This window comes from Aricia agestis, chromosome 8 (genome assembly GCF_905147365.1).
Source record: "Aricia agestis chromosome 8, ilAriAges1.1, whole genome shotgun sequence".
NCBI lineage: Eukaryota > Metazoa > Arthropoda > Insecta > Lepidoptera > Lycaenidae > Aricia > Aricia agestis.
Window position 1 is genome coordinate 10,238,621 of NC_056413.1, and position 265,643 is coordinate 10,504,263.

Below are 265,643 nucleotides of genomic sequence, written 5' to 3' on the forward strand. Positions count from 1 at the left end.
ACTCCTCTGAAACGTCTCGACCAATTTTCGTGAATCTTAGCGAGCATATCGGCTAAGGTTGACTGTTGAGAATCGGACAACATCTGCTTTTTATATTGATAATTGCATTTGTTGAATAAATAATAGTTAGTTATTTTTTTTACGTCCGGGAGTTAATTATTACAACTCGGGACTGATGGCGACCATTGTTTGTGTGACAGGATAGCGATGGACGTTGCCATGGTGACATACTTTGGGCGAAAATCGAAATACTTTATACGGCAAAACGTTGGCCGGGACAGCTAGTAAATTATAAACTTTCACCTTATTTTTAAGTTTCCGTACCCAAGGGGTAAAAAGGGGGCCCTATTACTGAGACTGCGATATATGTCCGCTGTCCGTCTATCCGTTTGTCTGTCTATCTGTCTCTAGGATGTATCTCAAGAACAGTAGAAGCTAAAGAGTTGAAATTTTCATCGATTATGTATTTCTGTTGCCGCTATAGCAATAAATACTAAAAACAAAATAAATTTGATATTTCGGGGGGGCTCTCATACAACAAACATTTTTTTTTGCTATTTTTTTCTTTTGATAATAATAAATGTCGCTGCTGGTCGCCTACATCGAGGTATAGCTAGCACGATCAGTTTCATATACTTGTTAATGCACTCTAATCGACAAGAGATGTCACTGTTGGGCACCTGCATCGCGCTATCGATGACGCGAAGCCGTTTAACTTTCGCAGTGATGTTTTTTTTTGTCTTTAACTAACCGTAATCGTAAACTGAAGTTGTTTGCATAAAAAATATATTTTAAGACCTATTATAATACTAATTATCCTTAAATTCCTAATCAATCTGTTTCAAGTTTGTAAACTTGAAATAGATTGATAGTGAAGTAACTAATTATTATTATTATAATTAATGAAACACTCTTATTAATTAAATAGTACCTGGATGACCGAGCTTTGCTCGGTATAGCAAACACTCATTGATTTCGTGTTACTTAATAACGCCATCTGCTGGTCGTTAAAACAATTCGTTGCTAACAAAATAGTATTATTATTATATATACTTTAAGATATTTATTACAAAATTGTTAAATACACGACCGGTTTCGAAAAAATCATCATCAGGTGTGTATTTTTTAAAATAAAGTGGAATAAGTGCAAGGAAAGTGTATAATTATTTAATTAAGAGATACAAGTAACATTAATTATTTAATTAATGTTACTTGTACTATCGAAGCAGCTTACTTCTCAGAAGTAATGTCAAATGTGTGCCTTACGCTCTGGAGTTAAGGCTGAATTTGTTATGTTAAATTTTGGTGACATTGGTGACCCTGACGTGGTAATGATGATGATGATGATGATGATGATGATGATGATGATGATGATGATGATGATGATGATGATGATGATGATGATGATGATGATGATGATGATGATGATGATGATGATGATGATGAATATATATTTGCATAGTAGCATATGCTTTCAGTTCTTAAAACAGTGCCTAAACCCCCAAACTTGTATTTATAAGGAATCCGGAGTTCTCTTAGTATCGGAACCATAATATACCTCGTTGCAAAATCTTGCGTTTTGGTAGCATATGCTTAGGATGCTTCTTATAAAACCAAAATCACCATGTTTCCATATAAATTTCGAGGAGTTCCCTCGATTACTCATGGATCCCATCATCAGGTCACCACTTTGTGAACATGGTACCAAATTGGAGTGAAACCTAATACAACAAAACAAAAATTTCGAAAATCGGTTCACAAACGGCGGAGCAGTCGTTGAACATACAAAAAAAAAATATATCCACAGCCGAATATATAACCTCCTCGCTTTTTGGAAGTCGGTTAAAAAAATTGAAACTCCAACATACACAAATCATGTTAACTTTTTTCACACAAGACATTGAAACAAGCTGAAGTACTATTTTGACAATTATATTTACAAACATTTTTCTAAGCTAAGCGCTCTTTAAACGAACGGCTATCGTTTGTCGATGTCAATGTTGACTGCAGTCAAAGCAATTTTTACCTGTAGTCGAAGCAAACGTCAACTGCAGTCAAAGTAAACGTCAACAGCAGCCAACTGCAGTCATGGCAAATATTAACTGCAGTCAAAGAAAACGTCAACTGCAGTCAAATCAAAGGCCAACTGCAGACAAAGTAACCATTAACAGCAGTCGTGAAAGAGCAGAGTGCCGTTCGTTCGTAAAGCTCTAATATATCACAGGTCAACCGAGTGTCCATATAGATTCAACATTGGCGAGGACCTCCTCTGGTGTGGAGTGTTTGTGGAACATGAAGTAACCCTGGATCTGCGCAGGGCTGACGTTCTTCCCCTGCTCCATTACCCTGAAACAATTACGTAGTAAATCCCAAGTGGAACGCAGGAGATATTTTATAGAGCCGAAAGGTTTGAAATTTTTTATTTGCGACAGGTCTTGAGTCTTGTCATAATATTATGTATAATCACAGGGCTATAATAAAATAATAGGGTTCGGTAGTACCGCTAGTTTTTTTAATTTTTGTATGGTTAATGAATGTACATTTATAATGTGTTTTACACTTATAACAACATTATCTCAGTTACTTTCAAATGAATTTGAACGAAAAGTTCCTTTATACTTCGCCGAATATTTTTTTTAGTTTATCGACTATTACTCAATAACTTATGAAGTCTTCCTAGCCGTTTTTTCCTTTTAAATTCAGCATATTTCCTACTCCCGTGAATTTTTTCACATTTCCAGAAGCCACCGTTTAAGGAACTAACGCTGTCATCATATTAAAAAAACGCCATTTTTGACAGCTCTCCTTTGCCAGCAGCGCCCCCGCCCACGTTCATAAGCCTTGTCGGACCAGCTGTCATCTGTCAAATTCAGTGGTCAAAGTTAGCCTTAACTATAACCATAACCTTGACTATAACTTTAACTACGCCTCTGGTGCGACCCACCCTAAATAATAATTTGAATTGTGGCTTGAAGGTGTCGGGCTGCCTGTACTTTTAATATTATATTTTTAAATGCAATGTCAAACGAAACCGAATTAGTTTTCATCTGTGTGAAAAATATGTGTACGTATACACTTACACAAGCATGATTTCTATGAGATTAAATTGTCAACGTGCGGCACGTGCCGACTGGACGTCAAAAAAGAGTGCTGCTGTCATGTATCACACGTCTCTTTTTACCACGCAGTGTTACTGATAGTGACATCTCTCTTGCTCAGGCTTTGTTTCTCTATTCCGCTAGGTATATTAACTTTATGGGCGAGACAGTACTTTAGGCAAATTTTACTGGTCGAGAACACTGTCTCGCCACTACTCGGTAGGTGTAATGACGCCCCTGTGACTGAATTGCTTCACACCATAAATAACAACTGCATTAGATGTAAGGTTATTACGACATATTTGCTAACTAAAAATTAACGATAATAACCGGCCAAAATAGGCCGGTTGCGTTTATCGTTCAATATTTTTTAAGCCATTGTGTAGTATATTATAGTTGACCATGCAAATAATTTACTTTATCGCTGGCCGCACAAATAACGGCCGCGAGCCGCATGCGGCCCGCGGGCCGCAATTTGTCGACGACGGCTAGGTATAAAATATACAAACTTCTTAGCGAATGTTCTAGAATGTTCCGCCGCTTCTTTGTAGAATCTTAGGAACATCAGCGCAACTTGTTGCTCGTCGCAGTAGCCGACGTACTCTTTCATGTCGACACGCCCCGGCCTTATTAATGCTGGATCCAACCTGAAAGTTTAATAATGGTTGACATTAAAATCCATACTCTACCTCTTCACGTCCAAATCGCTGAAACGATTTTGCTGAAATTTGGTGTGTGCTTTGAAATAGAATTTATCTCGGAAAACTGTACGGATCCCGCGCGGTAAACTAATTTTGGCGCAACATGGCGCAACGGAGATGCGGGCGTCATCTAGTGAATAATAAAAAGAGATACAACTATTTTTCGTTCGTCGGCCGTGGCTGTGTTCTAGTTAAATTACCTCATTATTCTTTGACTAAAATAAAGTATTAGTAGTTTAGAAGACTTACGTTTAATCAAAGTAAAGAAATAAATATTTAATGAAGGATTGATTAACTCAAACCTAGACTTCTTGTTTTTGTTACAAGTCGCAAATTTGCATTCTGCAGGTAGTTGTAAATGGAAAATATACCTTTCTAAATAATTCGTAGTCATAAATACGATCCGAGCTTCTGTGGAGGCGACACCATCTAAGCAGTTCAGAAGACCACTGAATGTAACTCTGTTTAGACCTTCGTAGGCTGCTTTTTGTTTGGCCGTGTCCTCTCGAGACACAAAGGCTGCGTCTATGTCCTCAAGCAGTATTATAGACTGTTGTGGTGCTACACTGGAAAATAAACAAGACATACTGCTATATATAATCAACTAGATGTCCCGCGCGGCTTCGCCCGCATAAATTAGGAATTTTACAGAAACCGTACATTTTCCCATAAAAAATATCTATACTCGTGTCGTGTGTATACGTGGTCTACTCTATATCTGTGCCAAATATTTCCATAAAAATTGCTCCAGTAGTTCGTGAGATAAACCCTTTCTAATATTTCCCCCGTTTTTCTCACATTTTCCTGAGATTCTTCGGTCGTATTAGTCTTAGCGTGATAATATATAGCCTGTAGCCTTACGCGATAAATGAGCTATCTAACACTGAAATAAGTTTTTAAATCTCGGACCCGTAGTTCCCGAGATTAGCGCGTTCAAGCAAACATAATCTTCAGGTTTATAATAAGTATTAAGTATAGATTTTTTTAAATTATCGCTTGACAAACTCGAGTCTCGGACTAAAAGCCTACGAAAATTACCAATAACAGGGTCATAATAGGCTCATAATCATGGGACGATGCATGGTATAATATGGTAGTGATGATGATGATGATGAATGTAATTTGCATAGTAGCATATGCTTTCCGTTCTTAAAACAACGCCGAAACTCCCAAACTTGTATTTATAAAGAATCAGGAGTTCTCTCAGCACCTTCCGAACCACGGTATACCAGGTATACCTCGGTGCAAAATCTTACTTGCTGGTAGCATAATATGCTTAGAATACTTCTCACGAAACCGAAGTCACCACATGTTCCCTATAAATTTTGAGGAGTTCCATCAATTAAGTAATCGATGGAACTCCTCAAAATTTATAGTGGTGATCTGATGAAGGATCTATAAGTATGGATCCTTCATCAGATCACCACTTTTGTGAATATAAGGCCAAATTGCGATGATACCCCATATACCAAAAGAAAAATTTTGAAAATCGGTTAACAATGGCGGAGTAATCGTTTAACATAAAACGAACATAACACCTCCCCCATTTTGAAAGTCGGTTCAAATTGTAGCCTATGTGTTTTTCTAATGTATAATCTATATTATTGTAAAGTTTCATTAAAATCAGTTCAGTAGTTTTTGCGTGAAAGAGTAACAAACATCCATACATCCACACATCCATACATCCATAAATCCAAACAAACTTTCGCCTTTATAATATTAGTAGGATTACCCTCTTTTGAAAACATTGTTTTACTGTATAGAGATTTAACTTATTTATTATTGTTTCCCTTTTGTATTGAAAGACTTTTCTAATGTTTTCACACAGACTGTTGCCATAGAATATGCTCAAGGTTTGTGGCATGTATAAACTATCTTCTTTTGAATGTAGTATATTTTTAAAACTCATTATTCATAAGATAATATTTTATATAAATGTTACCTTAGCAAATGGTTGAGCCTATCATCAGTAAGTCCTCGTTCGGACAAATTGAGCACACAAATATTATATTCCAGCTGGCCAGCTAAAGCCATGATGTATGAGGATTTTCCACAACCTGGTGGACCATGTAATAGATAGCCTGAAATAATACAAGAATAGATGTTATAATAATAGTATTTTAAAAAGATAAAACCAACTTCAAAATTGTATGTAGGTAATTAAGTAAGAATTAAAATTTCCTATCTCAAAAACTATTGAACCGATTTTGATGAAACTTGCAGTATTCCCTAAGTTGAACAATACCTAGTACAACAAAAAAAAAAGAATAACTTAAATCGGACTTGTAGTTCCGGAGATATGCGAACACAGACATAAAAACATACATACCTACACATACATTTGTAAAATTTGGCACATAATATTATGTTCAGACGCTGATATAGACTAAAATATATGAAAACTGGGCAATTCTGTAAATATAACAAACATTCAGGTCGAATTGATAACCTCCAGTTAAAAAAATATTTGTTACTTTGTGGTTTTTTGACTGAAGTTTATGTGTTCATTACTTCTGATGACAAAATATCAACCAATCAGCAATGCTATTAAATAGATAAATTTCTGTAAAAAAAATCTTAGAAACTGGACAAACAGATGTGTGTTGAATATTATAAATAAGTCTATGGACTTATTAGAACAAGTTTCTTTGTACTTTAAAAAATAATATTTTCTATTAAATAATTTCTATTAAATTTCTATTAAAAACTGTTTCCTCTCTGTCTTACCTCTTCTGTATGGTATTCCTCTATCTGTATACCAGCCAGGATTGTCAATGAAATCTAAGCAATCAGTTAATATCTTCTCAGCAAGACCAGCTCGGAGAACTACACTATGTAAGGGCCTCCTTTTCCGCGGATGTCCAAAAGGACGCCATTCCGAACCCATTGCTGTGTACATAACAGTCATGCCTTCATGCTGCTTTAAGGCCAAAGTTCTAGCTAAAAAACACAATCTTAGTATTAAAACTAATCATAGTAATAGTGTTTTGTGCAAATCCTTTGTTATAAAGAGAATTCATTTATTTATTAGTTAGGTTCATTTGGTCGCTGTAAAGCATTTGTGTACTAACCAACAAACATTTTTTTGTTAAGTTATGTATGCAGTCATGTTCTAAATGATTTGAAGAACATGACTACATTCATAACTCAATACGTAATTTTTTTGTGGGATAATACACAAATGCTTAGCAGCATCAATATTTTATGGGTAAGTATAATAAATTATAAGTACAATAATATGGCAAAATGATAATATTCACCATCTTCCAGAATATCATAATAGAGTTGTTTATTTCGACCAAAGGCTGTTAAGGTGACTGTTTCCCATGGAACACCCATGTGTAGATCTAGTGTATGTTGCTCTCTGGTACGATCTACTTTGATCCACGAACCTCGATACCTGAAATAGGATCACAAACATAATATTTTTATAATTTTTTAATAACCATAAAACTATGTTACTGGTAATATGTTATACCTAAAGAAGTGTTGGCCTACACTAGGTATAAAGTCGTATTTAGTTTTAATTTGCCCAGTATCTTTTTGCAGGAATGAGGTTTCTACACTTAGATGTTGGGTTTGTTTGGCGCCTTTCTGAGTTATCCATTGCAACAACCACTGGTAGGATTTATCTCGGCAGGGAACTTCAAGAGTTATCATACAGTGTCTTCGAAATAACATCACAGAGGTCTGGAAACCTTTTCGCAAGATCGCGGCACCGGCTCCAACGCTAAATAAGCCGAAACCGGCACCGAAATATGGGTTTTGGGACAAGGACGCCACATACTCGGAAATAGCCATTTCAGGAATATATATGACACTCAAAAATTATAATAATTCAGTCAATTTATAGTGAAGAAATTGTATTTTTAGTTACGACACCCATTGCACACACATGAAAATTGACAAATATGAAATAAAGTGACAGTTGACATTTGACAATCAGCTGATTTGCCTGTGTCAAAGTGACAATTTTTTTTAAAATAACATAGCGACTAAAGTCTAAAAGAGATTCCCAAACTGTGCGCCGTGGCGCTCTGGTGAGCCGTGGAAAGTGGAAACTGGAAAGGCAAGAGGGGCGCCGTAAGTCGGTCCTCCATAGTCCATCCCTATCTAACGACATCTGTGGCTCTGTTGGTAGCTCAAGCCGGGGGTCGCGGGTTCGAATCCCGCCGACGCGACGGAACAAAAAGTTTTAAAGTTCCTGGATCATGGATGTGTATCAAATATGTGTATAATATTATAATAAAAATCTTAAATATATTTTAATTAATTAATAGTTCCCACACCGGTTTCGGTGACGATGGCCGGTTTCATTGAAACCAGGCTAGCTACGCAGGAGTTTATATACGTTATAGTGCCCAAGTGTGTGCGCAGTACACAAGAGCACTCTCTATTCCTTTAAACGGAAAACCGACACGACCGGCGAGAGATCAGGCGCAGGACCTACTTTTTACATGCCCATCCGACACATGGATTATCTTAGTTGTCAGACAATCAGGTGATCAGCCTGCATTGTCCTAACCAAACTTGGAAATAACATGTTTCCAACGCGGGAATCAAACCCACAACCTCCGAGTCAAGAGCCGCGCTCTGTACCACTAGACCACGGAGGCGTCTTAAATATATTATGTATAGTATAAAAGTATTAAATTATATATTTCCGTTGTCTGGTACCCGTAACACAAGTCTTTCAGGTACTTAGCACGGGGCCAGACTGACGTGGTGTGAAGCTTCCATAGATATTTTTATCTAAAACCAGTAACCACAATTATTATAAAATAAAATAAAACTATTTATATGTAAAGCAGGTAGATCAGTAGTCCTCAACCTTTTTTTCATACGGGCCACAAACATGTGTTGGTCTTATTGTCGCGGGCTGCAACAAATTTTTTTAGGGTGAAAAAATAACGTTTTTCAAAGACTAGAAATAAAACATAAGAGTGTGACTTATGATCTACGAATAGTATTTTTTAAAAAGCTTTTATTTAGCTTGCTCTGTATGTATGTAAGTATGTATATTCGAGTGAATTTTTTTTATTCGTATGACGATACGCGGAATGTTAGGCTGCGTTTCCACCAGAATGTGTTGCGAGGAACGTGTTTTTGAGAACCAATAGAATCGCTTCATTTACGTTATCTCGCTCAGCGCAGCGATTCTATTGGATAATAGTGAGGGAGCCCTAGGAGAAGAAGCTGGTCTTAATGTGCTATAAACTATAAGACCTAGGTATATTCTACTGTTGAAACCATAAAGTTAATATACCTAGTTAACTTTATGGTTAAAACTTAGTAAGTAGGTAGGTATATTAATAAAAAAATTCGGGGTCCCCGTATTACAGATACTTAAAATCTTGATAGTATATCTGAGTTAAAACCAGAGATATGCAAATCCGCATACGTGTGACTTGTGAGGTCACATTGTATGGATAGGTCTTTAAAAATGATTTAGAGGTTTCTCGTCATCAATACCATTTTTCTCTTATGTGGCAAAAATTAAGTATTTATTTTAAAATTAATCAAGTTAAATCACAATTTAGATAGAATTACATACCTGCAGATAACTATTGTAATTTGTTTACGTAGTAATTATAAGTGTTTTAATAAAAGCTTATGCCCGGTTGGGGTTACCCTATAATGTGCGTGCGGGTCACGCGACCCCCATGTGGCTGACGGCTGACGGCATATCATCACGATTTATATTGTACGCTCTTTGCTTACTTTTATTAAATGCTGCCTTTAAACATTTTTTAATCCTAAATATTAAGGAAGTAGGATAATTACAGCTTTGAGAATACCAGGTAGTATACTGGGTAGTACCTAGGTATAGGGTTTATTTTGTTTTTAAAGACTGTATAAAAATGAAATCCCTTCTAAAGCAACACAAGGCAGAATCTTTTCTGCAGGCTTGATAGAAAGGTTCTTTTACAAAAGGGCGTCAACAAAAAGCTCTTTTTTTTTCAACAGAAATTCAACAAAAAGAAAATGAACGACTAATAAAAATGATTTATATACGTAGGAGAGCACGAATGGGCCGGCTCGACCGGAGAAATACCACGTTCTCACAGAAAACCGGCGTGAAACAGCGCTTGCGCTGTGTTTCCCTTCTTCCCTACCCTCCCCTATTCCCTTCCCCACCCTCCCCTATTCCCTTCCCTAACCTCCCCTATTCCCTTCCCCACCCTCCCCTATTCCCTTCCCTTCCCATCCATACCCCCCCTATAACCCTATTCCCTCTTAAAAGGCCGGCAACGCACCTGCAGCTCTTCTGATGCTGCGAGTGTCCATAGGCGACGGAAGTTGCTTTCCATCAGGTGACCCGTTTGCTCGTTTGCCCCCTTATTTCATAAAATAAAAAATAAAAAAATATCGGCTTCGACCAAAAACGGTGCGACACCACAATGAATATCCCTCCAAATTTTTCTTACCCACTCAAATAACGAAACTTTTTTAACACGCTTTTATTAGCTTGGGCTGTATGTAACGGAATCTTTGGGTATGATTTTTACCTAGGTACCTAGGTAATTAATTCGAAACTTAGCATACGCGGTAGTAAGGGCCAATGATAATGCAATTTTTTTTTCAAAGTGTGTTTTTTTAGTTTTTTTTTTAACTATTATTTAAATGAAATCCCTATGGCCATGGCATGGGTAACATGTTGTGTAAGATAATTTTCATTTTTTTAGGTTTAATGCAAAAAGTTGTTTTAATTTTAGGTATCGATACGTATGCGAACCATAAAGATATGTCGGAGTTCTGTAAACGTAAAGTCTCACCGTCCATGCTGTTTGGATCATCACTGGATGATAGTCATTTAAATGTAATTTACTATTCGAAGCTGAATGTGCCATATAGCTGTATGGTCACTATAAGGTACTTAAAGATATAACAATAATTTGAAATACCTAAGTCTAAGGCCCCGTTACGTAGACAGTTAAAGTTAACCATATCATAGGTTATCTAAATCATAGACTTATTTATATACATGACCTAAATATTATGTCATCTTTCTCGTTCTTATATCGTTTATGAAAAATTAAAGTGGACCTGTAAAGTATCTAGTCAATAAAGATCTAAAATCTAAATGACAAAGACATAAGAAAGAGAGAGTTCTTAACTTAATCCGTTATAAATAAGTAGTTATAATTAAACGAACTAAACCTACGAACTGTACCCTAGGTACATATTTTCTTTTTAGTTGATTATGATTAAATACAAGGTGTAATAAAACAAAGTGATACTGATAATAATGTACTAATGTAGGGTATATAATATGTGTTTCTTATATAGATAATAGAGCTTACTATGAAAGTACCAGCGCTGAAAAATATTTTTTTGTGATTTGTATGGAAAAGCGCCTCAGTGATATAAATTTGCCCTAACAAAAGTTTTGAAAAAGTTACTCTTTTAGCGTTGCTCTTTTACAGTGAACTCTATATACAGGGGTCTCATATACACCCTAAAGTATTATCATTTAGTTTTGTTACACCCAGTATAGTAGATTTATTATTTACCTACATTAACTTTAACGATTAGGTAAGTATAGAAAAACTAAGCAGCTAATGACTTTCGGGGATCGCCGATTCATCGCAAACTTATACAATTTCAGGACGGAACCACCATACGTCATAGTGTTAGTGATTGACGTGGTAAGTGAGGTGGACTTGAGAGAAGTGTGTGCAACGAACCGAGAACCGATGGCCGTGTACCACGTGGTGCCGGCTTACGGCGGCTACTGGGGGTCGCTGCCTGAACATCTCATGACTAGGCGCAAGACCAATCACACGAGGGCTTATACGATTAAAACCACCACGCAAACTGCCACTAGGTAAATTAGCAACGGCTATTATTGACGACCTCTGTGGCTCATTGGTTGAGTATGTGGCAGATCAAGCCGGGGATCGCGGGTTCGAATCCCGCCGACGGAACAAAAAATTTCATTGTTCCCGGGTCTGGATATGTATTAAATATGTGTATGATATAATAAAAATCCTATATAATATATATGTATTACTAAAGGTATTAAATATATTTCCGTTGTCTGGTACCTGTAACACAAGTCCTTCAGGTACTTAGCACGGGGCCAGACTGACGTGGTGTGAAGAGTCCATACATAGATATTTATTATATTATCTATAATACTAATATTATAAATGCGAAAGTGTATCTGTCTCATGTCTGTTACCTCTATGCCCAAACCGGTGAACCGATTTTGTTGGGCATAGAGATAGTTTGAGTCACGAGAAAGGACATAGGATACTTTTCATCCCGGAAAATGTACGGTTCCCGCGCGATAAACGAACTTTGGCCCAACGGAGTTATTTTAAGATAAGTTGATTAAAGTTGTAAACTACGCACTACGCACATAACTTTGTATGTCTTGTTGCAAGAATCTTGTAGATAAAATCTAATTTTATTCGCAAGAAAAGTTCATGTTTACATATTATAGGGTTGCCACCTTTTATTTAATTTGATTTTTATAAAGTACTAGCTGTTGCCCGCAATTTCGTCCGCGTGAATGTATGTTATTAAAATCGAGATTTAGAAAATTTAACACCCATCTACGACTCTTTTATTTGGATCTATATTACACACGACATGTTTAATTTAATTCACCTCAGATACTTATCGTCTTGAAAAATCCTTTCTTCGAAGGTAAACAAATTGGAATTTGTTGTGTTAGACTGTTGCCAATAATGACAAAAAACGCTTGAAGGCACCGATTAAGTTCCTATGGTTCCTATAGCGCTGTCCACGATATCACCGTAGTATGCGACATCAGATTTACACTGTATGTTGTCTAGCATTGTAGTTATTTCGTCTTGGCAGAAAAAACTCTCCCAGAGAACATGATGAGAGGTTTATTCAAACATACTGCCTTCGGTCGTACATATTCTACCATTTATACGTGGGAGAGCCATGCTTCGGCACGAATGGGCCGGCTCGACCGGATAAATACCACGTTCTCACAGAAAACCGGCGTGAAACAGCGCTTGCGCTGTGTTTCGCCGAGTGAGTGAGTTTACCGGAGGCCCAATCCCCTAACCCCTACCCTATTCCCTTCCCTACCCTCAACTATTCCCTTCCCTATTACTCTATTCCCTCTTAAAAGGTCGGCAACGCACTTGCAGCTCTTCTGATGCTGCGAGTGTCCATGGGCGACGGAAGTTGCTTTCCATCAGGTGACCCGTTTGCTCGTTTGCCCCCTTATTTCATTAAAAAAAAATAAAAAAAATATATATTTCTATGTGCTCGAACGATGCTAGTAACTTAGATCCGTAAAGTTTGACTTTAAAATTTCCATGGCCGGTAACGATTAGGAAAAGTTTTAAAGATCGACCTTTGCTAGAATCGGTAATTACTTTGGTTGTCGTTGTAAATTTCGAGGAGTTCCTTCAATTCCATTACTTATCAAGTTACCGTTTTTAGGGTTCCGTACCCAAAGGGTAAAAATGGGACCCTATTACTAAGACTTCGTTGTCTGTCCGTCTGTCTTCTCCAGGCTGTATCTCAAGAACCTTTATAGCTAGGGTTCTGAAATTTTTACAGATTGTGTATATCTGTTGCCGCTATAACAACAAATACTGAAAACAAAATAAAATCAATATTTAAGGAGGGCTCCCATAAAACAAACATGATTTTTTTGGCCTTTTTTGCTCGATATCAGTAATGACTACAGGCAGGCAGTTGAAATTTTCACAGAATCCTTAATTATATGTGTACTTTAACAACTAATAATATAATTAGAATATAATTAAAGTTTAAGGGGGGCTCCCATACAAAAACACAACTTTTGGCCTATTTTTTCTCTATAGCGGTACGGAACCCTTCGTGCGCGAGTCCGACTCGCACTTGGCCGATTTTATTGTAAACATGGTATCAAATTCTTGCAATCTATACTTACAACAAAAAACTAATTTTGAAAATCTGACCACAAACAGCAAAGTAAACATTAACTCCTCCTTTTTTGAAAGTCGGTTAAAAAAAGTATCTAAGATGTTGACCAGGGATGTAAGGTATCATCATGCCCAAGTTCATTAAAATCGGTTCAGCGGATTCAGAGATTAGCCTGTACAAACAGACAGAGAAACAAAAATGTCAAAAACAGTTAAAATGTGTTCTACTCGTATTACTCTTCTAACATGCCCCTGACTCGTTTTTTTTCAAGTTTATTTTCAATGTACAAAAATTTTACCTCTACGATTTTATTATAAGTATAGATATAGATATATAGATATTTTATCAAAATCGAATTAGTGGTCGTATCCCCCTGGGGATACTCTAAGTTACGGAAAAACAAAGGATAGTTTAACCCATTTGTCAATAATTATTATTATTATGCATATGCATCAAAAGACCGCGTCCGGAATACCACCCTGCGTTCCCAAACGAAGCTCGTTGACGTAGGCAGAAAGGCAGCTAGCCTTAAGTGGAGCTGGGCAGAGCACGTCTCCCGTATGCACCCGGACAGGTGGGCGCGTCTAGTTTCGGAGTGGCTACCGAATGGTCGGCGTAAAAGAGGCCGACCCAAGAAAAGGTGGCGCGACGAACTAGATGCGTTTGATAAAGAGTGGCCAACAACTTCACAGGATCGTGAACTTTGGAAAGAGAGAGGGGAGGCTTTGCCCAGCAGTGGGACACTGTAGGCTGATAATAATATTAATAATAATAATAATAATGCATCTATATATTTTTTAAATGATTTTTAAGTTAGAAGTTGTGCAACGTAGACATTAAAAGTAAAAAATGAAACTAGGCGAATTTTCAGTTCAGTGCAGGAAGAGGAAGAAGAAAATAATACGGAAATATATGATACAGAGAAAATACCAACTTGGGCGGATGATTTTGTAGTCACAAAAGAAATACCTTTGATGAACATCTCCGGAAACTTCCAATTAGTGGACCGGCCCATACAACACGTTCAGGACTTGCTGGACGACGATGACGTCACACCCAAGTATGTATGTCTATTATAATATACGGGATAAATTAATACGGTAAAGTGCGAGTCGTGTTTGTGCGCGAACATTTCCGTAATATTGACGGCAATAGAAATACATCTTTTGTAAAAATAAATGTCTTTCTATCGCGGTTCTAGAGAATATAGGTAGGGCTTGGATAGATAGAAGAACAAACAGACAAACAGGGAAGTATTAGTAATACTAATACCTGCTGGTAACAATACAAAGTTTAATGCCAGATTTACATTATCTTAGTATTTAGCAAAGTGTTTTAGGATAGTGCAATATGTATCCGGTGCGTCAGAGGGTGATTATCTTCTACTTTAAGAATTTTTCTATGGGTTATTATATTATATACTTTTTATTTTTATAGTACTTTAGTTGAAACATGTTAACGCTACTTGCTACGTAAAGTTCTACTTGAATTTCAAGTTCAATCAAAATATAATCGCTTTTTATCGTATTCTGTTTGTTCTATAAAGGTGCCCATACACGGGACAATTTGTCGTTTCGATCGATCGTGAAGGAAATCGTCCGATCGATATTTTGACCATAAAATCGCTTGCAATACTGCTGCACACGTAAAATTTTTCGTCCGATTTTAACATCGAGGCGCAAATCGTTACGATAGTTGTCCCGTGTATGGCCACCTTTTCTAGTATTTTGCGTAGAATAGCACGTATTTAGCGATGTCGTTGCGCGTTCGTGGCGTCGAAATGATACTCCACTGTAAGAAATGCAGACTTGCCTTTCAAGTTGTACTAAAATACTCTCGTAAACACTAAGATATTAAATACAAATCGGACCTAACATCAAACGCGGACTAACTAACTCAAATCAAACACAGTCAGACTTTTAAAGAGTCATCTCTAGTCTAAACAGTATGCAATATGTTTTCTAAAATATAATTCCACGGAAATATTTCAGAAAAGGTGAAGACTATGTTACCTCTCTCGTACCGCTAGTGAAGTTTTCTCCAAACACGCAGACAGGACGACTCATGCATTTTAACACTAGCGATGGGGATCCTTTCTTCCAACTCGTCAATTATAATACGAGACAAGACAGTATTACCATGGATCCAAGGTGTGTAATTACATAGATTCTAATATTCTTTGTCAAATTCTTATTTAATCTTTTGTATAGTAATACAAGTTATCGTGTACAAGTATGAGGCCTTTAGAAGCTGCAATGTTATTGAACTTTAGGTAAATAATAAGTAATTTATAACATCTTTTTTTTATGAAATAAGGGGGCAAACGAGCAAACGGGTCACCTGATGGAAAGCAACTTCCGTCGCCCATGGACACTCGCAGCATCAGAAGAGCTGCAGGTGCGTTGCCAGCCTTTTAAGAGGGAATAGGGTAATAGGAGAGTTTAGGGAACAGGGGAATAGGGAATAGGGGAGGGTAGGGAAGGGAATAGGGTAGGGGATTGGGCCTCCGGTAAACTCACTCACTCGGCGAAACACAGCGCAAGCGCTGTTTCACGCCGGTTTTCTTTGAGAACGTGGTATTTCTCCATTCGTGCCGAAGCATGGCTCTCCCACGTATAAATCTAATAATTACCACGACATAGTTAATGATTTTGCGAAGATCTTACGTTGTATATATTATGAATTTAATTAAGCTGCTTAATTTATTTTTATAATAAGCACATAATATTTTTATTTCAAGGCTTTTATTTACTACTGAACGCACGAAAGTATTGACAAAAAAAAGTAAATGGGTGGCTAACAGATGGAAACATTTCAAAAAAAATAAATACAATAATTTAATGAGAAGTACAAGTAATAATCATTATTATAATAGGTAACATTTTTACATTAAAAACTTGCTCTACTTTCTAGCAATGTATTTCTTTCATAATATTCTGTTACTATAGTAAACTGAGAATAGTATTTATTTTAAAAATTACATAACACTTTCAGACATTTTAAGCCTAGGACTACGAATAAAATGTACCATACTCTTAAGGTATTGCGAGAAAATCATTCTAAGTGGAGGATAACTACAAATAATCCATGGAAAATGAATAACTCTATAGACAACGTGAAGAAAACTAAAACAGACACTGAGAAAAATACGCCTTTAAAATCAGATTCAGTAAACAGTGTTTCTCTGATGGTTCTTTCGACTGCAGGTAATTGTATTATAGAGATTGGTGGGGTAAGACAGGGTACCAGATGTTCAGAGCATATTAGCTTTTATCGACAAGACAATATCAGTTATAGTGCTCTGATCTCATAAGGTTTCGGTTCCTAAAACCTCTAAACTTATTTCTGTAGAGTATCAGAACTCACAAAATACTCACAAAATTGTAGGTGAAAATTCCGAGGAAAACAAGAAAGGGGTTTTCGTAACAAACGGAACAAATAAAGGAACGAGCATTGCAAAAGCTAAAACTGCATGGACACAAACAACAACGCGTAAGTTAGTAATTTTTATGTTCATACAAAATTATTATTAAAACGTGAAAGTGTAAGTATTTGTCTCTTATCTGTTCGTGTTGTAGCCACAGAACAAATTTTGATAAAAATTGGTATGTAGAAATCGGAAACACTAAAAATTACATAGGATAGCGGAGAAATTGCGGAAAAATATGTAATACCGACACGATAAACGAATTCGCGCAACATCTTTGTATTACTACCGCACTCAGAGACATTTAATGATGATTAAATTTCAATTTAATGGATAGTTTGACAGATAATTTATTATATGTAATGATAATAAAATCTTAATTTAATTGCAGTAAAGTAAATAATATTCATCTCTGAATACGGAAGTTAGTATGGTAGAGCTAAGTATTTAGAGAAGAAGTTTCTTATAAAGAACATAAGAGTAGCTTTGTTTCTAGCCCCGTCACAGGTAAGTTGGTGAATCGTGAGTCGTGGGAGAACATTGTGAAGGTGGCTCCGGCGCTGGCCAGCTGGCTAAGCTCCACACAACTTCCAGATAGGCATCATGGAGCTCACTTGCCGAAAAATTATGGCAAAAGGTAAGTTTAAATATTATTTTATCGCTAAATCTCCACGTAGATCCGGCTAGTGCTAATAATAATGACCCTCACTCATTTTCAAACACAATATCACAATTCACAAACAGCTAGTTCGGCTCTAAAATTTTTAGGCCCCAGAAAAACTCTTTAAATCTTACCTGCTGAATAGAGAATGTGTAGAATGGTTGTTTATTGTATTGATTAATTATACTTATTTATATATTTATGTTGGCTAAATTAACAGAAGTAAGAAGTCATTCAGACCGATAAACATCGAGTTAGCGGAGCCGCGCCACCTGGACGCCAGTATCGTGGACTACGTCGACAATATACAACTCAACAGCATTTTCATGATGATGAACTACAACATGCGCATGCTGGATAACTTCGAGATGACTGACGATGACATGGTAAAAACAATATAATTATTGTCACTAATTTTATGAATGTGATAGTTCAATTTATACTATCAGAGAAGTTGATTCATAGACAAATAGCGGACCTACGTATTTTGGTCGGGTTTTGTCAAGCCCAGCCCACAGTTTGTAACCAACATTGAATTGACGAAAACCGACCAAATGCGACGTAGGTCCGTCGACTGCCAATGAATCAATTTCTTCGGTAGTACCTTTCAAGAAAGGCTAAAAGCTATTAATCAAAATTTGATGGGTATAGAACATAAAGTTAATATACCTAGCGGAATAGAGCAACAATCTCGAGCTGTCAAACGAAACCGAAATTGGTTTCATCTGTGAGAAAAATATGTGTACGTATACACTTACACAAGCATTCTATGAGATTAAATTGTCAACGTGCGGCACGTGCCGACTGGACGTCAAAAAAAGAGTGCTGCTGTCATGTATCACACGTCTCTTTTTACCACGCAGTGTTACTGATAGTGACATCTCTCTTGCTCAGGCTTTTATTTCTCTATTCTGCTAGGTATATTAACTTTATGATTGACATAAACCGACCAAATACGACGTAGGTCCGTCGACTGCCTATGAATCAATTTCTTCGGTGGTATCTTTCAAGAAATGAAATTTGATGGGTATAGAAGTAGTTTATTATTACACAGGTAATAATCAAAGTATCTACGGGATTTTTAACAGGCAATAAGACACATGTAAGATTTTGCTTTAAATTTTATAATAATTAAACTTATAATTAATAAATTATTTATGTTGTTGGGTTTTTAGGTGACAGGCAGAAAGTTGATGCAGAATTTGACGAGCAATAAAGGAGAACTGATAGTAAATATTTGCGACCTGCGACACCAGGGGAAAACCGAGTGGGTGAAGGTACTGAACACGTCGGGAATTATAGTTGCAGTTAATAATTTTACAGTAAGTGTATTTGTTTCTAAATATTCAATTGTAGTTATAGTTTGCCAAAATAAAGCCAGTGATATTTAAATTTTTTACATAGACCTTGTATTTTGTGTGTAAACTCTAAACCACTCAGGCATTTGAGTTTAATTTAATATTTGAGCGACATTCAACACTCAATCATTAATTACTTTAAATTAATCTTAATTTATACTTCATCGCGTAGTTGTTTCGGAAATTAATATATTTTGGCCATTAGTAACTAAGCTGCAGCAAAAATACTACCATAGAATATAATATAAAATATAGAGAAACGCTACGTTGTCTACGAAGACGCTACGTCGCGTCGTCTACGAAGACGCCTACGCTGCTACGAAGATCTACGCTACGCCGATATCGTTTCAACGTCGTAGGCCGTAGCGTAGATCTTTTGACTAATACAACGTTGTTTACAACGTTGTACTAGTCTAGAAAAATTCGTCAAAAGCTGTTAAAATTATTTTCATAATTTATTTAAAAAAAAAGGAAAAATACAAAGTAGAACAATATTTATTTTTCAAAAAATTTGGAGACCATGTTGGTCAATGTCCAAGTTTTTGGAATATTTTCACAATTTGAATTTAAATCGATTTCTTATTCGCATACCCAGAAATTTTGAAACTATTATGGTCAAACTCTAAGTTTTTAGATCGCCAACAAATATATGAATAAACATTAAACAACAACTGCTGATGCATTGTACCGTATTGGATTAAAACATGTAACTTACATACAGCTGTATGTTTACATTGCAGTGCTAGTGCAGTACACTTTTTTGCCAACCACTGTATCAATATAAGCACTTTTCTGTTTACAGCTGGACCACTTGAGGTTGATAGTGACTCCAGGTCTTCCGCTGTTCAAGCCCGAGGAGCAGTGCCTGGGGGAGCAGACGGAGTGTCGGATCAACGACACGCGCGTTTGCATCAGCCGCACCCTCGCCTGCGACTCCGTGCCCAACTGCGGCTCGAACTGTACGTACTGTCAGTAGATTCTAAAGCAGGCCATTAACACAATGGTGTATCTGACAGATTTGTCTGTGCAGTTACGCCTGTCAGGCAAAGTTGAGGCAAACCGCACAATTCTGTAACATACGCGCTCCGGTTTACCTAAACAGTTGACTTGTTTAGGCAAACCTGTCAGGTACACCCTTGCGTGTATGGCCTGCTATAGGCAGATTACAGTCCTGCGTAATTTGGTCGCGTTCTGTCAAACCCAGCCGACGGAATACGACTCATATTAAGTTGACATAACCTGACCAAATGACGTAGATCCGCCAACTGCCTATGAATGAATTTCTTCGATAGTACATTCAAATTACTTCACCAGCACCTCCACAAGTTGGCCAGGTTAATATATAGCAGATAGCGGACTTAGTAACTCGAGCCGAGCAGAGTTAAGTCCAGCCGACATATCACAAACCTACGTAATTGTGTCGGTTTGATTAATCCAGCCATCCATCCAGATAATCACAAGTCACGACCAACACTTGACATAGGCCGACCAAGTAACCTAAGTACGCTCTGCCTATATGAAGCTCATAGTATAAATAAAGTAAATATTCGAAACTAAATGTTGCCCGCATGCGCAGATTTATCATGCGAGAACCGTACATTTTTCTTTGCCCTTAAAGAATTCTCATCTTTTACTCAGTGATTTTAAGTATGCTATTAGTAAGGATGAGAATACATATTAAATTATACACAGTACGTACAACTCCTACGTATATTCAGCAACAAACGACGAGGACCGCGTGACGTGCGCGCTGAGGAGCGGGCGGGGTGCGATGAGCGTGTTGGCGGCGGCGCTGGCCTGCCTGGTGCTGGTGGTCGCGGCCGCCTACTCACTGTATCACTGGGTGTCACGCTGCGTGCCCAACGTCGCCCAGGCCTCGATACATAGTCTGATAACTCCAACGTATATTCAGCGACAAACGACGAGGACCGCGTGCATTGCGGGCTGAGGAGCGGGCGGGGTGCGATGAGCGTGTTGGCGGCGGCGTTGGCCTGCCTGGTGCTGGTGGTCGCGGCCGCCTACACGCTGTACCACTGGGTGACGCGCTGCGTGCCCAACGTCGCGCAAGCCTTCTTCGTCTACACCGACCAGTCTGAAAACACGTGAGATCTTTGAGATATTATCCACACATCCGACGCGCGTTAACATGGCAAAAGCTAAAGCTTTTGCCATGTTAGCGCGCAACATGGCAAAAGCTTTGACAATTATCCTAAAGGATAATTGTCTTGCGACGGCTGCCGTCGTTGTAACACGTTCCGTGTTTCAACCATTTCCATATACCCGCAGCATCAGAGAAGACGCAAATTTTCCGAACGCTTCTTGAAAGTCTTCGTAAATACCGCCAGCGACATATTATTATTATTCTAATGTGAAGAATTATTTGCTTATAATTATTAAGGACGCTATCACATTTTTTCACAAATATCAGCGATTTTCAGGTACTATTTTTAAGAATTAGGAGTCACACTGCAAGGATATTTTGGTTTTAAATGAAATATAATATATTCATCTCCACTTTGCGTTGCGCGCTAACATGGCAAAAGCTTTGACAATTATCCTAAAGGATAATTGTCTTGCGACGGCTGCCGTCGTTGTAACACGTTCCGTGTTTCAACCATTTCCATATACCCGCAGCATCAGAGAAGACGCAAATTTTCCGAACGCTTCTTGAAAGTCTCCGTAAATACCGCCAGCGACATATTATTATTATTCTAATGTGAAGAATTATTTGCTTATAATTATTAAGGACGCTATCACATTTTTTCACAAATATCAGCGATTTTCAGGTACTATTTTTAAGAATTAGGAGTCACACTGCAAGGATATTTTGGTTTTAAATGAAATATAATATATTCATCTCCACGTCTATACTATAAAAATATTATAGCCGCATACAAAATTTTCACATAAATCTGGGAGCACGGCAGTGCTCCAGCCAACCTTTTTAGCAAAGGCACGGCCGTAGCATACTTTTCTCGAAGCGGTTCGCGGCTTTTTCACACCCCCTTTATCTTCGATGTTAACAAAGCTAAGGATTTAGAATTTCAGTGACTAGGAGCAAGTATTAAATAGTTTTAAATTTAAATAGTTTTAAGCTAGTGCTTAGCCTCCAAATTACATAACATTTCAATAAATAGTTTAATAGTTACGGATGATCAAAGTTACTACATTTTGTCACTCACTGACTGACAGATCATCAAAATTCTAAGGTACTTCTAGCAGACTTAGAACCTTGAAATTTGGCAACAAGGTAGGTCGTTATCCACAATGAAAGGAAAAATTATGAAACTGGCCAAGTGCGAGTCGGACTGGCGTACATAGGGTTCCGTACCGTAAATTTGTATGGGAGCAGTAAATCACAAATTGTACTTTTTATTACTTATTATTAAAGTTGAAATACAATTAAGTATTTTCTGAAATTTTCAAAAACCTTACTTTTACCATTATGGATATAAGATTCAGTGAATTTATCAATAGTTTTCTTTATTTTATAATTATTATAGTGGCTTGGCAATGAGCACAAGATAAACATATATAAAACTTCATATTTGGAAGTCGGTTAAAAACACTTTACGCTTGCCGTTTGTGTAAATATGAACTAATATTTACACAAACGGCAAGCGTAAAGTATTTTAACCGACTTCCAAAAAACGAGGAGGTTGTATGTTCGGCTGTGGTTTTTTTTTGTTAGTATGTAACGACGCATATGGTACCCAATAAATCCAATCAGTCGCTGATTATTTCTCTAGTGCTCTTTGCTTCAATCTTATAGTCCAACTTACAAGACTATTAGCTTTTATAGCGACAACAAAAGTACATAATTTGTAAAAAATTAAAATATCTAGCTATTGAGGTTATCGAGGATATCAATAGTTTTCTTTATTTTATAATTATTATAGTAATAATTATAAAATAAAGAAAACTATTGATAAATTCACTGAATCTTATATCTTTAAACGAGCAATTCTTGTATATATATATAATTGGAATCTCGGAATGGGCTCCAACGATTTTCATGAAATTTAGTATATAGCGGGTTTCGGGGGCGATAAATCGATCTAGCTAGGAATCATTTTTAGAAAATGTCATTTTATACGTGTTTTATCGAATACCGAGCAAAGCTCGTTCAAATAACTAGTGTTGATTTAAATTACATAATAAGTTGAAGGCTTGGCTTGAATGTGATCTGAAAACTTTTTACGATAGATATATTGCATGGCTATGCAATATTTTGCTTGGCTCCTTTTTATATTTAATGTTTTGGTGGAATACGTTTTAACCATCACAATAATCACAAAAAATGGGGTTTGATTAGGTACCATTATAGCTAAATACACTGAAGTAAGGAAAATAAATATACAATAAAATTGTTGTTTAATTAGTCCCCTGTACGAATAGCTAATTATTTTATATAAAAATAAATAACATTTCCACTTATAAGAAAAATAAGAAACGCTCTCAAATTTCTTCATACATTTTCGCCCTATCAAGAACGCGGCGAGCGTCGTAACCGCCACTGTACAAGGCGCGCTGATATTGAATAATATTTTAATGTCCTTAACGTCGATATTCGTACTGACCTGCTAATTTTTGTAATAATTTTTGTGATAGCGTCCTTAATTTAACATTTTAATTATTTCAGGCTTCTTCTGCACACAGTAATGCGATCACCTAATGATATAGATGTGGAACCGGACCCCTCACTTTCTGGACAATTCTCTTTCGTAGACCTTACTAGTCCTGATTTGGAAAATATTAAGGATGAAAACGTATGCAAAAGGCTACTAAGAAATTGGTGGTGTTGCATGTATAGCTGCAATAAAATAAAGAAAGTATCAGACAAAACGATACGAAACTCTAAAGTTATTGAACAAATAGAACTTACGGAGAAAGAATTAAAGAAAATAATGCCACAGAAAGATGAAATAATACAAACAGAAAGTAGTCTGGAAATGAAAAATATTATTTTTTACGATACAGTAGACGAAGGTCATAATGACAACGTTAAAGCAAGCAAAGAATCAGATTTTATGAAATATGTTAACGAAAGAGCTAAAACTTTACGTAGGAGCCTAGGATCAGAAAATAATTTAGCAAGTATTTCACCAGAAGTATTGCAAAGTATCACTGAAGAAGAATTAGAAAATACTGTTTACGAGCGAAAAGACAAATTGCCAGAACAAAAAAGACAACCTAAGACAAACAAACGAACCAAACCTGCTGAAATTAATCCTATTGAATCAATAGAAAAACACTTGAGATTTCTTGAAAACCCTACGCTTATACCTGATCTACCTGACCAAAGTGATTCACAAGATATTGATTATTACAATCGACCCTCCGTTAGTGGCATAAACTCCAGAGGACCGTCCAATATTGAAGCTAAAGGGAGTAAAGAGTTTAGTAGAAATTATTGGAAATTACCTATAGGTAAAAAATCTAAGAAACCGCCTAAGAAGTAGGGTAATGTATAAACTGTATTTAATTAAATTTTAAAACCTTGATGCATTTATATTTTTTAAACACACAAAGTGCTCAACATTTCAATAATGTTCATAAATAGAACCAAATAATAAGCCTGTAAATAAAAGTTGAAATCAAGGCTGCTCAACCTTTTTTACAGTGGGGTCAAACGGTGGATTCCGACCTTTATAGCGGGCCATTAACTTAGGCTTAATTAAATATAATACCAATCAAACTTCAATGGGTTTTATAAGCATAAAGGACAATGCCCAAAAAAAACCCATAGTCGATTAAAATAATTTATGTACAGCAAAGTAGAGCATAAATAGTAGATTGAAAATATGTAATTCATTTTTTTCTAAACCATAACCGAAACCGATAATTTGAAAAAATAAATCTGAGATACAAGTATGGTATCTACTTCGAATCAACTAGTTATTTCCTTTGTTTTTGTGATTTTTTTCGTGAAAGCGATGTTGATAGACAATAATGTACAATTAAATAGAAAAAAAATCGGCCAAGTGCGAGTCGGACTCGCGCACAAAGGGTACCGTTATAGAGCGAAAGTAGGGAAATATTGTTTTTTGTGTGGGATTTATTTTATTTTAATTTTGCGATTAAATATTAAAGTACACACATAATTGAGGATTTCGTAAAAAAATCATGTGTCTACGTAATATAGCCATTATAGAGTAGGAGCCAAAAAGGGCAAAAAATCACGTTTTTTGTATGGGAGCCTCCCTTGAATCTTAATTTTATATAGTTTTTAGTATCTGTTGTTACAGTGGCATCAGATATACACAATCATTCCCTCGATACTGCAGTGCATCCGGGATGTTTGCCGATGCAGGAGTCGACGATTTCTATGCGATTATGCGGAAAAAGGTAGCGTCAGTGGTGCATAGAGTTCGGGAGAGCCGGAATGGGGTCCTGAAGATGATAGCGGAGCGAATTGACTCTCCACTCCTTCGCAGACTCACTGAACTACATGTCAGGGTAGCAAGATGAGCTGATGAGCTGCATTGTGATTATTTGTTTAGTTCATAATTATTTTATTATCAAAAATTATTTATAATATGGGCTTCTTTGTCTGAAAATAAATTTTATTTATTTATTTATTTATTTATTTATTTATAGCGGTTCTTGAGTAAGAGCCTGGAGACAGACAGACGGACAGACATCGAAGTCTCAGTAATTGTGTCCCGTTTTTACCCTTTGGGTACGGAACCCTAAAAAAGTATGTCAAATATAAATTATAATATATTTTAAGAATAAACTAAATCACAAGTGGCTTCACTCTACATCCTCTATCGGTTGTATCACGGGGAGTGCTCTAAGAATTTGTTCGGAATCATACCACCTGCAACTTTTCGCCATCGCTCCACGCAAAAAATATACCATCCTCATCACTTTGATGAGTGGCAATCTTCCACCGTGCGTTTTTTGCGTAACTTTCTGCTGCGCACTGTAAAACTCTGAAATACACTGTCACTATATTTTCAATACGACCTGTAAACCTTCAAAGGCCGGCAACGTACTTGCAGGCTGCAGCTCTTCTAATGTTACGAGTGTCCATGGGCGACAGTATAGTTGCTTTCCATCAGGTGACCTGTTTGCTCGTTTGCCCCCTTATTTTATAAAAAAACGATCATATAACTGATATCGTGTACTTAATAATCCTAAAAAAACAGTACATATTGTATACAGATTATTTTCTATACCAAACTAACATTCTATACTGTCAGATATAAAAGTGATAAATATTTCAACATTAAATTCATAAATACATAATTACAACACTGTACATCTGTATTAAAAATGTTTTTACTACGTACTAATCGCCAAACTATCGTTTGTAGCATCGCGTCGTCCTGAATATCATGTAGATTCCTATAAGAAAAGTCAATTAGTTACGATCGTTTTTAAAGTACTCGGTGATTGTTTAATCCAAAAAGGACATTGTATTTGGGATACAGTATAAGTAGTCTACTATGCCGCATATAAATGGTTTCTTTCAATCGATTACGGGTTTTTGGTCGATACATTTTTGGGCCTTCACCTTTAGTTTTTGATATTAATGAGATTTTTGCAGTTGTATGTCTTTTAACAATTTATTTATGTTGGGTGATAAATCTGATGTTGACAGTTATAGCAACAAGTCAGAAATATGTTGCTCAGTTAATTCGTTCCTAATGCGGCAGCCAATTAGGCGGGATTTCTCAGTTTGGCGGGATATTCAAAACTTCCTTGTTATGCCATATTGTTGCCATTTAGTATACCGGGTAGTTTCCGAACCGGTGGTAGGCCTCATGTAGACACGACGTTCTGAAAGAGTTAACTTTGTTAACCTATTTGGAAATAAATATTTTTGATTTTGATTTAAAATTCTTTCGCGGACCATAATGTGGCCCGCGGGCTTGGGGTTGGGCAGCCTCGGTTTAAATATTACTTAGCATCAACGTCAAGGGCTCTAGCACCGAAGCGCGATACATTATTGTTTATCCAGCAGGTTGCATAGCTATCGCATAGCTTTTGTCGCGGGCTTTGAGCGCGGCGACCGAATCAAGAAATTCCGTAACGAAAATAAACCTAACACCCCCCACTCCAACCGTCAGTGCGGCGTTACCGTGCATCGTCTAACTCCGTATTGTCTAATTGCATAAGTTGATAAAAAATGCTATGCAAAAGCTTTATCGCGGCAGTCTCCGAGTGCCACACGTATTTTTTTATCGTACCATCAGATCAATTGACCTGGACCTTTGTTATGTGGTAGGTTATTGTCAATAGTCATCCTTACTTTCATACTTCCATACTAATATTATAAATGCAAAAGTGTGTCTGTCTGTCTGTTATCTCTTCACGCCCAAACCGCTAAACGGATATGGCTGAAATTTGGTATGGAGATACTTGGAGTCCCGGAAAAGGACATAGAATACTTTTTATCCCGGAAAAATGTACGGTTCCCGCGTGATCAACGAATTTTGGCGCAACGGAGTTGCGGGCGTCATCTAGTAATCTATAAAGTTAGGCATGACATAACCCGACGAAAGTAAGGTCCACCTGCCTATGATTCAATTTCTCCAACAGTACAATAATTATGAAGCATATCTCCAACTATACAAGTAGCGAATGCAGTTATTTATAAGGCCCACATGAGGAGTGCGGGTAACCAGCAGCTCGTTTCCTAATTAGCGTCAATTGAGCACCGGACAGGACACGTGCCAAAATATGCCGCCGTTGGATTTCGTCACCGTAATGTTCCATTCATAATTCCCAGCAATTGTCTTGTTGTTATAGATCAATGTCACTGTGCTTATAGCAGGTGAATCGCACTCGCTGCTAAGGAAGATAATATTTTTGCTATTGCTCGACAGTATTGGTTTTGCTATAGAAGTGACAGACGTCGTATAAATAACGACACGTGGTCACAATAATTTAATGTTGTAGGATGAATTAGTTAATAATTAGTTTTAAAATAATCGAGTACGATATAACTAAAAATAATGTTTTACTTAGGATGTGTAAACCTTAAGTTTAATCAAGTAAAATCTAAAGATTTTGCATGGAAAGATGTGGCATATTACTCTATTATGACGTAACGTAGTCAAAAATACGGCGACGACACTGCCAACACTACGAATATAATATTTTCGCAGTCTTCGCGAACAAAGAGTCAGAGTCGGTATATTATTATGTAACCATGTATATTGCAAGCACTCTTTACATACATGAAACTAATAGAAACCGGTACATACAGACAACTAGACGCAGTAAACACATTTTATTGGGATCATACGGGGGCAATGACGTATATTTTATGTCAGTTCCAAAAAAGATAGATGTAAAAGTGTCAAGCTAGAAGTGGGAGCCGGTGCGCGAGGTCATTTCAATTGAAATCAATTAAAGCAATTGAGTCCAATTGAGCGGGCGGCAGATTCAGCGTCGCCGCTCCCGCGCCCGCCGCCCGCCGCCCGCCGCCCGCCGCCCGCCGCTCCGCAGACCAGGATTTTATGTGCGCGCCTACGCGTCACATGACTCACGAGAATAATAACCCAAGTCATTTTGTATGTTTACACAGAAACTTGTGTTCTAGAACGCAATATTCTGTGGTATCGTTAGTAGGAGAAACAATAATATTAGCATATACTTCTAGGCATATATTTTATAGAACTTTAACACATTGATCTTCTTTATGCCTTGTTGATAATTTTAACCACGTACGTCAGTCGCTTACCGTTAGAAAAGATTTCAATGATTTTTACTACGAATAATAAAAACTAAGGAATCGTAACTCCCATACTATTACCGTTTTAAATTTGGTTCCTTTTGATCTGTCATGTAACGTCAGCCTAGTACCGCTCAAGGTCACCTAAATATTGCAAATGTATTGAAATGTGTACCTAAGGTACACTTTTTTGACAAGTATTGTGGAGCATGCTTTTTGACGGAGTTACTTTTCCTTAGTTTTTATTATTCGTAGGATTTTTAACAATTAATAATTCAAAAGTCTTTTTATCGTTCGATTTGGACATGAGTAAGTTGTTTGTAGCCACATACGATTTTTACCAATTTACTCAAAAGTACGCTGTACGAGTCAGTATGTATGTTTTATCACGTAGCGCTTTTCATTAATAAATTTGATTGCTTTATCAGATTAAATTACAATCTAATGAATGGAGAACAGAAACAAGCGAATTTTGCAGCATTTACAAAACCCTCGTTTAGACTAAACGCGATTAAGCAAATAGAAGATAGTTTACGAACTTTAAATTACACGAGTACAAAAAAAAAACATTACTTTGATTCAATTTAAGCATCAATCGTTATACTTCCGATTTTATCCGAATCCATATCATAGTTTTTGATATTTCAATAAAAATTCATCTAGAAATTTCGTAACAAGAATATATCACGGTAAAGTCGACATGTAAGGTATTTTCATGTAACTTGCGTTTATTTTTATGTATACTAAAGATTTACAACCTCGTATCGTGGGATCGTCCTACGACGATCCCACGATGCGACTACGTCGTGTGAACTTTTTTGAAAAACTCCCTAAAGGGTAAACTATTTAAACTATACAACACTATATCGTTGCCGAAGATGAATAGTCATAAAGGACATTTTTACTGCACGATACATATCGTTCGCCGAAAAGTATAGTCGTATACACTCATGTACAAGTACCTAACAGTTTCCTATTACATAAGTAGTTACAGTAGTTACAGCGCCACTGGGTACATTGGCCACGAGTTCCCCGCTGCGAGGCGGATGGTCCTTAGCTATTGCGTGCGCACAAGATGCGGGCATAACGCACTACAATAACAAATATTCTTTATCCTGCTATTGCGACACGCGATCAAGAGGGTAGACCAATTAAAATACTTATCAGTAAGCCAATCTGTTTTGTAATTGCTGTATAGAGAAGAATAAAAAAATATGGAGTGAATGCAATAAACGTGTAGTGATTAAATGGAGAACAGCTGATTTATTCTATACTATATATACAATCTACATTAATCTTTATCCTCACTAATATTATAAATCCGAAAGTGTCTGTCTGTCTGTTTCCTATTCGCTCTTAAACGGCTGAATGAATTTTGTTAATATTTTGTATGAAGATACTTCGGGAGACGGGAATGGACATAGGATAGTTTTTGTTTGGGGAAAATGTACTGTTACCGTGCAATAAACGACTATCGGCGCAACGGAGTTGTGGTTAGTAAAATATGAGTAAAAATCACCGTAAATCACATACATCGTTACTATACACACATCACATACATTGGGGGGGCAATTTACCCAGGTTCTGACGCCAGGGAGGGGGGAAAATTACCCAGGTTCTGGTCCAGGGGGGGGCAAATCAGATTTTTCATAAGCTAGGTGTTTATAAAGAATAAAAAATTAATAATTTTTAGTTGTAGAAATATTTTATTGCAAACAAATGGCAAAAATTACTTTTCTTAATTTTTATACATAAAAGTACTAGATAATATACTTAGTAGGGACGTCGACATAATCCAGGGTGGGGGAGGGGGGCGGCTGCAATTACAATTGGATATATACAATATAGACAAACACATAACCCACACTATTGTTCGCGGCGTGAAAAATGTTAAAATATATCGACCGACTTCAAAAACTATACTTTGCTCTGTATACATAATACATATTATTGCTTCTAAAATTTAATACAACGAAAGGATAAACTACGACCACTTTTAATTTGTGTAGAATAGATTTTTTAAATAGGCTTTACAAAGCCTTTGTTCTTTTATACGTTTTGTTCTTTTTAACTAACTAACTAACCCTAAAAATAAAAAATTAAATATTAATGTATATAATACTAACCAATGGACCACAGAGTAGTCTGCAATAAAGGTATTTGGTATTTGTATTTTATATTTTGTTTTCCTTTTAATTCTCACACGTAGCTCTTATTTTCTGGTGATCTCATCTTCTTTGAATATATGAAACATTCAGATGATACCATTATATTAATGATGCAACAAAAGGATACTTACGGTTCATGTATGTATAATGTCCGCATAGACTCCATCTTAGCGCGCACAAAGCGCATCATCCCAAAGCACACGTCACCACATTGAAGGCTTTACACAGCTTCATAATAGTATAACGCCTATATCACAGACACTACACTCGGATACGCTGACCAAAATGGCTGAAAAACTTGGAAAACTTGAACACGCTCTCACAATTTTGATCAAGATCAGTCAGGTGATCAGGTGGTAAGTCCCGTGACCCACATATGGCCCATACCGCTGCACGTAACCGCAAGTGCATCGGAGAGTGCAATTCGTGCTGTCTGAAAGTCACCAATGAGCCCAATGAAGGAGAGATCCCGCTGCCGAGCGCCAGCACCAACCTAAATAGACTCTGATCATCTAAATTGACTTCAATTAAATAACAACCGAAATTGTTGAAATGCGCCATTACTCCCTCGCCGCTAATCTAAGTGCCAATAGTCGGGGCGAATGTTTTGTTAATAATCCCCGGCCGTATCGGTTAATTAATAATTAAGTGGAGCCGATCACCGCGACCCCGCGGCCGCCAGTCCTCGCGCCGCCTGCTCCTCGCGAGCAGCGACAGCGCCGACCAGAAGATCGGAGCGGCGGAGGAGATCGATTTGTCGGTGCTGCTATTTTGTCACAATAGTGCAAATACTTACTCCGAGATCTTTTAGGACAAACAATGTCGTATCGCATTGTTCGGGAAGCGATTCCCACGGCTATAAATCATACGAGGACATTCGAGTGGTGCCAGTTCGGATTTACAATACCGTGATATGGACTTCCAAAATGATGTGGGCGTTCGCACCCTAAAATGCCATCGAAACAAACACCGCCGAGATGAGCTTGTGGGAATCCCGCATGATCGGCGCCCCGGAGCCCGGCGCTGCGGCCGAGGGGTCCGGCGCGAGGGGACCGGGCGAGGGGTGTGGTGCCCGGCCGTCGCCATTGGTCCCCCACGCGCGCCTCGCACGGGCCTAAGCGCCCGCCGCGCCCTACGTAATACCGAGCTTCAGCCGCGGAGCTACGCCACAGAATCGTACTCCAGCATCCGCGCCCGCCGAGCTCGGTCCCCGCAACCATTGGCCCGCCGACTCTCTCGCGCCTCGTATTATCGTAATATAAATTGACCAACCGCGGGGCAAATTCGGTTAGTTCGTTAAAGTTGATTAAAGCCATTTAACCGGGACGGACACCGCGAAACGAACGGCGCGGGCGACGATTCGGGCCGCGATCGAATGAGCTGAAGTGTTCGCCGGGCCAACTACTCGATCGGGCTCCGCGGGCCGACGGCCGCGGCAGGCACCGGCGCGACGGAGCCGAGCGAGGCGCGCACGGAGGGCGCCGGCCCGCCCTCGACGGACGGCTACATGTACGTGTGCGGCGACGGCGCGGGCCCCGGCCCCAGGTACGAGTGCTTCGAGGGCGCCGGCCTGGAGCAGCCCACCTTCGAGGAGCACATGTTCGCGGAGTTCGGCAAGGAGCGCGCCGTGCAGGTGGTGGTGGGCGACGTGTACCGGGAAGACCTGCCGCCGCCCTGCTTCCCCGACCCCAAGCGCAAGGACGAGCCGCTGCTGCTGGCCGCCGATGCCGCGCCACCCGCCCCCCAGCCGCCGCCCCAGGCCCAGACCACCTCCAAGAAGAGCGACAAGAAGAAGAACGACAACAATGGAATAAAGAAGAAGAAAACGAGGTATGTCGAATGAGTGTTATGTAACATGGAATGATTATATTATTTTGCTGAAAAGAATGAATGTGATATGCGTTAGCCATCTGGCAACATCGGAAGTTCCTTTTAGAACTTAGTAAGAAGTAAAACGGTGCTTAACTAACACGACTTTAAAAGTTTAACCCAAAGTATCGAGTTGAGACAAAGAAAGATGCCGCGTAGCAGCCCGCTACGAAGACGCGTAGCTGGCTACGAAGAAAGTCTACGAGATTTTCATACATTACATGATACATAATATTTAGTTTCGGAAACTTTTTTATTTTATTTACATAATTGATTTTAATTAATTCATTAATTTAAATTTAAATAAGATAAATTAATTATGAATAAGATAATTCACTAATAATATTATAACCTATGAATTACAAATTCATACATTAAAAATAAATTATTTTAGTTTAAAAGTAACCGAAATTTTGGTAATAAAAAATGATATTACAGCAAATGTTGTAAAATTTTAAGGAAAAGCTGCATGCCTTAATTTGGATTCTTAATCTATTAGTTTGATTAACTACTGCATTTAATTATACCAATCGAACTAATTTAAACTTGTTTGTTTATATATTATACATGTACGAGTACTTTCATTTATTTTAGTGTTATGTCAATTTAACTACAATTATTGTTTTAGAAATGGTAATTTATATAATTTCATTTATTTATCAAAAAGCAAATTATACGTACTTGATATATAGTTAATTTATATAATATGAAACAGATTTTTAAATAAATTAGAATCCCATACCTACATACATAGACATAAATCAAGATCTTGATTTATTTCTGTGCCTACATAACATTTAACTATCAAAACTTCTTCTAGCTCAAGTTACAGCTATAAATAGAAATATATGTTTGTGGTGTACTTTTTTTGTTAACAATGTTTAAGAAGTTACTTTTATGGAAACAGTAACAAAACTACATATTCTGTAGCATCTGTCTATAGTCCCATTAGTAACTACAGTTTACGATGTTGACCTGGTGAGTGGTGACAGACGGACGGATGGTTTTTACCCTTCAACTACACACCACTTAGCAACAGCCAACAGGTGTCTACGTTTTCGTAGCATCGGTATAAAGCTATGTCCACATTATGCGCCTTCGTCTTCAATTTTCGTCATTTTCTTTCATTCAACTTGCATGCGTCAACGAACGCAACGCCAACATTGTCATTTTTTAAATTTTGGATACGGTCAGAGGTCATGCGCCGCGGGCATGCCTCACGTTCGCTGTTGACTGCGCTATAAGCCTATAACGCATGCCCTTGACGAACAGAAAAAGGCACAGTGTGGACAAAGCTTAAGACAACCGAGCCATCAGTCTAGCTAAAAGTTTATCGTGGTTTTAATATCAAATTATCGCTATTTCTATCTCTGCTATCTAACGATTTTTGGCACATCATTATCAATAACTAAGGCTCGATTTATAAGCGTACGCGCAAACGAGCGGTTTACACCACGTGATCATAAGCAATTACAGAGCTCCAAAGTGACTTTCTGCCGCGCACTGTAAAACTCTGGAACGAACTGTCACCAGCAGTATTTCCGGACCTATACGACCTGCAAACCTTCAACAAAAGAGTGTATTCCCTCTTAAAAGGCCGGCAACGTACCTGCAGCTCTTCTGATGTTGCGAGTGTCCATGGGCGACGGTAGATGCTTACCATCAGGTGACCCGTTTGCTCGTTTGCCCCCTTATTTAATTAAAAACAAAAAAAATGATAATGCGCATAGAAATTTTCGTAATTTTTGGCAACGCTCGTATTTCCCGAGCGTCGGAAGACGTCGCTGCAAGCGCTGTTTTAAACTTAACTTTAAGAAAAACAGCGCTTTGCAGCGACGTAGAGGCGCCTGACGTTGCTTGGACGTTACCATGGCACCGCGATGGCTTCCTGGTGAGCTTTTGCCACCGGCTATAGGATATTTACTTCTATTTCCTTTGAACAAGGTGCAAAATGCAAGTTTCATAGATTCGGGTGTTTTCGTGATTACGACAATTAGCGAAGATTTCCACGCGCATTAATTTGGGAGTACTGTAATTGTATGTAACGATTTATTCAAATAGCGGCAGTCGCGCTGTTATTTACATACAATCTATGCATACAATTGGTTGTGATCTCGCAGTGTGCCCGCCAAACTGCGCATTTGTGTGGACTCCAAGAAGTCGAGCCTATATGTTACCTTTGTTTACTGCACTCAACTTAAAAACACTTTATTTTGAAGTAAATTCGTTGCGCCAAAACTCGTTTATTGCTTGGGAACGGTACACGTTTCCGGGATGAAAATAATCCTATGTCTTTTCCCGGCACTCAAAGTATCTTAATGCCAAACAACAAAATCGATTCAGCGGTTTGGACATGAAGAGGTAACAAACAGACACACTTTCGCATTTATTATAATATAAGTATGGGCATCCACATGTTTATGCACCGATGCAATTTCAAAATTAGGGTTCCTCCATAACTAATACGATGATGTGTGATAACTTGTTAGTTGTTACCAACAGATGGTCTCGCGCCGCGTGTCGGACTCCACCGCCGGCCACCGCGTGTCAAATCCACTGCCCCCTTTAATGAAGTGTCAAACACTTTTGCAACCCTCCCCTATTTTACCTGTTTAATTAGCTCACTTAATAAATAATTTAAATGAAATTTAAAAGACTTTTTTGTATGAATTTTAATAGACTTCTGTTTTATTCAATGATAATTTTTTTATGCTATTTTTTATTAAGTACTTAAGTACTTAGTAAATGAGATACATATTTTGGGACTTGTGACGACTGTCCCACAAATCGATCTCAGAAGTAGATAAAAGCAATATTATTAACAAATTAGTTACGAGTATATGTAGGTGAAAACGGGGTAAGTAATAAGTTTTGCAATATAAAAACGTCATAAGTAATAAAAATATTAAGGTCGTCAGTCTCTAATATAGGATAATAATGGAAAAAAAGAGCTGAGCCGTGATGGAGTAGAATAAAGATGAACTGTAATTTTCGTACCAAGGTAAAATTTAACTATACCTTGGTATGAAAAAAAATACTTACAAAAGAGAAAAAAAAAATAATGAGAGAAAAGCTCATAGACGACTCGTATTGTAATTTAAAATAATCTGCTAAGTGCGAGTTGGACTCGCATACGAAGGGTTCCGTACCATTACTATGGAATAATAAGCAAAAATTGTGTTTATTGTATGGAAATCCCCCCTTAATAATTTATTTTATTAAAGTTTTATTATTTAAAATTATTAAAGCATAAATAAAACTGTGTCTTTTTTTAACATTTCAAGTATCTACCTGCTGCCATTGTTGATATCGAGCAAAAAATGCCAAAAAAAACACGTTTGTTGTAAAAGAGCCCCCTTAAATAGTAATTTTGTTTTTAGTGTTTGCTAATAAAGTGGCAACAAAAATACATAATCCGTAAAAAATTTAACTCTCTAGCTATTACCGTTGTTGAGATACAGCCTGGAGACAGACAGACGTACAGACTACAGACGGACAGTCATCGAAGTCTTAGTAATAGGATCCCGTTTTTACCCTTTGGGTACGGAACCCTAAAAACAGCAGGATCTCTCCCCAGCGCAGTATAAAGTCGCAGTCACACGCGGTCAATTATTAAATGTGATATGATCAGTAATAAGCGCCCTTATGCAGGCGCCGAGTTCAATTACCCGTATGACTGCAGGAGCTTAAGAAATGTTACATAAAATCTTACAATATCATTGTAGAGAATAGATTCATATCAAGAATCGATAATTTATATCAACTATCAAGATTTATATTGATTTCTTTGACGGTTCTTGAAAATAATAATAATTTGTCCTTGCTTTAGTCGAGGTTACGTTTTTCACACGCGCCACTGTATTCATTCGATTCAAATTTACTTTACTTAAAGGAAATATTTTCTTACCTATATTGATAAAAAATAAAAACTTTTATTCAGTTACAAATTTAAACAGACTAACCATTAGGTACCAACTGTATGATATTATAAATGAGATGTTTCTGCACTTCCCTTCTTGCGATTAAGTCAATCAACCGATTTTGATTAAAACTACTATGCAGGTACTTCGAGTACCGGTAACAACGTATCTATATCTAGTATTTTAGAGAAAAAATTATGGTTCCGCACGAACGAACTTATAGGCAACATCCACATAATAGACAAAAATTAAATGACCGCACAATCACCAAACACTACAAAGTGGTCATTAGAATAACATTTTAATAACACCTCCGTGTACAAGTGCTGTCAAGGTGTAACAAAACAAAGTTAAGTATAATACTTTAGGGAGCACATATTGTGTCTATTATAAAAACTTAACTGTAAAAGTAGAGCAGCTTCGAAAGAGCTACTTTTGACTTCTATGTTTCTATGGAAAATGTCCAAACGGCTTGAATTTCTCAGCGCTGCTAGTTTCTCAGTGCACTCTATATACAGGACACATACACACCCTAATAATCACTTTGTTTTGTTACAGCCTGTATAACGTAGGGGTGAATTAGTTTCACGCTCAATCTCCCGCGAGGCGCGTGCACCCGCAGACATATTGCACGCGCCAGTTGGGACTCGGGATGATAACGCTATGAATATTTTGTATAAATTGCCCGACGATTTAGATCTTTATCAATGCATGCATAATATTTGATGCGATGCGAAAGAGATGATACTTAATGATACATATTTTACTGATCTACGTCGCGGGTCGCCTCTAGCGATTTATACAAAAGTATAAAGTTAAAATGATTTGTTTTAGCCTAATATTATGGGTGATCTCATATATATATCTCCAGTTAGTCGTAGAATACGACATTAAAAATGTTCTATCATAAGTTATATTCAATTGCTCGCGAGTTATACTTAGAATACTGCACAGTGCATTATTATATTATAGTGAGTGTGGCAATTTGTCACGCTCACTTCCATACTGCTAATTGGCGCACTTGCCGAGGTGGCACGCTTTGCCACACTCACTATATCTAGTCATATGGCATCTGTTCTACAACATGATATATATCGTTCACAGGACGACGTTTACGGCGTACCAGCTGGAGGAGCTGGAGCGGGCGTTCGAGCGCGCGCCCTACCCCGACGTGTTCGCACGGGAGGAGCTCGCACTCAAACTCAACCTCTCCGAGTCCAGAGTACAGGTAAATTACATTAGCGCGCATACTATTTTTAGATTTAAATTTTCCTCTCCTGCAGGGTTGCCTGGAAGAGATCGCTTATAGCGATAAGGCCGCCCTTGCCCACATTTATGTTTTTCATAAGTTTGGTTTTAGTAACTGATTGTAGATAAGTACTTAATTTAATGTGAGCAATACCTAAAGTATCGTTTACAAGATGACATATACCTTTGAAGATGTTACGAAATTCTGCGATAAACACACATACCCTTGTGTATTAAATAACATCTTTATTCAAAACAAGACCTGCTTCTCTCAAAACTGAATGAGCAGTGGAGTTAACTTATTGCTCTTTACATTTCTTTCGTAACTCAAAGCTACTAGATCAATATCAATTCGAATATCTTAACCACCCCTGCAAACTAGAAGCAGAATGTTCAAACCCCAAATTTTGCAGGTTTGGTTTCAAAACAGAAGAGCAAAGTGGCGCAAGCGGGAGCCGCCGCGGAAAACCGGCTACATCGGGTCCAGCTCGCCCAGCTCCACCACGCTGGGGGGCGGCTTCCCCGGCATCGCCAGCAACATCCCCGCCTTCCCGCAGAACGGGCTCCCCGCACCGGAGAACTCCTGGTCCTACCAGCACTCCTACGAGCTGTCGTCCCACCACCTGCTGTCGTCGGGCGGCGGCGGCTACCCCGCGTTCAACGCGCAGCCCGCCTACTCGTACACCACGGTCCTGAACGGGCACGACGGGCAGATGTTCGCGCCGCGCCACTACGAGTACAGCGAGGGCAGTCCGCCGCCGCTCGCCCGCGACTACCCCATGATGGCGCACTCGCCCCAGATGGAGGCGCACGCACACGACGACAAAATCGACTACAGGTGAGCAACAACTTTCCCATCTATTGGTAAAAAATATTCTTACGCCAATTCCTCTCGCCGAGTTAATTCCCAGTAGACCTCATCGCGGGCTTCAAGTCAGAAGGGCGTATAATATACGTGGGAGAGCCATGCTTCGGCACGAATGGGCCGTCTCGACCGGTGTAATACGTTCACACAGAAAAGCGGCGTGAAACAGCGCTTGCGCTGTGTTTCGCTGAGTGAGTGAGTTTACCGGGGGCCCAATTCCCTTCCCTATCCTCCCCTATTCCCTTCCCTTCCCATCCCTACCCTCCCCTATTACCCTATTCCCTCTTAAAAGGCCGGTAACGCACCTGCAGCTCTTCTGATGCTGCGAGTGTCCATGGGCGACGGAAGTTGCTTTCCATCAGGTGACCCGTTTGCTCGTTTGCCCCTTTCTTTCATAAAAAAAAAGAAGTTGTTTTTAAGGAGTTTTTTTAAGAATAGATGTAAAGCGCAATATTGGGAGTTTTGGAATAGTTAAAATACCAAAGATCATTTCACGTAATTAAATAGACACATGCAAATTTTCAGTTAGAGAGTAATTAAACAAAAAAATTATTAAGTTTTTTTGTTGCTTTCTAAAAAGTAGGGGCATCGCTTATACGCCCTCCCGGTTTCTAGCCCACGTCATGTAGATGTTCTAGAAGCGTTAATTTTTAACCAATTAAGAGAATACATGATTTAATTTTAGGGTACACGAGCACGAGGACAAGTACGCGTGTGCGCTGGAGGAGCAGCCGCGGTACGCGCCGCCCGACGACTACGACAAGTGCGCGATGGTCGACAAGTACGAGTTGGAACGACCCGACGCCGTCGTCGTCAAGATGGAGCCCAGCTCCGGCCAGACCTACGCCTCCTCGCTTCCCCCTTTTTTGAATTGAAATACTCCTTTTCGAAATTATCGTGAGCTCGAGCAATTTCGAAAAGGAGTATGGTAGAGAATATTTTTACACGTCGGAATCATTTGGAGATCTCACATGATTCGTCGACAGAATTCTGTAGTATATATACCTATTGGGTAGATACATTTTTGCAACTGAGGAATTTTGTATATTTTTTTGACCAAATTCTATATTATCGCATGGTCAGCTTGATTGTGGGTTCTTTAAAGCGAAGTCTATATTCGTAAGGAAAAGTTAATCTTAAAATTTTAAACGAATGTTTTGATTGTTGTGTGTGCCTTAGCAAATCGTAAAATTTATATTATCTAGGTCTAAGTTTTGTACTTTAAGAACTGCCAGCTAGGTTAAATTTAATAAAAGAAATATACCTTGCCACAAATCAATAAAAAGTTATAATTACCTGTAATATCAATTAAAAATACTGTAAGTAAGTAAGTATAACATTTTGTTTTAAATTTAAAACATTCATAATAATTATAATATTTACAATTGAAGTATTTTGTAATGTATTTTAAATATTTATATAAAATATGTTAATTACGCATTCCCTGTGCCTTATTATTATAAGTTTATTATACATTTTAAATATTGAATTAGTATAACGTTAATATCACTAGATGTTAATATAAAATGCCTACAGCTACATACCAAAGAAATGTATCAAGGTGAATTGTATTATTTAAAATATTATAATATCGAAACCTTATTTATGTTCATACATGTTTTGAGATTGGGAAATCCTATATAGAAACGAATTATAAAGCAATAAACACGAAATAACAATGTGCGAAAGATTTTTTAAATATAATCATAATTATAATTTTTTGTAAATATTGTAACGTGAAACATGTGCCAAGTAATAAGTAGGTAAGAAAATGAGGCAATATTAGTTTAGTGAGCTTGCCTTTTTATATTATTCATTGGTATATTAATCTTAAATAGCATTTAAATACTTTAATATTACGATAAATATGGTGAGGTAAACTTTGAAATGTTTTAAAATCTTAACCGAAACCATAGACTAAGAAAAATATACCGAAACTGTAGTTTGTGTGTTTTCCAATTACAGTACATAATGCGACTCAGCAGCGCACAACGCCAAATTGAGTTAATTCTTGATAGGGAATATTAAGGAAAGGTCGCAGCAGAGGGCGCTAGCCGCTACTAGCACATACGCTAAGGGTGGGTTGCACCCATAGATAAAGTATTATAGTATAGATGTAGTCTTAGCCCGTCATCGCATGGCCATTTTCATACAAGTAGTGTGCGTTTATTTTCTTGAATATATATATAGGAGTCGGTCTGCATATTTATTACATGAAATATGCAGACCGACTCCTTTGTTATGTCCTAGTAAGTAGGACATAACATTACAGGCTTTTGACGCTTATACACCGATATAAGGCTCTCTCCAGTCTATAGTACCTCAATGGTTGCACCAACTTACTTTAGCTATAACTGTAACTTTAACTATAACTACAATGCAAAATGTAAATCTTTGGTTAAAGTAAAAAATGGACGCCATATTTATCCATAACCTTGAGCTCGACAAGGTTTTAAATGAACGTGGCGAAAAAAGGAACGCTGTCATCATACAAAAACGCCATTTTTGACAGTTCTCCTTTACCACGTTCATTTCAAGACTTGTCGGACCAGCTGTCATCTGTCAAATTCTGTGGTCAAAGTTAAGGTTAAAGTTAAAGTTAGCCTTAACTATAACAATAACTTTAACTTTAACCACGCCTCTGGTGCAACCCACACACGTCATCTGAATATTGGCAGAATCGTTGCCAATTAACGACGAACAAAACTTTTTGTTTGCTGTCTTCTGCTGGTGCCTGGTGCCGCCTCTAATGTGAAAACATTGCAGTATTGAGTTTATTGAAATGTGAATTTGTTTGAGTGCTTGTTGTGCGAAGGCCGAAGCGTTGCTGTATTTGATACATTCAACGTAGCATTATGCCGTATAAAGCGCTCTAGTGCTGCAATTGGAAAACACACTTTATTATACAAACTATAGCAAATAAAACCTACTGTAATATTTTATACTGTGCCTAACGAAAAAAAACTTATTTTATAAATGTGCCTTACGACAACCACTTTACTAAAATTCAAGACGAAGAAGTTTTGCCACGAGTCCAGTGTAGATAAGTATCTAAATAAATAAATGATAAGTTAATTATACTATTCTTATTATTAGGTACTCATTTAGTAATGTTGTAAATATTCTAAATGTAAGTTTTTATATTGTATCTCTTGAGTGAGATCGGTTGCCTAGATGTACGTTAATATATCTAAGCTAGCAGGGTGAGATATTATGTAGTTGCTTTTACACCAGTAAAATAAGTTTTACTATCTTTGGTTGTTTTAATGATCTGATGGTCGATTACCTCTAACTAAAAGACATGGAATTTATATAATTATTTATTTACATATGAGTGAAAATCTATAAATAATAATTAAAGTAGATAATATACTATTTTGTAACTGGTTTTCTAGCTACTTACATACTTTAGTCACGAGGCGAAAACAACATACTACGTGTTACAGGCACATTATATCGAGCACAGCATGTTGGGCTGCAATTTCCATGTTATATTTTAATAGCTAAAAGATCATAAGCATAACAATGTATAGAAAGTGCGGCTCGCCCCGTTGCACAATATCATAATGTGCGCGTACAATTGACAAACTTTAGACGCGATGTTGTATTTACATTTTTAACCGACTTCAAAAAAGGAGGTTATCAATTCGACCCATATGTATGTAATATTTCCAGAACTGCCCAGTTTTCGTATAAGTATATTAGTCTATATCAGCTTCTGAACTAATGTGCCAAATTTCAAAAGTGTATACTGTATGTATGTATGTATGTTATTTTATATTTGTGTTCGCATATCTCCGGAACTACAAGTCCGATTTAAGTGATTCTTTTTTTGATGAACTACGTAGTGTTTCATTAAAATCGGTTCAGTAGTTTTTAAGAGAGGGAATTTTAATTCTTAATTACGTACAATTTTGACGCCTCCGTGGTCTAGCGGTTAGAGCGTCGCTCTCGACTCCGGAGGTCGTGGGTTCGAATCCCGCGTTGGAAACATGTTATTACAATTTTGAAGTCGGTTTCATCTTTTTATCTAAATGAGTATATCATGAACTATTCACAACTTTACTTTGCTCACTTCTGCCGTCACTTTTGTCCCAGATGCCATCGCCGCTGAAATGATATCCCTTCTCCATCTCATACAGAACCAGGCTCAGTATCTGACTGTCCGTTAGTCTACTGAAGTCCATGTTGTTGTAGCTTGCGTCTAGTGTCGATTCAGTGCTGATTGGCTCACCTTTTCTTAGTTTTATTAAATAGTTCAAATGCTTTTGGATCTCTAACCTAGAAACAAAAAGAAATGATTACAAATTGCAATCGTAAACGACTAAATATTTCCATAATATTGTCGCAAACAAAAGAAATAAAGACTGAAACTATCAATTTCGATATCGGATACGGCAAGTAAATTGAAAGATAATAAAAAAGTCGTAAACTTTTACATGAGGGATATAGATTACTCATCAGAAGAGTATTAAACTGCCTATCCCTATAGGTATAATTTGTTGTTGTCCGGTGTCTCCCATTATTTTATTACAGATACACAGACGGCTAAGTAATAGACAATGAAAGATTCTTATGTTATTAGCATAAAGGTCAGGTTATAGTTAAGGCTAACTTTAACTTTAACCTTAACTTTGACCACAGAATTTGACAGACGACAGCTGGTCCGACAAGGCTAGAAATGAACGTGGGCGGGGGCGCTGCTGGTAAAGTCGGGAACTGTCAAAAATGGCGTTTTTGTATGATGACAGCGTTAGTTCCTTTTTTCGCCACGTTTATTCAAAGCCTTGTCGAGTTCAAGGTTATGGTTAAATATGGCGTCCATTTTTGACTTTAACCAAAAATAATATGACATTTTGCATTGTAGTTAAAGTTAAAAGTAATAATTAATTATTAAAGTAAGTTGGTGCAACCCACTCTTTGCAGTTAGCACGGCCACAACTCACTGAACCATTACAAAGACTTTACTCACCTCGGATACAACAATATCTGACAGTTATCGAAAATGACGTCATCGCTGAAATCCCTCTTCAGCGTCTGTATATTATCCGCTATGACGTCGAGCGCGGTGTGCAGCCAGTACTTGTGCCGCTTGAGTTTGGCCAGCACCGCCTGCATCGTCAGACGCCGGCTGTTGAGCGACGCGCTGATGTAAGCGCCCACGTCGTTCCCGCACACCTTGGCGCCGAAACCGTTTAGGAAGCTGAAAAATTGTGAATGTGAACTGGGTATTTTTTTTAACCCCGATGAAATAAATAAATAAATAATGTTATAAGTTTGACGTGTCAGTCTGCCTGTGACATCATAGTATCCAAACGGGTCAACGATAGGATCAATATTGTTTTTAGCCAGTTTATGAGTTACTCATGGATAATATTGTCGGATCTCAGTTATGTTACACAACTTGTAACTTCCAAGCAAATCAGCTTGTAAACTTTTCTTGAGTAACCATAAATTCATCTTAGACGTGAGACTGACACCTACATGAAAGCTTTTAAAACACTCAATATGTTCTTTTAGGGCTGATTCAGACCGCAACGCGACGCGTAGATGCATTTCTAAATTAGTATGGATTTGACAGATTCACAAGACGTCTGACGCAATTGAAATCTGTCAAATCCATACAAATATACTATTGTTTTTTCAATTATTTTATATTGACGGTAGAAACTGCTTACAGCGGTAAGGCCGCCAATTTGCACATTTTTAAATTTGTAAATTTTATTATAATTGTATTGTCATTGTTTTATGTATCTTTTGTTGTGTTCTTCATTTTGTATGTTACTTTATGTGCAAATAAAGAATTTATAAATAAATAAATAAATTTAGAAATGCATCTACGCGTCGCGTTGCGGTCTGAATCAACCCTTTAGGCGTGCGCGTTCCTCGGTCGTGTGAGCGAGCTGCGTAACACGGTGGCAACACGCGACGCCTGTAGTGTTGGTAAAAATAATTGATAGTTAAATATGCATTAGCAATAATTAAATTAATCGTACTTACTAAAAAATACGATTACTAATATTATCGTATTAGCAATATTCTGCGATCATGACAAAAATCACGTCCGCGCTGTTTCGCACCGCGGCGCTCGGCTATTGTAAGTTTGCTAAATTTCACTCGATGCGAAATAATACTTGACGCGAGCGGTGCGATGTGAACCGAAAGTTCACGATGCCTTGATTTTAAGCAATTAGCAAAGCACGTAGCATGCTATGACATAAAAATTAGCACCTTAATTAAATTAATAGTAAATAGCATTAATTCCTATTACTAGACGCCTGTGCAGCGCGCTCGCGGCACGTACGCGGCGCTCGCGTCGCTCGTACGCTCGAGGAACGCGCACGCCTAATGTGGGAGTCAGCCTTATTTGCTTACGAGTTGAAGATTTTATTCGAAGACACAAGTAGATTGAAACTATAGCATTGTTTTTGAGCTTCCTGTATTTTATTTAACCTGTTTATCATTTTCTTTTCATGTACCACCATGTACAGCATCTAAATAAAAGAAAAAAATTATAAGCATGTTGAAAATAGATAGTAACAATGTTGTACTGATTATTTTCGATTGGTTTCGGGAATTACCCTAGAATTTGTTGATAATATTGAATATTCCTTGAGGCTCGATAAGTGTTCAAGTCTTTCTCTAACAGACCTGGGCTGCATACAGAATACACGCAGGCAACGATACTGCGCCTCGTCATTGATGTTGTATTCCTGTAAAACATGTCAGTTATATAATTATTAAATAAAATATATAAAACTAGATGACGCCCGCAACTCTGTTGCGCCAGAATTCGTTTATCGCGCAGGAACCGTTTTTACTAAAATACACTTAATTTTCTGGGTGAACTGATTACTTTTAATAATTAAATTTATGAAATAATAAATAATGTTGCATGAAAAGTGTTTTGTTTCCCAAATTCGCCTATGACGTCTTTTAGGTTACGCGCGACCACTGCCGTTACAAAATAAGTTTATAAATAAGTCTTGTGTCTCAACTCTGACATATTTCTTAGGACCATAGTGGTCCCAAATATTTGCTTGTACCAGATTTTCCAGTACTATTCAAAAGCAAGCTTGTTTCTTGTTTAATATCTATTTTTTACTAGCTGTTGTCCGCGACTTCGTCCGCGTGGACTTCAGTTTATAGCGCGCGATGTCAACAAAATTGGTGTCAAAAGCTTTTATAAAAAAAAACCCTGGTACCCCTTAAATCAAAACAGCTGTGCAGTGTGTGCATAATATTTCATTTTTTTAAATTAAACTTTATATTTTATGCCAAATTTTAAAGCTTATTTAGGCCCATAATTACACAACTTTACCCATAAACTATTTATATCATTGATAGGTTTAACTTTTAAGGTTACGTCACTGCATAGATAAAGTACTGAGTTATTTAAAAAAGTAATAACAATCGAAAAAAAAAACGAAACTCGTATGTAAGATGATACCACCTCTAATAGAAAGAAGTCTGGGCAAGTGTCACCGCGATGTAGGAGACGCACGGCGCCATCTATTATGAATTTTTGAAACTAACTTAATTTAAACAAATTTACGCATTTTCACCCCCTTACAACCCTTTTTTCCAGTAAAAAAGTAGCCTATGTCCTTTCACAGGCGTTAGACTATCTGTATACAAAATTTCATCACAATCGTTTCGGTAGTTTTAGCGTGAAAGCGAGACAGACAGACAGACAGAGATACTTTCGCATTTATAATATTAGTATAAAAGTATAAATTTAACTTGTACCAAAAATTAATACTTGATTTAAAGGCATACCTTTAAAATTTCTTTAATTTGCATAAGAGATTGATAATTATTTTTTATAATGGCTGGTTCTAATTTCATGGCTTCTCTGACATCCAAGCCTGCTAGGGTACCAACATTCTCCAATATGAGTTTAGTGTTAACTGGATCTGCTGATATTATAAAACCATTTCTTCTAATAACATCGGCATTGAATTTTATGTCATTTTCGGCAATGCGTAAAGATTCCAAAATATCTTCATATGGTCTATGCCTCATTGGGAGGTAGTTCCTAAGATACTTTTTAAATTCATCATTACTTATACCTAATTTCCAACTTAAAAATCTTTCTAATACACTCATTCTTACTGTAACTGAAAAAAAATTTTTAGTTGAGTAATTATCAAGTTTAAAAAATTATGTTTTTTAACCCATAAATCCCCAAGCGACAGTCGGCTGCCGCATAACAATTGAAAGTCTATTGTGTCTGCAATACCCATGATGGAGGTGCTACATAATATATTACACTTGACATTAAAATATACACATACCAACATTAGTTTTGTCATCTTCAAAATTATTATTTACTTTCTGATTCTGAGGCAAAGCTCTGAAGAACTCGTACAATACTTCTTGTAAATTAAAGTTTTGTTTTAAAATGCCATCTCTTTTTAGCTGGCAAATAGTCTTTGACTTCACTATAGTGTGGTATCTGGAATAACAAAAGTATAAGACAAGATAAATTGATATTTAAAAATAATATTATAATCTTTGAGATAATATTATAGATAAGTATTCAAAGTATGGTTATGATTGTAATTGATGTTAAGTCTTTTAAAGCCAAGAATAAATTGTAGGTTACCTGATGATATACTTTGGTATGATGCTGGTGAATTGACACTCTTTTAATATAACTCCATAGTTCTCCATTGATATTGGATTCATACTGAATAAATGTGGATCAGAGCATGCCTGCTCAGCTGATATATCAAATTTCTGTAGTATCTGAAGTATGTATTGTATATCTTCTTTGGAGAGTTTCAGTATATTTGGATGTTTCTTCTGTAATTCAGGAAGAACACTTTCCTCCAATCTTGAGCCTAAAATTATTTATTTGTTATTTTTACCAAAAATATACTCAGTCCTCAGACTTGGTCTGAGGACTGAGTAATGCACATTTAAATACGTAAAATAATTTACCTGTGACTTTCTCGTAAAAGTGTATAAAAGGTATATTATTATTATTATAAGATAATTTTCGTATCCTTGCGTTTTTTTTAGAAATAGCAAGAAATGTTTTCATTTGTGTTAAAAATCCCCTTGAATGCATTGTCAAAGCTTTTTGTTATAACTAATTCTTATAAAAATGGAATTAATATTGAATCATAAATTCATAACCTCCAAAAAATCCAAAATATTTTTGTAAAATGTAAACAAATTCTTCCTCTCCATCTTTTATATTCCTTTAATATTTTTTTTTGCCAATATTTCCCAAACCAATTTTTGCACGTTTTTATTATAATTTATAAAGTTTGTAACACTGATTTGTTTCTGTTATTGCCTATTGGATTTCATGGAATTTATCAAAGATCTCTATTTATATTTTCAAAAGGTTAAGCCAGAGCGTACAGCGTATAACATTTAAAAAAAAGTAAAAACAAAGTCTTGGAACTTGGAACTTCCAAGTTCCAAGTTCAAGACTTTGTTTTTACTTGTTGGAAGTTGGAAGTTGGAGTTTGGCTTTGGCTTTGGAGTTTGGACATGTCTTGGAGAATTGGATACAATGTTATTGGTCAATATAATTTTTCTTAAAAAAAACAGTGTCAGTATTGTCACTGTCAAGTGCAAATTCTGAAGAGGAAGGAGGAAAAACAACAAAAAATGAATTGGTGATATTTTTTGTAAATTTTATTCTAAATAAGTTATTACTTTGAAATTCATGCTCTAAATTTTAAACGTAAGGTATAACCATTTTTAACTGTACACAAAAGATTGCATACAAATGGATTGGGGGTCCGTACGTATGCAATTCAAGCAAACATGGCACACGACTCTTCTAAGCCTCTTGCTATTTACCGGTGTCACATATTTCCTGATTTGGGCTGAGGTAAGCCTCTTACACATAATATTATTACCGTAATTTACAATTTTTTAAGTTGTAACAAATTCCAAAACATTTATAATACAACTTTACTAATTCACAACTTGTAGCGTCAAACTATACGAAGTAACTTGATGTTGGAAGAACTTATAAATTCGGCGGAGAGTATAGACGTACACACTGGAGATGACGCTGCTCGGTACGAGGGGAAGGTCGTTCATATAGTGGGACCTATCAGGATATTGGAACCAATATCTGAACCTGACTATAATCTGCATGTTCAAGCTGTGAAGCTGAGGAAGCGAGTGCAAATGTATCAATGGATTGAAGAGTCAACGTAAGAATAACATTACTTCTTATTTAAATGACTATTTATTTAGATGTATATGTCGCAGCCGACTGGTTTAAATAGCCATTCAATCAAACAGCTAGCCCTTTGAGTGAACAACGCCATTCAATCATGCGTCTAGCTTTTATATTGAATATTTTAGTCGCTCAAAACGTTCAACACTACAGCTGATTCAAAAGCCGCCGTCTAATTGAAGTAGGTCAGCACGCACCGCTAGGTGCATTTTATTTACAATATGGCGTCAACTAGCAAGTGTTTGTTGGTGTTTGTGGTTGTTTTTCGGAAAGAAAGTAGTTAATAAAAGTTACAAGTGTTATTAAAGAGACAAAAATTGTGGAGGCACATACAAGTGAATCAAAATTTCAACAAATATTCAAAGAGAAATTACGGGATTATGAAATGGATGGACGCAGCCACCCGGGAAGGGGGGTTGGGGGGGCCCAGCCCCCCATCAAAACAAAAACAAACACAATTCAGAAAGTCCAACAGTTGGTTAGGTTAGGTTAGAACTTAGACCATAACACAGAGGGAGCCGAGCGAGCGCAGCGAGCGTGCTGCGGCAGCAGCCGGCGACCGTCGTTAAGCAAAAGGGGGGCGCAGCCTCCCACCAAAACAAAAACAAACACAATCCAGAAAGTCCAAAAGAAGGTTAGGTTAGAACTGTGACTGTGCTGCGGCAGCAGCCGGCGATCGCCCTAGTTAATTTGCCATTAAACCAGTTGGCTAAGCGTCGTCTAGCCGTAGTGTTGAATGTAATAGTCAACAAGTCGGCTAAACGACGTATAGCCGTGTGATTGAATGGCGTTGTTCAGTCAAAGGGCTGGCTGTTTGATTGAACGGCTATTTAAACCAGTCAGCTGCGACATATATATAACATTGAAACCTTTTTGTAGGTTATCTTAGAAAATGCAATCCAAACAGACCCTTAGCTGCTTGTTGATTTTTTGTCTTTGTTAAATATTTTCTAATTCTTGGGTTTACAAATTCTGTCTTTAGAGTAAAAAATTATTAATCATTTACTTTTACAATTGCAGAGATAATGAAAATTTCAACAATGAGCCCTCGGATGAAGCTCATAAAACATACTGGTACCACAAAGACTGGAAGGACTATGTGGTTGATTCATCATTATTCTACATTCGACCAGGCCACCACAATCCAACATCAATGCCAATATTTAGTGAAACTCATATTGCTGAGAGTGTAAAGATTGGTTGGATGACTTTAGGTATGATTCTTTACATAAGTTGATTATTTTATGGACAGCCAGTGTCCTTGTGTGTTTTTGTATCATAAAATTCTGGTCTTAATACATATTATAAAAATTAGAAAAACCAAAAAGATACATAATAAAGTTAACTTCCTATGTACTTTCAATTATTTTCCATTAACATTTTAAATTACAGGTGTGGATGTAAAAAGAAAAGTAAATGATTATTATGAGGTGTGGTCTGACTCTCGACCAGAAAGGAGTGATATAAAATTGCATTCAGGATTCTATTACCATGGTAATAGTGCCTTGGAACATGAAATTGGTGATCTCAGAATACATTTCTCGTATGCAGGAAGAGAAGATGATATTGTAAGTTCCTAGTAATATAAGATTTTTAATCTTACATAAAAATATTTAATTAGTTAAAAATAAAACAGATTGCACAAATGTTGAATAATCCTTAACCATCTTACTAATAAAAAAATTTACACAGCATACTATAACAATAAATATTTTGACGACCTCTGTGGCTCAGTTGGTGGGCTCTTGGTAGCTCAAGCCGGGGGTCGCGGGTTCGAATCCCGCCGACGGAACAAAAAGTTTCCAAAGTTCCTGGGTCATGGATGTGTATTAAATATTTGTATCATATAATAAAAATCTTAAATATATGTTTAATATAAAAGTATTAAATATATTTCCGTTGTCTGGTACCCGTAACACAAGTCCTTTAGGTACTTACCACGGGGCCAGACTGACGTGATATGAAGCGTCCATAGATATTATTATTATTATAACAGATAACTAATCCAGGTCTGTTTCCAATGTTCTAGATAAAAACAAGCAGAACTTGTAAATTTATTAGTTGTGTGAATATTTACTAAGGGGGTATAAATGTAACTTAACAACATTAAACAATAATTTGAAAACAAAAAGTTGTATGACTTTTCACTTTTAATTTCAGTATACAGCGGTAGGTGTAGTAGAAAATGGAATCTTGCAAGCTTACGGCCCTGAGGATTTTCCAACTGCAGACCCTATTTGTATTTTGCGGAAAGGCTCATACAGCTTGAAACAGATTTATGATTTAGAAAATCGTGATGCCAATGTCCATACTTGGAAGTACAGACTTTTTGGGCTTGTTCAAGTGTTTTCATCAGCAATGACTCTACATCCAGATTGGTTGACTTTGTGTAAGTATTCACATGAAAGCCCTCGTAGCTGTAAATACATACATAATTAATAATATATATTTATTTTGTCGTCAAACTGACATCAGAAAGTAAGATAGATGTTATGAGTAATTTTTTTTTTCAGTTTTACAAAGTTGCTGGATATCCAGTAACCTGAGGCGGTGCAGCAGGCTGTGGATTAATTTTGTATTCTGCTTTTCTTACACATTACTGGTTATCTCTATTCCTTGGTAAGTTTCAACTTATGGTTTTCAAAATTAAATTAACTATTCTGGGAATAGACCTACTTGCTCTTGTTTAAAACAGGATCAAGAACCATTTAAAATTTGAGCGGGCCTAATAATTCAAATACATTTATAAGTGTGTTATGAAGTTGTGCTATTTGAGCAGATTTGATTGGCTACCAGTTTGGCTATGAGTTGGCACTGGCCAGTAAACTGTTTAGTTTAAAAAATGCATCCTTAATTGTAAAAAATAATTTATTAGCTGTCCAATTTTAAATTTGGAATCCATAGCCAACAACATAGATTTGCTGTCTAATTTAAAAATTGGAATTAATAGACACCGTCTCTTCCAGGTTGTTCCACAAGCCGTCGTTCGGTGCGCTGGTGCTATGCGGCGCGGCTCTGCCCCTGCTGCACTACTCGACGCTGCTGACGCGCGCCCGCGCCGCCTCCCCCGCGCGCGACCGCTGACCGATGTACGTGACCTTGCCGCAGATAGCTGAGCTGATGGCCATGGCGCTGCTGTACGCCTACCTAGCCGGGATATACTATCAGAGTTGATTCCTATGCAGATGGGGGACCAACGTAGTTTGGTCGCGTTAAGCCAAACCCATCCGACCGATTACAGCTAACATAGAATCGACATAAGCCGACCAACTGACGTAGGTCGGTTAACCGCCTAGGAATTAATTTCCTCGATGGTACTTACACTGAGATACCTGATACTAAAATCAAAATAACGGAGGCGCAGAATTTTATATGAATTGTCACATATTTTATGATGGTTTGTGCCTCGAATCGCCGTTTGGTTTTTAGTGCAATCGGTTATCTTCAAAAATAATATTTTGTTATTAGTATTAGACCCAATTTCACCAACCTATGTTTGTTAAATCCTAACGAGGCATTACTTAACGGAGCTTAGAAAATTAAACAGACTGTTAAAATACTTATGTCCCACAGTAAAAATTTAACAGCGGATTAGTAAATGCAATGTTATATGAACAACAAGTGAACAACTATCAATTCGTTCATTCTTGTTATAAGGCGACGAAATTGCAATGTGCAAGATTAATACGACATGTTTGCTGCAATGTGTCACTTTCTTCCATAGTAGTATAATAGTAGATAATGCGACCAAATTAAAATATCACTGATCGCATACATTTGTATAATAGTTCTTCTTAATTTATCAGGTTAATAATTATTATCTCTCAAAGCTGAAAACATGAATCATAATAAAAACTTTTATTTACATATTTCGGTTTGGTAATTTTGATACAAATTAGTATAATTGCAATGTCAAGGAAAATCCGAAGGCTGAATTTTTGGCAAAGTGAAAATAAATAATTATTCATAACTATGAAAATAATTAATAATAAGGACGTAGCGGAAACATGGCGGAAAGACTCAAAAGTCAAAACAGATTCTTTTATTGATATTGCATATTAACAGGCTGTTATATGAGTCAAAATAACAACTTTCAAAGACAATCTTTGAAAGTTGTTATTTTGACTCATATAACAGCCTGTTAAATATTTAACGGACCTCCATAGCAGGAATTAAATTTAACACCGTGTTAGGTGATTAAACATGACATTAGGGCATGGTGGAACGCTCGATAGCTCTAACATGCCATTAACTGATTTAACAAGCCATTATTTATTTAACATTGCTTGATGAAACTGGGTCTAAGTTTAGTACTTAGTAAATAGTAACATACTTACGTTTGGTGACAAAAATTCGCAATCACGACAAGATTTTAGTTTCGAGAATCTCTTGAGGAGATACTAAACAGGTACCAATAATGATAAAATACACTTTTAATCCTATATTCTTAATGTAATTTATTAAACGAAGTTAATTATTTAATTACGTGAATGAATACTAAAATAATATTTTAGAACTTTCGACGCCAGAGGTATCATTGAGTTAAGTTTGAGTTTGAGTTGAAATATTAATAATAAATAAAATACTAACTACCTGGCATCGTACTTAACAAAAATAGTTATTATAATTTAAAAGCAAATCATAAAATATACAGCGTACAAAAATCGTGTCATTTATGATAATTGATAGTTAATGAAAAAAGATTTACATCCAATTTACGAAATGCTACCCGTATTTAAATTATAAATAGGAACTATTAGAATAATGGAAGGAATTGAACTTTCAAGTTACCTTAGTAACTTTAGCGTCCCTAATTTTAGAATAAATCTAAGTCCCACGCTCGTCGGCTCAAAATAGCAATAACGTGCCAGTAATTTATATAATCAATGTTATTGTACTTTTCCCTTACCAATAAAATTCTAAACACTGTTAGTACTTAATATAGTAAAAAAGCTTAAGAGGGCGAACTAACCCCAAAAATCAAACATCGTTCTTCTCTCTTCACACTCACGCACGTTTTTCATATGCCAGGTGAAAAAGAACGACGCGGACTCATCACCAAATTAGTTTTTTCTCAATAACTCGATAAATATACAACATTTATAAAATCCGCTATGTCGATCTCTCAATGATAGAATTTTATACAATGTGTTAAAATATTGACTTAGTTCAATGTACGGTTATGGCAATAAATGAAAAATTCATGAAAATTAGATTGAATTAGATGCATCTTTGTGATTTTTTTCTATCGAGAAAATTTTAAGATATCGTGTTTTTGCTCAGATCGAATTCCCGGAAATATAATGTAGTATCTAATTTTAGAAAATAAAACAATTTGGGGCTTATTTTCAAGTAAGTATAAAAATGAATTATAAAATCGACAACCCTTTAAGGAGAAGTTTTGTGACAGTTTCAGTTTAATTTATATTTTGTTGTTTGTGTTGTCTATTATATAAGTGTTTACATAGTTTATATTTAGTATACATGTTTATAAGTATCATTTAAGAACAACTCATCTGTTGATTATTTATTAGTTAATAGTTACCATTAGTATTTTATGCATCATATTAAAAATAGATTAGATACTTTGGACATATCATAAAGTTACTCATTAGTCATTTCGTCTTCTTTGATTAAGCACTTTGTAGTTACAGTAATGGATTTTTGCGCACATTTCAATATCGGTATAAACTATTTATTGTTGTAATTACTTAGATCTGTTAGAATTTTTATACTGCAGTATAGTATTACGCTTGGAATATTACTAAAATAGTAGATACGTAGATACTACCTAACTATACTGTGAAGCAATTGTATACCTATCTTTTATATACTTTTACATGTTTACAAATTAATAAAACTGTTTAATATTTCAAAAAAATACAGTAGCACTAGTACCTACATTTTTTTTATGAAATAGAATAGAATAAGCGTTTATTTGCAGCTATAACTATGAAAATACATAATAAAATGAACTAATAAAAATAAAAAGTTACAAAATCGCTGAATTATCAATAAATATTAAATGAGTACATTAGCCGCAAATTGGACCAAGCTCGGCAGTGTTGGAACACCCATAGGTAGTTCCAACGCCGGTCTTCCGCTTGACCCATTCCGTGACCTCACAGCCGTTCCAACTTTTTTGTGACACAAGTCTTACATATCACTATTCAAATACAATCAACTTTAAATAAACATATTTCACCAATCATAAAATATAACTAAAGTAATAGTAATAATAAAAACAATTAAATTCATTTCAATCTTAACAACAATAATTACATTACTTAAAATTTAATTACAAATATCTATACCAAATTATATTATTATTATTATTGTGAATAAAAACCTGGGTATTGCATTAAAATATTTACAGTAACAATTAAAAATTCGAATAAAATAAAATATTTATTAAAAAAAACTAAAAATAAAACTGCGTAGATAAACAAATCAAAAAGAAGGCGAAGGAAATTGATTACTGACAAGACTTCAAAATGTTTTGTTATGACTTATTATGACAGTATTATTATATCATGGTAAAATTTACATTGAACTTTTAATGGATTGATGGATTAAACTAAATACCTATGGATTAAACTTAATATTATTAAAATAATTAAAAGTGTTACAAAATGTTACAAAAAACAGGAAATAAGGGGGCAAACAAGCAAACGGGTCACCTGATGGAAATCAACTTTCGTCGCCCATGGACACTCGCAGCATCAGTAGAGCTGCAGGTGCGTTGCCAGCCTTTTAAGAGGGAATAGGGTAATAGGGGAGGGTAGGGATGGGAAGGGAAGGGAATGGAGGAGGGTAGGGAAGGGAATAGGGTAGGGGATTGGGCCTCCGGTAAACTCACTCACTCGGTGAAACACTAGCGCAAGCGCTGTTTCACGCCGGTTTTCTGTGAGAACGAAGTATTTCTCCGGTCAAGCCAGCATTCGTGCCGAAGCATGGCTCTCCCACGTCAAAAAATAAGTAACATACGTTGTCTTCTTTAGATACCTTCTTTTTAGGATTTTTTTTTGTTTTAATTTTTAATGTTGGTACCAGTGCTACACAGCTAAACACTACTTAAACTACCATTGATAAACATTAAACTAATCTCAATAAACTATTCTAAAACATTGTTTAAATTAGCTAAATAAAATAAAATTTGTAAAACCTATGACCAAATAAAATTATAAATAATAACATATTTTTTGTATTTAATTTCTAATCGTTTTAAAATAATATAATATACGGTTTGCATAATGCACATTGACGATAATTGTAACAATTTTTAATTTTGGTAAAGAAAAAGAGAATAACATCAAGACGTTTTAATATTTTTTGCAACGGCAAAATGCAGATAGACTGCACCAATGAACAATGCCAGTTTGGCTTATGTAAATTAGTCGCATTCAATTAACTATACACAATAATAGCATTCCAGCATTAGTTTGAACACTTTTTACGCCAATGCAGCCGAGTGTGCTATACCTACCTATTTCATGATGACGATCAAATGGTCTTATCCCGTTGCTGTCATTTAAAAAAGTAACATACACAATAAAGAAAATGCCAAAAACGTCTGCTCCAAGGGGAACAGCCGTTAGGGTGAAGCCCAAAGAGCGTAATTTGTGAGTTGTGAGTCGCAGAATTTCGGTCGCGTAACTATCTTTTCATACAAAATATCATGACTCACAAAATTACGCTCGTGTTAATCAAACAGGACTTTTGTATAAAACTGAATGCAGCAGAATTTCTGCCAGTCGAAATTCTGCGACTCACAACTCACAAATTACGCTCGTTTGGCTTCACCCTTAGTCCTGTAAGGAAATTGTCATTTCCTTCAGAACCAGGTGGTGTAATCGATGCTTTACGCATGCGCCGCGGACACAACATCAGCTGTTCGCGATTAAGGCGGTGCTGGTTTTATAAATATTTTGTACGAATCAAAATAATCGTTCCTCGATAATGATAGCTCGTAGTAGGTGATATTTTTGCAGTAGTGGGAGCCTTATTAGCTGAAAATGAAGGCCGCGGCGATGTCGGTGTGGATTTTCATTAACCTCCTTTGTTTTGGTATGTGCGGATACCTCTACCTAATATGGTCCCAGTACTGGATGAGTATAGAGCGGCAGAGGCTGTTCGCGAAGTCTCAGACGCCGCAGAAGACTGCCAGCGGGGTAAGCTACCAGACTTTCTCCGAGCAGATCAGTCCTGTGAACGGTTCTAGCGCGGACGTGATCAAGAAACGGCGGTCTATAGTGGCGATAAAGAGTGGCATACTGAACCAGGTGTCGAATAAAAGCTCGCACAGCCACTCCGGGAACATCGTGATGAAGCAGGGTAGCCCACGGTTCCCCAACATCCACAAACCCGTGCTAGAATTCGACTCTGAGAAGTACTCGTGCGATGACTACACGACGCCCGAGTGCGAAGCCCTAACGAAGGAGTTTAAGGAGCTCCTGTTAAAAGAGTTCCACAGGGTGTTGATGAGTGAGAGCAAGGTATTCGCCTCCGGCCTGGACTCGCAGAACACCTACGACGTCAAATACTACAGGAAAGGCGTGAAAGAACCGATAAAGGAGGAGATACTCTGCGCTTTGAAGAATGTGACGGTAAACACTGTGACCAGCGACGACGAGCCGTTCCGAAGGTTGGGGTTTAAAATTCCGAAAAACCCGCTGCAAGAGAAGGCTTCTTTCAACACCTGTGCGGTGGTCACGAGCGCTGGTGCTCTGAGAGGTTCCCGCCTGGGTGAATTTATAGGTAGGTAATGTTTTTTTTTATTATAAAATTGGGGCCGTCTATGGACTGTTCGTCCATATCCTTTTTTTGTTATTTTATTATTTAGATTTTTCGCACCAAGGATAATTGAAATAATATTATGAATTTTAATTAATTGTGGTCCATCACGCCATGGACACTTTTTTTTTATATTATATAAGTAATATATAATATAGGTAGGTAATGTTACAATCTACGAATAATAAAAACTAAGGAATCGTAACTCCCATACTACTAATTATTCGTAGCTCCCACACTATTACCGTTTTAAATTTGTAACGTCAGCCTAGTACCGCTCAAGGTCATCTAAATATTGCAAATGTATTGAAATGTGTACCAGCCCCCCTAGACAAGTGGCAAAACGCTAACGCTACAAAATGTATGCGATTTGACATAAGTCATCGCTTCGCTAGCGAATACTAATGTCAAATCCCATACATTTTGTAGCGTTATAGCGTTAGCGTTTTGCCACTTGTCTAGGGGGGCTGTACACTTTTTTGACAAGTATTGTGGAGCATGTTTTTTGACGGAGTTACTTTTCCTTAGTTTTTATTATTCGTAGGTTACAATATTATTATTTACTTATTTTATTACCACAATTTAAGTAACCTTAATAAGTAAAAGCTCTATTTAATATATATACCTACTTACTCAACTTAATAAACAAAGGCATTTATGAATACATAATAGGATTAAAATATAATATTTCTTCTAACAAAAACGTGTGTAATGCGAACACGTGTTTTAAAAATAAATCGAAATATGCGCACGAGTCCATGAATCAGCGCACATCTCATACATTCTAATGATTAATGCGAACAGTTATCTCCTGTGCTCAATATCCTGACAGTAACATGCTTCACTAATGTGAGCCTAGTTTAGAGGCACCACGCAATCAGGTCATATTTGTCAGAAAGTCATCACTTAAGGTGACGCCTTGATAATTTGGCTGCAGCGATATCGATTTTTCTCAACAATAACTAAAGCTAAGAAATTAAAGTTCATTGTCAGTATTCATCATGTCTTTATCTTTGAATTATCCATAGCATAACACGATTGGTCAACTTTAATAACACAAAATAATTAATCAAAAAGGCCTCTATACAAACAGGGATTCTAATTTTGCCAACAGAGGAGAGTGATTTAAGCTTCCAAAATTTGTACATAGGTTAGTTCAAGCATACACTATAATTTGCCCATAGCTTATATGAAATATATTTAAGGTTTTTAAATTACGCGACAAAAACCATTTTGTCGCTTACGCCCTTTCCATTTCTTGTTTTCTATGAGAGCCTCTCATAGAAAACATATCCAAAACGATTTTTTACTTTAACGCGGCGTCACCTTAATAATAATAGCAAGGTACCTATAGTCAACTCTACTTACATAAAACGTGCGTTTTGCCCATGCAGTAGAGCGACATTCGAGTCGTTGTACAAAATCGTACATTTTTTTCTGCAAAACTATTGTATGTCCTATTAGGGGATACTATGTATCTTCATACGAAATTTTGTTTTCATTCGATGCACCGGTTAAACGTACTAAAACTTTAGCGGTAATTCTAAAGAAGTAACAAAATATAAAGGGTACTTAGGTAAATACACCAAAAGCTAGAACTTGTGTGCACGGACCAGACGTGATATGAATAGTTTTATAATATTTGTATGTTCTCTAGAGTTCTTCTTATAGCATACCTGAGTGATGCATATTTCGGTGTATTTGAATATAATAATCGCGGCTGGGTGAGCGACCGGCCTATCTATCCGCATCTACGGCGCGCATTATAATGCGGCCCGCACGCGTTCGCGGAACGACCCAAACTTTATGCGAGATTTATTTTGCTGTTATGTGCGTACAAATTATAATGCTTTCTTTTTCTCATAAAAACTGCTCTAATAAGGATAATTCAGTATGATGCAAGTTGAGGAAAATAAACTTTTGCATGTTAGGTAATCCCGTCGATGGCGAAGCCTCAAGTCTGAAACAGCAGTTAATACGGGAAAAATGTTTTGTGAAATGTGCCATTGTCTAAAAACTGAAGTTATGCGTGCCAATATTAAAATATAATAGGGTCTAATATGCGTGGCGTAGCAGCCGCTACGAGCTAGCAAATTCTAATAAACCTCGTAGCACACGCGCGATACTAATTGTTATAGTAATTAGGCCAGGGGTTTCCAACCTTTAAAAGTAATGGAAACTGAAATATCTTCGGGGACTTAACCTGTGTCCTAGATCAGGCTGAAATCCTGACAAAGCAACCTTAAGTTAATAGCAGCGAATGGCGATGTTACATTGTATGTGGCGCCACGGCGGTCCCTCGCCGTATCAGCACATCGCTACGTGTGTATTTATCGTGAATAAATCAGTCGGCAAATTATGCACAGTAAATACCAACATGGTGAACATCTCCGGCACCCATACATAATGCTGATCCCACATAAATACAAGCCTAATCAGGCACGATGCGATCCAATTGTCTACTTATACAGCTACTAATGAATTCATATTGATCAACAGTTTATGTAAACAATCCAATCGCTTATCGATGTTGCCCGTGAGTCCGCAACTTCGTTGCGCAGACATTCGATTATCGCGCAGAAAACACACCCTGTTCGTTCTTTTTTAACCCCCGACAAAAAAGAGGGGTGTTATAAGTTTGACGTGTCTTCTGTCTGTCTGTCTGTCTGTTGGTCTGTGTGTGTATCTGTCCGTGGCATCGTAGCATCCAAACGGGTGGACCGATTTTGATCTAATTCTCTTATGTAATACCTAAATAAATAAAAAAAACTGTCTATCTGCCTTTAATTTTAATTCTCAAATCTTTCCTAAAAATCTGTTAAGTGTATAAGTACGAAAAAGTAATAGACAGACAGTCATTTGAATTGGTATCATTTACATTGACAGTCCAATTAAATTAGATACCAAAATATTTTATCTTTAGTAGCCATCTCTTCGTTTATTTGTGATTTTTTGTTATTGGTCTCCTGTGGTGTCGTGAGAGAGCACTAACTGTACGCTCATGCACCAGTGTCGTAGTCTTTTATGGAAAAAATTAAGATTTTTTAACTACCCATGATTATGGCCAACTCCCATTAAATATTCAATACTAAGCTTTCATTACTCATAGACACCATTTCATAACTTTATGCGGTCAATATTGCTTACATAGAATTTGATTCACGCTTACAATAGGGTTTTCAATGGGCAATAGTAATGTAAAAGTTGTATTGATTTTCCTCGGTAGTATTTTTTATTGGCGTGAATCAGTCATTTATATTTCACATGTAGTGTGAATCATTAGCATGCTATTGTCTTGTGGAGACGTACAACAGACAAAGTATGACTGTTCGATAGTAAAAAGTTTCGATGCACCGAGCTTATCGGATCGTTTGTGGTGAGACAATAATTATTCATAGTCTATTAATTAATTACCTACTTTAATGTAACATACAATAATATAAATTACTGTTAAACATAAAAATTGTTATGTAGGTACCTACCAAATGTTGCAAACAAATTCTTTGCGCAAAAAAATAAATTACCGCGCGGGACTTGTAAATTTTTCTGGGATAGAAAATTACTATCCTGTGCTGTGTTTTCGGGATTCTAAGTATGTATCTATTGCATCTTCAAATCGATCCAGCATCTTAAGCGTGGAGATTGATAATAATGGATAGAAAGATAGACAAACTTTCGCATTATATTAATTATTATTTATGTTGATGGAACTAAATATGGTAAAAATGTTGCGGTTTGCTTTGTGCTACGTTAAACTTAGTTTTTTTTGTTTCCCTATAATTTTCATGCGCAGTTCGGCGCAACAACATTATTAGCTTGTTATAAACCTGCTTATAAACACATATTATATTATAATATACTCGTATTATAAGTCCGCACGAGTGTGAAGTCAGCAACCTGCACGTGGCTGCATAATTCATGACTATTGTTCCCCGGTCCACGCCCCGTGCCCTTAACATCAACAACGAAAAATGCTCAAGGATCCGCAGTAAACATGGACGAAAACAATAAAAAGCACGCTGACAAAGAAAAATGGTTGCATATATTTTCAACGAGAAAATAAGATTGACTTCGTCTAATTTGGGCTCTCTACAATAGTTCATGATACATCTGCTGCAGAAGACAAGTATTGTCGTCTATGATTGCCCACTATAAATCGGTAGTGGGCAATCATAGATGACAATACGAGTCGATTTTTGATGCTACAGGCAGCCTTGGAGGTCGTATAGGCCGCGACCTAGGGGCGGCAGCGCCCTAGGGGGACGGCAGCGTACTAGGGGGGCGGCAGATTTTTTACATACGGCAGCGAAAAAAAAGTGGCCTACACTCAAAAAAATAAAAATACGTTACTGCTTGGTGGTAGCAATTAAAATTATTAATCACTAGCTGTTGCCCGCGACTTCGTCCGCGTGGACTTCAGTTTATAGCGCGCGATGTCAACAAAGGTATCAAAAGCTTTTATAAGAAAACCCTAGTACCCCTTAAGGCTTAAATCAAAACACCTAAAAACAGCTGTGCAGTGTGCTGCGTGCACATAACTTATTTCATTTTTTTAAATAAAACTTTATTTATGCCAAATAAAGTATATTTAGCCCCCCAATTACACAACCCATAAATTATTTATCATTGATAGGTTTACCGTTTAAGGTTACGTCACTGCATAGATAAAGTACTGAGTTATTTAATAACGTACCAAAGAAATAACAATCGAAAAAATCGAAAATGTAACGTAAGATGATACCACTTCTTATATAAAGACGATTGAGCAAGCGTCAGCGCGATGTAGGCGTCGGCACGGCGCCATCTATTAATAGTTTTTGGAACTAACTTAATTTGAACAAATTTACGCATTTTCTACCCCCCTTACAACTATTTTTTCCAGTTAAAAAGTAGCCTATGTCCTTTCTCAGGCTTTAGACTATCTGTGTACAAAATTGCAAAACAAACACAAGTTTCCACGCCGTGATTATTCTTTTTAAAGTTATAAGTTAAGCTTATGTGTATGGGCGATATGGTGGTCAAGTATAAAGAATATGGTCTCTACCATCATTGATACTTGCTGCGTTGTATGAATGGTAGAGCACAAAGACGCCGCGCTGCAGCCGCATAATCTAAGCCGCTGCAGGCCTTATAACTAACGAGCTTTTGCCCGCGGCTTTGCTCGCGTTAAGAAGTATTATTATATACAAACTTTCATCCCCTATTTTAACCCCTTGGGGTTGGAATTGATCAAAATCCTTTCTTAGCGGATGCCTACGTCATAACATCTACGTATGCCAAATTTCAGCCCGATCCGTCTAGTGGTTTGGGCTGTGCGTTGATAGATCACCATGTCAGTCAGTCACCTTTGAGTTTTATATATATAAGAAGATAGATTCATACTGCTTAATGTCTAATTAACATATTTTAATATAAACAAACAACCGCATTTTCGTCAATACGCGTGATTTGTGTGGGACGAAACTTCTTTGTGAAGTAGGCCGTAGTGAACTATTAGAATAGGTAAACAGATCGGTCAGTAAGACGGATCCGCCGCGGACAATAACGGCGGTGCACCACATACATAATTTAACAGTTTTATCGTCTATTATGTTGTTTTCAATCGTCTTTACATTTTTCTGTACGATAAAGTCCACGTGATCGGAAAGTTGAGTATGACGCGAAGGTTCACTGTTCTTGCTCAGCTCACACTGGGACAGAGTCGAAATGCGTCATGTTTTTGGACAGCAGCATATTCATCTCTATTTTTCTATTATTAAAGGTCAAATTTCTATGAAAATAAGTATTTCTAACGCGTGTCGACGCGCTCACTATAAGTTCTTCGACGCTTCTATATTTTCGTAGCGTCTTCATTTTGAGAAGTACGTACTTTTTTCTCCTAGAGTTTTTTTTTCTAATTCTAAACCGTAGACTGCATAATGCATATTATTTAAGTACTTGAAGTTGGAATGTAGACTAGAATAATTAATTATGCATCGTGCATTTATAAATCGCAAATGGCCATACAAAATTATGTAAATATTACGCAATTTTATGAAATCTTCTAATTTATATATTATTATCAATGTACCTACCATGTAGTAAATTATACGCCGCGTATATAAATGATATGAAGACGCGCAATTCCTGTATTTATCTCAAAAATGTGCGCTAATTAGATAATGTCAACAAGATTATATACAAATAACAACCCCCAATTAAAGAAAAGTTCCATTAATCAGGTAGTCGCGGAAACCTGAGAAAAGTGTAACGTTTAATGAAATACGTTAATGACACGAGCTAGCGGCAATTAGCTCACTTTTTAATTGTTCTGTTTACATCGATTGTTCTTGAGTTTCCTAAACGTTTGTACTTTTTATAAAGGTGGGGCTGATGCCTGATGTTAACGGAAAGATGCCACACTAGCTCTATGTTTTTTTTTATTTTATTTTAAGGTCGTCTGGAAGAAACCGCTTTTAGCAGTAAGTCCGCCTATTTGTACAGAATCTTTATTGTATAAATTGTAGTTTTGTTAGTTTTTTAAAAATCAAATAAAGAATTTTATATGTATCTATCTATGTTATTTTATGTCACTCTGGTTTTGGACGGTTTTTGAAATTAGTTTCCCAACATTTTTTTACGGTTTTGTGATCAAACATGGCCATTTGATATGTAAGATGTGGTTTACCATACCTTACATATCAAATGGTTTTAATCAATCAATTGATTTTAATCAACTAAGTATATTATATTCTTAGGAATAAGATTTGTATAGACGCTTAGGCAAAGTAATAATCTCACACTCAAAGAAAAACTCATTTATGGCTGCAGCAAAGAACAATAAAAACAGGGCTGCAGACTCTCCATTCAACGCAAACTCGCCCATGTTTATAAAATCTTACCAGTTACCACCACACCTTATGTAGTATAATATACCTAAATAGACTATTTACATTTTTTTCAGGTATTGTGTTAGCGAAATGAAATGGACCGTAAATATCGTGACTGTTTTCAAGGTTGTTACTTTTTTATTATTTGGACAATGATCAAAGTTGTTGAGATGTTGCAGTGTAGAGATATTTCGTAATATACTTCCGACTTTGTTGTTGCCTCTACCACTCTACTTACAAATACAAAAGTGCTGTATTTCTTGATGAATTTATATAGTATACTGGATGACGCTCGCAAATCCGTTGCACTGAATTCGCCTATCGCGCGGGAACTTCCTTCTTGGTACTAAAACTATCTGTATGCCTTTAGCAATATCGGTTTAGCAGTTTAAACGTGAAGAGGTATCAGACATACAGTCACACACTTACACATTGATAATATTATTAGTAAGTATGGATTTTATTTCCAGATTCTCATGACATGGTTTTGCGATTCAACAATGCGCCGACTGAAAACTTCACTGACGATGTCGGTTCCAAGACAACATTTCGCATCTTAAATTCACAGGTATGATGACAATCTATTGTCAACAAGGACGTACTCGTATAATAAACAAAAACGTACTAAGACAAGACATTCGTAACCTTTCTAAGCGCAAATAAATCTTACCACATAGACGACAAAAACTACGACGGTAACGCCAGCCTTGTACGTTGACTGTACATTATTTCAAAAAGTACAGTTGCAAGTGGCTGGGCGCCATTTAACTTTTTTACCTACTCACTAAGAGCTATCTAATGGTATATATTTATCTCTGTTGAGACTTATACCAAAATGCCCATGATCCTTTGTGAGTTGTGAGTCGCAGAATTTCGGTCGCGTAAATATCTTTTCATACTCACAAATTTTTTTTTTTTTTTTTTTTTTTTTTTTATGAAATAAGGGGGCAAACGAGCAAACGGGTCACCTGATGGAAAGCAACTTCCGTCGCCCATGGACACTCGCAGCATCAGAAGAGCTGCAAGTGCGTTGCCGGCCTTTTAAGAGGGAATAGGGTAATAGGGAAGGGTAGGGGAGGGTAGGGAAGGGAAGGGAAGGGAAGGGAAGGGAATAGTTGAGGGTAGGGAAGGGAATAGGGTAGGGGTTATGGGATTGGGCCTCCGGTAAACTCACTCACTCGGCGAAACACAGCGCAAGCGCTGTTTCACGCCGGTTTTCTGTGAGAACGTGGTATTTATCCGGTCGAGCCGGCCCATTCGTGCCGAAGCATGGCTCTCCCATTATGCTCGTGTGAATCAAACAGGACTTTTGTATGAAACTGAATGCAGCAGAATTTCTGCCAGCCGAAATTCTGCGACTCACAACTCACAAATTACGCTCGTTTGGCTTCACCCTTAAGAGGATACACCAGGGGCGAGAGAAATTGAAAATAGTTATTTGAAAATGTATTGCTGTCTCACCAATCTCAAGTCTCCCACCGCAGAGCGCGATAGAGAAAATACGACAAAAGTTCTAATAAAAGAACAGAAAATCTTCGATTCGCTGTCCGCTGATTCCTTCTCCAAAACTTAACCAATTTAAGTACTTTTTTCATTAAGAATTAAAGCAAGGCTTGAGCTCTGTTCCTATGTTTTATTTTTTTTATATATTTTAGCCAGTTTTGTTTTCTGGGTGTTTGAACACAGAGGAAAATCTTGCCATTTTTTTGGGTTTTTGGACGTTCTTATCTTTTTTAATAATAAAATTATGAAAAAAAGGAAAACATAGGGACATGTTAATAGTGGCCATAGATATTCAGGAAAAAAATCATAACTCTACCGGCATTATCCAGGGAGGAAACAGGGGACAGCGTTTGTATGGAAAAACGGCGGTGTGGATTCCTCTTAAGGTTCTAACTTTAGAAAATATCACACTGTTGTTCTTCTGGTTAGACTATGACAGAATTTTTCTGAGACAGAATTCAGTGGTGATCAGACTATTTATTACGAGTATCTAGTGATCGCCGTGCAATCGTCTCTTCCACTAATCTCTAGACAAGATTCTTGTAGATTTTCTGGTTCCTATTTCAGGTAGTGACGAAGCCGGAATTCAGGTTTCTAGACGATGCGCTGTACAGGGACGTGTCGATCCTGATCTGGGACCCCGCCAACTACTCGTCCAACCTGGAAGACTGGTACCAGTATCCGGACTTCCCGCTGTTTCCTGTTTATAAACGGTCAATTTTATTAATTTTGCTAGATGACTCACGCAACTCCGTTGCGCCAAAATTCGTTTATCGCGCGGGAACCGTACATTTTTCTGGGATAAAAACTATACTATATGTCCTTTCCCAGCACCCAATGTATCTCCATACCAAAGTTCACCAAAATCAGTTCAGTGGCTTGAGCGTGAAGAGGTAAGAGACAGACAGACAGACACACTTTCGCATTTATAATATTAAGTAAGGATGTATCATGTAGCCAATACCTAAGTTGAAAATGTGAGCGCTCTACTAAAACATTTATATTTTGTCTGTACCATTTTCTCATTTCTTTTTCTCATCATCTCGTCTAGTCTCTTGTAATTTTAGTTTAAGTCAATTAAAACGTATTCAATATATTTCCGATAGGTTACTGGAGCAACGTCGTAGCGCGGATGTCCATCTTCTCAACCCGCAAGTGTTGTGGCGCTTGTGGGCAGTCCTGCAGGATTTCTCACCGTATAGACTAAGGAAGAATCCACCGTCTTCTGGATTCATAGGTAGAACTTATTTTTTTAGTTTTAGTAGGAAATTATAGGTATGCGCCTTGCAACGAGCTTAGGTAAGCCGCTTACTCTACCTGACTGTCTCGTCAATGTAAGGATCAAATTAGTTTAGCTGCTATCCCTACCATCTCTTGTAAATGAGATGGTTGTCCTTTTATCGCCAACCCAACCCAGGCGCGGTCGCAGCCTGAAATTTGGGGGGGGGGGGGGGTTCACTCACTAGTCACTACACTAATATATATTTTTTATCGGTCGGACGCAGTGGTGGTTATGGGATAGCTAGAAATTTCCTTTTATTATTTGGCAAGATTTTGAGATTTTTCAATTTGCTTAGATTTTTCCTATGACCTTTGCCTGCATTTGTCTTATCTTTAAATGTGTAGCTTGCAGTTAGTATTAACTGTTTGCTGTAGTATTAGTGTCCTAAGTCCTAACTCACATATTTTTTGTAATTTTTTTAATGCAGTCTTGTTCTAAATCATCTAAAGAACATAATTATTGCATTCATAACTCAATACGTAATATTTTTGTGGGTTAGTACACGAATGCTTAATTACGTCCAACTAATACTATCAGGTAGTATCACCAATTTTTTTTTTCTATTTATTTCCAGGTCTATGGTTCGCGATTCACCGCTGCAACCATGTCCGTATATTCGAGTACGTACCCTCAGTGCGGGCGACGCGTCGCTGCCACTACCACGTCAGCGGCGACGACGCCGGCTGCACCCTCGGCACCTGGCACCCCCTGGCGCAGGAGAAAGCCCTGGCACACCACATTAGCACCAATTCCGACCTCGACATCTTCCAACGAGGCTTCATTGATATACCCGGCCTAAAGTATTCTAATTGTGCCAAGTAATTTTTCTGATACTTTTGTGGAGGAATTTTGTCGACATTAAGTTGTTGGTAATGAATAATGATAGTAAAGTATGGTAATGACAATGAGGTTTGGGTTTTGGTAAAGTGTATTGTAGTGTTGGCATTTTTTACGTCAAGTCGAGGGAAGGTTTCTGAAGTCATGGGTTTTACATAGAAAATTTCGGTTGGGTGTGATCAGAATATACTCAAATACCTAATTATGTAGAATTACTGTTACCGTAATTGTGCCATAATATTAGTTATTTAGTCTTTTTGCAAAAGTGATTTTTGTGACGAAAAGTTATTTCAATAATGCACGGAATTGAATATTTAGATTTAAATGAAAGTATATTAGTTTTCCCATGCATATGAAGACTGCTTTACAAATGCCGAAGATTTGATTATTCCTAGGGTCTTCCTGAGTATGTTTAATTTTCATCATATTTTTATGCAATACAAATATATAAGTAGGTATTGTTTAGATATACTGTATACGTTTTCCGTATTCAATTTCCTAATGTGGAATTTCGATTTGGAATACGTTATGCCATGTTATGCTAAGTATTCACATACGGTTTTGCTCGACCGAGCAATAACGTCGAGAAAAACCCGCGGCTCGGGCTTTCGTCCACACATTCAGCATTGCTCGATAGTTTTATTCTAAACTAGATGTCCCGCGCGGCTTCGCCCGCGTAAATTAGGAATTTTACATTTTCCCACTAAAAATAGCTTATGTCCCTACTTCCTTCACTTGGTCTACTCTATATCTGTGCCAAATATTGCCATAAAATTGCTCCAGTAGTTCGTAATTTCTAATATTTCCCCCGTTTTTCCCACATTTTCCTGAGTTTCTTCGGTCGTATTAGTTTTAGCGTGATAATCTACGAATAATAAAATTTATTATTCGTAGGTGATAATATATAGCCTTAAGACCCAGTTTCATCAAACAATGTTAAATAAATAATGGCTTGTTAAATCAGTTAATGGCCTGTTAGAGCTATCGAGCGTTCCACCATGCCCTAATGTCATGTTTAAGCACCTAACACGGCGTTAAATTTAATTCCTGCTATGGAAGTCCGATAAATATTTAACAGGCTGTTAATATATGAGTCAAAATAACAACTTTCAAAGACAATAATATGCAATATCAATAAAAGAATCTGTTTTGACTTTTGAGTCTTTCCGCCATGTTTCCGCTACGTCCTTATTATTAATTATTTTCATAGTTATGAATAATTATTTATTTTCACTTTGCCAAAAATTCAGCCTTCGGATTTTCCTTGACATTGCAAATATACTAATTTGTATCAAAATTACCAAACCAAAATATGTAAATAAAAGTTTGTATTATGATTTATGTTTTCAGCTTTGACAGATAATAATTATTAACCTGTTAAATTAAGAAGAACTATTATAGCGTAACAAATGTATGCGATCAGTGATATTTTAATTTGGTCGCATTATCTACTATTATACTACTATGGAAGAAAGTGACACATTGCAGCAAACATGTTGTATTAATCTTGTAAATTGCAATTTCGTCGCCTTATAACAAGAATGAACGAATTGATAGTTGTTCACTCGTTGTTCACTTAACATTGCGTTTACTAATCCGCTGTTAAATTTTTACTGTGGGACATAAGTATTTTAACAGTCTGTTTAATTTTCTAAGCTCCGTTAAGTAATGCCTCGTTAGGATTTAACAAACATAGGTTGGTGAAATTGGGTCTAAGTCTTACTCAATAAACCGAGTCCGATTTAAAAACTTTTTAAATCTAACACTGAAATTTTGATTTAAGAAGATTTTGAATCGGACCTGTAGTTCCTGAGATTAACGCGTTCGTTCAAGCAAACATACTCTTCAGGTTTATAATATTAGGTAGGTATAATTTTTTAATTATCGCTTGACAAACTTAAGTCACGATCTAAAAGACTATGAAAAGTGCCAATAACAGGGTCATTATATAGGCTCGTAAGTCATAACCATGGGACGATGCATGGTATAATATGGTAGTGATGATGATGATGAATGTAATTTGCATAGTAACATAATATGCTTTCCGTTCTTAAATCAACGGTGAAACTCCCAAACTTGTATCTATAAAGAATCAGGAGTTCTCTTAGCACCTTCCGAACCACGGTATACCAGGTTTATCTCGGTGCAAAATCTTACTTGTTGGTAGCATAATATGCTTATAATACTTTTCACGAAACCGAAGTCTCCACACGTTTCCCTATAAATTTTGAGGAGTTCCCTCGAGTACTTATGGATCCTTCATCAGATCACCACTTTTGTGAATATAAGGCCAAATTGCGATGATACCCCATATACCAAAAGAAAAATTTTGAAAATTGGTTAACAAACGGCGGAGTAATCGTTGAACATAAGAAAACGAACATAACACCTCCCCCATTTTGAAAGTCTGTTAAAATTGTAGCCTATGTGTTATTCTGATGTATAAGCTATGTTATTGTAAAGTTTCATTAAAATCCTTTCAGTAGTTTTTGCGTGAAAGAGTAACAAACATCCCCACATCCATAGATCCATACATCCAAACAAACTTTCGCCTTTATAATATTAGTAGGAAGTAGGATATTAGTAGGATGGATATATTTCAGTCCATCAAGCCGGCTCGATGCGAGCCTTCGAGCTGTCAGTTTTGCGGTCCACACAGTAATTATTACTCGATTTGGAGTAAAACTATCGAGCCAAACCGCATGTCAGTAGTTAGCATAATAGCGCATACCTACGTTCGTTATTCTTGACTCGCGAACGCGCCGGCTTGCATATAATACCCACGTGCGGAATTATTTCGTTCGGAAAAAAGCGAACGAGTGCGTCTATCTCTTGTGCGTCTTCTTAATATTGTCTATCTCTTATGGATATCCCATAACAACATTTTTTGTCATTTACTTTTTACTACATTTGTAGTAAAAAGTAAATGACTAAAAATGGCTAATTTTTGAAGATTTTTTTAACCAATACGGCATTAAGCCTTATTCAATTAAATACTTTAAAGATTTAATATAGATCTATATGGCCCTTTACAGCATAATATGATTTAAATGAATAATTTATTTTCTACTGATTCTATGCATTCGAATGTCCGAACGAATTTGGTAATCGAATACGGAAAACGTGTGCAATGTGTATGCGGCCAGCTTTGTTGAAATACGCATCGAAGAAAAACGCGTACCTTAATATCTGTCTGCTCATCTTCTGCAAACACTCTTATGTTAAGAGATGCTCAAGCATTTTATAGTTAGGATTTAGGTCTTAGGAGATAATAAAAGCTAATCTATATTATGTTGTTAGCGTGTATGGTTAAGGCTTTTTATCGCAAATTCCTAAAGACAATACTTAATATTAAACTTATCATGTCAGTTACCTAACTGTAAAATATATAAGGAATGAGAGTAGTAACAAGGACAATAATTTAATAGTTAAATAAAATATCACTGCCGAGTGTGTAATTAAAACTGTTTTCTCGCCAAAATTTTAGGGCGGGTTGCACCAGAGGCGTAGTTACATTAGTTAAGGTTATCGTCAAATATGGCGTCCATTATGGAGTTTTACTAGGGATTTGACAGTTCATTTGACATTTTGTAATGGTTAAAGTTATAGTTAAAGTAAGTTGGTGCAACCCACCCTAATTGATTGATTGAAGTGTTAAATTATTTTTATTTTGAATAGAGACTTCTTAATTGTATAATATTTTCATGTTGTAAAAATACACCGATTTATTACTAGCATTAATTTTAAGTTTTGAAATAGCCAATGTCCATTTTGGTTTGGGTGTTATTTTGTACAAAATGACTAGGAAAAGTTGGCGAGGTTTGATGAGGTTGATGTTTACTCGTAGGTATCGTTGTTAAGGTTTGTATGTCCAAAGTACTTGACTGGTATTATCACATTGTTTCATATCATAACTATTAAAGCGGCATTACCTAGTATTAATTAAACTTAGACGTAGTTATACAAATATTTGTATTATGACAATATTATAGTTAATATTACAAAAAAGTGGATTTTATTTATTTTAAACGTTCTAAGATGTTACACTTTTAGTCTAGAGTGCGTATTCGTACAAACGAACTGACCTAAGTACCATCAGAGAAAAGCCATAATGGAGAAGCTATTTTATTTGGTCTAGTTTCGTCAATTCAATATCAATTTTGTGAACTTTTCTGCTGAAATTGACATAATCCGACCAAATTATGTAGTTCCACGTTTTGCCTATAAAGTAGATAGTACTTGTGCATATTTTAAAAGGGTAAAAAAATAATTGTATAGTCTGTCAAGAAAGTGACGAAATTAAAAAGTGGCAACATCGTAGTTTCATCCCTTTTTTCTTAGATTGATATGAAAGGGATGAAACTACGACGTTTCCACTTTTTAATTTCTTCACTTTCTACGCAGACCATAATATAGTTCCTCATATGTCTAGTCAATAAATTAACCACCGGGTCTCCCCCGTAAGTGCTTGTGTTTGGGTCACATGTGTCATATTATTTAGTTTACATGGAAATTAGGGTGTAGCGGCATTCAGTTTTCAGTTCTCAGAAGGTGATAAGTACTCCATTGTTATTTAAAACTGTGTTTCATAATTTAAATTGTAGACAATAGAAGGTATACTTACATAATATTTAGCAGAACAGAGGCACATTTCGTTAACTTCTACCAAAAATTAAGATTACCATTATCTTCTGCAATTACTACGACCTCGCTACTAGCATAAACTAGTCGAGATGTATTCGATGCATTTGTTAATTTCACCGTCACGTCGAGGTTCGAAATTTAAAATTATTCAAAATCGTGTTCCAAAATCAAAAATTCTTAACAAGGCGTCATATTTTAGCGATTTTGAATTTCAACAGTGAAATTAATGATGACATCTTAATATTTTAGGGCCCATTTATCTCGTCAAAAATAAGAAAAATTACTGTAAGCTATACTTAACCACACTAGCCTTCTACGGGCTGGCATACCAATAATTTATTCCAAATGGGGTATAGATCAGATTTTTATACCAGGAACCGAGATTTGACGTTTGAAGTAAGGCCGCGTCCACGTTGTGCCCTTGCCGTATATTTAGCGATTCGCCGGCGACGGCTGGTGCGGCATACTGATGCCGCTAGGTGTCGCTCATTAGCTATTCACGGCAGTTGCGCGGAATTAGCGACATCCGAGATCGACGCAGAGGTGCGTACACGATGGGAAGATATCATTTGTTTTGAAAATAAATCATTGCCAAGGCCACCGCTACGTAGTAACTGCCTTAGATGCCCTACCCAAAAAAGATACAGCTTATTTAAAAAACGTTACAAAGCTTCGGAAACTTTGTAAAATAAATTCTAATCACCTATTAAAATTAGTTATTAGAATAGTTGTGTAAGTAATTAAACTTGTGTCCCATTAACCAAGATAGACGAATAAAAGACAAACCATTAAGTAAGTTTAATACATATTATTATCTCAAGAAAGTACTATTACTTTGTTTCGATGTCTTTAGATACCGCGTAACTTCGACCTAAATATAAATGATGCAGATTGCAGATATTATTGCAATCTGCGGAGTATTTCTTATGTACATTTAGATGAATGTGAACCAAGCCTATGTACAAAATCGTGCATCGTTAGTTTCCTTCTTATATACGTTTTGTTCCTTTTGCAGGTTTGTGTCGCAGACATGAGACAACTCTTGCATTTTGATTAATCCATACTAATGTGATGAATGCGAAAGTGTGTCTGTCTATTCGTCTGTTAGTTTATTTCAAGTGTAAATTGCTAAACTAATAGTTATGAAAGTTGAAACTTGTATGGAGATACCTTAAATACCGGGAAGGGAAATGCTCATTAAAAATTTAGTTTTCTTTAGGTACTCTTAAACAGTTAGTAAAATCGTTGTTTATAATATGACCAAGAAGTAAAAAGCCCACTTTGAGTTTGGCTGGACGGCCTGTACGACCGTTCTCTACTCGTACTCTTTTTTTTATAATTTTTATTTATCCTCACAATACAAGTTTAAGATATACTTACATAATAACAGAATTTTCGACAGTCAGGTGAAATTGTAAGGAGCTGGTGCTTATTATAATAGGTCAGACCTGTATTACAGATACAGGCATGACCTATAATAATGGACACTAGCAATTATTATAAATAAATATAAAGTTATTATAATGGACACCACTCTCTCTTTCAGTTCGCTGTAGAGTTTCGGGCTTTGCGTTTTGTTGATAAACACAAATACTTATTATCATACTTTATAGTATCATAATACAGATAACTTGAGGCTAGTGTCTTCTTCTTAGAATCAGTAAATGTAGTAGGTAAATAGCTACTAAGGGTTCAGTGAAGGTATTAGTATACTAGGAAACGTTGGACATCTGCCTAGCTTGAGCTGGCTGTCATCCAAACATGTAGATAGATACAGCCTTATGGAGCCTTAGAAATTTTTACTTCCTATAAAAATATAAGTTTATGAATTCCAAAATTTCCAAAATATTTATATGACCATTATTGCCTAATGAGAGAACGTGATGTCTGCAGAAACTAAAGTAAAATATAAATTGACTTATAGATGACGCCCGCAACTCCGCCGCGCCAAAATTCTTTTATCGCGGAGGAATCGTACATTTTTCATGTCATGACATGTGTATTCTGCCCGTCCTAACCTACGGTGCGCAAATTTGGTCATTGACAGATTCGCAAAAGTCCCAACTCTTGGTCTGCCAAAGAGCGATGGAGCACAGTATGTTGGGAGTGAAACTTGTGGACAAAATAAGAAACACCTTACTGCGCTCACAAACCAGAGTAAAAGACGTAGGAATTAAGGCAGCCAAGTTAAAGTGGTATTGGGCTGGCCACTTAAGCCGCATGCACTCTGACCGCTGGGCAAGGATATCGACAGAATGGGTACCGGAAGACTGACGACGCAACCTTGGCCGATCAAGGAAGATATGGCGCGACGAGCTAGGGGCATACCAGCCGGGCTGGTCAACGGTGGCGCAGGATCGACAAAATGCGAACCTCCTAAGTCTCGTCTAACGGGGCTCCGGGAGAGGATTGGAACCTCTCCGGCTTAGCCAGTCCCGGCGCCGAGGGGAACGCTTCGGTTTGCCGAAGCGTTCCCTAAATTTGATGGAAGTCCGGTCCCTTCTGAGGTAGACCGGCCGGTCGTGGAGGGAGTCCTGTGTTTGTTAGATCCGGGACATCCTTCCTTTATGCGGATGAAGGTGAACCGCTGGTGGATTTAGTGGGTAAGCCCGGCGCTCTTGCCGGCAGTCCCACATACCCCCAGGGTGCTTCAGCTTAACTGAGGCACATCCCCAACTCGGGGCACCCATAAAGGGTTTCCCCTGCGCATAAAAAAAGGATCGACAAGAATAAAAGACTCTGGGGGAGGCCTTTGCCCAGCGGTGGGACAGCATAGGCTTATTAAGTAGAATATTATTGCTTATTAAAAAAAATATTAAGTACCTAACTTTTAAAAACAGGCGGAGGTTTACTTATTTCACTTGTGGATTTTTAAAAATCTTTATCATAAACGTATTTTACAATATGTTATAGTGCTCTACTTATTAAATTAAAATATTTAGTAACTGCGTTGTAAAATAAATTAAATAAATTTCATATTAAAACAAGTAGATACCTAATGTAAGTAACATGTGGTCTGGTTTGGTGTGGTAAGCCAGTAATATTATTATACCTATCCACAACCTAGATATTTGTAGGCATATCAGCATGAGTAATACAATAGTTTTACGTCAATGAATTAGGTACAAAGATGGCTCATCTTAGATGGGTAGGAACATGTTTAACAATAAAATAATACTAGATTTATATGAAATATAAAACAGCTTTTGTGTAGTAATTTAATACTAAGTTCTCACTTCTACGCAAGGACAGACCTCGCGATTGTTTTCAAAGCTACCGACATTTCTGATTCGCAAGATGGCTTGCAATTTCATCAATTTCAACAACGTCTATCTAAGGCATCCATACGCTCATGCAAGCGTCAGTCAATTCCAATCATGAATTATGTTTGACTGATGGACTGACGAATGTATCCAGATTTTCGTCAATCAGCTTCATGCAACCGTCAGTCACGCTCTTACACGGTAGGTTACCCATCAGTCACAGTCATGACTGTGGTAAAACTGACAGCAAAACCTACCGTTTAATGGATGCCAAAGATCTTATATAAATAAAAGTTAAAACGTTATAGAAAAGTCAAAATATTTTAAAGACAATTTAACACTCATACAACAATGCATTGCACTGTGTACATTGCACAGCTAATGCACCTACTAAAGTTTCTTTCTACGATAGAAAAGATTAAGTCAGGAATGACGATTGTCAAGACGACGACCTGTTATTTCGTCCCTAAAACATGTCAGGGTTTCTATTCCTTTGGCATTGCTACTATAGCTAAACGATGCGTTAGAAAAATTGTGACTTTACCTATTAATTTATAAACAATTATTTACTACAACACAGTTGCAGTAATACGCGTTACATGGTGTTATAAGTTACAACCACTACTAACCACCCAACCAAGGTGTTGCCTATAATTTGTGACACGTGTAAATATAATTGATGTTATCCTAAGGAAATAAATTACACAATTAATATTAACAATCGATACCATTGTATAAAAATAATATCGGCATACCATCTAAATGGAGCATTTAGATGACAGGCTAATAATATTTTTTAATTGCGACCTGAGATTTATAGCCGTTGAGATTTTTTGTACTATCAGGGAAATTTATTTATAGGCAGATGGCGGACCTACGTTATTTGGTCGGGTTATGTCAACCGCCGACAGATTACGATTTACATCGATATAACTCGAATGGTCGAGTTATCTATTCTCAAATCGCGGAATTCTGTCTGTAGCGGTCATTGACTGTCAAAGAACTTGTTTTTTCTATACAAACCGTGATTGACAATGAAGTGACAGATGGTTCTAGTCTAAGGTCCAATTTCATCAACGATTGTTAAAGTTATTTCTCGAATTAGTTCGTTTACTCTTTCATTTTTCATAATATGAATGTAAGAGAAGACATGATATTTTAGCAAGCTGTTGACACTAACAGACGTTGGTGAAATGGGGCCTAAGGGTGATATCGTATTTTGCATACACGATGTGAACACAGTATGAATTATATCACTTCAAACTCGTAAATAGTTGGAGATTATGATAATCCCCAACTATTTATGACTTTGAAGTACGAATTAGTAACCAAGACGTTATCCGATGAAACTATTAGTACTTATATATAACTGTTTCTTTTAAATTGTTAACAGAATGCAGTGCGAGTATTTTCCACATAGCTCCTAGACTTAAAAGGTGTTGCTGGTGCCACCTTAAATTGTCCTGACTATAGCAGATGTTCTGTTTGATTCTGCCATGTCTAAAAACGAAAAAATATCGTGTAAGTAAGTATATATTTTAAATTTTAAAAGCTTTTATTTAACTTGCTCTGTATGTATGTAAGTATGTATTTTACGGTGGAATTTTGGAGCTCAATTATTTTAAGGTAGATATATTTAACCGATTGAGCTAAAATTTTGCATACACGTTTAGTTTGGTTGACCATGCACGATATGGTATGTGACATTACTCTAAATCCAATATGACCGACCATCCAAGATGGCGAAATAATTATTTTCTATGCAGTCCTACAATATGCATATTAAATGAAAGGGATTTTTGAGAGTAACTCGAAAACGAATGTAATTTCATTCTACATCCAACATGGCGGCTCATCCAAGATAGGGGAATAGTTATTTTTAATGCAGTTCTGTAATATGTGTATCAAATGAAAGGGCTCATTGAAAGTAACTCGAAAACGAATGTAACGTCATTCTACATCCAATATGGCGGCTCATCCAAGATACGATAGTATTATATTTTTTTAATGCACTTCTGCAATATGGGTATTAAATGAAAGGACTTACTGAGAGTAATTCGGAAACTAATGTAATGGCATTCTATATCCAATATGGCAGCTTAGCCGTGATAGGGAATAGTTAATTTAAAGCACTTCTGCAATATGGGTATCAAATAAAAGGGCTTATTGAGAGTAAATTGAAAAATAATATTCAAGTCGTGTCGTGCGTGTTATGTTGTGTCTTATCGTGACGTGACCCGACGTGACGTGACGTTGCGTCTCGTGTCGTGTCGTGACTTTACGTGACGTCACGTGACGTGACGTGAAATGACGTGACTGACAGCCGGGTTTCATAAAATGCCCGGTTGAATCCGGTCACTTTTGTTAAAAGAAATTTAACTTTTTAGTCATGCAGAAATCTAGCCAGAGATAACTAAATAAATAAATAAATTATAAACAAAAAACTTTTTGGAAAAAAAGCTTTTATTTAAATAGTCTAAAAAGAAGAAAATAAACTCCTTAAAATATTTAACTATTAAGTTATAATCCTCAATATATTATACAATTTGCATGATTATAAAAGCTTGTCGCGAGACTTAACAATCTATCAGTACTTGATAAATTTATTAAAATAAAAATATAATATTAATTTACTCAGTTATATACCTAGTTAAATATAAAAATTGGTACTAGTTTATTTACAAATCGCGCTACAAGCTTTTATTATCATGCAAATTGTATAATATATTGAGGATTATAACTTAATAGTTAAATATTTTAAGGAGTTTATTTTCTTCTTTTTAGACTATATAAATAAAAGCTTTTTTTTTCAAAAAGTTTTTTGTTTATAATTTATTTTTTTGTCATTATTTCAATGTTTTTTCACTTTCTCGGTTTAAAAAGTGACTAATTATCACTTATCAAAGGAAAAAGTATAAGAAAAAGACACATCTGCATTAACTGGTTTACCTTCGGTAGGCCGGTAGTAATCAGGAAGACACATAGATTTGAATAATAAAGTAATGTTAATTCAGCATCCGCGGCAAATCCTGCCAAATACTGCTTATAAATTACTGCCTTTGGCTTTCCGTTGGAGGAAATTCTTATCTCAGGCCTTTTATAATAATTATAGCATATTTTAAGCAATCCGTACATATCCATACCAATATTGAATGAATGAATATATACTTTATTGCGCACATCACAGTTACAAACACACACAAATAAAAACACAATTTAAAAATGAAAAGAGTGCACAAAGGCGGCCTTATTACTAAATAGCAATCTCTTCCAGGCAACCTTTGGAAGAAAGGAACAAATTGCTGGAGAGAGGGTGTTGTGCTAAAAGTATTTACCTAACTATAATAATATAATAATATCTATGGACGCTTCACACCACGTCAGTCTGGCCCCGTGCTAAGTACCTGAAGGACTTGTGTTACAGGTACCAGACAACGGAAATATATTTAATACTTTTATACTATAAATATATTTAAGATTTTTATTATATCATACACATATTTAATACACATCCATGACCCAGGAACATTGAAAAACTTTTTGTTCCATCGGCGGGATTCGAACCCGCGACCCCCGTCTTGAGTTGCCACACACTCTAACCATTGAGCCACGAAGGTCGTCGCTCTAAACTATAAGTATTATAAACCTGTCCGTTTGTTTATTGGATGGATTTTGAGGAAACTTCGAAGTTTGCAGTAATGTATAAACTACATATTTTTATCTCGACATTAACCCACGAAAACGGGAATCAACGCGCGCTGTAAATGAAAGTCCACGCGGACGAAGTCGCGGGCAGCACGGAGTAGGTATAATATAATAGAGAATTTAGTTTATCTTAGTCAGTGATATTATATAAAAAAACGCAAAGATCTTAGTTTATCTTTCGTCCAAACAAAATTTCCTTCACTTTCAAAATTTAGCAATACAAAAATCTATTTTCTTGCGACTTTCAAATTCTTATATGGAATTCTTAATTCTGTGATGTAAATTTTAGTTGATCGACTATAATTTAAGTTTGTGCTAGCAATCAAGTATGTCTTATCTAATATTGAGTTAGTCAATACAAGGAATAGTGGCTTAAAAGCTCTTCAGCGAGTGAGTAAGCTTAGAAAAGGTTATCAACACTGTTCTAGGTAACGTTTGGAGTATTAATAGGTCAGTGGTTTGCTGAAGCTGAGTCAACTCTTATCTTCCCTATTAAATAATTGGTGTCAATGTAGTGACTTAAAATCATAGGTAGAAGTTTTAACCGACTGCGAAGTCGCAAGGAAGGTAAAAGGTATTATTACGATTTCTATTTGCGTCAATAATGATTGTGTGAACCACGTGTAAACAGTCACTAGCTATTCGACCGAGCTTTGCTGCTAAATTTCATGAAAATTGTTGGAGCCGATTTCGAGATTCCAAATATATATATATATATATATATATATATATATATATATATATATATATATATATATATATATATATATATATATTTATATATATATATATATATATATATATATTTGATTAAGAATTGCTCGTTTAAAGATATAAGATTTCAGGATAATGATAGAGTTCACTCTATTGCCATGTTAGGAGGGTTTATTCGGTTTTGCGGTTGATATGTTTACAATAAGTTTAATATAATGTAATTTTACATTATTCATTAATATTATTTACTGAAATCACAAAAGCCTGGTTTCAATGAAACCGGCCACCGTCACCGAAACAGGTGTGGGAGGTATTATTATTAGATATTAACAGATTTGGATGTTTGTAGTTACTGCTTTAAAAATCTATACTTATAATAAAATCGTAGAGGTAAAATTTTTGTACATTGAAAATAAACTTGAAAAAACGAGTCAGGGCCATAGTAGAAGAGTAATAGAACACATTTTAACTGTTTTTGACATTTTTGTTTCTCTGTCTGTTTGTCTGTTTGTACAGGCTAATCTCTGAATCCGCTCGACTGATTTCAGTGAAATTTGGCATGATGATATCTTACATCCCTGGTCAACATCTCAGACACTTTTTTTTAACCGACTTTCAAAAAAGGAGGAGTTAATGTTTACTTTGCTGTTTGTGGTCAGATTTTCAAAATTATTTTTTTGTTGTATAGATTGTCCAAATTTGATACCATGTTTACAATAAAATCGGCCAAGTGCGAGTCGGACTTGCGCACGAAGGGTTCCGTACCGTTATACAGAAAAAATAGGCCAAAAGTTGTGTTTTTGTATGGGAGCCCCCCTTAAATTTCAATTACATTCTAATTTTATTATTAATTATTACAGTCCAAATATAATTAAGGATTCTGTGAAAATTTCAAGCGCCTGCCTGTTGTCATTATTGATGTCGAGCAAAAAAGGCCAAAAAATCATGTTTTTGTATGGGAGGTGCTCCCATACAAAAACATGATTTTTTGGCCTTAAATATTGATTTTATTTTGTTTTCAGTGTTTGTTGTTATAGCGGAAACAGATATACACAATCTGAAGAAAAATCGGAACTCTAGCTATAACGGTTCTTGAGATACAGCCTGGAGACAGACAGACGGACAGACAACGAAGTCTTAGTAATAGGGTCCTTTGGGCACGGAACCCTAAAAACGGTGACTTGATAAGTAATGGAATTGAAGAAACTCCTCGAAATTTACACCGACAACCAAAGTGATTACCAATTCTAGCAAAGGTCGATCTTTAAAACTTTTCCTAATATTCGTAAACGATTATCCAAACCCTGGATGGATATTGACCACTGCGTATCTCAATTCGTTACCGGCCATGGACATTTTAAAGTCAAACTTTACGGATCTAAATTACTAGCATCGGTCGAGCACATAGGTAGAAATGGTAGAATATGTACGACCTAAGGCAGTATGTTTGAATAAACCTCTCATCATGTTCTCTGGAAGAGTTTTTTCTGTCAAGACGAAAGAACTACATTCATCTACAATTCTAGACAACCTACAGTGTAAATCTGATGTCGCATACGATATCCAAATAAAATAGTCGTAGATGGGTGTTCAATTTTCTAAATCTCGATTTTAATAACATACATTCACGCGGACGAAGTTGCGGGCAACAGCTAGTAACTTAATAAAAACTATGCGGAAACACACCTCCAGCCAATTATTATTACCACTTCCATGTGTGAAAGATAGAGCGAGTCATGAATGAACGTCGCCCACAAATTGGTCCAGATCTGTTACTGAGAATGATCTGAGTCACTCGTACCACATGCTCGCACTATAAATTCGCGACTCATAAGACGTAATCGGGCTGGCCCTTTTAGGGCTCAAGATACGGGTTTTGAGGTGGAAGATAAAACTCCACCTGTCAATGAATCAGAATTAATTATGATTAGTGCCTAATGGTGACAAATCGGTACTTAATATCGTGATGTCCTCTTAAAAATTCTAATTTAATTCCGGATAGAAAATCTGTATTATAATATTATTAATACGCGAGCGAAAAACTTTGGATCGATTTTCACGAAAAATTGGAGTGAAACCTAATATAACAAAAAAAAATTTTGAAAATTGGTTTACAAACGGCGGAGTAGTGGTCGAACACACAAAAAAAAATATATATCCACAGGCGAATATATAACCTCCTCGTTTCTTGGAAGTCGGTTAAAAATGCGGAAACGTAGGTGAATGAAATGTTGCATAGTTATAGTTTATACATATGGTGAAGGAGTGCATCGAGCTAATATTGTTTTGAAATTATGCTTTTATTATAAATTTTTTTTACAAATAAAACATTACACACACTACAACACACACTCTAGGAGATTTTGATTGAAAAACCTATACACACGAATTGTACTCTTTTATTTATGATTGAAGTCTGTTGTCAAATTGAAAATAGATTTGGTATTTTTATTGAATGTTAAATATTAGACTATTATTACACGGCCAGTCTGTCATCATTAGACTTTATTAATTAAGTAACTTTAAGTAATAAATAATCTGAGCCTGTCGCAGGAATTATATCTGAAAAATAATAAAGTTATATTTAAATGTAAAATATTGACTTTATTATTTTTCAGATTTTGCATTACAAAATTTTGTTAAATAGATATTAAATTTTGTAATGCAAAATCTGTAAAATAATAAAGTCAATATTTTACAGTTTTTAGTACTGAGGTACTACAGTGTATACAGTGTGTATGTCGCAGCCGACTGGTTTAAATAGCCGTTCAATCAAAAAGCTAAAAATAAAATAATCTGAGGCGTGTATTGTACGGTCGCCAGCTGCTGCCGCAGCACAGTCATAGTTCTAACCTAACCTAGTTTTGGACTTTCTGGATTGTGTTTGTTTTTGTTTTGGCGGGGGCTGCGCCCCCGAGCCCCCCTTTTATTTGACGACGGTCGCCGGCTGCTGCCGCAGCACGCTCGCTGCGCTCGCTTGGCTCCCTCTGTGTTGTGGTCTAAGTTCTAACCTAACCTAACCAACTTTTGCACTTTCTGGATTGAGTTTATTTTTATTTTGACTGGGGGGCTGTGCCCCCCGAACCCCCCTTTCGAGGGGGCTGCGTCCATCCATTTCATAATCCTTTAATTTCTCCTCGAATATTTGTTGAAATTTTGATTCATTCGTATGTGCCTCCACAATTTTTGTCTCTTTAATAACACTTTTAACTTTTATTAACTACTTTATTTCCGAAAAACAACTACAAACACCAACAAACACCTGCTAATTGACGCCATATTGTAAATAAAACGCACCTAGCGCCGCAGCGGTGCGCGCTGAACTACTTCAATTAGACGGCGGCTTTTGAATCAGCTGTAGTGTTGAACGTTTTGAGCGACTAAAATATTCAATATAAAAGCTAGACCCTATAAAAACGTACTCGTATATGTGGCAAAACCCACCTTAAGTAATATTCAAAACCGGCCAAGTACGTGTCGGGCCACGCGCAATTAATAGGGTTCCGTAGTACCGCTAGTTTTTTTTTAAATTTTTGTATGGTCAATGAATGTACATTTATAACGTGTTTTACATTACTAACAACATCATCTCAGTTACTTTCAAAGGAATTTGAATGAAAAGTTCCTTTATACTTCGCCGAATACATTTTTTTTAGTTGATCGACTATAAATTACTCAATAACTTATGAAGTCTTCTTAGCCGTGATAGTTTTCCTTTTAAATTCAGCATATTTCCTACTCCCGTGAGTTTTCATATTTCCAGAAGCCACCGTTTAGCTGGTAGAAGGAGGGACTGGACTGGACTCTAACGATTTTTTCCACTTTAAAACTTAACATTTCACAAACAGATACCTAAATCGGAAATTCTCTATGAAAACACATAATATTTTTAAAAAACCTATCCAACGATACCCCATACGATGGGGTGGACGCGAGAAAAAATCATCCCCGCTTGATGTGTGTTGAAGGTACCATAAAAAAATAAGATTTCATGAAGGATTTCATGTACCATTTTGTCGGCATCATCAATAAATTGTGTATTCATGCCAAATTAAATCTTTGTATACTTTATCTCTGAGCAAAACCGCGGACAGAAAGACGGACAGACGGGCAGACGGACGGACATACCAAAACTATAAGGGTTCCTTGTTGACTACGGAACCCTAAAAAAACTGTTGATATTTATAGTATTCCATATAATATACAAAGTGTAACAAAACTAAATGATAATACTTTGGGGTGTGTGTTCCTTATATAAAGTTCTTTGTGAAAGTAGCAACACTGAAAGGGCAACATTTTGTTTTGTGAATTGTTTGGGAAAGCGATCCGCGTCATAAATTTTACCATACAACGGTGAAAAAATATTACTCTTTCAGCGAACTCAACTTTCACAGCGAGCTCTATAATATTATGACTATGCACCTCCTAAAGTAATATCACTAAGTTTTGTTACACCCTGTATATAGGTGCCAGTAAAAGTCACGGAGTAAAATTTTGACGACTCAGTTGTCTGGCTCAGTTGGTGGGCTGTTGGTAACTCAAGCCGCGGGTCGCGGGTTCGAATCCCGCCGACGGAACAAAAAGTTTTCAAAGTTCCTGGGTCATGGATGTGTATTAAATACGTGTATCATATAATAAAAATCTTAAATATATGTATAGTATAAAAGTATTAAATATATTTCCGTTGTCTGGTACCCGTAACACAAGTCCTTCAGGTACTTACCACGGGGCCAGTCTGACGTGGTGTGAAGCGTCCATAGATATTAAAATAAAATGAGAGTTAATTACAGATTTGGTCTGGGGACGACCAAGCATAACGAATAACGACTGATCATAAAAATCGTATTTAATATCACCGTGGGTGAAACGAAAGTTCGGGACAATTTTTCGAACAACGGTAAAGAGTTTTAATAACCTCTTCGGTTTATTGATCGATGATTCATTGTACCGCGATTGTATTGAGTCCTCAGAGTCTATAATGTTTGTTTTGTTTATTACATTCGGAATTTCTGAGTAATAAAAAATAAGCAACGGTAAAACTACGACATTATGTTTTAATGTTGCTTTTACTGATATAGTACTTTCAAACTGTAACAAACATATCTAAGATTTTACCTAAACATTTTTTGTTTGTTTTAGGTTTTTTACTATTAGGTATAATAAATAATGAGTATCGAAATATTGTCACGTGTTCTACTATTTAAAGGGCTTTGTTAGAAAGCTGCACCGTGTCGGTGTCAGAAAACCTTAAAAACACTTCATAATAAAACAACTAACTAACAAACTAGAATGACAAAGTGAGGAAGACTAGTATCGCTGAACCAAATTATTTTAACGGTAACCCCGGCTGAGTCAGACCAACCTTATTATTCACCGCTTTATGTAACCGAACTGTTACAACTGTTAAAACTTAAACGTAACACGCTCTTTGTCACGGCTAATCGGACGGTCAAAACACGACATATTTTTTTTCTGGGTCATAATATTATGTTTACGAGAGGAGTCGAAGTTCAAATGTATAAGTTTAACTATGCAAAAACTCTAAAAAACCTGTCGCCAGCAGTATTTCCTGACAAATAAGACCTGCAAAACTCCGAGGAGCGTATCTTAAAAGGCCGGTAAAGCACCTGCAACTCTTTTGATATTGCAAGTGTCCATGTGCGAAAAATGTCTATTTTCCCGGAAAAACTAGTTTTTATCTTGGATAATATTTAAAACTATGAATAAAGCATATCGAGAGAATATTATGAATGATAGATACTATATTAAGAGGTTTGGTTGACGTTGAGGAACAGGTTTTTGTGGAATTTTATATCGAGACGTCATCGGCTTCACGAAGGCTTTAATTTTATCATCGTCATATTTACGTCATCTTCTTTAACAAGATAAGTACAATTAGAAATACGTTTTTTTTTAATTTCAAATGATAGATATTTAGACGATATGGTGTTCATGGCGCTTGTAATGAAAGTTGTTGCTTGTAATGCAACCTTAATTACTAATATCCTCAGACCAAATAGAAAGACCTTTTATTTGTCTGAGCTAAATCATTTTTTTTTGTTCGTGGTACGTTATGTTGAGAAAACAAGGAACAAGTAGATAATAATAATAACTATTAGATTACTAGATGACACCCACAACTCCGTTTAGCCATAATTCGTTTATCGCGCGGGAACCGTACATTTTCCCGGGATAAACAGTATCCTATGTCCTTTCCCGGGTCTCGAAGTATCTCCATACCTTTCAGCAAAATCGGTTTAGCGGTTTGAGCGTGAAGATGTAACAGACATACACATTTTTTGGGTGAATAAGACCCAAAATATATTTATAGCTCCCACACATTTGACATTTGCCATACGATAAGAAAAGCATGAGACGTAGACGTATACAACTACAGTATGAGTAAAGCTAAAAAATTATAATAATTTTTTATGGTAATTATGTTATTTTTATGTCTTTCTTTGTTATTTATTAGGTAGGTACTGAACCTGATTTAAAACCTCAGATTTACTTGATATTCTATTGTTACACTTTGTTACTCATTTCAAACATGATTCATGCATGCAAAGTATAATAATAATTATTATATTTTATTGTTTTATCTATAATATAGAAATGAGTCGCTGAATGTGTTGCTAAGCGCAAAACTCGAGAACGGTTGGACCGATTTCGCTAATTCTTTTTTAAAATATTGCTTGAAGTACGAGGATGGTTTTTACGGAGAGAAAAATTCTAAAAAAAAAAAAATTCCTGAAAAAGTCTAAAAACAACACTTTTCTATACTCCCATACAAAAGTTAAAGAATCGACTGTTAGGCGATACGAAGTTCGCCGGGTCAGCTAGTTTATTATTTTTTTTGTCGGGATTATTAGGAAAAGATTTTATGTACTTGTGAGTAGTATGTATCATATTTACTTCTACAAAAAGATTAATGTTATATACCTAGTGTAGGAAACTTAATCTGTAAAATATTAAAAAGTAAATCTTGGTTAATTTGATCTCAAAAAGAATAGAAATATAATTAAAAAAGGTGTTTTGTAACAATTAGATCAGCCATATCATATTTGATTGTTATCTTCTGTTACATCTAGTGTATCTAAAATTTAATTTACCTATGTGAATTTTATATTGTTTAAAAGAATTGCAGTGTAATATTTTATGTAGGTAATACAATAGGGTAATGACGTCTTTAAAGACAATAAAAGAGATCTTCATAAGAGCCAAGAAGCTATACATTATCATCGTACTTAAACGAAACGAGCTAAATACTGGGTGAGATCGTTGGGTTTCCTAAATTTTTCACTAAAGTGTCATCTCGATAACGAGGCACAAAATTTGATACAAATTTTATACTTCATAATAATATTATGATGTTTTATAGCGTCTAGACTCTAGGTTAAGCAAGTTGCTGTAATCCTTGGTACTTCATTATACTGGAAGTCACGTTGTTGGATGGTACCGCCTTCTAAAGTACGGCAAAGTAGTATAATAGATAGAGAACACAATTATTAGGTATACCATTAATAGCAGTTTGTTTTAAAATGGTTTAATTAAAAATATTATGTTAAATTACACATACCTACTAGACATGCGTCGTGACTTATTACAGATAAATAATTTTTGAATACTATGCATTTTCAAGTGTTAAGTCTAACCTAGAAAGGATTAGACTGAATTATATTATTTTTTAACTTTATGTATTAACATACTCGTACCTGGCCATTTAGCCAAAACTTTTTCGTTATCGTTTCGTTATAGAATCGCCGATCAAAATGTATGGAATTGACATATGCATTCGTTAATATGACGTTGACGTTCGACTCGTCTTATGTCAATTCCATACATTTTGATCGGCGATTCTATAAAGAAGCGATGAAGAAAAGATCTTGTCTCACCCACCAGTTAATATTATGTAGATTACTTCAAGCCACATTGCGCGCCTGAAAGAGCTAAAGTCCACAGACGAGTGATTATTGAAAATATTGGGGTTATTATTAAGTGAGTCATAAGAAGACCTCTCAGCAAATTCAGTTCAGACGTCAATGGTGTTCTTAGAATGGTAGTGAACAATTCTAAGTTACATTTTCATTGTAATTTTCTGTAAGTTACATATTTTCCTATAGTCGTGTAGTCGTAGATTTCCTAAACTGCAGTATAAGAGTAAAAACAATTTTCGAAAATTTAAGGTGGTAAAAATAGAAGTTATGTTATTTAACTACCTAGCTAGTGATATAAATAACACTATTTCAGTATAGAACACGGTACAACATCGGTATATTTTTGACTGCCAAACACTTTGAAAATGCACCTTTATTTTAAGGATAAATAATTTTTCTTCTTTGAAGTATAAAATATTATTTAAATGACTGTCTTGAGTAACATGCTTTAGAACAAGATTATCTACTACGGCCATAAATGATTATTACTATACCCACGATCTATATGTCCTAGTTTAGACCATAAAGTTAGTATACCTAACGAAATATAACTTTATAATTTAGACTCTACCTAAATCATACTTCCTAAATCCTAGTTCAATAGACCCAGTCCACCATTATTGTGTGGTCACTGACGTAACGACAACATAATTGGTGACAATTTTCTACTGTGATAAAATATGATTAGCGTACAGCGAGCTCAGGTTTTACCGCGGAACAAAAATCGATGCCCATAATTTTCATAGCTATGAATTTTCTTCAAAAAAAACAAAATTCATGTTTCCCGACCGACATAACAAATGTGCCAAATATCAAATGTGTATGTATCATGTATGTGTGTATTCGCATATCTCCGGAACTACAAGCTGGATTTAAGTAATTATTTTTTTTCTACTAGGTATTCAACTTAGAAAATCCTGCAAGGTTCGTTGGACTTGGGTCCAGGCACATTATTTAAATATTTTGAATATTAAAATTTGGTCAGATGCGCTACATCATTACGTGAATAGATACATTCTAAATTTCTAATTTTCTTTTTCAGCTCTCTCGACTGGGAGCCCCATAAGAAAAGCATTGTAGGTATTTCGTTGGTATTCTGTAGTATTTTTAAATTTTAATTAAATAATCCTCAGTACAAAATTTATCCTACCTGTCCAAGCGAGGACACCCCTTGTTTATGTTTTTTTTTAAATTTAAATTAGGAAATAGTAATGAGCTCAGTCTAATGATATTCCAGATAGATCCGAATGTCAATCGAAGTGCAGCCAGATGCAATGTTTACGACATACTAAAACTTGATTTTATCAACGAGAAACTTAAGATTTCGAGATAAAACGATATACCTATCTATTACCTACAAATTTCCAAGCATGATATACTGTTTTAATTATTTTAAAATAAAATATGACTTCATCCGGTAGGTATATTGCATCCGAAACATAATATCGAGGCTGTGAGGCTCGATTTATTTGCGTCCGCCCGAACGCGCGGTTTGGCGGGTACACAGTGAGATCACAATTCAAAAGCAATTATTGAAAATAAATAAATATGTAAATGACAGTGCGACCGCGCCTCTATCATCATCATCATACGCGAGCGAAAAACTTTGGATCTCTTTTGACGAAAAATGCGGAAACGTAGGTGAATGAAATTTTGCACAGCTATAGTTTATATTATGGTGAAGGAGTGCATCGCGCTAATATTATTTTGAAATTATGCTTTTATCATACATTTTATAACAAAAAAAAAACATTACACACACTACAATGTGCACACTACCATCTTTTTGAATGACATACGAATTATACTCCTTTGTTGAAGTCTGTTTTTTTTTTCTTGGCAACTTGACATAATTTTACGTATGATGTGCCACAGATGAGTAGATGTCAAATTAAAAATGGATTGTTGTTTTTTTTTATGAAATCTGAAATAGTCTTGATACTTTAAACGGGGAGCCAAAAGAAGAAGATAATTAAATTTAAGGTCGAATTTGTGCCATTTAATTTTAATAGCCATTTAAATTTAATTTTACTAGTTTAAATAAATCGTTTCATACTATTGCTTGTAGTCTCGCGGTTAGGCGGCCAAACCGTTCGTTCGCGCGGACGCATATGTATCCAGCCTTAGGAGCCGATATTTTTCCGCGGTACGTTTCCTTACTCCAGGCGGGAAATTTCCATTTTCGTCAAGCCATTTAGATCAGATATAAATCATTATTGTCCTATAATAGTTTCTTGGTACGATATAGTCGATACATACTCGGGCGTTATTTCCCATTAAGGGTTATATTATGGTAATAACATTAGCTATTACGTGATTCACACTCGGAGCTAATGTTTAAGACTTTGCCCCGGCAAATCCATGCCGCACTGTAGCACACTGACTCAGTTGCTATGGGAAGTACGATAAGCGTTGAGGAAAAGTTCAAGTGGTAAATACTCATGATTAATAATGACTCCCAGTTCCCACACCGGTTTCGGTGACGGTAATTGGTTTGGCTGAAACCAGGCCAGCTGCGCAAGGACGACTTTACGTGCAGTGTTATGTGTACAAGAACATTATATGTTCCTTTGATAACCCAGTGGGACGGACGACCGACACTACTGGTGAGAAATCAGATAAAGGACCTCACGTCTTATTCTGTATGCCCATCCGACGCATGGATCGTCTTCTTGTCATACAATCAGGTGCTCAGCCTGCATTGTCCTAATAAAACTTAAACAAAATAATTATGAAGAACTAGATGACGCCCGCAACTCCGTTGCGCCAAAATTCGTTTATCGCGCGGGAACCGTACATTTTCCGGGATAAAAACTATCCTATGTCCTTTCTCGGGACTCGAAGTATCTCCATGCCAAATTTTAGCAAAATCTGTTCAGCGGTTTGAGCGTGAAGAGGTAACAGACAGACAGACACAGTTTCGCATTTATAATATAAGTATGGGTAAGTAAACAGGAGAACAAAACTTCGAGGAAAAATATGAAAAAGTATTTTTCCGATTACAGTAATGGTAAGTATAGGCGTTTATTGCTGAATTCTTCGAATCCTGAAAATGTGAAGGATGTTTTATGTTTATACAGTTCAATCTATAGAGACTGAACGCACTTGAACTTTGGCCTTGGACCCTTTCGCTGAAGGCCACATCAAGTTCGGGCCCTAACGCAGCAATATACAGCCTTATATCACTAACATTAAGGGCATTACTCATCATAATATTTTCCTGATAATTGTTTTTAGAAAATTATCTAATGTAGTATCAGCTGTAACTGTATGTATATAATAATAATAATATCTATGGGTGCTTCACACCACGTCAGTCTGGCCCCGTGGTAAATACATGAAGGACTTGTGTTACGGGTACCAGACAACGGAAACATATTTAATACTGTTATACTATACATATATTTAAGATTTTTATTATATGATACACATATTTAATACACATCTATGACCCAGGAACTTAGAAAACTTTTTGTTCCGTCGGCGGGATTCGAACCCGCGACCCTCGGCTTGAGCTACCAAGTAACCAACAGCCCACCAAATGAGCCACAGAGGTCGTCAATATTATTTATCTCAAATTCAAAATACATAGTAGTTAACAGTAGCAGAGACTACTAAATAGTACGTACGACAGTAGTATCTACTTGTACCAACAAAGGTCCTAGTCCTTGTAAAAGTATAAGCGTGCCTGCTGCCATTTTCAGTTCCACGGCCAACTCGAACATTTCACTACGAGCACGAGGTCGCTAGAACTTTAAATTCAAGGAAGATTTGCTAATTTTAAAAGTAAAATTTGAAAGCATTTTGTTTACTTCGTCATTAAATTTTATAGAGTCTTTAATTTATAGGTCAAAATTTTCTAATTTTTTATCAAAAGTAGATATTTTTAGTAAGGAAGTTACTAGAGCTGCTTAATTCATTTTCGTTCAGACAATTTATAGGTATTAAATAAAATAACTATAAAGGCTAAGGAAGTTATAACTCCGAGCACAGGATCTAACAATACAACCTTAAAACTCAACACATAATAAAAGTCTTCGATTTATAATCAACAGCATCACCGTATTAATTATAAGAACAATCTAATTGCGCTATAAAACTGTCTCGTTCAATTAATACCCGCGAACTGCGGAATAATTAAAAACGTATTAATGCCGTTGCATTAGCATAATGAAATTCAATTGGCTTCGAAAGTCATCGATCGAGGTTCTGGTGGCACACAAAAGCGGCCGTGAACCGTGACACAGGCCTCCACGTTCAGGGAAGAAGGGTGCTGGGTGGGTTTAGTCACCGCAGACAATGGCTTCGTCAGCTCTGAAGGTTGCCACGCCACACACGACAAACTTATGATTTGCCGATAAGATAGCTGGTACTCAGAACGGGTAGACTGTGTGATCGTCGTATAAGAACTCGTCCTATGCATCATGGCTGATCTTTATTTTCATATCTAACAAAGATGAAAGGCTGATTATTATAAATGGTTGTTCCGGGAATCTGAATTAGGATAAATGGTTAAAAAATTATAAAAAAATCAAGAAACAATTCAATATTTTTAAAAACCTACGAATTTTTCACGTAAACCTCATTAAACTATTTTGTTTCGATCTAAATTGCACAATTATAATGAAGGCCGTACTCACTTAGATATTAATTTCATAAAAAACATGAGACGAGCTTTCGGATGGAAAGTTAGCAAAAATTACAATCAGGAAACTCGTCCTACTAGGTCGAGATTATGTGGGACGACCAATGTAGAGACTCCTCGGAACCAGCAAAGTACAGACACGATTTTTGGAGATGTTATCCTTCTTTTTAAATGCTCTTCTACGAAAGCATTTTATGACATTTCCATTTCTATGAAAGGTTAAGGTAAATCGTAAGGATCACGCGTACAAAATAAACAATATGATGCATCTCATATTTGCATATAAGGAAGGAAGTACCTTTACGCATAGTAAAAAGTGAAAAACTTTACCTGCAGAGTATATTTGAATACAGTGAGCAAACTTATACCCGCGTGGTAAGTGAAGCAAAGAGTAAATATTGCTTCAACGTCGTCGCTCTTACTATTGGCGGCTGCGCTTTTTAAGCTCAATTGGAGTGGAACAAACTAATAATATTACCTTCTACTATGGGCTTTGTAAAGAAAATTGAATTATCTATTCTATGGAATAATATTATTATGTACTATACAGTTTTGTAATCTTTAATCATTAATTTGCATGCTCACAGCTGTATAAAATTATTTTTTGGTTGAAGACCTTTTATTTACCAACATTGCATTATGTAAATTGAAAGCTACTAAAATAAAACAGCTGCAATGCTTTGCTACTTTATGTTTATTACCCATGTTAAGCTATATATGCATTAAATGTTATGCATTTATTCCAATTGATAATTTATTGCGGCAAATAAATAATACGCTGTTTTTATAAAGATAATAGGTATCACGATTTTAAGGCCATCCCCCGAGCAAACAACCTTGACCATACATTTGACGCGTTGCCGATATCGCACACAAATCCCATTTTTTTAATTTTCTTAGTTCAAAATTGATCTAAAAAAATTTAAAACGGGGAATATGTTAATGAAATCTATTGTCGTGTGTTTCAAATAAATGTAATTTGTAAATACTAGAGAGATGCTGAAATTATGCTTCAATTTTAATAAATTGGTATTACTTTGGATCATGAGTATAATAAAAAAAAATAGAAAATTTAAAACGGGGAAAGGAATGTATACTGAGGTTATTGTTGTATTTTTTTATAACTTTGTAGCTTTCAAATAATGAGTTTATAAGGCTCTAAATACGGTAAAATATGGAATCTCCGTAGGGGAAAGGCTTAATACTTAGCACCTGGAAGAGCATGGTTTGTCATCAATATTAATCTTAATATATATATTTCTTGTGTGCGTGTGTATGTGACTGAACTCCTCCTAAACGACTGGACCAATTTTGATGAAATTTTTTGTGTGTGTTCGTGGAGATTCGAGAATGGTTTAGATTTACAGTTTGGTCTACTGGAAAATGTTTTTTCAATTAATTTCTTATTTATAAGGAGTTGTTGATTTTGGAATGTTTTACATTAGATCCGGCGGACGGCGCTATCATCGCATTCAATATTATTCTATTTCAATTTTAGTTTGTCCTGACAGATGGTGCTACGATTAATTTGAAAAAAATTTTGTTATTCAATTCATGTGCTGATTAAAATATTAAATAAATAACACATAGGCTACAATTTTAACCGACTTTCAAAATGGGGGAGGTGTTATGTTCGTTTTCTTATATTCAACGATTACTCCGCCGTTTGTTAACCGATTTTCAAAATTTTTCTTTTGGTATATAGGGTATCATCCCAATTTGGTATTATAAGTATTCAGAAAAGTGGTGATCTGATGAAGGATCCATAAGTAATCGAGGGAACTCCTCAAAACTTATAGGGAAACATATGGTGACTTCGGTTTCGTGAGAAGTATTCTAAGCATATGCTACCAACAAGTAAGATTTTGCACCGAGATATACCTGGTATACCGTGGTTCGGAAGGTGCTGAGAGAATTCCTGATTCTTTATAGATACAAGTTTGGGAGTTTCGGCGTTGTTTTAAGAACAGAAAGCATATGCTACTATGCAAATTACATTCTTCATCATCATCATCATCATCATCACTACCATATTATACCATTTCATAGTCTTTTAGATCGAGACTCGAGTTTGTCAAGCGATAATTAAAAAAAATCTATATCTACCTAATATTATAAACCTGAAGAGTATGTTTGCTTGAACGCGTCAATCTCAGAAACTACAGGTCCGATTTAAAAACTTATCTCAGTGTTAGATAGATCATTTATCGAGTAAGACTCATCATTTATCGAGAAGGTTATATTATATTATTACTCTAAGACTAATACGACAGAAGAAACTCAGGAAAATGTGGGAAAAACGGGGGATATATTTTTTATGGGAAAATGTACCTACGGATTCTGTAAAATTTCTAATTTACGCGGGCGAAGCCGCGCGGGACATCTAGTATTATTATAAACTATCTGTGCCCCGCGGTGTTACCCGCGGTTTATTAGGGAAAATAAATTGTGTTTCCCGCAAGAAAAAGTCACCTATGTGTTAATCCAGGGCATCAACTAACTCCATACCAAATTTTATTAAAAGCGCTCCAGCCGTGAAGAAGTAACCAACATAGTTTACAAACTCACAAACTTTCGCCTTCATAATATTATTAGCATAGGATAGTATGAGTATGATACACAAATCTATCACGATAAAGCCACTGAACCAGTTTTAATAAAATTTCCAACTTGATAAAAATTCGGAATGCAGCTTTATTTTGAGTCCTAGGATAGTTTTATACCAAAAATATACATAATAAAATACACACACGCCTTATAGACGTGTGTGTATTTTATTAGGGACTCGATGACGCCCGCAAGAACCGCACATTTTTCCAAGATAAAAAGTATCCTATGTTTTTTCTGTAAAATGTAACAGACAAACAGACACACTTTCACATTTATAATATTAATATGGATGATAATCAAGGTAGGTAAGGTAATTCGTCTATAGTTCTCAACCAAAAAAAGTCTGACCCTGACATTTCGTAACAGTCCATAATAGATGAACAACAAAGATAGCCATTGACTGACAGAACAGTGTTACAACATTCTGTTCTCCATCCCGTTAACACTAACGGGAAAAAATTACAACAGACTAGTTTGAAATAGACGCTGAACAAGGATTTATGTAGTAAAACTGTATTCTGTAGTAAAAATAATCAGCCAAGTGCGAGTCGGACTCGCGCGCGAAGGGTTCCGTACCATCCATCCGTCCATCCATAGAGCAAAATCAGGCCAAAAATTGTGTTTTTTGTATGGGAGCCCCCTTAATTTTTTATTTAATTTTTATTAATGAATATTAAAGTACACATAATATAACTAAGGACTTTGAGGAAAAAATCAAGTGGCTATCGGTTGTCATTATTGATATAGAGCAAAAAAAATCCAAAAAATTACGTTTGGTGTATGGGAGCCCCCCTTAAATATTAATTTTATTTTGTTTTTAGTATTTGTTGTTATAGCTGCAACATAAATACTAAAGTCTGTGAAAATTTCAACTCTCTAGCTATTACCACTTTTTAACCGACTTCCATTAAAAGTAGGAGGTTATATGTTCGGTTGTGGATATTTTTTTTATTTTTATTTGTGTATGTTCAACGATTACTCCGCCGTTTGTGAACCGATTTTTGAGTTACAGCCTGGAGAGTGGAGACAGACAGACAGACAGACAGACGGACGGACAGACGGACAGACAACGATGTTTTAGTAATAGGGTCCCGTTTTACCCTTTGGGTACGGAACCCTAAAAAACATGTTAAAACCCTTGTAACAAGTTTGAAGTGTGTACTTTTGATAAAAGATAATGTGCAGTGTTTCTATATTATTGATTAAATATCTTGAAGGTCCTATAAGTCTGGTCTACACAAATTATATTTTTTTGATGTTTTGACAAAAAAAAAATCTATACTTTTTACCTTGCCCAGTTTCATATTTTTTAAATTATTTTATCTTATGTATCTCACTCAACCCAGAATGGCTTATAGTTTTTCAAATATTAAGGCATGATATGATGATGTATGTAGTAAAATATTTTCTTTTATGTTGTAAGATTCACTTTTCCTCGAAATTAGAAAATTTTTTGAGATCACGTAGCTGAAGCTTAAAGTTCCGAGTAGCGAGCTTTCCTGTAGGGTGCAAGTGCACGGTATAAGTAGCGCGGTGTGTCGGCGCCGCGACACTCGCTCTGCGTCGCGACACGCGGTAGGTAGTGCCCCGGCACCACGATCGCGCCCGAACACATTTTCTTTGAAATTTCGTGCAATTGCAAAGAAAAGAAGTGACAAACGGGAACTTGTGACTTAAGTGCGCTGTGTCCTGTCACGATCAGTGAAATCCATGTTGCGATTAAGGATTGCGTGAAGGATATACACAACAGGTAAATCAATATTTACATTTTACATGTAAATATGAATTAAATGTGGCTTTTTTCCTGAATATATTCATAGTACATTAAATCGTTTTATGATAACGTCAATTGGTTTTCAATTCTCTACATTTATAATTTAACTGAAACAACTATTTAAACCCCCCTTTTACCAAATAGTATATCTGAAACAACTATCGCTCTAACTCTTTATCTCTGCTTTACTTACAAAACATATTATAAACTAAATGACTTAAATAAATGTAGTGCACATATTTTAATAAAGTAGTGCACGTAATAATCAAATGTTTTCAAGTATTCAGTAAGACAACGTTTATCAGATAAGTTTTTATCTTATCAAAGACGTTTTTTGTTTCAAATATTTGCATTCTGCTGCTACGCTGGTCAGTCCCCTGTGGGCCACGCGCAGAATACATAATGGCCCACTGATACATTTGTGCCATCTGATGAATGATAAAATACCAGACAATATACAATTGTTCGACAAAGAATTACGAACCATCATTATCATGAGATTAATTTTGCATGCGTAATAAAAATAACATTGCGCGTTTAGGTTTTAAGATTGGAGCTAATTAAACTTACATTTGCGAATATTAAGTTACTAATAATTAATTAAAGTCAGTACTTAAAAATTTGCCTGTTTGAAGTTGTTTAATTAATCATAATACAAAAAAATTCTATATTGGTTCTTTCTTTTATTGCTTTCAACTCAAGATATCGAAAAACTACGTATACAGCTGTAGCTCACCTTAATTTTTTACGAAAGCGTATACGTAGTGCGATATCAGATACGGATAACTCTGTGGAGCGTTATCACTGATAACACCTGATCCCGTGCAGTTTGTTCTGTCATACACAATATTTTCAGTTTCACTTAATTTCCTTAAAAGAAAAGCCGTTACATTTTTTGGGTGGAAAGATCGTTGCTTTGAAATGTCCTCTGCACATTTTACAGGGAATCTGCTTGTACCGATTGAACCAACGTTATTTTTTCTTTTTTTTTCTCCTACACCATTTTATAGTTTGGCTAGGAGGCTAGCCTACCTGCTGTTTTTTATTACACTGAAATATAAAATAGCATTCCGACTAACGAGTAATATGTGATATCATATATTTATGATTAAATATGACCTTTACACTGAGTTATTTAATAACAAAAAAACCCGACTTTGAATTCTCAGCAACCGGTTTGCTAAATACATAAATAACTAAAATTTAGTTAAGTCTTAAATTAGTTGCAGAAAAATATATTTTTCAACATCCGCCTATAGGCGGATGTTTAAAGTTGAATGGACAATCAAAAACCATAGTCCCTGGTCGGTTATCAATATTTATAATAGTGTTTATTGACACGGTTATAGGGAATTGATGTATGAAAATTATTTTATTTCATCGGTTCAACGCATTATGTTGCGGTATTTTTGAGCTATCTACTATTAAAGGCACGATTAATATTTTGGCATAATATATGCCATAACAGCTATTTAACATGTATATCTGCCGCACTCTGCGGCGATTAAATTAATTACTTAATTTATTGTAATTACATGAAGAGTTTGACAGTCAATGTCTGACCGATGATAATTGGGCTTTTGTCAGAGTATTTAATTTCAGTTAAATTTAATATTCGTCTCTGAGTGTGGTAGTAAGTATAAGAATATAGCAAACCCGTGTATTGAAATACATATTATAGACTATTGTTGAGTCTATGCGTACAGCGTCAATAAATTATTGTTTACTCTACGTAGAGTTCAAATGATTCATCATAATAATTGATGCAAATTGCCCATATGAATATTACGTACGTGATTTATACGTACGAGAAACTTGTTTTTAAATATTTTTATTATATTCCGCATGCACGAGCAAATAAGCCATACAGGATCGCTTTAAAAAGACAAATAGGTCATATTATGACGTATGGTAGATGAACATCATAAAATAGAAATATTTACTTCAAGTCATGACAATTTTTCTTATCAATAGTAGATCAATAATTAGTAAAACGTTCAAAGACACATTTTATTTTTTATTTTAAAGAAAGACTTCGTTTATCATTAATAATAATATTATATTGTGTAAGTTAATTTAAATATCGTTACTAAATATTTATAGATTGTATCTAACGTAGACACGGGAACGTTTACTAGCTTTATTTAAATTTAAATTAATAATAATTGAGCATATAGAGTTGGAAATAATAGAAAAAAAAACATATTAAGGCATCCTGTGTACCAAAGAATCAAAATGCATGCATCGATGCTATTTTTCTAGGCGTTAATCATCTTACGATGACATTGCTAGATAAGTATAGTGGATATGTGCCATTAGTATTGTCGCGGGTCTCCGGAAGTAGGAAAGCTCTCAGGGCCGACTGAGATCTCCGTCTCATTAATATGTTTATGGTGTGCCACTTGTCTGCTCTGTGCAAAAATAAACGGCACGGACGTTGTCCTACTTCGGTTTTTAAATACCGAACGCTGATATAGATTTATGAGTAAAGAACAGCTCTATTCTTTTTCCGGTGCTCTGAAATGTTTTTGTTTATATTTTAATAAGCATATTATTACGTTGACGTAAATAACTATCCAATGAAAATTTGTTGTCTTAAAATAGTTTATTATATTAACGCTACTTTATTTTAAAACTTAATAATCCGTTGTCTGGTACCTGTAACACAAGTCCTTTAGGTACTTACCACTGGGCCAGACTGACTTTGTGTGAAGCGTCCACAGATATTATTATGATATTATTATTATTAAACAATGAAATCAATCATTAGTACATAAACAAAAAGAGATCGATGTCACTGTAGTAATTGATACAAATACTCGGTAATAATAATAATAATAATTTTATTCTCAGATTAAATATCCATAGCATTATTAAGTCATTACGTTACAAATTACAATACATATTATCAGAACTTATTGGAAATGATTTGTGCAATTTCACATAAACAGAGCTGAGAGCGTTTTGCTCATGGCTCTACCGGGGTGCCTCCAGCACCGACAAACCGAAGCTTTTGTCGTCATCATTAAATACTCGCCTCTATCAACAACAATTACATGCGGTTAATTATTATTATTATGTTACAACACAATAATCCTGATACAATGCCATTGTTCGAGATTATCAGATGATCCGCGGATGTAAAAAATATATTCTTAAAATCTATATAATGTGAATTAGACACGTCACATGTTTACATGGGACCATCGTTTGTCACTAGGAGGATTCTTAGTAAAAAATACATTAATGATATCTAAAACTTTGAAAGTATTTACTACTTCACACTCTAATAATGTTATTATTTTATTTAGGAGATCCTTAGAGGAGTTTAATATTTAATACACATTTTTACAACTTTGATATAAACAGTATCAAGTTCTAGAATCAGAATGAGATTATTCTCTTACGCAAAATTTAATGCGACATTTAGCTTTGACAAATTACAATTCTAGGAAAAAATTAATCGACATGCCGTGCTATTGTTGATCGATTCAATAAACAGAACTGCTGAACCTTGTATTGCATCTAATCTTTTAAAATAACCGTTAATGACTACGAACCCATTCAATGACTTTTTCTCCGTCTAATCGATGACAATTGGCTAATACGTTTACGTGGGAGTCGGCAGTCAAAAGTCGTTGGATTTCTTTTGATTAGGGGCAAATTTTCGGGGCCTATTAAACCGCAATCTGTAGATAAAATATAGGAAAGTTTCGGTAAATAGGGTTAGGTAAGACCGGTCCAATGTCGGTGAAATCTCCGAGACACGCTCTGATGGGCGGAACATTGGTGGCGAAACATTAATTTATTATTTGGTTTGCGCTTGACAATTTATATGGATAAACAGCAAACGTTTCCCATTATTCAACATGCGAGCGAGTACGATTGTGTGGTAGAGTAAAAACTAGTCGCTGAAATATTAATGAAATGGGTAAAGACAGAAAAATGTCTCTTTACCAATAAAATGAAGAAAATAACCAAAAAAGGTAGCAAAAAAGTCAAAAATCACAATTTTATTGTAATAAAAAAAGTTTCCGTCATGATTTCAGTCCGTAACTCCATATAAGTATCTTTTTAATTTTATATCTAGATGCTAGAGATGAATGATGGCTTAGATATGTATAAGCAAATATTCGATTTGCGTCCTTTAGCCTTATCGGTGACATTGAGAAATCAAAGTTTATTCAGCCATTGTGAACCACAATGATATGTAGCGATTAGGTTGAATTATCTTTTGTACAGATAATAATGTTTGCCGACGCGCCCGTACCTCGATGTAGGTCAACAAGGTGTAAACTGTCGTCATACATTTTAAAATATTTCAGATAGTATGAGTTACTCAAAACCAGTGGAACTGATAATATCTAGTAGATACGAGTTGAATACTTTTAAATAATTTCATCGATTTCAAACTATTCACATTGTCTAATGCTATAATTGTTTCCAAATCAAAGCCTACAACTTGTAGTATTTTACGGAATTCTTCTTTTTACAAGAGTGACTTACTATGTACTCACTGTGAGTAAAAACAAAACGGTGAGTCAGTATTAGCGGATATGAGTTGTCAAGTGAGATTATGACCCTAGTGTTATCTCATTACTTATTCGCGCCGTGTTCACCCGTAAGATGCTCAGCTTGACTTCTTTCAACGCTACATTCGAAAATAGGTCCTCGTCCAAAGATGTCACCTTATATTAACAAATTTTATTTTGAAACTGTAAAATGCATACACATATTATGTATTTCTGTTATCACTATAACGTTGAAATCTTTCCTTCCCCATTAATATAAATGTAAATTAAGAAATAGGTATTTGCAACTGACTAATGAATATCGGTTTTAAATAGGTGAGCAAACATACTAAATTCAATTTTATTTTGTTTCAGATACACATATCGACCAGCTTTAATATTTGCAGCCGTATACGGTTGATAGATATTTAAGTATGACATATCGTTTTTAGACGAATTTATTCAGAAACCAATGAGCTTATTAATTGTAAGAGAAAACAAGATGGCGCCGGGAAGTAGGGTAAACAAAATGGCGGGTCGGAGTTTGAGGCTGGTGTGGTCGGCGGCGGTGGTCCTCGTGTGCCTGGCACGGAGCAGCGCCGCGCCCGCCTTCGGCGAGACCAACAGAGCGATGGTGAGTCCGAACGAGTTTAATGCACTTTTGTCGAGCTGTCATGTCATTCCATTTCATTCATTATACGGCGAGATGCAAGTGGAAGAATCTGGTTCGGTTTACCGCTGATATGGATAATAAGTAGCAGAAGTGTCAAGTGAATATTCTATCAGAAGTTTGTATTGATTACCGACTAATAAGTAAGTTGCTATGCTGCACTGTATGCTAAATAAGCGGCTAAGTATTAAGATGACTTGCAGAATCTAAAACTAGAACTCGAAGAAGTAAGACAAAGGAGCTGCTTATCAAATTAATTGCTTAAAATAACGTCACATAAATATTTCCCAAAAAATAACAAGACGTCTCGTTAATCACCAATGTCGAAGAATAACATCAATTAAGGAAGGGAGAAACTTATGAATGATTCAGAACTTTAGTTCCGTAAAACACTTTTCGATGTTTTAAGATAAAATCGGAAATGATATCTTGGGCCGATCGCCGTGACTCAGATTTCCGAGAACGTTGCTCACCGGTTTAAGTGATATTAAATCGATTCTGTAGTACTACACACGATTGTAGATTCATTCATACGAATATAATGCAGCCGAGATAACAGGTCCGCATAGCCGGACATGACTGGACGCAGGTATTGACCTTCTTTATTTGGATAGGTTACGCGTGACTCACTACGTATGACATGTGTGTTTATTGGTTGTTTGACACGTCTTTGTTTTCATAACATAAAGTAGAGAAAAAATTAAAGCTTATCTACCTAAGCCCAGCAAAATTGTGTTTAGAACGTTATAGTTCATTGTGACTATCTCTGTAAAAGGAAATCATATTTAGGGGCAATTAAAGTAACACCTCGTTTAGGAACTAGGTTTATTAAGTTTTAATATCTATGTTTATGACATTTACGTCTGCTAGAACACCCCAGACATAAACAAAAGGATTAGTTTGTTTGGTCAAAGCCGTCTCTGATATCTTATATAGAGCATGACGTAGTTTTCTAACTGTTCAAAACAAATCGTGCAAAAGATAAGTGATTAAAGATAAAGCGAGATTAATCTCATACAGTCGACACCTCACAATGATTCAAAGGCTCGATGCAAATTCGGTAATAAAGATATCAAAAGTTACCCAAAAGCGAGTCCTTTCTGATTCATAGCGTCTTGGATTCAGAAGGAAACGACGGCGTTTCTGCGAAAAGTCGTGAGTCACACGAGCGACCGGCACCACGCGCGTAAGTTCTAGGCCGCGGCCGACACGTGAACTATAATATGTCGGAATATTATGTAATTAATTCGTATAAAATATCGTAAGATGTATCATATGAATCACATCTTCTACGTAGTTTCTATAAAATTATAGTGGAATTATAGTAGATATTTTATTAATTGGGCTTGGCACACCACACATTCCCACCGCTGTATCTCCTGAGTCCTGAGTCGCGAGGATCGACAGCGGTATCCAACCACGAAACTCCTTTGATATGATCTCAGGGAGCCCGTGGGACATGCTAAAGCTGTCTTGGGACACGCAACGAAATTAATCAGAAGAAGACAGGATGAGTAGGAACTAGGAAGATGATAGGATTTAGATATAAAATATTAAACGCGTGGTCCCTACATTTTTATTACGTAAGTATCTGGTAGATTTGAGTGATTTAATTCCTATATCCGACGAATATTCCCGATCATGTCAGATAACATAAAACAATGTGAAACAATAAATATCACCTAACAACAATAAACTGTGTCAAGCGTAAACATAGTAAGCAATTTAATATAGAGTAAAATTATATGAGACCCTAATAAATCAAAAAGATAATTGCCATGAGTCTAGAAAGACTAGAAAGTCTAGAATAATACATTGTATGCAATAGAAAATAAAACATTCTGTAAGAGCTAATTACAGTGACACATTATTTAATTATAACAATTATTGCTATAAATGTAATAAACACAATAAAAACAAATGATTTATTTTTTAATAATAAGTACTTTCAGCGGAAAATACTGGATGTTGCAAGTAATAAAACAATAGTAATTTATTAAGATATACTTGACGACGCTTAAGAACAACAGCTGTGATATAGTCTAGTGTGAGTATGAAGGGAGTTTTTACTCCTTAATATAAAATAACAGTTCTGAATGTGTCATTGTATTTAATATACGTACTAGATAACGCCGACAACTGAGATCCGAGAGAAAAAGTATTCTTTATCCTTTCTCCAATTTAAAGTTTCTCCATACCAAATTTCAGCAAAATAGATTCGGTGGTTTGGGCGTGAAGAGGCAACAGACAGACAGACACTCTAAGGGTTGTTTCTAAATTTATATGGATTTGACCGATTCGTAAGACGTTTCATGCAATTGAAATCTGTCAAATCCATACAAATTTAATCCGCGCCGCGCCTCGCCTCGCCTCGTCGTGTTGCGGTCTGAATTGACCCTTACGCTTGTATAATATTAGTATGAATATAATAGTATAATATTTTTACATGTACACATAATTTAAGAACCGGAAAATAATAGCTAATTTGTAGTAATTAGAATTAAATAAATCTGGTGACGGGGTATGACGATGTCAAGGCGAGCGCCCCACTAACCCGCTTCTACTCGATGAAAAAAATCGGGCTTTTTGAGGCTTTGTCGTCGCCGTTTTACTAATAGATTAATGTTACAGTCTCAAGGCTAACAATATAAATAGTGTAAAACGACGAAAATAATATCGACTCATATTTTTATCACCAAATAGAATCATGTAAAAGTTAAACCTCATAAAGAATACTCTATGAAAAGAGACAAGTACCTACAAAATAATAATATGACAACACACATGATAATATCCTAAGTACTCACTCACGGTTTTGCTCGATCGAGCAACGTCGAGCAAAACCCGCGGCTCGGGATTTCGTCCACACATTCAGCATTGCTCGATAGTTTTATTCTTTATCGATATATTTAATTCCATCGAGCCGGCTCGATGCGAGCCTTCGAGCTGTGAGTTTTGCGGCCACAGTCCACACAGTAATTATTACTCGATTTGGAGTAAAACTATCGAGCAAAACCGAGTACTTAGCAATAAGTAGAGAATAAACAAAGACCAGTTCAGACCAGAACCTTTGTACTTGCTAGTGACCCCTAATTAAATACAATTACGCGTATAAGAAACTATCTTATTATATGGATTTTCCTATTTTAGATAATCATTTTCCTTGTAATTAAGAAAAATTGCAACTAATGTACAAAACATCAATAATGACTTCTGTTTATTGCCTGCGATTTGTACTTAATTAGTAAATTAAGCACCAATGTCAACAAGTTTTCTGTTCTGAATCATACCTGGGAAATTTTGGAATTTCGTGTACATTAAAAATTTGCTCTTCTCAAGCTTCTCTCGCTTATTCTGCTGACCGTGTTCCAAAATATTAAAAAGATTAAAAAAAAAGCATAAGTTAACAATGCCATGATCTAACAATTTACAATAATTTTTATTCCGACAAATTTTTATGTAATATATTATAAAAATAAGTCCGGATTTGCTTCCTGACGCTACAACTCCAGAACGCACGAACCGATTTCCACGGTTTCGCATTCGTTGGAAAGGTCTCAGGCTCCGTGAGTTTTATAGAAAAAAAATAAGGAAAAACTTCAAGAGAAAAGCAGGAAAACAGGGAAAATCATTTTATGGCAAAACAATGTTTGTCGGGACAGTTAGTCTCGTTATAATAACTAGCGATGCAAGTGCGACTTGACTGTCTTTAATCTCGGTTATTGTCGTAAAAATAGATGTTAACGAGCATTAATGTCAAGTTTTTTAATCAGAAAATGAGTTGATGTCGCAATCGGATGGATAACTTATTATTAAAATGAACCGGATTATTGCTTTTCCAGCAGGCTTAGCATGGTCACCATAGAAACGGTTTCTTTCTACGGAAGAATAGATAAAGTGACAGATAAAGGAAATCCGCCATTATGTCACTTAAATCTGTCAGTATTTCCATTCTGTCCCGTTTCTAATGTTGTCTTGTAAAACAGTATTGAAATTCTGAAACGGTTACTTAGTAACGTGCGTTTGCAAAGCTTAATTTATCGTTTCTGTTGTTAACGTAAAACGTTCATAAAATTATGTACTTTGTAACTACACATTAATATAACTATGGATGTCCATAGTTTACAACAATTATAATATAATAATATAATATCTATGGACGCTTCACACCACGTCAGTCAAGCCCCGTGCTAAGTACCTAAAGGACTTGTGTTACAGGTACCAGACAACGGAAATATATTTAATACTTTTATACTATACATATATTTCAGATTTTTATTATATCGTACACATATTTAATACACATCCAGATCTGGGAACATTGAAAACTTTTTGTTCCGTCGGCGGGATTCGAACCCGCGACCCCCGGCTTTAGCTACCAACGCGCTTACCACTGAGCCACAGAGGTCGTTAACAATTAAATCGAGTATAAGTAGTTATACCCATATTTTATTGTATTTTACTGAAAAGTTATGAATTTTAGCGGATGTACCTAACTGTATGCAGGCGCGATCCGAAGGGGGTGGGGTCACAGGGGACATGACCCCCCCAAATTGAAAAATTTCAAAATCTTGCCAAATAATAAAAGAAAATTTCTAGCTATCCCCATCACCACTGCGTCCGACCTTAGACAGCTGTCAACCCAGAACCGTCCGAGGGCGCAGATAAAAAAAATATATTAGTGTAGTGAGTGACCAACCCCCAAAATTTCAATCTGTGACCGTGCCTGACTGTATGACAATGTCTAACGGAGCCTTTTATTCGGATCCTTAAAAGGCAGGTCATTCTCCCGCAGGCATCTGAACGGAGGCACAATGCCCCACCCGCGAGGTATTTCCTTTGTTTTCATCGGGTCCGACTAATGCGATATAAAAATTCGATGCGTGTGCCATCGGCGGACGTATCTCGTTAAATTTCCTTCACCTGTTCCAGGGAACGATGAACTTTGGAGTTTTACTGTAGAGTAGTGTTTCTGTATATAATCTCGATAACGTTTCGTGTAGGTCGAGCGTTTAGGCAAAATTTTCCGGGCGGCGACTCTGAAGTTGCGAGATGTTTTTTGGCAGAGTTCAAACGTCCCGTGCATACCTAACAGTAATCTAGTAGTCAGTCACCTCGGCGTGTTTTTGGAAGTCTAATCTAAACACGAGCGAAATAAAAAACATTTAAAAACACCTACCTCCGGTGAGGCCCCGTGTGAATTCGAGATGAGTGATAACCGGTGCTGTATCTCGAACGTTTTCCTGGAATTTGAACCGCTAAATGACAAATTTTCCGAGTAAGTTTTTATGTGTTTACAAAAGCTTCTCGTTTTTTTTATCGGCGTGTTTTTGATCTCTGAGATAGCTCTTTAACCCAAAGAGTTTCTCGTGTTTTAGAGTACGTTTCTGAACGTAATGGTTTGTGACGCTTAGGGTGTACGCGGGGGTTATTAGTTGCATGCTAATGACAGTCGGTCGTCGCATGCGCGTCACGCACGCAGGAAGCAGCCGCCGACCTTCGGAGCCTCCACGGCCGAGCTGATCGCCTCTCATTGTTGTCGCTGTCAGCCGCCGACGCCGACACCGATGTTCGACGTAAAACAATCCGCCCATTCTCCCCGCAATAACTTCCAACCTACAATTACATGAACCTATGAAAATGCACTGAAACATTTCTATAATAATCGTTATTAAATAAATATAAAAGGGAAGTTTAATAAATTGTGTGACAAGGAAAATCATATAAATTAATCGTTGTAAATGTTCAGGAAATATCTAAGCATGTTACGTGTCAAAAGGGTAGTTTGTAACAAGTACAGTAATCTTAAGACTAAGAAGATATTATATTAATAATAATAATTGATAGCTCTAGTCTTAGTCCCATATTATCATCTTTATTAGACCCTAATTTGAAATACGACGTGAGTTTATAAGGGCCTGTCCACATCTCCACGCGACGACGTCGACAACGTGGAACGGTGCGGTATCGTGGCACGGTACGTTGACGTGACGTGTAAAGTTACATCAACGTAACGTAAAAATGCAAGTTTTTTCTTCTCTTTCTCTGTTTTTAACAACAGCAAAAGCAGATTACGTATTGTGCGGTCCACATGATGTGGAGATGTGGACACTGGACAGGCCCTAACACCTATCATAACTATTATACGTCATGTCGTCAGAAATATAAAAAGATTCTATACCGCGATAAAATCAAATTATTGTTAAGTGATGTCACAGAATACATATTAGTACAAGTGAGTTTAGAAATGCCTTTTGTATCAAAATCGAATAAGCTTCTACTTTGTATGAAAGGGATTATACACGTGTTTGACCACTGCGTAGGTTCTAAGTGACCTGTTTAAAATGTTTCGCTGCGCCATACCTCGTGGATTTTAAATAGTAAGTTAAGAGTAATCTAATTGATATTTAGATCATTGTGTACTAACTACTGCGCACACGTAAACACGTTTTTAGCCAGGGTTGCCACTGGCTAGACCTTAGCATAGGCTAGACGTCTAAGGCTGTACATACTAAAGTTTGTAGAAATAGCAACCCTGTCTAATACATAATTAAAATGAGCCCTCTGAGATTGCGTGAAATGAATTCAAGACGCATGACACCGTCACTGCAATAAATATCGCCACTAACAATGTATAATAACAAGCTATTTAAGAGGCTATAAATTATTTTCACGTGTCGCTTAATTGAATTGACAGTTGTTTAAGTTGCCATAGTACGGAATTAAATAATTATTATCCACGTACTAAGAATAAATTAATTTTTATTTACACATATTATGCTAGGTAACAATATTGGATCAGAATTTAATTAAGTAGATACTAAATAAACTTGTGCAATCTTGTAAATTATCATTTTTACTCAAATATGCAGGATAGTTATAGTTCAAACATTTTTAGATTCCATTGCAAATATTTATCTTCGAAACGAAGATCTGACAGGTCTACCTACCTATCTTATACACCTACAATAATTACATTATCTGATGACGGATATGGGATAGTATCTCCCCAACAAACAATTTCTTATTAAACAAATGAATCCTGCTAGTTAGCTTAGGTTTATTATATAAAATAACTGAAACTCTCCTAGATCCTTACAATCAGGCATCTATCTCATTAATTGATAAAACAGTGGTTGCGTGCGGGCCGTCACTTACAGAGCAGTGCTTTTTTCTAACCCCTCCCCTTTGTGAGTGCACGTTTGTCACGTGTGTTGGCATTGTTGCCATATAATTGGCACGCCAATCATATTTACACGTGGAACTGGCCGTGGACGTGATGACTGGCATCGGATACCATAAATTATATCTGCAATTGCATCGGCTAATATCAAAAAATTATGGTGTAATGTTTGCGTGCGGGTCGGCGGTAACTTTCCGTTTTTATGCGCTCAAGAATGTGGAAGAATAAAATCGTATTATACCGACTTCATTTTGAGTATTTTTCTACTTAAACGTCTTTATATAAGCATTATTCATATTCCCAGAAGGTCGTTTTTTGATTTTACTAAAATCATATTGTTATCGCCTCCACCCTCAAAAAACTATTCTAGTCAATAATCATAAATTATATTATGACTATTGCAAAAATTAAATGAAAAACTTTATCTAGTCAGTTCATGTAGGTACTACGTGTATTAAGATTAGGTATTATTAAGATTTTTCATAATTTGTGCGGCATGCAGGTGCAAAACTTACTGGGCGTATCAGGCGGTATCAGCTTCCACAGACATAAACACGGTTTGCTTCTTAGAAATATTCATCATAAAGATGTATCTAATTTCGTCACATTAAAAAACATACACGTCTTGTAATATTTTTTTAAATAAGACTGAAAACAATTTCCAAATATAATAACAGAAAATAAAATATTTAAGCCACCTTTAAAGTAAATGACACAAGATTTTGATTAATGTAGCAGGTAGTTTACTATTTTAAGCTTAACGACTTATCTCAGTTAAAATTTTACAATTTATTTTAACTGCTCTATACAATAAGTTTAACTGCCTTATTAAGGGTCATTTATATTCGAAACCACCAAATGCCCGCATAGTTGAAATTTAAAGTTTATCAGGCTATCCGTATTTTAGATGAATACTTGATAACTTTATCAGTCCCCTCGTGAACCCGTGGTATACTTTTTTTATTTATTTCTATAGAAATATAAGCAACAATTTTAGCTATTTAGATTGAATAATATTAATATAATATCTATGGACGCTTCACACCACGTCTGTCTGGCCCCGTGGTAAGTACCTGACGGACTTGTGTTACAGGTACCAGACAACGGAAATATATTTAATATTTTTATACTATACATATATTTAAGATTTTTATTTTATGATACACATATTTAATACACATCCATGACTTAGGAACTTTGAAAACTTTTTGTTCCGTCGGCGGGATTCGAACCCGCGACCCCCGGCTTGAGCTACCAACGCGCTCACCACTGAGCCACAGAGGTCGTCAAATACTAATCATAATATAAATAATAGAGTAAGGTTTGAGACTTTTTGAATATTTATTAACTTACTGCATGTATTTCTGGTATCTGCACTATCCTAAAAAAATACTGTAGAAGTTACGATATTTAGTACCTGCTTCGACCTTCACAAAACGATGAATAACATGGTATATTGACATCGAGGAGGTGCAGTGATTCAACGTGCAAACAAAAGGCTAGGCAATTTAGTCATAAAAGTATAATTAAAATAAATTAAAAGAAAATCTTTGTTGTTTCTATAATGGCTAATTTAAAATGTAATAGTATTTATAACGCATAGTTATTTAATTTCCAGTAAAAAATGACGGTGATTAATTGTAAGTTTTTAACCGACTTCCAAAAAGGAGGAGGCTATAATATGTTCGGCTGTGGATTTTTTTAAGTTAAAATATTTATTTTGTAAAAAAAAAACATTTAAAAATAGTGGATGGGTTCGTAAGTGGGTTCAAGGTGTATTTACCGTTGAGCATTGTGCGGTTTGTACAGTCATTTAGCAGTCAAGTGCGAGTTTTCCTCCGTTTGTTCATGAACTTCACATTTGCATGTACGAGACAAGGTGTGGGTCATTGTTCATTGTGCCACTACTACGAAAATGTCCTTCGACTTGAACTCTATTGATTACCATCTGACCTCAGACTAGTATGGAGTAAAATGAAAAAAAAAAAACCACAGCCGAACGTATAACCTCCTCCTTTTTGGAAGTCGGTTAAAAAAACCACAGCAGAACATTTTTTTGTCCAAACTTAATCAGTTATAAAATCATTTTTAACTGACACCCAAGCAGGTGAAGGAGAAAATGAATAAAATAAAAACTTTAATAATAAAATATGAATTCAATTATTACACAAATTAATTACTTTTCACACAAAGAAATTGTCGCTCCTTAATTTTAATTGGTCACAATTTCACATTCAAGTTAACTTGGAGGCTAACAAAGATGTCACTCGTAACACTGATGGATAGCTTACTCGAGATCAGATAAGAACTCTCAATACGCTGACCGTTAAGGCACACTGACACCGTTACGGCTGTCCGAATATTCGGCGCTCTCGTCCTCGCTTCTGTGTCAATAGGTTCCTCTATAACGGTCTCAGTGCCGCCCACATGGACTCATTACTTTCTGACTCACGATAATACCACAAATCAATATTAGTGTACACTCAATACGGGATTTACCTGCAGTGTATGTATGAGGAGTCAACAACTAATCGCTGCATTTGTTTACTACCATTTTATTAAGAGTTTTTGCCACTGAATTAATATTTATTTAAGTAACATATAATAATTTTCTATGTGACTCTTTTTTTTCTGAAAGGAAATAATAAAAAATTATTTAGATACTTTTTTGTTGCGGTATTGAGATCTTAAAAGTAATAAAGTCTATGCTCGACTTTGCACACAGCAATACTAAAATGTATTGTGTGACACAGCCTAATATAAATCATCGCTTGGTCAGTGTAGTATAGGAGTAGAATAGGAAATAAAATATTATAATGTACATCTAATCTTTATGTATTTTTAAATAAATCTAATAACATCCAACGCATTGTTCTCCTAATCAACATCCAAGTATGCACATGAACTTTATAAGTAAAATCTACGGAGAAGTGCATTACGCTGTATTCATGCAAATAAAGTCAACGCTCGAGTGTGTACCTACTACCTACCTAATACAAACCAACGCTTAGTCAGTTACTGCTAGGAAATCCATAATAATATAATATTATTAATGCGAAAGTGTGTCAGTATGTCTGTCTTTTACCTTTTCACGTCCAAACCACTGAAATTTAGTATGAAGATACTTTGAGTTCCGGAAAAGGAAATAGGATACTCTTTATTTAAAAAAAAACACACGTTACACGCGTGATACTAATTTCGACGCATCGGAGTTGCGGGCGTCATCTAGTGATATATAAATATTAAATTTACTTTTTAAGGCCATCCCCTGAGCAAACGACCTTGACCATACAATTGCCGCGCTGCAGAGATCGCACCAAAATTCTATTTTTTTTACTTACCTTAGTTCAAAATTGACCTAAAAAAAATCAAACGGCAAATATGTAGTTGATGAAATTATCGATCTATTGTCGTGTGTTTCAAATAAACGTAATTTCTAAATACTAGGGAGATACTGAATGTATTGCATTGGAAGCTGACATCATGAGTAATATAATAAACAAAAATAGGAAATTATTAACGGAGAAGGGAATGTTCATATGCTGAAGATTTTGCTGTATTTTTATTATAATTTTGTAGTTTTTAAATTATAAGTTAATAAGACTCTAAAAACGGTAAATTACGGCATCTCCGTAGGGAGAGCGTCTTAAATTTAATGCACGTGCGCCGAAGTGCAAGCAGTTAAATAACGGAGAAGGGAATGCTCATATGCTGAAGATTTTGCTGTATTTTTATTATAATTTTGTAGTTTTTAAATTATGAGTTAAAAAGACTCTAAAAACGGTAAATTACGGCATTTCCGTAGGTGGAGCGTCTTAAATTTAATTCACATGCGCCGAAGTGCAAGCAATTAAAGTTTAATTCTCGTAAATAAAGTCAACGCTCTAGTGTGTACACTCCCAAACGAATCATCGGTTAGTCAGTGACTGATAGTGCACTATTTAGTATTCACAGTCTACTATTTGCGTGGAACAGATTCGTTCGAGGAAGTTATTGTTCGACTTTTGAACTTATCTTTCCTGCATAACATATTTGAGGACATTTATTTACTTTTTAATGCACTAAAGAATGAACAGAATTAATTATAAAAAGAGTTAGTGTTTACTTCTAATACATAAAAAAGTTATGTTATTGCATAGAGTTTAATTTTATTTCTGACTAAAGTATTGTAACATCCTTCTTTCTTTGCGTTTGTAAAACCTAACGATGAAAGGACGATCTCTAGACAAAGGGACACGAGAGATCAATTGAATTATGCATTTCGCGTTCATTCAAGGATACGTTTTAATATTTATTTCTCATGTTTTTCAATAAAAAGTTATATTTATATCCATTCAACTTTGACGTAATTTAACTACTTACTACCTGTGCCTTTTTTAATACTACCATGGCATTGGATGCCATTAAAAATATATAACATTTTAGATTTAACATGCATCTTAATTATTGTACTGTCGTTTATCATACAGTCGAGTGATATTCAGTTATAATGTTTCGATATATCATCGTTATCGCGCGACAACAATAAACAATGGCTAGTGGTCGACCTTGGAGGAGCAACTCATGGAGATTGCAGATGTCCAGGGAAAAGAGATTACCACACTTATACATCCTTAGAGCCAGTTACCTCTAAAAACTAAGAAAAGAGGTGCTTCACAAGTCACAAAGATGCACAAAAATGTTACAGAATTGAAATGTAATTTGCATTTCAATTTTGTATCGACGCATGTTCTATGTATCAACTTTAAAAAATGCATGCTCAAAATAACAAAACTAATTTTAAACATTACCAAAATATATTTATTTAAACTGTACTTTGATCTCTTTATAAATAGAATCTCATGAGATTTTTGATCCTTCGTTCCTATTGTTCGGTAAAATTATCATGTCTTATATGACGCAAATATTGGCTTTGAAATAACATAATAACATTTCTGATTCATTTAAATTTTAACAAAAAAAAAGTTACACTACAAAAATGTTTTCCGAGCCAAAAGAGTTCAACGGCGTTGCAGTTTACAAATAATTACTATCATTTCAAACTCTGTGTTGCTGTAAGTGGTAATAAGTAGTAAGAACTAGATGGTTATAAATAAAAATGCAAATATTTATTCTGTCATCTATAATAATTATTCCATTGTCTATTAATATTTTTTATTAAATTTTCTTCTGCCCGGCTATTACACGTCGCTCGATAAACTCATTACATAAAATCAACATTACATACTGCTACACTTACATAACTTATAAATAGAATAGTAATCATTAGAAATAAGTGATTTGCAATTATTTTAGTAATTTCCATAATTACAGTTGACAGTAAAAAACCAAAACAAGATTAGTATAATTATTATTATGAACGTGTCATAATATTATACAAAACAAAACTTACAATAAAATCAGTTTAATCGAATTTTTAAATCGATAGACCTGATTTTATAGATTTGTATGATTTTATATCGTTTTGAATTCGTTTATCGCTCAGGAATAGATAGACAGACAGGCAGACGGACAGATAGACACACTTTCGCGTTTATTATATTAGTACGGATGGCGTATGGATAACCATATAACAATAACACTGTTATCGTAGTAACTTCTTAACGTCGTTGGATGTAGTATTTATGTTAATAATAATTGGTAGAAAATATGCGGCAGCAAAGTCATCCATTACTCACGTGGAACTTATTCATCATTGTAGTGCACAAGTACCAGAGTACCGTCATTATAGGTTTAGCGTCATCGACGTTACATTGTAACTTAGCTACGTTACTATGGACCCTTATATATTATATAATACTCCCCACACCGATTTCGGTGACGGTGGCTAGTTTCATTGAAACTAGGCCAGCTACGCAGGAGTAATTTATAGTGCTCAAGTGTGTGCGCAGTACACAAGAGCACTCTCTATTCCTTCACTCTCATAACCCAGTGGGACGGAAGACCGACACGACCGGCGAGAGATCAGGCGCAGGACTGACTTTTTACATGCCCATCCGACGCATGGATCTTTGATTGATTACTTGTCAGACAATCAGGTGATCGGCCAGCATTGTCCTAATCAAACTTGGAAATAACATGTTTCCAACGCAGGAATCGAAGCCACGACCTCCGAGTCGAGAGCCACGCTCTTATAACCACTAGACCACGGAGGCATTTGGGTTTAAATGCAATATGCTAGATACCTGTTAAAGTAGGTACAACTGTTCTGATATTGCATTGCTGTCCATGGGTGATGGTAGTTATTTTGCATCAGGTGACTCGTTTGCTCGTCTGCACCCTTATTTTATTTAAAAAATGCTACGATTATATGACATAAAACTTAAGGTTATCTTAGTTTTTATGTCACAAACTTTTTGTATAAGGAAATTTTAAAACAAAGACAATAATATTATTATTATATTATCATTACGCGCATGATATTCGTATTTGCCAAACGATTCACGAAACCTTCCTAGAAATTAATTTAAAAGCACAATATAACAATAATTACCCTAATAGTTTGGTATGATTCATAAAAAATACCAGTAAAATTGTACAGAAAAAAAAAACTTGCACTGTAATTTAAATTTTAAGTATATTATTCCCATACAAAACTTAACATGTTAAAATGAAGAGATAAGATTAGACTTATGGTTGTAGTCTGTAAACATGGCTTATATTTAGCAAAGTACTTTTTATTGCGTGTATCTTTACAGAGTTCATAAAACGTGCAAACAGCTGATAATTATCGAGGTGATGACGTTATAAATTTTAAAATGGGAGTTCCCAAACTTTATAATTTTTTCTCTCAGACATATTCTCAAGAATTATTTAGACTCGATAGAAATACTATGATAATTGAAATAATAACTAACGCTATTTGTATTTTATATTTATTGTGTCCTATATTTTACCTGAAAACAAGCTTCAGCATTTTGGCGCAAGACCATGTTGTACGCTTATTAAATCAATGGTTTTAATTTACCCCCTCATATTAAAAAAAAAACTAGATTCTACTTCGTCTACCTTTGCATCTCACACTACGGGACTTTCAGAATAAGACGGCGCATAAAATTCGCACATCATTCATGACCATTTCATAGGCAAAAGTCCATATCCCTTGAGGGTACGGCAGGCTGATTATGACGTCCACTTCCAGATGTACCTCGCGCAGTACGGCTACCTCAGTCCGTCCGTACGGAACCCCTCCAGTGGACACATAGTGGACGAGGGCTCATGGAGAAAGGCGATATCAGAGTTCCAGAGCTTCGCCGGACTTAATACTACTGGTATGTAAATTGTAATCAGCTGTTACCATTAAGCTCATCGCACATTACACTGACTCGACGCCAACCAACTCACAGCATGGCATGGAAACGTAAGCTATATTGTTAGGCCATAAGAGCAAAATTTGCGTAATTCGCACCGCGTGGACATGAGCCAGTTGGCGACTAGTTGTTCACTTGTTCGTAAATTAACATCTAAGTAACACTACATAAAACTGACAATTCAATGCCATTCTGTGAGATGGGTTAGAGTGGAGTAGATTTAATATGCGATGAATATAATATGATGATGATGATTCTACGTATTTAGGGACCGGAGTATCCTTAAAAATATAGAATACTTAAGGTAACGCCTTGATAATTTGGCTGCAGCGATATCGATTTTTCTCAACAATGACTAAAGCTAAGAAATTAAATTTCATTGTCAGTATTCATCATGTCTTTATCTTTGAATTACCTATAGCATAACACGAATGGTCAACTTTTATAACACAGAATAATTAATCAAAAATACCTCTATAAAAACAGGGATTCTAATTTTGCCAACAGAGGAGAGTGATTTAAGCTTCCAAAATTTGTACATAGATTAGTTCAAGCATACACTATAATTTGCCCAAAGCTTATATGAAACATATTTATGGTTTTTAAATTACGCGACAAAAACCATTTTACCATTTACTTAAATGCGGCGTCACCTTAAGACGCCTTATGTCAAATCCGTGCTTGACTTCCAACTTCGCTGTCGAATGTAGCGACTCAAGCGGCAGTACGAGGGGGATTACAATAGCAACTCCTCGATCCTCTTTAAGAAAAAAGAAGCCTGTTTAAAAAAAAAAGAAGAAAAATTCTTTAAGTGAAGCATCAATGAGGGTTGATAGTCCAAATGCAAAGTTTATTCTTGTGTGTCAATGAATTATAAAAGATTTAACCATAAGTGGACTGAAAATATCATTGCGATAAAGGAATTAAAATAGAAATAGACGTACTGCGGTGGTAGGATTAAAAAGGCTTTACAAATTGGAACGTTTCCAACACACGTTCATTGTTGTGTGTACTAGTCTCACACAAACTTTACCCTTCATATTACGAGTTAGCGTATAATAGTAATCTATCTCGCAGAATCTAGACAAAGTTTGTTACGTAGCGTGATAAAATTGTAGCGCTAATGACTTTACCAGAAAACAATATAGTGTCAATGTAAATATAAAAAATGCGAAAGAGTGTCTGTCCATTACCTCTTTAAGCTTAAACTGCTGAACCAATATAAATAAATATGTGTATATTAATAATGTGAAGCCAGATTTAAAGAAATTAGAGTTGCCAGCCTTAAAGAAAATATAACTTCTCAAGATATAAACACGTTACTTACAGCTTGTTAAATTAGTCAACGTTTGACGTAATGATACATCCGCTGCTTTACTAACCTTGGTGCCGACTCCTATAAAAACGACAATAATTTATTTTTTTGTCTCTATACATCAGGTATCGACAACACTTATTGTTTACTTTATTTATCGATGTCGTTAATCAGAAGCTGCTAATAATATAATTGGTACGTCCAAGTATTGTCACTTTTTTGCTTAGAAACTATGTAACAATTAAATGCCCCTTATAATTTTCAGCGTAGTAAAATAATTGTCAAATAATACGTTGTAAAATTGTTCGGTTTCATAATTACAGTAGTACGTGTTCAAAGCACGTTATACCTGTAACTACTAAGTTTCTACAAGGTTTCATAAACAACAAATACTATAGGTAACCGCCAACTTTAGCAGTTGTAACTTGTAAGGCATTCAAAATACGCCGATATAGAAGTCACTCACACAATCGAACAAGATTTATATGATTACTATTTTTATAATTATTCCTTTAGGCTTTTTATAGTTATCTTAAACTCTGTATGTCATCAAAATAGCGAATTTTCGAAACAAATCTGTCCAACCCCGGTAGGCTTACGAATCATTTTATTTTCCATTTCAATACGGTTCACTGTGTACAACATGAGAATGACATTGGTAATGCAATTATGTAGACTGGTTGACAACTATTCGATCTACGGCTACGTGGTCAGAAGTTGAATCTACCTTTGTATTGAGTGCATCTGCTGAGCGAATCGGAACCTTATGATAACAAGCATAAGAGTGTCGTGCTTGTCACGATGAGTAGCCTGTTAGACGAAGTTATTAAGTAAGCAAATAACGCACTATTGATCTATGTATTATTCATCGGCGGTGATCGTAACTTTAGGAGTGTATTAAACTTATGACGTCATCACAACTCATTACATTACTGGCCTGAGTTGTCCTGTTGCTATCGGCTACGGGCAACTACTTTGTGAACAGGCTTATAGCAGCTAAAAGTCTATAATCCGCACTCAGAGTCACTTGATGAAGATTAAACTTCAATTTAATGAAGAGTTTGACAGATATATTATGGCGCTTATGTCAAAACCTTCATTTAATTACAGTTAAGTGATGAATATCTGAGTGCGGAAGTTAATTTATTCGATTTCAATGTAAAATTTGCATCAACTTACAATTAGCTCCCAAGTTAAAATATTTCGACCAAATAAGTGAAATGAGAAATTTTCATTGAAAGACGTTCGAACTCTTTCAAAGTTACATCATAATTGAAGTTGCAAAGGTTTAATCGCCAAGATTAACCCTTTAACTAGTTAACAGCTAACGTTTAAGGAAGTAATTATACGTTGACAACAAAAACCGTGAGCGGAAAACGACGTAAAGGCGAACTGGTCGATAGTCCTCATCCACGGAATTACACACATTTGTGGGAAATTAGGATTTTCCAGCAACCTTGTTGCAAAGTGCATACACTTGTAATCATTACCATCTCTTTCGTAGATGGGTTTATAAATAATAATTGTGAAGAAACATTTTTTTTTATGAAATGGGTTTTTAAGCTACTGAACTATTATTGATTGGCAACAGATTATAGACCTCAGTGATAGGCTAGTAAGTAGGAACTCCATCCACTCCAGGTAATGTTTACTGCAATTAACGTTCAAAAGTGTAATTTGGAATATACCTTATTATTTCTAAAATTGCTTAACTGTAGCTAGTATCTATATTCTATAATGTACGTTTTTGTTACTTTGTTAATAATTTTTTTTCTATAATTTCAGGCGAGTTAGATGAAGAAACCGTAACGTTAATGTCACTGCCAAGGTGCGGAGTTAAGGACAAAGTCGGCTTCGGAGAGAGCCGCGCTAAGAGATACGCTTTACAAGGTAAACTATCGATTAGTATTCGTTTCACAATGAGCTGATTATTTTAGATCTCTCTAAAACAGTGGTTCTCAAACTTTTAAGAAGTGTCAATTTTGGCGGACCTCAAAAAAATGGAATGTATTATTTTTGAATGCATTATATCCATGCTGGAATTTCTAAAAGTAATTTATGAACTGCTCGCTTCTAAAAGGCCTTTGCGAAGCGCCAGGGCCCAGGGTTCCGCGGAGCACACTTTGAGAATGATTACTCTATAGAATCCTGAAAATTTAACATATTATGTAATCAATATAATCCGGGCCAGAAGCGCTTTGTGAATGAGAAGGCATTATTTCATATTTGTATTTCCGAAGCAAAAAGTTAGTTTACACTTTACAGTTAAATTATAGGACGGCCCATTAGTAGACAATTGTTAAATATTTATTATAATTTTATTACACATCAGACAAAGAAAAACAACATACGTTTAAGTACATAAACAAAAGAAATAAAAACCGCTATATCTCAGATAAATCTTTATCTAGTATTACTGTGTTACATACGAACCGAAAATAAACTGAAATGAAACCAAACTCCGCTTCATACATTTTATGGCTTCGTTAGAGTTTCTTACGCCGGTTCTTCTCGCCGGGCTAGTCCCCAAAAGGTAGGCACTTCTGCCCAAAATCGTGACGGCGTCGTGATGTTATATTGTTATTATTTCGACCCTCTTTTTCTTGACGCGACCTCGAAATTTCGCTCACAACGCTCGTAAAGTAGTTTCACTTCAATAAATCCATATCCACAAATCCATTACTTTTCAGGATCAAGATGGCGTGTTAAGAATCTGACGTACAAGATCTCGAAGTACCCGTCTCGTCTGAACCACGCCGAGGTGGACGCGGAGTTGGCTAAGGCGTTTTCAGTGTGGTCCGACTACACAGACCTCACATTCACGCAGAAGAAGGCCGGACAGGTGCACATTGAAATCAGGTGAGATACGAAAAACACTCAGAGGGTATTAATTGCTGAAGCAGTCATATTTTGATGTAGTCTTTGTTAGAAAATGTATATGGATTTTAGGTCGAAACCTTCATTAGTGACTACTTAAGTAATATTTGAATGACCCTAAGTACGGCTGTTTGAGCGTAGGCAAAAATACTAACTGCCTGGAAATTGTCTAAATTTTTTTTAAGCAATTTTCATAATTAACTCTATATTTAAGGGATACATACACACTCTAAATTATTAACACTTTGTTTTGTGACACCTTGTATATCCTTAATATTGAAGACAGCACAAGATATCATTCATGTAGCTGTGATCTCTCAGAGTTTTAATACGAGGGCTTTAAACGCCTTGAAAATACACAACAATTACCGCAATCATACACTGTATGATGTTTCTGTGGGCTCAACACAATAGTAATCCGCGTTGCGTAACAGACACAAAACCATTTACGTACAAAATGGGTTCGTCATTTGGAACGATTTTTTAACTGTCCTTGACACATTCTCCTATAAAATATACACCATAACATACTGGACCTCGACTTTTTTCAGAAATATTATGTGTCATTCTTAGGTACTTAAAAATGTTGTAACTACATAAGTAATATAGTTTTATGTGACGAATATTTTCTGTTGATTAAGATTGCCTTTGTAAAACTTATGGAATTCATTTTGTGGTAGTGTTATAAAACTGTAGATGTGTGTGCAAGCGCTACATTAATACTAATGGAAGCTATAATGTTGATTCTACATCTGTATGTAAATCACTAACGCATGATTGTAATCAGTCAACGTGAAAATCATGATGTCATAAGTATGTCATACAATAGAAAATCACTATAATTGATGATCAAACGATTCGTATAAAATACACCCTACCCATAATAATAGCTGTACAAGCACAATGTCAACATAATACACGCACTAACAATATGTCAGATTTTAAAGTAACATATTTCATCTTTTAACTGTCTCCTTGGGAACCTATATAAAGTTTAACGAGTATTTCACTACTACAAGGATTACTTCATGCCGTAATGCTAAGTGTACACGAAGACACTGACACTCGACAGAAATGTTGCCACTAGTGTCGATTGCGTTCACACTACATCTGCAACTAACTTTCGCGGCAGTGTACACACACAGACATTCCATGTCTACACAGAGTATTTAATGTCTAGTGTCGTCGTGTATCCTTACCATAATTTTTCTTTACCCCTTCAAATGCGTGCTTGCTGTAGCTCATATCTATGTAAATGTTTGCGTGTTCCAGGTTTGAGAAGGGCGAGCACGGTGACGGCGACCCGTTCGACGGCCCCGGCGGCACCCTGGCGCATGCCTACTTCCCTGTAAGTATGCGTTACCATGACAACGTGGGACAGTACTTATCCTTGTGCGGGGCAATCAATCAAACCAGAGAAATTGATTTGATTGATTGATTTGCGGGCAAGTTGGCGGCGCTCGCGGTATTTGGTTAGGTTATGACAAGGCGTATTATCCGACCAAATAACATAAATCCGCCACCAGACTATAAATCATTTCCTGTGATTGTACAAAAGTATGGGATTAAGATTTAATTCTGAAATTTAGTAACGGTTGTATAATTATTACCTGTATACTTAATGTAAATATTGTAAATCCTTTTATGATGAATGATAAGTGGCTAGGAAGTATAACAGGGAAAGCATGGCTAATATAACTATACTATACAATATAAATAACGCGTGAATATTATAAAATATGTATATAATAATATCGGAAACGTCACATTAGACCCGGATGTGGAAATGTGGAAATGACACACATAAATTACGTAAGGGTCCGCTCGCTGGCGCTAATGTATCGCTTTGGTTTTCATTATACCGCTATAAAATGGGATGAAATGGGTTTAACTTAAATCGATATAATTGAGACCTATCCACTTAATATTATGTCGAGGCAAAAAGCGTGATCAAAATAATTTGAGGCCTTTAGGATTGTTTAGGGTTGTAAGGGCCATTTTGATATTTTAGATATGACGTACATAATATTATCTTGTAAGTACTGAAAGATAAGTGAAACTTGTTGTGTTTGTAGATTTCCAGATTTATAAGTAGTACTTACAATAATATTATTAACTGATCGCTATTATATTTCAGGTATACGGTGGTGATGCTCACTTTGACGATGCCGAGATGTGGTCCATCAACACAAGGAGAGGAACAAATCTTTTCCAGGTACTTATTCCCTAACTAAATAACAAACTATTTTTGTGCAAGTTTATACAACTAAAATATTATAATTAATATGATTGTAGTAATTTATTGTTTGTACGAGTATTGTATGGACATTAACTACAATTTAACTCAAAAACTATTCAACAGATTTTGATGAAATAAGAAGTGGCAGTCAATTTTTTTCAAAGTTTGTGAATCAAATAGCAGGCTTTTCAAATTTTTAGCTTATAATTATTAATTGCAGGTGGCCGCGCACGAGTTCGGTCACTCGTTAGGTCTGTCGCACAGCGACGTGCGGTCCGCGCTCATGGCACCCTTCTACAGAGGCTTCGACCCCGCCTTCCAACTCGACCAGGACGACATACAGGGAATACAGGTACTTTGCTAGTAAATTACACATAAAATATATTTTTATGGTGTAGTAATTCACAAAGACTAAAAATAATAAAAACCCTGTTACTTACACTCTTTACTCTAAAGGACTTTACCCCTACTCTACTTTTTCAACTCTTTACATTTTCATGCATAAGTATGCATTAATTTTCTTGGTCACAATGTCTCAACGACTTTTAAGTAACATACAAGTTACTCAAAAGTTGTTGAGACAAGTTGTTGCACATATTTCATCAGTCTATGTTTACCTGTAGTTTTTAAACCTCTATGGCTTAAACTACTAATCCAATTTTCATAAAAACATTGCACTAATGACTCAGGTGACATAATTTTTCTTCACTTCCCCAGGCTCTCTACGGTCACAAGACTCAGCTGGACATCGGCGGCGCGGCTTCCAACCCGTCAGTACCGAGGGTGACCACCCAGGCGCCCTCCGCCGAGGACCCCGCGCTCTGCGCCGACCCCAGCATCGACACCATCTTCAACTCCGCCGACGGATCCACGTTTGTGTTCAAAGGTGGGTAAATGAGGAAGGTTAATAAAAAAACTAAATTCATAACGGAAGAAGTGGGTTAATAAAGAGGGTAAATAAAAAACTAAATAATAAATTACTTTAAAATTAAAAAAAATGCTGAAGAGATTCACACAGAACCTGGAGCCTAATATCGTAACAAGAACTCATTTTATAGTTATAGTATTCCAGCAGACATACTGTTTAAATAACGTGTGGAGCCATACGTCTATTCGTTGTTACGTTTTAGTCATGAAATTAGGCTTTTAATTGAGTTTGTTCTGTTATTTGCTACTAAGATCTCGTCAGTCTGAGTTATATGTTTAAATACCTTGTTCTACCTAGATAGTTTATAATCTGGATTGAAATAGTGCTCACTATTTCAATCCAGGTTATAAACTATGGATTACGGATTATGGACAGTTAAAAACCTGGATTAAAATAGTGAGCCTAAGTTTATCAACAGTTAAACCACTTCAATAGACATAGTTTGAAGAGGTTTAAACGGGTCTGCAATTTACACATTCATTTTCAGGCGACCACTACTGGCGTCTAACGGAGACCGGTGTGGCGGCAGGCTACCCCCGCCTCATCAGCCGCGCCTGGCCCGGCCTGCCCGGCAGCATCGACGCCGCCTTCACCTACAAGAACGGCAAGACCTACTTCTTCAAGGGATCCAAGTACTGGCGGTACAACGGACAAAAGATGGACGGGGATTATCCAAAGGAGATTAGCGAAGGTAATAAAGGTCACCATGATTGCAAAGCTGCCTCAAGCATGCACATTCGACTTTGATCACAATAATTAATCATAGACGACTTATACTATCCCACAGGCTACATAATTCTTCTGGCACATCTTTTGTGCTGGTCATCCTATATGGTTGAATGCGTCCAGTAACCATAATAGATAGAACGAACCTGTGTACAGTTACTGTATAAAAGTAATAGCACTCTGTATCTTCATTAAACTTAGCAAAAAAGAAGATATCTTGTAGGAATGGTATAAGTAAATCCTTCAAGTCATGCTTTTTCTCATGTTTTCAGTCATTTATCGTTGTATTCTTCTTCGTTTCATCGAAAAAGTAACGTCGTATAACTTAACTCTAATTAAATATTTCAAATTGCAGGTTTCACTGGTATACCTGACAACATCGACGCGGCTTTAGTATGGTCAGGAAACGGAAAGATTTACTTCTACAAGGGCTCTAAATTCTGGAGGTTCGACCCGGCCCAGCGCCCTCCGGTCAAGTCCACGTACCCCAAGCCCTTGTCCAACTGGGAGGGCATTCCCGATGGTATCGACGCGGCCCTTCAGTACACTAACGGCTACACTTACTTCTTCAAGGGCGGCAGCTACTGGCGGTTTAACGATAGAACGTTTAGTGTGAGTAACATTCGTTGGGTAGCCATGTCAATATTTACATTTGTTTACATATTTTCTATTTTAAAACATAGTAAAAAAGGGTTTTTTTTTTATTATAAAATTGGGGCCGTCTATAGACTGTTCGTCCATATCCTTTTTTTCGTCCATATTTTTTTTTTTTTTTTTTTTGTAAAAAAAGGGGTTAGTAAAATTCTTTTATATACTTTCTCCTCGCCATCTTTCAAATATTGCTCATTCAATTAACATCTTTCATAATTAAAACGTGTTATGATCACTGCGTAAATTGAGCGTGAGGTACCTTAAGGCACAGCGTTCATTTAGCCCGTATCGTCATTTTTTGAGGACCTGCTAAATAAGATAATATTGTATACAATATATTCACATATGTTTGTCCCTCTTTTTGAGTGTTATTGTAATAACACCGCTCATACAGCGATAGCTACGCCCACGTTTAATTACCATCGTTAAAAACCACTCAAATGTATTCCTATATCCAGGTGGACTCCGACAACCCCGCGTTCCCGCGGTCTAGCGCGTACTGGTGGCTGGGCTGCAGCAGCGCGCCGCGGGGCACCGTCGGAGGTAACGAGCGTCTCGCCTCCCCACACACCGACGCGGCCGACGACGACGTCGGCGATATCATATTCGACGGAGGTAGGTTCCGGGACCCAGGTCTGGGGGTATCTCTTGACAGGAGCAAAGTGGTAGGAATTGGCAGTAGGACGGAAAAGAAGAATAAGTTATGGTCTGTTTAGTCAACTATTGACATTGTCAAATCTCACGATACATTTTTAATTGACAAAATTGAGGACTAGGTTGTGAATCGATGATCTCAAGATTACCAATGATACTTAAATAATCATTCTTATAATACATTTTTATTGTAATAATTACTTTAGATAGATGAAGTATAAGTTACCATTACCAAGTATTTATTCTAGTAAAAATTTGCCTGTAGTTATAAACTGGGGGTGATACAACAGTGCCAAAAATTTATAGCAATTTTGTAGGACGTCAAGAGATACCCTGTGAAGTAAATCGTGGGATAAATCTGAAAAAATCGTCCTACCGTATCCACTGTTTTTGTTCCTTGTTGGCTATCTTCGTTTTGTGAATGTCCAACTTTTTCTGTTCTTTTTTCTTTTTGAATTTAATATACTGTATTAGATTAGTTTTCTGTTTCTATTGTTTCTTTTGTCTCTTGTTTGTTTTATTTTGTTCCTGTTTTTGATGTGTATTTATATTATGTTACCATTATTATTTTCATCGTTTTATCAGATGCTTTTATCATTGCTTTTCTAACTTAAAAGTGCTTGTATACATAATAATATGAAATATCTATACAAAATAACAAAAAGTAACAAAACTAATTTTTGCCATTATTTGAAAACTAACATTAATATCGACTAACAAGCTTAAAGTGCTAACCAAAGCTTTGCAGTGGTTGACGGTGGATTATCGCAAATCTGAAGAGAAGCTTCTGGGAGCCCTGAACCTATTTACGTTTGAAAAGGTTTTCACACTTTGAAAAGCAACTCTAACAACAGTAATTCCAGAAATCTGTAACAAAACTATATTAAATTATAATAATTTGTTGTTAAAGTGCCTTTTGATCTTTGACGTTGTAGTTATTGAAAGTTTAAATTTTTTCTAAGTGTGATAATAACCTTGTTTATTTATTATATTTAAATACTATTAAGTCACAGTAGTTTATTTTTTACACGAGTAATATTAAAATCACAATTTGAATTAATCACTTTTATGTTCACGCGTTATGCGATTTTAAATCACTTAAACACATGTGTAAGTCACAGTATTTAAAACACTTTATATGTCACAGATTTAAACACTTGTGCTTGTCACTGTATTTAATATTTGTCGTCGCACCGCCCACGGTGCCGGGGCAAATGTGTTATGTGTTGTGTTTGTCTTTTAGGTGTTAAATCATCCGCACCCAGATCATTCTTCTGGTTCAGAAAATAGCCGCGGAGAGTTCCTGTTTCATTGTACATAGACGATAACATACAGAACAAAGACTAAATTAGTATAGGGATATATACCAGTGAGATTATAGACGTAGGCGGTGACTACCGCGGCGCGCTCTCTCGCGTTGCCTGTACGTTTGTTTTTTCACATTTGCATGTTTTTACTTTGAATGCTTGGCTGCGCATGTACTGCTTGCTATCACGTAGAAAATTCAGCACATAGTTCTAGAAATAAGAAAATGTTTCCAGATTTAACAATTTAAATATCAGTAATAATATAAGAAACTATAATATTTACCATATATAATGTACTTAGTTCTGCGTCTAAGTCTTTACTTTTTGACGTTCGATATTTTTCCATTTTAAATTTCGTCAATAGCTGTACTTGGCTATGTAATTAGAATATGTATTTAGTGTAAAATCTGTAAACATTTTCATTAGCACGTTCGGTAGAGGCCACAATATAATTTATGTTCCCATTGTAGGTCTCTCGGCCCACGCGATCCACGTGTTCGTTGTAAATATATAGGACGCGTCAAAAATACCACTCGAGGATAAAAGCGAGTGTAAGAAGTTACTTTAAAAGCACGCTTACATTTGAAGAGTGTTTTATTTTCAATCGAATCTCTACGAGGGTGGGGAGCACTCCGTTTTTTCCTTGGGGACGCAACGGTGGCTGACTCTTAATATTTAATTCGCACCGAGAGCGTCCTCGGTTAACGCACGTTTGAATTTTACATGTGACTAACAAAACCCAGGCGTGTGACGCATGCATACGCTCATAGTTCGTCTAACAAGTTTAATCATACGCTGTAGGAACAATAGAAAACGGATGTCCTACTGGAATTGGCATGGTGTAGTAGTATAGTCGCACCGGGTCGTGGTGGTTGCTCGGCGTCATACTAAACCAGGTTAATGTTTCAGCGGTCAACATACAGTCCGGTGGAGCTAGAGTGTAATACTCTCCCATTATATGGAGGCTCGAACGTCCTCCACCGCGTCTCCATTCCCCCGCATCGTAGGTTGCATTTCATTTCTTTTGCTTAACTTTGATATCCGTTTTATAGCGTCAAAGATACCAAAAATCATTTTGATAGTATTTCATGTTTAATTTTGTATCAGATACCCCCTAGCTTCTGCTCAGTAACGTAAAATACTGCTAGATTCATGCTTAAGCGAGGTCCTATCCATACATCCTTTTTTGAGAAGCATTCATTCATATTTACAAACTTTCGTACCTACTTATAATATCAGTAGGAATTTTTACGAAATCCATTTTATACGCGTTGGTATGGTTATCAAAGTATGTTTGACGTTCAATTTATGCTTCAAATGGATATCAAAGTTTTGAAATCAGTTCCACACTTTGAAAGGACTTCAAAGTTTGTCAGCATACCTTGCAAAGTGGAACTGATTTTCGAGCTCACATGTTTGCTTGGTGTGTTCATTTCATTACACTTTTGTTTTGATTCAAAACGATTCTTACAATATCTTTCATACTTACAAAAATCAATCTATATAAACGTAATGAATTAAATTAAATTTATATTACATTTACAAAAAATTAAGGTTGATAAATACAGGTAAGTTTTATGAAAATCTAGAATTTCACATTGAAATCTGATATTATAATAATTATTACTAATATGTTTTATTTTAAAACAAAGCTACTCGATACTTATCGCTCGAATAGCGACAATTAATAATAATTTAATATATTGTGAGAATCGTCGAAGCATGACTGTTTGTTGTAGCACATAGCACGCTACACCTGTGTGTCACATCAGTAGCTACATATGTGGTGTGTCCGCAGACGAGCCTGATGCGGCAGGCGGCAACGGCGCGGGCTGGCGGCGGCCGCTCGGTGCCCTCACCACCGCGACCCTGGTGCTGGCGGTGAGCTGGCTGACACGCGCCTAGCGCCCGCCCGCGCCCCCCGCGCCCTCGCGCCCCCCGCGCCCCCGCGCGCCCGTCTCCCACTGTGATCGTGTTGTGCCTGCGCGCCCGATATATTGTGTATAGCGGGCGCTAGCTGTGATGAGTGTGTTTTATACGTGAACAATAATTTAATTCGAAGTCATAGTTTTTATACTTAATATAAATAGATGATGTAAGTCCGAGTGTGATATTGATGTAAGCGATGATTTTTATATTAAAAGACTATTTAAACTCGAGAGTGTTTTCATTCGGGATCGATAAATAACAGGCATGATTGTATTTTATTCGGTTTATTTAACGTTTTTCTGTTTCTCCAATAATTCTCCTTAAGTTAGTAATTACAAGTTTATATGACAATATTTTTCGTTTTTATTTCATTTTCATAAACGTATTTTTTTAATAAACATCTCCACATTTCTCCGTAACACGGTCGGGCGACCTACTAGCTCAATCTTGCTAATTTTTAGGAAAATGCAAATAATATTAAACTTCGAAATCTGTCTACGTTAATCGAATAAGATTCTTACTTCGAGTGCCGAAACGTGTCCGGCGGAGCGGGCGGAGGCGGACGCGGGGCGGACGCGGGGCGGCCGCACCGGGTGGGGCGCTCGTCCTTCATAGCGGTGCTATGCGGCCGCTACGAGGGGGCGCCCAGCGCGTAGAGTAGTCCGCGCGCCCACCCCGCGGCCGCCCCGTGACCGCCCCGGCCGGGACCGGCACGCTTCACTTAGAAGGCATAACATAAGACCTTAGTACACGATCACTACTCGAGAAACACCTACGACATCCTAGATCATATCAATATATAGGAGTCCCGCGTGCTGTGGCAGTGTTCATAATTTATACTTACACTACACTACGTCTCTCACTATTAATCAGGCAACTTTAATGATATTTAATCTCAATATTAAATACAAGCTGCCCTAGAGGACAATTTATTTTATATCTAAAATGTGTATGCGAAATTCAACACGGTCAAATTTTATAAACGTGTCGTTCTAAACGTTATACGTAATATATTTATATGATCTAGAACTTATTAGTAATAATTGTATTAGAGTACTCGTCTCGTCAGCCTCACGCGAGAGTCGAAACGATCGTCGAATAAAATTAGTAAAGTCAACAGAGTATCGAAACCAGTCTGCCGGAGGACGCGACGTGCATCGAAAGAAAAATAAAATATGGCCGTTATGCAAATTATCATATTTATTATTTCACTGTAATAAATTATATCCTAACAATTAAACAACTCATACATATAATGAACCATTCTAAAACTTATCATTAGTCCACTGATTCATTTTCTTAGAAAATGTTTTCACTGTATTTTCCTAGTTACATTAAATGTTTTAACGGCACTGTTTACATTTACCTACACGTACGTGTATATACATTCCTGCCTCGACTCGCTAAATCAACAGACCAGGAGAGAAGACAACTGATGGGAGCGAACGACCGATAACCTCGCGCTATTGTCGCTTTCGTCTGTTAAAAATCAACGAACGGTTAAAATTAAGTGTTTACGAGTACCAATCATTACATTTAAACTTACGAAACTATTTTAATTAATACGAAAAGAATTTGCAACACTTCGATTTGTAAACGCGCGGTCGGGGCGCGTCGCTCGGCCGCGAGGAGACGCGACGCGATCGACGCGACGCGACACGACGCGACGCGAGCCGACCCGTGCTGGCCCGCAATCGACTCCGTACAAAAGGCTATGATGCACGTTTTCGTTGTAATCAAACAGATTGTGCTGACTTATCCTACTCGTTCACCGATTCTGCATCAGCACTTGACTTACATATCTTAGACATCTATTATTTTGGGAATTTAAAGTATTAGCTGCATCGTATAAAATATTTAAATATCAACATGATCGTGGACTGTTACCGGTACTGAAGGCTACCATTTGGTGTTTTTCTTACATTAATTAGTATTACCTTAACTGAATCGCCGTAGACGTCTATTGTACACTGGAATACACGTAACTGACGGATAACACACACTACAACGCTGCTGCTGTGTCGCCGGTCGCGGGGACCAGACTGGCTACTTGGCGTATCGAACTATTCAAATAACGAGGCACAGTTACATACAATTATTGGCATTTTATATAAAGTTTTGTGCCTCGATTCGCTGTTTGAACCTATACAAAGTTTCGTTATTATAATAACAAAAAAAGAGCTGTATCGTTGGTTTGGATATTTAATGTGTATTAATTCGTAATTAAAGAATTGAGTAGACGAAACCGGTAGCTAACATTTTACAGCATAAGAACAATTACTCTTTTTTTCCTTATAACTTGAACAAACATTGTAACTTACCTACTTCTACCTAGCTAATATATCTAGCTATACATCCACATTGTTTCACTTCAAATAATTTTCCCGGTCCAAAAGCCTCCATTTATGCAAATAACAACAGTTTTCAAATTGTTACTTACCGGCTTCCTCCACTCATTTCTTCAACTGTTCCGAATATGGTAAAGCCAATCTGGCCCTTACGGCCCGTTTTGTACGAATATAAAAGTAACTTGAGCGAACAAATAAGTAAAAAGAAACGTTTATCCGTCATAACAGAACTGTACAAAATCAGTAAAACCGTGAACACGTGCTGCCAAACATTCAACTTATAATATCAGAAAGTATCGAACAGAAGGTGACCACAGTGAACGGAAACTTGGCAGCCGACTACGAGGTATCTACATTCCTAACCGATTACGTCTCAAGTATAGTTTAGAGCTAAATACATATTTGTTCATACACCGTTTATATAGCATTCCATTTTCATATTATTTGTGCGTTAAACATTTACACTTTATTTATGTACATCAAAACATACGTATATTATTCGAAAACATAATACACACTATCACCAAACTCTCAACTTAACACCGATATACACTCGCTTAGGCCGATCCTCGGGAGCGACGGAGCCTGCCGAACAGCGCTCGGTACCAGTCATCGTCACATAAACATTCGTAAATTACTGAAAATGGGCATTTTTTATTACTATCAAGCAAATTTTTTGTGAGTAGCTTTATTTTGATAAGACGAACAACAATTTAATCTGCGAAAAATCTCGAAAGTGGTACTCGTTTTAGAGTTCTGTAATCAATATAACTTGGTTGACTACGGAACCCTAACCAGCTCATTTTTGTATATGATGGGTTAATAGTTATATTATTTAAAAGTAACATTGTCCTACAAATAGAACAATCCATATTTTAGGACCATCAAAACAAAGTATGAAATCTTTTCCGTCTCTGTTATCTACCACTTTCGAGATTTTTCGGAGATTAAATTGTTGTTCATCTTATCAAAATAAAGCTACTCACAAAAATTTGCTTGATAGTAATAAAAAATGTTCTAGGGAACCCTGACTATTATTATTGTAGTAGCCCAGCATTAGGTGTTTTATAGCCAAGTTGTTTTCTCATCATCGTTGCCATCCGGCAAGCGCTGTCCAGCACGCGTCGCTCCCAGCACTGGCCACTGACCTACGGCAGCGCGCGCGGGGACGCAGCGGGCGCAGCGGGCGCGGCGAGTGGCAATTCCCTTGTCTGGACGTCCGAGCTCCGGGCTCCGATGGCGACCTCTAACCGTGAATGCGAACTACGTCAGTTATTCTCTACGAATTATTGCTAGTTTTGTGTCCCTACAAAATCAATAGGAGGTGAGTTTTCTGGTCTCCGTGATGAACTTTAAAGTAGCCTATTTAAGATTCAAAATGTATTACTAGTATCGACGCGGATATACTTTAGTATAAAAATGTTGACGTGACGCTGCGTGGGGACGATTCAACTTGCAGTAGACATGAGCGAGCGGGGAATCTAGCGGCGTTGCCTCCTCTACATCCTCATATATTTTCTACAGTTATTGTATCTCTCAATAAAATTTAAAACTTTATGAATCTGTTTAAAAAGGATAGTAAACGCAAAGTTTGAAAACAAAAGAAAAGTTTTTCTAAATCAAAACACTATTGATTTTAGCGGTCAATCTTAATTTCATTTTAGTAATAAGAATTCGGTACATAACTCTATTTTTTTTTCTTATGACTCTGCACATCTTTTCACTTCTCTATAGAAGCTTATAAGCTTCTTACTGGTTTACTAATTGGGTACCTTCAAATTTAATTTTGGATTTGAAATAAGTATTTTTAAGTAGACATTGCTAAAAGATCGTACTGCACATAATATACCTATGACATTCTATGTCCATTATAAGTCATAAACTGAATTGGGACTTAAATCTCATAATCATAAATTTATATATAATGCGTTTTGATTAAAGCGATTAAAACAAATCATGCAAGTATTAAGAAATATGCTGAACTAATATTAAATATGTCTCGTAAACGTTATAATTGTAAAAAATATATGTTGTCTAGAGGGTAGCTCTGAACTCCTTTCGATATTACATAATTATCTACTCTAAAGACAAGTGAAGATTATCAAGAGTGACACTAGAAACATCCAAAGGAAGGTATGGTCGATGTGTGAGTTTTAACGAGTGCTCAAAATTGCTCCAATTAATTATTATGTTCTAGTAATTCTTTTTCTAAGTCTAATTTTTTTGATATTTATACATAGATACACGCAAGATGTAAAAGTAGTCCTACGTGAGTTATAGATAAAAGTTCTTATGAGTATACTGTTAAGAAATCGTACTGATGTCTAAGATTTAATTGTAATTATAATTGATGATTAGGTTAGGATGAGAACGTTAAAAAAACTGTCGCCTTAAAACGTTAACCTCTATTTATCTAGTCCTTTTAAAACGAAACGACATTAAAACCGCGATTAGAATGATTACACGATTTACCTATGGATATAAATATTTAACTTAGAGGAAACGGCTCCAATTACAGTTTCGAGGACAAGTTCATGTTGGGGAGAATAGGGAGAATAGGAACACTAGCGGGAGAGTGGGATAGTGGGAGGGTGGGAGAAACGTATCGCGAGAACCACGCTGTCACACACTTCCAAACGTTCACTCAAATAAAATTATCGGTTCGATGGATGTGTTACCTGTCTGTCGTTTCACTGTTAGTAACTTGACGAAAGAAGGAAATAAGACAAAACTGATCTTTTTTTAAGTTTCAGTTGAATAATTTAAATAAGATCAAGGAGTAGTTCAAGTAAATGCGAGATAAATATGATTGAGATAAGAAAAATAAATAGAGTAGCCCACGTTGCCTATCACAGCAGGACAAATATGAAGGACAAAGATTAGCTTTTGTCTTTTTCCATCGTTCGTCCGAGATGTCAGCGATCGTAGATCATCAACATCAAAACGGCCCGTAGCTACGTCACTATAAAACCTTTAAAATCTGCGAACACGCTCACCGTTCGGGAAAATCGTATGAAAATAATTGCTTCGGTTCAGATGTATATTTAGTAGATGATATGGTTCGAGAGATTCATAGTTCGGGTGAGTTCAGCGAGACCGCCGACGACGGCGTCCATCTTCGTACATCTACGAGTCTCGTCGCACGACGAGAAAGAAAACGCAATGCCCTAAAAAGCGTTAATAGACTTTTAGCACCCTCGGTGGCTTCGAGTACGGGAATGGAAACAACAATTCGCTTTCGACATATTTACACGTTAAAAACGTAAAAAATAACTTACTTAATATTATTATCATTTATCATTTGAATACAACAACTATATCCTCGCGCGAGGACAATCTCAACAAATGTCCACTCAATAAAGTCTCAATAACCTCATTATAAACCGGCATCCGTCACATCATCGACGACGCCGCTACAGAACGAACGGAACAACGAATATACACACACGAACCGAGACCGGCCCGCACCCGGCGGTGCGGCGTCACCATTTACACATATACATAATATACAATAATATCGATCGATTCATATAAAAACATCTTCAACTATGTGTACATGGATTTTGGTACAATACAGTGTTCATAAGACGGATGTATTATCTATCGGAGCATTCGATGCCCCTCGTACAATTGATTCCATACAAAACAATACTTACAATCGTTAAATTCTATTATTACACATTCCTATAAGTAAACGAGTCACACGAGCCTCCTTTTTGACGTAAGCGCCGGCAGAGTCTAGTTATAACATCGACCACGCGAACAAAGCTATTTGACAAAACAACAAAAATTCCGAGATGATAATTGTTTATCTGACATAATATAAACCGAGTTTCTTTTCTGAAAAACTATCAAAACATTTAAAAATGAAAAGCTGTACGGACAGATCGTCTAGTCTGAAAACAAATATGTAGTACACGAGTACTTACGTATTTGTTTAATGTAAGTGGTACTACTTACAGTCCTTACTATACTAACTTTAAATGTGGAAAAATATTATTGTAAAACATACGGTTATGTTTCATTCAAGCAAGGTGTCAGTAAATAAGTGGTTAGCAAGATATCACACAAATCTCATATTGCACTATCAGAGAAAATGATGCACAGCAAAATGTTGGATATACATGAGTTGGTCGGGTTTTGTTAACCTCAAACAGATTTCGGCAACCATTGGCTTTACATAACCGCCGAAATTAAGTTGGTACCTCATCTGTTTATAAAACAATTTCTCTGATGGTATATTCATGGGCGTACCGAGAGGGGGGGGGGGGGGGCAAGGGGGGGGGTCAGCTGGCCCCCCCTGGATCATGTTGACGTTCCTACTAAGTATATTATCTATACTTTTATCTATAAAAATTAAAAATTAAGAACGAATTTCTGCCATTTCTTTGCAATACAATATTTTTACAACTAAAAATTATAAATTTTTATTCTTTTGCCCCCCCCTGGCCCAGAACCTGGGTACGCCCATGGGTATATTATAATAATAATTTTCTTATTCAAGCTAAAAGGGAACTGTGGCAGAAAAAAACATTTTTGTGCAAGAACTTACAGAAATTTGCCACTTCTTCAGACAATTGCAGTGATGAGAATATTAATACTTACTACGATGGCTCAGCTACCCAAAGTGGATCTTGGCCTCCGACACTGACCGCCGTACTCAGAGACATTAAGTTATGATTAACCTTCAATAAAATGAAGAGTTTGACAGATAATGTATGGGGCTTATGTCAAAATTTTGAATTAATTACATTTAACTAATTAATGTTCCACTCTGAGTGCGGCAGTGAGAATATTTGGTTTGACTAAAATGTCTCGTAATCCAAAACTAGTGAGTTGAATCACTAGACAGTAATGAATTTATAATTATTATGAATTATTATTATTTAACTTTAAAGTACAGCCTTTCAAAACTATAAAATTATGCTGTTTAAACTTTAATTTTGCGATAAACTGAAATTGCAATGAAACTCGACTCTGCCGTAGCCTACCGACTTGTCTATCTTTACTTTATACAAAAATTGCTACAAAATTATGAAGAGTATAACATTACGTAACTATTGTCGCTATGTTCAAAAGGACTTATAAGTCTTGTCTATTCTAACCTTTTTGCTTTGTGACGTCATAAGTAGCAAAAAGTTAATGAACGTTTACTTATTTCATACGAAATCAATTGTCTTCAATAACAACAGTGATAAAAAATAATAATTAAAACATCATGCACCATTTGTTGTACGAATTCATAATTTCACATAATATTATATCAGCTTAATTATGTACCATGGCACCTATGTGTTTTAATAAATTATGAATCGATACAATGAACTATAGACCGTATTCGAACAATTCGTCCTTTCCCTTCACCTGCCAGTCTGACAAACTCACACCAAAACGATTCGCACAATTTAGATGTTGCATGCCATAATGGACGAATAAATTAGATCACTGTAAAGCAGAAGTGCGCGCTGATGCACGCTCCCGCCTACCTTTCCATGAATCTCGTCAAAAATATTGCCTATATTATCGGTATACTATTATAGCAAAAATAACTCAAATCAACGCGTGCTTCTGATTCATAATAAGTAACATTAAAACTCTATTTAAAATATATAATCTTATAGAACGCAAATTTTCTATCTTCGTTTACGATTCGCGACGTAATTATTACCGTTTGGCCGGATTGTCGGCTCCACCAGACAAAACCTATAAGTAAAATTTTGGAACATTGGTGTTTCTTCGTTAAATGCGCATCGAACAGTCGGACACGGACATAAACTTACAGTCTCTAAGCGCCGCGCGTCGGGGGCGGCGGCCGGCGGCGCGGGCGTCGTCGAACTCCGCGTTATTATCATAAGTACAGCACTAACTGAGGGTTCGAACGTGGTCCGGCGGGCGCGGAGCGCGGGCGGGGCGCGGGCGGAACGCGGGGCGCGCCGCACGTGAACGTAAAACTATAACTGCTCGTCGCGCACATTCACTACAGATATGGGTCGTGTCCAGCGAGTCCGCACCAGCGCCGCGAGCGCGAGCGCCGCCAGCAGCAGCGGCGGGGGCGGGCGCGGCGCCGCGCCGGCGGACGGCGCCTGGTACGGCACGGAGCACGTCGCCGACCGCTCCTCCACGGGGGCGCAGCGCTCGGGCTCCGGCCGCGCCGGCTCGCTCAGCCGCGCCTCGCAGCGGTAGCACAGCCGCCCATCGCAGTACCAGTAGCAGCACTCGTCCGCCCCGTAGTTGGACTTGTTGGCCTGAGCACCGGTTTCTGGTATACGTGGATCTGAAAATACCGACACGGATCATGGTTGGTGTATCTAGGTGTCGCCTGCCGAAGGATAGAATCGATATGGATGATGCATTGTGCAACGAATATTCTGAGCCGATGAGGTGGGGCGAGCAATGATACTGCAGTATCTCACAAAGCTTCACAAATGAACAAAAATTCTAGAGTTTTCAGCCTCAAATATTCGTAATCACTGGCGCTTTGTACGAGAGAAGCGTTTTTATTTTTCTTGAAAATACGAGGGTTCAAACTTAAAGCGGCGCACGTTAAAAGGAAAGATTGAGAGATGAATAAGAAAGCCGAGATGCAACAATTGGTCACAGTTACGTGAAAAGAAAAACAAAAGAGGTTGCATCGCAGAGTGTGGCGTTTGTTCCGTTTCTCGCGAGCGCAGGCCAAGCGGTGTCGGCCAGTTAATCGACCCTAATACACCCCCTTTTTCGCTGTCACCGGCACGCGCAAACCTTTGCCAGGAATTTATAAAAGTAAACATTTTATTGCGTGCAATTTTTCCGAGCTCACGTCCGAGAAAAATTGGAATTTCTCTGCCACTTTGCGGCGTAGAAAACTAGATGTCAATTATTTAGTTTTTTAACCGAGCCGTTTTGTTTTCAACAGTCATAATCGGAAGAACTTTACACAAGTTACGTGGAAACTATGGGCCAGATTTACGAATTTTCTTACAGCGAAGGCACCAAAGCACTGAGTAGTAAATAGGAGCGACCTCGGCCCGGTGTTCCCGAGTGGTCGGCGTAAGTATCGAGCTGGGTTCAATTTGCATAATTTAAAATTTCAACGAGACAAGGTTAAGAATTTTATTGAAATTAGGGTAAGAGTACTTACTGCAAGCGGGCATTTACATGAAAAATAACGTTTGAGATTTATGATTGCACGCCATAGTTTATTGCGACCACAAAATCTGAGCCCTGGCTGTTGAAAAAATGATCCTAAATTGCAATGTTCTTAGGGTTACGAAATAAATTATAAAAAAATATAAAGTGTACATAATCCTTTTACGTGAATTTTCTTGAAATTATCCATACTTACTAATAATATAAATGCGAAAGTATCTCTGTCTGTCTATCTGTCTCGTTTTCACGACAAAACTACTGAACCAATTGTAATGAAAGTATGTAAGAGTCTAGAGCCTGAGAAAGGACATAGGCTACTTTTTGACTAGAAAAAAGGGTAAGGGGGGAAGGTCAAAGTTTATATGTTTTTTTGAGGAAACTTTGCAGTTATGTAGGCTACATATTTTTATCTTGGCATGGCCACGGAAAAGGGAACCACCGCGCGCAAAAAACTGAAGTCCACGCGGACGGAGTCGCGGGCAGCTAAAGCAAATATTTAATAATTAAATCAAAACTACCACACGTTTAGATGTATTATGTATTATAGAGTCTCAATAATATATATAATAAAATTATTTATTAATTATTCTTGAGACTCTTTTTTTCTGACTGTTACAGCAAAGATTTTCTCGTGTAATCGGGGAAAGGTGCGGACTGCGGGTAGATCTTTTTGAAATTGTTTTCTTTCTACAGTTCGAGCTTTTTTACTTAGCCCACTTTCTTTTATTTCAATTTTAAAAACAATATGCTTTCAAATTTTTCTCGTTTCATTGTCTCTATAGCCAAAGTAGCAAGCAAAAATGTGGTCGCTTCCAATATTTGAAAGTAGTTTCTTCGTAAACACCCCCACTGAGCTTTACATATTTTGTGCATAGGTCTTATATATCTAATTAAATTAGCAAATGTGGACTGTGAACTCTATAGATTATCTAGATTAGATATTTTGAATGTTCACAGACGATGTCAATCGCCTTTGACAAAACTCTATCACAAAATCGTAGACTACAGATTATACTATAGACCACACTTACCAAGGCATAGGAACGTCGGCTCGCCTGCGTATTGCGTGGGGTAGGCCGGCGCGCGGTCCGCAGGCAGGAAGTAGGGGCAGTGTTGCTCGACGAGCTGGCAGACGGCGAGGCAGGGCTTGAGGCGCAGCAGGGGCCGGCCGGGGCCCGCGGCCGCCGCGCGCACCCAGCGGCCCACCACGCCCCCGGCCCCGCGCCGCCGGTCCAGGTGGCCCACGCGCTCCAGGTGCCGCGCCCGCCAGCGCGCCGCGTGCTCGGCCGGCGCGCGCCGAGTCCGCCCGCCCTCGTCTCCCTCCTCCGCGCCCTCCTCCACCCACAGCGGCACCATCGTGCTGCATGCCCACCGGCGGTACGTCTCCTGAAATTAAGCAGAATGGGCCATGAGTGATTGTTTGACTCTCGGAATTTGAACTAGGGCTGTACGAGACAAGTTTTCTTGCATTCTGAGAGGCAAAACAATTAAGAAAGCTTTGAGACTGATCAGCGATCACTAAGTATATGTAGTTATTACTGATCAGTGATGTGACCCAGTAGTGTTCTACTAGTGAGACACGTTATCAACTGGGGTTGTACTGAACACATGTTTTCCTGCATCCTGTCAGGCAAAAGTGGAGACTAAGTCAGTTGGGACTCCAATTAGCCCGAGCAGATTTTTTTGGCGCCGGCTCGCCCCAGATAGCGGGCGTTACGAGATATAATGGCCAGATAAAAAAGGAACAATAATGTTATTGTTACCTCCATCCACATAATATCTCCTTTCAAAAAGAATATTACAGAAATAATTTGTGTAGCTCGTAATATCGAGGTCCGGGGTGGCTCTTAGTGGTCTTTATGATTATTCAGCATTTTTTTACTCTCGGAGGAAATCAAGGCGCCAGCCGCGACAGTGATTAATTATCTGGACCGCACGCGGCCGTCGCGGCACACGCAACCCTTGCCGAAATACGAGTACACTTAGATGGACATTGGACACACAATATTTGTATTAAATATGAAATATGCATTGGCAACTGTAGGTGCAGGTTAATTTAACCCTAATCAATGCTACAACCATTGGTGTCAACTATATGGTAGCTAGGATTTAATAGTAATAAAACAATTTTATGATAACATTAAAAATAAAGTCTTAACTTGCTCCTTATAAAAAGTTAAGACGTCCTATTGTCAAAATGGTATGTCGCTTAAATTTTGGTAGCTAGTCAGGCTTTCTAGCTCTTTTAATTTTTGTTTCTGAACGTTTATTTGTCTTCTACGTGGATACTTTACTCTTTAGTAATATTGACGCCCCCATACAAACTCCACCTCTGAGAACCCAAGCAATATTAAAATTACAATATTAGTGATGTGACCAGCATAGTGATGTACATTACACGATGCTATTGCACGCGGTGATCTCATTGATGAGAGAATCGATTCTTAAAATAGATGTAATATCGATTAGGGCGACAACTTTAATAGTATTCACATTTTACCGGTCAAAAACATGTTATATTTTTAGAAAGATGTCTGGCGTATGAATAGATTTCTTGCAGGGCGCTCGTTCATTCGCTATGGAAGACAGTCTTCTTTACACAACACACATAGGTATACTGGCAGACTGACACGTCAAACATTTAGTAACCCACTTTTTGGTCGGGGTTAAAAGGGAAATACCAAATACTGCTAAGATTCTAAGAACTGTCTCTAACTAGAGGCTAGAGCTAAAATGTTAATTTTGACCGCATTTACTGTACATTGCCATAATTATTTTACAAACTCTATAACTTATCCTGCTTCATATGATATTATTTATATTATTTTAAACTTTGTATTTGTATTTAATATGCACAATAAAGTATATTTTCATTTCATTTCATATTTTTTTATCCATAATATCAATCCACACTTGCATTATAAAAACATTTTGTTAAAATATAATAATTAATTTAATGTAGTCAATTAAAGTCATTAACAACAATCAAAAATGTCCAAGACGTGTATATTATGTAAAATAAACAAGAATGTAATTATTACTTAATCTGTGATAACTCCACCATGTTGAACAAGGTCTAATCAGCGCACTTATTACCTTAATGGCCGTTTTGTCCCTTTATGATCATTCCTGTGCGTATGGCCGATTGACACGTGGGTAGCAATTACAGCTCGTTCAACATTATTTCGCCCCCGACATGACCTTTATGTCCCCCGCATAAGGATCATTCTCGTAAACTCGAAGGTGGGACGGAACTAATTGCACTGATAAATGAACTCATTATTTACAATCAATTAACGATTTGGCGGCATTCGATCTGGACAGGCTTAACTTTGTATGGGGTTCGAGTAGCCTCGTTTAGGGTTCCGTACCAAAACAATGAAAAAGGCATTACAATGTTATGTCTTTAATTTGTAATATTACTAAGATTCTCATTGATGTCCTTATGCAATAGAAATGGCATATAAAGGAAAAAAGAGCGGTGAAATAAATGGCCCCACTTCGTTGTCGATATTTTTTTTTTATGAAATAAGGGGGCAAACGAGACCTGATGGAAAACAACTTCCGTCGCCCATGGACACTCGCAGCATCAGAAGAGCTGCAAGTGCGTTGCCGGCCTTTTAAGAGGGAATAGGGTAATAGGGGAGGGTAGGGAAGGGAAGGGAAGGGAATAGTTGAGGGTAGGGAAGGGAATAGGGTAGGGGTTAGGGGATTGGGCCTCCGGTAAACTCACTCACTCGGCGAAACACAGCGCAAGCGCTGTTTCACGCCGGTTTTCTGTGAGAACGTGGTATTTATCCGGTCGAGCCGGCCCATTCGTGCCGAAGCATGGCTCTCCCACGTAAAATTATTATATTTATAGTCTAACATTGACGAAGATTGCGTTTAGGTGGTGCTGGGTATCGTATATATTTTTACTGTTGAGGATGACTTATTCTCAGAAATCAAAATAAAATCTGATGTCTCCACTTACTGATTCAATTTACACTTTGATTATTATTTTTAACAAAAAATTAAAACCGACTTTCCAAGGTAAAAACAATAATAACATCCTTATAATATGAACTAAAAAGTATTAAATATTTTTTCTTATCTAATAGTGCCTTTTTCCGAATTCGGCTAAAACTCAACTATTTCTGTACTCAATCTTCATCATTTTGAAGTCGGTACCAGATACAGCTGAATTTTCAGTCTACCAGAATATTTGAAACTTTTGTAACTGGCACCGACTTCAAAATTATGAAAAAGTAATTCCAACATTATATAGACGACTTTCTCAACAGTACATTGTATTTTTTTCATACCGTTATGACGTCAATACAATCCATAAACAGGTGATATTCTAAACCTTTTACAGCAAAAATCACAAAACTGTCAAGGGTTTGAGTTGGATTATTTAAAAATACTTAAAAAAAAAACAAAAATTTAAATGATCTTACATGTTGTGCATTAAAACTTATAGAAATACTGTATTTTAACTGTTAAATCACGTCTGTTAAAAAAAACAAAAATTGAAATGATCTTACATGTTGTGCATTAAAACTTAAAGAAATACTGTATTTTAACTGTTAAATCACGTCTGTTAATCAGCGAAATCGGCAAAATTTCGTATACGGACTCTTAACGAAATTATAGTTTATTTTAAACACATTAACTTATAAGTAGGGAATTATATCGTAAAAGAAACACAAGCACGAATATTTGTTCGTAATTTATTTATTTGACAACTACTTTGCTACATATCCACCAATAGGAGGGTGAATTTGTGTACGAATTCGGATATCTACCGGTCCATAGCACTTGTATGACTCGAGCGATTTTTACACGAAATATTTCGAGTGTGAAGTTTTGAGAATACACAAACTATTAGCAACAAACTATATCGTGCATGACGGTTTCATGTTCATTCATCTCGAACGCTTCAACTCCCAAGCGGCCACATGTGGTGTACTAATTTGGACATATTCTATAACCAGTCCCACTCGTTCGACTCGTGCGATCTTTGCACGAAAAATTTTGAGTGTGAAGTTTTGAGAATACACAAACTGTGTTCGTAAAAATATCATAATGCGGTATTTTACACGAAGATGAACTTTTCTCACATCCTGAGAATTGGGCCCCAGGTGCGCGTGGTCTATGGCGGTTGCATACTAAGGTATCTATCTCGATGGCCGCTGCGGCCTGGCCGCTGCGGCTCTTGTATGGAAGTGAGACAGGCATGTTACTCGTATTATCGAAGCAGCTTACTTCTCAGAAGTAATGTCAAATGTGTGCCTTACGCTCTGGAGCTAAGGCTGAATTTGTTATGTTCAATTTTAGTGACATTTGACGTGGTAATGATGATGATGATGATGAATGTAATTTGCATAGTAGCATATGCTTTCAGTTCTTAAAACAGCGCCTAAACCCCCAAACTTGTATCTATAAGGAATCCGGAGTTCTATTAGTATCTTCGGAACCATAGTATACCTCGGTGCAAAATCTTGCGTTTTGGTAGCATATGCTTGGGATGCTTCTCATAAAACCAAAATCACCATATGTTTTCATATAAATTTCGAGGAGTTCCCTCGATTACTCCTGGTTCCCATCATCAGGTCACCACTTTTGTGAAAATGGGGCCAAATTGGAGTGAAACCTAATACAACAAAACAAAAATTTCGAAAATCGGTTCACAAACGACGGAGTAATCGTTAAACATACAAAAATAAAAAAATAAAAAATATCCACAGCCGTCGGTTCGTCGGTTAAAAACAAACTAACATAAATAGCCCCTTAGTCTTTTCTAATAAAGATGCTTACGCAATGTAAACCTATTAATGCTCAGTTTACACCGGCGCCGAATGGAACGGAATGAGAGCGTCAATTTCGCCTCATGACGCGGGAATTCGCTGGAATGCTCGAGCATTCCCACCACTGCAACTCTTGTGTCGCCAGGATCAACAGTGGTGGTCAATAACGAAAACCTTTGATATAATTTCAGAGGTGCCCGAGGAACTGAAAGCTTAATCTGTATTGGGACCCGCAACGAAATTAATCAAAAGAAAGGTAGAAGGAGCAGGAGATAGTTACTGATTTGTAAGGTGTTGTAAAAAACAAGTTTATAAAAATAAGAACAAAATACAAGCTATAGGATGAGTTTATGCGGCTACATCATTAACATAAAACCCTCTCCCCCCTCTCCTCCTCCAATTCGAGCTAGCCATTATCCTGGGTCTATCAATCATAGTTGTGTACCCATTCGCAGATACCTCCTGAATGTTTAATAATGAAATGGCTCAGGTATCATAGAATCCCCATTACGTTTCAAATCCTTTTACTACCGCTAAATATAACGTTTGAGATGTTTTTGCTTATTTTGTTGTAATATAAACTTACTAATTTGTAAAAAGTTGAAAAAATAATCTACACTTAGTTTAAATTGAATCTAAACCTTTTTCAAATATTTTACGAAGAAATTAAGAGGATTCCACACCGCCATTTTTTCCATACAAACGTTGTCCCCTGTTTCCTCCCTGGATAATGCTAGTAGAGTTATAATTTTTTTCCTGAATATCTACGGCCACTAATACAATGTCCCTATGTTTTCCTTTTTTTCATAATTTAATTATTAAATAAGATATGAACGTTCAAAAACCCAAAAAAATGGCCAGATTTTCCACTGTGTTCAAACGTCCAGAAAACAGATTTGGATAGATTATACAAAAAAAGCAAAACATAGGAACACAGCTCAAGCCTTTTTTTAATCTTTAATGAAAAAAGTACTTAAATCGGTTAAGTTTTGGAGAAGGAATCAGGGGACAACGAATCGTTGATTTTCTGGATTTTCTGCAGTTGTCTCTATCGCGTTCTGCGGTATAGGCTTGAGGTAATGGAGACAGCTATAGATATTACACGTACTTTTTTTTCATTTCTCTAGCCGCTGTGGTATCCTCTTAACTTCGTAAAATATTCGACTACATCACCACACCACAATATGTAAACGTGCGGTAAACAGATGGCTTGTTTAAGTGCACTGCTGCTTTACGTTTGCATTTAAATAAAATCGACACAATTCTGTGCTTATTAATTAATAATATTTAATAATAACATATGGAATAGCTTAATCCTTCGATCGCGGATTCATAGAAATCTTGGGAGTTGAAGTTAATTTTTTTTTTTTGTTATTACTCAAAATCTTATATATAAAATTCTCGTGTTACAATGTTAGTTACCGTACTCCTCCGAAACGGCTTTACTGATTTTTACCTATATGCATATTCAGTAGGTCTGAGAATCGGCTACTGGCTACTTCATATATTGATTAGTGCATTTGTTGAATAAATAATAGTAAATTATTACAACTCGAGACTGCCGGCGACCATTGTTTGTGCGACGGGATAGCGATGGACGTTGCCATGGTGACATACTCATTTAGTCACTTCAAATATAATGTTGCGAAATACTTTATATGGCAAAAAAACGTTTGCCGGGACAGCTAGTAGATATTTAAAATTTTATATTTGAACGTCGTGAATTCTGTATTCCGGTTCTTTACTCCGTTAACCACTTGGAACTTTTTAATCTGTATTATTATTGCTATAAATTACATGGGGCCATAAAAGCGTATGTCAGGCATTGTCCGAATTATTAGGGAGCGATTACGCGAGGTCGGCGGCCGTCTGGTATGTCAATGTCGCCAACTGAGCGGACATTCAGGAAGCCATATTACATTTTTCTTGGCGTTCATAAAAAATCAGCAGCAACGTAATGTTAAGTAAATAGACGTAATGTTGTGTGTCAGGACTCAGGATTCAGGACACGTAGTCCAAAATGATGGCCAATTAATGAATGAACCCTGCAATTTGTCATTAGACTGAAATAGCAAAAGTAAACATTAATCATTAAAAAACACCGGTTAATCTTAAAATTGTATTGGATTCGTTCAAAAAGCTTGTAATTTTTAGGGTTCCGTACCCAAAGGGTAAAAACGGGACCCTATTACTGAGACTGTCCATCTGTCTCCAGGCTGAATCTCCTTTTCACAGACTGTGTATTTCTGTTGCTGCTAAAAATAAAATAAAGTTAATATTTAAGGGGGGCTCCCAATCCCATACAACAAACGTAATTTTTTGGCCTTTTTTGCTCGTATTCAATAAAGGCTCCAGGTAGGCACTTGAAATTTTCACTAAATCCTTAATTTTATTTGTACTTTAATAATTAATAATAAAAAATATATATATTTAAGGGTAAATATCCCTAATACATAAAAAAACATAATTTTTGCCTACTTTCGCTCTATAGCGGTATGGAACCCTTCGTGCCGGAGTCCGACCCACACTTGGCTGATTATTTTTTAACTCGTACTTTACTTTTACAACTTAATACATTTGCAAGCAAATATTTGAAAACACAGGACAAGATATTACGTAATATAATATAATTTACAGAGAAAATATTCATGCAGGTTAAGTTATAGCAATAACGTTGTTATTATAATTATTGTCAAAATACAGTACCAAAGGCCTTTATTTTGGCCCCAGAACATAAGCGTCTACGTTTTCGGGCGATTGTATGAAATGATTCACACAAAATGTCAGTCGCTTCTTCCAAGTGTGTATTGTATTCTACTACATCGTAGGAAAATTTCGGTAATAATTGTTCTTAACAGGAGTTCGTAACTTTTTTCCCCCGAGACACGCGGCTTCATATTCCAGAAGCTTATTTGATTAATCTAATATTAATGAAACATCACTTCTTGTTTCCTATATTTTTCGTGTCTTCGTCTAGGTAAGTAGACTGATAAAATGTTTACTTTTTAAGTTCTTCGAAGATAGTGCGATATAGTGCGATATCGTGTATCAAAATTACGTCATAGACGAAACATATAATAATGAGAGAATTTAGTGATAAAAGTTACAGAAAATTCATCGAAATCGGTCTAACCATTTAGGAGGACTCAGGGCCCTTCCAAACGACGTTTTTTTTACGCGCGTTTGTATTGATACAAAACGCAAGTCGAACGCTCAGCAAACGTAAGGAAGCCGACACGCTTTAACTTTTACACACGATCCTTATTTTTGTATCGATACAAACGCACGTTTTTCGAACGCAACTAGGACGCGCTGTAAGCGCGCGCTTGTATCGCGTCTGTATCGCGTTTATATCTCGTTCGTGTTGTGTGCAGTGTGCGGTGGGGACACGGCGCTCGTGCCCCTCCTCCACCCGTCGTTCCCCGCTGAGTCGCAGTGTGTTTGTATCGATACAAACGCGCGTTTAAAGCGCGCTTCAATAGCGTTCAACTTGCGTCTATATCGATATAAACGCGCCTTAAAAGCTCGCTTCATTAGCGTTCGCGTTTTATATGCGTCAAAAAAGCGTGTAATATCTGCCAAAACGCGATAAAAACGCGCGGTTGACGCGCTTTAGAAACGCGCGTCGACAGCGCGTAAAAAAACGTCGTGAGCCCTTAAGCAACTAACACCGCAAAACAAGATTTTATAAATAGACTAAATGACAAAAGGTTTTTCGCGCGGTAACCGTACATTTTACCAGAATAAAAAGTATATTTCTGGAATAATAATATGTCCTTCTCGGGAGTCAAAGTATCTCCATACGAAAATTCAGAATCGGTTCAGCGATTTGAGCGTGAAGAGGTAACAGACAGTCAGACACACTTTCGCATTAGCATGGATTATACTTTACTAGCTATTTGACGATTCGATAAAACACGAATAAAATGACATTTTCTAAAAATGATTCCTAGCTAGATCGATTTATCGCCCCCGAAACCCCCTATATACTAAATTCTATGAAAATCTTTGGAGCCGATATAAGATAATAGTAGTATAGGGTTCTAGATGTGGGTTGAAGGCATTAAAATTATTATTCAATACTATTATAAATAATGACTCAGTCCGGACAGGCATCACGCAACAAACAAAAGCTTCAAAGGCTGGTTACATGTTATCCGGATCGGTCATCCGGCGACAGTCCGGAACAACCGATACGGACACGGAACTTAGATAACACTCAACTTTTTAACGGATGAGCATTTTATATGAGGATATTATTGATTGCTAGCTGGCCCGGCAAATGTTGTTTTGCTATATACATTGTGGGAACATGCTTGATGCAAATTGAATATCTTTCGACCTAGCGAGGTGGTCCGAGTCAGGCCAAAGCCTATTGCTGTTATTTTAGATGTTCAGATTAGATGTTTACGCTTTGCCGATTCAAAAATGTTTGTAAGGGCGGCCAGGTATTTGCGATAGATTGTTTCTATTACTAGATTGCAAATGAACTAGAATAACTTTTTAAGTACTTAAATATATGACTTATTAATTTAGGAGACCCTTTTTCACACTGGAAAAGATAAAAATAATTGCAAGTTAGTGGCACTAACATTGCTTTTGTAGGTCGTTAAATCAAAATGACCTACAAAAGCAAACAACTTTAAAAATTTACAACAACTATAAAACAAAATTTGTCAGTTATACCTAAGTATAACTGACAAATTTTGTTTTAACAACTAATTGTTATCAATAAATTTTTAAAGCATTAAGAAATTTTTTAAAACCAATATCCTAAAAATGAACTCAACAAATTTTTTTCACGATAAAAACTTTAAATAATGATATCTTAAGATACTTTAAGCTGAATTATTATTTTCTGTATGTAAATTGCGACTCGATCGAAGCTCACATGTAAAAGTGAGTCGGTAGTGAACAAATTGTTGCAAATAACGGCCGGCTCCGAGCACAATAGAGGGAGGGTTCACCTCGCTTCTGAAGATGCAAAATTCTTCAACAATTTTATTTTTCAGCCATTGAAAACCACAAGCTTAGCTTTTATGAGGGCCTTTAGTTACGTTGTATATTATATTTGTAAAGTTCATTTAATATTTGTATGTAAAAAACATCGTAATAGTTCAATGTTCAAACCATAAAGTTAATATACTAGGTAGTAGTTAACAAATTACAACAAAATATTTGTCAAGTACTATTTTATAAGCAACCGCCTTTACAAGGTGCTGAGTTTGTATATTTATAGTATAAATATACAAACTACTTGGATGCTAATAAAGTCTTTGAATCTTTAAATCTTTGAATCTATATTAACTTTATGGTTCATTCCATTGACATTTAAGTCATGTTTATAGAATAAAACAATTTGATTATTTGGATAATAGTTTACTTATCAGAAAGCCAAGCGTGAATTAGGTTACTATATTTGGCGCGTTCAGACGTGCGCATTTCCTCGCGGATTCAGCATACGTGTTTTCCCAAACGCACAGTTTGGGAAAAGACGCATCCGCGCGAGCATAAAACGCGCACGTCTAAACGCGCCCTTAGTGCAGGTAAACTATCCTACTGCAGCCCTGGGCCTGTAGACAAGTGGCAAAGCGCTAACGCTAACGCTAACGCAAGCGCTACCAAATGTATGCGATCTGACATAAGTCATCGCTTCGCTAGCGAATACTAATGTCAAATCCATACATTTTGTAGCGCTAGCGTTAGCGTTAGCGTAAGCGTTTTGCCACTTGTCTACGGGGGCTGTTACTATTATCTTGTCTATATAATACACTTTTATAGATATATCATAATGAAGTAGTTAAATTATAAACATTATAAATGACAAGGCTTTCTTGACCTTACAATATTAAGCTGTGACCGTCAAACCCTAAACTGCGATGCGCCGACCACACCGCGCCGAGATCTCATAACAGAACTTTGCGCGAAATCTCATCCTTGATATTTCATAAGGCCCCCAAAATTATCCCCAAGTACATTTGCTCCACATTCTTATAATATTTGACAAGCTGTTTCCCGCGGCCCGGTATATTCTTTATGCAGTTCCGCTTCCTAGCTCTTTATTTTATATTAATAAAATATATTAATTAATTATAATAATATTAATTTACAATATTATAATAATATTAATTTTATAGATATTTTTTGAGAACGAATAAATATACAATTTTTTTATTCAAATGGATCATAGATTTGGTAGATATAGAAGAGTAGAGTGAAGTGTAGAGTAGACCAAATAAGGGACCGAACCGGGAAGGAGTACCTACCACACAAACTAAACCAGCAACAAAATCTAGTAATAATACTTTGTATCAAATATAACTTTAATTGTAACATTAGAACTACAACTTTTGTAACGCATCGAAACTCGTGAAGTCGCCGAAGGTGAGGCAAAAGTTACATTAATTACACAGTGTGCCGACAGTGTTGTTAACGGTGAAGTCGGTCCGGGTAAACTTCACTTCGTTACATATAGGTTTACATCTACGGGGGAACTTCCCTACTTAAATTACTAACAATGCACCGGCTTCCCACTTTGACTGTATGCCCTAAGCCCTACAGGGGACTGTTTATGGAAGTTAATTGCTTTTTAACCGACTTCCAAAAAAACGAGGAGGTGATAATTTCGGCTGTGGATATTTTTTTTGACTGAACGCTTTTATATTAGGTAAATATAAATAAATAAAATAAAAAACATCTTTATTTTCTCAAAATAGCCATTACATCAAAACATGAGACCTCCCCATTAAGTTAGTAACTTGTGTTGGGGTTGTCTCGCTCATCCCTCCAATGAATACATATTTGAGAAACTAAATACTAACAAAAAATGCAGTTGCAAAATAAAAAGGAAAGAAAAACAATAATTAGAAATATAAAACAACTACAAATTTTACTACAAATATTAGGTATGTTATATTGAAGCTAATAGGTGTAAAAGTGAAAAAAGTGCAACCTTATCAAAATGTTAACATAGTAATAATATCAATAATTGTAATAATTACTAAACTACTGTTTGCAAACATAATTGGTATTATATTTTAAAACTAAACTTAAAAATGGTCACAGTTTTTAAGGTGCTCCGGTGAGGGACACCGGGAGCAATTGTTTGTCATGTAACGTTACAGAGTCGAGCATTGCAATGCGCATCTTGTAATGATACAAAACCGAGCATTACAATGCGCACCTTGTAATGATACAGTATGTAATCTTGATACAACTTGTAACATCAATTAACTATGGAATGCTCAAAGTCGAATGTTACCGTCGTTACCGAATGCTGTCAGTCAGGGAGATAATATTGTTATGCAATGCTCAAAAACGAATTTATAATATTACATTACAAGTGAATGGGGTGAGGGAGCACCTTTATAGATATTTTAGTCGACACAATGACTACTTAGTATAGGTGAAAACCGTAACATAACACATGAATCGAAATCGTTGTGAAAACTTTGGAATGCCTATGCATCTGATGAAAGCTCATCTCGATCCCCGCTCAATGTCAGTCTCGAGCCCTTGTACTTCTCTGCTCTGCTTTTTTGTTTATTCACTGACAAATATTAAAAATTCATAGCTTTGGGTGAGGAAGTTGAAAGGAATGAAACACCACATCGGAGACGAAAGTAGGTCACCGAGCTACCACAAACGAAGACAAATTTTGAGTAGCTGTGTAATTCCGAAAATGACGCATTTTACCGCAGCAAAAATAACACTATCAAAATTTCATACTATTTTAATGGTATAAAGTGATGTCAACAAGATATTAATTACCTACTCGAAAGTAAAAATGTGCGACATTATACGATTCATTGGAAATATATTATATTTTAACATGTATTGAATACAAATTAAAATTGTTTCAAAATCTAGACAACATTTTACCGTCAGATTCGGAAGGTCGTGTCCCATCAAAGGACTGTAAAAGCCTAAGCTTTAGTCTCTTATTTGCTATGCCTTTTGCGTTTCTAGCATTCTCAGCTTAAGGTGTTACAACGTACTACGTAAGGATTATACCTGAAGATAGGCGCACAAAATAGTCTACAATCTTGTATCATCAACCCTACAGATGTACGCTTTATGACGCTAAAAGATCCCCTCGTCTTATGTTGTTACTTTTTGTACGGCGTAAACAAATTACTTGTTTACACACATTTTCGTACATAATATTCGCGCTAACAAAAGCTCTCGTTGTAATTGTTGTGATCGCAGTCTTCTTTAACCCGTAGACTTTTTCCGCGCGGCCGTTCATTAATCTAACTCAGACGTGACACGGACCCGTTTTTACAAAGCGCCCGCCCGCCAGAACCCGCAACCTATTTTAGGGTTAACCGGGGATTTTTTAAATCTTTAATAATATCTGAGTGTCGATGATTAAAGATAAACAGATGACTAGAAATATCGTAATCTTATTTGAAAAGGGAGAGTAGCGGCCAAGATCTTCCGGCCGAGCGAGGTGGTATGCTCGGTCAGGCGGAAGACCCACTATGTTTGTTTTCAGCTGTCGTATAAGCTTTGTTTCGAAAACTTTTGGACATATAAAACTTCTTATAAAACTTCAAGACTGTGGCGTTAATTGGTCCGCCACAATATTTTCGCTAATTCCGAACTCAAAATTCTAATATTCCGCACGAGGATTTTGAATAAGGAATAGAATTCGAAACTTCACGGGCGAGTCACTCGATCACTGGGGGTTTACATTACGCGTGATTTGTGTCAGCGTTAAACCTGTACCTGGCAGTTAACCTGGTTCTCGTGCACTTTTATAGGGCAAACAAGGAACAACTATTAAGACTAGTTACAGCCGCGTTAACGGCCTGCCCCCAGATCCGATCATAACAAGCTTTACGTGTGACGTCACTAATTACCCGCCTGTACGACAGATTTTTGAAGCGAAAACTTCTTTAACGGCGTTGTACACTTCTTTGGAATGGGTAGAAAGTGTTAAACTCGCGTCGGAAGTGATCAGGACACGTTACTTAATCAAAAATTTGTCAGACGGAGGAAAACATAGACCGCCGGTGCGGCTTAGAAGATTCCTATCCCCCTCTTAAACATCCCCCTATCCTTGGTTGGCTTGGAAAATGGTCTCTTCTTATTAAGTTTTCATTTCTGCCAGTGCTCGAGTGCAACGCGTGCAAACTACGAACTAAAAAATAATAAGAATATAATGAGATTCTTTAATATTATATCAGAAGTATTCAGAAAATTTATTACCAACATAACTAAGTTTAAATATTATATGATTATTTCTAACAACTTAAAATCTGTAACGAACCTGTAACAGAAAATACTTAACCGAAAACCTACAAGTATTGAGTAACCTTTGCATAAGTTAATTAATTATTCCAGATTTATTTTGATAAATATCAAGAAGTAATTCACCTTTTACCTTTTAGCGAGTCTTTATCGTTTGTATTTTTAACGTGTATTCGGAGAATCGACTTTGAACGAAAGCCTTACTTGGAAAAGTTTTCGGACGTCCGGTCGCTCCGTCTACAAAAAATATTGACATAAAATATTAACCACCGCATACTATCCAGGCGAGGAGCCTTAAATTAGTGGAGGGGGGGCATGCTTTTTGGGGAAGATCACGAATAGTATAATTTAATCTACTTAGGATGAAATAATAAAGGTTCCTTAATAATTACATACATTTCAGGTGTTCATATTCCAGCGTTGTTTCTATGTTCACTGTGGTTCATGCGTCAGTTCAGATGTGTCGTTTCCAAGACAAGACTTAGCTACATCGTTTTCTCAACCCCAAAACTTCATATAGTTGCATAAAATTTTATGAAAATTACTGTACTCGTTGACAGGACACCGATAATAGTGATAATATACAAAGAAAAAATGATCTCTGAATACTCATAATATTTTTATAAAATTTATCCAACGACACCCCATACAATGGGGTGGACGCCAAAAAAATTTCATCCCCGCTTGATGTGTAGGGAAGCTACCATAAAAAAATTAAGATTTCATGTACCTGCATTTTGTCTGCATCATTAATATATTGTGCACAACTTTGTAGGTCCTATAGTCTCTGAGCAAAAACGGGGACAGGCAGACAGACGGACAGACCGAAACTATAAGGGTTCCTTGTTGACTACGGAAACCTAAAAAAGAACTACAGAATCTTTAACCACGTAAACTTGTAGCGGATGTTATGATAGAAACGACAAATTAATTGGTTTCGTATCGTGAGTGTTTAATACACCGCGGGGATCGTTTAAGGGAGTGTTGAGGTAATAGTTGAAGAGCTCTCGTTCATCAAATATGCAGCGCTCTCCGGGCGGCGGCTCTCGAACTAAAATTGAATTCTCAATGCTAACACCCGACACAATTGGCACAAACATTGTAAGTTGCCAGCATTAGTTATTTTTGATTTCTCAAAATAACCACGTCAGATTCAACTTTGATCCCAGGTTTAAATAGCTTGTGTCAAAGCGGGTAGCAAAAGCGATTATGTTATTTATTTTTAGGCTTCTAAGAAATACGACATTGGAGTTAATTATTCATCACTAGATGACGCCCGCAACTCCGTTGCGCCGAAACTCGTTCATTGCGCGAGAACCGTGCATTTTTCTAGGACGAAAAGTATCCTATGTCCTTTCCCGGGACTCAAATGCCAAATTTCAGCCAAATCAATTCAGCGGTTTAGGCGTGAAGAGGTAACAAACAGACAGACAGACAGACACACTTTCGCATTTATAATATTAGTATGGATATTCCACTACATAGTATAATTAATTAACGAAGCTGATTTCTTTTAGTTAGGTAGATCTTTAAAACTAGCGATCGGATTTTGATGCAATTTTTTCTACAGTAAGAATGATTTGATAGGAATGTTTGCACGTACAATGCATGCAAAACAACGCTTTTCAAGTCAGCTACTTGCAAAAATAAAGATTATATATACTCAATACTCGTATATAAAAGCCTCATACACGTACGCGGTACGACGAATAGCCTTATACACACATACATTCCAGTTACTCCTCAGCCTATCGTTCGCGAACAGCCAAGTAAGCAAGAGTTTATGGTACCCGAGTGTGCGAGGTACACAAGTACACTCTTTCCTTAGTCTCGTGCCCTCAGGGGACATCTAGGCGACAGATGCGGGTTTTTATTTTTTTAATACTAATAACTACAAGCTTGATGCTAGCATCATTCTAAGACATAATAATATGAGAATCCGAATAGACTAGAATATGAGAAAACAACTGGAGTGAGGCGTCAAAGTAAAAAAAATACCAGAAATTTTTTTTACAAGAAGTGGAGACGGTGGCCCTGTATACATTTTTTATTTGATACCTCCTCGCTCCTAACAGGCTTATGTTTTAAAGAAAGTTTAAATCTGGAAGTCGGAAGTTGGCGACCCAAGAATTGTTTTAACTTAAAAGGAAAATTTCCCTTAATGTTATTAAAGGTGAGTTTTACTATAATTTAGACAAACTTGCATAAACCTGAGCGGCCATAACAGCAATTAGAGAAATTAAAAGTGAGCATTCCCTGTCTCTAGCAATTAATAAGTTTCATTTATTATAATGAAGTCTCGCGTTTCTAGTTTTAGTTAGATTTTTTTTATAAGTTTTGTTTTTTAATTTTAAAAGCTTTTATTTAACATGATCTGTATATGTATGTAAGTATGTATGTTCTGGTGAATTTTGAAAATCAATTTTGAAGTAGATAATAATATATTTAACTGATTGAGCTGTTTCGCATACACCTTTAGTTTGGATGCACGATATGGTATGTGACATACTCTAAAGTCTAAATCCAATATGGCCGACAGTCCAAAATGGCGAAATAGTTATTTTCTATACAGTCCTACAGTATGGATATTAAATGAAAGGGCTTTTTGTAAGTGATTATCCTGTGTCCATAAAAATGATTTTTCATACAACGGGCGCATGTGCTTCTTTTGCATAAAACAATAGATGTATGATTCTGAAACTTATGATTCTGAAGTAGGAACTGAAATACTCTATTATTCGATGGAAATAGATGTATTAGGTAAGACCTCTGACCTCTCATGCCCACTTGAAAACACCTAAGAAACCTTACTGCGGCTATACAGAATAATGAAGATATTGTGACAAACAAACATTAGGCATAAATGACGTAACTTTCTCGTATGAAGTTTTTTTCTATCAATATATACCCTGAATTATAAAACCTCTACCGATAGTGATTGTACTTTTAAATCTTAATCCGATCAATATTTGCAGCATTATTAATAAAGTTTAACAAAATTCCCCGAAGTGTGTTTCCGTTGCCGGGTATAATCGCGTAATAAACGTCGATCGATGGCGCCCCCTCCCGGGCCGCGCAGCCACTCCCCTCTCCCCCGCCGTGGCCCGCGTGTCTTCGGCTACCACGTGAAAAACGTGAGCCACGTGGATTGTGCGAGTATGAATTTGGTCAATATAAAATCTACATTGTAAAGCGAATAAACGGGTTAACTATGATACGGCTTTCAGATAACGCCTCCGAAGAATATTATGCTATTAAAAATCTTATCTTACCTACGGTGATATATTTTGAGATCCGTGATAACTGATTAGTTTAAAACGAAGTTTTATGTAATTTTTTCTGTCTTTTATAATACTTCGCAGTAAGGCATAGACTAACCGCTAAGGTATCTAGTACTCAACATAAATTGAAATAGTATTATAATATCATGATGATGATGTGTATGATCAACATTTTCGTCTACCATAATTTACAAATACACTAACATTAATTGATTTGCGCGCATAACAGAATAAACTAGCTGTTGGACCGAGACTTGCTCGGTATTCGATAAAACACGAATAAAAAGACATTTTTTAAAAATGATTCCTAGCTAGATCGATTTATCGCCCCCGAAACCCCCTAAATTAATTTCATGAAAATCGTTGGGGCCGATTCTGAGATTCCAATTATATATTTATAAACAAGAATTGCTCGTTTAAAGATATAAGATATATCTTGGTTTCCACGACTACGTAACTAAATCTTTAGCGATAAACGTAAAGCGTTATACCAAACGATAATGTCAAAAATATTTACGTTCCTCATATAAAATGAAAATTTACAACGTAATTTTGCATTCAAATGAAAACCAAAGCTGAAAATCTCACGGTTTAAACGTTATTATAAATAGCTTGTGTTTCGAGCATCCAAACAAATGTGCATAAAAATTGGCACACAGCCCTTCTTGTGTCATTAAAAGTTAAGTTATTTGTTTAGCATACGTTCCAGTTGAATTTAAATTTCGAATACCTGACTGGTTTCGAAAGTCCGTAAAACTTTGATAATTATTTTATTCGAAGCCAAAGACTTAGATTTTGATCAAGCGGCTAGTGAGAATACTTTTAGTTGATTTATATCTACGACGTCCTAGATATTAATCGGTGATGTTGTCCTTAAGGAGTGAGCACACTGAGATGGGCCGTACCGGGGCTCGGGGCACGCTGAGCCCCGGCACGGCCCGTCTCAGTGTGCTCACTCCATTAGAGCAAAATCACACTCATTGAAAGAAAATAAATATAAACTTTAATAACAAAAGCCTGCAGCGAGTGTGAAGGTTCAATATGGTGTAAGAATATAATTTTCACACTGACTCTAGTCACGCGCATAATGGGGCTATTCTGTGCGCAATAAAGATTTACTATAGCGGAAATAAAGTATCGCAATTATGGTAGTAAAACAATAGTAATATAAGTATGATAAGGAGGCTTTCACGCGGTAAATCACTCGGCCAGTCGTTAGGGCGGCGGCACTCGTAATAAACTGTCATCCATTTTATCACACCTTTATCACTACTTTACGAATTATACACACATACACACATATGACACAACACAACACACAAAAAGATTATCTAAGACTTAAAATACTTTAATAACAATTGTGTCAATATGTTAGTATTATTATAATAAGTACCTGGATGACCGAGCTTTGCTCGGTATAGCAAACACTCATTGACTTCGTGTTACTTAATAACGCCATCTGCTGGTCGTTAAAACAATTAGTTGCTGACAAAATAGTATTATTATTCGCCAATAGATGTCAGGAAGAGTCATATTTTTCAGTTTATCGATTATCGATAAAACACGAATAAAAAGACATTTTCTGAAAATGATTCCTAGGTAGATCGATTTATCGCCCCCGAAACCCCCTATATACTAAATTTCATGAAAATCGTTGGAGCCGATTCCGAGATTCCAATTATATAATATATATATATATATACAAGAATTGCTCGTTTAAAGATATAAGATTAAAGTGAAATTATTATGGAATACTAATTTGTAAAAGTTTCCCTGTAAGTAGACAATGTGCTTTATTATTTAAATCATTATATACTTGCTTCGGCACGAATGGACCGGCTCGATCGGAGAAATACCACGTTCTCACAGAAAACCGGCGTGAAACACCGCAAGCGCTGTGTTTCGCCGGGTGAGTGAGTTTACCGGAGGCCCAATTCCCTTCCCTATCCTCGTCTATTTCCCTTCCCATCCCTACCCTCCCCTATTACCCTGTTCCCTCTTAAAAGACCGGCAACGCACTTGCAGCTCTTCTGATGCTGCGAGTGTCCATGGGCGACGGAAATTGCTTTCCATCAGGGAACACAGCTCAAGCCTTATTTAAATCTTAAATGAAAAAAGTACTTAAATCGGTTAAGTTTTGGAGAAGCAATCAGGGGATAACGAATCGTTGATTTTCTGCAGTTGTCTCTATCGCGTTCTGCGGTATAGGCTTGAGGTAAGAACATCTACTTAATATAATGATAAGTGCATTTGTTGAATAAATAATAGTAAATTATTACAACTCGAGACTGACGGCGACCGTTGTTTGTGCGACGGGATAGCGATGGACGCTGCCATGGTGCCATACTTATTTAGTCACTTCAATAAAATAATATGGGCGAAATACTTTATATGGCAAAAAAAAACGTTGCCGGGACAGCTAGTAATTCTATAATCTATATATTAATACGTGAGCCAAAAACTTTGTATCCCTTTTGACGAAAAATGGGGAAACGTAGGTGAATGAAATTTTGCACAGTTATAGTTTATATGGTGAAGGAGTGCATCGAGCTAATATTATTTTGAAATTATGCTTTTATCATACATTTTTTTAACAAATAAAACATTACACACACTACAACACACACACACAAGGAAAATGATTTTTTAATGATAAACCTATACATACTCTTTTATTTACGGTTGAAGCCTGTTGACAACAAGGTGACAAATTGAAAATGGATTATAGTTTTTTTTATTGAATCTTAGATAATTAGACGATGCTTACACGGCCAGTCTGAGATCAGCTGAGTCCCAGAGACAAGGGTTGAAAAAAATATATGATAAAGTCAATATTTTTTACAAAATATAGGTAGTAGTCCAATGTCATTGAAACTAAGGTCGAATTTCGACCATAGGGCGATCTCTAGTCTTTCAAATTAAGAGAAAAAAAATTTTTTGCAACTGCAAGAGATATTTCTTTTAAGGTTTATTAAGAAAAACATTTATCTCTTGTACACCTATACTGTATTTGCCTCTTATATTTTGTAAAATAAAGTGCCCCCCCGCCTTAGCTCCTAACATTAATAATATTATTTATATTTCTCCTTCCTTCCTGTCTTTATATCCTCCGAAGTGAGACAAATAAGTTTAACTGTATAGCAATATTATTTAAAAAAATATATATCTGCAACGTTTAATGTATATTAATGAGTAGTTCTGGAAAGTTCTGGGAATTTGTGTCAAGTTAACTAACTTGCAACTGTAAGCAGTAACTAAATAGACTTGTCAAGGTAATGTAATTATGTGTACACGTGTTCCTCGGCGCAGAGTTCCAGTAAAAATATGTACTGGTTGTTTACAAAGATTTCGTTCTCAGAATACTAAAAAGTACCTATATTTACTACAATATTTCGTCTAAGTGAGATAATTAGCTATACAGGCTAAGGTTACAAATCTATAATTACTTTATTTTACTAATATTATAAATGCGAAAATGTATCTGTCTGTTACCTCTTCACACCCAAACCGCTGAACCGATTTTGCTAAAATTTAGCACGGATATACTTTTTGTCCCGGGAAAGGACATAGGAAACTTTTTGTCCCGAAAAAATGTACGGTTCCCGCGCGATAAACTAGTTTTGGCGCAACGGAGTTGCGGGCGACATCTAATATCTTAAGGCGCTCCCCCTACGGAGATGCCGTAATTTACCGTTTTTAGAGTATTATTAACTTATAATTTGAAAACTACAAAATTATATATCTTACAACGAGCTTTTGCCCGCGGCTTCGCTCGCGTTAAGAAGAAGAAGTTTTATATACAAACTTTCACCCCCTATTTGAACCCCTTGGGGTTGGAATTAAAAAAAATCTTTCTTAGCGGATGCCTACATCATAACATCTACCTGCATGCCAAATTTCAGCCCGATCTGTCCAGTGGTTTGGGCTGTGCGTTGATAGATTACTATGTCAGTCAGTCAGTCACCTTTGAGTTTTATATATATAGATAAATAACAATCTTCAGCATATGAACATTCCTTTCTCCGTTATTAATTTCCTATTTTTGTTTATTATACTCATGATATCGGCATCCAAAGTAATACCAGTTAATTAAAATTCAAGCATACATTCAGTATTTCCCTAGTATTTACAAATTACGTTTATTTTAAACACACGCCAATATATCGACAATTTCATTAACTACATATTTGCCGTTTGAAGTTTTTTAGGTCAAATTTGAACTAAGATAAGTAAGTAAAAAAATAGGATTTTGGTACGATTTCGGCAACGCGGCAAATGTATGGTCAGGATCGTTTGCTCAGGGGATGGCCTTAATAATTTTTACAAACAAAAAAAATGTGATGTACGTTGCATATTATAACCGCTATAACTTTACTACTGGAAACTAATGTTATCTCTCAAGCTCAATGTAAATTCCACGTGCTGCTTTTGTTGTAGAGCGAGCAACAAATTCACACACACATACCTACACCAAAAAAAGCATAACCTTTAGTAATGATTTGATTGAAGTGACTAAATAAGTATGTCATCATGGCAACGTCCATCACTATCCCGTCGCACAATGGTCGCCGTCAGTCTCGAGTTGTAATAATTTACTATTATTTATTAACAAGGACAAGTTTAACGTCACGGACAATAGCGAAATATACAGCCTTTCTTGTGAAACATGTGGAGGAATATATATAGGTCAGACAGGGCGGAAATTTAAAACCAGGATAAAAGAACATATCACAGCTTGGAAAAGAAAACCAGAAAGAGCTACGTTTGCTGAACATTTAAATAATAATGACCATAATTTTGAACCAACCCAAAAGCAAGAAAATGAACGCACTGGAAGCACTCGAAGTCAACAGACATAAAAAATATGGGAACTTATTAAACGACCAGACATGCCTATCAAATTCAATATTATTACAAGATATTTAAGCTTTTATTATTTATACATTAATTTATATTTACATTTCACCGCTAATTTAATTTATTGACATGATATTTATTAATTTTATATAATTTTATGGACATTGTATTTTATTTATTGACATGATTTAATTTAGTTTAATTTATTTGACATTCATTTTTTATAATAATTGTAATATTATGGACAATTCAATTAAATTATTGGTGATGTAATTAGACAATTATTTTATCGTCTTATTAAGTTTTATTAATGTTAGTTTGACATTGTTTATATTAATTTATTTGACATTTAATAATTTTATGAAAATTTGGTGACATTTTAATTTTAAGTTAGAAATTTAACAATTATTACTTAATTTTAGGCTCTGAAATCTGTATATGTGACATTACTAGCATAATATTATTAATTTATCAATTTAAATGGGTAATTCCAACTAAATACCTATTATTTTTTAACATCAGTAGAAAATAGTCGTATTTGGAAGAAAAATTCTACCAAGTTGTAAAAAATACCATGATGCTGACAACCTTAAGGTTTGTTTTGATTATATTTAATTATTTAAAACTACCGACGTTAAACTTACACCTGATGATGATTTGTTTCGAAACCGGTCGTGTAATTTGTTAAAAGTTGTAATAATATCTTAATATAGTGGAAAAAGTGCACGAAAAGTTGTGTTTTATTAGTGTTCAGTATTATTTATTCAACAAATGCACTTATCAATATAAAAAGTAGATGTTGTCCGATTCTCAACCCTAGCCGATATGCTCGCTAAGATTCACGAAAATCGGTCGAGCCGTTTCAGAAGGGTTCAACCACGCACACCGTGACAGGAGAATTTTATATATTAGATACAATTTGTTGAATTCATTTCCTGCTTAATATTTGCAGTTTTAACACTATTATTTTTGAATAAATATTCCAAAGTAAGTTGAGTTTCAAGCACCGTTTCACCGTTCCGCTCTCCGTCTGCTTTTGTACCACACCGCGGCAACTCGCTACAGCAACTGAGCGTAAAATACACTTATTTATGTAGCCAAACCCTGTTGACATTGTAAAATATTTCAACAAAGTTTTCAATGCTGAGTGACTGTTTTATTTTTTGTCGTTTTATAGCACCTATTTGGACTCAGGTAACGACTTTCGAAAATAATAATGTTACATAATTTACACGTTTTTACAAATAAAACGAATGAGCGTAATATAAGATTTTACCGCGTCAAATAATCATTAATCTTATTATACTACTGTTATGGAACATTATTGCAGCTTCATTTTTGTTTGATCCAGTTCGTTTTCTATCAAAATGTAGGATGTGTATTCTCGTGAAATGTCAAACTATAACGTGCATACCACGATTGTTTGGTGTATGCCGTAATAAAGAGTATGCGCTAATGAACCAATTTTTAGTGATTTGTATGGGAAAGCGCCAATGGGCCCATACAAAAGTAAAATAAAAAACAACTCATTTAGTGCTGCTACTTTCACAGTAAACTCTATTTAAAGGACATATACGTGGGAGAGCCATGCTTTGGCACGAATGGGCCGGCTCGACCGTAGAAATACCACGTTCTCACAGAAAACCGGCGTGAAACAGCGCTTGCGCTGTGTTTCCCCGAGTAAGTGAGTTTACCGGCGGTCCAATCCCCTAACCTATTCCCTTCCCTACTCTCCCCTATTCCCTTTCCTTCCCTTCCCATTCCTACCCTCCCCTATTACCCCATTCCCTCTTAAAAGGCCGGCAACGCACCTGCAGCTCTTCTGATGCTGCAAGTGTCCATGGGCGACGGAAGTTGCTTTCCAACAGGTGACCCGTTTACTCGTTTGCCCGTATTATCACTTAGTTTTGTTCCAATCTGTATACTAAAATATATATAAAAACACATACTTAGCGGGCTGTCACTTTTAATAACTACCATCTCAAAAAACGAAAAACTAAACGTAAACAAAACAGCAGATTTTCGCTCGCAACAGATTCCCCGGCACAAAATGTGCCGCCGCCGAGGCAGTGACAACTCTCGTATTTCTGGAGCACCGAGCCAGCAATTTTTGCAAGCACCCCTAGAGATACGTTCCATAAGACTCTTTGACACTACATTCGGTCTCTTTTCAGTGAATGTGTTTGAAAAACTCTAATTTGTATACGTATCTGTTTTCAGGTTTTTACATACGGATGCTTTCTACGGAAATCTGTAGTAACATATCGATTATTATGTGGAAGGTGAAGCTAGTAAAGATATTGAAAGACTGATGTTTATTATATTATCTATACTTGACTTGATATAACGCGTCGTGGCCGTTTTCATTAGAGCCACAACGCATATTTCGCGTCCTGGCTGTTACACTGTAACCACAACGCGTTGTGAGCTATTTTTCCGCTCATTGAGCGTAACATAATATAATATATACTATTATTTATACTTTTTATTGTAAAAAATATTATTAATATCTTATATCTTTAAACGAGCATTTCTTGTATATTTATAATTGGAATCTCGGAATCGGCTTCAACGATTTTCATGAAATTTAGTTAGGGGGTTTCGGGGGCGATAAATCGATCTAGCTAGGAATCATTTTTAGAAAATGTCATTTTATTCGTGTTTTATCGAATACCGAGCTATAAAAGTAGTTGATTTTAACCTAAAACGGGCACAATCCAACAAAAAATTAACTATTCATTTATTAGCATAGAGTTACTCGAATCTACTACTTAAAAACTGCAGCTACGTGAAAGTCTGGAAATAGGGCGCTGGGCGACACAACGATGCCGTGGAGTGGCAATGAGCCGTACTAAAAGAACAAAGCCGCCGACCTCGCTCAAGATATGTTCGATAGTCTGACCAGACACCTAATCATTAATATTAGATGTTAAATACGGGTCATTATTGAAAATAAAAAATACAATAAGGTATGTTATGGTTATATCATAAACTTATAATGCAATATAATATAAAAAAATAAGTCTATGGGTTATATTATATGTCTATTATATAGACGTGAGAGAAACAACCAGGTACGTAACAGTTAAAAAATTCCCTTCTTTGCTTATATGGATTTAAATAAAAAACTGTGGATTTTATGTGTAGCTAGATACATTAGCCAGATGTCAACGGGGAAAGCCATACTTCGGCACGAATGGGCCGGCTCGACTGGAGAAATAGCATGGGCTCACAGAAAACCAGAGTGAAACAGCGCTTGCGCTGTGTTTCGCCGAGTGAGTGAGTTTACCGGACGCCCAATCCCCTACCCTTTTCCCTTTCCTACCCCCCCCCCCCTCCCCATATTTCCTTCCCTACTCTCCCCTATTTTCTTCCTTACCCTCCCCTATTACCCTATTCCCAAAGGCCAGCAACGCACCTGCAGCTCTTCTGACGCTGCGAGTGTCTATGGGCGACGGATGTTGCTTTCCATCAGGTGACCCGTTTGCTCGTAAGTCGTATTCCCCCTTATTTCATTAAAAAAACTGCAATAGTTAAAAAATTTCAGCAACAGTAAATATTTTTTTAATTTACTCCAGTCAATCGAAAAGCCGCAAAAGCTGTACTATACAAACTAAAACTACACCAGCCGCGCTAATTACATGAACGGACTAAGTGGTCTTCAATAACCCAATGCATATTTTATCAATAACCTGCTAAATGGTCCATAAGAATTGCTCAATTTGCAATCAATTTTATTTGAAAGTAGCTAGCAGTTCTAACTGGTTTATTGTATAAGTTTTAACATAATAAATATTTTTGTTTAACACATAATATATTCTTAAATAACTACTAACTCGACCAAAAAATAGGCGTCTTGTTTTCAACAATTATTGAAATTAGATGTTATCTAAATAAAACCTAATAATAGCCTATATCCACTTAAATATTAAGAGTAAAATGGCCTAAAGATGCAACGTGTTAGCCTTTACGTGAACTATAATAATATTAAAATGTTCTGTTTCAATTTATACGTGGACAGCCGTTGACAGTTTGACATGTCGCCCAAAATTATTCGTAGCGGTGTTCGTAGCACCAGCGTAGCTGTCCCGTAGCGGTTCGTAGCAGGGTGAATGCGGACTGCGGGCTACGGACTACGGTACCATACGGATACTAGGCGCTTTCGTAACCTAATTTTAAAGTCAAACAACGAATATTAAAATATACTATATGCAAATAATAAAAATATTTATAATAAACTAGATACGTATAAGTGGAGTGATAATGACTAATGTTTACCATGCGTTGCGTTTATGCGTATTGTATTGTGTAGTGATGATGACTGATGATTTACTAGTTCGTTTTATAGCCAGTTTTCACAATATTAACTTTAGTAGGAAAACGCAGTGGGTAATAAATTATAGCGCACATTCCTCGCATTATTCAGTCGCGATATAAGAAACGTGAATGCGATGTAATCTAAAACAATTCTCGGATTAAATATGCCGAGAGCTAATATATATACCATATAATTCAGTGAGCGAGTCCCGATATTATTTCTATTTCGTGCGGGACTATCGATTGCGCATCATATATCAGCGTTGATGGATCATACTTTTGTCATACGAATTATATAATTCGCACTCACTTCACTTCGCGACTACGTTCCGAATGGAGAGAACAAATTTTTCCAATAAAATTCCCACCGCTATTGTTTCGGGAGAGTGGTCTTTATGTTGTCGGTCCTTAGGTCTGGTATCGCGTGGCCGTGGTGCGGGGGTGCGGACGGGGGCGAGGTCAACGTCCCTGCCCACACCCGCAGGCGCGCCGGGGAACGTGTGCCATGAAATAATCAAATGTTTATTATAATTATGTTATTAATCTAGATTCTAGAATAACACTGTGATATATTTCAATCGAGATTGCGCTGAGACAGCCAATAATGTGGATAGACTACACCATAAATGAACAACGATATGCGTATAGCTTTACGATCGGATTTGTCCTTGAGAACTTTTCAACGTTACATTACTTTTAAACTGAAAATCGTTATATTTAAAAAAAAAACTGGTCTTTTACCGCGACTTTATCCGTATGAATTAGTATTTCTTATTCGCAGAATCTTCTCCATTTCTACTTTTAATTACTTTACTTTTACTTAATTTTCAATGTCGCGTGAGCTGACCCGTTTTTAACAATTTAAACCCAACCCAAAAATGCACAATGGAGTTAAAGAAGTTTTCACTTCAAACTCGGTTCACTTCAAAATAGCATGTTCTGGCTTCTGGCATGGTAAATCGCGTCTAATTCTTTGGCACGCCCCGCAGATTTAGGTGTTTGATGGATCTGAACGAATGAGGTGTCGTTAAGTTGGCTCGAGCTGGGGGTGACGTATTGTCGCGGGATTCCCATCGCCACAGGAATTACAACTCATCACTAATGAGCCACCACCAGTTATGCTAAAGGTAAGAGGATGATGATTTTCGGTTAAGATTTTTTTATTATTCTCATTACGAAAACTTTTATACTCTACCAGTATTATTAAATCCACTTCTATGCTATCCTAAAATATATATCACTGGTTTCAGATTTAAAAACTCGGCATAAATAGATACAGTACAGTATTATAGAGCGAAACAAGGAGAAGCCCGTAATTATCATCGTAATTATTATCTTATGTAAAACTCATGTAAGTTACTTTTAGTCCTAATAAAAATGTAGCTGCGGCGTTCTCTTTAATGTAGTACAAATCTACGTTCTTTATTACAAAAAGTTTTACGTTCAAATAAACTCTTCTTCGCAAACATCTAATTGAATATGATCAAAAATTTAGCTCCCTACAACTTGAGCTGAGAAGTTTGAGGTCATTAATATTGTAGATTGAAGTTATGGATGTAGCTGGAGGCTGGAGGCTGGAGGCGTTCAGACGGCAGACGGCCGCGGAGGGACTGTTCACTGCTAATTGTTGTTTAATCTGTGCTGTGTACCACGTAATATGACTTATTTATGTTCAAACCATGACGTGAGATATGATATGATAAAATAAATGTCAGCATAAAATTTTGCGACTGGTCTCTTGCAGTTTCGAATATATACGTCTTGTCATCTTACTTATAAGCAGATTTCAACCGTCTTTAATAGATAAAAAATGTTTGTCATGTCTTTGCAGACCATAAAGTTAATATACCTAGCGGAATAGAGAAACAAGGGCCTGAGCAAGAGAGATGTCACTATTAATAACACTGCGTGGTAAAAAGAGACGTGTGATACATGACAGCAGCATTCTTTTTTTTAACGTTCAGTCGGCACGTGCCGCACGTTGACAATTTAATCTCATAGAATTCATATTCAATCATGCTTGTGTAAAAACCAGGACAATTTCGCCCAAAAACAGGACACAAGACTCGCAATAGTAGAATTATCTAGTGACAAAAGACACTAAGGTTTAGGAAGTTAAAATAATAATGTCTTTTAATATGAAACAATACACACAGATGAAACCAATTTCGGTTTCGATTGACAGCTCGAGATTGTTGCTCTATTCCGCTAGGTATATTAACTTTATGTTGCAGACTCGAGAGTCGAGACACATTTAGACCATAAACCTATAATACGACAGTATATATTAAGTCTATGATTTAGACTAACTAGAGATCGCCCGATGGTCGAAATTCGACCTTAGTTTCAACGACATTAGGACTACTAATTTAGGATTTTTTTCAACTCTTGCATCTGGGACTTAGCTGATCTCAGACTGGCCGTGTAAGCCTCAGAACAGGAAAATAAGGTGTAAGCATTGTCTAATAGTATCTAAGATTCAATAAAAAAAAACTATAATCCATTTTCAATTTGTCAACTTGTTGTCAACAGACTTCAACCATAAATAAAAGAGTATAATTCGTATGTATAGGCTTGTCACTCAAAAATCTGTCATCTTCTCGAGTGTGCGTATTGTAGTGTGGGTAATGTTTTATTTGTTAAAAAAATGTATAATAAAAGCATAATTTTAAAATAATATTAGTTCGATGCACTCCTTCACAATATAAACTATAACTGTGCAAAATTTCATTCACTTACGTTTCCCCATTTTTCGTCAACAGGGATACAAAGTTTTTGGCTCACGTATTAATATATAGATGTGTCAGACAAGGAGTACATAGTACAACTACATTTATACCAGTATGTACAATTGTAAACAGTTTTGCTGTTTTTATTTGTCAGAGGGTTAACGTTCAGTTTGATATTTTAAAATTATTTCTTTTATTACGAAATCAATATCATGTTTAAAATTTTACTAGAATTTTTGCATTTTATACAAAGTTAACGCTATCATAAAAATACAAGTAACAAATAAGATTTTTACAGTAATAAAAATATAATTATTACAGCCGTGCAAATGCAAGTATTATTCGAGCCAAGTGTGCATTGTATCTGATGTTTTTTTTTTTATTGGATCTCATTGGGCTGAATGCCGAAGTAACGGTAATAAAACAGTGTTTTTGCAACCTGTGGTTTGCGACCCTCTGGGGGGTCGCGAAGCTTCTGTGGGGGATCTGGGGGGTCAGAGGTTGAGAAAAATATTTCAATAAAAAAATAAAGATGAAAAATTTATGTATTAAGTAGGAGAATTTCCACAAAAGTATATTTTATTTATAAACATATATACACGATAAAAAAGCAGATGAGTGGAGGGGTGACAAAAATTTTTTCGTACCAAGGGGTCGCATCATAAAAAAGGAACATTGAAAAACACTGGTATAAAACATTGATTTTTATGTAATGAAGATAGACAATACATCGTGTGGCGCTCGCATTGATCCTCACCTCTTCAGTTTTTGGGTCAAGCGGTCGGTCTGGCAACGGTCGCTCATTCTCAGGAATTTATTGAGACCATAAATTTCACTGGCCATATTTAAAATATTGACACGGCAGTCGGCACTCTTGTAGCATTGCCCATGTCTGTGGCAATTATTTGCACTCCACGAAAAAACTATTACTTTTTTATTATTAAATATCCTGAACTCAAATGAACCGAGTTAAAAATCTATCTGAGCTTCAGGAGCCGGCCAAATCACATTTAATATTCATTTAGTAGATAATTGGGCACAATGCACAATATGAAAATTTATTAAATATCTAATGAATATTCGTACCACAAGAAAAATACAAAACTAAATTCTACCGTCTATTCAGTTTTTTACCCGAAACAGATATTAAAATCAACTTAATATTTGCTAAAAGATTAAGTTAAAGACTCCAAGATTTAAAAACAGGACTTTGTGTAATGAGTCCATAATTACTGAGAAATAACGCAGATCATAAACTACGTAGTAAGAGCGTACCTTCATAAAATCTGCAATAGTTTTGGATTTTCTAGTTGTTAAGCGAATAATTCGGGCTTGGTACGTCCCATGGGACTCCGATGTGGATCTCATAACACATTTTCCGAAACGTACTGTGAGGGTTGACGCGACAACTTTATAAGTGCCAGCGTTTCCCATTTGGGAGGTTTTATTAAGTCGACATGACGTGAACTCCTTTGCCTTTTACTCTTTCTCAGAAAAAAAAAACTGTTCAATACTATCCGGCCAGGTTTAAAAGTAGAGCAAGAGTTTGTTATTTAGATTAATAAATACGGACTCAATAAATAAATAATAAATTATAATGAAACTATCTGTCCCGGCAAACGTTTCTTTGTCATATAAAGTATTTCGCCCGTATTATTTTTATTGAAGTGACTAAATAAGTATGTCACCATGGCAACGTCCATTGCTATCCCGTCGCACAAACAATAGTCGCCATCAGTCTCGAGTTGTAATAATTTACTATTATTTATTCAACAAATGCACTTATCAATATAAAAAGTACCCAGTAGCCGATTCTCAGACCCACTGAATATGAATATAAAATTTGGTTAAAATCAGTAAAGCCGTTTCGGAGGAGTACGCGGCCTAACATTGTGACACGAGAATTTTATATTATACTAGCTGACCCGGCAAACGCTGTTTTGCCATATAAATAATTTTTAATAATGTGAACAACCCTTATTACTTAGGGGTATGAAAAATAGATGTTGGCCGATTCTCAGACCTACTCAATATGCTCACAAAATTTCATGAGAATCGGTCAAGCCGTTTCGAAGGAGTACGGGAACGAACATTGTGACACGAGAATTTTATATATAAGATAAAATAGTCAATCATTTAGAAATGGTAAAATTACGGACATTTTATCACGTGAGAATTTAAAATCGGTTTTACTCCTGCTGTAGATTGGTTATCGATCCCCTATAAAAGAACCCACTATGTTTATCTATCGTTAAAGAATAGAAACGATTGACATTTTTATGTACACAATACTTCTACGGAGCTAACGATTTATTTGTTTAATAAAAGTGGGATTGAATATTGGAATACACAATACTAATATTTGACTTTAGCTCGAGAAATTGCATTGTTTTAAGTTTTCAGTTTTAAAGATTGCATTTTTATAGGTGCAAAGTGCAAACTTTTATAGATAGGTTAAGGTATAATATTTATCACTTTTATAACAAAAACTAGCATTTGCCCGCAGCTTCGCTCGCGTTAAGAAGTATTATTATATACAAACTTTCATCCCCTATTTTAACCCCTTGGAGGTGGAATTGATCAAAATCCTTTTTTTATTACGCCTACGTCATAATATCTATACTGCATGCCAAATTTCAGCCCGGTCGGTCCAGTGGTTTGGGCTGTGCGTTGATAGATCACCATGTCAGTCAGTCACCTTTGAGTTTTATTATATAGATTAGATGATGCCCGCAACCTTGTTGCTCCGAAATTCGTTTATCGCGCGGAAACTGTACATTTTTTCGAGATAAAAATGTTTCCCATACCCTTCCTGTAGGTCGACCTCCAACTAGGCGGGATGATCTCCGTTTAGTTGCGGGCACATGTTGGATGCGAGTAGCAGGAGATCGGTCATCTTGGCGTTCATTGAGAGTTTCTTACGCCGGTTTTTCTCGCCGGGTTAGTTCCCAAACCGGTGGAAAGCATCATGTAGACTTTCAGAGAACATTTTATAAAAAATTATTCTGAATAAAAAAAAATTGAGTTTGAGTTTGAGAGAGACCTGTATCCAGCAGTGGATGAATATAGGCTAATATAATGATGACTCTTCCCCGAAACTCAATGTATCTCTGCAAAATCGGCTTAGACAGACAGACACACCTTCGCATTTATAATGGTACTTGGTCAAATCCTCGATAATACACAAGTTAAGACTAAGAAAGTGAGTATTAATTACCTTTATATTGGATAATTTTATCGGAACAATATAATCTGGCGACAATTTATACAGGGGATTCTCGGAAACGAGATCGATCAGTCAGGCCGAACACGTGTCCGCACCGACAGCTTGCAACTGATTTGTTCAATACAACTATACATGTACGTCTTATAGAGGGGTAAAGATATAGTGGTAAGTCTGCACTTGAATACTAAAACAGACTAATATTGTAAATGAAAAATGGTGCCCGTCTACATGTCTATGTACTTACAATCCACGCTCAACAGCTAATTTTGATGAAACAAAATGTATTGAAACGCTTTGAATACCGGGTAAGATAATATTTGTGGCGAAATAATGCAAAGGTACCCACTCTATAAACGAATTTCAATTTCAATAGTTCTATAAGTGAATTCTAATTCCTATATATATCCTTATTCCTATATAGGAGGAGGATATTTTTAATAAAGCTACATAAGCATAAAAACAGTGACGGAATAGCCCTTCAAATTAAGCAATTGCAGTAAAGGTTCAAAGACCGATTCTAGTTGACATACGGATACGGACAGGGGTGGATTGCTTAGGGCATCAAGTAGTCTTAATCCGTCACAGCATAAAAATAACATAAAAAATCGTTGTTAATAATAAAATACACTGTATGGTCTTCGCTAGAGAATCATCGATATGTACAGGCATCTCATTAAATCGCATTATTTATTACAACACCAATTTTTTAATGATCTAGGTCAATAGTTTGTGCTTGTGGGCTCGTATCACGTATGTGACCTTCTTTCACCAAAAACCAGCACCACTCATCAGGTATCAATATAAAGTGTCAAATTTAATTATATTTAAGGTGGTGTGCCAAAAATGTTCTATTTTCAAATTGTTTATTTTTAATGATTATGGAAACAAAATATCATGTTTTATACATTTAATGTGACACAAGAGTCAAAACATACTTATTTGATCATTTAAGAGATGTTTTGTGTACCTTAATTAATGAGGTGCGTAGGTACTTTTAGAAATAAGTTTTAGAGTAACTTATTTCTAACGTTTCCACCTACGTTTTGACATCATATTTTACATATTATTTTGAAAATTTAACTAATCATTTTTGGTAGGAACGAAAATCTTCTGCATGTTATTTTTTCTGTTAATGGCTAGTTTATTTATTTTATTTATTTATTTAATAATTTATGTACACAAAAAATGTTTACAGTGAAAGTCTTAAAATTAGAAATACATTTCAGTACAAAGGTACTACTTATTCCGATTGGAATCTCTTCCAGTAGACCTGTTACAGGAAATTAGTTTACATTTTTCCAATGAAAACTGGCCATGAAATGGAATGAACTGGAATGAATTCCAGTGAATGCACTAATCTTGAATCATGTGAACGGGTACTGACTCGTTTACATCATTCAAGTAGCGTTCCAGAGCTATATCGGATTACTGGATAGGAATAATATAAACCGGCGATAAGAATGAAAAATCAAAAGAGCCGTTACATCTGTAAATCGGATCAGACATGTGCTCCGGGACTAAACACTAATTGTCTAACTATAAACCTAACGACGATTGTGATGACGTAACTTTCCCGTACGTATTTGCATAGAAACCTGCACAGCGCCTCCAGCGTTCCATACAAATTCGATTTCCATACAAACGACATTGTAATACGCACACGATCTAATTACTGCCAACGCTCGCACCGCGGCTCCCGAACGTTTCACACTGCCAACGTTCGAGCTAAAAACAATTTCAAAGTTGCCAGTATTTTCACCTATTATGATTGCCTTTTCTACGTAGAATATGCATAGTTAATGTCACGTGACCTTTCAAAGAAAAATTTCAAATAATTTTCTATCATAAAATATTAAATATAACATGTTATTCGCTAAACACAATTTATATAATCAAGGTTTTTTTAATCTGACGTAAAAAAATCACAATAGTAAAGTAATTGCTCAAGTTCATGGATTCAGGAATGTTTATGGCTGAAAACATATTATAATGTTCTGCTGGTACTTAAAATATCAAAAATAAACGAAAAATGATAAATACACGCTACAGGCTAATACATAATATTTGCACTGTAAAGTGTAAACATTAGTTCGTATAAAGCGGTCCACTCGGCCTTAAATCCTAATTAGGAATGTTAATAAACGTTTAAAATTTAATCCACTTAACTGGCAACAGCAATTATAACGCGAAAACACATCCGCGCCCGTACCTGATCAAAACATCTACTACAAACTTCAAATTACTCACTGATAGCAGTTAGCACCCGACGTAGGGTTGTCAAACGTCTCAACAGATTTTACTGAAAATATTACAGTTCATCTATACATCTATATTCTATACATATTTGTTTGTTTTATTAGCGTATGATTTGTTTGTTTTATTAGCGTATGCAAATAGTTTAATGTACCAATTCTAAAAATCATGTTTGTATTTTTTAAATAATATTGGTTTTAATATCAATATTATAATTAATGTTTATTAAATAAAACTTGTATAATTATGTCCAGTAAGTTGATATTATGTAGGAATGATGTAATATTGCATGCTCTGGCGGGATTTAGAGGTACTCAATTACTGTAATTTAACATCTATGTAACCTAAATTCGCAATAAATAAATGATTATGATTATTATGATTATGATTATATAAATAAAATTGGAGTATTTGTTTGTTATATTGAAATAACCGTTTTTTTTACTACATGCATATGAATATTTAGATGGTACATACACCAAAATAGCAATTTTTAGAATTTTTGTCTGTCTGTTTGTTCCGGTCAATCTCCGAAATGGCTGGACCGATTTTGACGGGAATTTTATTGGCAGATAGCTGAGGTAATAAGGAGTAACTAAGGCTACTTTCAACCGACTTCCAAAAAGGAGGAGGATTTTTTTTACTTTTTTTTATGTTTTACCTATGTATTTTACTCCGCCGTTTGTGGACCGATTTTCGAAATTCTTTTGTTGTTGCGAAATGGTCCAAATTAAATACCATGTTCATAAAAGTGGTGATCTGATGATGTAATCCATGAGAAATCGAGGGGACTCCTTGAAATTTATATGGAAACATATCGTGATCTTATTTTTTTGAAAAGGATTTCAAGCATATACTACCAAAAAATAAGAATTTGCACTGAATATACCCTGGTTCCGAAGGTGCTGTTTAGAACTATTGAATCCTTATAGATATATATTCGGGAATTTCGATGTTGTTTCAATAACTTAAAGCATATTACCTATGTAAATGTATCAATTATATTATTCATCATCATCATCACTATAATAATTATGCCATGCATCGTCACATTATAACCTTATTAACGGTATTTCCCATACTATTTTACTTCAAAACGCGCGTCTTTATTATTATTCCTCAGTTTGTTGACTGATTTTCAAAATTATTATGTGCTGTATAGGGCATAACCTGAATTTGGTACCATGCTTACGAAAGTAGTGATCTGATTGGAACTCCTGGATCTCTTTTTGGGACACACCATAGACACCTCAACTAAATCTTTGATCAATCTTCATATTTTTTTAGTCGGTACCAGCTAACTTCAGCGTACGTTCTACGTGCAACTTACCGCTTTAGACATAATCAATTTTCTGAAATCTACAATATTGTATAGCGAGCGATTTTTTTTAGATCTAGAAAAGGGGAATATTTCGTCCCTATAATGTTTTGTTATGTCACATGACACATCTCATAGGGCTTACGCAGAGTTTTCGTCAAAAGATGGCTTAATTTTTTCCGACACCTCTGACAAATGTTTATATTTTTTACTCAAATGCACATAGAAACTCAACAAATTGTATGCCTGAACGGTGAACCTCCCGAGGAATCATTATATCGATTGGTGAAAAGTGTATAAAAATCCGTGAATAAAAGGCATTGATTGTATGGAAACCTCCTTCAAATATTTACGTTACTTTATTTTTAATGAAGTTTTAGTGGCAATAGAAAAACGTAGTTTATGAAAATGCCAACTGTCTAGCTAGCGCGGTTCTAGAGATACAGTCTTGAGACGGACATACAGACAGGCTGCTGCTGTCTTTGTAATAGAGTAGAATATTTTGTGTCTTTGTTATCAACTTTTCATATTTTGTTCACGCGGACGAAGTCGAGGGTAACAGCTAGTATAACATAAAAGTATATATTATTACTAGGCGCATAGTTATGTTTTTATATATGCTAACGTTATTATAAAACAATGCGATTAATTTATCTGTTTTTTTAAATCATTACACTCAAAAAACGTAATAATCACCAATGTGACTTTCTTATACGTGGATATAGTAAGGGAAGGTCACTTTAAAAAAGTAACATTTATTACAGCATTTACCTGGTAAACATAATATCACTTGATTGTATAATGCAAAAATATGATATAATTATTCAAATACAGACGTCTCAGCCCTAACCGCTCGCCAGTTAATTCAAAGTTTGGACGTTAATTTTTATACAAACGTGAAAGATTACCGTGTGTATTTTGTTTTGCGTGTGTCAACTGAAAGGCTATTTAATATTGGACTATTTAATTTTGTGATATCGTGGTTACGGAGCTTAAATATTACATGATTTAATTCCATCTATGTAATGTTTTTTTTCAACACAATTGTAGTTGTGTTGGACGAATAATTTTTAGTTAATATTGCAGTCCAGTGGTGACTTGTAGTTTTTATTTTTAATATATAAATAAGTATTTGACTTTTTAACAAGAATCCATATTAATATTATAAATGTGATTTAGTGTGTCTATCTGTCTGTCTGTCCGTCTGTTTGTCTGTCTGCCTGTCTGTCTGTTACCTCTTCACGCTCAAACCGCTGGACCGATTTTGCTGAGATTTGCTATGGAGATACTTTGAGTCCCGGGAAAGGACATAGGATACTTTTTATCCCGAAAAAGCATACGGTTACCTCGTGATAAACTAATTTTGGCGCAACGGAGTTGCAAGCGTCAACTAGTATTTTACATAAATACTAGAATTCCTCCGATTTTTTTGTCCGTAGTATTAATTATCTTCTTTTCGATAGAAGCCCAAGCTCAAATAAACCAGACAACTCTCAACAACAACGTAACAACATCGAATTAATTAATCACTAAAAAACTGGAGCGATATTGGATATTAAAACTTATTTTCGTTATAGTTTGAATAGAAACTCGAGTCGCTACAGCGTGCAGCTACAGCGTGCAGCTACACTCATCACAATGGAGTCGAGTAGCGACGATGCCGTGATGAAGTAGCGTTCACTTCTTCTCATTTTATTCTTTTGTCGTCTATATAGATAGGATATTGGATATTCATATTTCAAGTAATATTCTAGATGTTGACAGCTATATGAGATGGAATATTAAACGCGACGTAATGAAGTACTCGAGATATCAATCTATGAGAGATAGTGATAAAAATCGAAGAAATATAGCAGGAAAATTTTAACCATCGTTGTAACTTACAGTATTTATTCATTGGTTATACAAAAACTTTGTAGCGCATAAAAATATCTAAAATATTGCGATTATACTTATCTCGATTAGTATCAAAATAATGTAACAACTTTGGCATTTAAACTCGATTTAAGGAAGATTCTCAGTAATAAATATATCGATTAAATTAGTATCGGATAAGGAAACTAGCGGGCTACTCGCTGTAGCCGTGCGGGGCGCTCAGAAATGAAATCCTTCTTCCCTCATCCCGGTAGTCCGGTGGGAATGATCCGATAACCGGCCACTGATTATGGAGATAAACCAATTACACCCTATAGGTAGAGCCTTAAACGGGAAAATATTCTCTACCATCGCTTTTCATCTTTTACTGAAAAAGCTTTGCATTCACGCATCAAAATAATATTAAGAAAGAAGTGTTTTGGCAAATACTTTGTCGCTTATACCAATTCCTTTTTATTTTTATATTTTTCAATTCTTTTCCAATTTGAGTATGTCTACAACATCACCGATAAAAACACGATAAGACCTCCCCACAAGCATGCAATATGATTAATCGTCCACAATTTTATACAGTACTTTTCCATTGAAAGTATTTATAATGATTGTCATGAGTATGAAAGGTTTCTTTTCGTAAGGAAGCGGCAAGTTTGCTCGCTGGCGGCGGCGGAGGGGCGGGCGGCGCGCGGGGGCAGAGGTCACGGATCAGCTGGGCGGCGGCCATATTGATTCCCGGCCTGTTTGATCGGCGCCCCCCCCCCCCCCCCCTCCCCGCCGCACCGCGCCCGCCGCCCGCGCCGCGCCACGGATTAATACATGAGAACAACTTTTATGATTTCAACTCAAACGTAGCTGCTACGTACTGCTACGAGGTGCTACGGGACCTACAGTATGAAAAGTTTATATGACATTATTATTAATATAAGATAAGAATTTTATAAATCTTATAAGGTGGTATGAATGAACATTGGATTTTTGCTATAAAATGCCTTTTTTAATGGAAATTCCTGTAATAAATGTAGATGTTTCTACGTAGAGTCAGTAAATTGATAAGTTGCAGAGGAATAACGTAAACATTACTTTATTAAAACATTTAGAAAAAGCTTATGGCCGTACAAGAAAATATAGAACATTTTCAAAACAAGTAGAGGTAGGCTGATGAAATTATTGTAGTGGAAACAGCAGCGGGGAAAAACAAAAGGCGACTCAGCCACTGTTAGCCATAGCGGCTTGCAGGATTTGTGGTCTTTATTTCAACGGGTTTAGTCCTAACAGCACACACGGCTAGTAAACATTTATATCCGCGCAGTTCTTAAATTAACTGCGGTAATGTGTAACAAAACGGTTTTTAAAATATTAAAAACTTTTTGTTGTGAATTGTGACACTTTTTTTCTCGTTATGAAAACATCTATTCAAAACACATTTTGTACAATATTATTCTTTATGTCCTGTATGGTTGTAGTATAGCTTTAAAATAGAATTAATAAATTGATATAACATAAAGGAAAATAAAAGAAAAACAATGTAGGTTTCGATTGTTGAAAATTGAGCAGCAAGTCATATTATGCCAATCAATAAAGCAATTACGATCCTAGCGCACTCCGCTCTTAAAACACACGAGCGATTCACCCGCTAAGTCCGTAATTGAACGATAGCTGTGTGTATTTAATAACAATCCGTGTACCATCAACAAGGCTAGCGAGGTTAACCGACTTACAAAATGGAGGTTTTATGTTCGGTTGGATATGTTTTTGGAACGAAGTTCCTTATCGCGCGTTCGGCGTAAAGGCTAGATGACCAGACAGAACGACATTTGACCTCGACACTTTTTTATTTGCCCCTACCATGCGGGTATGGTAGGGGCAGAGGGCGTTGATAGTATTCCCGTGCGTCAACTAGATGGCGTTTTTGAGAATAAACCGACGCGTTGTTAGTATTCCTGGGCGTCAATAGAAGGCGTTTTTTAAATAATCTTTATTTCTTTACAAGTTTCTTAAACATAAGAACTTCGTTCCATTCGGGTGTTCCTTGACACCTCTCGAGTTAGTGCTTGCATTGCATTTTTATAAGAGAAATTGATGTATAGCCAAGTGACCACAGCAAGTGACCGACCTACGTTGTTTTGTTGAGTTATGTCAATTCAATGCTTGCTGGGATCTGCTGGGCTTAACCTCATGCGACCAAATCACATAGGTCCACCATTTGCGTATGATTTAACTTCTCTGATAGTACAATACTTGATATATAATTAGATTTTGGATACAGAGAAGTGTAACCTACAATTAGAAAAGGACGGGGCTGTCAAATGGTACCTCTCGTCCGACACGCTTTCGAGAGCTCAATCCCTACATAATATGGATGGGCCCACTTTTATTATAAATCCGAAAGTTACTCGGCCGGCTTAACGGCTCAAGCACTGAACCAATTTCATGAAAATTACTGCCGAACAATTTCAAGTGTCAAGAAGTGACGCAGGTAAGTTTATATAAAATGGAAACTTCGGTTAGCGGCCTACCTCTATGTAAAGAGTAGTCTACGTTACATATTCATGCTAATATTAGACATGCAAAACGCCTCCGTGGTCCAGTGGTTAAGAGCGTGGCTTTTGACTCAGAGGTCGTGGGTTCGATTCCCGCGTTGTTTTGTTTCCCCGAACATGTTATTTCCAAGTTTGGTTAGGACAATGCAGGCTGATCACCTGATTGTCTGACAAGTAAGATAATCCATGCGTCGCATGGGCATGTAAAAAGTCGGTCCTGCGCCTGATCTCTGCCTGCCTGATCGCCTGAAATGACTCCTGCGTAATTGGCCTGATTTCAATAAAACCGGCCACCGTCACCGAAACCGGTGTGGGAGTTATTATATAAATGCAAAAGTGTGTCCGTTACCTCTTCACGCCCAAACCGCTGAACCGATTGTGCTGTTTGGCATGGAGATACTTTGAGTCCCGGGAAAGGACATAGAATACTTTTTATGCCGGAAAAATGTACGGTTCCCACGCGCGTGATAAACGAATTTTGACGCAACGGAGTTGCGGGCGTCATCTAGTTGCAAAAGTGTGTCTTCAATGTTACCTGTTCACGCCCAAACTACTGAACCGATTTTGCTGAAATTTGGTGTGGAGATACTTTGAATACCGGGAAAGGGCATAGGATACAATTTAGTTCTCGATAAACGAGTTTTGGCGCAACAGATTTGCGTCATCTGGTTATCAGGTAAAAACTATAGCTCATGCAGCTAAAATACGGTTTTCCATGGGCGTAGCGAGGTACGGGCAGGGGGGGCAGCTGCCCCTACAAGAGTGATCGGTCGCTAATGCTCACGAGTTTCATACCTAAACAAAGAGCGGAGGGGTCGCTCGCTCATTTTTTGTTTTTAATTTTTACCCCCTTAAATAGAATCCTGGCATCCTGGCTACGCCCATGCGGTTTGTCGTATTGAGGCGACGTTGTTGAGCTTAATTACGCAACGGGCGGTATGATGTTTTTATTGCGATGTATAAAACAGATAGCGCTAGTGGGGAGGCTGATTATAATGGAGATCACTCGAGCCTCCGTCGAATTTAAAGTGTTCCTCGGGCTGAAGAGACCGCGCGTGCACGAGTAGCGTCCGCCTTCCGCAGTATTATATGATCAATTTTTTCAAGTGTCTTTTAAAGCAACGCCATGGAATTTAGAATATGGTGCAGATTTAATGAATGAATGTATAATTAATGAAGATTTTAATGTAGTTTAAAATGAAGATCTCTCGTCTCGAAAGTTAAATAGTCTCTTTATCTGTATTCATATTTCTTGTGGGTAGCAACAGTGATATACATTAAATAAAAGTGGATCTAATAGCCTTTTTAGTGGCAGCCGAAAAGGAAGATCTTGCGACCGAGAGAGATAGCATGCTCGGTCAGGCCGAAGCCCACTGACGTCATTTCAGGCGTTGTATATATCTTGCCGTTCTCCGAAACTTCATAGCGCGATGCAGGATTGTTAGACGAATTGTGGGTACCACCACAGCCTGTATTTTTTATATTTAGAAACAATCAGTTTTTCAATACAAAATAATCTTACAAATTCGTTTTTGTCATCTCTATGTTCTACTGTTTCTTGTATTGATAAGACCTAATCGTAAGAACCTAATTTTGATATTATGATAATATCTTCTTTAACGTCAACTTTTATTTTATTTTGTCATGACAAAATGTACCGTTTTCGTGATATTTCATAAACAAGTAGTGCTAACATCTAGTTCTGCGGGGCGAGCCAACATATTTTCTATATCGCTTTGTTATATCCTAAGAGCCGACCGTAAAATCCTACATGAATAGTTTTTTTCGATCAAATTTATTTTAAAATAATCTTTAGAACGTAAAGAATGAATTAGTGTTGGGTTGCCTTGTTAAAAGTAGCCGCAAGTACCTCTAATTAAGCAAAATGAAAGCTTGTAATACAAACTTGCGTGTATTCAATAGAAAAATAAGAACTAGGAAGGAATGACATTGAGGAATGACAGGACACTAATAATAATTGTAGGCCTGAACATTTGTCTTAAACAAAAGTGATGGCAACCCCAGTTTGCGGCTATCTTGCAACTGGTAACCATGGATATTCATGCACAAAATGCATAAAACTTTAATTTTGTATCAAAATTATTAAAAAAATCGATGCTTCAATTTTGATGAAGAACTATGTCTGTTTACGGGCTGGCAACCCTAGGTTGCGGCCGACTAAGAGCTGGCAACCATTTATACCTTATTTTGTCTCGTCATTTTATTTCAAATGATGTAAAATTTACTGAAAAAAATATTAATACAAATTTTGCATTTATCTCATGAACATTCAACTTAATTAGAGGTACTTGCGGCTACTTTTGCAAAGGCAACCCAGCATTAATCCATTCTATACGTTCTAAAGATTATTTTAAAATATATTTGATCGAAAAAAACGATTCATGCAGGATTTTACGGTCGGATCCAATACTATTATAGAATCGCCTATGAAAATATATGGAATTGACATAAGACGAGCCGAACGTCAACGTCATGTTATTGAACGCTTATGTCAATTCCATACATTTTGATCGGCAATTCTATAACGAAGCGATATAGAAAAGATCTTGGCGCACCCCGCTGTAATGTATCGATGCCCGCGGGGCGCTGGGCGGCGCTGGGCGGCGCTAGTCGGGCCGGGCGCACCATGCGGCGCGGCTGGCGGGTCGCCAGCGTCGACGCTAATTCGCCGATGTCCTTACATAATTGCCAGCTATCGGTATACTTTTTAAATCCTTCATCTTGTATATTCATTTTTGCATTTTACTTGTTGCGTATTTTTACTTGTTGGCTGTGAGATTGAAATCGAAAGTAACTCATGAGCTTATCTCGTAAAAAACATAAAGTTTTGGTGAATTTTCTAAACGCTGTAGGTGGAAAAACGTGGGTACCAAAGGTTATATTTTGAGAAGAATCCTAATAATATCCACGTTAAAGTTAGCACAGTTTATTTAGCCTACGGCCTCCACCTACAGGATATAATGTGATTCGTTTATTTATCACGGGGCCTATAAATTTCCGTAACCTTTTGTTACTTGTAGATATTCGATTTAGAAAATTGCTATCATTTGCGCCCTTAAATACGTCTTTATTCGGCGCTGTATACTCTCCGTATCGTGTTGATTTTGTTTCTCCCTTGATATTAACATTTGTATAAGAGCGATCGGGACTTGATCCCGATCTCCGGGCGAGGTGCTAGTGATATTAATATTGTTTTGTACTCTATACTTTTATCATGGAAAAGATCTATCTTTTTGGGTCGTATTGAAATAATTTTTTAGAGTAAGAACATTCTCGGGGCCATGAAACTACCGAAGCTGTCGTGTGGATGTGACATAAGGCGAAATTGTCTTTACTTAAATTGTCTTTATTGGACCGTATATTATGATTACTTACTTTTAAAAACTTCAGTAACGTTTCCCTCCTTTTAACCAAATATTTACAATATTAGCAGAATGACAAACTAGGAAAGCCCAAACAATAATTAACTTACACTTATAATAGCGCAAGCGCAACAATAGCTATGTCCACACTGTTCACTTTCATCTTCAATTTTCGTCATCAACTTTCATATTGACGAACAGAAAAAGGCACAGTGTGAACAAAGCTAATAGCATCCAGTGTAATCCATACTTCCATATCCATACTAATATTATAAATGCGAAAGTGTGTCTGTCTATCTGTCCATCTGTCTGTCTGGTACCTCTTCACGCCCAAACCGCTGAACCGATTTAGCTGAAATTCGGTATGGAGATACTTTGAGTCCCGAGGAAGGACATAGGATACTTTTTATTCCGGAAAGATGTACGGTTCCCGCGGGATAGACGAATTTTGGCGTCATCAAGTGATATTATAAATTGGAGCGTAACTAGCGAGTTATAACCCGCGCCAACCGCAGAAAGAGAATATTAATTTTCAGAGCTGGCCTTTAATTACAAAGTTTTGGAGTCGCGGGTCGCGTTACACACTGTAGCTTCCTTTGATTCCTGTCGCTGTTGCCAGCGAGTAAGTCCACTGGAGTACACTTAATACTTTTAAAGGACGCGGGAGTGGGGACGGTGCTGGCGGTTTTCAGTAATGTGATATTTTAATGACATGTAAACTTGTTAATTACTTTAACGTTTAATGATATAATGTAAACAGTTTTTTTAATTAAACAATCTCATGTGGAAATAGAATGTAGAATCTAATATTAAAAACTTAATTAAGCAAACTAATGACAAAATAATGAGTTACTAAAGACCATTAGTGATATTGCATTATTGTTCTATGAATAAAAAATATCTTTAGAATATATAAAGTTTGATAAAGGGGTTGCTCTAGCACTTGTGCTGCGTGATAACTGTCATAATATAATATGTTTGTATCATGATATAACTAGCTGTTTGACCGAGCTTTGCTCGGTATTCGATAAAACACGAATAAAATGACATTTTCTAAAAATGATTCCTAGCTAATCGATTTATCGCCCCCGAAACCCCCTATATACAAAATTTAATGAAAATCGTTGGAGCCGATTCCGAGATTCCAAATATATATTTATATATATACAAGAATTGCTCATTTAAAGATATAAGATAAAAGTATACTTATGGCAACAATAATTAAATTACAAGTTGAGCATTATCATTAATGGGAAAGGAGACATTCATTGCGTTTGATTAGTAAACAAAATTTTAAGATGAAGCTGTTAATAGTGGGCTTTGCGCTGTGAATTTTGTTTTTTCGCGTATATTTTTAAATGACACACTCACTGCCGTACTTACCGCCATACTGACTACTCAGAGACATTTAATCTATATATCTATCTATATATTAATACGTGAGCCAAAAACTTTGTATCCCTTTTGACGAAAAATAGGGAAACGTAGGTGAATGAAATTTTGCACAGTTATAGTTTATATGGTGAAGGAGTGCATCGAGCTAAAATTATTTTGAAATTATACTTTTGTCATACATTTTTTTAACAAATAAAACATTACACACATTACAACACACACACTATATAGGAGATTTTTATTGGCAAGCCTATGCATACGAATTGTACTCTTTTATTTATGGTTGAATTCTGTTGTCAAATTGAAAATATATTTAGTTTTTTTTATTGAATCTTAAATACTGCATTAGACAATTATTACACGGTCAGTCTGTCATCATTTCATTTTATTGACTTTATTAATCTGAGCCTGTCGCAGGAATTATGTCTAAAAAATAATAAAGTCAATATTTTGACAATAGAAAAGCGTTGAATTTCGAGCACTGGGCGATCTCTAGTAATAATTAAATGTCTCTGAGTACGGCGGTCAGAGACATACCTACTTTAATAACTTACTTCAATTTCATAAAGATTTTGACAATGTATGAGGATTATATTATCAAAATCTTCATTTATTATTACAGTAATCATTAATTTAGGCTGATCACCTGATTGTCTGATATGTAAGATGATCCGTGCGTCGGATGGACATGTAAAAAGTCGGTCCTGCACCTGATCTCTCGCAAGTCGTGTCGGTCTTCCGTCCCACTGGATTATGAAAGAGTGCTCTTGTGTACTGCGCACACACTTGAGCACCATAAAATTACTTCTGCGTAGCTGACCTAGTTTCAATGAAACCGGCCACCGTCACCGAAACCGGTGTGGGAGCTATTATTATTACTTAATAATCATAATAAATTAATATTCGTCTCTGAGTACGGCAGATAGCTACCTAGTAACCAGGTGCCTTACTCCCGAAACTGATATCGATTTCGATTTCCGATTTCAACGGTTTTTTGACATTTTTTAGACATACTTTTAGATGGCTAAAGTGTCAAAAAACCGTTGAAATCGCAAATCGAAATCGATATCAGTTTCGGGAGTAAGGCAACAGATATCGATTTCGATTTTGATTTCAACGGTTTTTTGACACTTTAGCCATCTAAAAGTATGTCAAAAAATGTCAAAAAACCGTTGAAATCGAAAATCGAAATCGATATCAGAGACCTTGCTCCCGAAACTGATATCGATTTCGATTTTCGATTCGATTGGGAGTAAGGCACCAGTTTCGGGAGTAAGGCACCTGGTATGATACGGTTTTTCAATGTGGACGATTTATTGCTTGTTCGGTTACAGCGAATGTACACGTAAATATTACGAGTAAGTGATATCTTAGAATGCATCAAGATTCAGGAATGACGATTTCAAAGTCGAAAAAAGAAGGTTAAATCATTTAATTTACTATTGATTATTGAAGCATTCAGACAGAATGCAAATTTTTAATTTAGTTACTTTAATATTATTTTTTGTTCCTTAGAAGAAATTAAGAATTATTCATTTTAAGAATAAGAACATTATTCTTCTTTCTTTCCAAAACTCCAAAATATATAGAGCAAAGTCCACTGACCAGCGGTTATATATTATGTACTAGGCGTATTAAAATATAATTGATTACTTGAAATACAATCTAAAATATACATAAATACAAGCTTTAAATATAAAACTATAAAAAGAAAAACTTGTTCTTCTTTCTCTTGTTTTCTACGAAAATATCACCTCATTCTTCAGCATGGATACTTATAGTAATTTCTAAGTGAGATACTAATAGTAGTAGTCCAATCTACAAGGAATTGTAAGTACACTAAGAATTTAAAACAGAACATTAAACAAACAATATAATAAAACGGTAACATAAATTAAGCATAAAGGGAGCGTAGCTTGAAATGGGTTAGTGAAAGAAAATTTTTAAACATGCAGAGCGCAAACTTTCAAGACTACCCTCTAAATTAGTGTTCATTGTTTTTATATTTAGCTCTCACATGGCAAATATAGTTGAGTCTCGAGCGTACTCAACGCCTTTCTCGGGCCGTTTGACCACCGAAGTCATCGCCGGACTGTCACCGAGTTTTTTTTTTTAATGAAATAAGGGGGCAAACGAGCAAATGGGTCACCTGATGGAAAGCAACTTCCGTCGCCCATAGACACTCGCAGCATCAGTAGAGCTGCAGGTGCGTTGCCGGCCTTTTAAGAGGGAATAGGGTAATAGGGGAATTAATGGGAAGGGATGGGAAGGGAAGGGAATTCCAAACTTCAGACAGATAATTAGCAACAAAAATTGTCACTTTTCTCATTGATATTTGAATAAATACCTTTGTTACTTCCGTGATTCCGTGATAACCATGATTACGTGATTGTATAATAAATATTTTTTTTTATAAATGTGTGGCCCCGATGGTCATTTCATTTCTTAAAATGGACCCCGAGCCAAATAATAGGTGGACTTGGGTTTCATTTTCTTCCGACATTGGTCTAGTGATCCATGCCGCCGCTGCTTTGTAGTGGCGCAGAGTAAAATGAAACCTATACCCTATATCATACGGTGGGACTTTATCGGCTCAAAATAATCTCGTTCACCGTGACGGTATGACGAAGGCGGCGGTGGACACGGTCTTATATTTTGTCTACTGTATTACTGTAGCGGTAGCACGGCGACCAGCGGAAATGCGAAAGTATGGACAAACTGTGGAAATAAACCTAAGGTGCCGTTCCGATCTTTTTTCGTTCCGAAAAATTCAATTAAAACGCCACTTTAAGACACACTATAGTATATGTCATAATGTAGGATATTATTTGAATTTTTAGAACTATAGTCTGTCATAAAGTGGCTTTTTAATTGAATTATTCGGAACTAAAAAAGATCGGAACGGCACCTTAAGTTTATCCCCACAGTTTGTGACTATAGTCTGTCATAAAGTGGCATTTTAATTGAATTTTTCGGAACGAAAAAAGATCGGAACGGCACCTTAGGTTTATTTCCACAGTTTGTCCATACTTTCGCATTTCCGCTGGTCGCCGTGCTAGCACTACTGGAATGTATAGACTATGGACACGCTGTAAATTAATTAGGTTAAGAATAATATTTTTACTTGTCGTTTAAGTTTATTGTGGTGTCAACAAAATAAATATTTACCATGTAGCTACAATGTAACTCACGTAAGTTACATTACACGTATCATGTCGCCATTATGAATTTGTAGAGTATAGTATAATAGTAGACGTATATTTTCTTTTATTGTCTTTAATTTTCCATGATCGAAATATGCACATTCCATAGAGATTTCATTGCAACCGTGGTTATCTGACTGATGACTTCTTTCTAGCTTCTTCTAGGGAGTGACATATCATGTAGGTTTCATTTCCCAAAGGTTCCTCTTGATTTTTTTAGCATAAAATAATTATCTTAAAAGTAAATATTATGTTTTTCTTTATATTTATTTCTTTTTACAAAAATCCAAGCTTAAATAACGAAACCATCTTATAAAGCTCTATGCGGTTATTTATTCGTAGATAAACTCTAAAGAATCTTTCTATTCGCTTGTCCGCAAGTTTACAATTTCGCAACAAAAGACACACTTGTATACGTTCTGTTGAATCAGACATTTTCCCCTCTTTCGCAAGATTGTTTTGTCCGACTTCATGATGCGACTATCTTTTGTCTTATTTTTGTGTGGACCAACAATTTAATAATACATACGTAGATTCTGTTTATACATTACTCGCAAGTCCTGGGTTGGTAAAGTCGTTCGCGTGGACTTTAGTTTATACTTTATAGTAATAATTGTTCTCGTACATCGATTGAGTCGTTTACGCGCAAATCAGAAAAGTATATTGTGTGGGAACCGCACATTTTTCCGGGACAAAAAACATTCCTTGTCCCATCTCCAATCTCCATGCCAAATTTCATCAAAATAGATTAAATAGTTTGGACGAGAATCATAAAAGTTCATTGTGCGGGATCCGTATATTTTCCGGGATAAAAAGTATCCCTTGTCCTTTCCTGAGACTGAAAGTATTGCCATACCAAATTTCATCACAATAGATTGAATAGTTTAGGCGATAATCATAAAAGTTTATTGTGCGGGAACCGTACATTTTCCGGGACAAAATTAGTATTTCTTGTCCTTTCCCGAGACTCAAAGTATCTCCATAACAAATTCCATCAAAATAGATTGAATAGTTTAGGCGCAAATCATAAAAGTATATTGTGCAGTAACCGTACATTTTTGCAAGACAAAATGTATCCTATGTTCTTTTTCGGGACTCAAAGTATCCTTATACCAAATTTCAGCAAAATGGCCGTTTATGCGCCATGCAGATGTCGTGACCACGCGAAATATAACGTTCCGCGCAGCTTCGCCCGCGTAAATTAGATATTTCACAGACAAAGTAGTTTACAAAAAATAGCCTATGATCCTTCACGTGGTCTACTTCTTATCTGTGCCAAATAACAGAAAAATTGCTCCAGCAGTTCGTGAGATAAGCCCTTACAAATAATTTCCCCCGTTTTTTTCCACATTTTCCTCTATTTCTTCGCTTTTATTAGTCTCAGCGTAATAAAATATAGCCTTTTGCCTTTTTCGATAAATGGGCTATCTAACACTGAAAGAATTTTTCAAATCAAACCAGTAGTTCCTGAGATTAGCGTGTTCAAATAAGCCCTTTCAAATAATTTCCTCCGTTTTTTCCACACTTTCCTGTATTTCTTCGCTCTTATTAGTATTAGCATAATGAAATATAGCCTATAACCTTTCTCGATAAATAGGCTATCTAACACTGAAATATTTTTTCAAATCGAACCAGTAGTTCCTGAGATTAACGCGTTCAAATAAGCCCTTTCAAATAATTTCGCCCCGTTTTTTCCACACTTTCCTCTATTTCTTCGCTCCTATTAGTATTAGCGTAATAAAATATAGCCTATAGCCTTCCTCGATAAATGGACTATCTAACACTGAAAGAATTTTTCAAATCGAACTAGTAGTTCCTGAGATTAGCGCGTTCAAACAAACAAACAAACTCTTCCCAATTATAATATTAGTATAGATGAGAATAATCCAAACTAGAACGTGAAGTTGAGTAATATAAAGTAATTAAGTTTCCAAAAAGAACGCGGAATAAAATATAAAACATCCATTATTGCAGCATACCTACGCTAGTACTGCTAATTATAAACAATTTTTCCAAAGTGATAGTATGCGATAAAATCAAGGAAAGGTTCGATTTTTAGCATTTTATTGTTATTTATTTATTTATTTATTTATACTTTTTTCACAATGTACAATGGCGGACTTAATGCCATATGGCATTTTCTACCAGTCAACCATTCGGTGGTAGCAGAGACAAAACTAAAAGACACAGGTGCTTCCTGTTTGGAGAAAATAATCGATGTTCAAGAAATAAATAATGTAAATATATAAACAATAAATACTGATAAATATAATAACAAATACTAGGCATTCTATATATATCAAGTTACACATATATTTACAATATACTAATACTATTATGGCGATATTATATATAGCCAATACTATACAATATATACATTATACATATTATTATACATATACATAAGTTCATATATACATCCATATAAAACACTGAGTAACGTATATTGTATTATACTTAAGATTCTGCCAATTTATTTAGATAGAGCAGTCGGACTCTACGTTTAAATGTATCTCTGGTTGGGCTTAACCTGATTTCCGGAGGTAGGGCGTTCCACAGTAAAATAGCCTGGACGTGGAAGGAAGAATGGACTAGACTGGAGCCGTGCGGTGAGGTGGACAACGGAGACGCGCATTATTTGAGGAGCGGAGGGTTCTTTCGTGATTATCGCAAAGGTATTGGAAGTGTGACTTTAAGTAAGCAGGAGAATTAGGGAATTATGTTATCTCATACATTTCAATATAAAATAATATACTAAAATACAACACTTTCTTCAAGTTTGCCATAATATACGATTACCTTCCAGAAATTATTCCATACCAGCAGCTCTATAAATGAATGCAATAGTACAGGGTTTTTTTTTATTTTTTTTTACCTTCTACACCCGTTAACTTTTTACTCCCATTAGACTTAAAGATACAATAACTCATACAATAATTTCAACTTTTCAAGCCCCTTTATTTGATAATATAATGTTATGTGTGAATATGCTGCAGCTAGGGTACTGGTTCCATACAAAAACTTCTCCTTTAATAATACTTTAGCTACCTTTAATATTTAAGCGCCTGACCGCAGAAAGGATTTTTTAAAGAGTGATTTGCACCATGATTTGTGAAGTATTGTTTGTTACCAGTAAATAATTTTCTAGATCTTCTTTTTTTACTCGATATTTTGTTAATCTGCCTTAAAGATAAACTAAGATAGATGGATATAAGTACTCTAACTTCATGTGACTGAAGTTTTGAAAGACTATTATTTATGATGTAACCTGTAAATCTTAATGCGTTATTCAGGATTTAAACGTAATTTTAATACTCGTACTCTGTTTTTTTTAATAGGGGCCCATATTTAAAAAAAAGTATATCACAATTTTTTGTACATTTTATGTACACTTTTTACAAGGTCAGCGTTAGTACGCTTCACTTTTATGACGATAATAATGATAAGTGTAATTTGAACCTTCACATAACTATTACTCAAAAGTGTATTGCAGTAAGCTAAAAAATCCTACATCATAAGAAAGAGGGGAAAGGCGAAATGAAAAAGTTAAGGTTGATTATTATTATTCTTCGAGACGGGCCGAACTTATTAATGCGAACAACAAGATAAATAGGAACATTTAAATCGTAAAATATATCGCCGCTCGTCCGCCCCTCGTCATTTAAATCGCTGCTGATTATCGTGATGGCCCTGATCATTACGACGATGGAGATAGAGCAAGATCGTGCGCTCGGCCCTGAATGCACCGACACAGCTTTAATTGGTACTCGAATATTGAAACGGAAGCCGGAAAGCCGAGCGAAATTGATTTCTTCGAATGGAAACCTCACAATTAACGCAGATTTTTAATTTTCTTGACAGCGATTATAGGGTTCGCGAATCTCCACTTTTTCGAAATATCTACCTATAGAAAGCGGACGAGGATAAGCTGCGATTATAATATTAAATGCGAGAATTATTTACAATATAGGTCGAAGAGGTAAGTAGGTCACGCTATTTCGAATCCGGCGCGGGCAGGAGATAGCTGCTGTCCTTATATCTGTACAGGAAAACTTTGTTCCCTGTCACCCTTTCCGGAAAAAGGACGTCGACGCGCTCCGAACGATTTGTCTCTATATTTACGAACGCTTGAAACCGGTTAAAATAATTTTGATAGACTCCGTTTCGAAAAGGAATTATTCATTTTTCGGGTCGCGCTGCGTGCATGCCGTCGATGTTTGCTCGAAAATATGACGTTTTTTAGCTCCGGCGTCCGTAACGACTCCACGATGGAATCCCGTGCCCGCGCGTAACGAACTAGTTACGCCACTGCATAAAGAATACCGTTTTGTGAACGTAAAATACCTTGCTGCAGTTGTTTCATTAAGCGTTCTCATATTCGTGTAATATTTAAAATCTCCTTTAATGAACCAAAAATCGGGAGCGCATTTATTCGGCGGTCCCGCGGAAGCCGACCTCGAATCGTCGGTATAATTATTTAATTTTAATTATTAAGTACAGGTAATCTCGAATTACAGAGGTAAAATATTATTATCCCTTGTATACAGTAAATAAAGACTTTATGTGGTGGTGTGTAAATAGTGTTTTATATAGTAACTGTTTCCCATTAACTAAATTTATAATTCGTATCCCAATGAAAATATTTATTATCAAAGTATAACCTAGGATGTAGGGAAAACTGAAATCTCTTGTAAAGGCTGTATAGATTTAATGTAAAAAGTGAAACCCAATTGAATATAATAATAATATCTGCCATTTATGTAACATTGATTAAGTAACTCGTTATCAAATGTAAGCGGTCGTGTTATATAATACTCCTGCCGTGAATATAACAAACACGGGAATAAAATAACAATACAATCACCTTGGTGTAGAGTTACGTGAGACCTTCTTACTTAACGGGCCGTTAAAATCCGACGGGTCCTCTCCGCAGTGGCGCGGGGACCGGGGTATTACTCGGCAAACTAGCTAGCTACTCATAGTTCTTTAAAAAGCGAATACAACACATGAAAGGTACTGCCTATGGTACTGCGACTAGAATTTTGCTTTATGTTTATTGCGACAAATAATTAGATTAATAAAAAACTATTACCTGACTACGTAAAAATAAAAATTCTGAAAAAGAAGAATGGCGTATATCTCTACTACGAATTGCGATATAATAAAGCACTTGTACTATTTAGAAAGTAGTTTTCTTTATAAATATAAATTAAATTCTTCTTTATAAATATAAAGAAGAATTTACGTCTCACTGGGTTTTCTTTAAATCCATATAATATTATAATAATATATTCACTTTCTCGCACACCAGAAACATGTCTCAAATATATTATGTGACTCAAACACCCGCGCTGCTCTACAAGTAATGGTAACAGAGTGAAAACTACCGTATTACGCGACTGCACCAGAAGGAGAGTTATATGTTTTAAGTGTTCGTGTCAACTGTCAATATAATATGAATATAAATATTTGGCATGCTATTATAGGGCCCTAAAGCCGAGTCGCATTCAAACATGATAATAATAATAATAATACAAACTCTTTATTGCACACCAAAGATACAATATGAAAGATACTTTAAGAAGGCGACTAATCCAAAATTGTCGATTTTATAAATCATTTTTGTACTTGATAATAAGCCCCGAATTGTTTAATTTTCTAAACACAGATACTACATTATATTTCCGAGAATTCGATCTGAGCGAAAACACGATATCGTAAAATTTTCTCGATAGAAAAAAATCACAAAAATGCATCTAACTTTGACGATTTTTTTCATATATTGCCACCACCATTAAACCATGCATTAAACTGAGTTAATATTTTTACACATCTAATAAAAGTCTATCGACGAGGGTTCGACCTAGCGGATTTTTAATATTCTTTATATTTTTAAAGATATTTAAGAAAAAACACATTGGAGCTTCACCGCTAAATTTGTCTCACCTATCAGTCGCCAACAGTCGCGTTCGCGCGCGCCTGAGGAGAGGATGTACTTCTTTTTCCTTTACTCCGGATTGAGAAATATTTAATCGAAACCATGGGAAACAAACAAAAATTTAATAAACACACTAAAAGCAACCATTACAGGAGAAAACGGGAGCCGATGAACAATTGTAGAAGCCTTTTAAATTTAATATAAAATATGTTTATTTGTTTACGAATATGATAATATTATCATGACAAATAATTTGTCAAACCCATATGTAGCGGCCGCGCATGCGTAGTGCTTCGTATCTGCGTGTATCCCCCCTTTTATTTGACGACGGTCGCCGGCTGCTGCCGCAGCACGCTCGCTGCGCTCGCTCGGCTCCCTCTGTATTGTGGTCTAAGTTCTAACCTAACCTAACCAACTTTTGGAGTTTCAGGATTGTGTTTGTTTTTGTTTTGACGGGGGGCCGAACCCCCCTTTCGGGGGGGGCTGCGTCCATCCATTTCATAATCCCGTAATTTCTCCTCGAATATTTGTTGAAATTTTGATTCACTCGTATGTTCCTCCACAATTTTTGTCTCTTTAATAACACTTGTAACTTTTATTAACTACTTTCTTTCCGAAAAACAACCACAAACACCAACAAACACCTGCTAGTTGACGCCATATTGTAAATAAAATGCACCTAGCGCCGCAGCGGTGCGCGTTGAACTACTTCAATTAGACGGCGGCTTTTGAATCAGCTGTAGTGTTGAACGTTTTGAGCGACTAAAATATTCAATATAAAAGCTAGACGTGTGATTGAATGGCGTTGTTCAGTCAAAGGGCTAGCTGTTTGATTGAACGGCTATTTAAACCAGTCGGCTGCGACATATACATCTGTTGCCGCTATAACAAAAAATACTAAAAACAAAACAAAATAAATATTTAACGTACAACAAATCTGATTTTTTGCTTGATATCAATAATTGCTATAGCTATAGGCACTTGAAATTTTTACAAAATCCTTAATTTTATTTGTACTTTAATAATGGATAGTAAAATTAATATTTAGGGGGGCTCACATACAAAAATTACAATTTTTGGGCTACATTTAGCTCTATAACGGTACGGAACTGTTCTTACGCGAGTCTGACTTACACTTGGCTGATTATTTCGAACTTACTTATTTCTGTTATTCAAAGTAATCACTCGTGCAATCCGCCTTTTCCAAGGCAGTGGCAGTGTATGGATGCCCTTCTTGAAAATATCAGCTGGACGGCAGACTACACAAATTCTTTGACATTCCCGAATACGAGATTTTACTAGTATATCGAGATGAAATTTGAGCTGGGTTTTTTATCAGCACCAGCATCAGAGACGATTTTAATCGTACCATGGCGGATAACTCCGCCGTTAGTTGACGGATTTGCAAAATTCTTTTGTTATTGTTTAAGATGTAGTCCGAATTTCGTAACATGTTAACAAAAGTGGTGATCTGATGGTGCAATTCATAAGAAATCGAGGGGAGCTAAAAGGAGGAAACTAGCTGACCCGGAAAACATTGTTTTGCCAATTATTATTTTTTATATATCACCATCATCATTTTTTTGCCAATTATTATTTTTTATATATATCATCTTTTTATATATCAATATAAAAAGTAAATAAAAACCTATTGTCAGGCCTAACGAATGTGGGGGCGATACCGGTCCGTCCACGTCGTGTCCCTGGGCACCTCCCCCGTGCCATCGTGAGCCTTTTCACGGTGACACGGGAGGGGTGGCTGAACGCCGGTATGTGTGTTTGTGTGTGTAATTCTGTGTATGCATGTGAGATGGATGGGCCCGTGGGCCCCGAAGCCTAAGCTTTTGTGCCCGGTGATAGGCTGCATGGTCACTCGGCAAGTTCAGGCCATTAGGGCACAAGGTCGACCCAGCCTAAAATGGGGTTTTCAACATGGAAGGTCGCCTTATGAAAAATAATCCCCGGGTGGGTTCCAGTAAGACTGGAGAATCCCACACTTCCGTTTCGGCGGATACGGGGGGGGGGGGGGCACATAATGCGAAGGAGAAGGAGGTTATGAAGAGAGGATTGAAGAAAACCGACGACGATGGCAATGGCTCTATGGACAACGTTAGGCAAGATGATACTGGATCTATGGCGACGGCAAGTGAGGGAGAGGGAGGATCACGAGCAGCGACGCCCGTGTCCGCTTCTGTCTTCACGAGTAGGCTTCTATTTGGAAGTAACACTGACGGAGAGAGCGGCAGCGGGTCTGCTACCTCTCAAGGCTTAAAAAGTGTTGGTGAGAAGGGGAAAGAACGGGACAGGTTACTACGTAAAAGGCGTGGAAATCCAGATAGCCCTGAGAAGGACAAGGAGACGCGAAAACCTGTCTCCAAGCGAGGTAGAGGACGCCCTGCCACTACTGGCCATAGCGTAGACTTGGCCAAGGCCAAAAAGGATCATAATGATCAAGTGATCAGAGCCTTGGAGGTCGAGGCCCAGAGCGAGATTCTGAAATCAGCGAAAGGTGTTCCGCGGCTTCGGTCACGCCAGCTGTCGGAGTCCTCCGGTATATCGGATTCAGCAATGATGGTAGACGAGGAAGTGACTTCGGCCCAGTTGGGCGTTGTGATTACGGAGAGCCTTGGAAACATCTCAAACGTCGTCCAAAGTTCTAAGAACCTCAAGGGGACGTCCGTGGCCGCCTTGAAAAAGGCAACCAGCGCTATACAAGAGGCGTGTTTCACGCTTCTTAAGCGCACAGCGTCGGCCGAAACGAGGGCTTTAGAGGCCGCAAACGCGCGCCTCTCTAAAGAACTGGAGGAAATAAAACGCGAGTTGGAGACCGTCAAGCGAAAGATGACGGAAGCTCAGCCTCAGACAGCTTCTAGGGAGCTAGATGTAGAGGAACTGCTGCAGCGTGCTGTGCGCGAAGCGGTCTCTGTGACCAGCGCCAGATTGGACGCACGGATTGAAGAACTAGAAGCACGGCTTCTTCCGGAGCCGCGCCTGCGCCCTCCTCTCGCCTCAGATAGGATTCAGGATGGTTCGACAGCTGCAATAACACCTGCAATGTCAACACGATCGAAGAAGAATGGTACACCAGCCCCATCAGTCACATCTCTGATGCCGCCGACGAACCCAGAGCATGCGCCGAAAAAACAAATGAAGGTCCGGATGACTGCGGCAGCTAGAGAGGCGGCGAGTGCACATATCGACGTCACCGAGTCAGAAGCAGCACCTATACCACCTGCCACTGCAGAGTGGTCAGAGGTGGTTAAAAGAAACAGGAAAAGACAGGGAAGAGAACAGGAGACAGATGAGAGAAGTTCCTTAGCACCGAAGAAACGGAAGAAGAAAAGGAAGGTTAAGAAACTGCGCGCTCCTAAGTCTGCGGCTGTGATTGTAACCCTTCAGCCGGAGGCTGAGAAGAGCGGAGCTTCATATGAGGAAGTTCTTGGTGAGGCGAGAAAGCGCATGGATCTGAGGGCACTCGAGATCTCGGAGAACCGCCCCACCTCTCACCGAGAGCCTGGATCCGCAGCTAAGGGAGTCTGTCCTCTCCACCCTTTTCCCTCCAAGGGCTGACTGGACTCCGCCGACGATGGCGCCACCAAGTGATTCCGAAGATGAGACAGACGAAGAAATTCCGCCCATAACATCGGCGGAACTTGCAGCGGCTGTGGCAAAGATACGACAGAAGAACGCAGCCCCGGGCCTAGACGGCATACCGAGCCGCGTGTGGATGCTCGCCTTGGAAGAGATGGGGGAGCGGGTACTCACCGTACTCAATATCTGTCTGTCGCAATGCCGGTTTCCGAGTCGCTGGAAGCGTGGCAAGCTGTTCCTGCTCCGTAAAAAGGCAGACAAGAGACTCAGCCTTCGGCGTACCGCCCGATCGTTCTCCTTGATGAGGCGTGCAAAATACTCGAGAGAGTGCTCGTTGCGCGCCTCACCGAGCACCTTCATCATGTTGGCCCAAACCTCAACGCCAATCAGTTTGGATTTCGGATGGGTCGATCCACTATCGGGGCGTTAAATCAATTGCGAACCATCGTAAAGAAAGGAACCGCCCGGGGCAAGGTAGTTTTGGCAATATCCCTGGATATATCTAATGCCTTTAACTCCCTGCCCTGGGCAACGATAAAGGAAGGGCTCCGGTATCATAAGGTGCCCAAGGATTTTTGGTGATTACCTTTTGGTGCGGTACATGGAGTTTCCAACAAAAGAAGGATGGAAAAGAATGGCAGTTGTGTGCGGTGTTCCACAGGGGTCTGCCCTGTACATATTTGACTAGATGATCCGGCAAACGTTAGTTTGCCACATAAATTATTTCTAGTATCAATAATATATATTTCACAAAAAGCAGATAAAAAATTATCCTCAAGCCTAACGAATGTATGTATGCAAAATTTCATTGAATCGGTTGAGCAGTTCGCTTACAAACATTGTGTCAGAGAATTTTGTATCTTTTAATCTGACAAATGTTAATATATTTTACGCAAATACACACAAAAACTAACCAAATTCAGACGTGGACGAAGACGTGGCTAGTAGATTATATTAAATAAAGTTATAATATTTTTTGTAACAACTACAGCAGAATCGATCTAGTAGTGTCAGAGCCTCTTCGATTTCGATAAATAAACATATCATAAAGTATTACTAGTGTTTATGGCAAAAAGTATTATTTTGATTCTCAAAGTACAGATAGAAAATGTAACTCGAACTTCTCAAAATTTTATCTGATATGTTTAGTTATACTACGTTCGTACAAAAAGTGATTACGAGAATAATTACAAAAATAGCCGCGGAGACATTTTGAATGCGTTGGGCGAGTGCGGGGGGTATGAAGTGCGCGGGTGAAAACCGATTTTTTTCTGTCATAGGTCGCCCCCTTAACACATATTATACGTCTTATTGATGTACAAAAGGCGAACTTATTGCTACTAAATAATCTCTACCAGTCAAGCTTTTGTAGATACCATTGAAAATAGAGATACATAGAAAATCGTGTAGGTTCATAATTAAAATTTTAAGAGTCGCAATGGGCCCGTGAAAGCAATATGTAATTTTTGGCTTTTCACTATTTTTCATATATTATAATAATGATTGAAGTCCAAAAATACATGGTGTACACTTGTATTCTATTCTTTAATTAAAAAGTAGAGCTGCAATGCTATTTTACGTAGACACATTCGTATTACTACAACTCCTACAAAACTTATTATTAAGAAGAAGTTTGACTTCAAACGTAATATATATCTATATAACGTAACGTGATATATCAAAAATAACTAATAAGCTTCAAAACAGTAATTAATACCCTCGTAAACAGTATAATAGAGATGCTGTTTTGGTGCACCTGTTATGTTGCATTTTTTTCAGCACAGCCTTTTCTATGAAAAATATGAAATGACGTAGCGCAGATTTAATGGAGATTTCACAAGAACTCTTCGCCTGAAAGGCTTGAAACCATAATTCTACTGCCTTTTGTTTCCTTTGTCTCAAGCCACGTCGACTGAGAACGCTAACGTAGACAGTATTTTTGACGAACTATTTCTTTTAAAATCATCACATTTTTTTTCATTGATAATAATGGGTTGTTGTTATGCAACGTATCTAGATATATTTTAGTAATTACTTAAGCATTTTCTGCTTATTTTTAAATAAGCAGAAAATACTAGAGGATTGTGTCAATTAGGAAAAGAAGACCTCGAGAATACAACAAGTATAATGATCTGACAGGCGGATGGACTAAAATCCCTTTTTTTCTTTTTTTAATTTATTTATTTAATTTATTTAAAAAACTTTATGCACATAAAAAGTACAAAGGTGGACTTAATGCCTAATGGCATTATCTACCAGTCAACCTTTGGGCGATACAGGAACACAATTTAATATTTTTTTTTACTTTACGTTACTATTCCTCGGAATTATTAAGCCAAAGATTTACTATGGACAGTGACAAAACACATGTTAAGCAGCTTTAATTGTACCTTCTACGTACATGCTAAACACGTAATTTACGGGATGGTACAGTCTCGTCGACTCGATTCATTATAATACTAGATAACAGCCGAGCTTCGTTTTTCTGCATGGTAATAATCATTTAAGGCAGTTTTTATTTTATTTTAATAGTAAACAAACCTTTACTGACCGGTGATAACACATCTACATATAAATAAAAATAACTATGCTAAAGCACAAATCAATTATAGGCGTGACAGTTTTTCCGTAAAGTGCTAAGGTTGTGGGATACAGTACTAGGGCTCGCTTCGCTCACCCTGATTATGTAACAATTCAAGATTGCCGTATGAACTCCACTGGTGGAATTATAAAGATAGATACAAAATAACCATAACGTAACATAATTTTAACGCAGAATCTTAACGTTACACTTGCCTTTTTAAACCTACATTCCTAGTTATTAAAAATTAAAACATGATCAATTAGTGTGATAAGGCCCCTGTAATATTAAGGTGGACAGGGCATTGCATTTTGATTACCTAATGGAAATATTTTTCTTCCGGACAGATAAGTAATTACGTTAAGTAGAAGCATATACTTCACTATATTCTACTACATCTTACTCGAGCATTTTAAGGCTCCGTTTTGTAGCATACATAAAATATACGTCTCTTTTACGGCATACCATAAAATCCTTAATCCCAATCGTATGTAAATTAAAAATTTTCTTTTTCGGTTCCGTCGTTTGAATCTGGTGGGATCCTTTCACGAATGTCATAGCAACGACATAATAGAGTTAGCATATAAGGGAATCAAAATACTTAGAAGGTTGGTGAAATCATTGCGAGATAGTCTGTTTGCGCATGCGCCCGCCCCGCGCCTGCGCAAACACACTTAACCTCAATCTGTACCATGTTTTTGAATGAAGCCGGTATTGTGACTGGTTCGGTTTCAATTGAATTAATCGCCTTATAAGACTCCGCAGTACTTGCAGACAAGTTATTTCTAGCCTAGAGCACATTTCATAGAAATTACAACATAAATGTTAATATAATTTATTTTATTATTGAATAAAGTAATTCGGTGTAGAATTCATGAGAAACTGAAAAATATCAATTTGAATGTAATTTATCGGAATGGTCCAGATTTCATTTACAGATTGTAACAGAACTACGTGACTATAATATTTTAGGGTGTGTATGGGTCGCCTGTATAGAGTTCGCTGAGAAAGTAGCAGCACTGAAAAAGTAGCTTTTTTCACCTTTGTACGGTAAAATTCATAACGCGGAGGCGCTTTTATACAGCTTGCCCATACAAATCAAAAAAAAGTTGGCTACATTCACAGAGAACTCTTTAAAAGGGACACGTCATACACACCCTAAAGTATTAACACTTAGTGTTGTTACACCTTGTATATATTGTTATAATTTAAGTAGTAAGTTTCGTTTAGGCATAATAATTTATAAATAGTTGAAAACAAGGCATGTCATTATAATTATTAAGATTTCTTAAGCAAGCATTAATTACGTAAATTATATAAAAATGGCAATATTTTCTAAATTGAAAGAGGCCGTATGAGAAAACAGCCTTTTATACATATTACAATAGAGGGGAAGGAAATATTCAAACAAGGGAACTCTCAAGATGAACTCAAGTGAGTGAGGTAGTTGATTACAAATTTATAACACACAGCTTACACTAATAACATAACGTAAATAGGGGATCTCGCCTGGTGTATTTCAGGAACCCTCTAAATCCACTCGTAAAGGATTTTACTTTATGCCCTGGCCGCCATAACTTTTATTAAATATAATGTTTAAAAAGGTTTCATAAAATAAGAATTTAGTGGGGCCAATAAATAGTGCAAAGTAATGGGTGCGGACGTTTTATTCCAGCGTATTACGCGGATAAAATTTACTTTCATTAATTACAGAATATCGTAAAGGTGTGCATTAACGGTACATCCATTTAACTAAATGACTGGTCAACATTCCAAAAATGTACGTAAAAACTTACGTACGTTCAAAATTTACGTATGTATGTATGTCCGTTTGGATAAAAGCAGTCTATGTTGGCATTGCATTACATGCATTAATAAGCAAAAGTAAAATGAAACTAAAAGAGCAATTATTCAAAGGTTTGCAATCTTTGACAGAGCTAAAGTAAGGTACACCTTAGAGCTAAGATCTTAGACCGAGCTATGTTACTTGTACTATTTATATTTCTACATCTAATATAATTTACAGATAAGTAATTAATATTCATCTCTGAGTGCGGCAGTAAGTCTACAAAATTTGTATAATGTATATGTATATTGTGTATATTTAATATACATGATTATACACACAGCTACGAAGCTGCTACGCTTATTATAGCGTGCAAAACTTAATAATTGGTAATTCATCAATCATCAGACACAGATTTTGGGGCATTAATTTGATCATTAATGCATTCTGAGGACGCGGGTAAAAAGTAAACTTTTAATAATTACATTATTTTTTTATAATTCCGAACACTAGCAAACAGTTCATTTAATGGTAACTAAACGATGGTTGGCGCTTTTAGACCGAGCTATGTTACTTACTAAGATCAAAAAAAACCAAGCATAGAATTTTATAAAAAAATGTCTATTCATAGGGAGATTTGTGTCTCATTTCGTCACACAAAATAATCGTTTCACATCGGTTTTCTCTAAGGTCGTGGTTTCTATCGAGCTCTCCTATTCGTGCCAGTTCGTGGGCTCTCCCATAACAAAACTTTATTTAAAACTTTATTTTTCTAATCATAAGCAAAAACTTTTGCAAAATATAAAATAGATAACTATAACAAGATATTTTAAAGTCTCAACATGCTACGTTCTAATGTGAAGTCAACGGCGTGGAAGTTGAAAGCTTGCGAGTGTCCGGGCCAGGTATATGGGGAATGGCGGCCGACACGCCACTCGCATTGTCGGCTCTGTCACAATAGACAGCACTAACCAGTATGCTGACTTCAGCTGATCGAACATTTTTCAACTCCGTAAGCGCCGTACGCGTCGAACACACCGCATAGTTTACGAAATGCGGCGCGTGTACGATGCGGACGAATGTGCGAGGTTTCACATCATTTCATACAACGAATTTCAAAACGCGGTGAGTTTGGCGCGTACCTCATGAACATCACCCATGAAGACAAAAGTGTTTTCGAAATTTATACGTTTGACATATCAGCCGGCGCGCGGCGTAGCACTTCGTAGCCGTTCGTAGCACGCTCACAGCGGATAGCAGCGATACTCGCGTCGATTCGTCGCTTGTTCGAAGTCGGCCTACTGGTTCGTTGTCTATTGTGGCTCTGTACTCGTTAATGTCCGCAAAATGCTTCCGAGATGTATCACGCGATTCGATAAACAAACGCGCTTTAGTTTAATATATTTATCTTTGCAAAGCTGATAGACTGATCAACGGACGCCAAACCCTTAGAGGAAGAAACATAAAATTTCATACACTCTGGTTTCTGCAGTGTTTTGATTAGCTAAAGTTAATAATCAACAACGCTATTCATAAAAAACACCTCGGAAATCAGGTATTATGATTCAAACATGGATTTTCCATCAAAATTCCAGTTTATCTATATATATAAAACTCAAAGGTGACTGACTGATTGACATAGTGATCTATCAACGCACAGCCCAAACCACTGGACCGATCGGGCTGAAATTTGGCATGCAGGTAGATGTTATGGCGTAGGGATGCCTACTGCTAAGAAAGGATTTTGATAAATTCCAACCCCAAGGGGTTCACATAGGGGATGAAAGTTTGTATATAATAATACTTCTTAACGCGAGCGAAGCCGCGGGCAAAAGCTCGTGTATAATTGACTTTTTTGCTACGAATAATATTTCAAGATGGTAAGGCCGCGAGATAATGCTACTAAGATTTAAGAAGATAATAATTATGGGAAGTTGAACTAAGAAGAAGTCTGGATAGCTGGTTTCATTTCTGTGTTGGTTTCATTGAAACATTGAGGGAATTATATAAATAGGTAACTAAAATGGACCACTATAATTGATGTCGCGTCATGGTCTTTGGTCAATTGAAGCATTCTACAGTAAAATCTGTCATTTTCAAAATCCAACTATTTTAACCATAATAATTTTATCATACAAGCAAACTGATTTCAAAGATATTCTTTCGAGTTTAAAGTATAGTAGAATAGTTTTATTTAAATGCACCCAACGTTAAGCAAACAATGCAAGGTATCTAAAATAGTTAATTGGGTTTGTTAAGTAAGTTAATCTTGTAATTATAAATCGATGCATTTAAAAAGCTTAAATGGTAGACTCAAGGTTGACTATTGTATATTCTGAAGTTAAACAGCGTGATTTTCTGTAAATGCAGCGTAAAACTAAAGGTAGAGACACACAAGCTACACTCAAGAATCAGGCACAATGTGAGCGCTCTCGTGGCCTTGTGGAGCACAATACGAGCAATAAAGAAAAACGCCATGTTGAAAAGTTTTAGTGAAAAAGTAATCAACATCACTTGTCATGTCGTTCGCAGCGGCTCTTGTTTTAACACTTACCGCATAAACTATTAAACATTTGCACTACTTTTGTTTTTATTCGACGCTAAATGGCATGTCAAGTTTAAAAGGCTACGAGTAGCTAATTTATTATGCTTTTAGCCTTTTTAACTTGACATTCACAGGCTAAAGAGATAGAAAGACTGGATGAGTAGTACTAGTGGACAATGTTAGTTATAAACTACGTTATAAAGTATAAATTAAAAAACGCCGCCGTGGTCCAGTGGTTAAGAGCCTGGCTCTAGACTCAGAGGTCGTGGGTTCGATTCCCACGTTGGAATTGTTATTTCCAAGTTTGTTTAGGACATGCAGGTTGATCACCTGATTGTCTGACAAGTAAGATGATCGATGCATCGGATGGGCATGTAAAAAGTCGGTCATGCGCCTGCAGATCTCTCGCCAGTCATGTCGGTCTTCCGTCCCACGAGAGTAAAAGAAATAGAGAGTGCTCTTGTGTACTGCGTACACACTTGGGCTCTATAAAATTGCTCCTGCGTAACTGGCCTGGCTTCAATGAAACCGGCCACCGACACCGAAACCGGTGTGGGAGTTATTATAAATTGAAAGCTTATTGACAACAATAAACTATGGCTTTTATAAGAACAATATCTACCAAAATACAACAATCAAAATATTTTCTTAAGCCATTGATTATGTATATTTCAATAATTGATTTATATATTCTGCATACTAGAACAAAAAAAAAAGAAAGGTAAAAGGCAGTTTGCCATAAAAGATACAGTATTATGTAGATTGTAGAGTATAAGCTATAAGCAATTTTGTATTTGTTTCTGTTTTATATTCGTGCATGTATACGATTATCCGCGCACGAAAACTGGGTAAAACTAATATCCCACGACACAGTTGCCCGTGATAGCTATATTATATTTGAAAACATACATTTCCACAAAAATTATTATGTATTGAATATTTTATCGTGAATATAAGTCAATATAATATACCACATTTGCAAATAACTTCATTATTGCTCAAGACACAGATTCTCATTAAAATTTCGTAGAGTAATCTGCAGCAGCTGCATTTCTAGGCAATTACTTATAGTCAAGCATTGTTTCCAAGTCATATAATCTAAGTCACGAAGGCTACAAAAGGCCTTAATCATCTGAAAAATAATGTTACCAAATCAAAAAGCAAATATTTCCCGACTTGCAAAGAGAATAAACCCCAGAACACATCTGTATCACGCGAGGAATGTGTTACGGGGCTCGTACGAAAGAGCCTCTTTCTTGAAGTGTCTGAGTCGAGGCGGCTCACGGTAATTTGTTTCATAGTTTCGGCTTGCGAGTTGCGCCCCGTGCGGCCCGCGATTGTAGCGAGTTGAGAATCGCTTTTTCATTTTGCAAGTCGGTAATATGCTTGCTTTGATTATGGTTTTGAGTGCCGATTGTTGTTAATGTCGAGGAGTTTGAAAGAGGGATAGTAAGATTTGAGAATACATCATTGTCGAATTATATCTAGTTTTAAGTTTCTTTTAACAGTAGATCGGATCACGATTACACTTGAGGTCGCAGTCCTTTATCGGGAGGTTTTATATTAAACATTAGAATAAAATAATTTAAAATTTAGTACATTATTAAAATCTGGAAAAGTAATGAAAATCTGTTTTCATTATATCCCTAGTAGTAAATAATCATCGATGGTAGGTACTGTTTTCAACATCACCTACATAGATTTGAAAAAAAACTAAAAAGAGTAATGTATCTCAATTCTCACTTTATAGTCTTGTATGTAGGTGAATTCGTCATAATATAACTTCCCTAACGCGTGTCAAAAACGTATAATTTATGAAACTCCGGTCGACCCAACTTTCGCTGTAACACCTCCCCGGAGGTTTGCTCTCGTATTCATTATACTCACATCTCTTAATCTGACAATATTTTTGCGGTATCTCTGCCGTAGAATTATTTAAAAAATCTACTTTTACCTGTAGTATAGTACTTATGTTTCATGTAATCAGTGCGGTCTAAAGGCTATCGATTAAAGATTTTCTTATTATACAATCTCTATTTGCTATTTTTTACAATAAGTCGTGTTTTTGTTTTGTTAGTCATACCAATATAATTTGATGTTATAATGTTTTAGTCTATGTTTAATGCCATTAAATTAATGGTTTGTTAGTCTTTTCTAATTAAAATTACAACCTTTTTAACGCAATTAACTTAATATTGTCCTTACATTTATTAGAGGCAACTGGATGGAGGAGTTTCGGTTTTAATTTTCAGCGAAGGGATTTTTAATTTTTCATGTGGGTGCCCAGAACATAATATTTGTATGGTTTAAGGCATAATCATATAATGTCTCAAATAGCTTTAGAAAAAAACCAAAAAAAAGAGAAAGGATCAAAATTATATACGTGTGCCAAAAACTTTGTATCGCTTTTGACGAAAAATGAGGAAACGTAGGTGAATGAAACTTTGCACAGTTATCCTACTAATATTATAAAGGCGAAAGTTTGTTTGGATGTATGGATGTATGGATGTTTGTTACTCTTTCACGCAAAAACTACTAAACGAATTTTAATGAAACTTTACAGTAACATAGCTTATACATCAGAATAACGGGGGAGAGAAAAATGGGGGAGGTGTTATGTTCGTTTTCTTATGTTCAACGATTACTCAGCCGTTTGTCAACCGATTTTCAAAATTTTTCTTTTGATATATAGGGTATCATATCAATTTGGTATTATATTCACAAAACTGGTGATTTGATGAAGGATCCATAAGTAATCGAGAGAACTCTTCAAAATTTATAGGGAAACAATATGTGGTGACTTCAGTTTCGTGAGAAATATTCTAAGCATATGCTACCAACAAGTAAGATTTTGCACCCAGGTATACCTGGTATACCGTGGTTTGGAAGGTGCTAAGAGAACTCCTGATTCTTTATAGATACGAGTTTGGGAGTTTCAGCGTTGTTTAAAGAACGGAAAGCATATGCTACTATGCAAATTACATTCATCATCATCATCATCATCATTACCATATTATACCATGCATCGTCCCATGGTTATGACTTATGAGCCTGTAATGACCCTGTTATTGGTACTTTTCAGTCTTATAGACCGAGACTCGAGTTTGTAAAGCGATAATCAAAAAAAATCTATAAGTACCTACCTAATATTATAAACCTGAAGAGTATGTTAAATTGCTTGAACGCGTTAATCTCAGGAACTACAGGTCCGGTTTAAAAACTTATTACAATGTTAGATAGCTCATTTATTGAGTAAGACTATAGGCTATATATTATCACGCTAAGACTAATACGACCGAAGAAACTCAGGAAAATGTGAGAAAAACAGAGGAAATATTAGAAATTACGAACTACTGGAGCAATTTTTATGGCAATATTTGGCACAGAAAATAGTAGACCAAGTGAAGGGAGTAGGGACATAAGCTATTTTTAGGGAAAATGTACGGTTTCCGTAAAATTCCTAATATACGCGGGCGAAGCCGCGCGGGACATCTAGTAGTTTATATGGTGAAGAAGTGCATCGAGCTAATATTATTTTGAAATTTTGCTTTTATCTTACATTTTTTAACAAATAAAACATTACACACACTACAACACACACACACTAGGAAAAATGGCAAGCCTACGAATCATAATTTTTTATTTGTGGTTGAAGTCTGTTGACAACATAAAGTTAATATAAGGTAAATGACTAGTAGATTAGACAGTACTAGTCATTGGAAAAAGCACAAAAACACAATATTTGTTAATGTTGCTTTAAAAATAATATCTAGTCCCATGAATAGACATAAAATGCTTTTAATCCCTATCTGTCCGTCTGTTCGTCTGTCCGTCTGTCCGTCTGTCCGTCTATCCGTCTGTCCGTCTCTCCGTTTGTCCGTCTATCCGTCTGTCCGTCTGTCCGTCTGTCCGTCTGTCCGTCTGTCCGTCTGTCCGTCTGTCCGTCTGTCCGTCTGTCCGTCTGGCGGTTTACAGACTACATCTACTTACCCCCCCTTATTAATAAACGTTGTATAAGCTTTGAATAGTTATACAATGTTTTGTCTTCTACAATCCAATTAAAAATGTCACTTGTGTGACAGGAACAAAACACTGCATAACTATTCTAAGCTTATACAATGTTTATTAATAAGGGGGACCAAGTTTAAATAGCTCTTATAGTTTCTATGAAAACGGTTTAGAGGTTAATGGTGTTTTTAACAAGATATTAATTAACGTAACGAAAACATACAGTTGTAAAGATACAACATACACGAGACGTGCCGTCTACTACTCAGGTTGTGTAATGTGTATAGATGTTTATAGTATCATTTGCATTGCGAGACAGAAATACAGGTAGAGACCTCATCTATATATCTACATAGATAGAGGCGGAAAAATGATTGCAGAAAATTAATGGTTGCTATCGCGCAATTCTTGCAAGGAATCCTTGAAAATTTTTATCGGATTTTAGAATATCAAACACGTACTCGTAATTTCAGGATATCGAATACTTAACTACATAATTATTGAGATTTTAGACGTGTCGTTAAATTAAAGTTGTATAAATGGAATTTCCCTATTACATACCAACTGTGAGCAAAATATATTATTCTGATTTTAGGAAACGTTGAGGTTAAGTCTAATTGGATCGATACACGCCTATCATCGTCTAACCAGTGACAAGGGTCACGCGGTGTGCCCATGAGGTGACTTATTATACAAGCCTCTTGCACGCCAGAATAGTGGTTTATAAATTATATCCAAAGTGCTGGAGACATAATATTAACCTAAACCGTGGCATAAAAGTGACACACACTAAACAATATCACTAGGAATACATACTATCTGATGAAGGACGGGCCGTTAGATCGTGAGTTTTCACAATATGTGAATACTATCTAGCATAGATGAATGATGATATAACAACACTACACCGCTGACGTGATATTATACTGGTCGTGCATCTCTACGACACTCACCTGGCACTCATTACACGTATGTATAGAATAGGACTGGTCGCAGTCGTAGCGCTCGAGGATGGTGGCGAAATCGCAGTGCACGCGCGCGACCATCGCGTCCAGAGCGAGGAGGTCGCGCAGCGTGCGCTCGCAGCGGTCCCCGCCCGCCAGCACCTCGGCGCGCGCGCCGCGGTCCAGCGCGGACGCGGGCGAGCGCTCGCAGCACGCGCGCAGCCGCAGCTCGGCCAGGCGACGCGCGCGGGCCCCGGCCGCCAGCGCGCACAGCGGCCGCACGTCGCGCCCCGCCAGCGTCGCGCCGCCGCCGCCGCACGCGTGCCCGCCGCCGCACTCGGCGCTCGCGCCCTCCTCCTCCAGGTCGCACGCGCTCAGCCAGGGGTTGAGGCGCGCGAGCGGACTCACGGCCAGGCCCGCGGCCGCCATCAGCAGCAGCAGCAGCAGCGGCGGCGCTCGCATGGCGGGGGCGGCGCCGCTAGCGGGGGCCGGCCCGCCGGGCGCGGCGCTGCCTCATACCGCATCGCGCATGGCGACCTACTCGCGCGGCCCGGGCCGCGGGGCCGCCGCGCGGGGTGGGCGCGCCGCCATGTCGCTCGCTCGCCGCTCGACTGACTCCCCCCGGGCGCGCATCGATCGCCCCGCGCCCCTCGCCCGCTGCGCGCGCCCCCGAAGCCGCCATCGCCGTTATGTAACCTGCGTGCGCACCCTGGATCCTGCCCGCCCACTGCCCATCACTCGCCGATGCTCCGGCGTCCTCTAGCGACGCTTTTCCGCCGATCGGAAATGTCAAGTCATGCGTGTTGTGTTTCGGCGGATGCAGAAGTCAGCTTACATAACAGATTGTTTACCAGAAGCTGGTTAAGATGGCGCTAAATTCGATCATCGAATCATACAAATTGAGATAAAATCGTGTTACACTATTTACTATTTCAAAACTCGTCAATACAAATAAATTTCGTCATTAATTGTAACAAAATTAATGATCGGTCAAGTGCGAGTGGGACTCCGCACGAAGGGTTCCGTGCCATTATAGAGCAAAATTAGGTCAAAAATTGTGCTTTTTTTATGGGAGCTGCCCAAATTTTTTTTGTATTATTATTTAATATTAAAGTACACATGATATAACTAAAGACTTTGAGAAAAATTCAAGTACCGTTATTGATATAGAGCAAAAAAGGCCAAAAAAATCACGTTTGTTGTATGGGAGCCCCCCATAAATATTAATTTTAGTTTGTTTTTAGTATTTGTTGTTATAGCGGCAACAGATATAGTTACATAATCTGTGAAAATTTCAACTCTCTGTTCTGTTACCGTTCTTGAGTTACAGCCTGGAAACAGACAGACAGACAGACGGGCAGACGGACAGACAACGAAGTCTTAGTAATAGGATCCCGTTTTTACCCTTTGGGTACGGAACCCTAAAAATAACAGGAATAAAATATGACTGTACCTTTAGTGCAATGTAAATTTGCAATTATTATCCAAGCAGCCAGCAGGAACCTATGATTTTTCGCTACATGGCTCTACGGAGTAATGCTCGTCGGGACCCGTGCATCCGTCAGCTGCAGGAGACAGGAACATCGCAGCGTTTTAGTGAGTAGGGCCGCGGCACTCAATATCTTCGCCGTGGCGAGCCTCACATATCCGCAGCGAAAGTCCCCAAACCCCAAAGACTTCTATTTATTTATTTTATTTTTTTTTATTTTCTTTATTTAGAACACATACAGTCATAATATAATAAAGCACTGTTACATAAATTATAAGACATATACAATAAAAAGACCTAAAGGTTCTTAACTTAAAATTAAATATTACAAAATATATTGGTTGAGCGTGTGTGAGGTGACGTGTATAATAATGTTACATATTATTAACATGGTTAAAATGTATAACGTTTGTATAGAAGTATGTATTTAATAGAAGTCTTTGCCAAACCCTGCGTCGAATGCGACACAGCATTTCACTGCGTTAAAAAAAACAAAAGAAACCTATGATTTTTCGCTGATTTGTCATTAGTCAAGACTCGAACTGATTAATGCTAAAGCCTTCGAGGTTTTCTATTTTCTCATAATATGCGTTATTTTTGCGTCATATATCCCTAACGGACTAAAGGTATTCCACAAGGTATTTTTACATTCAATCGCTGCATTAGCACACCGCGTGTGGCCCTAATTATCGCTAATCTGTATGCAATCAGCGTATGATCCTTTGTAAACAATCATTGTGTTCACATGACCTAACTCTTATTGCGCAGGCGTTGCACCTATTATTTTACCATTGAACTTCAAACAAACACTCACTTTATAGGGATGCATTATGTAACCAATATCCTTGTTTAGTTATTTCAGAAGTTTTCCCGCTTTTTCTTTAAACATTAATTTGAAACATTAATAATAATAGCTATGGACGCTTCACACCACGTCAGTCTGACCCCGTGGTAAGTACCTGAAGGACTTGTGTTACAGGTACCAGAACAGTGGAAATCATATATTTAAGATTTCCATAATAATATATATGATACACATAATATTTAATATAGTACAATATATATCCATGACCCAGGAACATAGAAAACTTATTGTTCCATCGGCGGTATAAGGTATTCAAACCCGCGACCCCCGGCTTTAACGCTGACCACGCGCTCAACCACTGAGCCACAGAGGCCGAATATGTTCAGTGTTTTCCTCTAACTAGATAAATAACTATTTATTTTGATAAAAAAAATGGATTGGGAAATGATCGTAATTCGTAACGCATTGTGAGAAAACCTGCGGATCGAAATTGACTTGCTTCAAGCCCCAGCCACCAGAAGTGGGATTAAGTGGACGATATAAATTATTTTGATACCGTTTGTACAAATTTGGAGTTATTTAAAACTTGTTATTTCCTGCTAAATGAGTCAGGGCCTTGAAAACTGTGATAATTAATAACATTTGTATTATTAGTATACCAACAAAATCTCCTAATATAGTAATTAAAAACCTACTTATTAAATAGTTCACTCAGACCAAATAGATAATGCCGTTACTGATGTAATAGTGCTCTCCGCAGACGGCACAGTATAGGCAATAAGAGCAAAGCAATTATATTTGTACCTAGAATCTAGATGATGAAAAACCGCCATTGTTTCGAAAAGCGGGTTGCTGCTGATGACGCAGGCGCACGTCGTGCGTCCCTCTCGCACTCACGACAAACGTTATTTCCCTCCTCCTCCCACAGCGTGAATCGTACGACCGAGTGCATTCACTCGGTATCCGCGATCGTCGTGAAGTAAACAAGTTAGTCTACTTTTACAAACGAACATAGCGATACGGACTTTACTAAGAAGAATATTTTAACAGAAGTATAAAAAACAGTTGTCTAGTTGCCAGTGACAAAGTACAGCCGAAAAAAAGTGTGCAAAAGTTTTCCAAATATGGACGCAACAAGTAAGTGAAGGTTTTTTTATTTATTTTCGCAATAAATTCTCAAACATTTCGGTTAACATTGACATAACTCGGTTGTGTATTACGTGATTATGGATGCACTTTAAACTTGGAATTTCGATACCTACTCGTTTTACCAGATTAAAAAAGTTAAGTGCTAATTAGGTACCGTCAGTTTCATAATCATTTCAAATATCAGAAAGGTCAATAAGTTGAGGGACACGTTTCTTAATAACGTCACAGTCTATGGAACTTAGTAACGTGATGTATAATACAATAGAATAAAAATAATGGCTAAAAATACAGTATACATTACCGCTTTCAATAGTGATCGGTTAATAAAAGCAACATGGTGGAAAATTTACAGTTTCTTGGTATTTCCTTTCTCGACTGTACCTCTTAATTCTTATTTGAACAGACATAAGCAAACATGCATTAGGTACCTCCTCTTCTAAGTGCGCTATAAAGATAAATTGACATTTTAGCTATAATACTATCATTCTTTCTATATTACTATTATTATTTCTAACAATTTGGTACCAAGTACGAACCGAGTAGGTACTGATGCAATGACATTCTCCGGTTTTAGGGACCCGTCATAGATAACTAAGTCGTCATTGGTTCCATTTTCGAAATAAATATGTATTAACTATTTGCTTTAAATTTGCTTGTTCTGGTTTTTTCTGTTTCATTATTATATCTTGTATTTGCATGGTCGCATTAAGTCATCACTCATCACCCGTGCCCAGTGCATGGCAATCAGTTTACGTTTAAATAACTGTTCACATCTTTCGCATTTACTCTGACGCTGGCAACTCCTAAATGGGGAGGCTTACGCCAAAAGAAGAAGAAGAAGAACTATTATGATCGATCTACAATAAACAATGATGAACAAGTCACGATCTTAAATCTACGCATTGTAATTTTCAGAACGGTGACATCTCCTATATGTTCCAAGAATTCCGACTCATCTAAATCTAAAGCAAATTCTTATAAGGCGCTCACTGACATCATCATAGAACGTTATGGTCCACGAGGCTAGTCACAAAATTTCATACAAATGTTCTTATTCAATAGTGGTCCGACCCGACTCCGCCTAGAGCACTCAGGGACATCTCAGCTATACATTTGTGTAAGAAATTTTGAAATCGGTCCAGTAGTTATGAGATTATCGCGTTCAAACAAACAAACAAACTCTTCAGCTTTATAATTTGATCGCATCTGGTCAGCGCATCTGATGAACTTCGCCTCACTTTTTTGTTTAGGCCCTATCTTCATAGTCAACAAGCTGGAACTGAAGGTCAGGTTTTTTTTATTGCAAATATGAAATTAGTATTAGTAATAAAGGAAAGTTAGTACTAGCACTACTAGAGTACTAGCTGTTAGCAATATTGTAGCAGTCGGGAATTGATTTCGAGGACCTTGGCTTAGTCATGCTCTAATTAATGCACAAATTAATTTGTTTCGACATCGCTACGCACTATTCGCGTGATAAAATCATTGGATAGCACCCAAAGTGTCTAAACTCTAAACACACTAGGCCGAAGTTACGCAGCGTAAATTACGTCCGCAATGTCAAACGCATACAAAATACGGACGGAACACGACGGAATAGTGTGTCGTCGGCAATTTAAAATACATTGCGGGCGTAATCATGCGGAATTTACGCCGCGTAACTTCGGCCTAGTGTTTAGACACAAAGAGTCTGTCTGTTTGGGTGCTATCGCTTACTGAACTAACCGTTGTGGTGGAGTGTGGCTGCTAGCTGTAGTGTAGCTGTAGGCGGTTGTACCGTCGAAGAAATCATATCATAGGCAGTTGGAATATGTAAATTCAATGTAAGTTGCGTCTTGTTAGCTGGTTTGATCTAATTCAACCAAACTAAGTAGATCCGTCATTTGCCTATGATCAAATTCTCTAATTGTACAAAAATCGAACGTAGCATGAACATAGAATACGACCATATTGTATTCCCAGCTAAACTACCAAGGAATCTTTCTTGAGTCTCTAATGCTAAGTACTCACATACGGTTTTGCTCGATAGTTTTACTCCAAATCGAGCAATAACCACCGTGTAGACCGCAAAACTGACAGCTCGAAGGCTCGCTTCGAGCCGGCTCGATGGAATTAAATATGTCAAATATGTCATTTCCTTCGATTCGGAGTAAAACTATCGAGCAAAACCGTATGTGAGTACTTAGCATAACACCACTTTTCTTGGTTATAGGTTATAGACAATTATAATATTTTTATTTTCCAAATCCGAATTACAGTGTACTATCTGGGTTTTTACAATACCTACTAACTAGGGAGTAGTAATTAGGGTTTACGAGGTAAATTTCAGTCTGCAATTGTACCTAATTTAAGAACTCTACGATGTGTTCGCTTTGCCTAATAATAAATTATATTTTCAAAAATATTTGTAGCGGTATAGCTGGTGTCCAAACATAACAATACGTTAACATAATATTATATTTGTATTTAGATGAGGGCAAAGAGACCTTTGAATCTACTTCCGTACAGAATCCTTAATTCCGAGTTCCGACATAACAATGATATTTAAAACTTCATCATTAAAAACAAGTTCTCAGTACATATAAATGTTTCCACGGCTGAAGGTTGGCATGGCCTTACAAAAACATACAAAAACTTCTAACTATAGCAATTATAATATATTTTAATACATCAACTGCACGAAAATTGTTATTTGTGCTACAAAGTCCCTACGGCATCTCTTGCGGTAAGTTAGAGTGACAACTAATAAAACCTAGAGATAGGTATTTACAACTTAACACAAAAAATATGAATAAAAAACTTGAGAGGAATGTCAAGGAACACCCGAATTCAATTAAATAAGGACCTATTATCCTAATTTCAGTGGAGAATAAGATGGGTCTGCCGCCGCCATACGAGCCCCTGCCACCGAACCCCGCACCGCCACCCTCCTACGGATTCAGCACGGGGCCTCCCATGGAGCAGCCGCGTACTGAGGTGGTGACGTCACAGCCCCTCAACCCGGGCCCCATCGTCCTCGGCCCGGGGCCCACCGGCCTCCAGTGCCCCAAGTGCAACAAGTCCATCGTCACCAGAGTCGACTATGTGCCGAACAATAGGACCCACATCGTGTCGGCTGGATTGTGTGTTATTGCTGGGTGAGTCCGCAATCTCTCTTTCCGCTGATCTCATCTTATAAGGTATAGCTCAGTCACAATAGATCCTCAAGGGTCGCAGTGGCTACTTGACCTGCCTTCAGCACAAAAAAAATAAGGCCAAGTGCGAGTCGGACTCGCGCACGAAAGGTTCCGTACCGATACAGAGCAAAAATAGGCTAAAAATTGTGTTTTTTGTATGGGACCCCGCTTAAATTTTTAATTTATGTTAATATTATTATTTACTTAATGTTAAAGTACACATAAAAAAGAATATGTGAAAAATTCAAGTGCCTACCTCTTGCCATTATTGATATAGAGGCCGATAAAATCACGTTTGTTGTATGAGAGCCCCCCTTAAATATTAATTTTATTTTGTTTTCAGTATTTGTTGTTATAGCGGCAACAGCAATACATAATCTGTGAAAATTTCAGAAGTCTAGCTATAGCGGTTCTTGAGATACAGCCTGGAGACAGACAGACTTTTTATACGTGGGAGAGCCATGCTTCGGCACGAATGAGCCGGCTCGACCGGATAAATACCACGTTCTCACAGAAAACCGGCGTGAAACAGCGCTTGCGCTGTGTTTCGCCGAGTGAGTGAGTTTACCGGAGGCCCAATCCCCTAACCCCTACCCTATTCCCTTCCCTACCCTCAACTATTCCCTTCCCTTCCCTACCCTCCGCTATTACCCTATTCCCTCTTAAAAGGCCGGCAACGCACTTGCAGCTCTTCTGATGCTGCGAGTGTTCATGAGCGACGGAAGTTGCTTTCCATCAGGTGACCCGTTTGCTCGTTTGCCCCCTTATTTCATTTAAAAAAAAAAAGACGGACAGACAGTCGGACGAACAGACAACGAAGTCTTAGTAATAGGGTCCCGTTTTTAACCCCAAAGACAGAAAGGAAGACAAAAAAGAGGAGTGTTATTGCCCTTTGGGTACGGAACCCTAAAAAGCTATAGCTCTGCTGTCTTGCAAGGTATACGATTTTTTGATAGAGAGCAGATATTAATTATGCAATATCTTCTGTCAAACACTTGTTGCTTGTCTGTCGCAAGATTCGTTATCAACCCTGTCGCTCCCCTGCCTGACATCAGTCATGTCACGTGTGTCGCTACTCGTTGTTCATGTTTGGTTGATCTTGATGGCATCTCTTTTATATATCTACCACCATAGCAACGTTCCCGTATTCTAAAGTTACTTTCGTACTGCCAAAGCATGACCTTTTTGGCGATCATGGCTGTTTTGTACTCTTAAGTCCTGTGTCTGTAACAGTGCCGTAAATAGCCTTTTTTGCGCCCTGTGCGAGTGCGCTCTTTTTTTTTTTAGATATAATAGTATAGGGGCAATTCTATTTATAGGCCTATTTTATTTCATTCAGGGTGATAAAATAAACATGGTGTTGACTGTTGGTAGACCAATTATAATGGGTACTAAAATTTTGAAAAACAAACTTTTTTTTAAAGAACTGATATGGGAAAACAAGCAGGCGAGCCGTCTGATATCAAGTAGGCCTTTCGCCTGTTGTGATTCTATACCATCCACACTGTGCAGCAATAGGGGCGCAGTGGGAAATTATCCTGTATAAAATAATATACCTGCCTGGTCTGGCCATTTTTGCGCCCCCCAGAGTCTACGCCCTGTGCCTGGGCACCGATGGCACCGCCCTATTTACGGCACTGGTCTGTAACCGCTTTTAAGCGATCCATATGCTCGTTTCTTGGCACATTAAAAAATCGATCGTATTAAATTTTGCCTCACGTTTCACAATAGCAAAAGATAGTTGTTTTTATGTATCAAAACTATTAAATATATTTATTTAGGCCGTGATACTCATGCAAATTAACACCTTTGTGAGTATTTCCAAAGTTTGTTAGAGACAAATGCTAATAAAACATTTTTTTGTTTTACAAGCGTTTTACAAATAATATGTTAAATACTTTGCACGAGAAATCTAGAATTGCTTTAACCTATAATATAATAATTAATAACTATAATTATCATGCTCACATAGTCTAGGGTCTAGACACATCCTTGAAATATCTTGGTACGCTTGATAGATTTCATAGTTTTTCAAATTATAGGTCACTGTAATTGATAACTCTGTTTCTAATATAATGTTACTCTATATTAAAGATATTATTATCTAAATGAATAATCTTCGATTCAAGGTATAAAACTTGTTGTTTTTACAGTTGAAATATTTAATTAATGCCGAACGTAATATATTTTTGTTTCTTAAAAGTATTATCAGCTATAGCTATAGCTAAGCTAAGCTATAGCTAAGCTAAGCTTAGCATGCTCATAGTGAAAATTAAATATTGACAGATTTTAATAACAAAATGATAAATATAGATTTTCCCTTGTTAATGTAGCTCCTCTTACCTTCCTATAGTGGCCACTTGGCCAGTGGCCATGCGTGATGCGGCTGTAGTTTTATTTTATAATTTTTTATATAACACCAGGCTTATTTAACAAATGTTCATTACAGATGCTGCTGTGGGTGTTTCGTACCGTACTGCATGAAGTCGTGTAAGACTGCCAACCACTACTGCCCCAAGTGCACCGCGTACCTGGGCTCGGCCGATCCCTCCTAATTTAGTCGGGTTATACGACAGCACTGCTTAATTAAAATAATTATAATTTAGGATACATAATATTAAGAATTTGCCTAGATACATTAAATTTAGCCGGGTGTGGCGCCCCTAATATACAGGGCCGTATTTCAACTTGAAACGGAGGAGTTTGTTAATTGTACGTAATAGGTTGTTCCAATTGTATTACAGTAAACCTGTAATATTAAAACGACAATTACTTAATATTTACATAGATTTATTTTAATATTTTTGATCAGCATATTTAAATACTTATTATAATTTTTTTTATGATTTTTAATTTTATACTCGGAGCTAAGTAAGGAAAACATTTGTAAATATTCCATACTTGAACTATTCTGTGATATCTGTATTATGCCCTATTAAATACATTCCTTATAGGTAGATAATAATTATTTAAAAATGTGAATCTTCTGCTTTATTGTCTGATCTGAAAAATATATCGAGTAATTTATAAATTTTAAAGTTTTTATTTAACCTTTGCGTTTTTAATTGTACTCCGTTGTCATTAAAGAAATAAAAATAATTAAGACTAGAAAGACTTATTTTTCCTAATTTGAGACGCACGTAGCCAATTTTTAGGGTCCCGTAGCCAAATGGCAAAAAACGGAACCGTTATTCATTATTATAATTTATAAATTTTATAATACATCTCAAATTAGACCAATTATGCTTTGAGCCCAAGAAAATTTTAATCTGCGATTAAAAGGCGGTTTTCGATAAAAATCGAATAGTGTTGGAGTGTGAAAGACCTTACTTATTGCCTAATCTAAGCCTAACTATGATAAATAAATCTTAAAAATCATCCTATTGTTAAAAATATGAAAAAGCATACGAAAGCTAGTAAAATAATTATGGTTTAGGTAACTAAAGTTTGAAAATTATACTAAATTATTGTTTTTCTTGTGTAGGCACCCAAAAACACTGCACACCGAGGGCAATAGTGCTCCACATCTTTCCACCTTTTTGTAACATACGGCAGCACACAACAACATAACCACCTGAAAACAACAAAAATAATTAATCATTCGCTTTGTTTTAAAATTGATTTCAAATGTGAAATTAAAATAAAGGTGTGAAATCGAACCAATTGAATCGGACTGATTAGAATTTAGGCTTTACAAAAAAAACGATAAACTTGATTTAGGGCTCCTAAACAAAACTGCGAATTCGGATCGCATCACAAAAAAATCTGCGACAAAACTCATAGTAAAATTGACATTTAGATGCGATGCGATGCGAATTCGCAGTTATGTGTGGGAGCCCTTAAATTTACTTACACCGTGTAAAAGTCTAAAAGATACACCTACCAAAACAATAGTCCTAAAACGGCAGCCACGATGTGCGTTAAGGTGGAGTTTTTGTACGTGGCTCTGGTCATGACGTCTTCCTGGCAGTGAGGGCAGCGCATCCCCACCGGCTCCGAGCCCACACGCAGAATGTCCATCTCGATACACACGTCATTCCCACCCCTTGGTGAGATCGGCTGGTAGGGATTAGTGTCCACTGAAAAAACGAATGCAACGGGTGTTACAAAATTAAGTGATAATACTTTAGAGCAGGGGTCACCAAATGGCGGACTGCGGTCCGCATCCAGACCGCCGACCCATTGTGTGCGGACTGTGGACCAAGCATGTACGAAGATGAACTTCGTTAAAAATTAATTTTGGTCTCGACATACTGATGAGCATGTAGCAACAAAAATTGACACTTTTCTCATTGATACCTTTGTCATTTCCGTAAGTAATTACATTTGTTTAATTTTTTTTAAATCTGCGGACCGCGAACATCATTTTATTTCTTAAAACGGACCCCGAGTGAAACTAATTGGTGACCCCTGCTTTAGAGTTTACGGTTTAGGGTGTGTAGGTAGGTATGTAATGGGTCCGCTATAAAGATTTCACTGTGAAAGTAACGAGTAAAGAGCAAATTTTTTTGTGATTTTTTTGGGCAAGCGCCCAAGCGTCATGAATTTTCCCATATGGAAGTAAAAAAACGGTTGCTTTATCAGCGCTGCTACTATCACAGCTAACTCTATATAAGCAGTCCTCGAATTATACCAGGCCTTGTACTCGTATGAGTACTTCACTAGCCCTATACGGAATGTATAAAAAAAAAGGTGAAAGAACTGAATAGGCTTTCAAAACTGTTTTATTGTGAGCTATGATAAGTTTTGGAAGCCAAGGGTCATAGCATTTTTTTAATATCACTAACGCCATCTGTTGAACAATTAATAGTTTCCTATACAAAAGCCTCAAACATTAGAGTGTACCAAAGTGCAAATCCGATCCTGGTAAAAAAAATCCAGTACTTTTAAAATCCTTTGAGAGGCCTTTATAGTGGAATAAGAACAATAACATAGTATATCTAATAAGGGCAGTGCTGACATGTTTATTTATATTGGCTTATCTTCGTCAAGAAGCAGTGATAACGGTTATCAGTTGTATTGAATGGTTTCCATCTATATTTAACGTAAATCGCTCGGAAGTCGCAACGTTTGTAACTCCTACCTTTAATAATATTATTATAAAGAATTACACACAAATACCCTTACTAATAAAGATAATAATATTATGCAGCATGATATAATTATTTATTACAATTCAAGGTCCGCTGTCTTTATCTAGCATGTGACTTTTTAATGTGTCAGACAAGGACAACAAACTCTGTGTAGTTAATTAGTTATTTGCTATTTAAATAGTAGATAAGGGCCTTGTTACACCTATCTACCGAGTAGATTAGCGAGACAGTGCTTTCGGTTAAGGTGACGCCGCGTTAAATTAAATAATCGGCCAAGTGCGAGTCGGACTCGCGCACGAAGGGTTCCGTACCATTATAGAGCAAAACTAGGCCAACATTTGCGTTTTTGTTTATGGGAGCCCCTCTTAATTTTTTATTTAATACTAGCTGTCCCGGTGAACTTCGTCTCACTTTAAAACCTTCCCTGGACTTCTACGAATATTTTAAGACTAAAATTAGCCCAATCTGTTCAGCCGTTTTCGAGTTTTAGCATTACTAATACAATTGAAAATCCATTGTTTTATATAGATTAATATTATTATTATATTTACATAATAATAATAAATAATAATAATAATAATCTATATATATATATATATATATATATATATATATATATATATATATATATATATATATATATATATATATATATATATATATATATATATATATATATATATATATATTTATAGATTAATATTATTATTATGTAAATATTTAAAAAAAAACTATTCTATCTCTTTTCTCGGAATTCAGAATAATTATTTTGTTACTTGCAAGTACCAACTTTGTACCAACTTTGTACTTTGTACCAACTTGGTACAACTTTTTTTTTTTTTATAAAATAAGGGGGCAAACGAGCAAACGGGTCACCTGATGGTAAGCAACTTCCGTCGCCCATGGACACTCGCAGCATCAGAAGAGCTGCAGGTGGGTTGCCACTTGCCGGCCTTTTAAGAGGGAATAGGGTAATAGGGGATGGTAGGGAAGGGAATAGGGGAGGGTAGGGAAGGGAAAAGGGTAGGGGATATTTGGGCCTCCGGTAAACTCACTCACTCGGCGAAACACAGCGCAAGCGCTGTTTCACTCCAAACTGTACATTTATATGGAAAATGGGTCCAAGAGATATTCCATGATTTACCTACCAGCACGGGCGTAGCTACCGCCTAATATTACCGTTATAGAGGAAAAATAGGCCAAAATTTGTTTTTTGTATGAGAGCCCCCCCTAATTTTTTATTTTATATAAATATTATTATTAATCATTAAAATACACATATAACTAAGGCTTTTATGTAAATTTCAAGTGCCTAGCTGTTGCCATTATTGATTACGAGCAAAAAGGGGCAAAAAATAACGTTTGTTGTATGGGAGCCCCCTTAAATATTATTTTATTTTGTTGTTATTTTGTATTTGTTGTTATAGCGGCAACAGAAATACAATCTAGTGAAAATTTTAGTAGCCTAGCTATAGCGGTTATTGAGCTACAGGCTGGAGACAGACAGACAGACGGACAGACATCGAAGTCTCAGAAATAGGGTCCCATTTTTACCCTTTGGGGACGGAACCCTAAAAATATTAAGGCAAGAGTTGCTAAAAAGTGCGCCGCGGATCATTAAAAAAATATATAATAGTTAATTATTAATTATGTAAAGCCGGTAGAGGCGGTAGATGATTAAATATTTGTTTCTTTTTACTATAAATAACCTGCTTAACCTAAGTATATAAGCATTATGCGTTAAAGGTTTTTGTTTATGTATCATTTTGTAATAGCTAGGTAGAGTAGGGCGCCGGAACAAAATATTGCGAGGTGTAGTGTAACTGCGCCGCAGGCTAAAAAAGATTGGGAACCCCTGTATTAAAAGGCATTATTTTTGTCCACACTGTGCGTTTGTCTGTTCGTCAAGGGCATGCGTCAACAGCGAACGTGAGGCATGCCCGCGACGCATTCCCTCTGTCCGTATCCAAAAAACAAAAATGACAATATTGGCGTTGCGTTCGTTGACGCATTCAATTATTGAATGCGCCAAAATTAAAGTTGAATGAAAGAGGATGACGAAAATTTAAGACTAAAGCGCATAGTGTGGACATTGCTTTAGTTGCTGTCGGCAATAGCAATATTTCACAACACGTTATTGAAATAAACAGTTGAAATACTCACTCATATTTACAAGTAGGTATCAAATAAGACTTAAATTTTCACTTTGTCCATGCCATGTCCTTCTTTTTATTAGTATTAGGTAAGTATCTACAATATTTAAAAAAAGTATTTTTAATCAAATTCCGCGGTAAATCCCCGTACCATTTGATCAACTCACAACAAGACACTAACGTGATTATCGACCTGCGATAATGTTTGAGTTATCGCTGGTATAATAGTTTAGATAACTACACGTTACTATTAGAATTTCATAACTTTTATGTAAGTATTTCTAGAAAATAAATAAATATGCTTACAATGTTGGATTTACTGAAGTGTTATCGTATCATATAATTAAATTATTCTTGATGCATATTATAGGTACCTACAGCTTAATTTTAACACTATTATTTTGAGCTTAATAATTGGTTATTATTTATATGTATTTTTCTTTGGTCTAAAATCGGGCGTCATGCCAGCAGTCTCAGTACACATCCACTGTTTATATTACTGGCGCTAACAACGTTATCACTTTATCAGTGTAATCAGTACTGCAGCTGTGAATACCTCAGGGGCTCTGAATCCTGATAGTTACTTATCACCTTCATGCTCGGGCCGCACCTGCGTAGTGCTTCGTGCTTTTAAAGGATAGTCGATACCATTGGACGATCTGCGTGTATCGTCTCATAGCACGAAGCTTCCTACGATAGACGCATGTGCGGCCGCGGCATAAGACTAATCAGGACAGTTTGTGCATAATCTGCTTACACTGATATGAAAGTGTTTAACTAATACTTAACCGTTATAAACAGCTATAAACTCATATGACAATGCATGATATTGTATGTGACATCACTCTAAATCCAATATGGCCGACAATCCAAGATGGCGAAATAGTTATTTTCTATGCAGTTCTATAATATGGATATTAAATGAAAGGGCTTTTTGAGAGTAACTCGAAAGCGAATGTTATGTCATACTACATCCAATACTTCGGCGGCGGCGGCTCATCCAAGATAGAGGTATAGTTATTTTTAATGCACTTCTGCAATATGGGTATCAAACAAAAAGGCTCATTGACAGTAAATTGAAAACGTTTGAAATTTGTCGTGTCGTGTCGTGTCGTGTCGTGTCGTGTCGTGTCGTGTCGTGTCGTGTCGTGTCGTGTCGTGTCGTGTCGTGTCGTGTCGTGTCGTGTCGTGTCGTGTCGTGTCGTGTCGTGTCGTGTCGTGTCGTGTCGTGTCGTGTCGTGTCGTGTCGTGTCGTGTCGTGTCGTGTCGTGTCGTGTCGTGTCGTGTCGTGTCGTGTCGTGTCGTGTCGTGTCGTGTCGTGTCGTGTCGTGTCGTGTCGTGTCGTGTCGTGTCGTGTCGTGTCGTGTCGTGTCGTGTCGTGTCGTGTCGTGTCGTGTCGTGTCGTGTCGTGTCGTGTCGTGTCGTGTCGTGTCGTGTCGTGTCGTGTCGTGTCGTATCGTGTCGTGTCGTGTCGTGTCGTGTCGTGTCGTGTCGTGTCGTGTCGTGTCGTGTCGTGTCGTGTCGTGTCGTGTCGTGTCGTGTCGTGTCGTGTCGTGTCGTGTCGTGTCGTGTCGTGTCGTGTCGTGTCGTGTCGTGTCGTGTCGTGTCGTGTCGTGTCGTGTCGTGTCGTGTCGTGTCGTGTCGTGTCGTGTCGTGTCGTGTCGTGTCGTGTCGTGTCGTGTCGTGTCGTGTCGTGTCAAAAGCCGGGCATTAGAAAATGCCTGGTTGAATCCGGTCATTTTTGTTAAGTGATATTTAATTTTTTAGTCGTAAAATTATCATGCAGGCCTATCAGCGAAAAAATCAAAAGCTGTTAGAAGTGAGACTCGAGGATGCAAAAGCTGCCATATACGACAATGTCACCTCCACAATAATTGCCGGGGCAATGACAGGGCAGTATATGGCGGCATTAAGTGCCGACTGCGGATTCGTGGTTCTGGACGAGGATGAGACAAAACGCACGGGAACACTCAAATTTATCACAAAATCTGAGGATCCAATAGTGGTAATAGCGGAATGTACCAGAATAATGCTGGAAGACAGGATACTAGAAATGGCAGAAGTCCTATCTGGGGACCCTGAATCCAGCATGGACTGGGACATATTCCCGAAACCTATCAACTACTCGTGGGGGTGGTGGGTGGGGTTCCTAGATGTGGGAAGACAACTTAGAACATTAATAACTTCAATGAGGAAACAGACGTTATAATAACAACGACAATCGAAGCATCCGAGGATCTGAAGCAAAGGCTATCGCTACGAACTGGCAACAAAGTTAAAGATAAAGTTCGTACCATGGCCTCTTTGCTCGTCCAAACCTGGTAACCAACATCACCCAGGAGTTGTCTTGCACACACAGGAGCCCTATGGATGTGGCATACGCCTTAAGCATGGTCTATAATAACATCTATTCATCGAAGGAAATTGTGCGGTCCCTAAAGCTAATGAAGTATACAGGAGCGAGAATACCTAAAACCGATCTAAATACCCTGTATCTTGTTCACACACAAGAGGAGAAAGCAGCCCTCACTAATACAGGCTATGGATGGGGAACGGACTCTCGCATCCTCACAATCCATGAAGCTCAAGGATTAACGAGTCCTTCGGTGATCATCATACAGACTAAGTCCCGAAAGCTGACAATCCATGACAGCGTTCCTCATGCAGTTGTAGCTATATCCCGGCACACTAACACCTGTGTCTATTACACTGACACTGATGGAGACGCTGTGGCAAGCTTCATAAAAAGAGCCACGGAGGTGTCAACCGAACACATAAAAGATTATAACATAAAAATGGCTATAAAAGACAGGAACGATAAAGTCCTAAGCCACATGGCGGGTAGATTCGACACAGAACGATATCTCTTTAACACTCTAGAAACTCCACCGAGCTTGAGTGACCCCTCTCCACCAAGCCAATGTCACAACATCTAAAGGCAAAGGGTGGAGCAGCATAAAATTTAAGGAAATCGGAAAATGTCGAATCTACTAGCCGCCACACTGGATCGACTGGGACCTCACCGTTCAAAACATTAATATTATTATTATGTAATTTATAAAATAATAAATATATATTTATTTATTATATGTATAATATATTATAGTCTATTCTATTAAGTATATATATATTACTTATATAAAAAAATGTCCATGGCGTGATGGACCACAATTAATTAAAATTCATAATATTATTTCAATTATCCTTGGTGCGAAAAACCTAAATAATACAATAACAAAAAAAGGATATGAACGAACAGTCCATAGACGGCCCCAATTTTATATAAAAAAAATATACTTAACTGTTTTTACTGGGTAAGTATGGAGATATTTTCTTGGAGTCCCGACTCCCGACTCCTGGGAAAGGGTGTAGGATAGTTTTTGTTGTGGAAAAATGAACGGTCCTCGTGCGATAAACTAATTTCAGCACAACAGAGTTGCGGGACTTCATACCTATATTTTATATAATTGTTTTTAAATTGATTTGCTAGTTGCTCTAGTTTGCTACTCGCTTTCTTTCTTTCTTCTGTTTACACAATCGTGGAACTTATATCGTTTTCGGCATCTAGAACTGCCCCGGGACAGAGTAAGCACTAGGTAGGGCAGGCCGAATTATAAAGAAAATATATTACCGGAAATAACCGAAGTTTAAATTGAGCCGAAAACGCTATTACTCAATGCTATGTAAAGTATAAAACGAAAAAAAAACAAGTGTCAGATAGATACGTCAATGTCAAGAAGTTTAGTAAACTTCTTGGTCAATGTCAATTATCATTTGTCAAATTACAAATGTCAAGTATCAAGTCAAGTATTTGACATTTTTAATTTTGGCAGAATGTCGCAAAAAGCGATGGTTTGCCGTAAATAAAAGAAGAAGAAGACATTTTTAATTAAAATATGGTGATGCATGTCGATTGTCGAAGCAAAATCAAAGTGTAAACATTCGTTGTAGGTACTATCTATTATTTATTGTATTTTAACTAAAAATGTATCATAATTTATCGAATATAAAATGTATGAAAAAGTATAACAGCCAGATGTCGAAACTTTCATAAAAACTTTTATACCGGTAGGTAGGTAGGTATGTGATTTTTTAAGATTTTATAACATAGCATAAATAATTATTCTGAAGTCCTTGTTATACCTCTTATACAAAAATGCAGACTAAAAGATACCTATAATACTGATTAAATTAAATTTTAAAAATGCTGCAATTAAAACTGTACTTACACAGTACTGTGTACCATCTCTTAACAACACTGTCTATAATTTATATAGTATTTAATTACATAGAACATGTAATATATAGTGTGTTTGTTAACAATTGCAGTTTTTTCAGTAATAGTAAACAGCCTTCATCAAAATGGATGTAGACTTGTTACGCCCTGGAACTGTTCCTATATCTCCAGACACATTATTGTGGTTTGAATTCCTTCTTGATGCAGATTTACTGAAGAATCACCTTAGCAAACCTAATCCAGGTACTTTTTTTAAATTATTCCCCAACATTGTTCAGCACTTCTTACTATTTTAGTAGGAAACAAAATTGTGCTTAAAGTAAGTAGTAAGTTCTTATAACAGGTGGAGTACATACCGTTTCACTGTAAAGTCTGGAATTTATACCTTTCATGGGTCCTGTACTCTAAGGACACAAATAGGGCTATAGCGCTGAAACTTAGCTAGTTTTCTGTATCCAGACTGTATCAACAGTCCAAATTATTCTGTAACTATATTATTATGTTCATAACTTTGATATAAAAAACTGATGTTCTCATAATATATTTAAATATATTTTTAAGATCCAACAGCTTGTGATTTGATAGAAGAATTTTTGAGGGTTGACTGTAAAAATGCAAATTCAAAACCAACAAGTGAGAGAGTGGTTGACATTGATGGGCCTCCCAGTCCACCTGCGGCTACTAACCCTACTCCATTGACATTTACTAAGAAACAACTTGCTTTGAAAATTTTGGCCCTAAAAGTGGCTTCAACCCTGCACTGGAATTTAGGTATGTTACTTGTATGCTTTATAATTGTACATTGAACTCTGTAAATTATAATTTGTCGTAAAATTATCAAATTAATTATATAAGAAGGTAACTTTTTATATTATATTTTCCTAAAATAATTAGTTTTTTTTGTAGATATATTTGAATCAAAACTTGCACCTCTTACACAGCAATGTCTAATGCAAGATCTTGTGTACATGGCTACAGATGCTGCTTTTGTAGTACCACCACAGGTAATGCATAGTTCAGATTCAGATCTTTGTACCATCAAACAAATTGATTCCTAGGCAGTTTACAGACCTACATCATCTGGTCGGAATGTGTCAATTCAATGAAAACAATTTTTTTATCGTAATATTTTGTAAATCCTCAACATATTCCTTTGAAATCCTCGACCTCTTTTAGGTCATTAGAAGCCTTCTCCTCTTTTCGAAACACAGCACAAGTGTTTTCTACAAGAAGTAGGTAGGTTACTAGTTACTACCGGTCAAGCCAGCTCATCCCAGTCATAGCATAATACCGGCTAACATGGCTCTTCCACGATTCGTTCGTAGTCATGTTGGTACTCATAAACTTTTTTTTTATGAAATAAGGGGGCAAACGAGCAAACGGGTCGCCTGATGGAAAGCAACTACCGTCGCCCATAGACACTCGCAACATCAGAAGAGCTGTAGGTGCGTTGCCGACCTTTTAAGAGGGAATACGCTCTTTTCTTGAAGGTTTGCAGGTCATATAGGTCCAGAAATACTGCTGGTGACAGTTTGTTCCAGAGTTTTACAGTGTGTGGCAGAAAAAATATATTTTATTTCCGCAAGTAACCGCTACAGGCGCTGTATAATTTGCCATACTTTTTAAAAGTTAATGTAGTCGGTATCGAGTATGGATAAATACTATAGATTTGAACTCATGGTGGAGCTACTAATCTTCCCCTGTTTATTTGTAGGATGTTTGTAGAGAGTTAGATGTACAGAAGCCTCAAGTACAGTTTGCCCTCACCCTGTATCACAGATGGATATTACGGTTTCCAGTGAAAGCTGCACTTTATGCAAAATCAACAAAAATGACATTTCATTTGTAAGTATTATGACAAAATATAATGCTTGAGCATTATAATTCTTCATATTCATAAATCCTTAGATTGACATACCAAGAAATAAGATATAGCAAATAAAATTATTAAAATCTGTAACATTTTGTTATAGACCGGGAATGCAAGCTGATGGCGCCTTTAACCCCTTAAATCAAAACTTTGAGAAAATATTGCGGATGTGTGAAGCTAATCGTATGCAAAGTATAGGCTATCTAGACAGTGTGCTTTCGTATTTCGATTATTTACCCAACAAAGACTCAATAAAAATTAAGGTGCCAGTGATGGAGGCATTCGTTCATCTCACTGAAACTTCCGAAGACATGGAACATAACTGGGAGGCTGGGGACACATATATAAGCTACTACGAGCTAGCCATGCAAATACACTTCGACCTATGCTACAATTACTTCTTTTATGGCCAACACGACTTGGCAAAGCAGCATATTTTACTTTGTAACGAAAATTCATCAAAACTAGAAAAAGATGTCAAAAGTAACGGTTACGACTCCAAAGATCTCCCTTGGGGAAAATGTAACTACGCAAGTGTCGCTAAGGAAGACATATTCGGCTACATCAGAGCTTTGAACTTAGGGAGCGAAGTCTTAAACGAGGAACCGTCACTCATGCAGAAACTGCAGGAGTCAGTAGCTAATCACTACACTGGACTTATAGCCATATTACAAGCGGATAACTTGTCCCGGGAGATACCTTTAGTGCACCGAGAGGTGGTAGAACTTGATATTCAGGGATCCGCTTCTAGTGGCGCCTTCACCGTAGCGAGAGATCTTTTGAATCGGGTGTCAGCCCTCAATGCAGTGCGATATGCATTAGAGGGTGGTATACCTTCTACTCATCCAGATTTTAACAACAGGCTAAATACCTTTGGAACGAAATACTTCGATCTTCTCTTTTGGGCTATCGCCCCCGTTCTGGCGTCCGACCTATCGGAGGAGGATTGGCAAAACCTAAAGATGTTTTTCCTCCATCTAGGCACGTCGCAGTTCAAGGTGCCTATCGATAAAATTGACGACTACTTGAGGAAATACGTCGGAGACGCAGCGAAAAGTATAAGGCGTAAACTGATATCAGACGACGAGCTACAGATTATACTGAACGACCAATCGTACAACGAGGATGACAACTTGGAATTTCCGAAGGAACTACTAACGGACGACTGGGAGACCCCAGATTTCGAGATCAAATCGGTTCCAGATTTGGAAATGGGGAGACTGAAGAAGCGTCTCATCGAAGCGTCGACTGCGGACGATGTGAGGTTATGTTTGGTGAAATTGGCGATGATGTCGCCATCGGCACCTCTATGGAAGCTGAGTCCAACATGGAAACCTCCGGGAGCGCTTGGAAACGCTCTAATCGCTTTGCCGAGAGGATTCTTACAAGACTTCGGGTACGTCGTCTCTGGTGCGTCGCGGGCGAGAGCCGAGGCGGGCTGCGCGCGGTCTGCTTTGTCATTACTCTCTGTATTAGAAGGCGAAGCTCGGAACCAATTGGGAGGAAGCTCAGACCCAGTCCTATACCGCCTTTGTCGCCTACTAACCTGGGAGGTGCTTTTGCTGCAAGTGATCGTAATGCTCAGCGATTGGCCGCATCACCGAATCAACCTCACGGCGTTGGCCAATAAATGCAAAGCGTGTATCGCCGCGGCTACTTCTGGCGATGGAATCATTCCTCGACCTCAGGTTAGTATTGCCTATTTTAGTCAAAAAGTGGCGAGGTTGTGATTCTCCAAGAACCTAATGTTTGAAGCTTTAATCTTGGCACTTCTATCCGAAACAAAACACGATATTTTCTTCACACACAACAATAGCCTCTCTAAAATGTTAACGTAACGACTATATTCCTATGTCAGGTGATAGAGGCGTGCTGGACGTGCCTGGTGAACATCTGAGTGGGAGGGCATGGTTTATAAAAAAAAATCCCTTAACCACTACTTCAAAGTTTTTTCCACACACCACAATAGCCTCTCTTCAATGAGAAAATAACTATTATAATCCCGTGTCAGGTGATAGAGGCGTGCTGGACGTGCCTGGTGAACGCGTGCGAGTGGGACGGCGCGGGCGCGGCGACGGGCCCGGGCGAGGCGGCCGCCGCGCTGTGCGCCGCCTGCTTCGAGCTGCAGCGGGGGAAGGCTACTAGGAAATTTCCTAGGGCGTTGTGGGATTATGGTGAGTTGTTTTATGGGTTAAAGAAAGCAATGACTTACGAAACTACACTAGCAACTGTAACAGCTTCCAGTTATCTTCCAATCCAGAGGAAGAGACTTAAGAGTAAAATCACAAATGTTTCTTGGACCGCAAAAATTTTTTAGACCTTGGCATATGGGCTAATTTTGTTAAACAACCTTACAATAATACAGTTAAGATATTATGGTTAAGTTAGAACTACAAAATGTTTTTGTCTCAAAATCTTAATCCCTTTAACTCAGAACGAGTTAAAGGGATTAAGATTTGTTGCTTAATTCATGAAGCCCTAAACGTAATAACACGTTGCGCCAGACAGACAGACAGTAATAATATTAGCACGGATATTATGGAACTATGGATATTTTCAAATAATAATGAAATGCAGTGATTTAGTAAAAGAAAAAAATATTTTGTAGTAGTGCGAGGTAATTTAAATATAATCTTCTATAGCTATAATGGACGATTAATCAATCAAGAACAAATCAAGAAAAACGAATAGCATATCAGCCACGACGCGAATTTCGCGTCGTGGCCGTTTCACTGTGACCACAACGCGTTGTGAGCCATTTCTTCGCTCATTGAGCGATTTCGGTCTTTGAGCGTAACATTGATACAACAAAGGGACAAATGTCAAAAGAGTGTTGCTATTGCTAAAAAAAAAAAAGCCTCCTAGACATTCTTGACGCACTATAAGCTATTGTGTCTCGTTATACCACGATCGATGGGTTAAAACTCTAAAAATCCATTTTCATCATTTTCAAATCCATAATACCTAATAATTAGTAATTAAATGATATTATATTAGCACGTAAATATCATTACAGCACTGTCAGTATACAACAACGGCGCGAACGGCCCCGTAAAGCGTTCCGCAGGCGGCGTGCCGACGCATTCGCGCGACACGCCCAACGCCGCCGCCGAAGCACGCAGCGCTTTCAACGCCTTCCTAGCGACGCTGAGAGAACCCCTCGCCGTCAGCGTAGTGTTGTCCCTCCTAGCGAGAATACACAACCTACTAAACGATGATAGTTCTTTAGAACTGGTTGTGGAGTATACGAGTCTTTGGCCCTCCAATATATCGAACGCTAACAACTACAATGTGAAGTTTGTGCTCGAATCTCTGACCGAGTTGCTCGAGAGAAGCTTGAAGTTGTACCCGTATAATACATCGTGGTAAGTTTATTAGTATATTATAATGCACAATAAGTATGATAAATTAATTATTATTGATAACATAGTAATAATATTATGTTTACTAACAATTTACTTATTGTTCATAAAACCATCATCTGCATAGAAGCCTATTTTCATAGGATAGACGTGTTATGTTCAGTTAATAAAATTTGTATTGTATTATATTTTTTAACTAACATTAAATATGAAATCTTCCTTAGCGCCGGTTCCGGTTTACAAAGTTTTTTGTACATGATTGGAAATTCAAATATCTACTTTTTTATCTATTTATTTAGGAAGTTTCGTCGGTTATCGACTTTGCCACCCCCATGAAGCTTACTACTTAAATACTACTTACTATGAAACTTAAATAAATGTCTAGTAGAATTCGGGCCTCTTTTAAATTAGGTGAGGATAGAAAACTATAACAGACTCCTATAAACGTCTATATTCTAGGTTACGCGTATACGGCGACGTCGAAATGTCGCTAGGTCGGTGGGGCGCGGCGCTGCGTCGCTACATGTGCGCATTAGCGGGCGGCAGTTGGCACTTCGCGAAACGCGCGCCCGACGAGCCCGCCATCGCTCGCCGTGCCGCGCGATGCTGCCAGGCGTTGCACGCGCCCACGCAGGCCGCCGCGCTGTCGCAGCTCGCCGAGGAGCCGGATTACGCCACTGCTTTCAAGTGCTTTGCTGAGAAGGTGTGTGAAAAACTTTGATGCGCAGCGATTCGATTATGGCGATATACCAAATTTAATTGAAATCGGTTAAGCGGCTTAAGCGTGCAGATTGCAGAGGTCTCTCTGTCTTATCGTGACCTCCGAGCGAGATTTCGGCTCGGACGATAAAGTTAATATACCTAGCGGAATAGAGCTACAATCTCTAGCTGTCAAACGAAACCGAACATACGTATACACTTACACAAGCATGATTGAACATGATTTCTATGAGATTAAATTGCAACGTGTGCCGACTGGACGTCAAAAAAAGAGTGCTGCTATCATGTATCACACGGATTCACACGTCTCTACCACGCAGTGTTACTGATAGTTACACTTCTCTTGCTCAGGTCTTTGTTTCTCTAGTCCGCTAGGTATATTAACTTTATGGCTCGGACAGACGATCTGCAGGGCTAAAATGGTCACATTTAGCAATTCCTCTCACTAGCTTTGTCCACACTGTGCCTTTTTCTGTTCGTCAAGGGCATGCGTTACAGCGCAGTCAACAGCCAACGTGAGGCATGCCCGCGACGCATGCCCTCTAACCGTATCCAAAACTTCAAACATGACAATATTGGCGTTGCGTTTCTTGACGCATTCAATTATTGAATGCGCCAATATGAAAGTTGATGACGAAAATTGAAGATGAAAGTGCACAGTGTGGACATAGCTAATCAATTCAGCAAATGAATTGTCAAAACTGTCAAACTGACTAATGTCAAATTAGTACAAATTACTAGACATGAATTGCTTGCATTTAGCGATTTAAAAAAATGAATCATAATATGATTCTCCAAAGCGACCATTTTAGCCCCGCAGAAAAGCGATAAGTTAATCGGTCAAGATTTAACAAACATTTTAGGTAACTCACTGCAGGTGGTCTCGCTTGTTTACTTCACTAGTACAGATTTAGTCATTATTATTAGATCATGTAATGGTCTATGAAATTTTATTTAATTGTTTTCAGACGGGCAACACTTCGGACGCCATGGACGCGTACTACGGGTGCGTGTGGGACGGCACGCTGCTGGAGGTGTGCGTGGCGCTGCACGCGCGGCGCGGCGAGGGCGGGCGACGCGCGCGCGCCGTCACCGCCGCCGGCGCGCTCGAGCTCAACGCCAACAACGGCGACGACATCGCGCGCGAGGCCGCCGCCGTGCGACGCGCGCGGCTGCTGCGAGCGCTCACTAACCAGTACGTCGCCTCTTAGACTATACATAGTAGATATCAATAAATGTTCAACAATAAATATTTTTTAATTTTCGAAATTCAAGTTTGGATCTTAGGTTTTTTAATGCGGTTGACAAATGTAGGCCGCATCTTAGATGGTCAACAAGGTGTTGCACAGCCGCGGAACGATGCGACACTTTACGTTCTTCTAACTTCTTGTCTAACTTAAAATGACGCGCCCCTCCCTCGTATTTACAGTACAATTTTTTTCATTTATATCAACAATTGAAGTGGTGGGGCGCGTCATTTCAAATTAGACAAGCTCTATCATGTTCCACTGGCGCGTAATACGGTCAGGTTCATACAATGACAACGAAATAATGTTAGAACGTGACTTCTGACTGGCTGACCGACTCAAATGCTTTGCGACAAAAACGTAGCATTTATATGAATAAGTAAGGACGAGTAAAATTTAGGTAATGATGTTCTTTATTAACCAACAATTGTTTCTTAAAAATAATTTCGCTACAGGTTGAGTAGAGAATCAACGCGTTTGTAGAAAATATAGACAGTACATCATATCAATATAAACAGTTTTAAAAATCACATTAGAATTCTTGTAAAGATTGGTACAGATTGCTTTTTGTCACTACTTTAGATTAGTAAATGTTTCTGGCTGTACCCGTTTTGATATTTGAGAGAAAGAGTTTCAATGAAGAGGATAGTCTTACTGCTAAGATGCTTTAAACTATTGTGCTTTTAAATCTTTGGCGTCTAGATTAAGGTTACAAATATTGATCCTAGAATGGCCCTATTAGATTCTGCTACGTGCATTGTAACAAAGTTATCTCGGCCAGAAGAATAAAAACCCAAATTGTACCATCAAAGAATCTGATTCATATTTTATAGGCAGACGGCGGACCTATAACGTTATTTTACCGAGTTGTCACTTGTGAAGTTAATGTTATAGTCTGTTAAAAACGTGAAGAAATTAAAAAGTGGCAACATCGTAGTGTCATCCCTTTTTTTATTAGAATGTTTGAAAGGGTTGACACATCGACCTTTAAGCTTAGAACAAACCTACGCGTCAGTGACGGAGCGTCAAGTTGTCAAATGTGTTTTTTGTATACAAAACACACATTTGACAACTTGACGCTCCGCTTCGCAGTCGCCTGGTCGCGTAGGTTTGGCCTAAGCTTTAACATTATTTTACCGAGTTGTCACTTGTGAAGTTAATCAAGAAGTTACAACATCGTAGTGTCATCCCTTTTTTCTTAGAATGATTTGAAATGAATGACACTACGATGTTGCCACTTTTTTAATTTCTTCGCTTTCTTGACAGACTATAGTTGTGATAGATTTTGCTGGGCCTAACCCGACTAAATCACGTTGGTCCAAAATTTACCTGCAAATCGACATCTTTAACTATCATGAAACATTTTTTTTTTTTTGATAAAGATGTGAACCTTATTGGACATTTTCAGACAGAGTTTGAAGTATTACGATATACATTCAGGTTTTTATTTTCTGGCCATGCTTTTAATATTATATTATAACTAATCAATTCATGTATCCAACAAGTTTTCATAACATACAATTGACGAATCACATCTTTAGCTGAGTTCTGAGTTCTGACCTATGCGACTTGCATCAGTATTGAGTATCGACTAGTCTTACAAACCTAAATAAATATATTGATAGGGCTATTACAAAAATATTATAGGCTGAAAGAATGTTTAGTTTGCATAATCGAAAGGAGGAATTTTATGTGAAATCCGCCACTGTTATAGGCCGCACATTACTTTAAAGGTCGTTTAGCAAAAGATAGGTCTCTTTGGTGGGACGAGGAGTGAGCGGGGTGGGTGCGCACATGCAGATTTGCTATTGGTAGATCAGTGATCAGACGGGTCGTTATTGGCAGATCCCGATCAGTCTCAAATGTTATTGGTAGGCAGTTATTGTTTCGTCGAGCGTTTTAAAGCTCTACGCGGCCTTGAAATAGCCCTATCAAAAGGTTGCACTTAGTTTAAACAACAAAGGCTTCTAGTGTCAGCATGGCGAGAGCTGCTATGGCGGCCACGGCTGGCACTGTCACCACCCATGCGTATATTATATTTCTGAAAAAATAAAAATTGTTCGAATAGTAACATAAATGGTAATAAATTATATATCGTAAGAAAATTGAGTCTTCTAATAAAAACCGAATTTTATAATTTCAAAGTAAGCCGCAGTACGATCGTGCTGTATTATAGCTGTCAGGATTGAGAAAAGCCGTTGAGACTTGAAATCGAATTAGCTCCAAATTGAGCTGCAGCACGATTTTGCGCTAGTATATTATATTATGTCGGAAGTACCAATGTTTTGAGATCGAGCTAATTTCTATTCTCGATTCAATTCAGATTCTGTCGGGAGTAAGGCTACGTTTCCACCAGAGATGTGTTGCGAGGAATGTCTTTTTTTGAGAACCAATAGAATCGCTTCATTGACGTGAGCTTGCCACGACATCGCTCAGCGCGACGATGCTATTGGGTCTTAAAAACACATTCCTCGCAACACAACTCTGGTGAAAAACGCCTAAGGCAGCAATACAGAGTTCTAAAACCCCTCAATCTATGGCATGGCACTGACAAAATAATTTCGCTTGATTACATCAATCAAAACAAAGTTTAAAGCCCTTTAAAAAGTTGCAGTTAAAACTAACAACTTATGTAGGAGAGATTAACTACTATGTGTACAGACTAAAGTGAGACAGACAGATAACAGGTTGCGAAAATAAAAAGTTAACTAAACAGTTCCCATATATGGGCTACAATTCAAAAATAGAATGTTCTCCCGCTCACCTAAATAAGCTCCAATCAACAGACTTTTGCGAGAAGTATCCGACGCAGACGACGGAGCCGACCTTACAGTGTGTAGTGGAGATGGGCAGGCCGGCCTTGCTGGCCACTAGCACCGTCAGAGCCGCGCCCAGCTCGATCGTAAACCCGCTGCAACAGAAACAGACAGATCAACAACAAATAATCGACCAAGTGCGAGTCGGACTCGCGCACGAACGCTTTGCGGCAACAAAAATTGAGATGCAGCCTGGAGACAGACAAACAGACGGACAGACATCGAAGTCTTACTAATAGGGTCCCGTTTTTACCCTTTGAGTACGGAACCCTTAAAACAACAGGCTGAATCTCAGTTTTTGACACTTCCCACCGTAATCTTATATTGAGATCGAAATAGCGCCTCTAGTGGAAACGACAGTAACTAATTTACGCGGTATACATTTTCAGCTTTAGAGTATAATTAAATATTAATAATTATTAATTATATTAAACAGACGGAATTACTGATCTGACTTGATAAGCGACTGAGGCTAAACGTTTACCCTGAAGAGATGACATGTTGACATAGCGTAAATTTTAACCTAGATCTGCTGTTGATTTTAGTCCAGACATCCTGAGCCAGTGCTCACAAGCTAGGCTCAGGTATCTGTTTTATTAGCCATGCGTGTACTTTGGTCAGATCTAACTAGGTTAAAGTTTAACGTATTGTCATCTCTGTTACTCTTCGATTTCATGAAGATGAATACGCTTATCGAAATATTTAATCCAGAGTTAACGTTGAGCCTCAATCGCTTATCAAGTGAAGCAGCATTTAAATAGAACATAGACTTACGTGTCAGGAGTGATGCTGGTGAGATCCTCCCCCACAGTGCGTATGACGCGGCGGCCCCATAACCACAGACCTAGCGCGATGCCCACTCCGCCGAACACGAGTATAGCTAGCGGGGTCTCCGCGCGCGCGTGCGCCCCGCCCTCCGAGTATAGCAGCCATAGCGCGACCAGTGGACCTATGGCGTTGCTGTAACAACCACACTATATTGTTAAGATCAACGATAGATTTGCGCGCGTAGTGTCTTAAGAAACATAATTTTAAAACTACAAATGTCATCAAATTAAAAATGTTGTATATAAATCAATAACTAAACTGTACTTACTATCGGAGAAATTAATTCATTGCTACAAATAATAAAAACTGTGTTATTAATAGATTCATAGGCTGCCGACACACTAGCGTTTGTCCAGCGTAGGCGTTCGATGAACGAATGTGCAGCGCAGACGCCGCGACAACGCCGCGTCGCCGCATCTCTACTGGAACAATCAGTACGCGGCGCTAGCGCCGCGTACTGATCGTTTCTGAATAAATTGTGTAACGTCTGCGCCGCGCTAGCGCAGCATTTAATTAGTTCTGCAGAGGAAACGTTACGACAACGCGACGTACGCGCCACGTTGTCGCGGCGTCTGCGCTAGTGCGCATACGTTCATCGAACGCCTACGCTGGACAAACGCTAGTGTGAAGGCAGCGTTAGGCCAGGCGCGCAATAGCGGCCAGGTCGCGGCGGCCATCGAAAGTATGGTGTAGCTGCTGGCCGCCGTGCGGCCAGGTGCGCGTGGTCTATGGCGGTTTCATACTATGATATCTATCTCGATGGCCGTCGCGACCTGGCCGCTGCGGTTTGGCCGCTAGTGCGCGCCCGGTCTTAGGCACAAGGTGGAACGACGTTGCAGGTCGGGTGTTAAATTGATGTTAGTCGTGATCGGTGGATGGTTAGTCGCGGTCGCTGGATCAATTTCCCTGGTAGTACAATAATTCCAGGTATCATTAACATCTGATTAAGGACACTGTTGTGTGTACGAAATTATATTATGTGACCAAAAACACGCACCTAACATCGTTGCCTCCATGGGCGAAGGCACCAAACGTCGCCGTCAGCACTTGGAGAAAGGAGAACAGCCGTAGCGTATCAGGAGGTGGGGGCTGCGGTGCGGGCGGGGGCGACGTCGCCGCACGGAGTAGCGGCGCGGCGCTCGAGTTGGGCGTGATGGCGGGCAGTCGGCCGTTCATGCCGTCGCACTCTATACTCCAAGCGCTGCCTTCGGGGTGCTGAAAAAATGGTGAGTATTTTTTTTAAGATAATTGTAATTGGTCTTGGCTGTGTTGATGTTGTCTTCAAGAGTATCTTATCACGTAAGTGGCAGGTTGCCTTTGTTGAAAATAAAGAACTTTTTTTTGTGACATACTTACTAGATGATGCCCGCAACTCCGTTGCACCAAAAATCGATTATCGCGCGGGAACCGTACGTCTTTCCGGGTTAAACGTATCCTATGTCCTTTCCCAGGACTCAAAGTATCTCCATACCAAATTTTCGCATTTATAATATTAAGTATGGATTATGTATAAATCACACTATAATTAATATGAAGCTCAATAAACAAATTCCTAAAGCCATTAGGAATTTGTTTTTTGTTTGAAAAAAAAAACAGTGAATGCAAACAAATAGATTTGAGACAAATAGAAATGAAAAAAATGTTAATGGTAGTATAAAAGTAATATCAAATGTTAAGTAGAAATTGTATGTAAATAAAAATAAAACAATTGTAACATTTAAAAAATAATAAAGAGTAAACAATTGTCCCTTCTCCTTGAAAGGGGGAACAAGAGGTCCCATATAGGGTCATTAAAAAAAATGTTTTTTGAGAACACATTCAAAAGTACAACAATAGTAGTTAGCAAGTAGTAAAAAATAATGCGTTTAATAAAAATAAGTATTTACCTTTTCGATTTTTGAAACTGGTGTATCGAACTCCACGGCGGCAGACAACGGCATCAGTCCCGTCAACCGACAGATATCACCTCGAGCTATCGTATCACAGGAATCTCCCAGAAAACCATTCCTTGAATCGTAACTCTCCCCCATGCCGACCAACTGCGTCGAGTCTAAACTCTTGCAGCAGCTCAAAGTCTCATCTATGTACTTCAGAGTGTTTATCTGTGGGTCTGCGTCTATCAACTGCAGTCTAGATTTGTTGGGTGGGCTGAGACTCCTCGATAGTATGCTGCAGTCGTCCATTGTGGCTAGGATCGCTCTATTTCTCGCGTTCATTTCTTTGACGCCAACGGAACACTTGTCTGCGTCGCTCAAAGTGACCATTTCAGCGCTCTCCGATATTGCCTCCAGTAGCTTGCCGTCCTCTGATAGGAGTGACGTCGGACGTTGAGGGATAGCTTTGGCGTGTGTTGGTGTGTTAGCTGGAGTTGTTTCTAAAAAAATAAACGGTTCTCTTTAACTTTAATAGCATCTAAATTCTAAAAAATTAGGTAGTAAATAAAGTATTCCTCCATAGAACTTTTCTCTCCATACTACATAGAACAATCACTGGTGGATTTATTATGAATCAATTGAAGAATTGCTTCGCGTGAATGTGAAGCCATAGAATGCAATGGCAATGCAATGCACGAGTTTGACCGAAGAGAAATTCAATTAATCCACACCTAAATAAACCTTTTTCAAGGAAAGTTTAAAAGGTCTTGTAGATGGCTAAAATTATTTACACTTACCATTGGAAACCCCTAAAGTGAAATTGACTGGAGGTGGTGCAAGGCGACGGTGGAAGTATGGCACTAGGAATAATCTGACTAGAATAGCTGACACCACACCCAAAATACAGGATCCCGCCAGCGACAACCAGACGGGTATTTTATCCATACCCAGCACTGAAATAAATTAAAAACAAAGTAAATATTATACGCTTCAAGAGAACAGTAAATCGTATAAACTTATAAAGTTATTACATTAAGTCATTAAATTAAACGTATGAGAATAAGAAGCAAAATTTAATGGTGTGCTGCAAGGAGGTGTAATAGGTCCACAACATTTTAATAAAAATACTAATGAATAGGGTGCCGTTTTTACCCTTTGGGTGCGGAAACCTAAAAAAATAAATACAAACTTTCTTTTAGAAATTCAAAACTTACACTTTGGTCCATCCAGAACGATGCTAAGGATGTTAACAGCTATGGTGAACCCGTAGAAGAACGGAAGCGCTGTCAATCCAGCGGTCAGAGGCTGAACGGCGCGCAGAATGTATCTTCGGACCAGCCAGAAAATGAACGCCGACACCGCTCCGCTTAGCACCGGCGAGATGAACCATGAGAGCACTGAAAAGGAAGAGTATTAAATGCTTAATAGTTAATAACTTTGTTAAACAATCTGCTTTGTTAATTACAGACAAAATCTTACTCTTTTGGATTGTTCGCATCGCTCGTGATTGCTTCGTAAGTTATGTAAAATATATCTTTCGGATGTTTTTGACTAAATTCAAATGCATATTCATTTAAAATGCTATTTTTAGTATAGTTATTCCATAATCAATTTTATCTATGATGCCGCGATGTAACGTTACGTAAAGGTTCCATTAATACCTTTCAGCACATTCCTGCTTCCATTTCCCCTGTTTAGCTAATAGTTTCATGCATGTTCACGATAAGGAACTAGTTACAAGAATTGAATTGTGTTTTAACTGCGGTATGTTAATGGACGTTTTATGAACATGGTAACCTTCATTATTAGTTATTACTAAGTTATTAGCTATTATTACTACGAACAATTTATGACCATACTAGTGTGGTATTAAATTCGATTTATGGTTTGGAAAAAGTACATGATTTCTTGTAAATTTAAAGGTAGGGTAGTATAGAATCAGTTGCGGTAGGTTCTATCGTACCCGCAACTCTGCCTTAAGCGATGAGTGGAGCACCATGGGGTTTTAGTGGGTAGACAGGAGTCCCACATACCCCGGCCGATATCCCCAATTTGCCGGGGATGCGTAAAGCATTTCCCCATGTTAAAAAAAAGGTTGTATACTTAGAATCACGTTGGATTAAAAAAATTGTAGGAAAATTATATGAAAACTGTAGGGCGTAGTTATAAAGATGAATAATTCATAATAACACTCAGCAAATATTTTTTTGGCAAACACTCTCCAATCTCCACAAAAGCCGGTCAATGACACGAAGTAAACCTACCTACTACTTCATTCAAATGACCACCATATTTAAACAAATCGATAGAGGCCTTTGAACTGTTCAGTCAATACCAAACAACCTGATTTCTCCTAGTTCTCAGTACCAGCCTATGCCCTCAATACATTTTGCTATAATTTATGACTAGTATCTAGATCAGCCCGAGCGACCTCATATCCGGACACAAACACGACATCCGCTAAAATGTAATTACATGGATGTTTCAGACATTTCCTGTGTAGGCGTCATCATCTTGTATACGTGAAATGACCTCGAGCCTCGTTACATAGTTATACATATATACGAAATATCCTGTGAACGAAAGAAATGTCAATGTAGTATACTTCTCACGGCGAAACGTGGCTGTAGCGGTCATTGACTCCCTGTAAAAACGTGTAAATTTCTATACAAGGCCGCAATTGTTTCGCCGAGTACAGTATAGGTTCTCAAAAACATTAATTATGAACTGCCAATCCTACTAATATTATAAAGGCGAAAGTTTATTTGGATCTATGGATGTGTGGATGCATGGATGTGTGGATGTATGGATGTTTGTTACTCTTTCACGCAAAAACTACTGAACGGATTTTAATGTAACTTTACAATAATATAGCTTATACATCAGAATAACACATAGGCTACAATTTTAACAGACTTTCAAAATGGGGGAGGTGTTATGTCCGTTTTTTTATATTCAACGATTACACCGCCGTTTGTTAACCGATTTTCAAAATTTTTCTTTTGGTATATAGGGTATCATCCCAATTTGGTATTATATTCACAAAAGTGGTGATCTGATGAAGGATCCATAAGTAATCGAGGGAACTCCTCAAAACTTATAGGGAAACATGTGGTGACTTCGGTTTCGTGAGAAGTATTCTAAGCATATGCTTGTTGGTAACAACAACAAGTAAGATTTTGCACCGGGATATACCTGTTATACCGTGGTTCGGAAGGTGCTGAGAGAACTCCTAATTCTTTATAGATACAAGTTTGGGAGTTTCGGCGTTGTTTTAAGAACAAAAAGCATATGCTACTATGCAAATTACATTCATCATCATCATCATCACTACCATATTATACCATTTTATAGTCTTTTAGATCGAGACTCGAGTTTGTTCAGCGATAATTTAAAAAAATCTATATCTACCTAATATTATAAACCTGAAGAGTATGTTTGCTTGAACACGTCAATCTCAGGTACTACAGGTCCGATTTAAAAACTTATCTCAGTGTTAGATAGATCAATTTTCGAGTAAGACTATAGGTTATATTATATTATCACGCTAAGACTAATACGACCAAAGAAACTCAGGAAAATGTGGGATAAACGGGGGAAATATTTTTTATGGGAAAATGTACGGTTTCTGGAAATTCCTAATCTACGCGGGCGAAGCCGCGCGGGACATCAAGTTCCCTTTTATTTTTATCGGGAGCAAACGGGCAAACGGGTCACCTGAAAGCAACGTAGCCCATAGACACTCGGAACATTAGAAGAGTTCCAAGTGAGTCCGGCAGGCCGGTCTTTGAGCAAGCTTGTCCTCCTACTTGAGATTCTCGAGAAATGTGTGAGTGTAAACTAAAAAGGGTTATAAGTCTTATAACTTGTAAACTCACCAATCGCGCCCAGCGTCGACCATCTCACACCAACGGGGCCTTTAGCCGTCAGCGTGAACCCGACGGTCGCGCCGACGACGCTGTGTGTGCCGGACACGGGGAGCCGTAACGCCGTCGCCACGATCAGCCAGGCCGCCCCCGCGATGAGCGCTGCCAGACACCCCGCAGCCAGCAGCCGCTCCCCGCCGTCCGCATACAGCGACACGTCCAGGATGCCCTTCCGCATCGTGTCCGACACCTTGTACCCTGTCACATACTACGTTTTAGGACAGCCTTTTCCAAACTGTGGAACCCAGAAAGAAAATGGGGGCGTTTTGTAGAGGCTTGAGGGTGATTTGTAATTTCATTTCATCAAATTAAGTGCATCTATTCTCTCACATCTAGCAAATTTTGGAGGTGACTTCTTACAAAAATACCAGAATTTCGGGTTTGGCGAAAATTCGGGAATGCAACATTCTTTATACGTGGGAGAGCCATGCTTCGGCACGAATGGGCCAGCTCGACCGGAGAAATACCACGTTCTCAAAGAAAACCGGCGTGAAACAGCGCTTGCGCTGTGTTTCGCCGAGTGAGTGAGTTTACCGGAGGCCCAATCCCCTACCCTATTTCCTTCCCTACCCACCGCCTATTCCCTTCCCTTCCCATCACTACCCTCCCCTATTACCCTATTCCCTCTTAAAAGACCGGCAACGCACCTGCAGCTCTTCTGATGCTGCGAGTGTCCATGGGCGACGAAGGTTGCTTTCCATCAGGTGACCCGTTTGCTCGTTTGCCCCCTTATTTCATAAAAAAATAAAAATAAATGCAAGATTTGGTGGTAATCGTAAAAATATGAGGTAACAATGGGGGCGCTAAAAATAATTTGTTCTCAAAGTGGGCAGTAGACAAAATAAATTTGGGAACCCCTGTTTTAGGGCTCCTCACACATAACTGCGAACTCGTATCGCATCGCAAATATCTGCTTGTCGCAGAGCAGTGATCGGCAACCCGCGAACGTTTTTGAAGTGAAATTTCGTAAGGCGTCTTGAGAGTTTTTCAAGTGTGTGTCATGAAAAGAAGGGTCGAAATAATGGAAATATTGCGTCACGACGCCAACACGATTTTTGACTGACACGTGTACTCTGTTCTTTTTTTGTAAAGCCATGTTTATTGATTGGATTGTTTCGGTCCAGTATCGAAGGGAAAAGGGAAATTTGAATTTTAAAGCGAAAAGTAGAGTCTTGACCGCGGAATAAGACTACTTATATCTATATTGCGTAGCTTACCCTTTTAAATTAGAGCATTATAGAGGCTAGTTATTTGACACTCTTAATTTTATATGATAAACAGTTTACATTGCATCTTCTGCTCAAGCAAATTTTAAGATTAAGGAAGGGTTTAAAGTACTACAACGCCTATTATAAGGGTCTCACGCGAGAGCTCTACATTGTTGACGGGCGTATTATTATTAAACTGTTGTTATTATGATTGATTCAAGGGGCTCTCGAAATTATGACCCTACTCGTCTACTACGTACTTATTTTAACGAAGTATTACATAGGACTTTATCGGTTAATAAAAAACTTACCAATGAGAACGGCTCCGGCGATTTAAAAAAAAATATATCGGTTAATAAAAAACTTACCAATGAGAACGGCTCCGGCGATTTCAAATATCGTAGCGAGTATGCAGGCCTGCGTGAGAGTCAGCACCTTCGAGCCCACGCTGGTCCCGAAAGAGTTGGCGACGTCGTTCGCGCCGATTCCAAACGCCAAAATAAAAGCCACCACGAACCCACAAACGACCAACCACAGTAAATCGTCAGAATACGGCTCCATCGTTTATTAATAATTGATTTCCTTATTTTACAACATTGACTAGCACCTACTTGCGACTAAAGCTATAACAGTAAGCTATGCTTTTGGTTTCTACGAAGTACCCGAACGAAATTTTACTTTAACAATTCACAGATATCACATTCATATAAAAATATTTGATGTTTACTTAGCGCTAATATATTATTTGGTTACACTTAAGACGCTAATTATTCGGTAACTCTATTAAAATATTAAAATAATTTACAACGATTTTACAAAATTGTGCGTCACAATTGAAAAAATTTAAATAGGGAGTCGAAGAAGACGTGAAATCTTATGTTTGGCTTCATCTCTGAAAAGAAAAATTTGTGTAAAAAATATGTCGTAATACAATCTAAAAAATTTAATCGCTTCCCTGCACAAGCTAAATAAAGTATTTTTATGCCATTACCAAAAAACTTATTTTACAGTAAGTTTCTAAAAGATATTGTCGCAGGATGTCACAATCTCCATAAAAATTACGTTAACAAATGCGGAAACCGCGTGGTCACTAGACATCACGATATCGATTTCCATGTCGTCCTTACAAATATATTGTTATTCAATAAAATATAATGGGGTTTCTCCAATAAATCCTTTTAACCGAAATCATTAAGTAACTGTTTATGATCCAATAAGAATTCAGAATATTCTAGGTATTATCACGCCTCGCACGCTTTTCACGAGTCGTGGGAGCGTATTTTTAAACCAATTAAAATTGATTAATAGTTGCATCACTAACGAAGCCACCTTATATAGAAAATATAAGGTAATATTCTAGACTCGATTAGAGGCAAGAGTACTTACTTTTTAATATTTATTTAGTTTTATGGTCCTAGGACTTTATAAAACGGTGCACAAAAGCGGCTAGCTCCGGCCTCCCAGCTGTATACTGAAGTTTCCAAGGGTCGTATTATGGCGAGACTGAATGGAGCATGCGCGAGGGGCCACCCCTGCCGAAGCCGTCTTTATTATTGTGTGCTATAGCCGTGTTTGTATAGACCCCTTGGAAATAGGCTTCGTATAGCTAGATCCATATACTCGACGAACCGTCCCATCTCACCTAGTTAACGATTTTGACCTTCAGCCTCGCCTTTCGCATCTTAAGATATTACCTTTTTCTTTGTCCAAATATGGAACGTGAAATATTGCGAGATATAAGATAATATGCGACATGCCTGGCAGTTCAGTAACAACAAAATAATTATTTTGTACAATTTTTAACCCCCGACAAAAAAGAGGAGTGTTATAACTTATAAGTTTGACGTGTCTGTCTGTCTGTCTGTGGCATCGTAGCATCCAAACGGGTGGACCGATTTTGATCTAGTTTTTTTTTTTGTTTGAAAGCTGACATGTTCGAGAGTGTTCTTACTTCTTAGCTATAGTTCATCATCATCAGCCTGCTTCATCAGGTCAGGTTCATCTGGTTCGTGAAGGGCCGATTAGCAACTTGCAGTCGTTTGGTGGGCTGTATATTTTTTTGCATTCTAGTTCGTGACATTTATGAACATAATATTATACACATTGGAAAGTTGACCTAGTGCTGCAGCAATATACCAATCATAGATGTGCCATTAAATAATATTTTTCTTTATAATCCTGACGCGTATAAAAAAAAATGTAATGTCTCTAGCCTAAGTTGGCGCTTTTGTAGAATAATAACTAAGTATAAGTAATAATTTTTTTGTTATCATTGACGTGAAATTCAATGTCGCGTGCCATTGGTCCGCCATCCCTGGCATAGGCGGATAATTTGTTGAAAAGCACAGCGACTGTTGCTGTTTAATAGCAAGTTTCATGAATGAAATTTCAAAAGTGGAGGGTGAATTTCAAAAGGGGAAAGTGTTTACAGGGGGTCCGCAGTATCTCCAACACCTTAAAAGTGGGCCACGAAACAAAGGAGTTTGGGAACCTCTGCTTGTATACCTTCAATAGTTACTTGGTTAATTAAATTAGGAGTTCAATTATTGGCTTCGCTATTCTTGAGAATCAATATGGGTAAAAAACTGTAACTGCCAAAAGTCATTGAGTACGTGGTCGTGTTTACTATAAATTACGTAGTAAGTAGTAACTACTATTTAGTAACCTATGGTAGTAGTATCGAGATTCGAGATAGAGCAGAGAGTAAGTTGACTTATGATGATGAAACTGATTTTGGTATCATTGCACTTTGCACACAGAAGCCCTCCACAGTCCAAACAAAGCTCATACTTTAGGTACATTGAAACAATTTAGCGTTTTACGTAAAGCGCTTATTCCACTTATCCTAGCTAGGACTTCCTAGCTAGGATAAGTGGAATAAGCGCTTTAGGTTTGCCGTTTGGGCGTGAAGAGGTAACAGTAAACAGACAGACAGATTCTCACTTAAGAGGCCCATTCACGGCAGGACTGCACGGCAGTCCTGCAGTGAATGGGCCTCACTGATTGGTTCTCACTCGGTGTTTCCGGCCGGCAACCGACCGTATAAATTAAATAAGTCTATGGGCCACACCATACTTTCGATGGCCGCCGCGGCCTGGCCGCTAGTGCGCGCCCGGGCTTACCGCGCATTATGGCACTTGACACTGGCAATGGTTTCTTTAGCCGGAGCGCCATATAAAAATAAAAAAAAGGAACTAGAAAGTCAAATTTACAGTTGTCAATTTGACATTTGACAGCATTGTAAAAATCTAGAGTTTTTGAAAACAATAATTACAAACCTAAAATTACAATTCTAAATAAAAGAGAAAACATGTTATCTTCTGCCTAAACTTCCTATTTATATAGTTATTGTTAATATGTTGTTTAAAAATGTTTGGTATGCAGCTGAATTGACGTTAAGCTGGTAAGAAATCAAATAGTTTTTTATTCCAAAGTATTTCATCATATCGTATTATTTTTAAATTGTCTTTTATTTGTTATTACTTTTCTTTAAGAAAACACATAATAATGTGCTTAATTAACTTTCGTGAAAATCTTTCAAATATTTGGAATATTTCAGCAAACCGTTACTTCTACGACGAGCTCCAAATAGTTTTCAATATGCAAGAATACAATGTCGAAACACATTTTCCCGGCGACGGAGGCCTATGTCAGATGCAAATCCATTAGATTTTGCTCATGTCGATGCAGGACCTTTAAATTCTAAAACTTTGTTGAGACCATTCCTGTTTACAATAGGGGTAAGACTTTACTCTGTTGTGTAAATATTATGTAAATCTTTTTCTATACATTAATCATTAGATCCAAAAATATTTAAGGTTACATCAGCTAGCATCGCAGGTTGTGTTATTTGGGAATATGAAAACATAAGAGCCCATGCCACCTCTTTTATGAGAAAACCTAGCAGTTGGATTAATGCCCAGCAGAAAAAAATTGTATCACAATTTGTGAGTATATCATTTGATTTTATATCAATAATTGAATGTTATAGAAAATAAAAATTATTAAATCCCAGTAACTGAATAGGGTCTAAACTCTCAACCTTAGGGGGCGTCAGAAAATTTAGAAAAACACCTCATACATAATTTGTGGACACCCCCTTAGCTAATATTTTTCTAAATATTACATAAACAATGTTGTTCAAATATGTTGTGTAATTACAGAAAACTGAACCAGGCCCTATTAGAAAATGGTGGAATTCTCTAAGAGAAAGTGAAAAGGTCTTTTACCCCATACTGGCAGCCAACCTTCTTGTATTCGGAGCATGGCGAGTTAGAGCATTTACACCTACAATGTTAAAGTACTTCTGCTCAAATCCATCTGGCCGTAAGTTTATTTACTAGTAAATGTTACAACTTACATTATGTACTGTGCTACCTGTTATTTGCCCTTTGCCTATTTAATTTATAAATAAATCTATTTTTATATAAAATTCTAATACACTTTGAAAAAAAAATACATGTAGGCAAATATTCAAATACTCAATGGGTATTTGACTATTTGCCTAATGAATCAAATCAAACCAAATCATTTATTTTGTATATGTGTGTAGGAAATAGGTCTTACATTAATTAGTTTAGTTGCAGCACATAGGCCACTTGGGGCATGCAAAAGTTATTTACAATTGATTGTTGATAAAATTAAATTATTTCATTAAAATTCACATTATAATAGAGAATTTCAACATACATAAAAATTAATATTATATCTATAGAGAATCTCAACATACATAAAAATTAATAATAATATTATATTTAATAATACATCATTCAATAATAAAAGCGTTATCATTTAAATATTCATCAATGTCATAATAAGCTTTTTTGAGCAGAGTTGTCTTAATCGTATTTTTAAATAATTGTAGCGAATTTATCTCTAGTATACATTTTGGTAGTTTATTGTACAGACGAACAGCCATGCCTCGGTAACTCTTATTAAGTAAGGCAGTTTTGCTACTTGGATAACACACCTTATGGCAATTTCTAATTCTTTTAAAAGTCTCATACTCGTGTAAATTGGATTTTACAAATGTTACACTTTCTAAGATATACAGGCATGGAAATGTCAAAAGTTTAAGTTTTTTAAAAATGTCCATTAATTTTATTCTCCTTATAGCTCTTATACATTTCTTTTGGGCTTTAAATACTGTATATTTTTCAGAAGAGTTGCCCCAAAATACTATTCTATATCGCAACAAAGCCTCTACTTGAGCTTGATATGCAGTTATCATTGTATTTAATCCTACAATTTTCTGGAGCATATATAAGGGGGGTATTACATTATCATTTATATTGGATCATTTCTATGATCATATATAGGATCCAATATATATGATCATTAGATCATATCTACATATTACATTATCATATTTCATTGATCCTATTTTACGTCATATTATGTGGTTTCAATAGCCAATGGAGAGCGCTAACGCTGACAGGTATTGACCTCAGGGTTACTAGATCTCAGAGAATTCGATTTGTCAAAAGACATCGTCATTTTTAATATGGCTTGTTTTTTGTTATTTTAGCAAGATTATCCAAGTATATAATTAGAAAAATAATTACATTACATTATTTGAAACGTATTAACGAACAAGAAATTAAAAACTCTTTTTTATGTTAAATAACTGGCAACACCTACTGATTTTTCCACGAATATAGTAACAGTGCTCTTTCCAATCATGAAATTTTTAAACTCATTTTTTCAGAAGCACAGTGCTTGCCAATGGTGTTTTCCACATTCAGCCACTACTCTACATTACATTTGGCTGCTAATATGTATGTGTTATACACTTTTATGCCAGGTATGTTCCACAGTACTCAGAAAACTTTTTACATAATAAAGGCTTTTAGATATTTTGTCCAATACTAATCATTTATTTGTATTCTTTTTCAGCTGCTGTGGCATCTTTAGGCAAAGAGCAGTTTGTTGCCTTGTACTTGAGTGGTGGTGTAATTAGCAGTTTTACCAGCTTCCTCTATAAAGTAATGCTAAACCAGCCTGGACTTAGTCTTGGAGCCGTAAGTTGACTAAATATTAGTTTATTTTTTATGAAAATGCTACTGTATATATTTTGGCCGATTTTTTTGAGTATAGGGTACTATTCATTATCGTCCCGATTATCTGAATCAGGCTGTGACACAAAGCTTATATAAAATACATGATCGAAATCATAGGCCAGTCTACAGAAAATTTGTTAAATCTCATACATCTCTATTAGATAATAAAATACAGTAAGGGTGGGTTGTACCGAGGTTGTACCAGAGGTGTTGTTATAGTTAAGGTTATCGTTTACTAGGGATTTGACAGATCATTTGACATTTTGTTACGGTTAAAGTTATAGTTAAATTAAGTTGGTGCAACCCACCCTTATAGGGGGGTATTACATTATCATATTCTATATCGCAACAAAGCCTCTACTTGAGCTTGATATGCAGTTATCATTGTATTTAATCCTACAATTTTCTGGAGCATATATAAGGGGGGTATTACATTATCATTTATATTGGATCATTTCTATGATCATATATAGGATCCAATATATATGATCATTTGATCATATCTGCTTATTACACATATTTCATTGGTCCTATTTTACGTCATATGTGGTTTCAATAGCCAATGGAGAGCGCTAACGCTGACAGGTATTGACGTCAGGGTTACAGATCTCAGAGAATTCGATTTGTCAAAAAATGTCGTCATTTTAAATATGGCTTGTTTTTTTTTTTTTTTTTTTATGAAATAAGGGGGCAAACGAGCAAACGGGTCACCTGATGGAAAGCAACTTCCGTCGCCCATGGACACTCGCAGCATCAGAAGAGCTGCAGGTGCGTTGCCGGCCTTTGAAGAGGTAATAGGGGAGGGTAGGGATGGGAAGGGAAGGTAGGGGAGGGTAGGAAAGGGAATAGGGTAGGGGATTGGGCCTCCGGTAAACTCACTCACTCGGCGAAACACAGCGCAAGCGCTGTTTCACGCCGGTTTTCTGTGAGAACGTGGTATTTCTCCGGTCGAGCCGGCCTATTCGTGCCGAAGCATGGCTCTCCCACGTATTTCAGCAAGATTATCCAAGTATATAATTAGAAAAATAATTACATTAGGTACATTATTTGAAACATATTAACGAACAAGAAATTAAAAACCCTTTTTATATTAAACAACTGGCAACACCTATTTCTATGACCGTATTGGATCCAATCTCTCAGCAAATGTCAAAAATCTATGATCAAGGAAGAAATTAATCATATGTCTATATTACATTATCCAATATCATTGACTCAATGATCTGGGATCCAATATATATGATAATCTAATATACCCCATAGTCTAATTTTCTAATATAACAAAACTGAATTTTGTTACAGTCTGGCGCAATAATGTCAGTGTTATCCTTTGTTTGTGTGACATATCCTGACACGAAATTAAGCATAATATTCTTACCGATGTACACCTTTGCTGCAGGCACAGTAAGTATTTTACTATTTTTATATATTTTTGTATAATTCGTTTTCCATTTTGTTTTAACTCATAAGTAGTGTGTTTTCCGATCCAGTGGACGCGCAGCTTTAACCTAACCTTTTAAATTAAATTTTTAGTACTACACGGTCAAATTAACTAGACGCACGGTTTGATGGCGTCATTATGGAGCTCGCATGTTATTTATATATTTCGATGCGTCAAGTATAATTATTATGACCAGTAATTTTTTTTCAGGCAATTAAATTTATAATGGGCCTTGACTTGGCGGGGATAACGCTGGGGTGGAAGCTGTTTGATCATGCTGCACATCTGGGAGGAGCGCTTTTTGGAATGTAAGACAATTTTATGAATCTGGGCTTTAGTTTTTTAGGGTTCCGTAGTCGACAAGGAATCCTTATAGTTTCGGTCTGTCCGTCCGTCTGTCTGTTCGCGGTTTTGCTTAGAGACTATATGACCTACCAAGCTGTAATTTGGCATGAATGCACATATTAATGATGCCGACAAAATGGTACTTGAAATCATAAATATTTTTTTTGGTACCTACTCTACACATCAAGCGAAGATGAATTTTTTTCGCGTCCACCTCATCGTGTGGGGTGGACGCGAAAAAAATTCATGGGCAGGGGTGGGCACTACCACAACTCACAATAAGGCTATGTTGCCAAATCATTAGGTACCATCGAGGAAGTTGATTCCTATGCAATTGACAGACCAACGTTATTTGGTCGAATATGTCAATTCAATGTTGATTGTGATATGTCATCTGGGTTTGACGTAACGCAACCAAACTACTTAGGTCCCCGATTTGCATAGGAATCAGCTTCTCTGATAGTGCATAGATTTATTATGTTTATTATTTTCAGAGCTTGGTGTTATTGGGGAAGTCTGAATATTTGGGGCAACAGAGACAAATTCTTGCAGTATTACCATCACATAAGAAAAGAGTCGAAATGATGAAAGTCATAAATTTTTATTTTGTCGCTATCAGATTTTACCGCCAACTATTTTTGTTACTTCTGTTGACAATACCTTTGTAATATAAATCTGTTAGATAGGTATATTCTTCAATAAAAAACATTAAGTAAAACCAACATTTTATTGTACAAAAATATATACAAATATTATACTTAAATGCGAAAGTGCCACTGGCTGGCTCTTATCTCTTCATGCTTAAATCTGAGCACTGAGTTCTGTGCAAAGATATTTTCGTTGTGACAAAATGTATAGGTTACGCACGAATCGAGATGAGCGAGCTTATGCACAAACAGTTGTATGCATTATCAGCTGTACTTGTAAAAACAATACCTTTATACACTATTTTTATACATATACAAAATATATTTTTAAACCTGTTTGAACAGACGTAAAAAATCGGGCGTTAACCCTTGAAAAGATATTTTTTTCATAAAAAATTAAGCCTTAAGTATCTTTGCGTGGAAGTCAAAGTGTTCTTGAATAAAGGTAGAAATGTAGTAGTAAGAGTGATCATAGCCATCGCGCAAGTTCAAAATTACTTGCTGTCCAACCGATCGACAGGCCTCCACGAGATTTTCAGGTAGCAATTGTTTTTCTTTGTAAAATTTATCTTCTGTACCCTAAAACACACAAAAAATGTTTGTTCGTTATACTACACATAAAGCACACATACTTCTCAAGTTATTTAGAAGATCATCTATATATTAATACGTGAGCCAAAAACTTTGTATCCCTTTTTAAAGAAAAATGGGGAAACGTAGGTGAATGAAATTTTGCACAGTTATAGTTAATATGTTGAGGGAGTGCATCGAGCCAACATTATTTTGAAATTATGCTTTTATTATAAATTTTTTTAACAAATAAAACATTACACACACGACAACACACACATACTAGGAAAAATGACAGATTTTTGAGTGACAAGCCTATACATACGAATTGTACCCTTTTATTTATGGTTGAAGTCTGTTGACAACAAGGTGACAAATTGAAAATGGATTATAGTTTATTGAACTTTAGATACTATTAGACAATGCTTACACGGCCAGTCTGAGATCAGCTGAGTCCCAAAGACAAGAGTTGAAAAAAATATGATAAAGTCAATATTTTTTTACAAAATATAGGTGGTAGTCCTAATGTTGTTGAAACTAAGGTCGAATTTCGACCATCTCTAGTATCCATAAGTTCATAATTAAACATCTCTCAACAGATCTCTAGTATCCATAAGTTCATAATTAAACAAAGTAACAATGAATTACCTGATCAATAAACAGAGGAACATAGGAGTTTGGAGGTGCATCAGATGACTTGACAAGTTCAGTGGCATCCCACTCAGACCACTGCTTCTTGTCGTCTCCGAGGTAGCCCGTAAATGCCTTGACACCCCAGGGACAAGCAGATGGGTTGCAGATAGGCGCAAATGCACTAACAGATTTATATAAGCCAGGATTCTTTAAATGGGACACAAGAGCACCATGACCACCCATACTGAAAATAAATTAATGCATATTTTAACCATATTTTTTAAATTATTATTTTTTAAAAGAGAATAATGTTTAAAGACTTCTTACACTAATTCTGATATCTATACATATAAATAAAATTGGAGTGTCTGTTTGTAATATTAAAAGAACCGTTTTTTACTACATACATATGCATGTATATAGGGTACAGACACCAAAACAACATTTTTTACAATTTTTGTCTGTATGTCTGTCTGTTTGTTCCGGTAAATCTCTGAAATGGCTGGTGCTATTTTGACGGGACTTTTTTAGGCACATAGCTGATGTAGTAAGGAATAACTTAGGCTTCTTTTTAACCGACTTCCGAAAAGGAGGAGGACATATTTTACTTTTTTTATAAAGGGATTTTTTTATCTTTTTTATTATCTTTGTTATCACATCTTGCTGACGCGGACGAAGTCGCGGGCAACAGCTAGTATTTTATAAAATTGTAAATTATTCAATATTATTCATACTTTTTGTATACGGTAATTGTTAGTATTATATTTACCTGTGACCCATGATTCCAATTTTCTCAGGATCGACAACATCACTGAATGCACTAATAATTAAGTCATATAACTCTTTGTTGACATAACTGCCCATTCTGTAGTTTTTGGCCCAAGGCTCTTTGGTGGCATCCAAGTAAAAGCCAGCTGCGACTCCAAAATCCCATGACTCATCATCGCCGGGTATTTTAACACCCCTAGGAGATGTATCTGGACCAACTACTATTATTCCATGTTCAGCTGCAACCCTGCAAAGAACAGTTAATGCTAATAATCATAATATTAATACGCGAACGAAAAACTTTGTAACCCTTTGTTGGCGACGCGACCGCCACCGTACTGCACCTTTAAGAAATGTGAAAAAAAGAAACGAAGTTATGTTTTGTCTATGGCGAAGCGACGCCTCGAAATTCAACTGTTTTTTCGTGGTATGATATAAAAGAGAATTGTCGGCGGATTTTGGGGCAGTCTATTTTAGTTTTTTCTGAAGTGTACTTATATTTGTGGTTTTCCGTTAATATACCGTGACTTTACTCGTACATCCAGAATTTTATTTTAAATTCCTCCTCCCGTAGCCTACACCCTTTTTACGAAAAATGGGGAAACGTAGGTGCATGAAATTTTGCACAGTTATAGTTTATATGGTGAAAAAGTGCATAGAACTAATATTATTTTGAAATTATGCTTTTATTATACATTTTTTTAACAAATAAAACATTACACACACTACAACATACACATATGAGAAATGACAGATTTTTGAGTGACAAGCCTATACATACAAATTATACTCTTTTATTTATAAATCATAATATTAATACGCGAACGAAAAACTTTGTAACCCTTTTTACGAAAAATGGGGAAACGTAGGTGCATGAAATTTTGCACAGTTATATGGTGAAAAAGTGCATCGAACTAATATTATTTTGAAATTATGCTTTTATTATACATTTTTTTAACATTACACACACTACAACACACACACATGAGAAATGACAGATTTTTGAGTGACAAGCCTATACATACAAATTATACTCTTTTATTTATGGTTGAAGTATGTTGACAAATTGAAAATGGATTATAGTTTTTTTTTATTGAATCTAAGATACTATTAGGCAATGCTTACACGGCCAGTCTGAGATCAGCTAAGTCCTAGAGACAAGAGTTGAAAAAAAAAATGATAGTCAATATTTTTTTACAAAATATAGGTAGTAGTCCTAATATCGTTGAAACTAAGGTCGAATTTCGACCATTGGGCGATCTCTAGTTGTATTTAATATACAATTATTAGGGGAAAATGTCATCCCTCATAGTGTCACCATACCTATCAAAATTGGTATGGTCTATTTTGGAGTGTTCATTAGTGTTATAATGACATTTTTTTATCAGTGTGACCTATATATCAACATTGGACATAACCAAAACACCACTCTTATTATGTACAATTGTTCTGATAACAATTATTATATTTAAAAATGAAGTGTTCAGTAATTACATAAATTATGCATGTATATTCATTAATGCATGTTACTAAGTGAGAAATAAACCATTTACCTTTGAAATCCTGATTTCCCAATAAAGTTCTGTTCATTACAAGTGAGACCAGAGAGATAGAAAATGACGGGAAGCTTCACATTAGTTTGTTCCGCTTGCGGAGGTAAATAAATGGAGAAATTCATTTTACATTTAAGCTCAGAGCTGTCATGGCTATACACTTTCTGGAAGCCTCCAAAGCTCTTATTAGATGACACAAGTTCCAGTTTGTCCATTTTTAGTTTCTGAAATGTTAACAAAATTATCATTTTATTTCATAGTCTTCAATTATATTTTGATTTTATTTTCCTGTTACTCTTTTTTTATGATTACTTCACTAAGTTACAAGATTGAATTCTTCTTTTACTTTGTGCATGATTAAATAAATACAATTTTGGGTTGTAAAAAATAACACTTGTGTATGAAGCACAGCTTAAATTAAGGCTGACCCATTTCAGGGTCAAGATGATTATGTTGTTATCATGATAAATGTTACTCAATGCATGTTATACTGTATACATATAATTGTATAAGTACTACTTACATAATATATTTTATTGAAAAAAGTCTTTTGATTTTTTTATGGTATGCACAAATTCATCTTTTTGATGTTAGCAAAAACATAAAACTTAGACAAAATTTTGTATTGCAGTAATTTTAAAATCAGAATATTTAATTTTTTAACATGTACGCTTAGTAGATTGAATAAAAAAGCAAATTTACAGTATGAAAATGTATGAATAATAATAATAATTAATTGGTTAGCCAGAATAATATTATAGAATAGAATATAATTTATTTGTGAAATTTTATATTTTTATTATTTTATTTTAACAGGTGTTAAAATTAATAAGTTTCACATTTCATATCAATTAATGTTAATGTGGAATAAATAAAATAACAATATTATAATTATTAGTTTGGTGTCAATTGGAAATACATGTCAAATTATTTCAGGGCATCATCATTTAAAAATTCAGTCACTGAGTAATATTATTTTTCAATTAGTAATAATGATAGTCGTTTTTTTAAAGTCTGGACTGGCAAAGTTTTCATTTCATTCGGAATTTTATTAAAGATTCTGTGTGCCATACCAAAGAAACTACTATTCAAAAATCCCATTCTACATGATAAGGCACATATTCTATGCTCATTTCTGTGCTTTTTATTGGGATTCATTTCCGGAAAAGACAAATCTGTATTTATTTTGAAATACTGTGCTACTTCATAAATGTATAAACACAGCAAGGTTAAGATATTCATTTGTTTTAAGATTGGTTTACAGCTCTCAGTTGGTTTAAGTCCTTTCATAGCTCTAATGACTAATACATCTCTTCTGAGTTTTAAAGAGTAGAGTCTTGTTAGTTGAATTGCCCCAAAAGATAATTCCGTAACGCTCAACGACTCAACATAATCATGATATGCTGTTATCACAGTTTCTGTGCTGGCTATTTTAGACAGCTTACTTAGGGCAAAGTGAAAACTACTTACTCTACTATATACATTTTCGATATGGGGCTTCCAGTTGAGTTGGTAATCAGTAATCACTAATCAATGAATAAACCAAGGAATTTTGTAACATTGACAGTTTCAATAACTTCTTCTTGGTTTTTGATTGTGACATTCGGCATAGAAGTATTTTGTCTAAAGTGCATACCTAATTTTAGTTTTTTTCAGATTTAGTATTAACTCATTTCACTCTCTTCATATATAATATCATGGTGGAGAACATAAACCTATACGACAGTATATATTAAGTCTATGGTGGAGAATATTACGACTCTACAGAATATTGTTTAGGTATAGGTACAGTCCATGTAAAAACAGACCATATATAACGCTTCTGTAACTTATTTTAGAAAAGGTTGAAAACTCACGTAAACAGGATACGACTTCGACTGTTTAAATTGTATGTAAAATTTTCGACTGTTTAAATTGTATGTAAAATTTGGAAGAGGTTAGAAAATGAATATTTTTTCCATATTTACTGTAGCTTTAAGACTTGATGACGTAACTCAAAGAATAACAGTACAGTGGAACTGTACATTTTATATCAATATAGAGTATAATAATATACAATATGATAAATTATACTCACGATGTACTTGAGAAGATTAGTAGCAGAAGAATTAATGGACCTTCTGTTCATAAAATTTAGAACCTCGATACACCGATACTTGTCTTCAATTGGTCCCAAATACCTACGTAGTTGCGAAAAAAGATAAGTGCACAGATTACTAGTATTTAATTGTTATGTGATATTGATTATTATGAATAGCCGGTAAAAAATCAGAAAATCTTCTTCTTCTTTTTATTTATGGCTCCTTTGTGAACACAGATTACTAGTATATATATTTGTAGATTTGTGAATCGCCAATGTCAGAGTGTGTTGGAGTAGACCATAGACTTAATAGGTTTATGGAGTAGACCATAGACTAACGGCGGTTCCCAATATTTGATCTATCTCTGGATTGGCCCTACTAGAGATAGGAATAGCTCACATTAGACATATATATTTTACATATATTTTATGTCAATTGTGAGCTATTCCTATCTCTAGTAGGGCAAAACCAGAGATAGATTAAATATTGGGAACGGCCGTTAATATATACTGTCGTATTATAGGTTTATGGAGTAGACTCTGCCTTAAAAGTTGTTTTAATGAACAAACAAGGGTATGTACGGTGAATTTATGATAATGTACGGTGTCTGTTGAAAAATCTATAACCTAAAACAAACACAAACATTTACGGATTAGTACACACACCTTTATAGGTTAAATTAGAAAATTAGATTATTCTAATTTTGTTAGTATGAATGTATTTACAAAGAGTTTCAATAAATGGAGTATTTACAAAACATAAAACAAATTTAAAATTGATAGAACGAGGGATCTTAGGAGGGAAGTAATCATACAATGAGGAACTATTTTTAGGACAGGAGAAAAAAATGTGATCAAGAGTGCCCTCGTCTAGGCCGCACTCACATAAAGAGCTATCTCTTACCCTAATTTTAGCCAGGAAGACAGGTGAGCAGCAGTGACCCAGTCTGATTCGGCAAACTGTTGAGCACACTGTTTTGCTAGCTTGTTGGAATTTGAAAAACCAAGGTTTGACTAAGATGCTATTTTGGACATCAAAGTAATGTTTGCCCTTATGTATGCTACTATTGGCCCACTCATTCTGCCACCTGGTATTCATGTGACTTTTAGCTAGGGGAATTAGATCCTGGTAGAAAACCTTATACTGACTAGGTATACCTGTTGTTATGGCGTCTTTTGCAAAAGCATCTGCACCTATGTTCCCAGTAATTCCGCTATGTCCTGGTATCCAACCCAGAACTACCTGGATACCTTCTGTATGGCACCTAAAGAGAAGCTGTCTTACATTCAAGACCAGGGGAAATTTACTTTTGGAGCGAAACTGGTTGGAGTTAATGGCCTCTAAAGCACTTCTGGAATCCGAAAGAATAATGGAGTTGTTTAGGCTGTGGGATTGAACAAATGTAATTGCCTCCAAAATTGCCAGGGTTTCCCCTGTAAAAACTGATGAATAGGAAGGCAATTTGAAACTCAAAACTACATTAACTTTCGGAATCCATACAGCCACACCAACGCAGCTGCCCTCCGAAAGCTTAGATGCATCTGTGAAAATAAGCAACCAATCCCTAAAGTGCTGATTTTAGTTGTCGCAAACCGGGATACCGAATTTCGAAAATACCGGGATACCGGGCCAAATTTAGGTCTAAGTAATACCGGTATTCATTTTACAAAAACCGGGATATTCGGTATTTTCGGTTTTGGTAAAATAAATAAAAAAACAAAATATGCTAATAGAAAAATGCGCCATTTGATTTATATTACGCTCTTTTTAATTACAGGTAACCATAATTATTAAATAAGTACTTAATAGTGATTAGTGAATTTCAAAAATATTCACATTTGGTATCTTTTATCAGCCACACTTTATACTACGACGTCCCTAAATGCCAAAATGTTCACGTGTGTTCTTTATATGCTCAAGAGTATATATTCTTTTAATATTTTATATATCCTATAAAATATTAAAAGAAGTTTAACTAACAACATAACAATTATCAAAGACATGTTACGATGAAAATACTATGAGAAATATCAATAATAGAGTCATAGCGTAATGATGCATGGTGTAATGAAGGTAGTGATGATGATGATTGCTACAATTTAATAACTGCATAATATACTTGCAGTACTTTAAGCAACGCCGAAATCCACAAACATGTCATGTCAAATCGGTACCTTGGGAACCCAGGGCATACCTTGGTGCGGAGAGGTTGCAAGAACTGCTGGTAAGCGTTGCCCTGATAGAGGCAATCCCCTATTTAAAGAGTGGGTGATCCGGAGACACGGAATACTCTCCTTTCATCTGACACAGATGCTGACCGGTCACGGCCGCTTTGGTCGATACCTTAGTCAGATCGCGTGCAGAGAGAGAACACGAGACACACCACTGCCTTGACGAGCTGGACACGACAGGGCACACATTGTCTGCATGGTTGGCCAGCGAAGGTAGTTGTTGAGAGAGCTAAATATTTGCTCATTTTCATGTTCGTCTTTAATGTACTTCCGTTTAGGATTGCTGCTAGTCCCGGTGAGATGTTGACGTGGTTGGGAGTGCTAAGACGGCTGTATGTTATACCCAATGTTTCGGTTGGATTTGACATAAAGAGAGGGATCGGCCTTAGTTTAATTTTCGGTTCCCCGTTTTGTCCGCGGGCTAGTAATTGTTGGGTTTACTCTAGGGTCGGCTGTGTTACAATTTCGGTTGAAACTGTCCGTTGTATTTCTGTGTGTGCCTGTGATTGTGTTGGCGCATGTATTTCTCCTGGCCTGTGGGTTGATGTGAAGTGTGTCTGTATGGACGTTGGGGTTTGTGATCGTGTGCGTTGTGTTTGATTTCGTGTGTGTTGTGTTGATGTGTTTGTTATTACTCGCCTTGGTGTATAGTTTAATTGGTTGTGGCCTGTGTATAACGTTGAGCCATTTGCTGTGGCTGCACTGGAGACAACTTTGCTAATGAATACCATCAACGGTTCTCTGGTGGCTTTTTCCTCCATGATGGTAGGGAGGCTTGCCTGACTTCTTTACAACTCCATTTCCAGTTGTATTTCTAAGTCAGACCTGTTACTACCAAACCTTGGGCATTCAATGAGCAGGTGGAATATTGTCTCGTCCTTTGCGGGGTCACAAATGCAGGAGGGGCTGTCTTTAAGGTGGAAACGATACAAGTATGCTGCGAATCCTCCATGACCGGTCATGGCTTGCACGTGTGTAGACGTTATTGTAACGTGCCTTAGTATTTCCCACGCCTTTTTAACAGTGGGGAAAAAAACTTTTGTGACCGATCCGGTTGAGGAGGATTGGTATCTTTCCTGCCACTTAACTGTTGTCTCCTCCCTTATTTTCCTCCGTATATAGGACATTGGCACTCTGTTGTAATCTGATGCCGTGTCTATGGTAAGTGCAGCCTTTTTTGCCAGTTCATCCGCTCTTTCGTTTCCTGGAGTACCCATGTGCGCTTTTAGCCAGAATAGCCGCACTTTTCTACCTTCCTCTGTTATAGCTCTTAGGTCTTTCTTCATTTCGATCGCAAGTGGGTGAGTTACCAAAGGATTTCTGAGCATGTTTAGTGACGATTTGGAGTCACTCATGATGTTAATTAAGCTTTCCTTTGATGTCCTTGCCAATTGGATCGCTCTATAGAGTGCATAGATCTTAGATTGGAAGACTGTATTGTGCGGTTCTAGGTGGAAAGTGGAGTGTCTGGTTTCCCGGCCGTTATTCCACTCACTCGTCATTTTGTTGTCTATAGTTAGGCTCAATAGCTTGATCTCATTTACTAATTGGATTCTAACGTCAGCCATGTGGATGATGGGGGTGTCATATTTTCGTTTATTTGTTATTAACATCGCGTAGGTCTTTTGCGGTGCAAAACGAAGTTTGTTTTCCAGCCCCCATTCCGAAACAATTGCCAAGATGTTATTAGCTATTTGTTCAATGGTTTGACTGTTATAACCTGAGATAACCAGCACCACATCATCCGCAAAGGCCTGTACATGTATGCCAATTCTTGCAAGAGTTTGCAGCAGCGAGTCGAGTATGAGGTTCCAGAACGTCGGGCCTGCTATTGAACCTTGCACACAGCCTTTCGTTGTCCCTCTCTCGCTCGTTGCTCCAGCATAATTCACTCTGATCTTTCTGTTTTGAAGATACGACCTAATAAGGCCGTAGATGTTTTTAGGGCAACCCTTTTTTATTAGTTGAACATTTAGAGCTGGCCACCACGCATTATCGAAGGCACCCTCTATGTCCAGTGTATTCCGGCACCCCCGCCCCCGGGGTCGGGTGGCTCGGCGTCCATGCCGGTAATAAAAGATACAAAAACTAATTAAAACTAAACTTACACCAAGACAGCACAATAATATACACTCACGACCAATACCAGATACTTCAACAGCAAAATTCGCTATATCCCGAAAAATACGCTATAAACAACAATTGAGAAAAAAACACTTGTTTAGCACTCGACCGAAAAAGCAGAGTCCAATCAGAAAATCCAAATTGCACTTTTTGTGACATTGACAGTTGTGACCATAGATAAAGAAAGTAATATAGTAGTTTTTTTTTCATGACTGTCTGCAGAATTTTTTGATATATTTGTGTATAAATGATGCCATCCCTGCCAATTGTTATGAGTTATGTATTTAAATTTATTACTAGCAAAATATTTATCGGACTTCTTGATACCGATATCATAACGAACATCGGGCATAAGAGTTAGAGCTTCGTATGAAGATTCAAATAAAGGAAAAGAAGGGGAGCGAAAAGTAGGAGCGTCCAAAGTCAAAAATTTACGATAGCTATGAATGCGTGGGGGTTTAGATTTGTGAAGCCAGTATTTATTATTATTGTAACAAAGTTGAGATAGAGTATTAAGTTTAGGAATTAAAGGTTGATTAAGAAATTGGTAGCAGCGAAGGAAAAATTTATCTGCCAGGTATTGTCGCCGGAGTTGGAGAGGAGGTTCACAACACTCCAACTGAAGAGCGTTTATCGGAGATGATTTCATAGCACCACAGATTATGCGTAAAGCTTTGACTTGTATTTTATCAATTTTTTGTAATCCACTCAAGTTACATGGCTCTAAAAGGAAAGTCCCATAATCTAATATGCTTCTTATCATTGCATTATAAATTAATTTCATTGTAAAGGGGTGGGATCCCCACCAAACACCGGAAAGACTTTTTAGCATGTTTAGGTTTCGCTCACATTTTAAATATACCCGTATGTATTCAAAATGTGCGTTACCATTCAATTTTGAATCTAAATATAATCCTAAAAATTTTACATTTTCCTTTACAGGAATTAGAATTCCATCATAAAAA

At 36.8% G+C, this 265,643-nt stretch overlaps 14 protein-coding genes and 2 long non-coding RNA genes across 30 annotated transcripts; 10 read left to right on the top strand and 6 right to left on the bottom strand.

Annotated features, from left to right (window-relative positions):
* Nucleotides 1-1,916: 1,916 nt before the first annotated feature.
* LOC121729870 (mitochondrial chaperone BCS1) lies at nt 1,917-7,691 on the bottom strand. The gene is made up of 7 exons (XM_042118536.1): nt 7,278-7,691; nt 7,060-7,199; nt 6,527-6,739; nt 5,742-5,880; nt 4,171-4,365; nt 3,608-3,745; nt 1,917-2,346 (listed from the first exon to the last, which is right to left on the bottom strand). The coding sequence occupies exons 1-7, from the start codon at nt 7,598-7,600 to the stop codon at nt 2,226-2,228; spliced, it is 1,269 nt and encodes a 422-aa protein (XP_041974470.1). The 5' UTR covers nt 7,601-7,691; the 3' UTR covers nt 1,917-2,225.
* A 2,781-nt stretch (nt 7,692-10,472) lies between these two features.
* On the top strand, nt 10,473-24,604 carry LOC121729545. The gene is made up of 11 exons (XM_042118085.1): nt 10,473-10,672; nt 11,409-11,627; nt 14,568-14,756; nt 15,688-15,846; nt 16,437-16,549; nt 17,631-17,760; nt 18,005-18,170; nt 18,960-19,106; nt 19,945-20,101; nt 21,055-21,244; nt 23,785-24,604. Exons 1-11 carry the CDS (start codon nt 10,491-10,493, stop codon nt 24,602-24,604), a joined length of 2,472 nt encoding a protein of 823 aa, XP_041974019.1. The 5' UTR covers nt 10,473-10,490.
* Nucleotides 16,700-17,801, top strand: LOC121729884. Its single transcript, XR_006036025.1, has 3 exons — nt 16,700-16,902; nt 17,084-17,188; nt 17,620-17,801. It is a non-coding gene; the product is annotated as an uncharacterized LOC121729884 (long non-coding RNA).
* A 7,506-nt stretch (nt 24,605-32,110) lies between the features above and the next one.
* On the top strand, nt 32,111-40,184 carry LOC121729875 (homeobox protein prophet of Pit-1). Its single transcript, XM_042118546.1, has 4 exons — nt 32,111-32,828; nt 37,892-38,015; nt 38,449-38,873; nt 39,586-40,184. Exons 1-4 carry the CDS (start codon nt 32,506-32,508, stop codon nt 39,773-39,775), a joined length of 1,062 nt encoding a protein of 353 aa, XP_041974480.1. The 5' UTR covers nt 32,111-32,505; the 3' UTR covers nt 39,776-40,184.
* A 2,595-nt stretch (nt 40,185-42,779) lies between these two features.
* On the bottom strand, nt 42,780-48,014 carry LOC121729865 (transcription termination factor 5, mitochondrial-like). Its single transcript, XM_042118530.1, has 9 exons — nt 47,847-48,014; nt 47,509-47,746; nt 47,198-47,358; nt 46,680-47,020; nt 45,482-45,613; nt 45,276-45,394; nt 43,873-44,103; nt 42,906-43,181; nt 42,780-42,813 (listed from the first exon to the last, which is right to left on the bottom strand). Exons 1-8 carry the CDS (start codon nt 47,974-47,976, stop codon nt 42,944-42,946), a joined length of 1,590 nt encoding a protein of 529 aa, XP_041974464.1. The 5' UTR covers nt 47,977-48,014; the 3' UTR covers nt 42,780-42,813; nt 42,906-42,943.
* A 508-nt stretch (nt 48,015-48,522) lies between these two features.
* On the top strand, nt 48,523-52,315 carry LOC121729873 (transmembrane protein 43 homolog). The gene is made up of 7 exons (XM_042118544.1): nt 48,523-48,753; nt 48,858-49,084; nt 50,131-50,324; nt 50,503-50,678; nt 51,271-51,499; nt 51,624-51,729; nt 52,077-52,315. The coding sequence occupies exons 1-7, from the start codon at nt 48,649-48,651 to the stop codon at nt 52,192-52,194; spliced, it is 1,155 nt and encodes a 384-aa protein (XP_041974478.1). The 5' UTR covers nt 48,523-48,648; the 3' UTR covers nt 52,195-52,315.
* A 4,810-nt stretch (nt 52,316-57,125) lies between these two features.
* Nucleotides 57,126-68,825, top strand: LOC121729869 (beta-galactoside alpha-2,6-sialyltransferase 2). Its single transcript, XM_042118535.1, has 5 exons — nt 57,126-57,867; nt 65,243-65,340; nt 66,843-66,988; nt 67,382-67,512; nt 68,132-68,825. Exons 1-5 carry the CDS (start codon nt 57,126-57,128, stop codon nt 68,377-68,379), a joined length of 1,365 nt encoding a protein of 454 aa, XP_041974469.1. The 3' UTR covers nt 68,380-68,825.
* A 28,636-nt stretch (nt 68,826-97,461) lies between these two features.
* Nucleotides 97,462-130,214, top strand: LOC121729864 (matrix metalloproteinase-14). Of its 8 annotated transcripts, none has more exons than XR_006036019.1 (14): nt 97,462-97,662; nt 102,573-102,831; nt 117,192-117,321; nt 120,461-120,565; nt 121,366-121,534; nt 122,825-122,900; nt 123,690-123,767; nt 124,012-124,143; nt 124,509-124,677; nt 125,207-125,410; nt 125,801-126,057; nt 126,555-126,711; nt 128,967-129,060; nt 129,856-130,214. XR_006036019.1 is itself a non-coding variant. In XM_042118528.1 (14 exons), exons 2-13 carry the CDS (start codon nt 102,670-102,672, stop codon nt 128,569-128,571), a joined length of 1,683 nt encoding a protein of 560 aa, XP_041974462.1. In that variant the 5' UTR covers nt 97,462-97,662; nt 102,573-102,669; the 3' UTR covers nt 128,572-128,608; nt 129,856-129,955. The 8 variants fall into 8 exon arrangements, 3 of the variants coding, with proteins under 3 accessions (XP_041974462.1, XP_041974461.1, XP_041974463.1); XR_006036021.1 differs by having other exon boundaries at nt 126,555-126,639; XR_006036018.1 differs by lacking the exon at nt 128,967-129,060 and adding an exon at nt 127,994-128,173 and having other exon boundaries at nt 129,856-129,957.
* Nucleotides 130,215-137,104: 6,890 nt separating this feature from the next.
* LOC121729874 lies at nt 137,105-210,735 on the bottom strand. Its single transcript, XM_042118545.1, has 3 exons — nt 210,283-210,735; nt 140,494-140,848; nt 137,105-138,608 (listed from the first exon to the last, which is right to left on the bottom strand). Exons 1-3 carry the CDS (start codon nt 210,733-210,735, stop codon nt 138,286-138,288), a joined length of 1,131 nt encoding a protein of 376 aa, XP_041974479.1. The 3' UTR covers nt 137,105-138,285.
* Nucleotides 210,736-213,511: 2,776 nt separating this feature from the next.
* LOC121729880 (lipopolysaccharide-induced tumor necrosis factor-alpha factor homolog) lies at nt 213,512-219,744 on the top strand. The gene is made up of 3 exons (XM_042118553.1): nt 213,512-213,704; nt 216,580-216,853; nt 219,342-219,744. The coding sequence occupies exons 1-3, from the start codon at nt 213,692-213,694 to the stop codon at nt 219,445-219,447; spliced, it is 393 nt and encodes a 130-aa protein (XP_041974487.1). The 5' UTR covers nt 213,512-213,691; the 3' UTR covers nt 219,448-219,744.
* A 172-nt stretch (nt 219,745-219,916) lies between these two features.
* LOC121729881 (lipopolysaccharide-induced tumor necrosis factor-alpha factor homolog) lies at nt 219,917-224,370 on the bottom strand. Its single transcript, XM_042118554.1, has 3 exons — nt 224,149-224,370; nt 220,776-220,971; nt 219,917-220,466 (listed from the first exon to the last, which is right to left on the bottom strand). Exons 1-3 carry the CDS (start codon nt 224,150-224,152, stop codon nt 220,352-220,354), a joined length of 315 nt encoding a protein of 104 aa, XP_041974488.1. The 5' UTR covers nt 224,153-224,370; the 3' UTR covers nt 219,917-220,351.
* Nucleotides 224,371-228,067: 3,697 nt separating this feature from the next.
* LOC121729860 (integrator complex subunit 8) lies at nt 228,068-235,573 on the top strand. Of its 7 annotated transcripts, none has more exons than XM_042118519.1 (10): nt 228,068-228,085; nt 228,477-228,618; nt 228,937-229,146; nt 229,282-229,379; nt 230,090-230,220; nt 230,349-231,933; nt 232,257-232,419; nt 233,262-233,610; nt 234,067-234,310; nt 235,296-235,573. In XM_042118519.1, exons 2-10 carry the CDS (start codon nt 228,501-228,503, stop codon nt 235,536-235,538), a joined length of 3,141 nt encoding a protein of 1,046 aa, XP_041974453.1. In that variant the 5' UTR covers nt 228,068-228,085; nt 228,477-228,500; the 3' UTR covers nt 235,539-235,573. The 7 variants fall into 7 exon arrangements, with proteins under 7 accessions (XP_041974453.1, XP_041974449.1, XP_041974447.1 ...); XM_042118515.1 differs by lacking the exon at nt 228,068-228,085 and adding an exon at nt 228,117-228,214 and having other exon boundaries at nt 228,468-228,618; XM_042118513.1 differs by lacking the exon at nt 228,068-228,085 and adding an exon at nt 228,117-228,214.
* A 1,234-nt stretch (nt 235,574-236,807) lies between these two features.
* Nucleotides 236,808-247,708, bottom strand: LOC121729863 (sodium-dependent phosphate transporter 1). The gene is made up of 10 exons (XM_042118526.1): nt 247,613-247,708; nt 246,595-247,118; nt 244,971-245,216; nt 242,307-242,489; nt 241,890-242,045; nt 241,105-241,592; nt 240,216-240,433; nt 239,165-239,350; nt 238,339-238,485; nt 236,808-237,615 (listed from the first exon to the last, which is right to left on the bottom strand). Exons 2-10 carry the CDS (start codon nt 246,785-246,787, stop codon nt 237,525-237,527), a joined length of 1,908 nt encoding a protein of 635 aa, XP_041974460.1. The 5' UTR covers nt 246,788-247,118; nt 247,613-247,708; the 3' UTR covers nt 236,808-237,524.
* LOC121729883 lies at nt 239,551-260,002 on the top strand. Its single transcript, XR_006036024.1, has 3 exons — nt 239,551-239,853; nt 256,613-256,615; nt 259,992-260,002. It is a non-coding gene; the product is annotated as an uncharacterized LOC121729883 (long non-coding RNA).
* On the top strand, nt 249,472-254,780 carry LOC121729876 (presenilins-associated rhomboid-like protein, mitochondrial). Of its 2 annotated transcripts, XM_042118548.1 has the most exons (10): nt 249,472-249,629; nt 249,786-249,966; nt 250,045-250,173; nt 250,390-250,552; nt 251,934-252,029; nt 252,122-252,246; nt 253,588-253,689; nt 253,937-254,034; nt 254,566-254,664; nt 254,704-254,780. In XM_042118548.1, exons 1-9 carry the CDS (start codon nt 249,583-249,585, stop codon nt 254,654-254,656), a joined length of 1,032 nt encoding a protein of 343 aa, XP_041974482.1. In that variant the 5' UTR covers nt 249,472-249,582; the 3' UTR covers nt 254,657-254,664; nt 254,704-254,780. The 2 variants fall into 2 exon arrangements, with proteins under 2 accessions (XP_041974482.1, XP_041974481.1); XM_042118547.1 differs by having other exon boundaries at nt 254,566-254,780.
* On the bottom strand, nt 254,911-260,515 carry LOC121729877 (S-formylglutathione hydrolase). Its single transcript, XM_042118550.1, has 5 exons — nt 260,320-260,515; nt 258,243-258,466; nt 256,691-256,936; nt 255,937-256,165; nt 254,911-255,297 (listed from the first exon to the last, which is right to left on the bottom strand). The coding sequence occupies exons 1-5, from the start codon at nt 260,368-260,370 to the stop codon at nt 255,115-255,117; spliced, it is 933 nt and encodes a 310-aa protein (XP_041974484.1). The 5' UTR covers nt 260,371-260,515; the 3' UTR covers nt 254,911-255,114.
* Nucleotides 260,516-265,643: the final 5,128 nt, after the last annotated feature.

Excerpts from the sequence above, each read along its gene's own strand:
- LOC121729870 (XM_042118536.1), bottom strand. The coding sequence starts at position 7,600 with ATGGCTATTTCCGAGTATGTGGCGTCCTTGTCCCAAAACCCATATTTC. Across the intron at positions 6,740-7,059 it reads TTATGATATTCTGGAAGATG|CTAGAACTTTGGCCTTAAAG; the intron begins GTGAATATTATC and ends TGTGTTTTTTAG. Across the intron at positions 3,746-4,170 it reads ACTACGAATTATTTAGAAAG|GTTGGATCCAGCATTAATAA; the intron begins GTATATTTTCCA and ends TTAAACTTTCAG.
- LOC121729545 (XM_042118085.1), top strand. The coding sequence starts at position 10,491 with ATGCAAAAAGTTGTTTTAATTTTAGGTATCGATACGTATGCGAACCAT. Across the intron at positions 11,628-14,567 it reads ACCACGCAAACTGCCACTAG|TTCAGTGCAGGAAGAGGAAG; the intron begins GTAAATTAGCAA and ends GCGAATTTTCAG. Across the intron at positions 17,761-18,004 it reads CCGAAAAATTATGGCAAAAG|AAGTAAGAAGTCATTCAGAC; the intron begins GTAAGTTTAAAT and ends CTAAATTAACAG.
- LOC121729875 (XM_042118546.1), top strand. The coding sequence starts at position 32,506 with ATGTACGTGTGCGGCGACGGCGCGGGCCCCGGCCCCAGGTACGAGTGC. Across the intron at positions 32,829-37,891 it reads ATAAAGAAGAAGAAAACGAG|GACGACGTTTACGGCGTACC; the intron begins GTATGTCGAATG and ends TATCGTTCACAG. Across the intron at positions 38,016-38,448 it reads TCTCCGAGTCCAGAGTACAG|GTTTGGTTTCAAAACAGAAG; the intron begins GTAAATTACATT and ends CAAATTTTGCAG.
- LOC121729865 (XM_042118530.1), bottom strand. The coding sequence starts at position 47,976 with ATGCATTCAAGGGGATTTTTAACACAAATGAAAACATTTCTTGCTATT. Across the intron at positions 45,614-46,679 it reads AAATTAAAGAAATTTTAAAG|GAATACAACATCAATGACGA; the intron begins GTATGCCTTTAA and ends CATGTTTTACAG. Across the intron at positions 44,104-45,275 it reads TCGAATAAAATCTTCAACTC|CTTCCTAAACGGTTTCGGCG; the intron begins GTAAGCAAATAA and ends ACAATTTTTCAG.
- LOC121729873 (XM_042118544.1), top strand. The coding sequence starts at position 48,649 with ATGGATTGGGGGTCCGTACGTATGCAATTCAAGCAAACATGGCACACG. Across the intron at positions 48,754-48,857 it reads ATTTCCTGATTTGGGCTGAG|CGTCAAACTATACGAAGTAA; the intron begins GTAAGCCTCTTA and ends CACAACTTGTAG. Across the intron at positions 49,085-50,130 it reads CAATGGATTGAAGAGTCAAC|AGATAATGAAAATTTCAACA; the intron begins GTAAGAATAACA and ends TTACAATTGCAG.
- LOC121729869 (XM_042118535.1), top strand. The coding sequence starts at position 57,126 with ATGAAGGCCGCGGCGATGTCGGTGTGGATTTTCATTAACCTCCTTTGT. Across the intron at positions 65,341-66,842 it reads TTCGCATCTTAAATTCACAG|GTAGTGACGAAGCCGGAATT; the intron begins GTATGATGACAA and ends TTCCTATTTCAG. Across the intron at positions 66,989-67,381 it reads CTGTTTCCTGTTTATAAACG|GTTACTGGAGCAACGTCGTA; the intron begins GTCAATTTTATT and ends TATTTCCGATAG.
- LOC121729864 (XM_042118527.1), top strand. The coding sequence starts at position 102,670 with ATGAGCTTATTAATTGTAAGAGAAAACAAGATGGCGCCGGGAAGTAGG. Across the intron at positions 123,768-124,011 it reads GAGGAACAAATCTTTTCCAG|GTGGCCGCGCACGAGTTCGG; the intron begins GTACTTATTCCC and ends TATTAATTGCAG. Across the intron at positions 124,144-124,508 it reads ACGACATACAGGGAATACAG|GCTCTCTACGGTCACAAGAC; the intron begins GTACTTTGCTAG and ends TCACTTCCCCAG.
- LOC121729874 (XM_042118545.1), bottom strand. The coding sequence starts at position 210,735 with ATGCGAGCGCCGCCGCTGCTGCTGCTGCTGCTGATGGCGGCCGCGGGC. Across the intron at positions 140,849-210,282 it reads ATACGTGTAATGAGTGCCAG|GAGACGTACCGCCGGTGGGC; the intron begins GTGAGTGTCGTA and ends GCTTAATTTCAG. Across the intron at positions 138,609-140,493 it reads GCCGACGTTCCTATGCCTTG|ATCCACGTATACCAGAAACC; the intron begins GTAAGTGTGGTC and ends CGGTATTTTCAG.
- LOC121729880 (XM_042118553.1), top strand. Across the intron at positions 216,854-219,341 it reads GGATTGTGTGTTATTGCTGG|ATGCTGCTGTGGGTGTTTCG; the intron begins GTGAGTCCGCAA and ends TGTTCATTACAG.
- LOC121729881 (XM_042118554.1), bottom strand. Across the intron at positions 220,467-220,775 it reads GTTTTAGGACTATTGTTTTG|GTGGTTATGTTGTTGTGTGC; the intron begins GTAGGTGTATCT and ends TGTTGTTTTCAG.
- LOC121729860 (XM_042118519.1), top strand. The coding sequence starts at position 228,501 with ATGGATGTAGACTTGTTACGCCCTGGAACTGTTCCTATATCTCCAGAC. Across the intron at positions 230,221-230,348 it reads ACAAAAATGACATTTCATTT|ACCGGGAATGCAAGCTGATG; the intron begins GTAAGTATTATG and ends ATTTTGTTATAG. Across the intron at positions 231,934-232,256 it reads GAATCATTCCTCGACCTCAG|GTGATAGAGGCGTGCTGGAC; the intron begins GTTAGTATTGCC and ends ATCCCGTGTCAG.
- LOC121729863 (XM_042118526.1), bottom strand. The coding sequence starts at position 246,787 with ATGGAGCCGTATTCTGACGATTTACTGTGGTTGGTCGTTTGTGGGTTC. Across the intron at positions 242,046-242,306 it reads CGTTCTGGATGGACCAAAGT|TGCTGGGTATGGATAAAATA; the intron begins GTAAGTTTTGAA and ends AATTTATTTCAG. Across the intron at positions 239,351-240,215 it reads CATGGAGGCAACGATGTTAG|CAACGCCATAGGTCCACTGG; the intron begins GTGCGTGTTTTT and ends TGGTTGTTACAG.
- LOC121729876 (XM_042118547.1), top strand. The coding sequence starts at position 249,583 with ATGTTGTTTAAAAATGTTTGGTATGCAGCTGAATTGACGTTAAGCTG. Across the intron at positions 249,967-250,044 it reads CATTCCTGTTTACAATAGGG|GTTACATCAGCTAGCATCGC; the intron begins GTAAGACTTTAC and ends AAAATATTTAAG. Across the intron at positions 253,690-253,936 it reads ACACCTTTGCTGCAGGCACA|GCAATTAAATTTATAATGGG; the intron begins GTAAGTATTTTA and ends ATTTTTTTTCAG.
- LOC121729877 (XM_042118550.1), bottom strand. The coding sequence starts at position 260,370 with ATGAACAGAAGGTCCATTAATTCTTCTGCTACTAATCTTCTCAAGTAC. Across the intron at positions 256,166-256,690 it reads ATTGGAATCATGGGTCACAG|TATGGGTGGTCATGGTGCTC; the intron begins GTAAATATAATA and ends ATTTATTTTCAG. Across the intron at positions 255,298-255,936 it reads TTCCTCTGTTTATTGATCAG|GGTACAGAAGATAAATTTTA; the intron begins GTAATTCATTGT and ends TGTGTGTTTTAG.